Genomic DNA, 288,358 nt, shown 5'->3' with positions numbered 1-288,358 from the left:
CCACTCCCAGTCCCCTGAGGCGTCGCAGCAAGATACCATGGTCGATGGTATCGAAAGCCGCCGAGAGGTCTAATAAGACTAGGACAGAGGAATGGCCCCTGTCCCGGGCTCTCCAGAGATCATTTATCAGAGCGACCAATGCTGTCTCCGTGCTGTAGCCCGGCCTGAAGCCCGATTGGTACGGGTCTAGATAAACCGCTTCATCCAGGATCTGAGGGAGTTGGTGCGCCACCACGCTCTCAACAACCTTCGCAAGGAAGCGTAGATTGGAGACTGGACGAAAGTTATTCAATGAGGATGGGTCCAAGGTGGGCTTCTTGAGGAGAGGCCTCACCACCGCCTCCTTCAAGGCGGTGGGGAAGTGACCCTCCCTCAGAGAAGCGGAGATGACCGCCAGGAACCAGCCTCGTGTCCCCTCTCGAGCTGCATATGCCAGCCAGGAAGGGCACGGGTCCAGTAAGCATGTGGAGGAGCTCAACCTCCTCATAATCCTGTCCACTTCCTTAGGAGTCACAGGATCAAATTCCTCCCAGATGACGTCGACAAGACTGTCCATGCCTTGTTCTTCCAACTCAGCCCAGTTGGAGTCCAGGCCGTTTCGGATCCGAGCAATTTTATCCAGCAGATACTGACCGAATTCCTCGGCTCGACCCTGCAAGGGTTCCTCCCTCACCTCTTGGTTCAGTAGGGAGCGAGTCACCCTGAACAAGGCAGCCGGGCGATTATCTGCGGACGCGATGAGGGTGGAAAAGTAGTTGGATTTTGCCACCCTTATCGCAGCGAGATAAGACCTGGTGAGGATTCTTAATCGCAATCGGTCGGATTCGGATCGACTGGATCTCCAACGGCTCTCTAGGCCCCGTCTCCGACGCTTCATTTCCCGGAGCTCCGCGGTGAACCATGGGGCTCGCTGGGATCTGCACCGGGTCAGAGGCCGCAAGGGTACAGCTCGGTCCAGAGCCTCCGTGGCTGCCTTCTCCCAGGCTTCCACTAAGGCATCCGCCGAGCTGTGAGCAGGGAGTGCATGTGCGTCCCCAAGCGCTGCCTGGAACCTATCAGGGTCCATTAGGCGCCTAGGGCGGTACCATCTGGTTGGCACCGCGCACCCACGGCGGGGGGTGGCAAAGGGGAAGTCTAGCCGCACGAGGTGATGATCGGTCCATGACAGGGGCATAATAGTCGTGGCACCCCCACCGATATCATCGCGCCACCGTCCAGATAAGAACACCAAGTCTGGGGTGTGGCCTCTCTCATGAGTCGGTCCAGAAATTATTTGCGACAGGTCCATGGCCGCCATGGAAGCCATGAACTCCCGAGCCAGATCGGACGATCCTCCCAAGGACGGTAGGTTAAAGTCGCCCAAGACCATGAGTCTTGGGAATTCAACCACCAACCCTGAGAGGACATCGAGTAGCTCGGGCAGGGCTGCCGCTGCACGATTAGGTGGTAGGTACGCCAGCAGCAGGCCCAACTGCGCCCCCGGGCCGTATCTCAGTAGGAGAGACTCACACCCGACCATCTGAGGGACGGTGATCTCTCGCGGGCTAAGGGATTCCCTGATGATAACTGCCACTCCCCCGCCCCTCCCATGGGCCCGAGGCTGGTGCAGCACCTGGAAACCTGGCGGGCAGAGGTCAACCAGAGGGACACCACCCTCTTGGCCCAGCCAGGTTTCCGTGATGCAAGCCAGGTCCGCGTGCTCGCTCTCCACTAGGTCACGAACAAGGTGTGCCTTGTTAGCTACGGACCTGGCATTCAGGTAGACCAGCCTTAGCATGGGAGGCTGCACACCTTCGCTCCCGGGACCTCCGGGGAAGTACAGAGGGTCGGAGCGTCTCACCGCTTGTACAGAGCGGAGATGACACTCCCGGTGACGATACGGCCCTCTGTTTGTGCACCTTCTGCCGTTCCCCACCATCCTGGGAATAGGATGTTCGTCAGTACGCCATCGGTTATTGTCGGCGACTGGTCCTCGTTTCTCACCATGGCGAATGGTCGTAAGCCTGGCCTGCGTTATGGCACCCGGAAGGTCTGCCTTCCCCGAGCAGCCATACTCTTTTCCCGCCCCCCTCCCTAACCCGACAAAAAACTTAACAAGAAACTTAACCAGGGGCCTCTTGTTGGTCTTGTGATGGAGGCCCCTGACCCTGCCTGGCCATCTCTCAGAGGCCCAATGGTCGGGCCCGTCATTGAGGTATGATGAGTTGAAGGCAGGACGAACCCAGGAGAGGGGGGAACTCCTGAGGGCGAGTAGATCTATGCAAGAATATTGAAGCCGCATAGGGAGCATTGGGGAGCATTGGGAAGGCGGTCCCCTGGGTGGAGCATTAGAAGGAGGGTGTAGTCGGGTAGGTGGGTATCTGGACCGTCACCCAGCCACTGCCACTTGGTTGGGTGAACCCCAGAAGCAGTCCACTCCCCATCCTCTCACGATGGATTGTGATTCTGCTTCTGGGGGTGGTCCAGGACCCACTCTGGGTGAAGCATACCCCATAGAGCTCTCACCTCTATGGGGCTGCAGGTGTAGGACAGGCCACTCTGCCACCGTGGCTTGCACCCAGGCCCATCATGTCCTGTGGGGCGAGGGAGGGCAGGGGGGTTCGGAGCTGGAGGAGGCCAGATGTTGATGGCCTCGGTGGTCTAGCCGCCGTCATCTCCAACGGTCAGCTGCATCCTGGCGTCTTTAGGGGTGTTGATCGGCACGGAGATCGCCACGCCGCATCTAGTGGTGCTGCCGTCGGGGGGTTTTCGGTGAGATTGGGTGACCGGGGCCTGGAGAAGTTCAGCGCCGCTATCAAGGCTCCTCGGTGGTGGTCGATCGGGTCCGCATAGCCGGTCTGCGGCACCTCCTTGATCCCAGGGAGATGCCGCCGTTGTTCAGGAGCAGGCCAGGAGGTCGAAGCAGGGCAACGACCCCGGCCCCGCTCAGGGCGGTTGCTGCGGCTGTCTCTTCCGCCGCCTAGCTGATCCATTTGATCCGCGGGGTCTTTCCTGATCATCCCTGGCGTCGCTGTTGGCCAGGGAGGCATAATAGGGAGCCGAGGGTGGAGGCACCGGCCCCACTCTGGATGGCTGCAGCAGTTGCAGCGGCTCGGGGGCGGGTTAGAGGCGCCCCATCGCCACTGCCCCCGCCGGTCTTCGGGCCCGTGGGGAGATGACAGGTTAGGGCCCCGCGGGGTACTCGCCGTCGCCGCTGCCGACGATGCTGCCGCCTCCGCTACCCAGCTGGTCCGCAGCGCCTCCGTTGGTCGCTTGGGGACGCCGCCGGAGGAGTCGAACAGGTGCGGGGGTTGGGGCAGGGCAGAGATGTTGCCGCCGTCGCCCGGGAGCCGGTCAGGGGGCCGGGGCAGAGCAGAGCCTCCGGCCCCCCCTGGATGGCTGTGATGGTTGTCGTGGACCAGGGGCGGGCTTGGAGAGGCCCTGCCGCCACCGATACCGTCGCTGCCGGCTCCCTGAATAGGCGAACAGCTGATCCGCAGAGAAGTCGCAGTCGCCAGGGAGCTGATCAGGAGCCGATCTCACATCAGACTAAAATGGGACCGGCCGATTTGTGGCATTGCATGTTGGGCAGATTATTTAGTAATCCGTAAATTAAGAAGTTTATGCAAGTATAGTTTATGAGTATGAAGAGGTAATGTTGTTTCAGGTAAAACAAAATCCAGGTGGGGCAAGTAGTGCAAAGTCTGTGTCTGTCTCCTGTCTTCTCTTCGTCTCCAGTGTAGCATCTCCCAGTGTCCTGTCCATCTTCCCAGCACCTTCACTTTTCCCACTTCCTCTCAGCAATAACTGCAGATATCCCAGCTTAATGTACTTTCACCATAGAGCAATTTCCCAACATCATCACTGTATATACCAACACTCCATAATCCCTCCTGTCCTCCTCTCTCCCTCTCTCAACTACTATTGCAAAATTCCACAAAGCAGCAGTTACTTCATCCGCCCCTTCCAGCTTTCCAGCAGCTACTGTTGCCACTGCTGTTGTCATATTTTATTGTGTCATATCTCACTAATCTGCCCTGCTTTTCCAGTGCCTGCCTCTCCTCTCCTACCTTATGCCAGTCGCTAATGTCCCTGGCTTTCGTTTTATATTCTTATCGACAACCGTCTCAGCTCAGAAGAAAACAACTTGATTTTTTTTTATTGTGCACAAATGAAAGCTCCCGTCCCAATTTTTTTTAGAAATGTGACCACCGTGACAATCTGCTACCTAAAACTAGATGTCCTGTACACAGAATACTTTCTACATGGATTGTTTTCTATGCCTTTAATTGCAAGGGTATCGTTATGTGCCATCAAGTTGTTGACTCCCAATGATCACATAGGTAGATCCATGAGCAAAGGTCTTATACTTTGTGTAAATTTTATAATATCTGAAAGGAACAGCTGTTGTTTCCAAATCACTTTATTTAAGGATTTTACCATTACATTTCAATTTAAATTCAAAAGTCACAAGGTGGCTTGCAACAGGGTAAGTTCTTAATAGAGTCTTCTGATTTTAAAAAAATGCATTAATTTATGTATTAGTCTTATATACTGCCTACTTCTGCAGATTCAAGGCTATATGCAAAAAAAAAACCCAAACAGAGCAAAAACCAGAGATGATACATTCAGTCAAATCAGTATTAAGTTTCTATTGAAAAAGGAGCCCATGGACCACCAGATCTCATACGTTCAATGGGACAAGTAGGTTTTAATAAGCTTTTGAACTATGAGGACATCCCAGTCCTCTGTACTTTGAAACCCAAAGTGTTCACAGCACAGGGATAGATGCAGAGTAGTCATGTTGTCAGGACCCCATTCCAATCTTCCCCTCAATATACCTCCATAGAAAAAGGCAGATAGCAGGTCAAATCTTGGCGGGAAATACTGTCCAGTAGATAGCAGAAGCTCTGCCATGTAGGGCTTTAAAGGTGATAACCCGTGGTTTGAACTGGGGCAGGAAACAATGGCCAACCTGCACAGCAAGTGCAACATATGTGCTAGTCAGTGTACACAGCTAAGCCAGACTCATGTATTGCGGTAGCTTAAGCATGACGTGGCAAGCACTGCAGTCAGAGATTATTGATCCAAGCAGTTGGGCACACCAGCTAAAACTGGACAAAGTCTTAATGAAAGTCCTGTTTATGAAGAAATGTCACCTAACCCGACCCAGGGGGAGTGTCTTCTCTACTGTGGCACCTGCCCTTTGGAATATCTTAATGTCACATTGGCCCCCAACCTTGCTGGCTTTCCAGAAGGACCTGAAAACGGGGCTTTGCCATCTGGCTAGGAATTCAGTAAGGTAGGTGTGGAGCCTACAAAGATGCTGTATTTCTAGAAAAAAAATTGCGCACTCCTGCAGATTGTTTTTTTAAATAGTTTAGGGTTTTTAATGATTTAGTTGGGTTTTTTGTTGCATTGTTTTGCTTCGTTTTAGTTCTGTACGCTGTTCAGAGTTGTGTATGTGAGATGGGTGGCTAAATAAATGTATCAAAAAAGGGGTCTCTGGCCACTGTATTCACTGCTCCAATAGGATCCATAACTCTGGAGGGAGCCCCATTGTCTAGAGAGAGCCCCATTGCTCCTTTAGGGAAAGATAACCCAACCAGGTGCTTAGACTCGAGCCAAGACAGAGCCAGTAATTAAATCTTACTTGTTTGATGAACCAGGTTCTCATGGTCTTTGTATCCTATCCAGCCTGAGGTGGTGAAGTATCATACTGGTGATGCCTTGCCCAACCTGAGCATTATTCCCTCAGGTTCTCTAACTGACATTGTTTACCTAGGAAGGGGAATCTCTGCAAAATAGTCACTTCGTTCTCCAGCCTACAAAGTTATTCCAGAAGACAACCATGTCAATGGTATTGATCATTGCCAAGAATTCAAATAGGATCAGGAAGGACGCACTCCTTCTAAATCCCGATCAAGGTCTCTAATCAGAGAGTCAACCCTTTTTTAAGGAACATTTTTTCATGGCAGCTTAAATGTTGTAATTTGATAATGAGGGGGGGGGACAATTAATGTGGACAATTTTATCATGAACAATAACCCGAGTACAACATGTACTTTTCCACCTCTGCAAATTGGCTACCATAATTTTTTGAGTATGTTATTAGAAAAATTAATTGTTGCAATGTCTTATTTTAACCTTCTTTTGAATAACAATAATATATATATAGTTATTGGTCCAATGTTCATACTATTTAACATTAGCTTAAACACCTTGCAACATTCCCGTACGAAAAGTCTTTAATACCCCTTCATTACTGCAGATATGAGGGACTGAAAGAAATAAACCTGTAGCGAAAACAAGAAGTTCTCATAGGTTCTAGCTGTTCATTTCTGGATCCACAGCAAATTAATGCAATTTCTACAGTGGTCAAAATTGTGGAAACCTTTTTTGTCTGAAATGGTATAGGGTTTCCTGCCTGAGCAGGGGGTTGGACTAGATGACCTCCAAGGTCCCTTCCAATTTTACTATTATACGATATGATATAAGTGTACATTTGAGGTTTGATGGCTAATAACACCACTTTCTTTTGGAGTAGTACCATAAAATTATATATCAACGGAAAGATAATTTAATCAATAATGTAATGCAATAACTTTATGAAGGATTTGCTATTAGAATAGCAATTATAAAGAAGAAAAGTGAAACACATAGAAAAAATGAGATATACAAAAATTATCACCATAGAAAAAACGAGATATACAAAAATTATCACCATGTCAGTTAATACTTAGTTGGGTAACCTTTAGCATGAATTACGGCCTTACAACGTCTTCCCACGGAGTGAGCCAAGTCCTTTAGTTCTGCAGCTGTTATAATATGAAACCAAGCTCGAATGATTGCTTCTATTAATTGGGTTTTATTGCTGGGTCGCTTCTGACTAACAAGTTTCTTTAGTCGGCTCCATTGATTTTCAGTTGGATTAAGGTCTGGACTATTCCAAGGCCATCTCAGCAGTGGAATATGATTATCTTGACGTGGAGCTGAATCCTATTGAAATATAAATGATTCATTGTCTTGGGAAAGATGATATGCGGAAGGCTTCAGTTTGGGCTCAAGTATTTCATTAATGCATTTTTGACCATTTACATTCCCATTGATCACACAAATTCTGCCCACACCTTTTGATGTCATACAACCCCAGATCATAACACTGACTGGGTGTTTCACGGTACGTGTAATGCAATCAGGATGCAAATCTTCTCCGATTCTTCTCCTTACGTATTTTATGCCATCACTACCAAACAGGGAGATCTTGGTCTCAATCACTCTAAATAACACTGTCCCATTGTTCCTCTGTCCAGGTAACATGGGTTTTAGCCCAGTTTAGTCTTTTCAACCTTTGAGAGATAAAAGTGGCTTTTTTCGTGGAATTCTAGATTTTAGGCCAAATTACTGCAATCTGCGCTGAACAGTCCTTGCTCTCAATTTCACATTGCATTGCGCCACTTCATCTTGTATACACCCGGATGATTTTCCTCTGTCACATAGGCACAGTCTCTTAATTCTTCTACATCACTTGCTGTTGTGCACCTTTTCCTGACTTTACCAGTGTGGTTTTGTAGTGACTGAATCTCCTTATACCTCTTCAAAAACTTAGAAGTGCCATCTTTGGTTAAGTTTCCACCAATTTTTCTTCTAATTTCTTTATAACTGTAGCCTTGTTCACTTAATAATAATATTTTGCATCGTTTTCTGGGCAACCAGTCAACTCTTTGCACCATTATTTTAATTTTATTATGTTTTACAAGCTCACTAAATGAAAGAACACAAAAAATCCAACCAACTTGATAGTGATCACATAAGGTAAAAGGTAAAGGTTCCCCCGCACATGCGTGCTAGTCGTTTCCAACTCTAGGGGCCGGTGCTCATCTCCGTTTCAAAGCCGAAGAGCCAGCGCTTGTCCGAGGACGTCTCCGTGGTCATGTGGCCGGCATGACTAGACGCCAAAGGCGCACGGAACGCTGTTACCTTCCCACCGTAGTGGTCCCTATTTTTCTATTTGCATTTTTACGTGCTTTCGAACTGCTAGGTTGGCAGAAGCTGGGACGAGTAACAGGCGCTCACTCTGTTATGCGGCACTCAGGATTTGACCCGCCAAACTGCCGACCTTCTGATCGACAAGCTCAGCGTCCTAACCCACTGAGCCACCGCGTCCCTTGTGATCACATAACACACTGACAAATGTCTTCCTCTCAGCTTCAATACATGACATCAATAACTGAATCCTACTGCGATCTGATTGGCTCATTGCCAGAACAAGATGACACCTGATTGGCTCTCTAAACATTCATGCTCATTGGCTACAACCAGATGAAGGAAAGCTACCTGATATCAACCTAAGCAAGGTGTGCTTCCTTTTTCTGGTTATTTGGCTATAACATTTCATAGAATACAGATAATTGAACACACGTTGTTGCATTACATTCTTGATTAAATTATCTTTCCATTGATATATACTTTTATGGTACTACTCCAAAAACAAGTGGTGTTATTAGCCATCAAACCTCAAATGGACACTTTTCCCAAAAAGTTTCCACAATTTTGGCCAGTACTGTAAATGCTGCTTGACAATTGTCCACATTTTTGCTTGAGAGAAATTTAGCTCTTTTTTCAAATATACATTTCCTTGAAATAGTGCAAATCTTATATGAAGGACAATTAAACCATCAATAAATATTACAGCCAAAATGGGACGTTTGTAACTTGTTGTAAACTGCCTTTCTAATCCTAAACCTTCTTTCTAATCAAAGCTTCTTGATTTTTATGGAAGGTAATGAACTAGGATAAGCATCTTTTTCTTGCTGTTTATTTTGTCCTCTCGCAAAGAGGGGCAGAACTCCCTTTAACACCTGCCTCAGCGAGAGAGAGAGAGAGAGAGAGAGAGAGAGAGAGAGAGAGAGAGAGAGAGAGAGAGAGAGAGAGAGAGAGAGAGAGAGAGAGAGAGAGAGAGAGAGAGAGAGAGAGAGAGAGAGAGAGAGAGAGAGAGAGGCGCTCAAAAGCGGTCGTAAGTCGAGGACTACCCGGTAGCTTAGAACTCAGAGACGCTTAGACCCGCGCTTAGCGCCCAGAGGAGGGGTTTTTTGGTTTTTTTCCCCCCCAAATCCTTTGAAGGAGACGATCCAACGAAACAGCACCTCGGGCGGCCGTCCCTCCATTCCCCCCCCCCGCCCCGAAAGCGCTCAAAGGGGTTGCGCAAACAACAACTCCCCCGCCCCTCACAGCGCTTCCGCGATGGGTGCAACCTTCAAGTCACGGAGCGCTTTTTTTTTTGCTTTTTTTTTTGCAAAAAGAAACAGCCGCGCGTTCCGCTCGCGCGACAGGAGCGCGAGCCGTCACCGCCCCGAGAGCCGACAGGAAAGAGATGAGAGGCTTTTCTTGGGGGGGGGGGCGGCGGGGGGGCGGGTCCAGATATGCAGATGAGAAGGCTCGCCCTTTGACGGCTAGAACGCCGCCGGGAGCCGGCTGGTGAGTGGCTTCAGTCGAGGAGAAGCCGGTCCGCCGACGCTTGTTAACAGCGCGGGAAGCGAGCTGCTCCTCGGAAAGCCGCTGCGTTCCACCCGGATTGTGCGCGGACAATCCCTGGCGGGGGGAATATGGCGAGTGTCAGAAATGGAATCGGGGGATCGGGCGGCGGCGGCGGCGAGGAGGTAAGCCGCTCGTGGGGGGGGGGGAGGGAAAGGGAGGGAAGGGGTCGGCTGAGTTTGCCGGAGGGGAGAGGGAAGCAATAGCAGGGGGTAACCGGGAGTCGCCTGCTTCCTTACGTGCGTCAAGCGCTCCTCCAGCCCGGAGTGATACCCGCAACGGCGGATGGAGGGTGTGTGTGTGTGGGGGGGAGTGTTTCCCTATGGCAGGGGTCGGCAACCTCGGCTCTTTGATGACTCGTGGACTTCAACTCCCAGAATTCCTGAGCCAGCTATGCTGGCTCAGGAATTCTGGGAGTTGAAGTCCACGAGTCATCAAAGAGCCGAGGTTGCCGACCCCTGCCCTATGGGGAGTAGCTTCGGCCCCTCTTCCCCGTCCCCAGCGGGTCATCGCCGCCGGTGGGCTCCTGTCCGATCTGGGGCCAGGTGCGGATGGAGAGGCAGGCCTGACCTGGCAGCGCTTTCCTCCTCCCGGGATGCCTCGCTGGTGGAGCAAGCGGCTAGCTAGCTTCCTGGTATCCGACAGGTGCTGCTGGCTTGCCAGGTTAGAGGGGAAGGGTCGCCTTTAAGCCAAGCTGACAGGTGGGTTGCTGTCAGGTTGGCATTTGAGAACTTGGTTTTGTGTTTTTTTTTAACGGCACACCTGCGTCCCTGGGTTAACGACCCCCCCTCTGCTCTGTGCACACAACACACACACACAGGGGAGGGGAGAGAGAGAATGTACTTGTATGAATTTTTGACAGGTCCTTTCATATTATCAGTGCTTTTTTTGTAAAAGAAAAAGGTGCCGGAACTCATACATGTCATACAACCCGCCTTGCCTACTGTAAAGTTGCGTGCTTCACATAGAGACGGACACAGAGCTGGGGTAAAGATGAGTTTATTCTGAACAGAACGAACTGGGGAAACAGGGAAGCCTGGCGTCTATTTGTACCTGCCCAGGTGGATGGCATCCAATCAGTTCAAACCTGGGCTTCCTGCCAGTGCAGGTGACAATGGGTGTAGATCCTGGCTTCCCACCAGGCTGACCATGCCTGGGGCTGTCAACAGCTTAAGTCATTAGGCTTATCCTGAGTGAGCAATCATCGCCGGGAGCTGTCCAGCCCCTCTGCTGATCTGCACCATCAGCCTCCTGCTGTGCTGTCCTTTGTGTATGCTGGGAGGCATACACTGCACCTACCCTACAAGGTTCCATCCAAAAAAGGTTCCGGAACTCCGTTCTGAGCGTTCTATGAGAAAAATAAGCCCTGCATATTATAGAGATAACTGATAAATACACACATCCTTTGATCATATGTTTTATGAAAGGCAGTTCACTTTCTTCTTATCCTGGCCCTGCCTGATCTGTTCAGCAAGCGTAATAGTATTGGAACCCAGGGGGGAAAAAAGAGAAAAAAAGAAAGAATCCTTGCTTACAATTAAGTTCTAACATCTGTTGTATGCTGAAAGCAGGTCACTATTTTTCATAGTGCAAAATATCCGGAAAACTGGAGCTGATGCTGTAATATTTGATGTGAAGTGGTACACTCCAAAGATAAACACAATATCTCTACTATCTTGCAATTGCTGGCTCATTTAGTACTTTCTGTGCTTATGCAGGTGGTCCTCGACTTACCACCACAACTGACCCCCACATTTTCATTGCTAAGTGAGATAATGAATTTTACCCCATTTGATGATCTTTCTTGCCATAGTTGTGAAGTGAATCACTGCAGGTTTTTTTACTAACACAGTTATGAGGTGAATCTGGCTTCTCCACTGACTTTGCTTGTCAGAAGTCAGAAAAGGTGATCACATGACCCCAGGACACTGCAACCGTCATAAATACATGCAGGTTGCCAAGCATCCAAATTTGGATCATGTGACAATATGGATGTTGCAAAGGTTGTAAGTTACTTTATTTAACGCTGTTGTAACTTTGAACAGTCACTAAATGAATGGTTGTAAGTCAAGGACTACCTGTACTGTTTTATACTGGAGTCATGCTGTTTGTAAACTACCTATAATGTCTTTTTAGGGGACCACAATGTATTTATTTCCTCATATAAACAGGATTGGAACATTCACCATCCTGTAGAGAGGCTGTATTTGTGTCAACCCAATTATGTATCCTGTAATAATGATTTACTGGTACTTATGTGCATAATCTAAGAAAGAAATCTTCTGATATACATACACATAATGATCTGCATAGCTATTCAACACTTTGGTTTGCCTGGACTGCATTGAGTGAAGAGGAATTGTCTTCAGCTGCATATAAAATATATAATATAGTTAATGTATATAAATCACATAATGTTAAAAGTTTACAATCTTGTGGAACTGCATTACTAGCTGTCCAGGGTGACATGTGGCCTGTGGGCTCAATGTGCCTAACCTACAACAAGATTCGACATGCCTGATCTACAACAAGAAAATCACAGGAAATGGAATAGGTCTTTCAGATGTTTTGTGTTAGTCAGAGGTTGTTATAGTAAAGCAATTCAGCTGTTTTGTTCATTTTAAGGGAAATTGGGTTAAACAGAGTATCAGTGGTACTCCAAACAGCCTTTACTCTGAGTAGAACTCAAGGGTGACTTTTTGTTTCAAATGCTGAGGGCCATTTCATGGAAATGTTCAGGGTTCACTTTTTATTATTACCCTTTTTTTTGAAGGTTGATATTATTTTGACTGGTTTTGAGAATAACCACATAGGAAAAAACTATGCTTAGAGGAAGTGTATTATATTAAACAAAGATATTAGTGCTGATATGTCATTTGAGAATATAAAGAGTGTCAAACAAGATCGTTATTTTTAAATGTGTTGGTTTTGCCAGAAAATATAACTTGTTCTGTACTGTGCTCATTCTTCCAGAAACAACATAAACCTCACTTCATCTGGTGTCATCTGTAGACAAATTTATGAGGCTATAGCTTTGTGTGCCTTAATAGAAGCTTTTTCCAACTTGCCTGAGTCTTAATTCTACTTCTATATCTCTGTGTGAGAACCAGTTTGGTGCTATGATTAAGATGTTGGTCAAGGAATCAGGAGACTGCGAGTTGTAGTCCTGCCTTAAGTATGAAAACTGACTGGATGATTTTGGATTACACACTCTCAGCGAGTCTACTTGACAGGGTGATAGTTGTGGGGAAAACAGGAGGAAGAAGGACTATTATGTATGTTCCTCACCCTAATAATAAAGGTGTGATAAAATCTAATAATTACAACTAGGATAACTAATCATGAAACTGGAATCTATCTTAGTTTGTGGTGGGATGTAGTGAGGAGGTTCTTTTTTTTGAAATTTTTTTATTAGTTTTTATAGGGTTAAAAAGGGGGGTAATGGGATAGGAATTTGGGATAGGGTACAGGAAAGGTTGGGGATGGGGTTCCCCCAATAACATTCAATATTTGGCAAACAGCATATTGTATGGGTAAATATATATAAATAAAAGTAGTAAACCTAATAGTAACAATTGTAGGTATAATAGATTATCATAAACAATACTAAGTTTTCAATATATAGTATTTTTCTTACTCAAATAAATTCAAAATTGCATATCACATTCCTTTCTCTCTTAACTTGCTTATCTAGCCGCTGATAAAATTTGTTCCAAGTTCTATAGTAAACTGAAAGTTCTTTCTCTTTAATCTCTAAAGTTAATCTGCACAATCCAATATTTTCTTGATTAATACTTCTTCAGTCGGTAACTTTTCATTTTTCCAATATTGGGCATACATAATTCTCGCTGCTGTCAATACATGTAACATTAAGTATCCGCTCTCCTTGTCATAGTTGGGGCCTATCATTCCTAACAGAAACAATTCTGGTTTAAATTCTATTTGTTTTTTAATCATCTTCTCCAACCATAGATGTATCTTAAGCCAAACCCTTTTTGCTTTAGGACATGACCACCATATATGATAATAAGTACCTGGTCTTTGATTACATTTCCAACAGACATTTGAAGTATTTTTAAACATTTTGGCTAGTCTCACAGGTGTCATGTGCCATCTATAAAACATTTTATACAAATTTTCTTTATATGGTACAGCTTTGGTTAATCTAATATTTCTGTCCCATAACTTTTCCCATTCTTCAAGCTCTATAGTATGTCCAACATTTTTTGCCCATATTATCATTGTTTCTTCAACTTGTTCCTCCTCCATCTTTAAGTTAAGCAGTAATCTATAACGTTTTTTAATCAGCTTTTCATCTGTTTTTAGCAATGTAAGATCAAGTTCTGTCTGTTCCTTATAGAGCCCCGTCGTTTTCACGTCTTTTTCATATCTTGATTTGATTTGTAGGTATGGCCACCATGATAGGTCAATACCTTGTTGTTGTAAGTCTTGTCTAGATTTCAATCTTCCTTCATTGTCCAGTAAGTCTTTATATGTTACAAGTTTATCATAGTTAATTAAGTTTGGGTAAGCAAAGGCTTCCATTGTTGAAAGCCATTCAGGTATCTTAATATAATTTTTTTTCTTTTCTTTTTTCTCATTCTAAGAGAAGTGAGTTTCTTATAGCATGGTTCTGGACATATCTATGCGCTTTATTCTTATCATACCACAGAAAGGCATGCCAGCCAATCTGCAGGTCATGCCCCTCTAGGTATAGTAACCTTTTGTCTCTAAGTGTTATCCATTCTTTAATCCACGTTAAGATAGCTGCTTGGTAATATAACTTCCAGTCTGGGAGTCCAAATCCTCCCCTTTCTCTAACGTCCTGTAGTAATTTCACTTTAATTCGTGCTTTTTTCCCTTGCCAAATAAATTTCAATATTATGGTATTCAGTTCATCAAAGAAGGCTTTTTCTAATTTTACCAGAATAGTTTGAAATAAAAAAAGTATTTTTCGGTAAGATATTCATTTTAATTGTAGCTATTTTCCCCATTATTGACAATTGGAGATTTTTCCACTTTTCTAAGTCCAGTTTTATTTGTTTTAATAATTTTGTATAGTTGTCCTCTTTTACTGTTATACATCTTGCTGTTAAGTAAATTCCCAAGTACTTAACTTTTTTAACTATTTGAAGATTTGTTTTTCTTGCAAGTTGCGTTTTCTGTTTTTCTGTTAAGTTCTTTGTCAAAACTTTAGTCTTATCTCTATTTATTATCAGGCCTGCTACCTCACCATATTGGTCTATTGTGGCCAACAATTGTGTGCTTGTTTCCAGGATGTTCTAAAGCATAGCTTAAGCAGAATAATTCTCAACATATTTTCCCCTGAAAGAATTGGCGAAGGGAGATTTTAGTTAATATTTCCAACTATCTAAGCTATGTGCTAATCGAGGTACTATATTTTTGCTTCATGTTTTCCTGTCTTTTGGGGATCTTTCAGTTCAAGGCTTCAGGTAATCATATTTTCCTATTTTATATGAACAAGGTAACTGTGATTAACCCATGTATAAACATTTTTTTTTCAAAATTCCAACTGCTGTTGAACTAGACTTGTTCCAAACCTGTCAGTCATGACTTACTGCTTGATCCAAATCAAGAAATGTTGCGTAAAACAAGTTTTATAGACTTGTTGACAGAAAAGATTGACAGAAAACTGCTGGATAAAACAAGCAGAAGATTTATTTCAGATCATGGCCTTATTCTGAAATAGAGCCATGCATAAAGCCATGTATAGTTATATCTCCTTAGTATCTAGTTTAATTCCTGGTTCAATGCTAAACTGTTTATTAACATAAAAAGAAGACCGGTAGTGGACTAAATGTACTAACTTAAGGGGTCCATCTAGCAGCTGCTAGAATTACTACAAATGTACTGAACTGCGCTTCTTTGCAAGATTAGTTTGTCTTTTGGTAAATGGGTGTTTTGTGAATGGCCACATCCACCATAATAAGCCAGTATTTGAATCTAGTGACCCATCCTTTCAAAATGCTAAATGCATACTAAGCCCCTAAAAGTTGTCTATCCTTGTTTTAAATGTTTAGGCCATATCTCTGATCTATGAATGTTGCCTTAATAAATAGTTTTGTGAAACATATTTTAAATAGTAGTTGGGTTGAAAAATCATTTTCCCATCCTGAAGAACTGAATTACTAATGTAAGAATTGAGAAATTAGTTCTTCAGACAGGCATTGAAATTAACATAAATTAAACAGCACTGCCATTTGGAAAGTTTAGTCTAGCAGTTAAGGTACCTGGCTACAAAGCAGGAGACCAGGAGTTCATGTCTTTCCTTAGCCATGAAAGCCAGCTGGGTGACTTTGGGCCAGGCCAGTCACTCTCAGCCCAAATAGGAGGAAAGTGTGTTGGATATAAGATAAGATCATCTTTATTGTCATTTTTTACTGTGTGCACAATGGCACACATCAAAAATGAAATTTAGTTGCCCGCTCCCAAAGTGAAACACACACATGACACACATCTAAAGCATACTACATACAACATATGTATAGGCCCACACCCCTATATATGCATAACAATAAAATATTAAATACTGTCCATTTTGAGTATATAATGGAAGGAGGAAGCCTGAGAGTTCACAAGGTTAATGCCGTATGGAATGAAACTATGGCTGAATCTGGATGTTCTGCTACGGATACCACGAAGCCTCCTCCTGGAAGGTAACAAGGAAAACAGGTTGTGAAGAGGATGAGTAGTGTCCCAGATAATCCTACGGGTCCTGTTCAAGCAATGCTTCTGTGATATGTCCTGGATGGGAGGGAAGGAACTGCCAATGATCTTTTCAGCAAATCCTCACCACTCTCTGCATCACCTTCCTGTCTGAAGCAGTGATGCTTCCAAACCAGACTGTGATGCTGTATGACAGGATGCTCTCAATCGTCCCCCTGCAGAAAGTGGTCAGAACAGGTATGTTTTTTGCCTTGAGTTATTTGTAACCCAAGGCAGCAAATATAAATACAAATAAAAAATGCATGCACAGAACAGACGATGCTTTATGGGGGGGAAAAAGTTGTATTTTGTGTTGTATATAATTCTACACAGGGAGTGCTAACCGCCAAATCCTGAAGCTCATTTTTGCAAAATATTTTAGTACAAACTCTCTCACAGAGATAATATAACTGAAGTTGCACAACTCATTGAGCACTGCAGTGATATTGGGTTACTTAGCATTTATTTTCAGGTTTATTTAAGGGTATTATGTAATCGTTTATTTTCCAGTGTAAGGACACTACAGCATTGTTCATGACCTTATATAACTTAATATGCACCTGGAATCTTTAACTGAAAGAAAAGTAATTCAGGAATAGTTATCTGATCAGGGAAAAACCTGAAAACCAATAACCCTGCCTTTCTCATCTTCAGACAGCCTGTAACTGTTCTGGAATTTAGACGTATAGTTAAACGTATCCACTATATAAATAAATATCTTTGCATGGGCATAGGACTGAAGTATAATGTATTCCTGTAATGGAAGTGTTCTTATGGTTCAGACAGATTTGCATTTGGTCTAAAATGCCCTTTTTTTGGTGGTGTTGGTGTTGGAAACGATAACATTTTCCTAAGACTGTATACTTCTCCCATCAAGGTATTCCCACCTCTCCACAAAAGTAACACGTTTGGACTTCCGGTGGCTGCGCGGCGCCGGAGACAGCCTTCCCGGGCTGCCCGCGGCTCAGCTGAGTGATTTTCGCCCGAAACAGCGCCGATCAGCTGTTCGGGTGAATTTGAAGCCCCCTCCTCGGGAGAAGAGGAGGGGATGAGGCCCCAGGTAGGGGTTGAGTTCTCCGGGGCCGCCTGAGCTTGTAGCTTGGGCGGCTGAAGGATTGAACTCCCCCGTAGCCTGGGTGGCTCCCAGCTGGTCAGCGTCTCTGCTCCGGACTTCATGGAGCAGAGCCAGGCGTCTGCGACCACCCCTGCCTGAAGGAAGGACTATGGAATAAAAGGAGCAGGCAGAACGGTACAAGAGGAAAAGGTGAAGAGGATTATTATATTCTACTCTCTAGCTTGATGGACTTTTTAAACTTAAAGTGAAAGTGCGTCACAAGTGAAAAAGATGGCGGCTAAACCTCCCTCAAAAACTCTTCGGAGTGCTGGAACTTCTCCGGTACAACAATCATCATTGCAGGCGTTGCATCTTCCTGATGTATTGACATCGAAGGATTTACAAGATGCTCTTGAAAAACATGCCCAGGTAATTCTGGAATCAATGGGTGATAAATTTGCATAGATGGAGGCGAAATTGGAGAAATTGGAGGAGAGAATGGAAGAGAGGATGGAACAGAAGTTCAGGGTGATGAAGGCAGACATTTTGTCCTCAGTGTATAAAGTGGCTGAATGTGTGGAAGAATTGGAGGAAAAAGTGGAAGATTTGACTCAAAAGAGTGCCATATTAGAAGCAAAAGTACTGGAGAATGAAGATTTAAGAGACAAAATGGACAGAGAATTGAGTCTTGCTCAATATTACCAGATGCAGTTTGCTGTTAGAATTAGAGGTTTAAAAGAGAATATTAAGGAAGATCTAAAGCAGCTGATTTCTGAGGCTCTGGAAGTGGTATTGAATCAGCCAGCATCTGAAATAAAGGGAGGCATGGATAAAGTGTTTCGTGTGAATTCATGGATTGCAAGACAGAGAAAGCTGCCTAGAGATGTGGTGGTTTATTTTACTAAGAGGGAAATTAGAGATGAAGTTATACAAGTTGCCTATGATTCTAAAGTGGTGATTGCTGATCAAGAAGTTTTGGTTTTAAAAGAAATTCCTCCAAAGATTTTAAGGAGAAGGAAGGATTTTATATTCCTCGTGCAAGAGCTCAAGCAACGAGATATAAGGTTCAGATGGGAGATTCCAGTTGGGTTGATGGTGATGTATGAAGGTAAAAGGTACCGTCTGATTACTGTGATGCAGGCGCGAGATTTTTATAATAACGTTTTAAAAGCAATCTCATTATCACTTCTGGAAGCTGCAAAGGGATCTGGAGAAGGAGAACATCAAGAGACTGAGGATGGACAGACAGAGGAGAATGGTGCTGGAGGAGATCAAGCTACAATTTCTTTGGATGATCCTGGAGAGCGGAGGGTGACGCGTGCTGCTTTAAAACGATCAAAAAGAAAATAATAAAAGAGCAAGACCAGCAGAAGTCTATGGAACTTCCACAATGAACATCTAGGAAGTTATCGCAATGGACACGTGGGAAAAGATTTGGGTTAGGAACGTAAAGAGAGAACTTTTATAACATGCTTTATAGATGGCATTTAGATCCTAAAAAGTTTGCAAGTATGTATCCGGACTATCAGCCAAAATGTTGGAGATGTGGAGATGAAGATGTTACATATTTTCATGTATGGTGGACTTGTAAAAAGATCAAGGCTTTTTGGATAAAAATTTGGTGGAATATGTAGAAGATTTTTAAGCAAAGGATAAAGTTTTGTTCGTAAATTTTTTGTTTTTGTTTTTGTTTTTTGTTGGGGATAATTACGGACGTTACGGTTGTGGACACTAATTATGTGAAATTTAATTACGGCAGCAAGACTTTTGATAGCTCAGTAATGGAAGAAAGAGGAACTGCCGATTATAGGAGAGTGACTTCAAAGATTTTTGACCTGGCAGAGATGGTGTAGATTTTGGCCTAAGATTTTTCGCAAGAACGTTATATTATGGAATGGAGAAAATGGATTTATAGGGTTAAGAAGTTTCATGTAGCATTTGAATAAGTCTTCTTTCTTTTCTTCTTTTTCTATTTTTGTTTTTCTATATATATTTAATATATATATATATATATATATATTATCCTATATAAGCTAGAGAGTGATGGATTTTAGAGTTTATGGATGTTAGTATATGGTTGTTTATGATTGTTTTTTTTATATACCTTGTATTTAGCTCTGGGAAGTCGGGGGGAGGGGGGGAGGGGGGAGAGGTAGGGGGGGAGGGAGAAGGGAGAGGGAGGGGGGATTTTTAAAGGAAAAATTGTATGTTAAAACTTTTTAATTAAAAAAAAAGTAACACGTTTGATAAGCAGTGGCATCTGACAATATATTATTCCCCCATATTCTCTGGGAAACTGCAGTTCTCGATGCTTACTGTGAAGTTTTCTGCATCTGGCTAGATTTTACCATCTTGACTGATCTTGATTCATCTGGCAGATAATGGTCATGATACCTAAGGAAACAGAAAGCTGCTTGTTTTGATTTTGTAAAACAAAATAATATAAACTTACAGCACACGGTTTCTTTTTTTTTAACACAAGTCATGTTGCTGATATTATTTTCTTAACTAATCCTATTGCAGAAACACCTGTTCATTTTCCTGCTGTCGTTTAATGTAATAAAAAATAGACATAAAAATAGAAGTGCATAACAGGCTGAATTTTACATACTGTTTAAAGTCCAGAATTATCAAGAGGCTCATCTTTTTTGTAGATCTTGGTTGCCCTTTAGTAGATAATTTAATGTTGTCGTCATGAGCATCCAAAAAGATTCTTGGGTGAGAAGCGAAACATCTTCAAAGAAAAACAAGAAAGTCCAGTTGCTCTTGAAAAAAGCACCTTTGGGACAGTGATCAAATAGTTTCAACTGGATTATGAAAAAGTCTTTTAATATAACATATCCAAGTATGTATTTCAATCACTGTCCCACCCAGCCCAAGAATGACGTAGAAAAGTCCACAGCCAAAATTCAATTGTTTATTTGCTCATATTTAGGCAGAATCTTTCCAGACTAAACCTGTATTACTCTCACCCTAATGCACACACACACACACACACACACACACACACACACACTGAGAGATTCTAGAGAGTCGCCATTCTAAATCTCTTTCTGTCTCTGATCCATCTTTGTGTCTCCTGCTTGACCAGGGGGTTGGACTAGGTGTCTTCCAACTCTGTTATTCCATTATACTATGTCACATTTCCCCCCCCCCCAATGTGCCCTCTCCTTCCTGAGAAACATCCGCTTCATTGTAGTTCCTCATACCACCTTTCCCTTCGTAGATACAATCCATCATGATCACTGATGCAGACAAGGTTAATGAGTTTTGGGCGTCAGGTTCACTCTGAAATGCCACATTTTGGAAGTTCTAAGGAGGAAGATGTAATGGGATATAGGAGAAATGAAGCAGAAAAATGACAAGTATCTGCCAATCCATAGAAATCAAATTGTCTATTATTGCCAGAATGAAGTGGAAGAGTGTAATTGTGATAGCAAAAACATAACGAGAGTCTGATTTTGGAACAGTTCACTAATGGCTCATGTGCAAGTTCCAAGCCAAGCTAAAGTAGAACAAAGCCAATTTACTTTACACAACATGCGCTTCAGTACATCTCCATCACTTTCAAGGAGAACATCAGGAGTTACTTTGAAGTCTTGAACCTCATTAATAAGGAACTTGATTGCCCCTTTTATCTTAAATATCAGCTGTTTTGGTTCGCCCACCTATACTTTTAGGGAAGGCAGCGATAAATATTTGAAGGAGAAATGAAACTGAAGAAAGAAAAATGTGGCAAAAAATGCTACCTTAAAAAGAGCTGAATATTTTTCATTGGTAACTATTTCAGAATGCTAGCAAGGAAACGTTAGCTTTAATGAAATAATAATAATTTTCCTCTTCATTCAAGTGATATTATTTTATTCTTATATCAGGCCTATGAAATGGATCAATCTAAAAAATAATAGGCTCATATGTTCACTTCTTCAGATCAAGAATTTTGACACGAAGTGGAATAAATCTTTGTATTCCATCTGCAAAGAAAAAAAGTGCTTTGATACAGTAACATAATTTTGTCCAATTTGGTAGTCTCATGTAGTGAGCAATAATTCCCAGAACTCCAAGATGTTGACCATGCTGCCTCTCAACTCTGGGAATGTAATTTAAAATATCTGTAAGGCACTATATTGGAGAAGATTGCTCCAAAAATATTTTAAAGGTGGAATCTGGATGCTAGAGATCGACTTGTCAATTGCATACTATCTCATTGATGCAAAGAAGCTTTCATGCTGATTTAATTGGCCATTAGGGGGTTCTCTTTGGTATACTGAAAGCAGCTTGATGCAAAATAATTGGAAGCTATGGAGAACTGGCTGAAATTGACACTTTGTTGGTCTCTGTGGACAGCTCTCAAAGAATATTTTTAAACTTAGGAAGATAGATAAATAGATATAAATGTCCAAAGAAAGTCCTATCTAGTGCATCTTAAATACAATATATAAAATTTCAAATTTTCTAAGTAATATCTCAAAGAATAAAATTGGACCATAATTTTATTATTTTAGTAAAAATTAAAAAAGTAACGTAGCTGGCTGGTCTTGTAAGGGAGATGCTATTCGATCCTTATAGATCACAAATCCCAATAGAAATATCAGTGCAAAAAGCCAAATACAAGGAATATTGTGTCATACTGGTTTTAAGAGTAGCGTAAACAGTATTATAATATAGGGTTTCTCAGTGATTTACTGTATATGGCTGTTTTTCTGAGGACATTTGATTTTTCTGCATGTTAAACTTTCTGCAGCCATTTAGTTTTGTCTGGATTGAGCCTGTTTCTTCCTATCCATATCCACACAATCTCCAGACAGTGGGACACGACCTCAGCAGCATCATTTGGTTGGCCTAGGATTGAGTTCCTTTGTCGGGTATCATCTACATACTGATACGCTGATCCAGCAGTTTCATGTAAAGGTTAAATGAAGTGAGACCGTTGAGCCCTATAGCACCCCATAAGTCAGTGGTACCCAACCCCCAGTCCAGGGACCAGCACTGGTCTGCAGTATGCCAGCAACTGGGCTGCGGAAAGAAGGAAAGCCCCATCCGCAGGATGCAGGCAGCATGCAAAACCATGCCCCCTCCAGTCCGCAGAAAATCCTCTCTCTATGGAACCAGTCCCTGGTGCCCAAAAGGTTGGGGCCGCTGCCATAAGTGACACAGTGACTCCTTAAGTTGCTCCTGCCACCTGCTCCTGGCTACCTGGATTTCTCTTACTCCTTACACCAGCAGCACCTCCCTGCCTGTGCTCTGTAGCACACACTTGCCCATAGCAGCCCTCCCAGACACTACATAGAGTACAGCTGCCTGGCTGTCTAGCTACTTGCATGTTCTCCTGCACCGATAAGCAGCCATCCCTGCTTGGCCATCAGCACACCATTCTGTGCCTGTAGCTGCCACTTCCTGTGCACTCAAGTTTGCATTGTGGCAGCCACTTACCCAATCACTGGCCTGCTTACAAGCCACTCAAGATTTGTAACTTCCTGTTGGCTTCCCCATTGACTTTGTTTGTTAGAAACAGGCAAGAAGTCACAAGGAGGTCCTCACTTAACAGTGGGGTTTGCTAGAGTTGCCATCACTAGGTAATGCAGTCATGTGGCATTGTGCGTTATGACCGCATTATTTAACGCTGTAAATTCTGATCCCAATTATTGGTATTAAGCATAACATATCAAGATTCCATGCACAATTTCCAACATAAATTTTGTTCCCAAATTTTAAAGTAGAGTTCTTCCATAAAGTTAAATATTCATGGGCCTCAATATCAAAATCCAATATGTGATTCAACAGGGCTGAAACATGCCTAGCTGCTTGTAATCCTGGAAACAAAACACACATTCTACTATATGTCAATATGTCAACTTAGCGGTTCCCATAATCGAAATGGAAATAAAACTTTCCAGCCAGGTTCACAAAGCCTGATACCCTGCTAAATTATTCCATTTATTTATTTATTTATTTGGATTTATATACCGCCCCTCTCCGAAGGGACTCGGGGAGGTGTACAGGGCAATTAAAACGCTATAAACAACACAATGTATAAAAATTAAAATGAGATTAAATCAAATAGCCCTAAACAATAAACACATTCTAAAATTTAAAATTTTTAAAATTTAAGATCTAAAATCCCAATCCCTCAGTCCAGGCCGGCAAGATATAGTCAATGAAATATTCCAGTGATATTTTTGAATATTTGGTAAGTTAACCCCCCCCTCCAAAATCATCTCACTTTAGCTAATGAAATGGTAGGTGTTTGTTTTTCCTTATAATTTATTCAAAAACCTATCTGAACAAAAATATTTAGGATTAACCGTTGAATGTCTCTTAAGGCACAAATCAGCCATGAACTGATTTTTACTTTATAACAAATAAAACAGGCGTGAGGAGGAAGCCCAAACCCTGTGAGGACCTGGTAGGGGGCAAAAAATCCTGCAGGGACCCGGGGGACTGGGTAAGAAACAGACCCAAGGATTATGGGGATCCCAAGAGGCAGGAAATGGAGCATGGGGTATCTCAGGGTGTGGAGTAGGAGTTGGGTGTCCCGAGGCAGGTGGCCTCCGTCTGCGCTAGATCTCTCGGCCTTCCTCACCCCCGAGGCACCCCATGCTTTGCTTAATGGCTGCATTAGGGAGAGAGAGAGTGAGGATCATAATGGGCAGGCTGCATTATGGTCATAGGCCGAAGACTACCTGTACGTTAGTATAGAAACTGATTTAAACTGAAAATTGAGGTGTAGGTTGCATCGTTATTGTGTTTTTTTTCTTCTGTGTTTTCTTGTACTGTGGTGTGATGCCCTAAGAGCTGTACTTCAGCAAGCCCGCTGACCTTGATGATTTGGTTGGAACAGTCTAGCAGTTTGAGAGAAATTGTGAGGATAAAATTGTGAAGAAATAGTCTACAAAAGATACTGACTGAATCAGTACTGATGGCAAACATACAGCCTACAGTAATCAGTCCATCAAGCATGGCAACTGCTATAGGAGCAATATGAGTCTCTTCTGAGTTCCAATTCTGGACAGTTCTTCAATAAAGCCATCTGGAATTAAAGTAGCAGCAGGGCGGAGGGCAGCAGCAGTTTTAGATTAGGTTAGGAACTGCTTAGCTGTTTACTTCTCTGCATTCCCCAAAAGCGCTAAAAATTATCATCAGGTTGTCCAGAGGAGCAGAGAAATAATGCAGCTTGTCCAGCAGGCAGCTGGTGCCACATTTATTTCTTTATGAAATTTATTAATGCCTCACTATCAAGGACTCTGGAGCATATATGGGAACAATTTTAACAGAACCAATGTAGTAATGCAATAAAAGCAAAATATTACCTGATTGTATATTACCACAGCAGACTTTATATGAGAAAGCTTTCCCATCGTTACTCCACAGTAACGATCTACCTATGAAATCAGAGGACAGCAAAAATGATAGTAAGAAGAATATTCAATGGACAGTAATCAATTGCATAATCAGTAAATCAATATACAGGTTCCTTTTGTAGCATAGTATATAATTTTGCATGTAAAATAGAATGATTATAGGCAAAAATAAATTTTAAAAAATCATATATTTTGGAAGGGGTGGCCATTGTACCCAATACTATGCTCAATGCAAGAATCCCAGTTAAAATATCCTGGACAGGTAGTTAACTAGCATCTACAGATTTAATAAAAGGGAGTTTGCCACTTTCCTGTGATGCAATCTGTAGATATAATTCACCTCTCAGCAAAATATAAAAGTTGAATATCTATTTTACTACTATATAAATGCCAGAACAGTCGTGATCTTTGAATCTATAGCAATGCCTGATTTGGTAAAGAAGAAAAAGAGTTTGTTAAATAAATCTTTAGGTGTAGGGATAAGAAACTGAGAACAATACATCGTGTGAAGTTTATAAAAACAATGTGAACCTGTTAACATGGGAAATAACAAAGAATTGAGGTTCTGCATATAACATAAGTGGGTATAATAATCCTGCTAGATGTAGTGAAAGAACAGAGGAAAGAGTCTCATTAATACAGAAGTAAACCTCCAAAAACATGTGTGCTATCTAAAAAAAGAAGTCTGGCAAAACAATATACAGTTGTTAATGATCATGAAGGGAATTATCCAAATGGACATAATCTAGAACAGCCAATGATTTGCAGAACACCATAAAATCCACTGCTAGCTGAGCTGAATAAGATAATGAAGACAAAGAGTGCAGGAGTTTATAAGACTAGGACAGAACAAAGCAACCCGAATTAAAACTGAACTTCAAGGACCCAGATTGTTGGGGGCAATTAAGCTGACTTTGTAATAATGCCGCTTAGGGGGTGTGTGAAAGCCCTAACAAGCAGGCATATACATAGAATGAAGGCTACTGCTAAGCTTGTAAGCCACCCTGAGTCTTCGGAGAAGGGCGGGATATAAATGGAATTAAAATAAATAAAAAAAATAAATAAAGGAAGCACAGGATATTCCTGGGGTTAAAAATAATTGTGTTTATGAAAATACTCAAGGAATTTTAAATTCAATAGAACAAGACTAGAAGATGGTTCAAAAACTTCAAAGGAATAAAGGATGACAGGCCAACAGATATATCATATTCCAACAACAGCTTTGTGAAGAAAAAGTAGACAAAATAATCATCAGATCAAAATCCCAAATAGGTTCGTCAACAAAAAACAAACTTGAAAACATTTTACAATTAAATGTTTATCTTTGAACATTGCTGGTTGGATGGTAAATGCATAGATAGAGAATGCTTTCATTTTCTAAAGATTATGATATGATTTTTCTTCAAGAAACTGGGTGGATGGAAAATTATGTGATAGTATTTCTTGATTATAAGTGTTTTTTTTCTAAATGAACCAGAGGGGCCAAAAGATGAGGTGTTTTCTGTATTTTTATGTGGTCCCCATTCAAAAACAAACCGGAGTCCTTAAGAGACCTTCATGAAGTTAACTGAAAACCAAACAAACGACAAACAGTTAAAATACACTCATATCTGTACAAAGTGTGCCATAAAAGCAGCTAGCAGGGAAGTCACAGGCAACATTACCCTTATATTCAGGAAGAACGATAGTAATGGTTGACTCATGCAGAGAAGGGTGAGAAACAAGTGCTCAGGGTTCTTGCGACTAAGGGAGAGATGCATATAAATCACAAATATTACTTACAGCCTACACATATAAAATAGCAGAGCAAATAGAAGGGGATTTTTAAAAAAAGTAATTATCTTATCCTTAAGCCAGATGCTACCCTGCAAAAAGCAGCTGATTGATTTACAAAAGACTGAATGGCTCCCATCCAGCAGAGGCTGTGAGTGAATTTTATTTAACATCCAGGCAATCTACAATCTCTAGAACGCTGGATAAAACGAGGCCCTTTCTGCACATTTTTTTTCCAGTTTTCCAGAAATGTGTGTTTCATTCAGAGGGACCCCTAATCCATTCTGGCCCAGTGAATACTGTCAATTTAAAAAGCAAAGGCGACAACACAATTTTAGATAACCTCAAGGACATCTTTCCAATCCTTCCTCTGAGAGAGGACTGCCCAGGTAAACACTCTGTGCTATCTATAACAAAACAGTGCATATTTGCTCTCCTGGAAGGAAACCTGATTAACTCTTTCAGTGCCCTGTCGGACTTTGGTGGCAAAGCACAAAGCAGCCAAACCATTGATTGACTTTGATATACCAGCTAAGGGACTTGTAGTTACTTTGAGAAGGAGGTCACTGGCGTGCATCTCTGTGCCTTCTCCTGTCTTACGAAAGATAAAGAAAAGAGGAAGGTTTTGACTGCCTAAAAACCCTGGGAACTACAATGAGAGCTGGGTGGCAGGTCACACCAAGAATATCAGATGGATAATTGCAGCTAAACACATCTAATAACTGGCGTGCTTTCCAGCTCTCCAGGCAACCCTGGGCTCCAGGAAGTAGACAGAATTGTGTCTAAGATAGCTTCTGGGTGAGGAAGAAGATACCACCACACAGGACTAAGACAGCCCGTCCAGCCACTGACATAGAATGAAACAACCATTTGCTAATGTTGATGCTTCTGCCCCAACATCTGGGTACAATTAGAGATAAATGTAAAACATCTCCAGTCATATTTTGGAACATCGTATCCAGTATGCTGAAGGAGCATAAGCTTCTCTTTGATGTCGCCGTCTCAGCTTCAGTTTTGGAGGAAGTTTATATTTATATGTTTACATTAATTTATTTGCCAACTCCCAAGTTGTATCAGTCAGCAAAACTGGGTATTGAATTTCTGACCAATGATAGCCTCTCTTCTTGGCCACAAGTGTCAGTGACAGAAATTAAATGCATTATTCAGTCACTGAAACCCAATAAGGCTGAAGATTTCCTGGTTTTGTACTGAAGACATACTTTAATACTCATGTCTTCAAATTCAACTTTATCTTGCATTACTTTATGTCACTCTTTTATATTTATTTTACCTTACCTTTATCCTATTTTACCGAATATCAGTGTCTCGTTTTATTGTAGCTTATTCTGGCTGATGTCCATTGTTCTTATGTGGTCAATTGACTAATCAATAAAGTTATACTACTGCAGTTAAGCAAATCGTAGAAGGAGCTCTACTAGTTGACTAGAGGATTATACTTCATGCAACTTTTCAGGCTTTGTTTGACAAGCATATGGAACAGTATCACTGATGAGTACTTTTTATCTAAGTGAATAGTCATGTTGGACATTCACAGCTTGAGATAATCCAAAGAGTTGCTGATACACCTTCTGAACAGGGTGGCTGTTCCTGTTACTGCCAAGGAGGGACAATAGTGATAAGACTATATAAACAAGTTGTTAAATTGCTATTCTCCCAATACGTTTCAAGAACTGATTGATAGGTAATATTTGCCAAATTAAACAAGCTGAATTCAATGATGACGTTTCCAATATTTTGATGGAAGCCATATTGAACTTTTTGTTGAAATGTAGCATATATTTAGAAAATCTTGTGTTGGTATAAATATTTCCCATATTTTAAATACAAATATGTAGACTATTTCAGCCTGGCATAGTATATAGGAACCACAGTCATGGGGGTCATTTTTAGCTTCTAAGTCTGTATATGTAGATACATGTGGGTGGGTGGACATGTACCTATACATACATCCAGAGGTTCCTGTAGGAATGGTCGCTTGCATTAGTTCTTCCATTTTAAGTAAACTTTAAAAATATTTGAAATACTTCAGAATTTGTACAAATGCAGCACTCCCTGGCACTCATTAAATATACTGATTTTTTTCCAGGATTTCATACAAGCCTAAATAAGACACAAGTGATTTAATGAACCAACTCAGTGAAATATCCTTGCAATGAAAGCAAAACAATTTTTATATCAGGGCTGTGGGAAATTAGTTGAGTCAAGAATGAAATAGTTCAGTGAATTACAGGATGTTCTGTTCACCCCCAAGACTGTAATGAACCATCTCCAGAACATTATGAACCTCCCCTTTGGCGGAGGAGCAGAATATTCCAGAATTTTTCAGGAAGTTTAGAATTCAAACTGACACATTTTCCCCTTCCCCTTCTGCATATTACTAGCTATTAATATATTATCAGAAATTAGTTCAATAGTCTAGTTTGGACCGATGTGAAAGAAATGAATCAGCAGGCATTCAATGAGCTGGACTGTTCTAGATGGCTTATCTGACTTTTGAGTAAGAAGGATGCTGAAATGACTCAGAATGGACAAAACCTAAGCCTCCACTGGAGTGTCATGTAATATTAACTGGTGTGTGTGTGTGTGTGTGTGTGTATAAAGCTGGAACTTCTATTTTCAAGAAAAAATAATCCCACTGGCCTTGCTTTGGAATGCCTTTCTGTCGACCTTACTAAGAAAACCAGATGGCCAGATAAGCTAATTCTGCTTTATTGAAAAACTACATAGATCTTGCAAGCCTGAAGGTACAGTTCTCCTGCTGTCACCTTTACAGCCTGATAACTTAGGGAGGGTCCCTCCTGAGCCTCTTGGTCTGCCTGTCATATAGCTGCAATGCTATGTCCCTTATCTGACCATTCCCTAAGCTGTATATCCCCCCTGGTCTCCAAGATCATTCCCACATACCATTACACTTTTTTTGTTAATTTTTTATTAGTTTATTAGAATATAAAGTCCAGAGGAAAATAAAAACAATGGGAATGTAGAGGAGGGAAAAGAAAAGAGGAAAATGTAGGGAAAAAAGGGTTAAAGAAGGAAAAGCGTTGACTTTGGACAATTTTTCACATGGTACAAGAAAACAATAACATGGCCTCAACTTTTTTACTTTTACATAACATTACAGTTCGATACTATATGTCACAATAACTGAATGTTTAATCTTTAATCTTTTATCGTTCTTGTAAACCTATCATAAAGATCCTGGGCAAAGCTCAGTGTTGAAATAGTAAATATTTATAGTGGGCACATCTAATTTAGATCACGGCAGAAGACATTTTATTATGTCCTTGATTGGCTTGATTTGTCAGCAATTTATATCAATTTCTTGTGGCCCGATGATTTCTCATCTAATATTTAGAAAGTTACATCATAAATATTAACTACAATGCTAAAAATATTCACTTAAAAGATTATTATTCTCTTATTTAACATAAAAGGTCAGTTAGATAAAAGTAGTAGATTGCTGGTGTCTGCCTTACGTAACATTTCATTACTACCTTATTGTAATGCTATCTCTAGTCATCAGCACATTGAGGATCAATATCTGTAATAATTGTCTTATTGGTCAAATTTTTAGAGTTACTTCTCTTTTTTTACTGCATCTAAGTTCATAAGAGATGAAAAAGTGTAGGTAATATGGCAATACATTATTGTATTTTGCCTTTAAATGCAAAAGGAAGCTAATTTCAGATTAGTTTTGTGCCCTTTGTATTCTTTCACAATGTAGAAGAAATCTTTATTGAGTTACTTTCCTTTTAAGAACTAAATTTATTTATTTTTATTTTAATTCCATTTATATCCCGCCCTTCTCCGAAGACTCAGGGCGGCTTACAAGCTTAGCAGTAGCCTTCATTCTATGTATATGCCTGCTTATTAGGGCTTTTGCCCCCCCCCAGCGGCATTATTACAAAGTCAGCTTATTGCCCCCAACAATCTGGGTCCTCATTTTACCTACCTCGGAAGGATGGAAGGCTGAGTCAACCTTGAGCCTGGTGGGACTTGAACCTGCACTAATTGCAGGCAGCTGGTGTTACTTAAGGAGGCATTAGCCCACTGCTCCAATGTATTTATGAAAATCTTTTCATATTTATTACAAGCTTTTTCCCACCAAATTTCTGGCTACTAAGAAAATAGCATTTCTCAAAGATTTAAAATGTCTCAGCAACCAAATATATTTAGTTGCTTGTATAAATTTTATAAAACATACTAAGTGTATATTGCAGAATTATGTCAATAGGAGATTCAACTGAATTCACAAATTCAATGTGAGAATTTGGTTTTTAAGTGCATTTAATACTAGTACATCAAACTTTAATTGATTAGTATACTTTTTAAAATTTTTCTGATACTGTACCTTGCCATTTCCATTTTTCCTGGATCTGTTTCAGAGAAAGGGAGTTTAGTTGTCCCCTATAACTTATTAATGGTGAAGCCTTTTGGAACTTTTGAGGCCTTTTAGGTTTTGAAACCTTTTAGAAGTTTTGAGCATCTTAAACTGTATAAGTATAACATTTGAGAGGACGATTAATTTACAGAACGATAACTGCCTTCATTTGCAATCCTGTGGTCTGAAAAAGAATGCACTGAAAATGATTTCTTCAAGCAAGAAAAATAATTACTTCACTAGTTCTCAAACTTTGCTTCTCATTTGTACAACCTTCACTGTTCTGTTTCTCAGTTTTCATTACATATTTTGATTTGTCTGGTATTTGAATTCGATTTTTGTAATTTTTTATTTGACAAAAATATAATCTACCTTTCTCTAACCAAGAAGGAAAACTTACGTCCACCACAAGAAAATACTTAATCTATCAAGAGCAACTAAGATCAATGAAATTATTTTATTTACATCCGTTTAGGGAAGTGATGATTCAGGGATATGGATATTTTACTTGTAACCCTACAGTGTTCTCTGTTACTGCTTACATTTTTTTCATAGCATAGAAATTCTGTTAGAAAGCAAGTATCAAATAGCAGTACATACCTATATTATTTAGTATTTATTTATTTAGTGATGCTTGTTGGATTTTTATAGGGAGAATGAATTTTCCAATTATTTATTCTTATTTGATTTGCAGGAAAACTTTGAAGATGCCTTTGAACACATCCCAGTGTAAGTATTCTTTATTACCTCTTTTTTTAGCAGAGATGAATAAAAACAACAAAAAGTGAAAAATACTATCTAATTAAATATATTGCTGCCTTTTCTGTTCTTCCTGCTTCATTTCCTGCCAGTTTTGTTTCATCTTAGACCAGATTTCACTCTCTGCTTAGCAGTAAAACTCAGTTTTCCAGTTGTATTCAGGGATTTCCACAATGAAGAAACTCTTAGATATGATACAGCTGGATATTTTGCTTTATTGAGGATGAGATAGAAATCCTACCTATGTTGAAGATCAGTTTCTGTAGAGCACAGAAATTAAGCCTAATATATAAATGCCTGCTCTGGGTTTTAGATCCAATGTTTTTTTTCCCTCCAGAATTCTTGAGTGAATTGAAATTTGTTTGTCTTCTTGTCCTCAAGATTGATGGCCATTTGCTTAAATAATGCCTCTGTTTGGCCTGACAATCACTTTGTCAAGGTTCCGATAGACAAGACCAAATAAATCAGAACTCCAAGGCTTGAGATTTCCTCAAAGACTATGTTTATTGATTACATAGTATCAGCACTGTCAAAAGTGAAACCAAGTCTGAATTTCCCTTCAAAGAGAAACAATATTACAAAGTTAACTTCCCATCCCAATGCTATGCAATCAGTTACGTTCCCCAATAGAAGTGTTTGGCAGGTTTTTTAACCAAATGCTTACGCCCCATCTAACTGACAGAAATGACCTTGGTTCCCATAGGACAGTAAAATGTTTAGATTAGTAAAAATCCTCTACACTCCCTCCCATTCTTGTGGCAAAGTAGAATGAGCAAAAAAAATGACACTTGGTCTATCTGTATCCTCCACCATAGTAAATATTATTTTTTGTAACCCATATTATGCTACTTTTAATACATGAGCCAGGATAAAATGATTATATATAATTTAACTCTTATCAAGAATCATGCTCAAAATAAAACCAATATGTAATAGAACTTAAGCAATTGTGAATCTTATTTGCTGTTACAATTTCTATAAATCTTAGCCAAATTTGATCTACTATACAACAAAATGAAGTTTAGTCAGCAAAACTGCAGGAGTAGAACACATTGCTTCTTCCTCACAATTTTGGTGATCAGACACTGCTTACCTTTTTTGCTGTTATACTGCTGACCAGACACTGTCAAGCATAGTGCCATTGTGCCAGTAATAATCAAATCCAATCCTGTGCAGAACTCATTTATTCTATAGGAGCTAACATAGCATTACATTTGCCATAATGCTGCATTTAGGTAATATATATGACAGCTATGCAGAGTATTCAGAAGAGAATACATGTGAACAATGCCTCTTTCCTTGGATCAATAAAGCAGAGTTTTAAGCTTTGTGTCTTTTGAAAGGCTCATGCAGTTGCTGTAGTAATAACACTTAGCACTTTGACTTATACTCACAGTGCTTTACCATCCTTTCTAAGCAGTTTACCGAGTCAGCATATTGCCCTCAACAAACTGGATCCTCATTTTACTGACTTTGGAAGGATGGAAGGCTGAATCAAGCTTGAGCCGGTCAGGATCGAATTCTTGGCAGTGAGCAGAGCCAGCCTGCAATACTGCATTCGTAACCACTGTGCCACCACAGCTGTTTTGAATCAAACTTCAGCAGGGTTCACAAGAATAACACAAATAGTTTCTGGTGGTTTCTGGTGTATATTGATTTTCTATTTACAGGCCAACATACTGTATCTAAGATTTGGCCCTTTTTTAAAAAAAATTTCTAATGGAATTATATACACTTCGGTTTTCAAAAATACCATATTGCTTGCCTCTGGTTTAGTGTTGGTTTTCAAAACATTTTGATGTAGTGTTTCATATACAGTAAATGTAAAGACGGCTTACTGATTTAAATCACGGAGAGAATCATTTCTATATTGTGGGCCACATTCCTTCAAGGAAAAAGTATTAGCTAGCTGGCACTTCCGTCTTCTCTACTCATACAGTATATATTCTCCCCAGCTCCACACATGTGCACACAAACCTACCAGTTAGCATGAAGAAAAGGCTGTTATTGGTATATTGTGGCACCCATTGGAATTATTTTTCTCAGCTTAATTGCTACACAGAGGAGAATGACTGCTGAGATTAAAGCACAGGGGAATTGCAATTCAGCCATCCAAGGTTACCTGATGCACTCTCATTTTTCTCACTGCTGTCCAAGGGGCAGGAGAGATTAAAACTGAGAGCAAGAGAAAAAAGTGTAGACATCTATAGGAGGTTGGAGTCCCAGTGAGAAATGGTGGTAAAGAATGCTCAGATGCCCAAATCCTTTTTCACTCTATGTGTAAGAATGGGTGGGTGTGCACATGTGTTACGTTTGTGAGAAACAGATTATATGAACCAGTAAATTATCTAACAAGATTATAAGCATCTTTTAATGTAAGACAAAGAGCAGAACATTTATAAAATTATAGCATTTTGACTATTTAGTTGAAATCCTGAGAAAGAGCTATCACCAGCACATCTGTAAAAGAAATACATAAGAATTATGTTCCTTATGTAGTATATTTGAAGTAAAAACTTTAAAAGAATCCTTTAACAGTTTATTTATAGACCTAAGAAAGCTTGAGCCTTGTTTTAGTTTACATTTTAATGGCTTAGGTCCTATATATAAGATGGAAAATACGTGAACATATTTCTTTATTGGCTGAATGAACTGTAGAAGAACCTATGAGGTAATCCCATAGTTTAGGCTACATCTAAACTACAGGGCTTAGCAGAGTTGAAGCAAACATTTCAGTGAATTAAAACCTCTCCTAGCAATTCATATGCAGTCAGGGAGCTGGGCTGAAAATATATTTTACCAAGAGTGCGAAAGTCCATTTATAATCAGAGTTCCAGGATAAGAGGCCCAGGAAAACAGAAAGCCAGTTTAGAACCTTGGTCAGAGTTGAAGAAGCAGTCTGAATATTTAGGACAGGATTTGAGCAGCTGTCAGAAGCTGGATAGGGTATGGATATTGTTTCCTCTGCTAAGTTACTTCCAGATGGAGTGTTTTATATAAAAAGCTTCTAGACTTTACTCACAATAAAAAGGTTGTTCTGAGAAATTTATGTCAGAATTTGGGGCCAGACGTGCTCTGATTATCTTCATTGCTTGCTTAACAGGCTCTGGATCAAAAAATGTATTGGCTTCTAAGGCTTTTCATGGCTCCTTATCCAAGGATCAGTCGTCTTTGAGGGATATTACAGTTTCTTGTCAATGTGTCCTGATGCATGCCAGTTTCTCCTATGCCTTGTCTTATACTTGCCTAGTATTCCTCATTAATTTATACGACTCATTATAATCCTTCATTTTGCTGATTTTATAGTTTGCCATTTGTTACTGTGGTGAAATAAAATAAAAAGGCAGCACTACTCACAAAGAATGAATTACAGGCAGTTTGAAAAATTACAGCCTGTCTGAAAAAGGGGGTGTGACTGGATCTGAAGTTCTAACAGTTACCCCTTCCCCCCACGCTCATATGACTGCACTTCGGGCCCTCGGCAACATGGCTGCACTTAAACCTGTTTGCGGCATCCCACCATCATGCGACCACATTTTATGACATTTTTGCTGACAGCCACAGCATAGTGAACAGTGGACTCACTTAAGAACCATGGTGTTTGTTAACAGCTGCTACAAAAACGTAAAACTGACTGTTACAATTTATGATCATAATAGCAGGCTCCACTACAGTCATAACTTGAGGATTACCTGTAAGCTCCTTGCCGTGCCTGCCAAGAGAGTGCACACCCACCGCAATGACCGCACCAGTTGCAAAGCATAAGTACCCTGCCTCCTCACCAGTTTGCACAGCGGATGATCAGAGTAGGAGAGAACTGGGTGCCAGGACACCCATTCAGTTGGCTGCTCACATGTAACATGTGTGTTAGAATATTCATGTACATGGAGATCAGGCAGCAGCCAAAGGGAGCAGTTTGAACCTCAACCTAGCAAGCCCACTGCCATTGTGTAACAGCCAGGCTCCTCACATTGCATAACTCTCGGTGAAGGCCAAGCAAGTCAATGTTTCTAAGTTGCTCCTAGCCATTTGGGAAAGACCTGCAGACATTTATTTATAAATAAACGAAAATACAGTTCATATTTGTCAAGAGGTTCAAATCTCAGTCTTGTTTTGAAACAGGGTCCCAATAGTCTTTCAGTGTAGCTTGGTGAAGTAGTTGGAACAAATTTAGGCTGTTTGGTCTAGCACAGGGGTAGGCAACCTCGGCTCTTTTATGACTCATGGACTTCAACTCCCAGAATTCCTGAGTCAGCTTCTGGGAGTTGAAGTCCATGAGTCATAAAAGAGCCGAGGTTGCCTACCCCTGGTCTAGCGGTTAGGAAAGCGGGCTAGAAAGCAGGAGATCTAATCCAACTTTAGGCATGAAAGTTGGTTGGGTGACTTTTGGTCAGTCACTATCTCTTGGCTTAAGACACTTCACAGGGTTGTTGTTGTGGGGAAAATAGGAGGAAAAAGGAGTATTAGGTATGTCTGTCGCCTTGAGTTATTTATAAAAATAATAAAGGCAAGGTTCAAAAATAAATAAATCTAAATTTGGATTTACAGAGTTGAAGTATATACTAATCTTTTCTCAAAAAAGGGAAATGGACGAAAACAAAGGTTATGTTGAAATTGCTATCTTGTGAATATATTGCTGTTCATCATTTTGAATAGAAAGCTGCATTTTGGATTTTTTTTTTCTGAAGCCAGTCTCAAACTTTTAACTTTGTTTGAAATTGGCATTTGGAATCCAGCATAACAAAGTGTGTGTCTACTTGGGTCCCAAAGTCTGCTACATTGCTCCATTTGATTTTATTCATAACGTGTATATAACATAATTATCACGTACAGACCCAGGATATTTACATTACAAAAGTGTTTTTGAATGGCTTATGTTACAGTAGCTGTAGAAGCCATTTCCAAGTCCAAAGGCAAAGTATAAACTAATAGATGCACTGAAAAACTTCTATTGCTAAAGGGCATGAAGAAAAGAGTAAAAATATTTCTGGTGGAAAATACTGTAATGCAAGATACTGTTAGGGATGTGTAAATATAATTATTGATTTTACTGTATCCTGTATCATGAGAGCACGTGGATCTTTCATTTGGAGGTGAGGATGTTCTTTTTCAGACACTTTTTTCTTACACAAACATTCTTTTTGCCTGAATTTTTTACAGAAAAGATTAACCAATGGTCTTTATTCAATGCTACCGTAGATATCTCGGCAGACGGTGTATTGTTAGAGCTGACAAATGTCCTTACCCACAAATCTATGAAACGTTAATTTTACATTCTTACTATCATAAATTAAAGAACGGTTATTGATTTATTTTTATTGAAAAAATATTTCACATGGATTGATTCTTAAAAGTTGGCATGTTCTTGCTTCTTTATATTCCTGAATATTGGTAGTCTCATATTAAATCGATTTAATTTAAACGTCACAATTTCAGTTATATGAAAAGAAATCATACAGCAGGTTGAATCTCCACTTAATATTGCCTTATTCTGTTTAGTGTAAAGTTATCTTAAGAATAGGGTTCGGTTTTTAAATAGTGTTCTCATTTATAGATTCAGTGTAATAACTTTGTTTACAAATCTTTTTCATCAGATGTACATTTCCTAATAAGAGGAACACAGAGCTCCAATCTAACTGCTTTCCCCCCCCTTCAAACATAGAAATCATAGGGTTGTTTCGAGATCCAGTTTCTTCCCTTTGTAGTTGGGCAGTGATGGATTAGAATTAGGCTGCATCATACACTGGGAAAATCTCCCAGCATCCTCTTTATGCAGAGGCATCATCTGCCAGTACTGCTGTAGCTGCAGTCCTGTCAACGGATATTTCTTGTAAAATCCGGTGCAAAGGATTCCTGCTGCTGTGCGAACTTTTGCCTTTATTCTGTTTCATAACTAATAAGAAGCCCACTGACAATGAGGAATAAGGAAATGAAACCTTCTTAGGGTGTTATTGGCTGGGTTTTTTTCCCCCCCTTGTCTGTGACAGAAATGAAACATCTCTGTGAGAGACTTACCTTCACATAGCAAATTTGCAGTTAATCATCTAGAAGTTGCCTGATTTAATTCTGTGAGTATACTGGGTCTTTTCTCAACATTGGCACAGCTGCTAAAATTGACTGCGTAAAACCTGCGTGTGGTCATTTTCTGGGAAATCACTTTATATGAGGGTTTTATTTTGAAAAATAGATAGTAAGCTTAATGATGATAGTAGTGGGAGTTCAGGATGTATTGTATTCTGATGACCCTGGGGAAATTTACATTTAAGAGTTAATTTCATGAATGATTGTTTTTCCTTTTCTCTTGGTAATTTCTATCAGTTTTATTGTTCTGCTTCTGATTGTATAAATGATCTCTAGCTTGATCATTTGTGTATATAGAAATGCTTCTTGAAACTGTTACAGAGGTAAGACTACATGTCTGTAAAATACGGCAGGTAGAAAAATTTATCTTCTGACTCAATTGCTTATGTCACCTAATAATTTTCATATTTGTTTTAACTAGAGCTGTTACGTTGTAAGAGACTATAAGAGTCAAAAGCTAGCAAGCATGTTATACTCTTCCATCTCATTATATTTAGAAGTGCTCTACTACTGTAATATATGATTCAGGAAGGATTCTTTTTGCAACTTTATAGTAATTTATATGAAATCATAGAAAAGGGACCATTCAGTCATAATCATGTGACTGGGTCTCAGCCATTATTTGAATGACGCAGTGGGAGTACTGTAGATATTTGCTTTGATTTGTTTGCCTTTTGTGCTGGCTAATCTATTATTAAGCTCTGGGAACCTTCATTTTATTATTAAGAGGTTCCCAGTTAATGTACTCTTTTTGTGCGCATTTTCAGTTTTCTATTGGAGAATCATCATCACAATCACAATTTTGTCCTTTGCTACTTCTAAATAGTAAAACAGCTATTATCCCTAAGGATGATAATAAGGAAGACTTAATCTGCCCCACCCAGATCAGAGATTTTAGTAATCTTTTGTATTTCCTGAATATTCAAAGTAATTTTGATTTGAAGAGTTGATTATAAATCTTCCAACTAATACTAATTGTTATTCAATTCTTGGTGCTAATATACTAAAATAAAATTAATATTTTGCAATAAAATATGCTATCTTTCAAACATGCAATTTTGCGTGCAGATTTTTTTATAATACGTAATTAGCATGGCTCAGTGATTTATGCATTTATGATTAATGCAGTATGAATAAAACAAAGTAGTCTTGCTGTAGGTGTAGGGTAGTATCTTTTTGTTAATTTCCCTTTTTATAAAAGGGAGTACGACTCCAATAAATAGAAAACAGGAACATATTACTCTAAAATGGATTAAAAGAAGAAAGAAAAGAATGGTTTTTGTAGCACCACCCCTCATAATATTTTTTTTAATAAACCAGAGAAATACTAGTTTTTAAAAGACTTATTTCAAATAGCTTGAAGGGTATATTTATAACTTCAGAGATGCTAACCACCAATTGCCACAGAAGTACAATTACATTGGATATACAGTATGGCTAGTGAATTACAATAGTATTTTCCTTGTAGGATCAAAATATATTCAAAATATTACTTTCTCCACAAAGCTAATTACATAGTTCCAGAAAAAGAGTTCTTAGCATTATAAATCCATTTCATTATAATCTTAGAATTTTCTTCCTAGTTAAAAATAAGGTAGAAGAAATAGAGAAAACGTGAGGGAAGATTATCTGGGCCTCCCACAGAATTCTGTGGGTATACAAAGGAGAGAAATTTTTGGTAGTACTGTAGTCGGAAATTATTACTTTTGCTTGGTTCCCATTTGTCCTGAAAAACCTCTTCAAGAGACCTCCACATTTCCATGTTGTGAATTTACATATATATATATATATATATATATATATATATATATATATATATATATATATATATATATATATATATATATATATATATATATATATGTATATATATGTATATATATATATATATGTATATATATATATATATATATATATATATATATATATATATATATATATATATATATATATATATATATATATATATATATATATATATATATATATATATATATATATATATATATATATATATATATATATATTGGTAGTTCTAAAGTAATATCATGAGAATAAAAGTCAGCTCTACACTAAAGCATTAACCATATATTTTTCTAAATATTAAAAAAAATTCTCTGAAGCATTTTGATCCTATTATGGGAATTCACTTTATTACAAAGGTTTTTTTTAATCTCTTCATGTTGAAGAATGAACACAGTTTAGAAATCAGGTTGACTACAAGCTGAATGAAAACATTCTCAGGAGCTAAAGAATAATGGTGTTTTATATTCACTACTTGCCTATGTCCTTCTAAATAAAATGAAATTAGGTACCCTAATCTAGCTGCGCTATAATCTGGAATAGGAATCTGAAGGAATATGTTCTTTCTTTAGGGACATATTATTCCTGATAAGACTGATTTTTGCAGCATTGTATAGCAGTGAATAAAAGGAGGCTGCAACAACTCTACTTCATACTTCCCCCAAATACAGTCTCTGGCCCTGCTCAAAACTCGGGCAGAAACCAATTACACTTTCATTTACAAAAAGCTCATCATTCTAAATACTTGTTTGACTTTGCTATACTTTCATATAAACATCTAAGAAGTGCTTTTCTTATTTTTAAGATTATTTTTAAAGTACATGGGTTTCTGTACCTACTCTCTGAATGTTGGTTATTTGGGAATCACCCTAAAGTATCTCCAGAGTTATGCCAGGAAGTTTCTCCCTTTTTATAAAAAGGGGCTATTGAGGATGTAATTATGGGGGACTATTCTTTTGCCTAAATACTTTATCATTCCTAAGGAGGATTGTAGTAGTAGTGGTAGTAGTAGTAGTAGACTTTATTGTCATTTCAGCAATATTCAGTACAGTACACAGTGAAACGAAACAACGTTGACTTCATAATGCATCGGATCTTTTCCATTTCAACTATTTTTTGAAGCAGGGTTGTTTCAAGATAATATCAATTTTCCACCTTCCCCACTTAAAGAAGGGTTTGTGGTTTCCTTCTATAAATTTGCAGGGAGATTTGCAGGATGCACACTGTACATATCTGTAAAACCCTACTCTCATTGCTTCCTTAGCTTGGGTGGATCTATTTACTGTAGGATCCTATCATTTGCCTGTTTTGCAATCCATGAGTTTTTTTCTCAATGTATTTAAGTATTTACATGTAAGTAAGAGCACACCTGGAATACAGCATCCAGTTTTTGTCACCACATTACAAAAAAGATGTTGAGACTGGAAAAAGTGTAGAGAAGAGAAACTAGGGATGATTAAAGGCCTGGAGACTAGATAGTCTAGAGACTAAGGGCGACATTATAGCAGTATTCCAGTATTTGAGAGGTTGCTACAAAGAAGAGGGAGTCAACTTATTTTCCAAATCATCAAAAGGCAAGACAAGAAACAATGGATGGAAATTCATCAAGGAGAGAAGCCACCTGGAATTAAGGAGAAACATCTTAATACTGAGAACAATTAATCAGTGGAACAGCTTGCCTTCTTGAAGTTTTGGGTGCCTCGTCACTGGAGGTTTTTAAGAAGAGACTGGACAGTCACTTGCCTTAAATTGTAGGATCTCCTGTTTGAGCAGGGGATTGGACTAGAAAGCCTCCACGGTCTCTTCGAGCTCTATTCTTATTGGTTGAAATGTATATATTCTCTGTTGAGCGTAGTGGTTCTATAAGAAGAAACGTAAGATAGTTCCATATTTGTTTCTGATTGCCATTATTTTGACCATTAACGCCTTACATGGCTTGGCACTAAAGTACTTTAGGACCGCTTTCTGCACCTAATTGCAACTCATCCAATTCAAACATCTTAAGAGAATTTGCTTGAAATTCCCCATTTTCATGATAAAAGGCAAAGGCATACGAGAAGGCTTATAGCAGGACCTTCTATACTTTGAAATAATCTTCCCCAGGGATTCAGGGTACACACACACACACACACCTCTTCTTTTTTCCACCCTACACTATTAAAAATAGAGTTACATTGGAGAGTCTAAGGAAGATAAATTGGTTATGAGATTGAATAATGGGTTGATACTGTTTGATTAAACGATTTTTATTTTATTTTATTTTACTGTGAATGTATATGAACCACTCTCTTTTCAATTGTAGTAGAAGAGAGATCAAGTAAATTGTTTTCCTCCTGGTTCTACCCTACATTACAGGTTCCTTCTACTAATAGCTGTTTTCAGACAATTTCACTGGAAGTTTTTTTTTTCATACATCCCTCCTCCATATATGTGCCTCTACACAAAGATGAAGAACTCATGTCAGGCCCTTTATATCTGAGATACATGGTCCAGCCACGAAGCATTGAGATATATGAACATATCTGACCATCTCTCAATATAGAAGGCCGTGTTATGGTCACCTTTTCAGTGCTATGCCATGACCAGAGTGGCCAGATGATATTAGACACTCCCACAATAGTCTGGTCTGTAAAGAAGTAGTAATGGTAAACCATAAACCTGAATATAGCAATGTGCTCCCTGATTGGCTCAGCTATATCTGAAACCTAACCAAAAATGGCTATAATAAAACACTGTCAAATCCCACTGGGGCAGCTACATTTAACCTATATGCACTGTAAGACAACATCTAACTTTTTGTAAGTGAGATGGGATAGATACCCAATTTGTTAGTGATTTCTTCCTTTAAAAAAAACACAATAATTCTCTTTCTGCATGTTTTCACCCATTCCACTGTAAGAGTTGTGGTGAAGATCAGCAAAGATTTAACCAACTTCATTCTTATCTCACCTTAGTAGCCTCAGTAGCCATGGGTTCACCCTGTTGTCTTGCCTTGTTGTACTATCTGACCCATTAGGACCATTTTTGTGTTCTGAGTCAAGGTCCCCTTTTTACCCATCAGGGGCACATCTTCACATCTTGGAAGATTTGATTCTGTTACCTTTCTGGGACTTGCAACAGGCTACTTTGGTTTTTTGGAGACCTCTGCCACAAGCTTTCCTATGCAGCAATTGACAGGAAAATCTTTTGAGCTCTTAAAGTTCTCTTAATCACCTGGATTCCAAAGTCCAAAGAAATAAAGCGCCAGGAATCCCAGACTGAACATAATAGTGTACTTCAAAATTCTATGATTTCATTAGCTACTTCTACTCATAGGACGACCCGAATAAGCAGTGTATATCAGCCTGTGTGAGAAGCATACAGGATACCAGCTTTGCCATTACCCAAAACAAGAACAGATGGAAATTCCCTCCCACTCCAGAAAGGATTGCTTTTTTAGCTCTTTATCTAGGACAAGCAGGAGAAAGAGGTGCAAGAATTGGAACACCAATTGCAGTATAAAAATAGGACGACAGTTGCCGGAATTCTTTCATAAGGGCATCTTAGCTTTTCTAAGCTTATGCGCACCAGTGATTCTGATTTCTTACCTATAATGAAGTGTCTAATTGTCCTTTTTCTGAGGGTTCATTAGTCTGCTGCAACATAAATGACAATTGTATAACATTCAGAAATTATATCATGCTATACATATTTATAGACTACGATCTGCAGCAATATATGAAATGTTATTTGGAATAATCAAATATATATCCATGATTTGAGGGGATGGGGGTAGGTAAAAAGTAGTACTGCACGTACATTGCTCTCTCTGACCCTAAAATTCGAGAGGATTTTACTCTATAAACTTGATAAAATGTTTACGAATCACAAATATTTTATGTTATAATAATTAGTCAACAGACTCTTCATTATTTCAATTTAATCTTGTCTATAGATCAGACAGTGTGAAACTGGTCATATTAAACAACAGAACAGTCTTAGTAATGATTTAAGTATAATGATTTTTTTCCTGTTTGTGCATTTATTAGGGCTGCAAAAATGGACATTAAATGTGCTTTGGAAGAATGCTCAGTGGCAATAAATTTATTTCTTAATAATAAATATGCAGAATCTCTGGAATTACTTCGACCATGGTGAGTTTTGTTTGGTGGAGTTTTTATCTGATAGCTAGAAATGTATTTAAGGCCTCTGAATAATACAACTTCAATTTCTGTTCTTGCCTAAAACATTTGTTTTGCAACTATCTACTCCCATTCTCTAAAACAGAATTTTTCCATCTGTCAGTGAGAGAAGGGTCCCTAAATTTTGCCTTAGGCATGATAGTCAAATTTAGACCTTTGAATATCACTAAATATGGTTTTTCATCTGAGTCTGTTTCCCAGCAGAGGCACAAGGATTTCATGAAACAATATTGTGTTCTTTAAAATACTATTTTGTTATAAAATGTGATTTAAAAATGAACTTTTAACATACTCCCATTTGTACTTATTTTATAAAATATTTAAGATTTATTCATTTAGACTTGTCATTTTGTCAGAAAAACAAAATGTGTTTTTGTTTTCAGTGTAGGTTTTTATTTTTCTCGATATAAAAAGATTAAATTTTAATTATTAAAACTGACATATTGATTTCTTTCCAGCACTAGCCTCATGAGATAATTACTTTTATGAGAGGGAGGTCATCACAATATTGCAAGGTTTGGAAACCCCAGGCAAAAAGTGTTGCTGATTGTTTTCACTTAAAATTAATAAATATTTTAGCTCATATTTTGATGTATACTGGAATTCATACATTCTTTGAAAAGCAAATAACAAAATAATTGGACGCCAAAATAATTCCCAAATAACGAAAATGCATAATTTTAAGAATTTTATAGGGATAAGTAGTCTTGGCTCAAAATGTTATGTTGAACACAAAGTAGCATTCTAAAAGTAAACTATATTGTAAAAATTATGTAAAATTTCACTTTTGTTTTTGACAATCGTAATTGGCTTTCTTATCACTGTCTTTACTTTATATTTTATTTTCAAAATAGGTCTAAAGATAGCATGTACCATGCCCTAGGTTATAGTACTATATTAGTTGTTCAAGCAGCAATGACATTTGAACAACAGGATATCCAAATGGGACTTTCTACAATAAAAGAAGCTTTACAAACTTGCCAAAAGTAAGATGGAACAATTTTTATGACATTCTTGCAGGACTGACATAATCAGGATTGGTATTATTTCATTATGTAATGAAAAATATATGTATGTTTGTTTGTTTGTATCCTGCCTTTATTATTTTTACAAATAACTCAAGGCGGAGAATATATCCAACACCCGTTTCTCCTCCTGTTTATCCCACGACAACAACCAGGTGATATGAGTTGGGTGGAGAGAAAGTGACTGGCCCAAGGTCACCCAGCTGACTTTCATGGTAGAACTCTAGTTAATTTCGAAATAAAAAAGATATTTGTTATATTAACAGAGAAGCTCAACATTTTTATTACTTATTGATGTTTATATGATTTTTTATAACAAGTTGAATGAAAAAGAAATGGCAATTTTCAAATTTTAAATCTGCTGTTGACTCCATTGAAAAGTAAACCTAGATCTGTTGTCTTTGCCCCCCCTTCTCAAAATTAAGTAACATCTTTGCTGCATTTTAAAACTTTACTGCAGATATTCCTCACATGGTAACATTGCAGTAGCCAAGTAATTGAGATAGCTCTAGAGCAGGGGTGTCAAACTCAATTTCATTGAAGGCCGCATCAGCATTGTGGTTGTCCTCAGGGGGCTGGGTGGGTGTGGCCTACTGGGTGGGCGTGGCCTACTGGGTGGGCGTGGCTAAAGTGCATATGGCCTACTGGGTGGGCATGGCCAGGTCTACATCGTTCGCAGCAAGGGTGCCTATGGGGGCCTGGGCAGGAGTGGGACAGATCTGAGGGTCTCTGGCAGAAGGAGGGTCTCTGGGCCAGGGCCAAGGCAGTGGGAGCCGTTCCCTCACTGTTTCCAGGATGGCTTCGCGGGCCACATGAAACCACGGGCCGGATCTGGCCCCCGGGCCTTGTGTTTGACATGTCTGCTCTAGAGCTTGTATTGGCTATCAAATCACATAGTGCTAATCCACATAACCTGCTTGTCCCAAAACAAGAAGAAAAATGCAGTGCATAGAGTAACTAGAACACTGCGTATGCCAGTTCAGGGTAGCTTTTCAGGTTGCAGCTAATGGTGAGTGGGAGTGGAATTTCACCAAGGGAATCACCAGTCACAACCTTAAAATGTTGCAACTTAGAGGTATGGACAGTAACACGGGGCACACAATTTTGGAGGGTGTTAAGGGTGTACTGTGAGATTGATAAGATTTAGGGAAGCATTATTTATTCCTGGCGCCAAGATTGAAGGCAACACAGCAAAGCAATTGTGTGTGGAAGTGTCCATAATCTTCTGGCTCCATTTCCTTATTCCCCTGACAGGTTGGCAATTATGTTTGATTAGCATCATGTTCTTAGAAATTATTTGGGCAATAGTACAATGTGTTTCCTGTAGATTCAGTTGCTTAGGGTTCTTTGTTTTTATGACAATTGCTTTAATTAAACAACAGGCTGAAAGTATGTTTTTTGTCATATATGTCGATGCAGGTTTAGAAAAAGAAACACAGTGGTGGAGTCATTATCCAATTTAGTTTCAAAACAGTCTGCAGATCAGCTGAGTGAAGGTAAGAAAAAAAAGGGGGAGAGATTTTCTATTACAAGTTTTTTCTGATTTGATTGGATATATACAGGGTATGTCTGTCTGTATGTGTGTGTGTACACACACACACACACACACGTATGCAGACTTCCCATGATATTTTGAGTTTTAGTCTATTTTGCAAAATGTACGTATTTTTTTACACACACACATACACACATTGTGAAAAATATGTACAACTTTTTGCAAGATAGTCTAAAACTCAAATATGGGAGGTGCGCTTTATTTTTATTTAAAAGTATGTTTAACTTTTTTCACTTCTGTAAAAAGAAAAAAAAGTCTGCCGATATTATCAGCATATTTGGGTTCTGTTTTGATCTGCCTTTTGAAACTTTGGTGTCAAAGGGTGAGAATCACACCTAAACTGATTCTGGATGGCAAACTGTCCCAATCTTTATCCTTAAATGTCCCAAAACTATGGGAACCTGAAAGTGAGTTAAAAAGGTAAAGGTTCCCCCGCACATGCGTGCTACTCGTTTCCGACTCTAGGGGCCGGTGCTCATCTCCGTTTCAAAGCCGAAGAGCCAGCGCTTGTCCCAGGACGTCTCCGTGGTCATGTAGCTGGCATGACTAGACGCCAAAGGCGCACGGAACGCTGTTACCTTCCCACCGTAGTGGTCCCTATTTTTCTACTTGCATTTTTTACGTGCTTTCGAACTGCTAGGTTGGCAGAAGCTGGGACGAGTAACAGGCGCTCACTCTGCTACGCGGCACTCGGGATTCGACCCGCCAAACTGCTGATCTTCTGATCGACAAGCTCAGCGTCCTAACCCACTGAGCCAATGGTTAATGTTTAAAAAAACTTAACATTTAATTTTAATGTTGGTTTCGGTGATTTCGATATGTTCCATTCCATTAATAGGGCCCTTTCATTTCTTTATATTGGCAATAATGTGTGGAGGGCATTTTAGGACTTTATGTGCACAAGAAGACTTGCCTGAATATAATTTAAAGTTCAGTATTAATCAGCTCTCTAACAGACCAATGTTACAAGTTCTGAAATAACAAGTCTTATAAAACACCTATAAAATATTTAAGTCTGGCAATGACCAACCCCTCCCCTAACATCTGGAGAGGTATCTGGAGAAGCATCCGGCGGAGCTATCATACACAGTAATTTGGAATGGTGTACCTCCGAATTTGCTTCCATGTTCATCTATATCAATCACACAGTGTAAATATCAAAGGACTGAAGTCTAGCTGCTACAATGAGTTTGCGACATACAACTGGTTGCTTTATGTCTGTTCAAAGTTACATCAACCACCAGGACAGTTATTTATGGCCTGGTCCCAAAATTACAACCACCGGTCCCTGGAGGCCTTTTCCTCCCCCTACAGGCCCTACAGGCTTTAAGCCTGACTCTACCCCACCACGTCTCACATCCTCTCCTCCTCACTTTAAAGAGCTCTGGGGCCTTCTGCAGCACTGGAAGGATTGCTTAATTGTATAGCCATATAGCTGTACACTTCCCCATTGACTTTGCTTGTTAGGTCACAAAAGATTATCACAAGACCCTGGGACACTGCAACCATCATAAATAGGAACCAGTTGTCAAGCATCTGAATGTAAATCACATGACCATGGAGATAATGCAGTGATCATAATTGTGAAAAATGATCATAAGTCACTTTTTAATGCTGTTGTAGCTTTGAGCACTTACTAAATGAGCCTGTAATTTGGTTCAAAAATGCTTGCCTTATGATGCACCATTTTGCCCAGTTAAAGGTTACAAAAACGAGTGTTTTAACAGTATATAGACACTTTAGGTGGCCCCAAGTGTTCCAAACAAGTCCCAGAATTGGAAGCTGAACTGGATCAATCTGCCCTGCCATTGAGCGGGTCACCGGTCTATTGACTTCAATCGGCTGTAGCATTTCTAAATGTCCCGCATTTCTTTGTGTGCTTGATCAAGGTCACTCTCCTGGTGAGCGTATACACATCAGGGAGCGGATTACCCAGCCACAGTTGTTTTGTACCTCCCCACCTCATATATATTATATTTTTATATATATTTTAGGCAACATTATAGTATATGTTGATCAGGCTCCAAAGATGGCGGACGTGCTGGGGAGAGCTCCGTAGCCCCCAGTGGTAAGGCGTCCCCCCAGGAGCCCCCCAGGGATGTCATCTGACCCCTGGGGTGGGGTCAGAAGTTTGGGCAGATGAGCTGGGCAATTGTGCCACCCGCTGCCTCGCGAATCAGCTGTAGGGGCGCCGGGACATCTCCGCCCCACCGCCTGGGCCGTTGGCGGCCGTTGTAAATGGGGCCAACGCCTCCGCCCTGCCTCAACCGCTTGATCTACTGCCGGGCGAGGGCGGCGTCTCCGCAGATCAGCTGTGCGGCGGAGACGCCGACAACGAGAACAACAACATCGGCGGTGACAGCTCTCCAGCCCCCAGTCGGATCATCTCTCCCAGGAGCCTAACAGCGATGATGGCAGTGGCGGCGAGGCGTCCCCGGCCCGCCCCCTAAGCCACTACAGCCATTGCAGCCATCCGAGAGGGGCCGGCAGCTCTGCTCTGCCCCGGCCCCCTGATCGACTCCGGGCAACGGCGGCGTCTCCGAGCGATCAACAGAGGCGCCGCGGACCAGCTGGGTGGCGGAGGCAGCGGCATCGGCCACAACGGCGACGGTGAGAGCTCCGCGGGGCCCTAGTCAGACGTCTCCCCACGGGCCTGAACACCAGCGGAGGCAGTGGCGGTGTGGCGCCTCCGACCCGCCCCTGAGCTGCTGCAGCCATCTGGAGTGAGGCCGGCGTCTCCGCCCTTCCTCGGCTCCCTGATATGCCCCCGGGCAACGGCGGCGTCTCCGAACATCAAGAAAGGCGCCGCGGATCAGCTGGATCAGCTGGGCGGCGGAAGTGGCAGCCGTTGCAACTACCCTGAGCAGGACCGGAGTCGCTGCTCTGCCTCGGCCTCCTGGCCTGCTCCTAAATAGCGGCGGCGTCTCCATGGGATCAAGGAGACACCGCAGACCGGCTATGCGGGCCCGATCGACCACCTCCGAGGGGCCTTTGACAGCGGCGCTAGCAGCAACGGCCTGGCGTCTCCGGCCCACCCCCCGAACCGCTGCAGCCGTCTTGAGTGAGGGCCAGCGCCTTGTCCTTCCTCGACCACCTTGACCTAGCCCTAGGCAGCGGCACTTCCGATCTACACCAAGGAGACGCCGCGGACCAGCGGATCAGGGGAGCAGCTATGCAATGGAGCAGCAGCGAAAGCGTCATCAGCGAAAGCTTCTCTAGACCCCGGTCGGCCACCTTTGCCAAGAACCCTCGACGGCAGCACTACTAGACGTGGCGTGGCGTCTCCGGCCCGCACCCTGGGTGCCGACGATGTCTCCGTGCCGACCTTCAACCAAAAGACGCCACGATGCAGCTGATCAGTGGAGACAGCGGCGACTGGACCACCGAGGCCATCATCATCTTGCCTCTACCAGCTCTCAACCCCCCTGCCCACCCTCGCCCCACAGGACATGATGGGCCTGGGTGCAAGCCACGGTGGCAGAGTGGCTTGACCTTACACCTGCAGCCCCATAGAGGTGAGAGCTCTATGGGGTATGCTTCACCCAGAGTGGGTCCTGGACCACCCCCGGAAACAGAGTCACAACCCATCGTGAGAGGATGGGGAGTGGCCTGCTTCTGGGGTTCACCCAGCCAAGTGGCAGTGGCTGGGTGATGGTCCAGATACCCACCTACCCAACTCGACCCTCCTTCCAATTCTCCACCCAGGGGACCGCCTTCCCAAAAAAAACCTGTGACTCTATGCTTCTCCAATATTCGAGCACAGACCTACACGCCCTCAGGAGTTCCCCCCTCTCCTGGGTGCATCCCGCCTACAATACATCGAATCTCGATGACGGGCCCAACCATTGGGCCTCTGAGAGATGGCCAGGCAGGGTCAGGGGCCTCCAGCACAAGTCCAACAAGAGGCCCCTGGTTAAGTTCCTAGCTAAGTTCTTTGTCGGGTTAGGGAGGGGGGCGGGAAAAGACTATGGTTGTTCGGCGAAGGGGGGCCTTCCAACTACCATAGCGCAGGCCAGGCCTACGACCGTTCACGAAGGTGAAGAACGAGGACCAGTCGCCGACAAAGCCCAGTGGCGAGCTGACGAACAGCCAATTCCCAGGATGGTGGGGAACGGCAGAAGGTGCACAAGCAGAGGGCCGTATCGTCACCGGGAGAGTCATCTCCGCTCTGTACAAGCGGTGAGACGCTCCGACCCTCTGTACTTCCACCGAGGACCCGGGAGCAAAGGTGTGCAGCCTCCTATGCTCAGGCTGGTCTACCTAAATGCCAGGTCCGTAGCTAACAAGGCTCACCTTGTTCGTGACCTAGTGGAGAGTGAGCACGCGGACCTGGCTTGCATCACGGAAACCTGGCTGGGCCCAGAGGGTGGTGTCCCTCTGGTTGACCTCTGCCCGCCAGGTTTCCAGGTGCTGCACCAGCCTCGGGCCCATGGGAGGGGCGGAGGAGTGGCAGTAATCATCAGGGAGACCCTTAGCCCGCGAGAGCCCACCGTCCCTCAGATAGCCGGGTGTGAGTCTCTCCTTCTGAGATACGGCCCAGGGGCGCAGTTGGGCCTGCTGCTGGCGTACCTACCACCTAATCGTGCAGCGGCAGCCCTGCCCGAGCTACTCGATGTCCTCTCAGGGTTGGTGGTTGAATTCCCAAAACTCATGGTCTTGGGCGACTTTAACCTACCATCCCTGGGAGGATCGTCCGAACTAGCTCGGGAGTTCATGGCTTCCATGGCGGCCATGGACCTGTCGCAAATAATTTCTGGACCGACTCATGAGGGAGGCCACACCCCCGACTTGATCTTCTTGTCTGGACGGTGGCGTGATGATATCGGTGGGGGCGCCACGACCGTTACGCCCCTGTCATGGACCGACCATCACCTCCTACGGCTAGACTTCCCCTTTGCCACCCCCCGCCGTGGGTGCACGGTGCCAACCAGATGGTACCGCCCTAGGCGCCTAATGGACCCTGATAGGTTCCAGGCAGCGTTTGGGAACCCACATGCACTCCCTGCTCACAGCTCGGCGGACGCCTTAGTGGAAGCCTGGGAAAGGGCAGCCACGGAGGCTCTGGACCGAGTTGTACCCCTGCGGCCCCTGACCCGGCGCAGATCCCAGCGAGCCCCATGGTTCACCGCGGAGCTCCAGGAGATGAAGCGTCGGAGACGGGGCCTAGAGAGCCGTTGGAGATCCAGTCGATCCGAATCCGACCGATTGCGACTAAGAATCCTCACCAGGTCTTATCTCGCAGCGATAAGGGTGGCGAAATCCAACTACTTTTCCACCCTCATCGCGTCCGCAGATAATCGCCCGGCTGCCTTGTTCAGAGTGACTCGCTCCCTACTGAACCAAGAGGTGAGAGAGGAACTCTTACAGGGTCGAGCCGAGGAATTCGGTCAATATCTGTTGGATAAAATCGCTCGGATTCGAACCGGCCTGGACTCCAACTGGGCAGAGTTGGAGGAACAGGACATGGACAGTCTTGTCGACGTCATCTGGGAGGAATTTGATCCTGTGACTCCGAAGGAAGTGGACAGGATTATGAGGAGGTTGAGCTCCTCCACATGCTTACTGGACCCGTGCCCTTCCTGGCTGGCTTATGCAGCTCGAGAAGGGACACGAGGCTGGTTTCTGGCGGTCATCTCTGCTTCTCTGAGTGAGGTTCACTGCCCCACCGCCTTGAAGGAGGCGGTGGTGAGACCTCTCCTCAAGAAGCCCACCTTGGACCCAACCTCATTGAATAACTTTCGTCCAGTCTCCAACCTTCGCTTCCTTGCGAAGGTTGTTGAGAGCGTGGTGGCGCATCAGCTTCCTCAGGTCCTGGATGAAGCGGTTTATCTAGACCCGTGCCAATCGGGCTTCAGGCCGGGCTACAGCACGGAGACGGCATTGGTCGCTCTGATGAATGATCTCTGGAGAGCCCGGGACAGGGGCCATTCCTCTGTCCTAGTCTTATTAGACCTTTCGGCGGCTTTCGATACCATCGACCATGGTATCTTGCTGCGGCGCCTCAGGGGACTGGGAGTGGGAGGCACGGTTCTGCGGTGGTTCTCCTCCTTTCTCCAGGGTCGCTCGCAGTCGGTGCTGGCAGGGGGACAGAGGTCGACCCCGAGGCCTCTCGTTTGCGGAGTCCCTCAGGGGTCGGTCCTCTCGCCTCTCCTGTTCAACATCTACATGAAACCGCTGGGTGAGATCATTCATGGTTTTGGAGTAGGGTACCATCAGTATGCTGATGACACCCAGCTTTTCATCTCAACTCCAAACAGTATCAGTGATGCCCTCGACGTGATGTCCCGCTGCCTGAAAGCGGTCCGGGAATGGATGGGAACAGGCTTCAACTCAACCCGGACAAGACTGAATGGCTGTACGTACCGGCAAGCCAGGATACTCAGATCATTCCATCCCTTAACATCGGGGATGAGTTATTACCCCCTGTTGATAGGGCCCGCAACCTGGGTGTCCTCCTAGACTCGCAGCTATCCCTGGAAGATCACATAGGAGCTGTGACCAAGGGGGCCTTCTCCCGGGTTCGACTAGTACGCCAACTACGACCTTATCTGGACCTGGATGCCTTACGTACAGTCACCCATGCACTTGTGACCTCTCGCCTAGACTACTGTAACGCTCTCTACATGGGGCTGCCCTTGAGAGCCACTCGGAAGCTTCAACTGGTGCAAAGTGCAGCTGCACGGACACTTTTGGGGGCCTCCCGATACTCCCATATCACACCTCTCCTCCGTGAGCTGCACTGGCTTCCGGTTGCCTTCCGAGTGAAATTCAAGGTGCTAACAATGACATACAAAGCCCTACATGGCATGGGTCCGGACTACCTACGGGAGCACCTTCTGCCAACGTCAACACCCCTCCGTCCTGTGCGCTCCCACAGAGAGGGCCTCCTCAGGGTGCCACCGCTCAAGGAATGTCGGCTAGTGGCCCCCAGGGGGAGGGCATTCTCAGTGGGTGCGCCAGCCCTCTGGAACTGCTTGCCTACCGAAATCCGGATGGCCCCCGACCTCCGCACCTTCCGACGCGATTTAAAAACTTACCTGTTCCAGCAGTCCGGCCTGGCCTGATAGCTCTTGGGGTCTCAGTTGTTTTTACTATTGTTTTTCACTATTGTTCAATCTGTATACCTACCTTACTCTGTACACCGCCCCGAGTCCCTCGGGAGAAGGGTGGTATATAAGAACAAATAAATAAATAAATAAAATAAATAAAAATATATATACACACACACACACACACACATACATATATACACACACATACACTTACTATAACATTCCCTAAATTCTGGGCAGTACTAATCTTACAATTTTTAATGTCCCCTATAGTAATTCTTAAGGGCATATGAAAAAAAAATCCCAAGTGAATTATAATTGGGCCCTTCTGGATATAGTAAGGGCCTATTAAATCCATACTTCATGCCCTGCCGCTACATTTTATTGTTTTATAAGAGTGTAATGGCCCATTTTATCATCCCTCATTCACCAAAGTACCCAGGCAATTCTGATCTATTCCATGTAAAATTAAATACACAAACAAGTACTCTGTTTCCATGAAGATGGCCTAATTTAGTTATATGTTTGTCGTTGCATTCTGATTAGTGACCATAGCACAGAACCAATGTTGCTAAGTATTGCCTTAAGTGTATATATGTTGTATACTCTATGTGTCCTTATAAGCCTTTCATTGTATTCGACAAGTTTTTCTGAACAATTTGAATGGATTGCATGTATATCTATATTTTTATAACCAAATACAGTACACATTTTTATATTATTTCTTCTTTATGTTTTTAGAATTTTAAGAACTGCCAAAAGACTTAAACGTCGTCATTATTTTTGCAGGCTCAGTGCTAAATTTCCAAATAAATATTAGTAGGTTCATCCTGTGATTTAAAAACAAAAACACCCTAAACATCTTACACCATCCCAACATAAAAATCTTTCCAAAACCCTGGTTTAAATTTCAGGTACAAATTTTCAAGATGACTTAACAAGCCATGATTCCCTTGACCTTTATACCAGTATTGGCCTGGTTTATGAATTATTTCCAATTTTACTCGGAATTATTTTTATCTATGTAAAATACTTTTAAAAATTATTTGGGATACCACATAATCTAAAAAATGTTTGATTAAAAATAATGTAGATTATAGAAACAATAAAATAACATTAACGTAAAACAAAATAGTTTGCAAAAATAGTAAAAGAACACATATATTCAGTGTTTGGTTAAATAACAGGGAGAAAAGATCACTGGTTAGAAAAATAATACAAAATTAAAGGTTAAAGTAAGAGAAGTAACATTAGTCAATTTAAGAAACAATGTAAATATTTTGTGGAATGCCTTTTGGTTTTTTAGCATTTCTTGCTTCAATGCTGGATACTAAAATATATATACATATATTTCTTTTTTAATAGAGGAAATGCATGCAGAACTCTGTTACGCTGAATGTTTACTGCAGAAAGCACTCTTGACATTTGTACAGGTAATATCATGTACAAGTTATATAGTTTGTGTATATATTGCCAATCTATTGGAATATATAGTATATAGGATATATATACATGTATTATATATTGGAATATATAAAAACGTAGTGTATTCTTGTTTTCTGAAAACCAAATATTTTCTTTGGTATGTTGCTACTGCCTTTCTCAGAGAAGACATTCAAGTACAGATATGGATTGATTAATATTAAGACATGGAGAAATATTAGAAATATTAGAATTTCAGTAATGACAGCAGTTTGTCCATCTACTTATTAAGGCTAATGTAGGATTTGTGAATCTCAGTGAGGTCATCGGGCAAATTACCTTCAGCACACACATCTTTCTGTATTCATGAGATTTTTCCATTAAATATGACAGAAATTTGGAAGCAATAAATTCTGTGTGCATACTATAATGTTGAGAAATATTGTTGCCCAAATATCTTGTATGCAGTTATCACTTGCTTATAAAAGTTTCTCTTGCCAGTTTCTAGAACATTAGATATAACTGTGTTCTTTTTGAGATGTTCTGTCCTGACCCACATTTACATTGCTACCTAGACAAATATTATCAGTGTTTTCCTTGTTTGCTCATGCTTTGGAAACAACCTGTTTGCCTTTCTCCTGAGCAAAATAAACATCATGCTACATTGCCATTCTGTTTCCTATAGTGATAGATGGAAAGACTTTTTAAGGTAAAGGTAAAGGTTCCCCCGCACATGCGGGCTAGTCGTTTCCAACTCTAGGGGCCGGTGCTCATCTCCGTTTCAAAGCCAAAGAGCCAGCACTTGTCCGAGGACGTCTCTGTGGTCATGTGGCCGGCATGACTAGACGCCAAAGGCGCACGGAACGCTATTACCTTCCCACTGTACTGGTCCCTATTTTTCTACTTGCATTTTTACGTATTTTCGAACTGCTAGGTTGGCAGAAGCTGGGACAAGTAACAGGCGCTCACTCTGTTACGTGGCACTCGGGATTCGACCCGCCAAACTGCCGACCTTGTGATCGACAAGCTCAGCGTCCATAATCATGGTTTCTAGACTTCAATATTTTTTTTCTGGTCAAATCTGACTTAGCTGCCATATCCATCCATGTCTTCTTATATGTGACTTTAGGAAAATGTTCTGGGGATTGGGTTCTGTGTTGGAATGCTGGTAACCAACTCCAATTTTGTGGCTCTCAGAGAAGAAATAACATCCTGATTTTGAATATAAATCTCACCATAAGCTTCTATATAATTGTGTATGTAGGATAGCAAAGTTCACTAGCAAAGACAGAATATTAATCAACTGTAGGACATAAATCCTGTCCTACAGTTGATTAATATTCTGTCTTTGCTAGTGAACTTTGCTATCCTACATACACAATTATATAGAAGCTTATGGTGAGATTTACTCCTTAGGTTCCAAAAATCAGCTTGCAAGGGGGCACTCTTTATCAGATTAGATATGGCTCTGATAAAGAACTGCAATAAGGAAAATACAATCAAGCAATAAAGCTAGGACAAGAACTTCTTTGCCTGTTATGTACTGAAATATCACAGCTTGCTAAACAGGCTGCTTGGGGCTTACTGAATCTGGCAACTTTTTTTTTAAATTCCATTTGTATCCCGCCCTTCTCCGAAGACTCAGGGCGGCTTACAAGCTTAGCAGTAGCCTTCATTCTATGTATATGCCTGCTTATTAGGGCTTTCACACACACACACCCCAAGCGGCATTATTACAAAGTCAGCTTAATTGCCCCCAGCAATCTGGGTCCTCATTTTACCTACCTCGGAAGGATGGAAGGCTGAGTCAACCTTGAGCCTGGTGGGACGCGAACCTGCACTAATTGCAGGCAGCTGGTGTTACTTAAGGAGGCATTAGCCCACTGCTCCACCAAGGCTCCTAACCTGATTGTTATTCAAATAATATTTATTTGATAGGAGTAAGAAACATGTCTGGAAGCCAAATCTCTACAATTAAGCCCTCTCTCTTTATCTTCAGTATGTGTGTGTGTGTGTGTGTGTGTGTGTGTGTGTGTGTGTGTGTATACTGCTCAAAAAAATAAAGGGAACACTTAAACAACACAATGTACTGTATTTAATGGTAGGATGTCTTATTTTCTGTTCCCTTTATTTTTTTGAGCAGTATACACACACACACACACACACACACACACACACACACAGAGGGACGCGGTGGCTCAGTGGGTTAGGACGCTGAGCTTGTCGATCAGATGGTCGGCAGTTTGGCAGGTCGAATCCCGAGTGCCGCGTAACAGAGTGAGCGCCTGTTACTCGTCCCAGCTTCTGCCAATCTAGCAGTTCGAAAGCACGTAAAAAATATTAGTAGAAGTAGAAAAATAGGGACCACTACAGTGGGAAGGTAACAGCGTTCCGTGCGCCTTTGGCGTCTAGTCATGCCGGCCACATGACCAGGGAGATGTCCTCAGACAAGCGCTGACTCTTCGGCTTTGAAACGGAGATGAGCACCGCCCCCTAGAGTTGGAAACGACTAGCACGCATGTGTGGGGGAACCTTTACCTTTATAATAATAATAATAATAATAATAATAATAATAATAATAATAATAATAATAATAATAACAACAACAACAACAACAACAACAACAACAACAACAACAACAACAATAATAATAATAATAATAATAATAAGAAGAAGAAGAAGAAGAAGAAGAAGAAGAAGTTGGAAGGGGCCTTGGAGGTCATCTAGTCCAACCCCCTGCTCAGGCAGGAAACTGTTTATGATTATATTCTATTGAAGCTTTTGTATAGTCCTTGTACTGATGGAACTAAAGTATGTGTTCAGGGTCAGACTCTCTATCATTAAATATTTCTGTTTATCAAGTTCATATTTAGGAATATCTTAAAATCAATAGTACAGTCTATTATAAATAAGTAGGATTGTACTTCACTGAAGCTTGATGTAGTTCCTATATTTTCAAGGTGAGCACATTTGATGTGAACTATTAAATAGTTATTACTAATTATGAATCATGTTGCATAATATCGTTCATATACTAAAACTGAAATCATACAGAAAGTGTAGCTTTTTGTGTAAGGATAAATAGAAATTGCTTAAGAATTCAGTTTTCTAATCAAAAGATTTTGGAAACACCAAGCTTTGATGTCCATTATGTTATTATTGTAACTAATATTCCAGTTCTTGTTATTTCTATTATCATTTACTTTTAGCACCATCTAGTGTTATTATATGTTCTTTCAATTTGTTCCATAATGTTTTGTTTCTTAATGATTTCTTTAATGAATTCCCTTGGTTAAGAATAATAACTTTCACATTCTTCTATATATATTTAGGGTATGTGCGTATATGAACATTTAATTTTTAAAGCTATTTTCAAAGTATACATTTTGTAGATATATTTATTCATTTTAAAAATCCATAAATGGGTATGATGTGTATACAACTGTACTATTTTATTCATTATTTACTTTAAAATATATTTTTCTTCCAGGATGAAAATATGATGAGTTTCATCAAAGGTGGCTTGAAAATCAGAACAAGTTATCAAATATATAAGTATGCTTCTATAATACTTCACTTAGGCTGTGTATTATGTCTAATCGTGTTTTATGTTTCAGTAAATTAATTCCCCATCATAGCTTGAAATAGTGGGGAAAAAATTACCTGGATTAAAAAAATTCTATCAGTTTGGCAGTGATTTCAGTCCTGCCCTTATTTGCTCTCCTGTCCTCTAAAAATCATGCCAGATGGATGGATGAAGACAAGAATAGTATATGACTATGAATTTACAAAGATAAGCCAGAACAAAACATAAATAATAATGATAAATCTATATCTATATCTATATATCTATAGATATAGCTATATAGATATGGATTGTTTTATATTGTTCTGATACCAATGGTAATTGCTTGTGAATTGCTTTCTATTGGCAAATCATTTCCATACCTTTATCAAGAAAACTGCAGGGATTAAGCTTGGCTCAGTGGCATCCTTATTGCTAATTGCAAAGGTTGTGGCTATATCATATACTAAGCAGGGCCACAAGATAGCTAGGGTTACTTCCAATCGTGGTTCTGCCATTTAAAGTACAAAAGTTATTATATATAACTATAACTATATAACTATATAACTATATAACTATATATATATATATATATATATATATATCTTGAGTATTTTGAACACCTTGCCGGTTCAAATATGGGCCAAATCTTTTTGCCTGTATCAGCCCAAACTCAGGCCGTCCACAGGCGGTAGTCGCAACTGCGACAATCATTATTTTGCGTAATTTTTTGGGGGGGATTGCTAACAAAGAATTAAAGGGAGACTGATATAGCTATTTCAAACTTATTTGTTCTCATCAGTCAGCCACACCCTTCTGAGATTCAAACCTGGGCTGATTGCACATTAGGCAGTTGTTTTAACCTCTAGGCCACAGGCTCTTTCTCACTTTTGTCAGCTGCGACTACCGCCTGTGGACGGCCCGAGTTTGGGCTGATACAGGCAAAAAGATTTGGCCCGTATTTGGGCCGGCAAGGTGTTCAAAATGCTCAAGACATATCTCCCCTGCCTCTTCCCTCCCCTATGCAATGTGCAATCAGCCCAGGTTCGAATCTCAGAAGGGTGTGGCTGACTGATGAGAACAAATAAGTTTGAAATAGCTATATCAGTCTCTCTTTAATTCTTTGTTAACAATCCAAAAAAATTACGCAATACACGCACACACACTTGTTATAAATAACAAAATAAATAACAAAAGTTATTATAGAAGAGACACAATGTTTTGTTTTTATATTAACAAGTAGGATATTGGGTTAGACATGGGGGAAATTATGCAGGTGTGCTATGGATATGAATGAGTCTACAAAACAATATGAGAAATTATAAGCTCCTGATTGCCATTTCCCCCCATATCATCTACCCATTTAAATTAGTTAGGGATTGTAGCTAATATGAGATTGTGCGGCCCAAAACAATTCTTCTTCAGTCAGTGCAGCCCAGTCAAGCGACACCCACGACGTAGGGTATAGTATGGTAAACTAAATCGCTGAAATAATAGTTGTTCATATTATCATTGCTGTTATCTAATTTAGCATGATTTGTTTTGTTAATCAAAAGGGAATGCCTTCAGGCTCTGCAGATGACCCAAAGCAGCAAAATCAGGAATGAAATATTCCACCAGTTTGAAGGGGGTGTACAATTAGGAATAGGAGCTTTCAATCTGGTATGAGCATTCCTTCCAGTGTGTAATCTAACTTTTGATGCATGAGCTATTTAAAATTATATTGTGCCTTTCAAAACCTTATTGTGCTTTCATTATACCCTGTACAATTTTAAAAATATCTGTACATATACATTTTATGGTTTGTGGTTTTATTGTGTTACTTGAATGCAGAACTTCCTGAGGGTTTTTGTGTGTGTGTGTGTGTTTTAATTGTTTTAGATTTATGTAGTTATTCCTCTTACCATGATTCTCTGCAGAAAAGTTTAAACAAAATTTACAATATAAAACCATTAAATCGTATAATTTGCTACATACACTTAAAAAAAGAAATGCTGAATGTAAAAAATATAATATCAAGTCATCTGGACTTTACTAATGTTATCTGAAGGTTGTGCTGAACATTTTTAAAGCTATTAAGCGATAACTTTTAAATATTTTTGTTTATCCTTCTGCATTAAAAACGGATGGAATCTTTGTTTTCCCTTTTTTTTGTTTTTGCAGATGCTGTCCCTTTTACCAGGGAGAATTCTCCGACTTCTTGAATTTATTGGGTTTTCAGGCAATAGGGTATTAAATTTAATTTCTATTGTCATATGAATTTTTAAAACAGCTCACTAGCTCTGCTTGTCAGGAGAGGAATAAATAATTGATGCATCTGGATCATCTTCAGATCTCATTGACTATCTGATTATAGGGATATGATATGCAGGTGTAAAACGTGACACAAAGTATTTAAATCTTTAGTTTTAAAATCTTCAGTATTTTTTTTTACTATGGCTTTTAATAAAGCAGATTTTACAAATAATGGAATATAATGGCTGTCACTTAACTGTTAGCAAAACTATTCTATTAACAGAACTTACCCTTTGACTGCTTTCTTTGTTTACTTTCTCTCCTTTCTCCACCAAACAATCTATATATTTCCTCTCTGTCTCCTCTTTACTGTATAGCCCTGTGCCTGAAAGTGGAGAGAAAACAACAGTGTAGTCCACACTGACCCCACCTCTCTCCTGGGGGTGAGGTGTGCAGGCTTAAGAGGGGCCTTTATGTGCAATCACTTGAACACAAAAATAGTGGCATTTTGATCCATGACCCTCTTTTTTTAGGTTGTGGATCACAAGAGAGATTTGAACTGACGCTTCAGCATGAGTACAAATCTTTACATGATCCACAACCTAAATAAAACAGGGTCATGAATCAAACAATATTCAGTATGTTGAATAATCCATGGGATGTACATCACTTCACTTGCAAATGATACTGGCACAGTTGCAATTCTACCAACTGTGTCATACAAGTTCCTTTTTTGTGTCTTTTCTTGAAATAATTTGTGTTCGTAAAAACGATAAGACTATTGTGACTTAACTTTGTACAATTTTGTGGCTGTTGACAGGAACTTGGTCTTCATCAGTTACGGGAAGGAGCTTCTGGTCCCAGTTTACGAGCAGTAGTATCTACTTTTATCTTGTTGCTATATCACTGCTTTGTTTCATTAATCCTTGGTAAGACTTAAAAATAAATACCCAGCTGAAAAATAATTTAGCGTATCACAAATTCTAATATAGTTCTTAATATTTATTTGTTTTATTTGTTTGTATTTTCAGCATAACTAGTGGCTATATTTACAGTATAGAATGAACTTAAGTTAATAAATTAGTTAACATTAGTGGCGGTCGTGCTGACCCAGTTAACTATAGTCTTGATAAAAGAAGGGAACAAATTGTTCTACATAGGATGAAAAGTTCCTGCTCCCATGTTTTTTGCTATTTTAACTTCATTTGATAGAAGCCAAACTGTAGCAGATCTTTGGAGGGAAATAAAGTAAGAATGACAAAGCAAAAAAATATTCACTTATTTATAATTAAAATGTAGGATTTTTATAAACAATAGCATGATGAGATTTGGAATTAGGCATGCCAGTTTGAATCATTTTGATGCCTTTCAATTCAAAGCATTTATATTATTAGGAATTCAAATAACATTCAGAGAATGCAAATTAAATTAGCCCTGAACTTCCTATCAGTTATGGTAATGTTAAGAAATGAATATCTCATATATCAAATCAATTCATATTTAACATTTGCTTCAGATGTTTGGAAAAATTAGAAATAGTTTTTTTTTGTTTCTGATCTTTTTTCATTTCTTCATTCACTTTTTGAAGATAAAGCAGTTCCATCAGTATACAGAATGGGAGATAAGAGATTTTTATAGAATTGCATACCTAAATAATTAAAACTCCATTACTGCTGAAGTTATTTTAATAAAGAATAGATTAAAAGTTACAACTTAATTTTAAAGAAATTCAATCATTGATTCATAAATTATCTAGATGTCATCAAGGAAGAGACATCTACTTTAATTTAAAAGCAATCTTATATAAAAATTCATATGTTAAAAAAACAGATTCTTTTGAAAGTAAAAAAAAACCTGTGGACAAATAATTACAGATCTGAACTCAAATGTCTTTGAAACATTTTATTGCAAATAATTCTTATCATCCCAATGTTATTTATTTTAGATTTAGTTAAATTAGGTCATTTATTAACTATATGAACAACAGTTTTTCTAATTGATCATCTTTCTACATAAATGTTGATTCTGGATAGAAAAATAATACCTGTGCTTTGAGAATGAAAAATTTTCATTTCCTTTTGGCTTTATTCCTACTTCGTCTTTCATTTTAACTGTGGCCCTAATAGTTTTATTTCATTAAAAAAAGCAAGAGAAAAAAATAAATCATATTTAAGCATTAAATCTGGAGGTTGGCTTTAAAAAAAACACCTAATGTTTGATTTCAGCATAGTATCTTTCAGTGTTCTGCTTCAAGATGAATGTCTTCCTGTACTGCAATATTTTACTATACAAGTTGTCCTCGACTCACAACCACAATTGAGGCCAAAGTTTCTATTCACCATTGTTAAGTGAATCATTGCAGTTGTTAAGTTAGTAGTGGTTAGTTGGTTGTGGTTGTTAAATGAGTCTGGCTTCCCCATTGTCTTTGCTTGTCAGAAGATTGCAGAAACTGATCACATGATCCCAGGACACTGCAACCATCATAAATACATGCTAGTTGCCAGGTATCCAAACTTTGATCATGTGAGCCTGGGGATGCTGCAGCCGTCATAAGTATGAAAAATGGTCCTAAGTCACTTTTTCCAGTGCTATTGTAAATTTGAATGGTCACTAAAAAAACTTATAAGTCGAGGACTACCTGTTCTATGACAACGTTTATTACATTTCATTAAAGTAGGCTTTCTTCTAATATTGTTTTCTAATAATACTACATATTAAGTATTGTTTTCTAATAATACCATATATTGATTAACTTGTATGAATCTATAATATAGCCATCAATGCTGAGAGAGGATGTTGATATTTCCATAGGAACAGGGGAAGCCAACCTCCTTGAAGCAGAGAGACTTCTTCAACCTTATCTTCAGAAGTTCCCAAAGGTTTTATTATTTCACATTGTTAAGTATTTTTAACTACGGTTAACATTTCTACCTCACTAACAAAGTTGCAATCTTTTTCAAGGGTGCCCTCCTTCTGTTTTACGATGCCAGAATCAACATACTGCAAGGAAATTTTGAAAAGGTAAAACTGAGGTTCTGTGTTACTTATAAGAAAAACGTGCTCCCGTGCTTAAAAAAAATCAAGAGAAAAAATGGGAAGAGAAAAAGAAAAGTTGAGCACTGTTTGATCAAATGCTCATAAAGATCAACTTCAGTAATAACATTTCAGAGTGGAATGAGCCCCCCCCCAAAAAAAAACACCACCCAGCTGTTACTCCACCAAGTTAGGGAATATTAATAGTAATAGCAATGTTAAGATTTACTTTCATAAGAAGCAAGTCCTCATATTTTCAGTTTTTCATGTGAGATGGCAAACCCTCATAAAAGTTTAACCTAGGTAAGAATCAAATATACCAATTCCTTGCTTGCTAAATCTGACCATTGTTGTAAAGCCTTGGTGGAGCAGTGGGCTAATGCCTCCTTAAGTAACACCAGCTGCCTGCAATTAGTGCAGGTTCGAGTCCCACCAGGCTCAAGGTTGACTCAGCCTTCCATCCTTCCGAGGTAGGTAAAATGAGGACCCAGATTGTTGGGGGCAATAAGCTGACTTTGTAAAAATGCCGCTTGGGGGCCCCCGAAAGCCCTAATAAGCAGGCATATACATAGAATGAAGGCTATTGCTAAGCACATTGATTTGTGCTTCTTAGATTGTAAGCCGCCCTGAGTCTTCGGAGAAGGGCGGGATATAAATGGGATTTTTTTAAAAAAGCGCCCGTCTTAAAACTTGTATACAGACTTATTTAATCATCGGTTAATTAATATCCATTCCATCTATCCACACATAACGCTAAATTGTAATTGTGTGCTTGAATATTCTGAAAATATTCTGAGTCCTTCGGGAAAGGGCGGTATATAAATGTAATAAAATAAATAAAAATAAATGTAATAAAATAAAATTATGAACCATAAAGCTCATTATATTCTTTAAATCTATCTTTTATATCAAAAGAAAATAGAAGGCCATAATTTGAGAAGTTTTCTTCCTGTGGTTTGATCTTTCTCTCCCTTTCAATTCCAGGCTGAGGTCACATTCCAGGACAGCATTGCAGCTCAGCAAGAGTGGAAACAGATGCAGCATCTCTGCTACTGGGAATTGATGTGGTGTTATTCCTTCCAGCAGAACTGGCTTCAAGCATACCGGTATGCAGATCTGCTTTGCAAAGAAAGCAGGTGGTCAAAGGTAAATGGGTAACCCAGTACTGTTGTGAAGTGGTGAGAACACTCCATGCTTACACAGTATGCCATAATACAAGCCCTCCCTGTGTTAAATACTCAAATGCCATTCAGCTTGACGTTGATTTAAATGAAATGGTTAATTGTAACTGATTTTTAGCAACTGGGAAATTGACAAAGTGGAAATTACAGTAACAACCACTGAGAAGAAAATTGCTTTGCTAGACCACTATGCAACAAATTCCACGTTTATGATTCCCCCCCCAAAAAATATGGCCCCTTGCTTTTTCCTATGTCCTCATTCGGATTGCAAAAAAGAGCATCTTAAGCATGGGCATTTCTAAAAAGTCACAATTATGTCAAAATTATAATGAATTACTTATGATGTCATCAGGAAAATGACACAACTGTGTACATGATGTCTGACACAAGTACATAATTAGAGACGCTAGTGGTGTCATGAATCTGGGTCATCTATTGTCTCCCCTTTTGCTTATCACAGATACCCGGGCCTTGTGTAAGGCAAAACCTTGACGGTAATTTTAATGAAACAATAATTTGGTTTAATAGCTCTGTAATCACTCAGTGTGTACAAGGAAATGACTGTGTAATAAATCAGGCACGTTGTACGAAACTATACATGTATATCAAGAGATTGAATAATTTTTATTCTATTTTGTCTAGGCAATATATGTGTTCCAGAAAGCTGCCATTTTGTGCATGCTTCCTGATGCTGATGTGAAAACAACAGGAGAAGATATTGTAGCTTTGTTTCGGTAATACTTTTCAAAAGAAAGGAATTTATTTAAAGCTTAATCTTCAAAGCTATATATCTTGAAATTTTCATCTTTTTTCCAATTATCATTGCCTCAAACCTGCTCATCTGAGAAAGAAGTTTGCATTTATAACCTTCTGGTTTGTGAGGGGTGGCGGAATTCCTTCCCTATGGGTTTGCTATAGAGTTTCCTCTGCCATGTGAATTTATATTCTAGAGTGAGAGATGGCATATAAAATAAATTCTAGACATAAGTCTGTATTGTTGTTGTTCGTTGTTAGTTGTGAAGTCATGTCCGACCCATCGCGACCCCATGGACAACATTCCTCCAGGCCTCCCTGTCCTCTACCATCCCCTGGAATCCATTCAAGCTCACGCCTATTGCTTCAGTGACTCCATCCAGCCACCTCATTCTCTGTCGTCCCCTTCTTCTCTTGCCCTCAATCTTTCCCAGCATTAGGCTCTTCTCCAGTGAGTCCTTCCTTCTCATTAGGTGGCCAGAGTATTTGAGTTTCAACTTCAGGATCTGGCCTTCTAACGAGCAGTCAGGGTTGATCTTCTGTAGGACTGACTGGTTTGATCGCCTTGCAGTCCAAGCGACTCGCAGGAGTCTTCTCCAGCACCATAGTTCAAAGGCTTCAATTCTTTGGCGCTCAGCCTTACTTATGGTCCAACTTTCACAGCCATACATTGCAACTGGGAAGACATAGCCTTGACTATACGAAGTCTGTATTACACTTAGTTAAAAAGTGTTCTAACCACTCCTCTTCCAACCAGTAGCTTGTCTTAATTATCTAGACATAATTAGTTCAGTTTTCACATCCAAAGGGAGAAATCTGCTTCTAATCTGGCATGAACACACATTTGGGGAATCCATAGTGCACCTAAAGACTGCACATATCTGTTACTGAAATCAGATTTTTTGCTCCATTCTGCTAGAATTATGCCCAACTTAATTTTTAAGACCTGGCAAATTAGCTTCATTATAGTCAAATACTTGGACTTCCTTGCATGATTTTTTTTATATATCATCGATCAGATTCCATAATTTGGCCCTTACAAATTATACTGGGGATACAGTTGCATGTAATTCAACGGGATTTGCCACATTTGAAAATAGATAGGCAGAAGACATCTCTTAGGGACTTCTGTTCTTTCCTCGTACAGTTTATGGTTTATTAGTAGGTATCCTTTAACAATAATCTTAATATCATTGTATTTTCCAAATATACAGAAAGAGTCTAAAAAAGGATTTTTCATTTTTTATGTTGTAACTTTGGAAATAAATGTTTAGAGTTGCTAGCGTGGAAGCATTTTGTAAAGCATGCTTGGAAAGCTTTTGGTCTACAAGACAATAAGCTAAACACTGTTCACAAACCTGCTTTATTACTGGGATTTACATGAAAGATTTCAGCTCATTGCTGGACAGGCTTCATCTAAACATCAGATTAGATGCATTTTTTGATCCTTTTCCCTTTCCTGTGATATTCTCTTTTGTTCTTGGTCTCCTGTCTCTTTCATTGCTTTCTTGCAGATTTTTGAGATGAAGTTCCATTTAGTGTTTAGCATTTTCATTTTCTATACCTGTATATATAGCTAAATATTCCATAGTGAGGTCCTCCTAGCTGATGATGCCATAATTATGGAATTCTGCTAGGGTTAGCACTGATCTTTTAGAGCAGGGGTGTCAAACTGGCGGCTCGCAGGCCGGATATGTCAAGCACAGGCCACACCCACCCTGGCTCTACAAAGGCAAAATAGTTGTAATACGTCACGATAAGTCACGTGACACGATCAAGTTTGACACCCATGCTTTAGAGCAACCTTGGCAACTTTAAGATGTATGGACTTCAACTCCCAGAATTTCCCAACTCTCAGAATTTTTTCAGAATATCCTGGCTGGGGAATTCTGGGAGTTGAGGTCCACATGTCTTAAAATAGCCAAGATTGAGAAACTCTGCTTTAGATTTTTCTGCCCTATTTAAAGACTCATTTGATCATCCAAAGTTTCATTTGATCTGTGTTGTTGTGTTTGTTGTACTTTTATAATTTTAATTTGCTATACTTTTCTATGATTCGCTTCCATTTTTATTTCTAAAAATACACAGCAGGTCACACATATTATACATTAAAATTAAAATACCCATCTATTATACAGTATTATACAGTAGAACTTGTTATAGGTTTGGGATTGCTGAAATAGAATTGGTAAAGCAAAAAGGCTTAATAATCAACAATATGAGCTTTTCATGTCTAAAGAAAGTACTGTTTTTCTTCTTACAGGCAAGTAGAAGGCCTAAAGCAAAGAATTGCAGGAAAATCTATCCCAACTGAAAAGTTTGCTGTGAGAAAATCACGACGTTATGGGACCACTCCTCCTGTGAAACTAATAGTGCCTGCTCTGGTATTTACAGCAGATTTACTTCAATCATCTTTTGAGTGACAGAGTAAATATGTGTTTGTGTGTATGTATTCTTGTACATAACCAAGGAAAATTAGATTCCCATTTGGCTTTAACCTGGAAGCCCTAATTTATTTATTAGATAAAAGCACAGAAGAAACCTATCTATTGACATTTCCTGAATATTGCTAAGATAAATCTAGAAATATGTAATCTTACTGGAACTTATATACCAACGTACCATAGTTTGCCATGTGAGTTATAATATTTCCAACTCTTGAGAGGCTAGATGCTGAACATAAATTATTAGCAAATTGTGCAGAATATATTTTCTAATTAATAATGTAACATGTCTGCCAAGATCATTCAATAAAACTTTGGAGATACATAGATACAGGATCTATCCAATTTCAGTCTTTGTTATGAGCCAAGTTATATAATAAATATTAAAGGAAGCATCTACAATTTACAGGCTGCTGCAATTATAATCAATGAGATCATATTTATAAAATATTTTATCATTTTATATTTCATAAATATAGATTCACGCTGCAAGGAAATTATATGAGTATTTGTATACTTACATTTTTTATTTCAATTACCAAACAGGAAGAGGTTCAAGAGGGCAAATACAAAAATTAAAATCTGGCACTTTTACTGAAAAAGTATTAATTTTTAATTTGCAATTTTTCATGAAGTGTATCATCTTAACAGCTGCTTCCTTTATATTAGTATTTGCTTTTCAGCTAGATTCAAATAATAAATTTGTTACATCTTAAAGTTCTACAGTTAATTTACACTGAAAGAAATGTTAATGCTAAATGCTAAACAACATCACCCTGTCAACAAAAGTGCGTATAGTCAAGGCTATGGTCTTCCCAGTTGCAATGTATGGCAGTGAAAGCTGGACCATAAGAAAGGCTGAGCGCCAAAGAATTGAAGCCTTTGAACTATGGTGCTGGAGAAGACTCCTGCGAGTTCCTTGGACTGCAAGGCGATCAAACCGGTCAGTCCTAGAGGAGATCAACCCTGACTGCTCTTTAGAAGGCCAGATCCTGAAGCTAAAACTCAAATACTTTGGCCACCTAATGAGAAGGAAGGACTCACTGGAGAAGAGCCTAATGCTGGGAAAGATTGAGGGCAATAGAAGAAGGGGACGACAGAGAATGAGGTGGCTGGATGGAGTCATTGAAGCAGTAGGCGTGAGCTTAGATGGACTCCAGAAGATGGTAGAGGACAGGAAGGCCTGGAGGAACATTGTCCATAGGGTCGCGATGGGTCGGACACGACTTCGCAACTAACAACAACAACAAAACAACATCTAGCTTTATTCAGAATAAATAGATAACTTATTGTAAATAAGTACTTTTTCATTCAATGGCTTCTTTTTCTCAGGAAATGATGTATGTCTGGAGTGGGTTTTCAATTCTTGGAAAGAGAGCTGACTTCACTGAAAATATGTTAGTAACTATTGAAAAAGAAGAAACTCTCTTAAAAAATGAAACTCGTGAGTTTTACTTTGGTTTATAAGATATAAATTACAAAACAAATGTAACTGACTTCGAATATTTAAATATCCTATGAAAAAAGACACATTTGAAGGCCTTTGAATTCAATGAACCTATATTGGGTGCCATACTAAACAGATCCCTGTTCTTTTCATGTACTCTCAATTCTGATGAATCCATAGAAACTCACATTGATAAATCCTACTTTTGCACATTGCTTGTGCTTGATAACATTAACAAGGGCCCTATTTTTACACACACACATTTAATCAAAATTTTATTTAGAAATATTAATAAGCAGAGTTTTCCATATTCTGCTAGGGGAAAAAGCCTCTTGTTAACTATACTTTTCACTCTTTCATAGGTTATATAGTCTTAATTTAGTCTGCAGTAAATATGAAACAAGAGAAAGGTTTGTTGTAACAATAGATGTTGGTTGATCCTGTGTGGTGTGGATTTTAAAATTCCAAATATGCAGCAACTTTATTATTGTTGCAAATAATAATAAAAAAGATTGTGAGTACAACAGGTATATGGATTTCAAAGCAAAACAGTTGATGCATTTTGCTTTAACTTTTTATTACAGGCAGCAAATGCAATAAAAATATTATTCAGGGAGATCCTGTATCAGCTAAAGTGTCATATATCTCAAGGCTGTATAAATAAATGCAAAATAGTATTTCAAATATTAAATTCATTTTTAGCAATTAATAGCAATTAATAGACCTATTTTCATGATTTCTCACATATTTAATACTGTGCCTGTTTCCAGAGCTATCATTTTGACCAATAATTGAATATGAATTAATGAAAGGAAGTGGGAGAATGGTAGATGACTTTCTTTATTTTGAAACAGTTATTTCCAGTAAAAAGATATACTTTATAGATATTATGCTTTATGCTCAAATAGAATAGAATATTACCAAACAACATTTTTATTAATGTTGTTACTTTATATAAAAGTTATTAAATATTAGATTTAAAAAATTAGATATGAAAAAATAGTTAACTAATGATGGTATTCGACGATTGTATTCACAACCTTCCTTATAATAGCTGTAATTTGAAACTCACATGTTTCGTTTTCAGATCACAATGAATATTACATGGATGATGTATGTTTGTTACAACTGCTAAAAGGATTGTGTTTGAAGCACTTAGGAAGACTCTTGCAAGCAGAGCTCTGTTTCAGCCAAGTTATTCAAAGGTAAAAATTGGGAACAGAATTTTAAGATAGAATCATCTTCAGCAACACAGAGAAAATTCATTTGAATACTTCAATTAAAAATCATTAGAATATAGCGGACATTTTATATGACCAGTTGAGCAATTGAAAGCTTTCCCTGGATAGACACCAGCCAAATGGATCATGAAACTTCTGCAGATGCAGAGATCCTTCTTTTCACCTGGTTGCCTTCTATTGGAATGTAAAACTATCCTACCATAGTACATACGTATGGCTTAAGGAAGGCATAAGGTAGCTAATTTTAACTGGTAATTTTTTCTATAGATATATTCAAAGAAAAAGAGTTTCAATAAACCTTTTTAGTAAAGGTAAAGGTAAAGGTTCCCCCGCACATGCGTGCTAGTCGTTTCCGACTCTAGGGGCCGGTGCTCATCTCCGTTTCAAAGCCAAAGAGCCAGTGCTTGTCTGAGGACGTCTCCGTGGTCATGTGGCCAACATGACTAGACGCCAAAGGCGCACAGAACGCTGTTACCTTCCCTATTTTTCTACTTGCATTTTTACGTATTTTCGAACTGCTAGGTTGGCAGAAGCTGGGATGAGTAACAGGCGCTCACTCTGCTACGCAGCACTCGGGATTCGACCCGCCAAACTGCCGTCCTTCTGATTGACAAGCTCAGCGTCCTAACCCACTGAGCAACCTTTTTAGTTGCCCTTAATAATGATATAATGTCCCTTTGCATTTTAGTGAGAAGCAGTTAAAGTATGATGCCTACTTAGCTCCATATTCAATGTTCGAGTTGGGTCTTCTATATAAACAACAGGATGAAAGAGGAAAAGCTGTAAGATTTATAGAAGCTGCAAAGTAAGTAGTAATTATTTTATACAACTATAATCAATAAATACACAAAATTGATTTCAGCTTACCTAATTAGCATAGTTAATTCAAAATATCTTGCTGATTGAAAAACATGAACAGGAAACATTTCTCTACTCAGTTCTTGACACAAGAGATCAAACTTAATTTGTTGCACAAATGCCAAAAGTACAAAAGCAATGGGGCTGGGGAAAACAATTGAAGAACACACTCTCTGAACTGAAAATAGGAGAATTGACATAAATTTGAAAGGTTTCTTCTAGAAGATCTTGTAAATCAAAAAATGACCGTCTGATTACTAGGAAATTGAAACTTGGGTATTTGAGAGTAAAAATTAAGGTGGGATTTATCTGTACTTGAGCAGGAACTAATAGCAAATATTGGATAATGAGAGTGGATTAGGACAAGGTATAGTCTAGAACAAACATGTCAAACACAAGGCCCGGGGGCCAGATCCGGCCCGCAAAGTGGTTTTATGTGGCCCGCGAAGCCATCCTAGAAACAGTGAGGGAACGGCTCCCACTCCTGCCCAGGCCCCCATAGGCACCCTTGATGCGAACGATGTAGAGCTGGCCATGCCCACCCAGTAGGCCACGCCCACCCAGGCCATACCCACCTGGCCCCCTGAGGGCAACTGCAATGCTGATGCGGCCCTCAATGAAATTGAGTTTGACAACCCTGGTCTAGAACAGTGTTTCACAACCTTGGCAATTTGGCAAGATGGGTGGACTTCAAGTTCCAAAATTCTCCAGCCAGCAGCATGCTTAAAATTTAAAAGATAACAGGTAGTCCTTGACACATAACAGTTTGTTTAGTGACCGTTCAAGCTTACAACAACACTGGAAAAAGTGACTTATGACCACTGTGGCATCCCCATGGTCACATGATTTACATTCGGATGCTTGACAAGTGGTTCATATTTATGACAGTTACAGTGTCCTGGGGTCATGTTTTGTGACCTTCTGACAAAGTCAGTGGGAAAGCCAGGTTCACTTAAGAACTGGCTTACTAATTTAACAACTGCAGTGATTCACCTGAGAAATGTGGCAAGACAAATTGCAAAATGGGGCAAAACTCACTTAACAAATTTATCACGTAACAACATAAATTTTGGGCTCAGTTGTGGTCATAAGTTGAGGACTATCTGTAAAATATTTCCACTGGAAAAATCTCATCCACAAATTTCTCCCTTTGATTTTATTGGAGTAGTGCGGGGTGGCAAATGACCAAGTAACTGAATGTTCTTTTGTAGAAACAATTACAAGGACTATTCCATGGAATCCAGGTTACATTTCAGAATCCATGCAGCACTTAGCAGTATGAAAGTGACTCCTGCTCCAACACCATGATGCCTTCTGAGGTCGATGTATAACATGTCTGCACAAGTCAACGTTTGAAAGCCTACAAAAATCATGTAAATGATGTAACAAAAAACGTAGTTTATATTTTCTATCATTTGTGATAATTGAATGTCTGCCTCATCATTGTGAATGCTTCTTTTTTCTATGGTTCACTTCCATGTGTCTGCTTAACATTTTAGACAAAAGGTTATTTTGTTTATGGAAAGATTAATGCTTGACAATAGGGGAATATTAAAAATTGCTGGTACAATAAAGAGTAATTCCAACAACTTATTTTTTTATGGAAATACTAACATTGTTTATGCATGAAAGTGTACGATACATTTGGTAATAATTTCAGCATTGCATAAAAGCTTTTTATTTCTGCAGTACCTTTATTATGTAATAGGATTAACAAAAAAAATTGGCTGCTGGTAGCCTTAGACAATGCTGTATCTGGATTTGAAGCTTAGTTTTACATACCAAAGACTGAATTACCGTATTGTAGCCAAAATAATGCTTCAAGTCATCTCATGAATGTTAACTTGCATTCAGTGCAATATCCTGAGCCTCTCAAAATAAAGTTAGGAAAGGACTTTGAGCTTTCTTGGATAACCTATGAGTGTTTTTAAAATATAGGAAGAAAGTATTTCTGAGTGATAAGGGTTATAGTAAAGCCAAAACCAAGCAAAAGAAATTTCAGGTTTTGTTCTATTATATCTACTTAATTCAGCAACCTTACTGGGAATTCACTATAAAAATAGGCAACTAACGTACTGAAGATTCTTATGCCCCTCATTAACATTGGAGGTCAGCAGGTTTGATTCTATTTTCTTCCATATATTGTAGCAAAATTCTTGAATTCTAATTTCATATTATTTATGGGATGGGTATCCGTAATGGTTATTTAGCATATTACCTTGATCAGATTTTGAAAAACATTTTGCAGTAACATTAAATATTTTTATTGTCCATCTTAGTCTCTCATTAATATATACATATTTTATGTTGCAGTATTTTATGTCACAGAGCCTGCAGCAAATGATCATGTTTGAAGGCTTATAAATGCTACCTGTCCAGATTTAGTGTTTTTCCATAAGAATAAAAATGTGACTAATCAAGAATGTCTATTTAATTACCATAACTGTCTATGAAAGATATTTATTGGTTTCATACACACTATAAGCTGCTTGAAATTTGTTTTTTCCTCGTCTTTCTCTTTCTGTATTTAAATTATCAGCTGCTAAATAAATGGAAAAGCTGGGCTTTTGATTGTCATGGATGCACAAAGTCCATGTTCATAAGCAGTATAGGAATACGGGGATGTTTTTTTTCTAAATTTCTTATATGAATGGGTTTTTTCCCATTAGCTCATTACAATTGACATTTTACTTCTTAATATATTTTATTCTGCTACATCTTTTCCCCATCTATTCTTTTACTCAGTTTTTATACCTTCCAGTTTGAAGAAAAGCACACTTTACTTTGTATATAATTTTCCAACATGCTTATACTCAAGCTAAGAAAAGAACTAGCAGTAAAACCATTTTTTTTAGCACATGTGGCTTTTACACTTTTAGTCTGTGTGACACACAATGCATGGTTAATATCTTATTTCAACTTGTTACAAATTTTAAGTGTTTAAAAATAGATTTAATTAGTTCTTGCCTAGGGACCTCTCATATATCTAGATCAAAAGTATTCTTCATTTATCATTACAAATTGGCATTCTTGTGTGTGTTTCTTTGTCTAGAGTTTCCCATCCAGGACTCCTTGAATGTCACTAGGTTACTTATTAATTTCTGTTAGACAAGAAAATGTAAATGTAAAAAATGTAATTTCTAGATTTAAAGAATTGAATGTTAAACATAGGGATACAGTTAGGCTTACATCTGTTTTATTCCAACATAATTTTGCATTAAAATATTACAACTATTCTATGGTTATAATCTCTATATTAACGCTGATTCTTTTAGCGTCGTGTTGCTTAGATACCCATATTCTGCATTGCTCCTTTACTAAGAGCTAATTGTTTCCACCTTCTGATAGGTGGACACATTAGAAACACATTATATGTTTTTATAAAAGAAGTTACAAAAGGACTTCACTGATGTAAGTTATAGTAGTAGTGATTCCCATTTGATTTGCACTTTTACCGAAGCCAGGAAATAATACATTAAATAGATTTAGAAATTTTGCTATTTGTAGCAAAACAGTCCAGCTTCTATCAAAACAACAATTCATGCTCTGGAACTGATTTTAATATTGGACTACTGTGGATGTAATTGCGATTTTTCTTGTCTTGTTTGCACTGTATTTTGTAAAGCTGTCTGAAATTAGTTTTAAAAATTGAATAAACTAAAATACGTTTACCGGTACTTGGAAACAAAGCTATTTTGGTTAAGCAGAGCTTAGTTTAAGTATAAATAGGATTTAATGTTGATTGCAGTATAGCACAAAAATTACAATAGCGTAATTGAGAAGAATTTGAAGAGAAATTATATCTAATCCTTCATGTGAGTTGTCAAAAGTTTTGTTATCCTGCCTTTCTGTGATAGGCAACAAAATAAACATATGTATTTAAATAATTCTGCAGAGATAAGTGTTTCCTTGACTAAATAAGTTGCACATTCAATTGCAAGAAAATTGCCAAAGTATTTTTAGGAATGTGATGGTATATTGAAACTATAAATAAATAAATAAACAAACAAACAAATAAATAAATAAATAAATAAAATGTTTTCAACAAAAGCTTTCACACATTGCTTTGCTTTTCTCTCCTGAATACCTGCAAATGGAGTCCGTAGAACATCTGACAACAAACAAGAACTGTTCAAACTGGGTTTTTTTTTCCTTTCACAGTGTTTAGCATTTTAACAATATTCAGTAAGCAGTAACATTGCTAAAACTTAGTGTCAGCGACAATGCATGTTAAAGCTGTCCTCTTTGATGACAGGATAAAACCTGAGCCAAACAGAGCTACCAGTCTTAGGCAGCCAAAACCACATGGGTTAAGGGCCTGTGTTACAGTTGCAATTGTAGTGATAGTTTCTTGAATATTCCTTGAAATGGCCATGCACTCCCTTGATAGCTAGTGGCCTTGTTTGCACATGCACAAATGGGCTACGCAACCCACCCGGCCCTAGCGGCCTGTTCACGCATGTGCAAATGAGCCACGCACACCTGCCCGGTGCAATGGCCCTGTTCACGCCCGCGCAAATGGGGCTGCAGGTGCTAGTGCAAGTGGGGGGAGTGTGCATGCACGCGTGTGCACACCTGCCAGCCATTTCTATGGCCCCTGACCAACAGCCCACAGCCCGGTCGTGGGCCACGGCCCATAGGTTGGGGACCCCTGTCCTACACCATTTCAGAGAAGTGACTGTCCAGTCTCCTGTTAAAAACTTCCAGTGATGAAGCACCTACAACTTCAGAAAGCAAGCTGTTCCACAGATTAATAGTCCTCACTCTTAGGAAGTTTCTCCTCAATTCCAGGTTGCTTCTCTCCTTGATTAGTTTCCATCCATTGTTTCTTGTCTTGCCTTCTGGTGCTTTGGGAAATAAGTTGACCTCCTTTTTGTGGCAGCTTCTCAAATACTGGAATATTGCTATCATGTCCCCCCGAGTCTTTCTTTTCTCTAGACTAGCCAGACTCAAATCCTGCAACAGTTCTTCATATGTTTTAGTCTCCAGGCCTTTAACCAACTTAGTTGCTTTTCTTTGCACTTTTTCCAAAGTCTCAACTTTTTTTTTTTGTAATGTGACCAAAACTGGATGCTGTATTCCAGGTCTGGCCTTACTAAGGCTTTATAAAGCGATAGCAATACTTCATGTGATTTTGGTCCTATGCCTCTGTTTATACAACCAAAGGTTGTATTAGCCTTTTTGACTGCTGCCACACACTACTGGCTCATACTTCAGTGATTGATTGTCCACTAGGACTCCAAGATCCCTCTCATAGTTACTGTTTTTGAGCCTGGTTTCACCTAACCTGTATTTGTACCTTTAGTTTTTCTTGCTTAAGTGTAAAACCTTGCTTTTCTCCACATTAAATTTCATTTTGTTGGATATAGCCCATTGTTCAAGTCTTATAATAATCTTTTTGGATCCTGAACTTGTGTTCTGGGATTAGGGGTTAATTTAATCCATAAATTAATTTCTGCAGACTTGACTTATAGAGTTGTGATTTGTTCTCCTGTGGACATTTTACCTAACTTGATACCCAGACATGTTTAGAGCAACGCATTTGTGGTTTTCCACTAGCAGACTTGAAGAGCTGTGGCTAAATGTATGATTATGGTACTGCATTGGCATTCCAAATACTTCATTAGGTCTGATTGATTTTTTTACCTACTTCTGGAATTTTGAGTAATTTCTGTGCTCCTATTTGGAGGTGCTTTCATTCTTAAGCAAACACTAATTAGGTGTTTACAGTTTTTCTATGAAAGACTTTGGCTCTTTTTGCTAAGTCCCAATGCTGTGTTAAGAAGGTTGCCTCAGGTCTAATTTACGGATCTCAGTGGAAACTATAGAACTGAGGCAGATCCTATTTCCGTTATCATCTTCATTTTATTGATAATGGATGGGACTTCCAAGGCTAGAGTTTTACAGATGATGCAATAACCTAAGGAATGTAACTGAATTAAAACCATCCCTTGTCAGTTTCTTTATGATTGTTAACTTTGAGTAATGCTGTGCTTCATTTTCCTCAGCAGGTGGCAATCTTAACAAAGCCAAATGGTGGTGGTTTGGTTTTTTTTTTTTTTTTTGCTTTCTGTTAATATTCTCATGTCCCTAATGTGTAATTTCATAAATTCTGTTTAACAGCTATGTCACTTTTCTAATTTGTGTATGGAGCAGCAGGTAACTTGATCTTATGTGTTCATCTATATCAGTGTTTTTCAAAGTTGGCAACTTTTAAGATGTGTGGACATCAATGCCAATTCTGACTGGGGAATTGTGGAAGTGGAATTCCATGCATGTTAAATTTGCCAGGTCAAGGACTACCTCTACCAAATTTCATTCTGGAATTTCAGATGACCATTCAATATATATTGAATGGATCCAGTTTCAAGAGCAACATAGCTGTTATGAATATGAATTTGTTGCAATAGGAATGACCCAAGAGCATTTTTTTCTCATTCTCCTTTTTCTTGTTCGCTAAACAGCACAAGGACTTGGATATGATTTAAGAGATTCATCTAATCTAAAATTGTAAAACACAATACGATTGTCAAATGAAGTCATGTGTGAAGATTCTTACGGAGCCCAATCTGATTTATGTTGCCAACAACAAAATTATTATATGGGAAAATACTTTTATTTTCTTTCTTGAAAGTTACAAAACCCAGGAACCATTGCACAGAATGCAAGATGCTTAATGTATAAACTCTTTGGAGAGCTGGGCTAGGCTGTCTGAGAATTCCCCTTTGCTTCTGTCTTCCGGCCCACCACCTTTAAATGTTTTCTCCCACCACATCTGAGAAATCATAGGAATGTTTTCCTTTCATTAGAGTATGTTGATATTGTGGAGTGAAACCTTAACCTTATTGTTTTGGCCAGCCTAATATTCTGTGACATACGTGCTGTCCAAGTATTACATCCAACCATATATTTAAACCTAGTGTGCCTAGGACAATGTCTTGACTAGCGAATATTTTTTTCTTACCTTTATTTAAAGGAAAGATTAATTTCATTCAGATAGACGATTAGAGTGCTTATGACTACAAAGGGCACTCAGCATCCAAAATATCAGCACAATAATTCAACACTTTTATATGTAACTTACTTTGTTATGTTGTATTATCACCATTATATATTGTTATTGTAATACATGTCTGTTATATCCAGGTGGGATTCAAACAGGTGAACAACCGGTTCTCTGTGTGGATGCCACTTCCAGAAGTCCATTCTGGGCCTGGGCAACAAAAAATTAGCTACCGGTTCTGCCGAACTGATGCGAACCGGCTGAATCCCACCACTGGGGAGAAGCATAACAGTTCAACCAAACTTGAGGACCTGGCAATTCAATTCTATTCATAGCTATTTTGCTCAGTAGTGTCACCAGTATTATTTGTTAGTCTTCCAACACAAGTGATACAAGATTGCATGCTTAGTATAAGGGAAAGTGAAGTGCTATGCTGGCATGAGGAGAAAGAGTTGAAGCCTCTTTGGATGAAGTCAAGTCTGAATCTGGTTCTGCCTCCAGATGATTCCATTTCACAACCTTTCACTGGTAACGTGGTTTGTTGGGATTTGACCCTCCAACCCCCAGCAGTCAACTCAAACCAGTTTGTCTTTGTCAGCAGAATTGGTGATGGGAATAGCAGCCTCCCTATTCCTGCTGGTTACAGCTCTTCTCTAGAACTGGGTTAAGGGATGATTTAGCTTTGCTTTTCCATTTGCTTAGCAGCTCATTAAACATCTATTCAAGCTCCCATTCAATCCAATTAGGACTTTTCTTGCCAAGACTCTGTAGGTTGTCCTCAACTTAGGACCACAGTTGGGACTTGAGTTTCTGATGGTTGCTAAGTGAGTTGTGCTCAGTTTTACAACCTCTTGTGTTGCGGTGGTTAAGCAAATCATTAAGTGAATCGTGTGGTCATTAAGCAAATCTGGCTTCCCCCATAGACTTTATTTCTCAGAGCCCTCCTGGGAAGATTGCAAATGGCGATCCTGTGACCCTGGGATGTGGCAGCTCTGATAAATGCATGCCAGTTGGCAAGCACCCAAAGTTTGATCACGTGACCGTGGGGATACTGTAACAGTTATAGGTGCAAAGTCATAATAATAATAATAATAATAATAATAATAATAATAATAATAATAAGTTGGAAGGGACCTTGGAGGTCATGTAGTCCAAACCCCTGCTCAGGCAGGAAACCCTATACCATTTCAGGCAAATGGCTGTCCAGTCTCTTCTTAAAAACCTCCAGTGTTGCAGCATTCACCACCTCTGGAGGCAGGTTGTTCCACTGGTTAATTGTTCTGTCAGGAAGTTTCTCCTTAGTTCTAGGTTGCTTCTCTCCTTGACTAGTTTCCATCCATTGCTTCTTGTCCTGCTTTCAGGTGCTTTGGAGAATAGCTTGACTCCCTCTTCTTTGTGGCAGCCCCTGAGATATTGGAACACTTTTCCCAGAATTTTTATAACTTTGAACATTTGGCAAACATTCATTCCACAGCTGGCTTGATTACGTGACAAATCTGGTGTACCACATGTGACAGCAACTCAGTCCCAGAAACCTCATATCCCTTATATATTAGAATGAGAATCCCTATTTGTAGTCTCTGCTAATTAACGGATGGCCAGTGTCCACTGTGACTTAGGCAGTTTGCCTTGCCTATTTAAAGTTTTTAAAATGCAAATACCTAAAGCAATGTTTTGGCGGTAGGGGATTTTGCAATCATATTATTTTGTTGAGTTTTTAATGCATTGTTTTAATCCAGTGATTACCTTGAAATACACAATTTCTATACCACTTGCCGTTAATGTAAGTCTTGAATATGATTCCAGTCAGTTAAAATAACCATAAGAACAACTATGTCCACTGCAGAGCCCATGCTGCTGGAAAAAAAATGTGGGAACTGATGTCTGGCTAGGAACAACAGTTCTAATAGATAAAGAATAACCAGCCTATCAGTATTGAACCTGCAGACGTGAACAACTATATTTACATGTTTTGAACAACAGGCTAGTCAATCTTTCTATGAGAGACATGTTTGGAATATTGGAGATCTGGTTACACTCACAAAATGGCAGCCAGGAGAGTCTTGCCTATCTACTAAATGACTTCAGGAAGTCTTCGACTTATGACTGATTACTTAGCAACTGTTTGAAGTTACAACACGCTCCCCACAAAGCTACCCATAACCCACTTTCCAAGTTAAAGATCCAGTGCCTGTGCAGTCACATGCAAAAAACCTGGGCGGAGTTGCTCTTACAACTGACTGCAAGGATGCTATCTCCCTCCATCCTGCCCTGCTGGGTCCCTAGAGGCTTTGGGATTGTGTCCTATCCCACCGGCTCTGACCCCCTCCTCCCTCCCCATCCACCATCACCAATCATGTACTGTTGCAACCAAAAACATTGTTGCAGAGTGTTTCTTTGCAATGTGCCATCTATTTAATTATTTTAATTTTTTAAAAAATTCTTTTAAAAATGAGGCAAAGAATCTGGCGAGCCCCAATGCGGTTTTGGGGGGCATATTAGAACCCCTAAATGATTCAGTGATATCAGCCAGATGTATAGGCATCCTTAGTTCAATATTGTAAATATTTAGTATAGTTTCATCATATGACTCACTATTTATTTGTGAATTTTTGTTTAGTTTAAATAACATGCTGTGGCTGTCTCAGCACTGAGTAGTATATGTACTACATCTAACTCCTAGGTATATAGCTTTTTTGTAATTATGAAATGAAGATATCATTACTAATGTAAAAATGCTGTTTTTTAGTCTTCTTGAAAACATCACGATCCACTCCCATTATTGCTATCTGGAGATTAAAGCAGAATTCTGTACATGAAAAACCAATGAAACTTAGTGATGAAAAATGGCCAGCTGTACATTCTTGGTACTTTTAATTACCTTCATATGTTCCCAGAACGGTCATTTGACACGTACCAAACAATGCTTAAGGCTCAGAACTAAAAGCCTAAATACAATGCATACTTTTATTTATTTTTTAAAACTTGAAAGTAGCCCAAACAAACTTATGCAAAGTTTATTCTTAAAGCTGCCCCCAACCCCAATTTTTGCAACTGTGCCTTTTAACTTGCTTAATCACGTAGGGCTTTGTGACATGAATCTCTGGACTCCAGTATAAAACTGACTGGTTCAAAGTTCCTTCCTTATAAATGATTCAAAAAGGAGATATTTTCTCAAATGAATGGCTTTGCCATGGGAATTTATCAAATGGAAAAATGACTTCAAAACAACAGCAGCTTGATGCAGACAGATCTTTATAAGTTGTTTTTTTTGGGGGGAGGGAACTATCCTTTTGGATTTGTTCTAATACAGCTATTATCCACTGTTATATTAAATGTTTTTTAAAAAGGCAATACCATTTTTTTAAAAAAAACCCTTTTTGTGACATGGATGTTACAGGGCTGACCTTTCTCTTTCTCAGAATTATTAATGAAACTGTAATTAAAGTTACATGATTCCACTAATGGCTGAAACGGATTGCCAAAAGGACAGTTACTAGAAATCTGGAGGAAAATTCCATCAACTCTGATTCCACACACACACACACACACACACACCCAGGGTCTGCCTTTCTCCCACAATAGCAGCGATAACTATTATCAATACCGCCTTTGCCTGGATCATGTGAAGTTTCCTGGAGCCACTCAGAAGCCATAAAAAGAACAGCACTTCCTGATCTTGTTTGCTTCTGTAATTCCAGACTGCCTAGGACACTATTGAATTTGACTATGAATACAAAGCCTATCATGATCAGTAAAGGAACTGGTGTTTTCTATTGGTGGCACCAGGCAAATATGAAACTATAGTAGGAGGTTCTTTTCCCTTTTCCAGTTTGAGTTCCATTCTTTGTGTTCCAGTCATATACCCTTATAGAGGAATACATGTGAATAAATAGGACACGTGCAAGCCAATATAATAGGGCCATAATCAGGGAATGGAACTGTAAGGTCCCAGTCCCTTACTTGAACTTGAGATACCACATCAATCTAATCAGATAACCCAAGCGGAGACTTCTTGATCAAGCAGCACTTTATTTGATCAAATTAAGCAGCTGGGTGGCCAGGAACCTGGAACGCTGGCAGAGTTACGTCCAGAAGTGCCACGCCTTAGAAAATTGGTAGCATTGCTTTATAAACTTTGTTAGCCAATGAAAATCAGGCAACAGAGCTATTACATCATAAGAAAGACATCAATCATTCCTGTACACTTCCTCATTCCCTCCTTCAGTATATCCCTCCATGTACAAGTTTCCCACACTTGCGTGAAATTTCTCTGGTGCAAAAGCTGATTACAAAAAAGCAAGAAAGCAACAGTTAGACTAAACAATTTCCCTTTGTTCCAGAACCCTTCAGAACAAAACATACATTTTTCTTTTACATTTGAACTGATTGTATGGATAGAATGGAATCCTAGCATATGTACAGGAAGAAGATTTTTTTCCTATTTCTATGGACCTCCCAAATGTTGCTTGAATCCTGAATAAAGAATGCCTTTTTGGTGCCGCCTGATGCGATAGTTTTTAATGCATCAAGGAACTGAATCTCCCATTTATTACTAGTGGAATGGCTGCCAATAGGCAAAAGGAATATTTTAAATTAATATTTCAGAGCCTATGAATAGGCTCTTGTCAAAATGGCACAGGCCCACATAAGAGTCTTCACTTTGCTGCCTTACAGTAAGAAAGCAGCTTATTTAAGCACAGAAACCCATCACTCATATTATATTCTACAGGCTGGTCAAATATTTACCTGGATTTCATTTTTAAGCGCTAGGTTTTGCTATTCCTTTTGCCAATTTCATTAAAATCAGATTATAAACCCACTCAGTGCCAAATGCTCAACATCCCACTAGTAGTTTAATCTGTGCTTCATTTCAGAAATTATTGGACCTTTGTTTTTGCAATATACAACATAAATATTAATTGATATTTTAAATGAGATGCACTATGTTTTTCTAAGTACACCACTTCTGAAAGATAACTTTTTAAATTAAAATGCAGAGCACTGGAAATTATTAACATTTCATCAGTCTTGTTGCTCAGCATGGATTATTATTCTAGTTTATATATAGGGATTTATACTACTGGGGAGAAAATGAATTCTTTCTTATTTTCCTTTTATTGTATTTATGTTACAACGTACGTTAAACTTAACAATTGAATTTCACTGTTCTTGCCTGTATTCTTACAGAATAGGATTCCCAATATCACATGGCTTTTGACAAGATCAGGTCAGTTCAAGTCCTGCCTTAGCCCTGAAAGCCACTTTGGTGACCTTGGGCCAATCTCTCTCGGTCCACCCAACCCACCTCACAAGGTTGTTGTTGTGGGGAAAATAGAAGTAGAAAGGTGTGTTGGATATGTTCACTGCCTTGAGTTATTATTTATAAAAATAATAAAGGTAGGCTATAAATAAAATATAATATTCATAACATGAAGTAACAGTATGAGAATCCATTGGACAAATCCACCAAGCAATAGGGCAGGGGTCTTCAAACTTGGCCCTTTTATGCTGGCTGAGGAATTCTGGGAGTTGAAGTCCACAAGTCATAAAAGGGCCAAGTTTGAAGACCCCTGCAATAGGTTTATGTGTTGTACAGGTAGTCCTGCCCATCACAGTTGCATGTTGCAGCAGTAATGTGTCACCTAGCACCTCCCCACCAGCCCTGCTGTCCCCAGGCCTTAGGCCTTGGTCCATCCCACCAGTCCAAACACCCTTCTCCTCACTTACCTTTTGAAAAGCTCTGAGGCCTTCCAGAGTGTTGGAATGCCTTATTCGTTGCATGACCACACGGCACAGTTTCGAAAGTGGTTGGCATTTTCTCCTGCTCACAAAATGGCGGCCACATTTGGGTTTTCTGCCACACATTGTGCTGCCTTAACCAGTTCCACAAGTGCTGTAGAAGCTTTCTGCAGCATCCAGAAGTTTTGTAGCACTGCAGTAGACCTCTCTAAATTCAGGTCACTGCTACATAGCCTGGAGACAAGTTGCTTTCTTCTGCTGCCTTAACAAGGTCTTGCATAGTGCTGGGGAAGCTTTCTGCAGCATTCAAAAGTTTCTGCAGAACTGCAGACCTCTCTAAGGCAGCAAAACAAAGCAGTTTGTTTGGTGGCTGCTATTTTGTCTCACCCACAAATGAGTGGGAACAAAATGGCAGCTGAATTTGGATCACTGACATGTGGCCCAGGGACACATGGCCTGCCCTTTTATAGCCTGAGCTCAGGAGAGTTTCAGAAGGTAAGTGTGGGGCATGTGGGGAGGAGAGAGGTAGAGGGTACTGCAGCCACTCTGTGGTGGGTCATAAGGGCGAACAACCTCAGGCCTACTGTAGCCGTCGTAACTTGAAGTGGGATCATAAGTAGCTTTTGCAGGGGGGTGGGCTGTTGTAATTTTCAATGTTCGTTGAATAGTCAGTTGTACCTTGAGGATTACATGTAGTCCATTTCTGCATCACTCACAAGCCATAGTTCAAATTCACCAACTTATCTAGTAATGTTTACATTCCTTAGGAAGCAAGTTTGCTTGCAATTTCTACTCCTATAAATCCACCGAATGTATGTGTAGATTGTGCCAGACTGAAGGTTGGACCAACATGTTAATATCCTTACCACAAAAGGAAGCTGTGGACCCAACCACTTTACATCACAGAAATTCCTTTATGGCTGGGTTTACACAATATGTTAAATCTAGGTTAACCAATACAGTCTCTGTTCATCGGACAGTTAGAAAGAAGCATATTAGGGTTTAAGGTGGTTCACACAACACATTTTTAACAAAGATTATACTTCTTACAATATGTTGAACTTTTTTAAAATTAATGTGGGTAATTTACATATATACTTGTACTCAGCTTGCTCTTGGTCACAAGTCACTCAGCTCAGCTACCAGAAAATAAACATTTATGAAAATAGTTAACTGGCAAAAACAGGACAAAAACCTGAAAAAGAATGAACAATGGGCAAGAGATAAAAAGGGCAGGGGGACTTAGTAAGAATAACCTGCATTATCTCAATCTTACACCAAAAGCACAGAACTTTTCAGAGTTGGTGGAAGCAGTCTTGTGGATAATTAGCATGGACACTGCCCCACAGAGACCTTTGATTATTCCACCTTTAACCCTCTCATGTCCAGAACGGCAGCAGAATAGATGGAAGCTAGGAGACCAGTGATCCCGCCTCTGTTCCACAACATGAAAGAAACAATTTGATAAATGAGGATTATCTAAGGGATGAACTATTTCCAAATAGTTTCTGGAAACTGCACTGAGAACCAAACAACTACTGCAGACAGACTTCAGCAAGGAGAAGGTATCTCTTGCGGTAAGTTGCCCATGCTCTAACCCATCCACAGGGACTATGGAAACACCAGTGATACTATCATTGTCTACAATCTGAAGCTATTTCCACATATAGGGCAAGGTTAACCTTCCAGGACATCAGGGCAGAAGAAGTAGCTAAATGCATAAAAATGAACCATATTGACCTGTGTTTGGTTCAGGCAGACGAATGACTCAGAGAGGTTAACAGCAAAATGGTTTATTCAATACACATATGTCAACTGTCAACTGTCACAATAACTCTGGCTTTTATACTAGAGCTGTTTAAACTGTATCCAATCACAAGTCCGGGTTTTCCCGCCTTTACAACTTTAACCAATAGTTGCACCAGAATCTCCCGCTTCAAGGAACCTTCTTTGCAACCAGCTACTTACATGTTTGCAACAAAGCTACTGACATAACACCCCTTCCCCCCAGTTGATGTTATTTATTGACGTAATCTCTCAAGTATTTGGGTGGCCTATGGACCCTAGATGGATATCTATTGGTTTGGTTACTTAAGTCATTGCTAGCTGACTGTCTGCTAGGCTGGCTTATATTTATGGGTCTGGACTCTTGAATTACAGGCTCTGACGCTTCTCTACTAACAGGCTGTGATTGTTGTTGTGTTTGATGTTGATGCTCAGCTATTGCAGGCCTGCTCAAAGAGGACAGCTCCCAGTCAATTTGGCCGTGTTGTGGGTTAGCTGTGGACACACTGGTTTGAATTTCCGCTTCCCCGCTAACCGGCAGGTTGTTATGATTACACCAAGATGCAGTGTTCCCCCCGTGTACGCTTTGACCCCCATCTACTGGCATACTTCCAATAACTCTCTTCCTTAGCTGATCTATGTGTCTTTTACTTATTCTATTCCCTTCCCCCTCAATGGTGTAAGACAACGGCCCCATTATGTCAGTGACCACCCCCGGGACCCATTTGTCCCCCTGTCCATAGTTTCTGGCCCAGACTAAGTCTCCAATTTTGAATGATCTGTTTGGAATGTCCGGTTCAGCACTTGAGGGTAGTTTGTCAGGATGTAGCCTGTCCAGTTTGGTGGTTAGCCGTTTGCCCCACCTCATTTCCGCCGGGCTTTTCCCAGTAGCCGTGCAAGGGGTTGTGTGCTGGGTCAGCAAAAAGTCTGCCAGTCTTTGGTGCCAATCGCCACGGATGATTCGCCTCAAGGCGTCTTTGGTGGTTCTCACGTTGCGTTCAGCCAAGCCATTGGTGGACGGGTGGAAGGGTGCTGATGTTGCATGCCTAATCGAGTTGGCCCTGAGGAAGTCCTGAAATTCAACAGAGGTGAATTGTGGCCCATTATCCGATACAATCACATCAGGTAACCCATGAGTGGCAAAGAGGCCCCTTAAGACCTGTATTGTTCTACCAGATGTCATTGAACTGACAGGCACTACCTCTAGCCACCTAGAGAAACTGTCCACCACAACTAGGAAGGTTAAACCTTGAAAAGGTCCAGCAAAATCAATATGAATCCTAGACCAAGGATTCCTGGCCAATTCCCACTTATGAGTGTGAGTGTGTGGCAGCTCAGGTCTAGATCGCTGACACAAATAACATCCTGAAACACATTCTTCAATGTCTTTATCAAGTCCTGGCCACCACAAGTGACTTCTAGCTAATGCCTTCATACGTACTATTCCAGGGTGACCCTCATGTAATTCTGATAAAACTATAGATCTGTGGAGTTCAGGAATGACAACACGGTTGCCCCACAATATACATCCCAAATGGGATGATAGTTCATTCTTCCTCCTAAAATATGGAATGTACTTGGCATCAGGGTTAGTACTAGGCCACCCACTGAGGACCCAGGCCATGATCCTTTTGAGGATAAGGTCTTTTTTAGTAGCCTCAGCTATTTCTTTTGCAGTTAAAGGGCAATCAGGAATTTCCTGTAATGACATAATTTGTCCCACTGGAGCAGGGTCCTCCTCTGTGTTGCTTAAGGGCAGTCTGCTAAGGGCATCTGCATGGCCCATTTCCTTACCTGGTCTATGTTGAAGTGAGAATGAATATGCTGAGAGGAAAATTGACCACCTCAGCATCCTGGGAGACATTATTTGGGGTGTCTGTTTATCGGTGGTAAACAGTCCCAATAATGGTTTGTGGTCAGTGAGTATGGTAAAGTTCCTACCATAAAGGTAATCATGGAACTTTTTTACTCCTGCCACGATTGCTAATGCTTCTCTATCAATCTGTGCATAATTCCGTTCGGCTTTGGTAAGCGTCCTGGAATAGTATGCAATTGGCTTTTGAATACCTTGACTATCCAAGTGGCTGATAACAGCCCCCACACCATAAGGTGAAGCATCACAAGCTAAATAGATTGGTTTATTCTCAATAAAATGAGTTACTGTGGATTGGCTTGAAAGAATATCTTTTAATGTTTGAAAACTGACTCTATGTTTATCATGCCACTGCCATGGGTTTTTTTTATCTAAAAGTCTATGTAGTGGTTCTGCTATGGCAGCTTTATGAGGCACGAATGTGTGATAAAAGTTAACTAATCCTAAAAAGGCTTGTAATTCAGCCTTGTTTTTTGGTTCTGGTGCCAATTTAAGTGCCTTAATTTTTTCTGGTGTAGGATGAATTCCATCTTTATCTATCCTAAATCCTAAAAATTCTGTGGATTTAACCCCAATACAGCATTTATCCTTTTTTAATTTAAGTCCAGCCCCCCTAAATCTTCCCAATACCTGTTCCAGACGTTCAGCTAATATTTCTTCATTTCTTCCAGCTATTAGAACATCATCAAAATAAGGGCATACACCAGGTATGCCCTTTAAGGTCCTCTCCATCACCTCCTGGAAGATGCCTGGAGCTGCTGCAATACCAAATTGCAGTCTGTGGACTCGGAACGCCCCCTTGTGGGTAACAATAGTTTGAGCTTCAGCAGCCTCCCTGGAAACAGTAAGTTGCAAGTACGCCTGCGCCAAGTCTAACTTGGCAAATATGGCGCCGTCCTGTATCGTGGCGAGGACCTGCTTCACCGTCGGGACCGGGTAAGCATGTTTTTTCATTCCGAGGTTCAGGGTGGCCTTGTAGTCAGCGCAGATCCTCACATCCCCATTAGGTTTAAGGGGTGTGACGATCGGCGTTTCCCACAAACCACCCTCGACCGGTTCTAGGACGCCTTGGCCTACAAGCTTATCGAGCTCGGCCTCGATTTTTTGCTTAAGGGCGAAAGGCACCCTTCGGGCCTTAAGCCTGATGGGTTTAACCGACGGGTCTAAATTAAAATTAATTGGGGGCCCTTTATATTTACCCAAAGACCCATCAAATACGTCTGCGAATTCATCACAGACTGATTTGAGGGTCTTATTATTAATAACTGTGTTTATTCCCCCTATCCAAATTCCCAGGGCGGGGAACCAGTTAAGGCCTATTAAACTAGTTCTATGGCCTTCTGTAACTATTAAATCTAGTGTTCCATTAAACCCCTTATATTTAACTCTAAGGGTAATTTTTCCTTTAATTTTTATTGGGGTTTTTTGGAAGTCGGTCAATTGGATTTTGGTTGAACTGAGTGGAATCTTTCTGCCACTTTTTTGTTCAATCTTTTTAAGGGTTTCACTGGATATTATGGACACTGAGGCCCCAGAATCGATTTCCATTTTGCAAGGAATTCCTTGCAATTGGACTACAATTTTTAATTTTGATCCCACAATTTTGTTAATTTTTTCCTTCCTACTGTGATTGACTCTGTGATTGACTCGCGCCACCTCCCCGCGGTTCGGGTATTGAGCCCACAGTCTAGGGGTCTCTTTGCCACTATAGTAAGGGGTTACCTTACCTTCGGGCCAAACGTCGACTTCGTGTAGGCGATTGTCGCGTGCACGACCCCTGCAAATGGCTTGAATGTGGCCGGTCTTCCCGCACAATCTGCATCTGGCAGTACGGAATCTGCAAGTTGCTCGGGGATGATTGCCCCCACAGCTGCCACATCTATTGTCGTTGTCGCGCGGTCTCGTTGCAGTGTCTCTCAGTTGTCGTTGGGTTGTTGTTGTTTGTCGTTGTGATGTTGTCGGTTGGAATCGACGACTCGGTTCCGGCCCGTCGCTTCGGGATGGTTTTGCCGCCATTTTTCCGAACCGTCTGGTGACTTCGGCGATGTCGGCTTCCCATTGTTGGTCCACCTCCCCGCAGTCCACAAGGCCTTCTTGATTTATTTCGGCAGACGCGGCGATGCTATTTCGGGGGGGGGGTCGCGATACCCGGTGGATTCATAAGTCAAGAGTTCGTCGAGTACTTCTTGCAAGTCACCGGTGGGCTTAGCGATAATTCTGTTTTGTAGCTGCTCATCTCGCAAGCCCAGCACCACTCTGTCCCGAATTCTTATCTCTAAGTTGTCATACTTGCAACGTACTGCTGCTTCTCTGACTGCAGCAACGAATTTTTGAATTGACTCGCCCGGTCTCTGATTCCGTTTTTCGAAAATGCGCCGCCAAAAGAGTTCTGATCTCCTTGGCGTAAAGTGTACTTTTAATTTGGCCAATAAATCGGCATACGGAACGCTAGAAACCGGCAGTGGTTGACAAAGTCCCACAGCAACCCTATACACTGGTGTGCCGCAAATGGTTAGTAAGGCAGCCGCCTTTTTTCGGTCATCGGTTATGCCGTTAACGAGCAAAAACCCTTCGACCTGTCCCACATATTCTTCCCAGTCCTCTGGGAAGTTTGGATCGAATTCTTTTAAGGACCCAATTTGCGCCATTCGGGGGATTGTTGATTCCGCCGCGGCCGCTTGTGGTTGACTGTGAATTCTTTTTAAATTTGCCGCCTTACGCGCAGCTGTTCCGCTGGTCCTTCTCTAGTCAGAATCTCCCGCTTCAAGGAACCTTCTTTGCAACCAGCTACTTACATGTTTGCAACAAAGCTACTGACATAACAACCTGACTAGATCCGAAACGGATCAAGAACATGAAGAACAAGATGCCTGTTGGATCAACAACAAAAAAAAGGAGAAAAAGGAAAGGAAAATGTTATTTAAAACATCAGATGCGCTATTTCTTTTGTGGGCTTCTAAATAGTTGTTGTCCAAAATGTTATTTAACCAGACTCCTCTTGACAATTTTTTAAAACGGTTTCTAAATAAAGTTCTATTATTTCAAAAAAAAATTGAAATAATTTTTTGGGGCCTGTTGGGAACTGGGCCACGCAAGTGGTGGGTGAGCATGTGAAGCTCTATTTTCACAAGCGGCAGTTGCATGCACGAAACCATCCCCTCCCTTCCCTCCACTACTACTGCTGCCGCTGCTGGTCCTCAGAGCTAGAAAGATTGGGGACTGCTAGGCTATAGGACTGAATCTTGTTAATTTGCCTATTTTTTTTATCTTCCCTCTCTCTTATATCACGGAGTTGGAGGAAGCCAAATTGAATCTTTTTTTGAATACTTTCCTGGTCCCCTGGACTTAAAACCTGTTCTGCACTTGCTGTTGTTTTAGTGGCTTTTGATGATTTTTCCCATATGATTTCTATGACTCCCTTTATATGACCAAATAATTCTCTCTCACACACATAAATATACAGCAAGGAGGAAAAAGGATGGCCACATTCAGAAGGAGAAGAGAGGGAAGGCAAGGGGAAGAAAGGGAAGGAAACAGGTGTTTGGGTCAGAAGGTTAAGTGATGGTTAAAATTGTTCTATATACATTGGGGTGATAGTTTAAACCAGTGCTTTTTTTGTAAGAAAAAAAGGTGCCAGAACTCACATCTTGTTAATCTTTTATTTAAGAAATTATATATTCAGTTCTTAGCAGGACCGGTGGTTGAAAAGTAATTAGTAATTTTTTTTTTCATTTTTAAATTTGGGGTCACCCTTTTACACTAAAAATGTAAAAAAGATTTTCAATTCACCAACGATTTTTTAAAATAAAGAAATTATTTAACTTTTGCACTTAGTCAATTACTGTACACACAGCCACACGTCAGTTGTGTAACGAAACATAATGGTCACTGCCCACAGTAAGCACTCAGCACATGACCACACGACCAATCACAAGCCGAGCAGCACCATCACAACCAGTGCGGACAAAGTACGTATGCATCGCATTTGACACACAAGCAGCCTGCGGGCACCGTTTTAATGATTTTGCCGCCAATCTGCTACATTCAACAGCGCGATTCAAGTCCACGTGGACCAAACATCAAATTTTCAAGTTACTTTTAAAACTTGAAAAATCTGTCAAAAAAATGTTCCGGAACTCTGTTCTGCTGCATTCTATGACAAAAAAAACACTGGTTTTAACTTTGGTGATCAATCAGTCAGAGAACTCTAAATTGCTATCAGCAATTTAAAAACTATCAGCACAGTCAAATGACAGTTGAAGTCAATACAATTTAAATCAAGAAACTCCTTTGGAAATATAGATCATTGTGTTCATTAATACACTGGAGGAATTGAGATGATCATAAGCCACTTTAAAAACAAATAATGCTGATTTTGTTTGCTAAAGTTTCCATGAAATTATCCAGAGGTTGGGAAGAATGTAAACATCAGTTTCTGCTCAGGCTAATCAAAGTGAAGCTGATGGAAACCATCTGCCACACCAAATAAGATTAAGAAAGACAAGCTAACTCTTGCCTGCTCCAAATCTAAAGACACTTGGATATCTTTATTTACAGCACACATCACCCTGATTTTGAAGGAATTGAGATAAAGTGGAGAATTAAGAAATGTTATTAAACGGCTCACGTAAGAATCTTGAAACTTTATCAAAGGGATTACTTGCAAAATTGTAAAAAGGGATGGAATTTTGGAATGGTAAATATTTGCTCACTATAATATGAATGGTAAAACAAGATTGTCCTTAAGACAGAAAGAGAACTGCTGGATGCAGAGATCAGTCTTACTGTCAAGCTACCAGCCTTTAGAACCGCTGCCGTGCTTCTAGCTTGCCAACAGAGTGGGGAGGGAAATGGGAAGAGCTTTGGATCCACAGGTGTTCTTGTCATCGTGAGGAAGCCGGAGTTGTGGAAGAGTTGTTTTGGTGAACCAAAGTTTCCTCTTATAACAATTCCTGGGAGATGTATTGGACAATGTGACTTGAACTGTCAAAAAGGAGAAGAGGAGATTCATTCTTTTAATTACTTGTTTCCCACTTTTTCTTCAGAGATAGCTTTCACTTTGAACCTACCGAACATGATTCTGCTCAATAAAATTACATTAGAGGACTTAATGGTTCTGGTGTTTTTCTTAGTTGGGTATTTCAGCTGGAGGTTGACACAGTGGAAGGATCATAGAGTTGGTGGAAGCCCAATAAGCCAGCGAAATGCAAGAGATGGCATTGCTGTAAAATATTTACCAACAGAACATTCCAGCTGTTAATGTTAAAGCCCAGAGCTACTTTGGAGAGTGAGATGGGCAACATAGAGATTTAATAAATAAATAAATCCAGGAAAAGAACTTGGGTCCTAAGATCCTATAGGAAGAAATTCTTAGGGGAATAATGCTCAGCTTATAAAAAGTTTACATTGCAAAAGAAATAAATACACTGAATTCACAAATCCATTTTACTCTTATAGAACATTACAGAGCCTGAAGTTATTTCAAAGTTATAAATAAGAGTTTTTCTATCAGTCTCCTCTGAACTTCTAGTTCCATGAGCAACTTGATATAGTTCTGTCAGAGACAAAATATATATATATGAAATATTCATTATATAATATCATGTGCTATTGTATGATATAATGCTGATAGAAATGTTTAGCCCCCTCCCTTGTCAGTAATTTTAATTACTCCTGTGATTATGAGGTTAATCTGCTTTTCTTTTAGGAAAACAGATTAGGAACTGGTTTTAGGGGATCAATTGCCAGAAACTTCTAAGAAGATTGCAGTAATACAGTCTTCAGCTTTCATGTGATACTGCTCTATTAATTGGGGGATGGATTTTCATGTAATTTCATGTAAGGTCTCCCTCATAACCACAGCCACTCCCCCACCCCTACCCTGAGTCCGAGGCCGGTGTAGCACCCGGAGGCCTGGTGGGCAAAGATCAACCAGGGGGATACCACCCTCTGGGCCCAACCAGGTTTCTGTGATGCAGGCCAGGTCCGCATGCTCACCCTCGACCAGATTTTAATTTTATCTTTTGTATTTATGATATCTGCTGTATTTCTTTTTTTATAAGTGTTTTTGATTGTAATTAAACATTCATCTACAATCTGCAGTAGGAATATTGTAACATCACTTACTGAAGATATCATTCATATAACCAAATCCTACAAATATTTCAGCATGGCATCTTACTGTATTTCCCCTAAAATATGGATGGGCAATCCAGAGGCAGAATATTCTCCAAGGTTTTGGGGAGAAAAGCGCATTTGCCTTTTACCGTCTGGAAGCAAGGAGAATAATGAAATTTAGATATCAATTTGCTTGCCACCAAAGTTCTGTTTGTTTAATAGAGTTAAGATTTTGTAAAGAAAGTAGAAAAATGAAATATATTAAGATGTATGGCATTTTGTGTTCAATGCAAAAAAGGTACTTAAGAACACAAAAATATAGCCCTTGATTGCAACTTTTTAAAGCAGCTTTGATTTTCCCTTTAACTGCTGTGTGATCCTGGGAACAGATATAGTTTTTTTTTTAATTCCATTTATATCCCGCCCTTCTCTGAAGACTCAGGGCGGCTTACAAGCTTAGCAGTAGCCTTCATTCTATGTATATGCCTGCTTATTAGGGCTTTCACACACACACCCAAGCGGCATTATTACAAAGTCAGCTTAATTGCCCCCAACAATCTGGGTCCTCATTTTACCTACCTCGGAAGGATGGAAGGCTGAGTCAACCTTGAGCCTGGTGGGACTTGAACCTGCACTAATTGCAGGCAGCTGGTGTTACTTAAGGAGGCATTAGCCCACTGCTCCACCAAGGCTCCTTAATTTTCAGTTGTGAATCCATGCAACAATCATACTCCTATGTACTCTGGAGCAGGTTTTTAGAAATCACATCCAAAGCACTGCAGGAGGCTCAGGTGGTTTACTTAGTTTACTTAGACTTAAGCATAATTTTGAAATTCAGCTATCTACCTTTTAAAATTACATCTTTTTCATTTTGTTTAATGTCATAATGGTTGAATGAGTTCGTGGGTGTGTTATTATGCATACCATCTATGTAGACAGCAACAGAAACAGATGTTTGTAAATAGTTTAAGTTAAAAAATATTGGGCAATACTGTAAAACAGGGGTGTCAAACTGCCGGCCCGTGGGCTGGATGCGTCACGCAGAATCTGCACCCACCCCATTGCCGGCAATGGCAAAACTCTCCCGATATATTGCGCGGTGTCACGTGACATTGCGAGTTTGAGATGTCTGCTGTAAAAGTTTCTATAAATTACAGCTTCTGCATCTTTTATTTCTTGGACGGAAAGATACATACAATGAATAATATGTTTATAATTAATTATATATATCTTATTTATTTTCTGACTTCACCTATGTTTATCCAGTGGCCATGACCACAAATATGGAATTTGACAAGCCATATAAAACAAAATGAATCCCTAGGGCCAAAAAAAGCTATAACAATTTGCCCCAAACATCAAAATAGCAGGACTGAGTAATGTAGCTGTGCATTGTAAATAATGGCCCAGAAACAGGGGCCTTCATCATCAAATTGTGAATCTCATTTACTGTCATTGCATGAGAAACATGTCCTGTCTTTCATTAGAGAGGTATTGGAAAGGAAGAACCTAGATTTAGTTGTGGTAAAAACACACCCCTCCAATCCGTTTTACTATGTCCCCCAAATCACAAGAATAAAACTCAGGAAAAGAAATACAGAAGCAATGTTTCACTCATGAAATTGAATCAGGCTTGTTGATTCACACAGAGAGTTCAATGGAGGTAATAGACAAAGGGGGTAAAATTAATTACATTTGTTTGACAGGATTAGGACCAAGGAAGTAAGTATTTTAGCCCCATTGCTAATTTTTGTGAAACAAGCTAAACAAATCTAATAACAAAAGTACATAGAGCAGACCTCCAATTTACAAAATGCTGCAACACTGTATAAAAATCCTTGTATTCATCAAATCAGGTGGTCAGCTGCTCCAGAGCCACATGCTGTTGTGGTTCTGCTCTTCAATAAGCTAGAACCTTATTTCTAAAACAGTCTCCATTTTGTTTATTCCTGGCTTGGACTGGACCCTGAAGATTTTTCTTTCAACAGAATGAAGCTCAGTATACTACCAAAAGTTGTATGTCAAAATCATACCCATTCCCACACATAAGAAGCCTTGGAGTCTGTATAATTGTCTTGAGGATAATTAAACCAATGATTTCAAAGGATCAAACTACAGTCTGTAGTTAGAGTCTTAATAGAAGTGTTGTTGTCTAGATTAGAGTGAATTAATGTGACTGGCTTGGGGGCTGAACAATGGCTACCTTATGGGAATATAAATTTTTGGGCAGAAGCTTTATATATTAACAGCAGGTGTTAATTCTGCAGACATAATTCAGATCTGAGTTGCAGAAATCTTGACAACCTTTAGGTGGCTACAGCAGGTTATTTTCTATGTCTCTTTGCTGTCATCTAATGCAGGGATCCCCAACCCCCAGTACTGGGCCGTGGCATGCCAGCAACCGGTCCGCACAAACAAGCAAGTCCCATCCGTGAGTTGCAGGCAGCACACAAAACCACGCCCACTCTGGTCCATGGAAAACCTTCTCTCCACGGAACCGGTCCTTGGTGCCCGAAAGGTTGGGGACCTCTGAACTAATGGATTCCTGAGTGTTTGTAGCCCAGGTATGGAGGAAAGATAATGTACCCTTGAGTAAAATGTAAAACAGCTGAAGAAGCTTCTTGGATGAGAAGCGAAACGTCTTCAAAGAAATACAAAAAAGTCCAGTTGCCTCTTGAAAAAGCATTTTGGGACCTTGAGTAAAATATTCCTGGCATTCATGTGGATATCTTGTATGATGGCCTGTACAAACTTTTAAGAACTAGAATGAGTTATGATTGCACTGACTGAGATGTTAGTGTTTGTTGCAACAGAAGGTTTCTGCTCATATTTCTGAGCTCCCATTACCCGTACAATACTGGGAAAGGTCTCGTGCAGGCCAGAGACTGGTCCACTTACAGCAGTCTTTGCATAAAAAGAAAACTTTGCTGGTTCATTTAGGATAGCCTTTCCCACTGGGCTATCCTCCAGAAATGTAGATTTCAATTCCTAGAGTTCTTAGTCAATGGAATTTTGGATGCTGAAGGAAGAAAGCTTCTCATTATGTTCATATTTCTCAGAGATTAAAATTCATTAAAAATACTTTTCTAATTAAATATGTATGGAATCATTTACATGCTGACTTGGGAAGTAGGCCTCACTAAAATCAATGGTATTTTTGAGAAGATTACTAGTTGAAAAAGTTCCATTTCTTTCAAAAACAATTTTGCTGGAGTATTTAGAGTTCCATCTAAATACAGATCCTCTCTACTGATCATTAAAATAGTTGCTTTTTTCAAGCTTCCATGAAGCCAGGAGAAAAAGGCGATGCCACTTTAAGGGTTGCTATTAATAAATGAATTTCTAAAAGTAGTGGCACTTTTTTCTTTGTCCCAAAATAAGGATTTTAAGAGAAAGATTTATTGTCTTTTATCCATCGTACGTTTTGAGAGAGAAACAGACTTAAGCATCCAAATAAATCAGGTACATTTGGACTGCATATAATGGTGGTTGCTGTTGTATATAGATAGTCCTCGACTTACAACTGTAATTGAGCTCACAATTTCAGTTGTAAGTCATGATGGTTATTAATCAGGTCACCACGTGACACTGCTTGATTTTATTACCTTTTTTGTGCCGGTGGTTAAGCAAATGTGGCAGTTGTTAAGTGAACACCATGGTCATTGAACAAACCATTGTTTGTTACAGGGTGTTTTTTACTGGAAACAGGAAGTAAATGCTGGTTTATAGCAAAACATCAAAAATTGTAGTCGTATGACCACAGGCCCTGCTAATGAACAGAAATGTGGGTCAGATGCCTAGTACCAAAATGTGGTCACATGACAGAAGGGGCAGGGCCCCAGTCCCCGGAATTCCATATCTGTTTTTACTGCTTACAAAATGCACCTTTAACATCCTGCATCTTTTTATTTTCTCTGTGTGGAGAATAGAAATCTACACTTGAAGACTGGTGCTAGATTTTACAATATTAAAAGTTTACAAAAATAGCTGTGCTTATACTGTGCCAAGGAATACATTTCTTTGATTCGCTATTGATCCTACTCTCAACATTTTGTAACTTTATAAAGCAATGAACTCTTCTTCTTCCTGGCTTGGCAACACCTTCAGGCGACGGAATTTTATTTCCATGCTATTGTCAATAACTGGTGCTTAGAAGTCTTGTTGATCTGTTTAAGACAATCTGGTTGTAAATCTTCCTGGAAAAGGCATTTCTAAACTCAGCAGACTAATGTTGTTGAATCTCTTTGAAAACAAAGGAGTAACTGGATCTGTTCAATGACTTGCTTTGCTTTCATACTCCTTAGTGCACAAAGCATATAGGCCTCAGACAAAGGTATTTCTAAGATATTGGATATTTTAAAAAAACAGTTAAACCTGATAATTCTGGAACTTCTTGCAAATCTTTTTAAACTGATGAATGTGAGGCATTTGGAGAGGGTTAAATAAGTAGGAGAAAATACTTAACCAAACTGATTTGTAGATAATATGTGCCTGCCACACTTTAATCTTGGTGTTGAACCCATTTCTCATCTTTTATCCTGATTGCAAATTTTAACCTTTTGCCTAGAGAAAGGTATATTTGAGGGTGGGAGTTCCTTCCCACACTGCATTGCCAAAAAGATTATTTTGAAGGATGGGAAGATACCTCTGCCAAGAAAGTTGGAAAATAAATTTAATAAAAATAAACAATAAACTACCTTAGATTTAATTTCTTTTACATCTGATATTTCTTTGCATCTGATCTGATGTTATCATGTAAAAATTCCAAATATCAAACTAAGAACACTTGTTCTGCTCTTAAACTGTTTTCCATAGAATTGTTGAATTTTTTTTCCAGATGCAAAGCTTGACTTCTGACAATCTGGATAAAAGTTATCTATTTAGTGCCAGAAGATTAAAAGAAGATGTCCAAGGAGTTTTTCAGCTTTAGAAGTAGATTTTTTTTTAGCCTTCACATCCTTCCATTACTCAATTTATCTACTCTTCAGGATTTCAGATCTAGAACTAATAACAAAATTTAGGCTACTGAGATCTAAAGGCAGCAGTTTGCAAATTGTGGTTTTGGAATAACTTTATCATTTCTCAGCTAGGATAGAGATCTTGCATTCTCTATAAAAGAGAGAGTTTCTCTTCTGAAATTTGCTGCTAAATCAAGAAATAAAACATCAGGGACAACTGCTAGACAGCAATTGACTGAACTGTTGAGTGTCTGCAATGGGGTGGTGGAGATGGGGTGGAGGAAACCTATGCATTTGAAGGGTGTATGGCTGGAAAAAAGGGAGGGAAACAGCAGAAAGGAACAAGAAGGCCCCAAGGCTTTTTGCCAAAAACAAAAACAAAACAATTGCTCAGTATGAATATTTGAATGCATCTTTAGAACATCCTTATCACGAAGCTCTTATATTTTTGACATTTTCAAGCCAGCAGCTGTCTAGGAGGCAGCTTTGCCAGCGAGACTTTTAATGTGGATGTTTCTTACAAAGAAAAATACATGCTGACCAGAAAGACTGGAATTTCAGCTTCCCCCTCCCCATTTCCTTGGATTTCTTCTCTCTTCCCCCCCCCTCTTGCTGCAACTCTTTTAAACAAGACATTATTGGGTCACTGCCTCATTTTACCCTTCCCAAGTCAGTGGCTTCTTTGGCTAGAGAGCAAGAAAAGGACACAGTTATCTGTAAGTACTATTGTTTGTTCTTTCTCTTTCTGATTCAGTAGCTTTGACTGATAAATACAGTGGTGCAATGTCATATTTGGAGCAGAACATAATGTCTTGTAAATGCTCAAGTTTCATAGAAGGCAGGAAGTTTTCCTAAATCATATGCATGTGAACAGTCGTTGGGGTGGATGGAAAAATCTAATGGTGACTGAGGAAAACATTGGTCTAACAAAATGCCATTAAAGAAAGGTGCGGCATCAATTCTCTTGCCTTAGTAGTTTATGTTGTATAGTGAAACTCTATACACAACATGCCTTAAACCACCTACATCTTGCCTGACCCTGCCTCAAATTCTTTCTTTATAAAACTTGGAAAAAGGAAGTTTCTGACGTTTTCGACTGTTCTCAGCCTGGGAGAAACTGAGAAACATATTTTACACAATATGTTTAACATGCTGAGCAGTGCATTATCTCATGCTTTTAATTAAAAATAGATTGCAAATCTTTAAGAGCCTTGCAGTATATTTACTAGGAACAGTTTAACTTCCTACGCAAATAAGCATGCTTCAAATGACAGGACGAATTTTGAATCCCAATCAAAAATATTTTTGCAACTTTTAAAATATAATAAAGGAAAGGTTCAGTAATAACTGGCAAAGAAATAGAATACCTCTCATTGAATTGATTGGCCTATGCAGTTAGCATAAGGTTATAAAAGAAAAATAAATGGGGTTTATAAATTGAATAAATAAATAAGATGATGTTATATTTTTAAGATGCCAGCTAAATCCAAGGTTTTAGGAAATAGCTTTCTGCTCATTATTGAAATGAGCACGTCTACAATTCAGCACACATGCTGCTTAATATATTAATGATTTTAATGAGATTTAGGTTGCAATCTTAAATTCACTGATTAAAGAATAAATCTCATCAAACTCAGCAGGAACTACTTCTAACTTGCTTAGAACTGAATTACCGAATATCCCAACTGTGCAAAGGATTTTCCCCCTGGATTGTAAAAATTCCTTTGTCTGTCTGAAGACCATTTTCGTATATTATGCTGTTAACTTTTCATTCTTTATTTTCCAACCAAAAAAATCCTTGTTCTGAAAGGATTTTTTTAAAACCTAGAAAATTAAAATATCTCCTTGGTATATTTAGTCAGCGGTGAGATATACCTTGCAGAATCCATCTGTAAGACCTGGAGGCTTCTGCTTAATCCATTTTTCTCTGTAAAGTATTAACTAGCTTTTAGATTTATGATTCTGTTTTAATGTTCTCCTACACTCATAAAGAATACAATAAATAAAGAAGTTGTAAGATCAAGTTGCTTTTGTCTTTGGGGAAGACATTTGGAAATAATATTCAGTGTCCAGAATTCTTACGGAAGGAAAATAGTGATAAAGCTTTTTGAAAGTGTGATTTGCATTTTCTTCTGAGTGCCTTTCCAGAAATATTAAATTAGTTTCATCTCTGCAAATGTATCTGCTTTTCCAATAGTGATAGATGTCAGTAATTTTAAATTGTCAGTTTGACTGTCTTTTTCTCAGATGCGAGGAGGGCTAGTTTCTTTTACATCCCTCTTTGAATATTAAAAGAAAAAAAAATCTACCTCCAACAGAGAAGTGAAATATGCAGTCTTGCAGTTGCACCATCATAGTCACAGGGATAAAATGAAAATTGCTACTTGCTGCCCTGATATGAAACACATTCATTGGAATCAAGCAGCACATTTTTGCTTAAGTAAATACATATTTAAACAAGAAGGATAACAAAGTGAATATGTATACAGCTAGCTGCCCCAGTATCTCTGAAATATTTTTTAAAAAAATATGTAAAAAAAGGACAAAGAAAAGGAGACTAAGCCAAATGCCGATGCCAGGTCTATTTGTGCTACTCCCCCCCCCCCATTATATCCTTGGTACTAGGAATCTGTGGGGAAGAGAGGGCAAGTGGCGGAAATGAATTCTGCATTGTGGTCTTGTGATACAAACTCACCTCAATAATGTCATGATGCATATTTCATCATTTTGCCATACTTCTAGTTAGGAATGGATGCCTCAGGTGGGTGGGCTTCCAGGCTCAGCTGCTTCAAGGCTTTGGTTTTCAGCCCAGAGATCTCTCAGAGCCAGAACTAAGTTAGATAAGACAACAAAACTGTGACTGAATCTGGATGTTCTGCTTCGGATACCACGAGGTAACAAGGAAAACAGATTGTGAAGAGGATGTGTAGCATCCCAGACAATCCTGCGGACCTTGCTCAAGCATCGCTTATATGCTGTCTCCTGGACTGAAGGATGCGAACTACCAATATTTTTTTCTGCCATCCTCACCACTCTGCACCGCCTTCCTGTCTGAAGCAGTAATACTTCCAAACTGGATAGTAATGCAATATGACAGGATGCTTTTGATTGTCCCTCTATAGAAAGTGGTAAGGACAGAAGAAGGAAAACGTACTTTTCTCATGTGATGCAGAAAATGCAGGTGGTTACTGTGCCCGCTTCACCAGTGTCTCACTGTTGAGCGACCAAGCCAGCCTACTCGTTCACTGCACACCCAGAAACATTCTGCTAACCGCCACCACGGGTGAATCATTGATACACAGAAGTGTGTGGTTCAAGTCATAGTATTCACCAGACAGGTTTCATTTTGTCTACGAGAATGAAATGAAGATAAGGAAGCTATTTCAGAAGGGACCCTCCCTAGTTATGTAGGAAGTAAAGGCAAGGTGGGGGAGTGCTTTCAGACTTGCAAGATTCTGTTACTTGTAACCTTACAATAAATTTTGCATCGGTACTTAGGTTTTTGATTTCCTGACTATCTCAAAAAGCTGACAACAAGGTAAAGGGACATGGTAAAAAAAATCCTTGTCCTTTCTAGCCAGGTGTTAGTAATTCTCTATTAAACCCAATGTTAAGCCTTTATTCGTGACGGTAGGCATGTTTGCAAAGATTCAGTGTTTGACAATGAGGAAGACTTTCAATGTTTTTTTTAAAAAACCTTGCTAATGAAATGCTTTGCTTAGATTACAACAGTTATAGTCATGTCTGTGGCAGGCTTTCCAAGGCTTCAGAAAAAATGGCTGAGAAGATGAATTGTCAGCTGTGTTTTTCTGATTTTTAGATAAACATTCACAGGTAAGATAAGAGGACTGATTTTTTTTTAAAGAGTCTGGTATTTCAAAGAAGGCAAAACAACCTTTACAACATGCTTTGGAAGTCATCTTTTTGCTCACTTTGTTCTTTTAAAGTGCATGTTATATCGTTGGTCTAAAGTTGTCTTTTTTAAGTGGTTTGCATCAAAGAAAAATAACCCCTGTACAGGCTCATTCCTGCCTCTTCATCATACACTTTTTCAGCTGGGAGATCTGAGGAGATCTGTGCTTAGATTTCCTTGATCACAAATTGATTAATGATTGGTAAATGATGCTCTGTGTCTGGAGAAACAGGGAAATCCTCCAATTGCTTTCCTTAACTTGCCCTTCACCAAATCTGAAAGGACATCATCACTTGATGTTCTTGTTCCTGAGGCATAATAAAGTTTGGGAGTCACATGAATGCAGTTGATGATAGTATATACATTTCTGCTTACTCAAGGATTAGATTATGGATTGGATTAAGGACTTTTAAATTCTATAGCTCTCAGTAGTATAAAAGGAGCATTTTTCATAAATAGCAGTGTTTTGTCAATAGTGAGTATCCTTTGTGCCCTTTAACGAAGTGAAAAGTATTTCATAAACTGCATCAAATAAAACTCAAATTGTATTTGTGTATTGGACCATGCATATCTCTGATTCTATGCAGGGAAATGGTTATGAATTGACATTATTGCTTTATTATTTTTAAATCTTCACTTTATGTGGCACTTCGAAACGTAAAACATATAGATCCCTGCTCTGCTTGTACTGAAATCAGTTGACTGAAAACTGTGAGGGATAGGGTAGTGATATTATGTTTATTGGTATTTCATTTCAACTAGAGTTTATTGTAACTCTTTCATTTTTCTTTTCAACTTTTTTTAAAAAGAAAATTTCCAAAGAAGCAATGAGACAAAATAGGATAGATTCCAGATGTGCAGATTCCAGATTGTACAGTAACAATCTGCAAGCCTGGAGCTACCTACACAATTAATAATTATGTTTAGGCAACAGTTAGTCATTAGATTGTTTAATTGATTGATTGATTGATTGATTGATTGATGATTGATTTTGTGCCGTCAAGTTGTTTTCAACACCTGGTGACTACTTACTTTTTGTCCATGTTGATCCATTTCTAACATGGTTTTTCAGATCTTCCAACAATGCCATCATCATCACTATAAAACTAAGTCCATCTAACCTTCTCTTTCCTTCCATCTTTCCCAACATTAGAGCCTTATCTAGACCAGGGCTTTTCAACCAGTGGTATGGGTACTACCTGTGGTACATTGGCACTTGGCAGGTGGTAGCGGGGGAGGGGAATGAGCTGAACTGGTGGCAGCACCGCACAAGCGTGAGCGAGAGATGGCTGCAGCTGCAGGGCTGTCAGGGCTCAGCAGAAGCACCAGGCTCAGCGCCAGGCTCCAGCTGGAGCTCGGTGCTGATCGTGGCACTTCTGAGCCCAGAAGAAGCGCCGATCAGCTGGAATGTTGCAGCATCTCCAGGGTCTTGTGATTTACATTCAGATGCTTGGCAACTGATTCATATTTATGATGGTCACAGTGTCCCAGGGTCATGTGAAGTGACCAAAACCTACTGCAACCACCCAGCAGAGGGGGGGAAATAAAAACTAAACACCCCCCCACCCCACCCCCGCTGCCAATCCTCAATAGAAATGGTCACAACAATGAAAACCTTGGACAGGAGGAAGAGTGCCGCCGGCCGGGCAGGCAGGTGTCTTGCTCGGCTGTGGCTTGGGGGCCACTTTTTTCAGTGCCATTGTAACTTCGAACAGTCGCTATAAGCGAACTGTTGTAGGTCGAGGACTACCTGTACTTCATCACTTTTTTCCTTTTTTTTTTGGTTAAGTTTTTGACACCTTGCTAGGCGACTGGTGGTACTTGGATGTTGCCATATCCTAAAAGTGGTACAATGGGTGAAAAGGTTGAAAAGCCCCGCTCTAGAGAACTAGGGTTTTGTATAATGGGTCCAGGGTAGGATAAATTGATGCTAGTCATTTGTGTCTCAGGTGAAAACTCTGGATTGATCTGTTTTCTTGACTGTTTATAGTATTCTTTGGATCTGAGAAGTGTCAGTACTCTTCCTATCTAGATATATCGACTTTGTTATTAGATAGACATTAAAGTGTTTCAAAGTCCATTTTATTCTGCTGGAATTTTAGGATGCACACAGCTTTTTGGAGGACCAGCTACGAACATGCTTTCTTTTTCCTCTAAGGCACTCACCCTACCAAAAAATTCCTTCAGAATGCCTGCACCAAATAATGGCTGAGAAGATAGGTACTTTCTTAAAGAAAAATGAAATATGCAATTTTGTGGGGAATCAATAATAAGACTTTTAGCTTCACTAGGTATAAAAACTTAGAATTGTTATTTTTTCTTATGGTTGCCAAGAAAAACATTTTAATTCTTTGACTTTTCCCCCCAAAGCATGAGAAAGCTTATTTCCTTAAAATCATATTTTCTATACAGAACTGCTCATGTGACATTATAACAGTAATTATAAATCACCTCATGAACCTAAACAAAATTTAAGAAATGCCCAGTTGCCAATTTATGGTTTTATAAGATGCTATGTTGTTTGTTTTTCTTAAAATGAAAAAGGACTTTGTTTTAACTGAATATAAACATCTGGGTGCCATCAGAATATTTTGCCTCCCTCATCATTATATAATTAAAAGATATCCCAAGGCTTCTGAAAAGTAGAAGCCAAAGATTAAATGAGAAAGGAGTATTAGGTATGTTTACCACCCTGAGTTACTGTATAAAAATAATAAAGATCCTATATAAATAAAATAATATTTAACTGTTTCAGAAAGTACTCATCTCTTTGTGGGTGCATTTTTTTCTCTTCCCATCTAGATTTTGGAAAAATATGTTCACCATTCTGAAAGTTGGGATAGATCCACACATTTATTAACCCGAGGATACTTTCAAAGACCTCCTGGTTTCATTATGCAGACACTGTAACCTGGAATGCTTGACTAAGTGTTGAAGCTTTTACGTCATTTAGGTTTTTGGAAAGGATTAAGAAAACGCCCCATTGCACAAGGTGCTTTTTCTTTGGAAACACTATGGAAAACATTTGGGTTCTGTTGCTCTTTGCACTGAATCTGAAAACCACCTGCTCCACCTTTGTCAGCACCAACCATGGACTAAAAGTGATGAGAGGCCAGTCCGTCTTCCTGTCACAAAAGGACTTGGAGTTTTCCATCCCCAGAGAGAAGGACGCATGTAAAATAGAAGTGGTAATGAATGAGCCAATCACCCAGAGAGTTGGGAAACTGACCCCCCAGGTACGTGGATTTCATCCATAATTATGTGGCAATTATTTGACCAGATGAAGTCTATTTGAAGCTGCTGTTATTTTGAGAAGGCGGAATGCTGAGCTGTATCTAAATTTCTGTCTGGGAGTGACTTTTATGGCTAATGAAAAGTGCAGGAAAACCTGAGAATGATAGCCATCCAGTAAAAACAACTAGTAATCTAAAAAGGCATTCTCCTTTTAAGATTCATAATGGAATGTGTGGAAAAAGAGATGCTGCCTAGCAAACAATGAGATAAGTTTCAGTATGATCTTTGGGTATTCCAGATATAACACAATCCAACTTAATGTATAGTCCAACATGAGATTCAGAAAAAGCAGAAATTCCTTCTCCTGTAGCCTAACGTGGGGAAAATACAAAAGCATGTTACATTTATCCCTATGAGAGGACATTTTCAGGAATGGGAGAATATTATGAAGTTATTGCCACTTTAAAAGAAATCAGTGGAGAATTTGGGGGAGACAGTCAGATGGTATTTACAGTCATAAAGCTCCATGCAATTCAGAACTGAAATAGGGTGCTGGTCAGAGTAGACAGTTATTTTAGGAATTAAGAACTGTCCCCTTAAAGGATAGCCTTCTGGGTAATGTAGTTTTAAGTTACTTGGTCACAACCGTGTTTCGGATTGGCCACTGGGAGGGACTTCCATTTGGGATACCTGGGTTTCCTGTACATGTGCAGAGCTGCATGTCTTGTAATGAATTCTAGCCACTAGAGCCATGGTGCTTTTTGCTCCGTTCAACATGGGAAAGATTACCTCTTTTTACCTGCGTGATGGGATAGAATAGATCAGGGCTTTTTTTTCTCATAGAACGCTCAGAACGGAGTTCCGGCACCTTTTTTGGATGGAACCTTGTAGGGTAGGCAAGGTGGGTTCTATGACATGTGTGAGTTCCGGCACCTTTTTCTTTTATAAAAAAAGCACTGGAATAGATTATGAAATGTACTTTGAAATGTACTTCAGAAGAATCTCTCCAGTAACTGTGAGTTAACATTTAGAGAATGCCTGATGAATTAAAATAATCTGCATGAAATCCTTTCTGTGGAGTTTATCTGTCTGAATCAGCAGCCCATTGCTTGAAACAGAACAAATAGACTAAATTCAGAGCTATCTATCCTACTCTAAGTACTATAAATGAACATCATTTCCAAATTAAACTGTTTTTCAAACTTTACAAAGAGTCCTACTGTTATGTACTGGGCTTTTGGAATATCACCACGTGCGTTGCTGGAGAACTAACGGTTCTCCAGCAACTCAGACAGGACGTCTCCGGTCCTGCAATTAGTCAACTTTGGGCGGCAAACATGGCTTCAATCCGATTGGTTAATACCATAGGGCCTGGCTGTTGTGTCCATAGTTAATGGGAGTGGTTTCCCTAGGCGGGAAAACCTGGTGCAGTTATTGGTTGTTACATTCTCGGCGGGAGATTCTGGGCCGGGGATTGGTTATGTTTAAAGGCACCTTAGTATAAAAGATAGGGCTCAACAGCTGCTAGCCAGTTGACCCATGTGCATTCAATAAACGTTCTCTTGTTCAACCTCGCTGTCTACGCTCGTCATTCCGGACTTAACAGTGGCGACGAAGGTGGGATCGACGGCGGAACAGCGAAGGAGCCGCGGAACCCAGCTGAGCGAAAAGCGGGAAATTTGAATCGCAGTCAACCGAACTATTGCCGCAACTGACTCACAAAATGGCGCAAGTCGGATCCCTGAAGGAGTTCGACCCGAACTACCCCGAAGACTGGGAGGAGTATGTCGGCCAAGTCGAGGGGTTCATGCTGGTCAACGGAATAACGGAGGACCGGAAGAAAGCGGCGGCTCTTCTCACCATTAGCGGCACGCCGGTTTACCGGGTTGCCGTCGGCCTGTGCCAGCCCTTGCCGGTCTCCAGCGTGTCGTACGCCGACCTGTTGGCCAAGCTAAAGGTCCAGTTTACTCCAAAGAGGTCCGAACTGTTTTGGCGGAGAATATTCGAAAAACGGAACCAACGGCCAGGCGAGTCAATCACACAGTTTGTGGCGGCAGTCAGAGAAGCGGCCCTGCGTTGCAAATACGATAACCTCGAAATTCGAATCAGGGACCGAGTAGTTTTGGGGCTGCGAGATGAACACTTACAAAACCGGATAATCGCAAAGCCCACGGGTACACTGCAAGAAGTCTTAGACGAGCTACTCACGTACGAGTCTACAGGCAGACGCGACCCCCCCTACAACAGCATGGCTGCCTCGGCCGAAATCAACCTCGAGAGCCATGTGGACGGTGGGGAGGTGGACTACCAGTGGGAAGCTGACGTCGCAGAAATTGCCCGAAGGTTCGGAAAGATGGCAGCGAGACCCTCACGCGCCGACGGACCCGACCAAGGGAGAAGACAGCAGCCTCCAGCACCACAACGACCCCAGAGGGACAACCAAACCAGGCCTCGCCACCCCGACGCGAGGTGCGGCAGCTGAGGCGGAAACCACCTCCGAGCAACTTGCAGGTTCCGAACCGCGAAATGCCGAGGGTGTGGAAAAACGGGCCACATCCAGGCCATTTGCCGGAGCCGACCGCGTGACAACCGTCTCCACGAGCTCGACGCATGGGCCTCAGGTGAGGTAACCCCCGAAGGGAGTGGCGGAGAGACCCCAAAACCCAAGGCACGCACTTCCAACCCTGGGGCGGGGGTGGGGATCAACCACGTGGGAACCCCTAGAGTTAATCACACCCCTAGAATCAATCACATTCTGAGGCCTAAATTAAAAATTGGAGTCCAACTGCAGGGCATTCCCTGCAAGATGGAAGTGGACTCGGGGGCCTCAGTATCTATAATCTCCAGTGACACCCTCAAATACATTGAGAATAAAAGCGGCCGTAGAATTCCCCTAAAACCCACTAAACTACAGTTAGCCGATTTTCAAAAAAAACCCATAGAACTAAAAGGCGAGGCCACCATTAAAGTAAAATATAAGGGGTTTAATGGATTTTTAGACCTCTTAGTCACCGAGGGCCAGAGAACCAGCCTAGTAGGCCTCAATTGGTTCCCGGCCCTGGGGATCTGGGTAGGGGGAATTAACACAATCACCAGTAAGACCCTTAAGACTGTCTGCGATAACTTCGCAGACGTGTTCGATGGGTCGTTAGGGAGATACAAAGGACCCCCCCATTACTTTTAATTTAGACCCCGCTGTTAGGCCCATCAGGCTTAAGGCCCGAAGGGTGCCTTTCGCCCTTAAACAAAAAATCGAGGCCGAACTAGATAAGCTAGTAGGCCAGGGCGTCCTAGAACCCGTAGAGGGAGGCCTCTGGGAGACACCAATCATCACACCCCTTAAACCGAACGGGGATGTGAGGATTTTTGCCGACTATAAAGCCACCCTAAACTTAGCGATGAAAAAACATGATTACCCGGTCCCGACGGTGAAGCAGGTCCTCGCGACGATCCAGGACGGCGCCATTTTCGCCAAGCTCGACTTGACGCAGGCGTACTTGCAACTCACTGTGTCTAAGGAAGCCGCCGAGGCTCAAACGATAGTTACCCACAAGGGGGCGTTCCGCGTTCACAGACTTCAATTTGGAATAGCAGCAGCTCCAGGCATCTTCCAAGAGGTGATGGAGAGGACCCTGAAGGGCATTCCAGGTGTATGCCCTTACTTCGATGATGTCCTAATCGCTGGAAAAACTGAGGACATCTTAGCAGACAGGCTGGAACAGGTACTGGGGAAATTTAGGGATGCAGGGCTTAAATTAAAAAAGACAAGTGTTGCATAGGTGTAAAATCAACTGAATTTTTAGGATTTAGAATTGATGCCCAGGGCATACACCCCACTGAAGGAAAAATTAAGGCAATCAAATTAGCACCGGAACCCAAAAATAAGGCGGAACTACAAGCCTTCCTAGGCTTAATAAATTTCTACCACACCTTCTTGCCTCACAAAGCAGCCATTGCTGAACCTTTACACAGGCTGTTAGATAGAAAGACCCCTTGGCAGTGGCAGGAAAAACACAGAAGCAGTTTCCAAACTTTGAAGGACATATTGTCCAGTAACTCCACAGTCACCCACTTCATTGAAAACAAACCAATCTTCCTAGCATGTGACGCATCCCCCTATGGAGTAGGGGCAGTCATAAGCCACATGGATGACCAGGGTCAACAGAGGCCTATTGCATATTATTCCAGGACCCTGACTAAAGCAGAACGGAATTATGCACAAATTGTCAGGGAAGCCTTGGCCATCGTGGCTGGCGTAGAAAAGTTCCACGATTACCTGTACGGTAGGAACTTTACAATATACACAGACCATAAACCCCTCCTAGGACTATTCACCACAGATAAACAAACACCCCAGATCATGTCCCCTAGGATGCTGAGATGGTCAATTTTCCTTTCAGCTTACACATTCTCTATTAAACACAGGCCTGGCAAAGAGATGGGGCATGCAGATGCCCTTAGCAGATTGCCACTAGCTGATACTGGCACAGACCCAGCACCTGTGGGCCAAATCCTGTCCCTACAGGAACTCTCAGAATGCCCACTGACAGCCAAAGACATTGCAGCAGCTACCAGGAAAGACCACATCCTTGGCAGAATAGCAGCGTGGGTACAGGGGGGGTGGCCTAACAAAAATCCTGACCCCAAATTCACGCCGTACTTTAGAAGGAAGGATGAATTGTCATCACACCTGGGTTGTATACTGTGGGGAAATAGGGTTGTCATTCCAGAGGGCCATAGGAACGCAGTGATGGGGGAATTGCATGAGGGGCATCCAGGGATTGTTTGGATGAAAGCCCTAGCAAGGAGTCATTTATGGTGGCCGGGGTTAGACACAGCAATTGAGGACAGAGTAGCCGGGTGCTATCAGTGTCAACGGTCCAGGCCAGAACAAGCGCACACACCTGTACATAAGTGGGAAGTGGCTAGGAACCCTTGGTCTCGCATTCATATTGATTTTGCAGGCCCATTCCAGGGCCTCACATTCCTAGTTGTTGTGGATAGCTACTCCCGGTGGTTGGAGGTCGTGCCTGTAAAGTCTCTGACTTCAGCCAAAACCATACAGGTCTTGCGGGGACTCTTTGCCACCCATGGGTTACCTGACGTGATTGTTTCTGACAATGGGCCCCAATTCACATCCAATGAATTTCAGGACTTCCTCAAGGCCAACTGGATTAGGCACGCGACATCGGCACCCTTCCACCCCTCCTCCAACGGATTGGAGGAACGAAACGTCAGGACAACCAAAGACGCTTTAAGAAGGATCATCCAGGGAAATTGGCATCAGAGACTGGCTCAGTTCCTGTTGGCCCAACACACGACACCTTGCACGGCCACAGGAAAAAGCCCAGCTGAAATGAGGTGGGGCAGACGTCTAACTACCAAATTGGACAGACTACACCCTGACAGGCTACCTGTGGAACCTGAACTGGACATTCCGACCCGGTCTCTAAATATTGGGGACGCAGTCTGGGCAAGGAACTATGGACAGGGGGACAAATGGTCACAAGGAGTAGTCATTGATATAACTGGTCCGTTATCTTACTTAATTGAGGGGGAAGGGAATCAGCTGATCAGGAGACACATCGATCAGCTAAGGAAGAGGTCCCCTGAAATTGTACAGGCCAACAATGACAGGAGCATCACTACACCAGACAATGCATTCAGTCATGACCAGTTAAGGGCAGCACCAGGGGGTGAGGGAATGGGAATACAAATCAGTGCAGCTGAAGCAACTCCCCAAAGTAGCACAGCAGAAACTGAACCATGTTCCCCGGGCAGCCCAACAGAGTCCCCTGGATAGTCCAGTGAACCCCAACAACAACCCATAAGTGCGGCATTGCCTGAGTCAGTGCCACAACCCACAGGGCCTGACGCAGAAACATATAGCAGAACAGTAGGCACCCCAGTTGTCGGCACAGCGGGCAGATACCCAGCCAGAAATCATAAGCCACCAAGTTATCTAAAAGACTATGTTAAGTAATTAACATTTATCTGGGGGGAAGGGGTGTTGTGTCCATAGTTAATGGGAGTGGTTTCCCTAGGCGGGAAAACCTGGTGCAGTTATTGGTTGTTATATTCTCGGCGGGAGATTCTGGGCCGGGGATTGGTTATGTTTAAAGGCACCTTAGTATATAAGATAGGGTTCAACGGCTGCTAGCCAGTTGACCCATGTGCATTCAATAAACGTTCTCTTGTTCAACCTCGCTGTCTACGCTCGTCATTCCGGACTTAACACTGGCTATATATTGAAGCAGGGTGACTCCAATCTCTCAGTACAGTTTCTGCTTAAATAAAGTATGAGTTTTCCTGTACTCATCTGCGTGTCCTCGTTCCTGCTCATCAGAGCCCACGACTTAATACCTACGTTTATCCAAATGCTCTTCTCAAAACTCTAATGGAGGAAAGGAAAAGGATTTCCAGGGGACCACATGCTGGTAAAACAAACAAATTGTACATGGGATGTACAGGAAAGCAAACACACTGAGCCTCAGTGCTACAAATTTAAATCACGGTTGGTCTTTTGTGATCTTTCAGCATTTATGTCTTCTATACTTACCACACACACATACACACCCAAACTGCTACATACTCACGATGCAAGCATAGTAAGTATTGAGTTGTATTCATTGTAATGTCACCCCTGAGCAACAATTCAAAAACTCTAGTTGTGGATCCAGCACTTTTTGTGAACAACTTATAATAGGACTTTGATTTGATTTAATCCAGAAGTATATCCCTTCTTCGCAAACTTCATGTGTAATAAATAATGGCACCTAGGAGGATGACATCCTGTTCCCATATCCAATCCTGTCCATGCAATACTGTTCTGTTGTGAGTGGATTTACGTGCATATATATGCGTTATCTGTTTTTAACAGATATTTGTTCATTATTGCGCCTTGCTCATATCTGTTGGACAAATAAGACCTGTGTGTGTGTTTGTGTGTGTGTCTGTCAAACTTCTTAATCTCCCGTCTTCCTTGTAAAGTTGTTCCATCTAGCAGCTGTTGCTATATAAAGAGACATTCTTGCAGTTCTCAATGAGTCGCTCGGATTATTATTTGTTGCGTGTTTGAAATGGTTTAAAATAATAATAAATGGACCATGCGCTGAACTGAAAAGGAAAGACACATATTTGGGGAATCATCATGTGCTGTTATTTACATGTGCCTACGTGTTGCCATTGTTAAGGCCACATTTTCATTACCAGGGAGTCTGTGTTTGAATACAGTTGTAGTCCTCGACTTACAACTATGTTTTTAGTGACTGTTCAAATTACAATGGCACTGAAGAAAAATGACCACTTTTCACACAACTGTCGCAGCAACCCCACGGTCCCATGATCAGAATTCAGACACATGGCAACTGACTCATATCGATGACGGTGTCCCGTGGGTCAAGCGATCACCTTTTGCGACTTTCTGACGAGCAAAGTCAGTGGGGGAAGCCAGATTCACTTAACAACCGGGTTATGAACTTAACAACTGCAGTGCTTCACTTAACAGCTGTGGCAAGAGAGGTCATAAAATGGGGCAAAACTCACTTAGCAACTATATTACTTAGCAACAGAAACGTTGGGCTCAGTTGTGGTCGTACGTCGAGGACCAACTGTATGCATGTGTGTTTTAGTGATTTATATTTTGATTTTGAGATTTTAATTTTCCCAAGGCAACTCAAAAACACAACACAATGACAACATTTGAATATAACCATGAAAATCAAACAATATCACATAATTACATTTATTTTTTACAGGAAAAATCTTACCCTAAAAAACCTATTAATTTAAAAAGAAACCCTCTGACATGACATAATTTGAAGAAGAAAAGGCCCACTGGATTTCTGCAGGTTTAACATTTTATAGCTGCATTGCCTTTCATGCTGTAATACAAATAAATGTTACATTAAAAATGAGTTCAGGATAAGACTCTCTCTCTCTCTCTCTCTCTCTCTCTCTCTCTCTCTCTCTCTCTCTGTGTGTGTGTGTGTGTGTGTGTGTGTGCATGCATTTAAGCAGAATTAGATATTAATGCCTTTCCCAGTAGGTTTTGGGAAGCAGATGTCATCCAGGAAACTTAATATTTATTTATCTCTAATGTCCTACTTTGCCTTCATGTCACATGGGATTGCATGAAAAGCATGATTTATTTGTTTGACAGGCAAATCTTTTATTAAATAGAAAATTCTATGGGGTTCTTGTTTTAGAAGGGAGCTCTTAAAGATGGCATACCAGAAGCAAGGCTAGCACCACAGTTTATGGATGTCAACTGGTTTACTAACTTCAGTTGGCCTGTTGAATGAATGAACCTTTATTGTCAAAGTACAACCATGTATACATTGAGCACCTCAACAAATTCCTCTTCTATGGCATCAAAATTCTGTTCCTGCCCACTGATTCATCATTCACCAATCAGGTCTTGTCCTATGACTTCCTGGCAAGTGGCAGTGCTTATCAACATCAACAATGCTGGCTGCTGTAATATTTATTTTATTTATTTATTTATTTTAATTCCATTTATATCCCGCCCTTCTCCGAAGACTCAGGGCGGCTTACAACCTTAGCAGTAGCCTTCATTCTATGTATATGCCTGCTTATTAGGGCTTTCACACACCCCCTAAGCGGCATTATTACAAAGTCAGCTTAATTGCCCCCAACAATCTGGGTCCTCATTTTACCTACCTCGGAAGGATGGAAGGCTGAGTCAACCTTGAGCCTGGTGGAATGCGAACCTGCACTAATTGCAGGCAGCTGGTGTTACTTAAGGAGGCATTAGCCCACTGCTCCACCAAACATGAGAATGGTCTTGGATAAAGCCAAGATAGCCCTTGGTTTTTGACTGTACTAAACACTGACTATTGTTGATGATCTCAAAATAATAGCAACTGAATGTTATTCAAGGAGAATTGAAACTGAGCACATCCGATGGGCGTCAGGCTGTGATGAAGGCAATGGTAGAAATTGTTCTTTTAACTAGCAAAAGCTGCATTGTGGAAGAGCCTTTCCTATGATCTCATTTCTGTCATTAAAGTGAGTAATGTGCTAGGGATGTGTGACAATTTAATTACATATTGTAATTGAAAAGTAGTTGAAGTGGAAATAAAAGCACAGGCAGACATTAATTAAGAAAAGATTTAGCTCTCCTTTGTTTTACTTGTTAAATATATAGACAATTATGGATGCCTGTTTGTATAAAAGGAAAACATATTAGGTAGCATAAAACAGATGTTTCTTTTTAACAAAGCAGATTGCGCCTATGTTATAATTGCTGTCTGTTTTTGGTAACAGTCCTGTTGAGAAGAAAGCTTTCATTATTTAGCTCCCTTGTTATCAATTAAGAGGAAGAAGCAATGATGTCTTATAGAAAAAAATTATAATTTATGAATATCATGACTGTTATTCTCTGACGGATAAGCAAAAGCTGTACGGATGTATCTTTTTGCATTAGAAGAGCTCCATTCTCAAAGCTAGGAGTGGTTTGAAACAGGAGGCTTTAATTGCTTTTATCTTTTCCCATCTATTTGAAGTCATTTTCACACACCAGCTTTTAATATGGCTTTAAAAAAACCCTCTAAAACTAATGTACACTTATATTGATTGAGGTGCACATCTGGTTTCTTTCTATTATTTCCTGCATTAGCTTGAGGACACAGATGTATTTCTGAATGTCATGCCTAGGGAGAAAAGGCATTGTTAATGGCTGGTTCTACCATTAAGCAGCATAAAGTTTGATGTCTTGGAGGAGAAATTTTGGAGCACCTTTAAATAGTAGTAAAGAAGAGTTCAGTCTTAATCTGTATTAGGGATTTCAGTTTTTTTGTCTTAGGCACAAAAATGTTTGAGAGCCACACTTGAGTGTAGAACACATAATAAGGAACGTCAAACATTGCAATTTAAGGCAACATCATTTTTAGAGCAACTATTACAATGTAGTTTATAAAAGCTTAGAGAAAAATTTTTGGGGGCTCAAAGGCTTATTCTAGATTTTCTCAACCTTCATTTTAATATGAATCTAGTTTATTCCCCCCAATCATTGTCAAGATGACTACTTTTGCTTTTTCTAGTGTAAGAGGAATTCGTTTATCAATCTTCAGGTGTTTTGTGACTTTGCTGGCATTTGGGAGTCCTTAATTTGAATGAGTGAGGTTCTTTTTCCCCCAGCATCCACATTATTGGCAGAGCACCACCATAATTTCAGAGCATTTTCGATAAATGCAAATGACCTAAAATGTTTGTAATTAATCAAAGTAAATTAAACGTTAAAAGAAAAGCATGGAGGAGCAAAAGGAAAAAATGTTCAACAAATAGAACTATCTTTAGCATAAGACCTTGCAGTAGCAAATGAATTTTATATGTAAAATGTTGGGTTTGGCAATTATATTATTTCTCGAATATCCATATATTTGGAGGACTCAAAGTTCTCCCCTTTAAGATTACGGTACTCTTTGGGAGGAGAGGAGTGCCTTTAAGTCAGCGTTGACTCCTGTTGCTACAGTATTCTTCGCAAGATTTCCGAAGGGGTTTGCCATTGCCTGCTTCCTAAGGCTGAGAGAAAATGCCTGGCCCAAGGTCAGCCAGCTGGCTTTGTAGCTAAGATGGGACTAGAACTCATAGCCACTGAGTTTCTAGCCTTGTGCCTTAATTACTACACCAAAATGACTCTCTACTATGACATAAGGAATGATAACCTACCTTCTTCAGGATGTTTATAAATTACAAAGGGGACAAACAGTTACTTGAAAAATGTTCACACATTCAGTAGGAAGCCACGCTCACTTTTCTTCCTCACAGTTTTAAAACATGTCTTTTTCTCCTATGACATGGAGCTTACTGGAGGATTGATGGATTTTCCTAAAACACGAATAAGTGATTTTTAAACTATCTGATTTCGAATTAGATTGGGATAATCTGACCGTGAAAGAGAAATACCGTAACTTGAGTTCAGAAGAATATATTTTTTCTGTGACAAAGCAAAAGAAGTAGTCTACAGTGTCCCTTCCACAATGATCAGTTATTGAAGTTCTGATTTTACAACTTTCTAAATAGTACAAGAAAATCAGTATTCATTTTTGTGCCTCATTTACATTGTTAGGTTCCTATCTTTATCGTGCATGATTTAATTCTGAAAATCTCATCTACGTTGTGATACGCCCTTCTCAGGATATGAATGCATAATGATCAAACAGAAATGTCTATAATACTATGTTCCTTCTTGAAACATACTCTTTATGTAACAGGTGTTTGACTGCCATTTTCTTCCCAACGAAGTCAAGTACACTCACAATGGATGCCCAATTCTTGATGAAGACTTTATCATGCTAAGGCTATATAGGTAAGCAACACCTGAGCGGTATATGAGTCAAGGATACATGAAATATATAAAATCTAGGGTTTTCATTTAATTTATTCTCATAATTTGGTCAACATTTATTTGGTTTTTGTCACTATTGTTCAATCATTAGTTATTCTTGTACACTTCACCTTTTGTACAGATGTTTCACCATTGCTTCCTGAATTCTGATTGTATGGTTTCCTTATCCTCTGCAGATTTACAGAGACTGAAACTTTCGCAGAAACAGTCACTCTTCTTGTAAAGATTCTTGAACCGGATTGTAACATTATCAAGATGAGGTCCAGTGCTTTGGAAGTCCCTGAGTTTCATGGCCTGTCTAACATAATTAATAAGAACACAATCACTTTGGACTACAACAGGAAGATAAACGTGGAATGCACTATAAGCTTGAACTCTGTAGAGACATTCCTGCCGGCCCACGGGCAACTTGTTATTGGAGAAACCAAAGAAGAAGAACCTAGAGGAGATCAGCCACAGAGTTCCTCCCATACAACCAGTACGTCCTGCTTTAAAAATATATTGATTATCTCAATAATTTCTGAATAGTATTGAGACCAAGTTGGTCTTATATCACTGGTTAGTGCTTCCCTGGAAGCCACATGAAGTGGGTCTTTGGAGTCTGCATGTGCCAGCACGCAAATGGCTACATCTGTTTACATACACATGCATAAGATCAGATACATACCTATCTCTCATACATATGCACTTTAACCACCCCTCTATCCAGTCAAACCATGTTTGCCTTTTAAACACAGAGATCTTCACACATACATAGCTACCCATAGTTTCTTTTCTTTTAGAAGTCAGAAAGGCTTTTTGTCTTCTCTTCACTCAGCATTTCAATACCCTGTGAAGTCTGGAACCATCGGTGGAGCTGCAGTGGGTCCATGACTGGATCTTTAGGGCTGTGTAGTGGGTTAGGACGCTGAGCTTGGCAATCAGAAGGTCGGCAGTTTGGCGGGTCGAATCCCAAGTGCCGCATAACAGAGTGAGTGCCTGTTACTCGTCCCAGCTTCTGCCAACCTAGCAGTTCGAAAGCACGTAAAAAATGCAAGTAGAAAAATAGGGACCACTACGGTGGGAAGGTAACAGCGTTCCGTGCGCCTTTGGCGTCTAGTCATGCCAGCCACATGACCACGGAGACGTCCTTGGACAAGTGCTGGCTCTTCGGCTTTGAAACGGAGATGAGCACCGCCCCCTAGAGTCGGAAACGACTAGCACACATGTGCGGGGGAACCTTTACCTTTACCTATCTGTCTGAGGGTAGTCCTTTATTCAAACCGGTCCTCTGAATTTTAAGTCCATTCAGAGTGAGAGGGAAAAGTAGTTTGCTCATTGATGACATGTACTTCGATAATAAACAGAAGTTGCAAAAAGGTTGTTTTTTGTTTTAATTAAAATCAAAATCATCATCATTCTAGCCATTGCCTACCCACTGCAGGATGAAGGCCTTTTCCACATCTTTCCAACCAATACAAACTTGAGCTTTCTTTGGCCAATTGGGCCTGCAATACTTGCTGATGTCATCGATCCATCGTGTTTTAGGTCTCTTTCATGGACGCTTTTTAATCAACTGACAATAGTAAAAACAAACAACACTCACTGATCTCCAGGAGATTTTTAAAAAAAACATATTTCCATCTTTTCATTGCTGAAAATGTACAGTTATAGAGAGAAGCTGTGTCCTAAGAAAACCAGCTAATTGATACCATATTTGTATTTAGTATTACCTTTGCTATTTAAAAAGTGAGTGGCTAAAGCTGATGGTTCCATCCTTTAGATATATATAAGGTAAAGGTAAAGGTTCCCCCGCACATGCGTGCTAGTCGTTTCCAACTCTAGGGGCCGGTGCTCATCTCCGTTTCAAAGCCGAAGAGCCAGCGCTTGTCCGAGGATGTCTCCGTGGTCATGTGGCCGGCATGACTAGATGCTAAAGGCGCACGGAACGCTGTAGATAGATAGATAGATAGATAGATAGATAGATAGATAGATAGATAGATAGATAGATAGATAGATAGATAGATATATTGACACACAAAAAAGTAGAATAAACAAAAACTAGGGTCAAATAAGAATTTGAAAAACAAAGTGTTTAAGAGAGAATAAGACTACTCTCCCAATCTGCATACTACCCAGATCAGGACTTTACTAGTTTACTCTAAAATCAATATAAAGGGGTTGTTTATCTGCATATCACATAACATATGATTTTAGTGTGGCTTGGTTATTTAATAATTATGGGAACTACAAATGCTCAATGTACATGAAACGTCAATAGAAATTGACTCTTTTGACCTTGTGACCAGCTTTGTTTTGTCAGACTTTGTAGCAATTGAACGAGTTCCATGAACACTGCCCTGGAAGTGGGCCTGATAACAGTTCAAAGATATATATCCTATGGATAAATGAAAAAGGGTGGCATTGTTGATTTAGACCTGCATTCCCGAGCTCAGAATGTAGTAATCCTGGATTCTATTCCTTAGACTTATCTACACTGATTTTGAACCACAGGATGGATGAAACTGTCTGATTAAGATTTCTGTTTCAGACCTGAAGAGTGTTCAGAATATCAGAGCGAGCTGTGATGAGTTTCTTCTGATGGGACTTAGATACCAACATTTGGACCCTCCTTCACCTAATATTGATTACATTCCCATCAGGTTGGATCTCACTGATACCAGAAGCAAGATTTTGTATAAGGTAAATGTCTCAGATGAAAGACCAAAATCAGACTTCTTACAGCAGTCTCAGATAATCTTCCACAAATGGCCTGGATTTAGGTAACAGTAATTGTTCTCCCATATCAGAACCCTGCCCAACCTGGTTTCTGCCGAAAACCCCGTAAACCTGAAAACTCTTAAAGAACTTCCAAAAGACAGATACAAATCTTAAAAGCTTTACTAAGTAAAGGATACCTCTGTCCAGCTCAGCGGCTTCTTTGTTTTCTCTTGAGCCGTACTATACTCTGCAATTCTCTTTCTTTATCATACAGTTTTCTTGAGCGTAGGCAAGGGACCAGATGAGTGAACCTAAGATTAGTTAGTGACCATTACAAAGTTTTGTCATGAAACATCTGATTGGAATAATGAGCCTTTTGGGGAATAAAGAAAAAAGTTTAGTTTCAATCAATGAAACAGCAGAAGGTCAGAGTGAAGAGAATGAGTTGGTAGTTTAGATTTAAACCCTTTAGAACTTTCCTGGCTCTGTGGACCATTGTATAGCTTCTCCCCCTAATGTGAATCATGGAGCCATCAGCTTTGGCCACTCACTTTTTAAATAGCAAAGGTAATACTAAATACAACTATGGCAGACATGTCAAACACAAGGCCTGGGGGCCGGATCCGACCCGCAAAGTGGTTTCATGTGGCCCATGAAGCCATCCTGGAAACAGTGAGGGAATGGCCCCCACTGCCTTGGCCCTGGCCCAGAGACCCTCAGATCTGTCCCACTCCTGCCCAGGCCCCCATAGGAACCCTTGATGCGAACGATGTAGAGCTGGCCACGCCTACCCAGTAGGCCATACGTACTCTAGCCACGCCCACCCAGTAGGCCACGCCCACCCTGGCCATACCCACCCGGCCCCTTGAGGGCAACTGCAATGCTGATGCGGCCCTCAGTGAAATTGAGTTTGACACCCCTGAACTATGGTATCAATTAGCTGGTTTTGTTAGGACACAGCTTCTCTCTATAACTGTACATTTTCAGCAATGAAAAGATGGAAATATGTTTTTTTTTAAATCTCCTGGAGGTCAGTGAGCGTTGTTGCTTGTTTGTTTTTACTACTGTCAGTTTTTGTTCCACAGATGGAAATAAACCAATTAGACAAGCTCATAAGAAATGCAAGAACTGCATATTAATAATATTTTTTTTTAAAAAGTCATAACTAAAGAATAAGCCCTAAATATAGAAACAATATGTAAACCCTCTTAAGGTTATTTTTAAGTAGTGGGCTCCTGATCTTCTCTTTGCAGTGGGCCTGGCTCCATCTGTCTCTTTGTTTCTATAATGGTCAGATCTGTTGATCGTATTATTTTTCAACGACTGTGTGAGAATTATCTTTCATTGTTATATTACTGTGCTAATATATTGTGCTGATATTCAGTGTTTCCCTTCAGTTTGACCTCATCTAAATCAACATTATATTTGTGCATTGAATAAACAATGGTCAGAACTGGAGATTTCTTATATCATCTGATGTTAAAAAAGTTATAAATATGAGGATTTCCTTTCTCACAAAGGAGGAATCTGATTTGTTGCTTCTTTTTTATTCCACAGTCTGAGTATGCTTGGATTCCTGTTCAGCTAAAAAATGCAGTTTCTAACCAGCCCCCACAACCTGCCTTCATGGCCCTGCTCATCTTAGAGGCAGATCAGTTCATCCTGAGTCCTCTGTCCACAGCCATATTGGATGCTGAAGACAGTGAAACACCCAAATCTTTGCTAATTTTTAATATCACCAAGCCACCCCAGGAAGGTTTCATTACACACCTACAAGACCACACTAAATCTATCTCATCCTTCACGTGGACCAGCCTGGATAACATGCTTATTGCATATCAACCTCCAAACAGCAGCCATACAGAGAGAAGAAACTATGAGGTAATTGAATGCTCCAGTGTGCCATCTTCCCTGATCCTGAGTAAATAGTATATTATGTACAATAAAAGGAACCTATGAGGATTTCACTGTTTAGTACTGTTGTTCTGAGTAGCTAGGAGGCAAAGAAAGCATTTCATGTTATCTTTTGCTCACAATGACTTTTAAGAGTTGCAAGTTGACAAACGTTAAAATGATCATATTATGAAAAATCAGATGAACATCATGCATGTCTTTTGCACCAACTCTGTATTTCACTGTCAGCGTAAAGGTTTTTTTTTCTTTCTGATTTTTAACCAATAAACTAGAAGTATTATTTGCCTTCAGCAGCGTCTGGGTCTGCAGAAAAATCACTGCTCCCTCTTGTGGAAATTAAAATTAATAACTTACACATGAAACCTTAAATCTGGGTCTCCAAACCAAACTGGCTAAAAGCCAGTTGAAGTCCACAAGTCTTAAGTTGCCAAGTTTGGAGACCCCTGCCTTAAATCATTGTGCTGATTTAGTAGAAAGAAAATAAAGGTACAATATTCTTTTCTTCCATTCAAAATGAGATGCTGAAAGCTGCTGTTCGAAAGAATTTGGTCCCAAATTATTGGTGCCACAAATGTTACTGATTGTAAATTATTATGTCTCTCTGTCTAGACCAGGGGTAGGCAACCCTGGGTCTCTTATGACTCGTGGACTTCAACTCCCAGAATTCCTGAGCCAGCCATGCTGAGGGTAAAGGGAGAGGTTTCCAAGCTGAGCCATGCTGGCTCAGGAATTCTGGGAGTTGAAGTCCACGAGTCATAAAAGAGCCGAAGTTGCCTACCCCTGGTCTAGATTCTAGAATATTATTTAGCGGTTGTTAGATCTGCTCCCATCTTGAAGCCCATTTCTGTATATGGTCACTAAGAGTTGAGTTGGAGGAACGTTGTCCATGGGGTCGCGATGGGTCAGACACAACTTCGCAACTAACAACAACAAAAAGAGTTATCACCTGATCAACAATCAGATCTGCCCAGCAGTAATGAGCCATGACCAATTTTGGTAATCTTAAAAAAGATTAGACAAATTCATAGAGGAAATGCTCTTACTTGCTACTAAACATAATTGCTGTAGATTGCTGTGGATTGCCTCTATTATCAAAATCATTTGCCTCAGCTCTATTTTCTTCAGGAAGGAGAATGGGATGGCATTATTTTGCTCCTGTCCTGACTACACAATTCCCATAACGTCCCTTTAGCTGCGGTGGGGATAAAATTCTGAACTATACTTTGCAGAGTGGAAAACAGTGTTTAGTAAACAGTTTATGTCTGTTTTATTTCATAGGTGGAATTTGAAGTTTACGATTTGTACTTTGAAAGAAGTGTGCCAATTACTCTTCATATCTCCGTGAGAACAGCAGACACAAATGCACCAAGGGTTTCATGGAACATGGGTGAGAATTTTTTTTAAATGTCATAATATCTTTGATTTAAAATGCAAAGAACACTTACAAGATCAAATTAAATAAACCATGGAGATTTCTAGTAGATCTAATCTCTCTTGGCTTTAGGGGAAAGTAGTAAAATATGCAGAGAAAAAAAACGTGGTTTTAAGCAAATAGTTAGCATTGAATACAAAGGAGTAAAAATATTTATGGAAGAAGTCTTATTGCTCTTCTATGTTAATATGTATTCCTAAGAAATCATACAGTCACAAAGGTGGAAAGTTGTTCAGGGTAACTTCCTATTAGCACAAGAAAGCATCCATAACAGATGGCTGCCTAAGGATTCATTTGCACCTGGTGCATAACGTGGTACAGATGTGCCCCACTGACCATTTGCTAAGGGCATGTCCTCACAACGGCTCCTCCATCATGTGGGCAACTGCCACTGAAGTGAACTGAAGCTGGTCCAAGATTTTCTGGCATGAAAATAGTGTTTTCCACATTATCAGCATAAGACCGCCCACTGGGGCAATCCCAAGGGGGATGGAGAAGCAGAAGTAGTTATGAGGGAGAAACTTTCTATTTACATTTAATGGAACTCCGCCATATTGGCCTACTGTCTGCCCTAGTGTATGCCAGATATCCAACGAAAGGGACCTGATCATCTTTCAGAGAAGTTAGTTTTATTATCAAGCTATTTGTTATTCGTTTTTTTTCCTGACATGCAATTAGAATCCAAGATCCACTTTGGTGCAGTGGTTAAGGTTCTGGACTGCAGCAGCCCTGAGTTCTAATTTCCCTAATTCTGGGAGTTGAAGTCCATGCGCTTTAGAGTTGCCAAGATCGGATACCTCTGTTTTACAATAAAGCACAGTGAAATCAGGTGATGTGGAATGTGAAACAGAGAAATGTTTCTTTAAATAGTAGTTTACAAATGTTTTTTTAAGTTCCTATAAAAAATATATATACTATGCATAAAAATATGACCTATATTTTTTGTTATACACCTATACACCTGTACCTATTATTGTCTCATGTTAAATATTTCTCACGTTTGATGCATATTAACTCTGGCTGTATCATTGTTTCTCTTGTCTTTTTTAGGTCTTGATCTCCTGGAAGGTCAGTCTCGCCCCATAACATGGGAGCAGCTTCAGATTGTAGACAACGATGATATCAGCGGAGTTCGTTTAGTTCCTGTGGATGGGTTACAACATGGGCAGCTTACTGTAAGAGGTATCATCTTCTTTCTAAAGTCTCATTGCAGTAGTTGCAATTTGGTTCTCAGCACAGCCTCCGCAACATGAAAAAACATTTTTTTTTCCTTGTTCACCCAAATGTTCCTTTCATGGTGTGGACCAGAGAAGGGATCACCTTGTGTCCTACTTTCCATTTCTATTCTGTTGTCGTTATGGACACAAGAGGGTTAAAGCTGGAATAACCAGCTTCCTATGGGGCTGACCATGCTAATTATCCACAAGGCTGCTTCTAGCAACTCTGAAACATTCTGTACTTTTGGTACAAGATGGAGATAATGTAGGTTTATTCTTATTCAGCTCTCTGCCCTTTTTATCTTTTGCCTGTTGTTCATTCCTTTTCCTGCTTTTTGTCCTGTCTTTGCCAGTTAACTCTTTTGGATGTTTCTGATGTTTCCTAAATATACATCCAGCTCTATATTCTGCTAGCTGAACTGAGTGGCTTCTGTGCTCGCTCTGATCTGAATGTGCTGGGTGAAACAAAATTGGAAAATGCGCATTAAAATGTTGCAGCATTTAGTATAGCCTCCTAAACATGAGACTATGGAAATATCTTTCCTTCTGCCTCCTGGTTTTGCATTGTGATTAGTTATATTGGATAAGGAGCAAAAATCAGAGAAGGCTTGCCTTATTTCTATTTGTCCTTTTCTGCATCTATATTTTTGTTTTTGTTGAACTTTTTTACTTGCTCCATCAGTTCTGTTCTCTTGGCCTCAATTTCCTACTTCCTGTTGACTTCTACTAGTGGTTGATAATAGTTAGAGTGCCCACTGAGAATGAGCTTAAATGGAAAGTGTTATTTTTTGCACATGGGAGTGTGTGTGTGGGGGGGAGATTTTGCCTAAAAAGCAGGAATGTTGATGTGTCTTGGGAGCAAAGAAGCAGTGTTCTCTGAATGTATATATGTGTATGCCTATGTGTATATAGAAAGGAATGTATATAACCAGTGGTGGGATTCAGCCAGTTTGCACCAGTTCGGCAGAACCAGTAGCTACGTTTTGGTGCCCAGGCCCAGAATGGACTTCCAGAAGCGGCATCCACAACAGACAACTGGTTGCTCACATATTTGAATCCCACCAATGTACTGTATATAACATATGCACTGCAGAGATAAATTCCAATGTAGATTGTCTAAATTTGAAGTATGTTAGTTCAGATTAATTCAAAAGTAATACCAACAATATTTAGTTCTAAAGCATTTGACAGCTAACCCATTTTTGTCCCATTTTATGACCTTTCCTGCCCCGTTCGTTAAGTGAATCACTGCAGTTGTTTAGTTAATAACACGGTTGTTAAGTGAAACTGGCTTCCCCTTTGACTTTGTTTGTCAGAAGGTCGCAAAAGATGATGTCATAACCCTGGGACACTGCAACAATCATAAATATGAGTTAGCTGCTAAGCATCTGAATTTTAATCACATGACCATGGGCATGCTGGGGGGGGGATGAACACGTGAAAAAGGTCATAAGTCACTTTTTTCAGTGCTGTTGTAACTTTGGTGTAACTGTCAGTAAAGGAACTGTTGTAAATCGATGACTACTGTACTATCTCTCTGCTTTAATGCATAGGCCTTACCTTTGCATTCTAAAACTTCTAGGTTTGGTTCCCTAATAATTTTTGTGTGTGCTACTTGAAACATTTTAAACTGTTCATCAGCAAAATGTGAAAGCTTCCCTAGTTTCACTCACTCTTCTGAATCCATGGGGAAATAAGAGACGGATCCTTCCATATTCCCTGAATTCTCAGCAATTCAGTAGGATCACGTGAGCAAATTTTTGGAACACAGATGCTCTGTGTTCTGTCTGTCCTGTTTCTCATTTCAGAAGCTATCGCACCATCTTTATAAAAAGGATTGCTTTTCCCAATGCAGATTCTAGTAGGAATTGTTCACTTTCTATTGCCTAACAGGAGGAAAAGGATTCATGTTCAGCGTCTTGGATCTTAAGGCTGGAGTTGTTCGTTACCATCATGATGACAGCGATTCCACCAAAGACTCCATTGTCTTTAGGATCTTTGATGGCCACCACAGTAGCCGCCACAGGTTTCCAATCAATATTCTGCCCAAAGATGACAGCCCCCCTTTTCTCATTAGTAATGTTGAAATAGAGGTCCATGAAGGAGAAACGATCCTGATTCAAAGCTCAATGCTTCATGCATCTGATATGGACTCTAGCGATGACTACATACTCTTCAATATCACTAGATCACCACAAGCTGGAGAAATAATGAAAAAACCTAAAACAGATTTTATTGGTAATATGCTCAGTGTGTATGGGGTCTTTATTCCTTTTTCCTTTACACAATATTTGAGTTGTGTTTTCATATATATATGGAAATTATTTCCAGCTACACATGAGATTTCACACTTGTCCACCTTATTGGCTTTGGTGCTTATGTTAGCTACTCTTGATCACAACTTCTATTATCAAAAAAACCACCAAGAGTAAACAACCTGAAACTCCAGGACCACATGCTTCGAAATGTCTTGGCTATGGGCTTAATTTGTCACAAAATTGTAACCTTCAGTGAGACAGAATGTGAATGAGAATTTATGAAAAACAAGTGGTGCATTCGTATCAATTATTATCAGTTAATATTTGATTGAATTGACTTTATATTTAAATTTACCCATGGTTATAAATTCAATCAAATTTAATTTTCATTTGATTCCATCTTTTTTTTTTGTCCTAGTCCCATTTGGTTTTTTGGCATATTGCCTTTGGCATGCCATTCAAATTTTAAATGAATTCCTCAATAATAAAGGTGTGATATAAACAAACAAACAACCAAATTCACCCTGGAAGTTCTATACCCATATATCTGTAGGGAGGAATAGAAAAGTTAAGATAGTGGCTGTGACTGTGATCAAAGACCTACCCTTTTTTATATGCATACAATTGACTGCACAATTGAGTCACCATCTTTACTGTTTTGTCTCCTATCGCTATGAATGCCCCTGCCTGAGGAACAAAGTAATTGATGTGTAAAATTTAATACAAATTTCTCCTAGAATATGAGCATGATATTTACTTACAACAAATATCAGTTATATCCTTCCTAAATAAGTGGGAACAGTAATAAAATGATGGTTTAGAAGGCATATTAAAGGAAAACACCAAAGAAATGTAAAGTCTTCCCTTGTGTACCTCAAAAAGCATTAAAGAAATTACTAATTTCAGAATTAATACAGAATTACTATGTCTAAGAGTTCATGCCAAAAATATTATAATATTAGTGAGCTCTGCTAATCTAAGCTACGGACTTCTTTCTGTTATTTAATAGGTTATCCAGTCACTAAATTCCTTCAGAAAGATCTGTTTAATGGGATAATTTATTACCATCACTTAGGAGGAGAAATATTTGAAGATTCAGTTGAGTTGGTTCTGTGTGATAGCCATGATCCTCCCAATCTTTCAGAAATTCAGGTAAGATTTAGAATTTATTTTAAGGAATGAAAGAATGCAGTGACATTTCTCTATAATCAAACATATAGTGTTAAATTCACTTACAAATAAGTATGTTCCATTTGTAGAATGCAAATATACCTTGAGCTTTTTCTTACCCAGTTAGATCAAATTCTTTATTACATATTAATGTTGTTAGGTTCCTTCCTTAGCTGTCTTGATAGACATGGCAAGGATAGATAAATACCTTTATTTCATACAATAATGAAATTATTTCTTCTCTCCAGCTTTTGAATGTTTAATCTACAGTTTGTTTTGCATGTCTCACATTTTTTGCTGAATGCTAGTTGGTTGTTTACCTAATCAGAATTCCTATCCTGGAAAAGACTAGTTCCCAACATACTTCCTGCAGCATCAGGGCTTTTTTTCTCATAGAACGCTCAGAACTGAGTTCCGGCACCTTTTTTGGATGGAACCTTGTAGGGTAGGCAAGGTGGGGTGTATGACATGTGTGAGTTCCGGCACCTTTTTCTTTTACAAAAAAAGCACTGCGCAGCATTATTTACTATTGGTAGAAGGGGATGATGGAAGCTGTAACTCAGGCTTCAGTTAGATGCAATAGTAATAATATATAGTATAGCAATACTAGTAGAATATATAGCTGTCTTTGTGGCTGTTTCTTCTAGAAGATGCCAGAACAAAAGTCTGAAAAAACATTACAGAAAATGTCCTTGGACTTCTAAAATATAACACAGATTAACTTAAACAAAATATAAACATTTCACAAGATTGCTAGCTCTTGCAAGATTTCAACCTGCCCATGAGATAATTTATGAGAGCACGTGTAAAAAAATGCTGAAATCTCATTGTGTGTGTGTGTGTGTGTGTGTGTGTGTGTGTGTGTGTGTATAGTATCTAGGTAAATGCAGGATCTGATCATGCTTGAAAAATTTGACAATTCTTGTACTTGAGGTGTGTGGTCCAACAAGTTGCTTAGATTCATTTTAAATGCCATAATTATTTCATTGTAATATTTTGGATGGTCTCTCTTTAAAAAAAATCAGGGTATAGTAATTTTTCTCGTTATTGTTATCCTAGATAATAAGACTACACATAATTCCTGTGAATGATCAGCTGCCAAAAGAATCTCCAGGAACAAACCGTCATCTGACTGTCAAGGAAACAGAGATTGCTTATTTAACAAAGAAACACCTTCATTACATAGACATGGAAACCCAGGATAGTGAGCTAATATACACCATAACGTCTCCCCCATTCTTCTCCTTTGCACATTAGTAAGTCTCAGGGGATATACATTTAGTGACCATTTAAAGTTACAATGGTCCTGAAAAAGTGACTTATGACCATTTTTCACAGTTATTACTGTTGCAGCATGCCCATGGTCACGTAATCAAAATTCAGATGCATGTATTTATGATGGCTGCAGTGTTGTGAGGTCATGTGATCACCTTTTGCGACCTTCTGACATGCAAAGTCAGTGGGGGAAGCCAGATTCACTTAACAACTGTGTTATGAACTTAACAACTGCAGTGATTCACTTAACAACTGTGACAAGAAAGATCATAAAATGGGGCAAAACTCACTTAGTAAGTGTCTTGCTTAGCAACAGACATTTTGGACCCGATTGTGGTTATGAGTTGAGGTCTACCTGCATACATGTGTGTTTTCAGGCTTAGCTAGCTTTTCATGGTCAGTTGCAAGTATTGTCAAGGAGAGATTGGAAGGACTCCTGCTTCTCTGTTTCTTTCATATTATGTGTACCTTGACTGATGAGTTTCCCCATTTTTCTACATTTATTCAGGCCCCTCCCTGCAATTACTTATTCTACCTGCTTGGATATGTGGAGATAGGGCTACATTACGTGCACAATACTAGAGGCAGACTTCAATTTATATCTAAGCAGAAATTTGAAGACACTTTGAATATCTTTGACATGTATGTGACAAAATATGACAAGCTGATCAATGACAATGAATATGGATCAAGTATGGAAATATGGATCAAGTAGGAATAAATAAAGAGACCTAAAATGGCCTCAGGGGGGCCACTTGAAAACACAATTCTGATTATTTGAATGGGAAGCTTCAGATTATGCACATGGCTTTAAGAACTACTAAGTACATAGGTAGCTTGCCATAACATCTCAGTATTATGGACATTATGAAGTTGTGGTTACATGTAGTCCTCGACTTATGCCTGGTCACTTAGTGGACCCCCTCCAAAACAACTTATGACCCAGTTCTAGCATTCCGCTAGCTGCACACATCCCTACACAGTTACGTGACTGAATTTTGGATGCTTGACAATTGACTTACCTTTATGGATAATTACTGCATTCCGCGGTCACATGACCACGGTTTATTATAACCTTTTGTGAGTTTCTAGTCTTTTGGGTTGGTTTCTGGCAAAAAAATGCCCATAGGAATACAGTGGAATACAGTTAGCATTTGCTTAATGGTCACATCAAAATCTGTTATAAAATCAGACCTACATACGTACAAGTACTTACACAGACATTCTGTGGTCACAATTATTTTGCTATCAATTATAACAAGAGGCAGTCATAATGAACTTTCTGTCCTGTTTTGGACTAATTGTATTTCTTCCCTTGCTTTGCAAAACATTTTATGATTTTGTACACCCATATGACAGTACTTTTTCTTCAGTCATACAGATGCTGGAAAATTGTTCATGGTAGAAAGTATTCCTAAACTCATCAAGGATCCTTCTATTCTGTCACTAAGATCATTCACTCAGGTTTGTCGTTAAATTTAAAGTTTACCTGGAAATCTCTCATCATGCATTACACCTACCTTATTTAAAAAGAGTCAGTTGAAAACCAAGGTGCTCTGCACATGATTAGAAGCTGTTTTCACTACATGGAAACTATGAAGGAAAAAACAGCCCAAAGTTAATGCTAATTTTAAAGAATTCCCATGAGATCAATCTTAATTTGAGCTAGGATGATTTGATGGTTTTTTTCCTGCATTCTGCAATGTTGTTTTTTTAAAAAAAATTGAAATCTATAATTTAAGGGTCTTTTACCCTCATTTCCTCATCCCTTTTTAGTAATCAGCTTTCACAGCTGTATAACGATTGAAATATAAAACGTGAAAGTGGCTTATTGTAAAAATGTATGCACAAATAGATTCAAGCAGGGGTGAGCAACTATAGCAACTTTATGACCTGTGGATTTCAACTCCCAGAATTCCTAAGTCAGCATGGTTGCCTACCCATGGATTATGGCATAGTAAGATTGAAAGTATTTCGTTATTTTAAAAGCTATTAGTAATGTAGATACAAAAGGGAAGGTTTTGCTGATAGATAACAGATATGTATTTAACTGTTTTGCATCTATAGCATGCCATAAACCACATGAAAGTTGCCTATGTGCCACCCATGGAAGACATTGGTCCTGAACCTCAATATATCCAGTTCGCGTTTTCCATCAGCAATCAACATGGCGGAACTTTGTATGGCAACTGTTTTAACATTACTGTTCTTCCAGTCGACAATCAGCCTCCAGAGGTATGTTTCTGATGCTAAAAGAAGAAAATAGAGATTACAGATAAACCTCAACTCATAATCGGCCACTTAGTGATCATTTGAAGTTAGAATGGCCTTCTCAAGGAGTACTTGTAACCTAGTTCTGAAGTACTGACGGCCATGGCCCTGGTAGTCACATGATTGTGCACTGGGCGCTTAGCAGCTAGCCTCCACTTAGAGCCATTTGCAGCATCCTGCTGTCACATGATACCAAAAAGATTATAAAGGGTCAGTTGGGTGGGTGATTTGATTTACGACTATCATGACTTATGACCATGATGAGCAGACTCCATAAGGTGAGGCCTAGCTGTGTATCACTTAGGTCTGACTTTCAGTAGGTGTAGAAGCCAGGCATAGATCTTGTTCATTTATTTTCAGATGTGGATTTTATTTTTTCAAAATCATTTGTTCAGTTGTATTTTTGGTATGATTTTAAAACTATCACCCTAATAGTGATAGTGATATTTCAGAATGGAATCAGATTTTACAAAACGTGCTTTTCCCAGAGAAGGTGGGTGGGCAAAACAGGTTTAGAAAAGGGAATAATGGATAGAAACAGGAAGCTTTAATACTTTCTGATGCTGTCAGTTCTTCTTTGGAATTGTCAATTTTCCAATTTCTGAGCTAGGACAAAAAAAACAAAAACCTGTGAGAAAAGTCAGCAGGATTGTAAACGATTAAACTTTCCTTGTTCTATATTCTGCTTTTCAAGTTTCTCTGTTGGTGTCAAGGGATGGAAAGCTTTTGTAAAATATAAACCTGCCTATGTTGTAGACCAGCGGTCTCCAACCTTTCCGGCTTGGTGAACTGGCAGAGGTGGTGGCAATGGGGAGAGGGGATTGTTTCATGGGCATGCATGCCACTTTCACAAATGCAGCTTCGTGTGAATGTGCATGCTCGCTCACCACTTCTGTAGCCTGGTTTCAAATGGGCTGCAGCCCGGCATCAGGTCACGAACCAGCAGTTGGGGACCCCTGTTGTAGGCTATTGGAATTATATTATTTTGTTTTTATTTTTCATATGATCTGAGTTTTTCCCCCACTTAGAAATATTCACAATCTGCTAAAACAAGCATGCTTCAGGTGTAAATGGATAGAATTCATAATTCTCATTCACTTTCCTGTGTGGAAAGAAAGCTTTATTGGATTGAAAAGGATTAGTACAAGAAATAAGTAGTCTGTTAAAGCCCAAATGATGATTTGCTGGTTTCTTTACATTTTCAGAATTAGCATTGTCTTTCTCTGATTTTATGATGTCTGTATTTGGAAACTGAGAAATTATTCAGTGTATCTGGAATCAGAACAAAACAAAACTGGTCTTTCATTCGAATCATAGCGCAATTGAGTTTGGAAGTGGTTTTTGCCCACTTCTGGGAATTCTTTGTTTTAAACTTTCCCAATGTCCTTGCTAAAACCAGCCATTATTTTTCCTCTACCCTTTGTTCACGTGTAGAGTTAGAATATTAGAATACTGCAAAACATTTCACATTTTAAGTTTTTGAGGACAAAACAGAATATCTGTTTTGATTTCAGTGGGCTGTTCTTTTTTCACTGGAAATGTTCTGATGCTCTTCTTGTGCTGTCAGGAGTATCCTGAATTAAAAACAGCCCTGTTTCCATCTCAGAAAATTTCAAATTTGAAAATCACCTCTACTCAGCATCATTGGGGGGAAAGAAACACTGGCTATAAAACTGTTAACATATGCTCATAAGAATTATTGCTGTAGAATGATTTAAATGGAATAAAAATGATGGTTTGTGGAGGAGGAAGATTAATTGTACAAATCAAACACTCTTACCTTATAGTTTAGTGCAGTGGAGATAGACGTTTTGTCAACTGAAAATAAATATAGTGGGTGCTGACTGGATCATAGTGTTCTCTGCATGTTTTTTTTTTTTGCATTTTGAGGGTGGTAGAAGTGAAGATGATAATGGCGTCAGATTCAGACATGGGAGGATTTGTGAGTGGGAACCAGCAGAAATGGAACTGCCGTATGATTTTGAAATCTCAATTAATCTAGCCAAACATGAGAACCCTTATAGCAGGAATGTCACTTCCACGACAGAGATTATCTCCACAGGAGGGCTAAAACAACTTTAATTGAGTTTGGCTGTAGCAACAGAAAGTTGGTAGTCTGATTGTATTGTAGTTCCTCCCCTTACTTATTAGGGAGGCATCTCTGTGAATTAAGAAGGCATCGATCTGAACCACTTCCAAATGCTAACTGGATGTTCTGGGCTTAGAAATTGTTTCATTCTTTCTCACCATATTCATGGAGCTTGCATATCTCCCCCAAGGCCATCTACCTTATCTCCTTCAATAAGAAAATATAATTTCAGAAAATTATAGTTTTTCATTTTGGGTACAAAGGCTGACCTTCCAAGTGTGACTTCCACCAATTGAGAAAATATTGTGGAGAGTCTCTCCAGAATGCAAAACTTCTTTTTTTTAGGTGAGAGATTTCAAAGCCTTCAGAACTGGGTGCCGTGAAAAAAAATATGCCTTAGCTTAGCACTAAAGCAGACATGTCAAACACAAGGCCCGGGGGCCGGATCCGGCCCGCGAAGTGGTTTCATGTGGCCCGCGAAGCCATCCTGGAAACAGTGAGGGAACGGCCCCCACTGCCTTGGCCCTGGCCCAGAGACCCTCCTTCTGCCAGAGACCCTCAGATCTGTCCCACTCCTACCCAGGCCCCCATAGGCACCCTTGATGCGAACGATGTAGAGCTGGCCACGCCCACCCAGTAGGCCATACGCACTCTAGCCAACACCCACCCAGTAGGCCACGCCCACCCTGGCCACGCCCACCTGGCCCCCTGAGGGCAACCGCAGTGCTGATGCGGCCCTCAATGAAATTGAGTTTGACACCCCTGCACTAAAGCATCAGCAAAAATATTGTTCTGAGAGGAAATGGCAACTCTTGTATCTTTTCTTTTGCTTAGGTGCTCACACACAGCTTGAAAGTAGAAGAAGGGGGGCAGAGCACCATTACCAAAGGCCATATTTTAATTTCAGATGTGGACACCAAACTGGAAAACATACGTATACATCTCCTTAAGCTTCCCCTTCATGGAACTGTTGAATTAGATGAGAATCCTATGAATCAAAGAGATTGGCTAACCTGTGAAGATTTACAGATGTCCAAAGTCAGGTTAGAGAGCAAAAGCCTGATTTCAAAATGATCTAATTTTGATGAAAAGTCACCTGTTATATTTATTGGGAAGCAAATATGTTTCAAGTCTTTCCCATCCTCTTCATATTAACTCTTTGCAAATTTAACCAGCATGTCTGAGAAAATTGATTCGAAATTGTCTCTTTCAATTTTATTTCAAACAGTTGATTCTGTATATATAACTGGAAGCCCAACCTTCCTACGGAGAGATATCAAGACATATTGGAATACAATCTCCATGATCTTCAGGACAGCATGATCAATGTCCAATGAAAAAACATCAGTTATAAGTGTGTGTGTGTTAGAGAGAGAGAGAGAGAGAGAGAGAGAGAGAGAGAGAGAGAGAGAGAGAGAGAGAGAGAGAGAGAGAGAGAGATGTCAATATGGTGGATTGGGCCATGTCATTAAAGTTCTGTTCCTAAAAAAATGGGAGGCTTTGATTTTTACAGCTGTATTTGATATCTTTACTTTTTTGACATGCCTCCTCATGGATGCCTCTTAGTGAAGAATGGGATATATTAGCTCTCTTTAGAAATCACTGAATTTAGTGACAGTGTACAGAATTTAATGCATTACTGAAGCAGTTGGAGTGCCAACACTTGCAGTAGCAACCTTGCAAACCTAGGTTTATCATTTGATTCCCATAGGTACCATCATAATGGTTCAGAGTTTCCACATGATCATATTCCTTTTGAGGCTACAGATGGCATCAATTCCTTCGAATTCATCCTCCATGTGAAGGTCAGTGTAAGATTCCTCAAAACACACATCCAGTGGAAAAGTGAAATTGTCAGAGGGAGTTGCACTTGGTTTCAGCAAGTGGGAATTCATAGACAGGAAGAGTTTTGTTCTTCACTTTAGAGGTTTTTGTGACAGTGTTTGTTAGGCAATAGATTTGATATGTTGGAGTTGATAGAAATCCGCACCTGTTCATGTTATTCCCCTATTGTCAGGAATGAATTTCATTTAGAGTTAAATGATGAAGAAAATGCAATGTGTCAGAAAAAGTGATTTCAGCAAAAGCCCCTTAAGAAAACCAAGCCTACGTTGCATTTTATTTGGGTTACCATTCCTAGATTATTTATTTATTATTTATAGATTATCAGATTTTTTCAAAATGTTTGCTTTTTGTAGTATCAGGAAAATATCAGGCCAAATATGTAGATTATGCTTTTTTAGAGGTATGAATAAAAGACTAATTCTGCATACAGGTGGGTCCTCAACTTACAACCATTTGCTTAGTGACCATTCAAAGTTGCACAGTGCTTACAAAAAAAAAGTGACTTACAACCAGTCATCAAAGCGGGAACTGTTACAGCATCCCCATAATCACATGATCAAAATTTGGGCACTTTGGCAACAGGCATGTATTTACAATGGTTGCAGCATCCTGGATCATGTGATTGCCGCTTGCAACCTTCCCAACCAACTTTCAACAACAAAAGTCAGTATGGGAAGCTGGATTCACATAATTACTGCATGATTCTTTAACATCAGTGATTCACTTAAGAACAGTGGCAAGAAAATAAGGAGCAACTCACTTAACCCTTTTGAAAATTCTGGTCCCGATTGTAAGTTGGGAACTAGCTGTACCGTGGTGCAACCACATGTACTGTCATCGTGGCGCTGTTCTTTTCTTCGGTTGTTTCAATAAAAACACTTCAGGAGCAGATCAATTTTCAAGTGTGAAGAAGGTAGGTTTAAAACTTGAAAACTATAAATATTAAATGTCAAGTTAAATATTAACGGGAAATTAAGAATTGGGGAAAACTAACTAGGACGTTGATTGTCTATATAGACCGAATGTTAAAATAATAAGGATATGTATAAGCTAAAAATTATTGATAAATGTAAGAATGCCATTTTTATTTAATTGATTTAGTAAGAATTGTACTAGTTTAAACATCAATAAGAAAGATGTTGAGACTAGAAAGAGTACAAAGAAGAGCAACAAAGATGATTAAAGGTCTGGAGGCTAAAACATATAAGGAACGGTTGCTGGAATTGGGTATGTCTAGTTTAATGAAAAGAAGGACGAGGGGGGACATGATAGCAGTGTTCCAATATCTCAGGGGTTACCACAAAGAAGAGGGAGTCAAGCTATTCTCCAAAGAACCTGAAGGCAGGACAAGAAGCAACGGATGGAAACTAACCAAGGAGAGAAGCAACCTAGAACTAAGGAGAAACTTCCTGACAGAACAATTAACCAGTGGAGCAACCTGCCTCCAGAAGTGGTGAATGCTCCAACACTGGAAATTTTTAAGAAGAGACTGGCCAGCCATTTGTCTGAAATGGTATAGGGTTTCCTGCCTGAGCAGGGGGTTGGACTAGATGACCTCCAAGGTCCCTTCCAACTGTATTATTATTATTATTATTATTATTATTATTATTATTATTATTATTATTATTATTATTATTATTATTATTATTATTATTATTGATAATAATAATGATAATATAATACGGGGAAAAGAGAGGAAAAATTTAATGTAGCAGCTTGAGATTTGTACTAAAGATACTTGTATGTCATTGTATTATTGATTAACCCAGCCACCATGCAGCTTTTCAAATACTTAAATGTAAAATTAGAAAATCAATAAAACATTTTTTTTAAAAAAAGAAGAAGGTAGGCTGCCTCCTGGCTCGTGGGGACTTGCATCTCTGTAATACACAAATTGCACTGTGCAGAGATCTGAATTACAAAGATGAAGGAGAAGATGCATTTCATTTGCTCTTTACAGGGCCTATGTGCATACCCATTGTCACTCCACATCACTTTTGCCCTTTAAATCTGTGATCTCTCATATATAGTATGTAGAAAATGCAATGAGTAGAGTAACAATGAACTGAAAAAAGAGGAAGGAACCACTTATCTTTTTATTGCTTTCCTCTTCCTGTCTTCCATTCTTAAAGTTTCTTTCTTTACAGGGATTTTTTTTTTAAATTGCTAACATGTACGGATGACCAACAGTTATCCCATGGAATGCAATCTGCAAATTGTTTGAAAAACTTCAGATACTTTTACCTGAGAAGCTGATGGTTGCTTTCTGCCTTGAGGTTTTGATCCTAGGGTTGTCCATGTGTGAAGCATGCGATTCACTCTTTATAAGCACGACGGATGTGCTGGCTGTGTAATCCGAAAATTTCTTCCTCCTCTTTTTGCCCATTTCTTTCCATATTTTAATAGGGATTAGTAGGAACGTTAATAGGAATTTTTCAGATGTTTGCCATAGCTGAGGCATGCTTGCTCACAGAGATTCAGTATAGGCCGACCTTTGCTTATGCTTTGGACACTGCTTTTTCTTTCCTTCCTTCTCTTGAAACTCCCATTTATCTCTCAGACCTATACTTTGTTTCTCCCAATGTTCTAAAGTAGATCTCTAGACTGTACAGGGAGACAGGGAGGAATGACAAAGAGAGTCAGTCTGGTCTAGTAGTAAATGCATCAGGCTAGCCCAGGGGTAGGCAACCTTGGCTCTTTTATGACTCATGGACTTCAACTCCCAGAATTCCTGAGCCGCCTGGCTCAGGAATTCTGGGAGTTGAAGTCCACGAGTCATAAAAGAGCCAAAGTTGCCTATCCCTGGGCTAGACTGTGAGTTCTAGTCTAGCCAGATGGGTGACTTTGGGCCAATCAATCTTTCTCAGCCCAACTCACCTCATAAGGTTGTTGTTCTGGGGAAAGTGGTAGGATGAAGATGTATTAACTGCCTTGAGTTTTTATAAAACTAATAAAGGTGGGATATAAAATGAATATCCCTAGCTAGAAATTTAACCTAGCTAGAAATTTCATGGCACATGATATAACTGGAAGCAATCCTCTGTTTATGCCTAAGGGTGCTAGGAGTTTTAGATTGTGGATTTTTAATGTTGTAATCTGCCTGGAATCACTGTGTATGAGTTGGACATCCACATAAATTTGTTTAAATAAATAAAAAAATTTTTTTTTTAGGTAATTCCTGTAAATGATGAGCCCCCGGTGATGAATGCTGACCTCATTCCCTTCATGCAATGTCCAGAAGGACAAGCGGTGCCCATCACTTCAGAGAACCTCTATGCAACTGATAAAGATAGTGAAGACATGCAGCTGATGTTCATGGTTGCCCGATCTTCTAAGTATGGGGTTGTGAAGAGAGGCGGACTTGTGATAGATCGCTTTCTCCAAGCTGATGTTGTTTCTGGAACAGTGACATATGAACATACAAGTAAGTAGAAACTTGGGACTAATTGTAGAAGGCACAGAGAATGGCCTTGAATTACAGTGGGAAGATTCATTACCAAGACAGTGATCAGACAAACATGGCTTAAGCACATTCCAAAAGACAGGCAGAAAATGCTTCAAACAGGATCTACCCTAATTCACACAAAGATAAAGTGAAGGAGGAGGGAAGCATATTTAGGCATGCAAGATTCTGTTACTATAGCTGTTCTAATAAAAGTAATTTATTGACATTGGTTTCTTAGCCTCGTCTATCCAATAGGGCTGATACTATATAGAGACCTGAGTTTTATTGATATCCTGAAAATTATTCCCCTTTGCTATTCCTTTTGAGTGGCACAAAAATGGCTGTGCTAAGTCTGGAAATGGCCTTTCTCTGATTTCTTTTTGTTTTTATATAACATTGCTTCTCTTATCAAAAGAGGAACTTTTTCCTTAAAATATACTCTCTTTCACCAGAGGGATAGTAAGCAAAGAAATTTTTAAAAGTCTCTCCTTTGTAATGATTGCCCCTGAAGAAGAAATTTAATCCTATAAGTCTAAGACATTAGGCGGAAGTAAATTGAATAGTAACTATCTTTTTTGGCAGTTCTGCAAAATTATTCTTGCTTATACTTCCAGATGAAAGTTGTATGTAATCAATAATAGTTTAAAATATTGGTCAGGATGCACATGGCTTCTTTGGATTAATATGGCTAGATTTCAAGTGACAGATGCTGTAATTGATGCTGAATGATCATTAATTTTATTAACTAGAGTAATAATTTATTAAATTTATAGCTTCCAAAGCATGACAGTCCCATTTCACAAAGAACTGCAGCACATACGGACATTACATAATATTCATGTGACTGATACCAAATATTTCTGTTATTGAAAATACAAGATACTTGAAATGAAAAGTATCAAACAATAGCAGTTAGGTGCAAAATAGATAAACATTTGATTTATATAAATAAATCTTCCATTTTGCTTGTGTATCACCTTTTTGAGCTATCAATATTATAACACAGAGAGAGTTTATGATACCTGTCTCCATGACATAAAAGCAGATGATATTAAATAATCAGACTTGTACATTCACTGATGATAAATGCTGGTGGGAGATAGTTGACCAAGAAGGTAATTCTGTATTTGGATAAAACATGCATATTTACCACCAAATAACTCCTGTGATTGGAGTTTTTCTCACATTTTAGAATTCTAATTCGCTTTGGGAATATGTATAAAGGGAAAAACTTGAAATCAGTTGTGAAAGTGCCAATTTAATTCAGCTGACAAGTTTCTTGTCTGACATTCTTCCCTCATGAGTCCTGTTGAATTGTTGGGTAAAAATCTCTCAAAATCACCCATCATGTATAAAGCTGACTGATCTGATTTAGTTCTCTCTACAACTGCTTTGTAACCATTCTGTTTAACAGTCTGAAGGGGTGTAGTTCACTAAGAAGAGTATTTCAGATCAGAAACTGCACTACTGAATCAGGTCTAGGAACTCAACAATGAAATTTGTTAATGAATTTAGATACAAACTTTTTCATGTATATAAGAGATTTGTTAAGGGGAATATTAACTCAGGAACTGAAGTGCTTTTCAAATCTATTTTTTAATCTCCACAGGATTGATGGAAAATGTCTATAATGATGCAATGGGACATCCAAAGTTCTTAAGTCTGACTATCTTTTGTTACAATAGTCCTTAGGAAAATGCTGAAACATTAAATTACTTTAATCTCTTATATGAGACAACAATTGGTTACTCTCCAATTTCTCACCCCCAGAAAATTTACTCTGTTTGTGTTAGATGGAAAAGATGTGTGCAGAATCTTTTGATAGTTTTGTGACTGTTAGATTCAGCACAAAAATATGGATACTGCGCTATTGCTGCATCACAATTTTAGATATTTTTCTTAAACTTCTTCTCACTAATCATGATTTCATAGTTATTGCTGAAAATAATTTTCATACATCCTCTTGATAGCCAGTGCTGCAAAATATTATATACTTCATCTATATATCTTGTTTTTCCAGGTGGCGAGATTGGCCTAGCTCCTGTCTTTGATGTTCTTACATTTATTGTGTTGGATGATGAAATTGGTCCTGATGTAAAGGCCTGTTGTGATGATAAATCTCCATTTTTTCCTGTACCAGTATATGATATTAATATTACAATATTTCCAGTTGACAACCAGCCCCCATCCATTGCCACTGGTAAAAATTTTATTGCTTTTTATCTGTCTAATTGGGCATGATCATTGTGTAAACATATGCAAAATTTAGGAGATAGTAAAATAGATAAACATTTTCTTCTTTCCACATTCATATTGCCACACTCTATCATTTAAAACTAAGACAGAATGTAGAAGATGGAGGACATCTTCATTTGTACCTGTACCACTGGAGCAATAAAGCTTATGTAGAGTACCATCAAGACAGCTAATCCTCAATTTACAACAGTTCACTTAGTGACTGTTCAAAGTTACAAAGGCACTAAAAAGTGACTTATGACCATTTTTCACACTTATGACCATTTCAGCATCTCCATGATCATTTGATCAAAATTCAGATGCTTGGCAACTGACTCATATTTATGACGGTTGCAGTGTCCCAGGGTCATGTGATCACCTTTTGCGACCTTCTGAGAAGCAAAGTCAATGGGGAAGCCAAATTCACTTAACAATCATATTACAAACTTAATAATTGCAGTGATTTACTTAACAAGTATGGCAAGAAAGATCGTAAAATGGAAAAAAAATCAACTGTCTTACTTAGCAACAAAAATTTTGGGCTCCATTGTGATTGTAAGTTGAGGACTACCTGTAAAAGCATTGTCCTCATAGATAATGATATCATTAGTGATATGCCAAATAGACCAGTGCCAATTTGACTGGGCTACAGGATCTGGAAGGATGCCAACAGTCAGTTATTCATACATCCAGTTCATAACACAATCCGTATTTCTTATGCCACTACAAGGCTGACCAATAGCCAGAATTACTGTACAATAAATATGGGTTGTGTTACAAGTTACAAAGAAAAATAATCATGACTCCACTCTAGGATTTGCTAAAATTTTTGGGGATTTGCTTAGTATGCTGTCATTAATTTCCAATATGATTGTATGAATTGCATTTGAATACTGAAGTGTGTGGAACCCAATTTTTCACAATCAATTTTTACTGAGTTTGTCCAAGATGGACTTCAGTTCCAGCAGATACTACAGGAATGGGGTTTCTATTATAAAGTTTGACCATCAATTCAGTCACTGTGTAATCCAGACTACTGTGGCAAATATAAATGCAATTCCTAGCTGAAAGTAGATTTCATGCAAATGTTGCAGAACTTTTTCAGTCCACATTCTGTTCCACTTTCAACACTCTTTTACTTAGGCGATTAGTGGAATTACGTGAAATTACCAGCCTTGGTCTTTTTTGGCACGGAGAAATGTAACTACAAAGAAGAACAAACAGCAGCCCAGAGTTGTAGGAATTAATCCCAATTGCTATTTTTGTTGTTCAAAGTCTGTGTTCAAGTCAGTTTTGAAATGTGAGGTAAGATATATAACCTGTTGAAAGGGTAACATAAAAAACACGTCTGCCAGGAATGAAGTTGGCAAGATAGGAAGCAGGAGGTTTGCAGACACCAGATAACTTTTATGTTTACACATCCCAGCTGCCTCCCCTAGCGCTGAAGAATGGCTTTCTGTTGCATTGGAACAGTAGTAAGAAGTCCAGGATTTAAATGCTGTTTCACAAGGCAGATCTTCCTTCTGTTGCATATGACTTTCTTCTATCCTGCTGAGTTACAACTCAGAAACCAGTTCCTAAAAAAGGTTCAATGTCTGGAGAGCTGAGATTTCTAGCTATGCTGGACAAAACCCAAATAACAGAAAGAACTTTACTATTTCAGTTTGCAGGTGAGGCTACTTTTAAAAATGCTTTCTGGGTAATGAAACTTCTCTACAATAATAAAGTTGTGTATATATATATATATATATATATATATATATATATATATATATATATGTGTGTGTGTGTGTGTGTGTGTGTGTGTGTGTGTGTGTGTGTGTGTGTGTGTGTAGGTCTTGGTGTATTCGGGTCTTTTCCCGTGTAAGATTGAGAGTGTCTTGGTGACGTTTCGACGAGGTCCCACTTGTCATCTTCAGGCTGGTGTCTTCAGCCTGAAGATGACAAGTGGGACCTCGTTGAAACGTCGCCAAGACACTCTCAATCTTACACGGGAAAAGACCCGAATACGCCAAGACCTATATATATATATATATGTGTGTGTGTGTGTGTGTGTGTGTGTGTGTGTGTGTAAAAAGATTAAATATTGGTTTAATTTTAACAAACTTTTAAATCAGTAAATGAAAACTGGTCCTATTTAGGATTTTCTTTAGAATCTATAGAGATAAAACTGAATTACTGTATACATATTGCTTTATTTTTATTAATTGTTTATTAAGTACCTAAACTTTACTAGGAATTAATAATAAATTCAAGGCAATCTCCCTACACAAGTTTCTCATTAAAAGTTTTTATATTGGGCATGTTAACTGGAATTTGAAGAAAAATTGCATTTTAAAACCAGAGTTCTCTTGTGAATGAAATTATATGTGAGTCTTAAATACTATGACTGTTTTACCAGAATGAGCTCTAGTGTTATGCAATGGTCCCAATTAATATTTCTTTATTGCTGTTCCACATCTTGCAAAATAAAGCTGGTTTGCCAGTATTGTATGCAAGCACACCACATTTCAACAACTCAGTATGGGCAAATTTGTGATTTGCTGTGTATCATCCAGGCAATGTTCTGAAAATGAAGGATTGTCCCAGCAGACAAATTAAGCACTGATGCATGAAAAATGGTTCATTATGAGCAATTCATAATAGCTTTCAGGCAATTAATGCTGTGACAAACAGGGGTAACAACCCATCTTGAGCAACCCATAAACCATCCTGAATAGCTTATCAGCAAAATTGTTTTGCAAGTGGTGTTTCCCCCCCCCCAACTCCTTTCTTCTTCTCTTGCTAAGAAAGAAGAGTCATTGGTCTGACTGGAAAACAATGGTACCAAGTGGTTGAAGGAGAATTTTCCTCATTAATTATTAGTTGTATATTTTTTTAGCCTAAAGTACCATGGGGATTTAATATGTTTAAATTACAGTAATCATCTCTCTCTCTCTTGGTCTCTCCTTCTCTTTTTTTGCAGGACTTGTGTTTGCTGTGCAGGAGGGCGCCTCAGCAGCTATCACAAGTAAACACTTGTATGCCACTGATCTTGACACCAAGGCCGATGACTTACAGTTTGTTTTAACGTCCCCTCCCCAGTTTGGCTACATAGAAAATATATTACCATCACCTGGTTTCGAGAAAAGCAATGCAGGAATAAGTATAGGTAGGTCTGTGCTACAGGGAAGGGCCACTTGCCTTTAAATACAGGAAAGTTGGTACCTTCTTTGGGGTGTCATGCCATTATGGTATATGGCTGATAGGTGCCTGTTGGGCTCTATCATGTTCTTGTTAGTGGATTTCACTGTATTCTGTGGCGAGGCTAGTTGAAGGTGACTTCCCATATTTATCTGATATTAACATTGGCTCCAGTAGTAAATAAAAAGAATTTTCTCTTATTTCTCTGCCACCTTTTCTTTGCATTGAATATGTTTTGTTAGTTATCTGTACTGTTATTTTCGCTAAGGGTAGAAATATGCATTTTCATTACTTTTCATTCCCTCTCCAACATGCCTAGCTTCGTTTCAAATGGAAAATGTGAGGAAGATGCATATTAACTATGTTCAGACCAGGCACAAGAGAATTGAACCAACTATAGACCAATTTATGCTGTATGTCACTGATGGAAAGCATCATTCAGTGGAGACCCCATTTTATGTCTTAATTCATCCAACCAATGATGAAGAACCGGAATTCATGGCAAGGAATTTTACAGTAAGGAAGGAAATGGTGTCCCAAGGACCGCTTTTAACAAGGCAATATAGTGATCTTTGCTTTTACAGTCTCCTGTCAAAATTTTTCCATCTCTGATCTTATGTGCATGTATATGTAACCACGTCGAGCAAAATACTGTGTTATGTTTATCTTCACAATAATTTATTTAGACCTCTTGCCTTTTTACCATCCTATGTTTTGAGTTGTATCATTCAACTGCACCCAACACTTGCAGAGTTCTTTTATTTCTTGGTCCTTTTGCTACCCCATCCCCTGTGTGCACCTAAACTTCTGTGAAGCCTTCTTTGTGTTGCTTTAACTTTGGGGAGGAGAGTATGGAGGACCAATGGAAAAAGCAGACTAAATATTGCGTCTCTACAACCTTCCTAATTGGCTGAGTTACAGAGGTTCAGTTATGATGTGGGAACCCAGAAGTTTGACACCAATCCCAGATGAGTGTAGATATTGCAGATGAGTTGTGAATGAAAATTCACTTCGTCACTCTTTCCTTGCTTTTCTCATTCTTGTGCCAGTTCCCACTTTCTCTTTCCTTTCACCTGTTTCAAGTCTGTTCTGTTAGTACATTTCTTTTTCTTTCTCTTTGCGTGTATGTGAAATGACGTACCAAAAAAGCTCAGGGGCGGGTATCGCTTTATGAAAAGTGAAGTTTGTTCTTTTCCTAAATCTTGAGCTCACTTGTATTAATTAAAAAGAAGAAAGCCTTTGTTACACTGAACAGTCTAAAGGTAGTTTCCTGAGTGATATTTGATTGGTCAGTAGACCCGAGACTTTTACTTCTTATCACTAATTTTGTGAAAGAGTTGACTTTTATCTTCTGTTGACTATTCAGGTGCAAGAGGGACAGATGAAAGAGTTGGATGCATCTGTAATCAATGCTGTTGATTTGGATGTACCAGAAGATATCCTCATGTTTACTGTCCTTCAACAGCCCCACCATGGGTTTCTTGTTAAGGGAGTATATGGCAACAATATTTTCCATTACAGGCGGGCAATTATTAGTCAACAGTACCATGAGATCCATGTGGATGGTTTCTCCATGGAGGCTTTAAAAAATGGTAAGGGTTGTATTCCTTTTGGCCATGTTGGTTCTTTCCAAATAATGGGCAATAGAATACTAAATTGAAAATTAATAAATGAAACAGAATTCTATTAATAAAAGATTCCTCAGTTCATTCATTAAAAATAGTCTTTTAATAAAATAAAGAGAGATCAAATTCGAACAAACTGTACGAAGGATTTTTCAAGATTTCATCGATTGTGTAAATCTTGAAGTCAAGCCAATTTCCTATATTTTCAAACACAGTTGACTTAAGGAATGTTGGGTTCTAGTTTGGCAATATTTTGCCATTTAGTTGCCATGCTGGCATTTTGCAATATTAATTACAATCACTAGTTTGGCAGCAACAACAAACATGGTAATTGATTACGTGAGGCACTTATAAATTTATAAATCTAAATAAATTTCTCCTTTTCCTTTCTCCCCTCCTTTTGCTTGTTACCCACCTATCTTCTCTACCTTTCAGGATTGAAGCTTGTGTATCTGCACGATGACTCTGACAGCTTAGCTGATGACTTTTTAGTCCAGCTGTCAGATGGGAAACATAAAGTGTCAAAAACCATTTCAGTTAAGGTTAACCCAGTTAATGATGAGAAGCCAGTGCTGAGCAGGTAAGCTACAGATACCTCTTCCAAACTGCTAAGTTTATACTGACCAAATGATTGGGCACTGACCACATTTGTGATTAAAAGTTCATCTTTGGTAAATACCCACGCTAATGCTAGCAACGTTTGCTATGAAGTATTCCTCCTCACTGAAGAATATTGTGTAATGACCAGGGTATACAAGCGGGCAAATGTTACATATTATTCCAATGAATTAATATTGTCTGGACGGTTTTTGAAGGTGATAAAAAAGCAATAACAATGTTAGCATACCCTCTATTGGTTAGTTTATTCTTGGGCCAAGAATAGCTTTTCTCCCCCCCCCCCCTCTGTTCACCCAAGGAGACAAAACCTACTTATATTGCTATCTATACCAATCATTCTTCAACCTATTTGCAAAAAGATGCTATAAATTGCGGAGATGATGCAAATCAAACTTCTCCTCAACAAGCCTTCAGAATCCTGCAGGGTGGGTCATGTCTTCAGATGTAAATGCAGGAAATCACTGTACAGGAGAAGCGAATGGAAAGAAAGGATTGTGCAATTTTTTTCCCTTGCAAGTGAACGTGTTGGGCATTTGGAATAATGCCAGGCTGAATCAGAGAACTAGAGCATTTATGAGAGATCTTTCCCCCCCCCCTCTTGCTTTCAAAGGCATTGAAAACATTTTGCTTGGGATTTAAAAGCGTGGTTGTTTCCCGCCCCCCCCCCCGCACATTACCTCTAATCGTTCCCCCCCCCTTTTATATCATTCTTCTGACAAAAGAAAAGTGTCCTTTGTAATACAAAAGACAAAGGATAGCAACTGAACTTTTTGCATTGGCAGGAAGTTCACCAAGGGGTTGCTTTGAAATCTGAGGTAGTAGGGTTTTTTTCCAAAAAAAAAAAAAACAAAACCAAACTTCAAAACAACCTCCTTGTGTGCCTGCTACTGGCACAAAGGATCCCATTGTGTTACCTTGCTCCGGCTGCCTCCTTCTTTTTATCATGTGGCATGGTCACCACAAACAGAAGAGAGAAGGAAGAACAGGTGTCCTTCCACGGCTAACACAGATGGACACAGACTATATTGCATTAAAAAAAAAACTATTAGAAAACTAGGATGACTCTCTGCCAAATTCCAAAGGGAATTCAGATTCTATTTACCAGCTGTTCTCTGTGCTTTATGTTTAGCCATGTTAACTGGGATGAATTCAAGGGACAGCGAAAACCCTCTGCAGCTCTGACGTTGACTATTCCATCAGAACCACCTAACAAGCCCTTAGGGGAGCTTCCAGCATTAAATCTTTACCTTGAAGCATTAATTATGAATGAGCTCTTCTTATTGCCCCTTTCTTTCCAACTCCCCGTGTTACTCTCGTCAAGCAGCAGAGGAATACCACCCACCGAGAAAAGAAAAGAGCATTTTCTAGTCTGAACCCAACAGGTAAAATGATACTACTCCCCGATTAAGTGGGACAAGTCACCTGATTGGAAAGGTAGGCTTTTACTAGAAAGTACCTGATAGGATTTTGAGGGGGCTCCATGTTGAAAGCATCTCACGTTGAGATAGGAAGCCTATAATATTTTGGTCAGAATAGAGCTGGAAGAGACCTTGAAGGTCTTCCTAGTACAAACCCCTGTTCCAGCAGGAGACCCTATACCAGGGGTAGGCAACCTCGGCTCTTTTATGACTCGTGGACTTCAACTCCCAGAATTCCTGAGCCAGCATGGCTCTGTATGGAAACCTCTCCCTTTCCCCTCAGCATAGCTGGCTCAGGAATTCTGGGAGTTGAAGTCCACGAGTCATAAAAGAGCCAAGGTTGCCTACCCCTGCCCTATACCATTTCAGACAGGTGGCTGTCCAGTCTTTTCTTAAAAACCTCTAATGATGAAGCACCCACAACTTCAGAAGGCAAGCTGTTCCACTGGTCAATTTGTTCTCCCTGTTAGGAAGTTTCTCCTTAATTCCAGATTGCTTCTCTTCTCGATTAGTTTCCATCCATTGTTTCTTGTCTTGCCTTCTGGTGCTTTGGAGAATTAGTTGACCCCCTCTTCTGTGTGGCAGCCCCTCATTAATTTTATAATGTTCGATTTCTCAAATGGTGCTGAGAAGATGCACGACAAAAACTACAATGCAATATTTGTGATGTTGAGCATGAAGTACCAGCCTCATCATTAATAGAGAGGTATGAAGTGATGAACTTTTATTTGACAATCTAAATGCTGGTGCTGCAGGCTTCAGCTGCTGATTTGCAGAGGGGTGGGTTGTGTGTGTGTGTGTGTGTGTGTGTGTGTGTGTGTGACTGCTAGTCTAGGTGCATCTGTCTATGAGCACAGTTTTGAGCCATCCTTCCAGTACATTTGATGGAGCTTTTAAAAAAAAAGAGTCTTTTCCTTCCCCCAAACAAATAACTGAAGCAGCAATGGGGGGCTTACCCTCTCCATCATTCATTTGATGGAGATCATCCATGGTAAATGTCATAATCCGATTTTATCGGATGATCTACCTCTTTATGATTGCGGGCCAAAAACAACACTGTGCCAAGCAAGCTTCAGCCTTGGGAAAATCCCATTGGAAAAGCTGTAGCTAATGCATTCCTGTCTTAATGTAAGAGAGTCTTAAAGGTGCAGACCCTTAGCAACATGTGGCAAGACATGGGAAATGCTGTAGCTCCTTGAAGACTAATTAGCGTAGGATACATATGCTTTTTTCTTAGGCAACAGATGCAGGAGGCTATTCAAGCTCATGAGCAATAAAATGTCCTATTCTGTTTATAATATGTATGGGACTTCCATCTTCCTACTGGCCTCTCTCCTGGTCTTTTAACAGCAAACTAAAGCACAGAAAACAGTAAAAAAAAATCCTCCCAGTATTTATCTCCATCTCTGAGCAATTTCATCAATTTTGTTTCTGTCTTGGGTACAGAGAAAAACAGTGCCAATGCTGCAGTCCTATTGACAAGCTAGCTCACTTGCGAACATGGTTGCAGTTTTGCACTTGATTAGCTTGACTTGAAGGGGATGGAAGCACTTTGTGGACAGGCTTGCCACCATCAATCTTTTCAGAAGCTTTTTCGAGCTAGAGCTAGAAAATAAATCAGTGCTCCTAGCAGGCGAAATGTATGGATTTGTTTTCAAAATTAAGCCTTTGCAAATTCACAGAAGTACTTATGACCCATAAGTACACAAATATGTTTATTTTATTTTTATACTATGTGGCAGCACTTAATCAAATTACTTGAATGAGAAATGCACCCATCTCCGTTGTAACTGAGTCCAAATCACCTCCTCTTATCTTTTGTTTTGCCTGTCCCAGCATCACAGCCTTTTCCAGAGAGCTGGTTCATTCCATAATTTGTCCAAAGCATGATAATTTGATCCGTTTATATACTGTGTGTGTGTAGATGTATTTCTGTATACCCCTCCCTACAAATATAGTCAGTATACAAAGAATAAAGAAAGCTATAGAATTGAAACACAAAAAGATAAACTAATCAGAAAAAAGAAAAATTCATACAATGTCCTTTATTTATTTATTTATTGGCATATCATACATGGACTGTCAATATAAATTAACATACGTTGTTATGAAAATTTACATTATTCAGACAAAACTAATTTAACCCTTAAGCTTATCATTAAATCTAGACCAGGGGTAGGCAACCTTGGCTCTTTTATGACTCATGGACTTCAACTCCCAGAATTCCTGAGCCAGCTGGCTCAGGAATTCTGGGAGTTGAAGTCCACGAGTCATAAAAAAGCCAAGGTTGCCTACCGCTGATCTAGACTATATAAAAGCATAGTGTTTCAGTTTTTTCATTTTTTAGAACAAGAAGAGTTCTCATCTTTTTTTCCATTTACGTAACATTTCCTCCTTGCCGTGCAACAGATTTACTAAAGCTAAAGCATTTCATGAAATGACAGATTCCATATTTTAGGGGTATAGTTAAACACAGGGCTTTTTTTCTCATAGAACGCTGAGAACGGAGTTCCGGCACCTTTTTTGGATGGAATCTTGTAGTGTAGGCAAGGTGGGTTGTATGACGTGTGTGAGTTCCGGCACCTTTTTCTTTTACAAAAAAAGCACTGGTTAAACATCACATGTGCATTTTTGGTTATTACATTTTTCTTAAAAATTATATTAAAAGTATATTCTGATTTCAAACCAAAATATATGAATTAAAGTATCCTAAAACTTCTTACACTGCTGGGAAAAAAAAATAAATCTCACATCCCTTCTGTTTAAAATATTATTTGAGCAGTCCACTAGATAAGAAAAAATACTTTCTAATTAATTTCATTCTAAAATCATAAGAACTGTGTTTTACTTTAAATAGATTGAAGTGATAATTTATAAAAAAAACTCACAAAAGAAACAGAAGAGGGCATGATTTAGTATGCTTCTATTTTTCTTCATAAAATTTTGTGAATCAGTTCATAATTTAAAATCTCAATACATCTCATTGAGACACAATAGCGCCACAGAGCCTTCTCTACTTGCACTGAATTTTTGTGCACATAGATATGTGTTCTTTTGAGTCTTGAACACTTCAGTGATAATTTTCATTTTAAACACACTTCCAAAGAATCTTTGTTTTCTCTGTTGCAGAAAGGGTAAGATAGAGGTGAATATGGGGGAAGCACAGATAATTTCTAGTGCTGTTTTGTCAGCTGAAGATAAAGATACTCCTCGGGAACAAATTTATTATCTATTTGAAAGAGTTCCAGAAAATGGACATCTTCAGCTCAAGGTTAGTTTTTACTTTTCAACAAAAGCAAACAAAGTGTTGGAAAAAGAGATTCAAGTCTTCACCAAGAATGGGAGAAAGTGTAATCCTTCTGCTTCTTAGATATCTGTCATGGGACTGAAATACGCTGCAGCAACTAATACAATTTACAGTTGATTTTTGAAATAATCCATTGAAGGGTTCCCTGTTTATATTGGAAACATGAGCATGAGATTGTTTTGAAAATCCATCACAGCTTTAACATTTTTATTAACAATCAAAATGCTTCTAATTTTGAATCTGAACAATGTTATACACTGCCAAGGAACATGGCAGGTCTTCTCAACCATAACTATTCTAAGAGTCTCAGTTCAAAAATTCAGGGGCGGCTCTAACCTGGAGCCACTTCGGCCTAGGAGAGACAGCAGTTGTAGAGATCCAGGACAAGCTTGGTAGCTGCTGTATAAGTCACCCCGGTTTAATTAGGGAGTATAAGGCACCCCAGTTTAATTAGGGAGAAGTGGGATGTCTTAGAAAAGCAAAGAAAATTTGGCAGCCAATGATATTACAGTTCCAGCTCGACTTGTATCTTATTTCTTTTTTTGATATTATTCCAGTTATCTGCCTGCAGATGTGCACAGGATGGGGTCATCATCCCTTTGTATACCTTTGAAATGAATATAGTTTTTTAAAAGAAGAAACTGGCCCTCTTCTGCCTTCCAAGACCTTAGCAGAAGTAGAGATTATAGTTTACCCCTCCACCCTTGGCACTTATCACCTTCTTGTCTCAGCTTCACACGTTGATTTTACATAACCTAGTCTTCCAAAGTTCCTACAGTAATCCCACAGTCAGTTTCACAACGCTGATTGAATTGTAGAGCACATTTAGCAGGCATGTCTGATTAGCTATCTCCTACAAATAAAGTCCTTAGTGCTGCCACTGTGATATAAATGGCAGTCACTGGTGTATAAAAGCTAGGCCTGCATCAAGCAGTCAGGAAAAAAGTGGATTTTTGAGAAAATTTTGGTAGCCAGGGCATGAGCGTGTGTTTTGTGTGTTGGCTGACTTTTTGATGGGATGAGTGCCAAGTCGAAGAAGACTGGAGTTTGTTTTAGAGCTTGTGTTCAGTAGTAAAATCTTTTTTAACAACTGCATCAATAATATAATACCAGAGTTACTAGGAGATGGACAGCATGTAATGTTAATAATAATTCTCTAATATTGATGATGATGATGATGATGATAGTAATACACCACATAATATCTCAAAGTCATGATTCAATTTCCCGTCCTAGGTAGATCACGATTGGGTGACACTGTACAAAGGGATGAAATGCACCCAGGAGAATATAGACATGAACACTGTGAGGTATAGACACACTGGAGCTCTTGGATCAAGCAATGAAGACAGCTTCTCCTTTCATCTTTGGGATGGAAGCAACAGATCTCCAGAAGTGGTTTTTCCTGTTGCTATTAAGGATGTGGAAAAGGGTAATTTTATTTTAGATCTTCACACAGTATATACAGTTCTGACCAAGGGAATGCCCACCCTGGATATAGAGGGTGGGAATTGAAGTGTAGCACATCTGGATGCTCCCCAGATAGGGGCAAAAACTAATACATATGCATGTGCAATAAAACACTATCCTGATTGAGGAGGAGAGAAAGGATGTAGTCCAAGATACCTTGTTGTTGTTGTTAGCTGCAAAGTCGTGTCCGACCCATCGCAACCCCATGGACAACGTTACCTAGATACCTAGAAAGCATCAAATTGGGATAGGCCTGGGCATATGAATGTGTGGCAGAATATAGCAACTTTTATGCCCCGGTGAGCGGGGGATAAAAATTGTAACCTGATTCATGATATTGAGAAAGGCTGATACAAAATATTTGATAATGGCCCATATTCAAAATGTTTTATAGGAAACATTGCAATGTTTATGAGACCCCTCACTGTGCTGACGGGTGACAAAGGCCTCCTGATGACCGATGTCCTCCTTGCAGTTGATGGTACCAAGAAGCCAGAGGAGTTACACTACGCAATTACTTCCCCACCACAGTATGGACAGATAGAATATGTCAGCTATCCTGGAATTCCCATTACAAGTTTCAGCCAAATGGATATAGCAGGGCAGAAGGTCTGCTATGTCCACAGTAGTAAAGCATCTTCCTCTAGAGATACATTCAGGTAAGCAGAGAAGAGTCTTGCTTTATAATGAAGTGTATTTAATTGGGCAGTATAAATGGTTGAGCAACAGAGGAAATTCAGATCCAGGTTCCAAAAATCCCAACAACCTAGAACTAAGGAGAAACTTCCTGACAGTTAGAACAGTCAATCAGTGGAACAACCTGCCTCCAGAAGCTGTGAATGCTCCAACACTGGAAGTTTTTAAGAAGACAGCCACTTGTCCGAAATGGTATAGGGTTTCCTGCCTGAGCAGGGGGTTGGACTAGATGACCTCCAAGGTCCCTTCCAACTTTATTATTATTATTATTATTATTATTATTATTATTATTATTATTATTATTATTATTATTATTATTAACCGTTCAAGAGTATGAGTTTTCCATATCTCTTTGCTGTCATCTGTTAATCATCCAAATTAGGACTAATTCATCTTTACATAGCCATAGACAAAGCAATATGTTGGACTAGCAATGCAGTGCCTTCCAAATATTTTAGGCCACAGCTCCCATATTTCTTTGACATAAACTCTGACAGCTGTGGTTCATAGGAGTCGGGAGTCCAATACTGGAACAAAGGGATGCTTAAGAATCATATAAGCTGCTCTTGAATGCTCTTGGTCCTATACTTCATAGGCAGTTCTGCAAATACAGAGTTCACGTTAAAGCCTAATTTCTGCACTACGCCAGTTGCTCTTATTGGTGACATATTTCTGAGCTCAGTTTAAAATATTGCTTTCTCGGAAGGCAGCACCACCAGTCTGGATTTGGAAATTAAGCAGACACTGTAGGCTAAACTGGGAAGCTGCAAGCATCCTGGAAGATGGCAATGGGAAACCACTTCCATACTGCTGGCAAAGAAAATTCATGAAAATACCCTTTAAATTACTATGAGTTAAGTTTGACTTGAAAGAGACTTTGCATTGGGGGGGAAACCCTTTACAAAGGCTTAAAAGGCTTGGCACAGAGTTACTTGACCTTCTTTCATCCATATCGCTTTAAATTCATAATCCAAAGCCCCACTTGTATCTCCATCTCTGTAAATTGGCAGTCATAGGATAACAACTATAATCCTATACCTGTTGGACTGATTATCACCTTATTGTGTGTGTTTGCATATTTGATTTCATCAAAATGTTGACAGTCACGGTGGGATTGGTGTCAGTTCATCACCAAAGGCCTGGATCTTGCATCGCAATGGCATAATCAGATAGTCCTATTTGAATTCCCCTGTGGCTGGCCCAATCCTTTGAGTCTTTTACAAAAACCTTGAAATCACACATACTTGCTTTATGATAAGAAGGTAGACAGGGCTTTTAAATCCCATATTCTTAGAAGTGCTTTATTGTGTGTCTGGAAAAAGTATTACCGGTATTATAAGTTAAATTATAAAATACCGATTTGGGGAATTCCTGGACACGCGATAGAGGGCGTATCTATGGGAGTGAGTATGGATATGGTTTCTTATAAGGAACTACTTAGATTGCAAGGGAATGATTGGCAACTTAAACCAGTAGAGGAGTTAAGACAAGAAAACATAAGTTACTCTTGGTTTCAATATACCCAATTGAAAGCTAGGTGGAAGTCAGATCAAAAGGTTGGCATCACAATTACAGATCAAAATTTAGTAAAGCAAATTAGAGATTCAAATTGTGCACATATAAAGAGAATATATAATGCTTTAATTGAATTGGATTCGGAAACGGAACTGGTTAAAGACTGCATGATAAAGTGGGCACAAAATATTCAGGAACCAATTTCGTTGGACACCTGGGAGATAATTTGGGTCAGAAATGTTAAATTTACCCAGGCTCAAAATTTAAGAGAAAATTTTTATAAAATGTTTTATAGATGGCATCTGGATCCCAAGAAGTTGTCCAACATGTATCCTAATTTACAGTCTAAATGTTGGAGGTGTGGTAGTTTAGAAGCTACTTATTTTCACATGTGGTGGACTTGTAGAAATATAAAAGCTTTTTGGATTAAAATTTGCTGGAATATTCAAAAGATTTTTAAGAGAAAGATAAAGTTTTCCCCGCAATTGTTTTTATTGGGTATTGTTGTAGATTGTGATGTTAAAGAAACTAACTTGATGTTGAACATGATAACGGCAGCACGGTTACTGGTGGGACAATATTGGAAGAAGGATAGTTTGCCCACTGTAGAAGAATGGGTGTTTAAAGTTTCGAATCTTGCAGAAATGTCTAAGATTTCTGCTTATTTGAAGGATCATTCACAGGAAAGATATATTTCAGTTTGGAGGAGATGGATAAATTATATTCAAAACAAATATGGGACTAAAAAGTTCCATTTAGCTTATGAGTAGATTTTAGTGGGATATTGTTATTGGTACGTTGTTTGTAGTTATGTTAAAAGAGAGTTAAAGCGCATTATGAATTTGGTTAATTGTATATTATGCACAATTTTTATTTAGAATATGATTATTGTAACTATAATCCTGTATTTAGCTCTGGGAAGTGGGGGGGGAAGTGGGTGGGTTTGGGGTGGGAGGGATTTGGGGATATATTGTAAAATTTTGTTTTTGTAAAACTCTTCAATAAAAAAAAACCTTGAAATCACATTATTGTTGATTATGGGTAGTCCTCAACTTACAACAGTTTGTTTAATGACTGTTCGAAGTTACAACAGCACTGGAAAAAGTGACTGACGACCATTGTAGCATCCCCATGGTTATGTGAACAAAATTTGGATACTGGGCACCTGATTCATATTTATGATGGTTGCAGTGTCCCAGGATCATGTCTGTGACCTTCTGACAAGCAAAGTCAATGGGGAAACCAGATTCACTTAACCACATTACTTACTTAACAACATAAATTTTAGGCTCCATTGTGGTCATAAATCAAGAACTACCTGTACTTTCTCTTAAAAGTTTTATTCAGCTATTAAATGGAATTTGTTTTAGCTTAGGATTGAACTAAACATTTAAAGTTGTTTTAATTTTACAGCTGCCTTTTATTGGTTATTCATTCTGAGGTTAATTTAACTTTGATGTTCCATTGTTGTCATTGGTGTAAGCTTCATGGAGCAGTTTGCTATCCTTGAAGCCAGTCTATACTCTAATTATATTTAAATGAATAAAAAATAGATTGAAGTGTTAAATAATCCATGAAATAAGCTATTGAGGGCAAGTTAAATGCACAAATGTTCAAATGTAAATCAAACACGAGCGTAAATAACTTTTAAGTATATACTTTGAAAGTTTAAAGCTGGGGAAATATTTCATTTTGAACATTCATCCCCCCCCAATTCTTGCTTCTTATTATTTGCATTCTTCTAATAAGCATTCCCAGTATTCATCAGCATTCTTGGCCATACCTATGTACCTTAAGTCTGGGTTTTCCTGAGCCTAGACATTGTATATTTCCTATAGGTCTCTCTTCCTGTGAGTTTTAAGAACAGCTTCTACTTTCTTCTCTACTCTGATAATACGTAAAGAGGGTAAGACTCTGCTAGCTTCTTATAAGGGCCATTAGAAAAGGAAGGTGAGATAAATATAGAAAAGGAATAAAATTGCTCAAACAAAAGAAGACCGTTTAACTTCACAGTTTCGTTCAATTATCAGTATTTGCTATGTGCTTGGTGGCAGTGAGGAAGATAATTATCCTTCCTTGTCTCCAAGAATTCAAGTTGCTATCCCTCATATTGGGATCTCCCTTCCTGTTATCCCTGAACAAATCTGTGAGATTGGTTCTGCTGATAGCAAGTAACCACCTCACAGCTCCCAGTAGGGTTCCATGGCTGCAGATGGTCTTGACCCTGCATTCGTCAGTTCCAGTCCTACACCATAACCCAGGGGTCTTCAAACTTGGCCCTTTTATGACTTGTGGACTTCAACTCCCAGAATTCCTCAGCCAGCGTGCCTGGCTAAGGAATTCTGGGAGTTGAAGTCCACAAGTCATAAAAGGGCCAAGTTTGAAGAGCCCTGCCATAACCACATACCAGTTTGGTTCTCTCACTGAAGTCTGCAGCGTTTCTCAACCTGAGCAGCTTGAAGATGTGTGGACTTCAATTCCCAGAATTCCACAGACTCTGTGATATATGAAAAAAAAAGTAGGCAAATGTATTTGAGCATAAATTTACCTTGCAGATGCAAGCATTCGCTCAATGTTTACAGCCAGAAGAAAAATTGGAATAAAAAAGTGTAAAATTCAAAATGTTTGAACAATGAAATGTTATGAGGAAATAACATCCTGTGTTTCAGGGGTATATTGCAGCATGACCTGCAGTAATGGATAGGGAAAAAAGGCAACATGTTATTTGCAGATTGAAAAATCTAAATTATATGCTCAGGGTTTGTCAAAACATACTTTATTTAAGATTGTTTGATAGTTTTCAAAGACTAAGATTGAAATATTAATTGATTATTAACATATCAATCAGGTGTAAGTTTTGTGGTTAAAGCAGAATTGACCCTTGCTAAATACTGTTGCATCTTAATTCAGGTGATACAATTAAAATGACATTTCTCAAATGCTAAAATTGTTTTTACATTGTTGTGAAACATATTTTCATTAACAGGTTCTAAGATATTCTAATATATTTGCAGTTGTGTATCTCATTGCCTGAAGGGATGCGGTGGCTCAGTGGGTTAGGACGCTGAGCTTGTCAATCAGAAGGTCGGCAGTTTGGCAGGTTGAATCCCGAGTGCCGCGTAACAGAGTGAGTGCCTGTTACTTCTGCCAACCTAGCAGTTCAAAAGCACGTAAAAATGCAAGTAGAAAAATAGGGACCACTACGGTGGGAAGGTAACAGCGTTCCGTGCGCCTTTGGCGTCTAGTCATGCCGGCCACATGACCACGGATACGTCCTCGGACAAGCGCTGGCTCTTTGGCTTTGAAACGGAGATGAGCACCGGCCCCTAGAGTTGGAAACGAGTAGCACGCATGTGCGGGGGAACCTTTACCTTTATCTCATTGCCTAGCTGATTAAAAACCATGGCAGCTAATTAATAAAACAAATCTGTATCTATTAACACTTTGGTATAAGTTTGCTCTTCTCATTTGTGATTTTTATCTTATTAATTAATTGGTAAACCTGATCTTATCCAGATTCAAAATGCCAATTAAATACTTCCCCATTTAATTCAAGTGATTGATACTACATTTGTTTGCTTGAATACAGAAATGGGTTCCATACTGACCGCAGATATGGATAGATATATAGTTAAATTATACTGACATCATTAGATTATATGCCTAGCGTATTAAAATCCAGGCCTGTTTAATTTTAGCAAGAGAATTTTAAGGAAAAGAAGATATACATTCCATTTTAATCACAGTAAATGATGTTCCTGCCTGCTAGAATTTGGCAAGGTATTTGGTTATACGGTAAAATATAAATACCGCAATGGATTAAAAACTAAAACATCAAGAGCTGGTGATATTTAATTAAATGGGGGGATTAAATGATCAGATTTTTACCGTCCGTTAAGGCACTTTATTCCATCATAAACTTACAGCATTGTCTGTTGCTGCTGGCCTGGAAGAAGGATTTGGCAATGCTTGTTTAGGACAGATGACTTCAAGTGATTAGCAATCTGACATCAGATGCTGGCAGCAGGATGCTAAAAGAACATGCTAATGTCCTCCATTTTGACACGGTGGATCAGTTTTGTAATGAGCTGGCACTATCACTGATTCCATTTTTCTGTTGTAAATACCACGGCAGATGGCAAGTTCTGTAGCCAACTCAATTGCCATGAACTCCAAAAGCATGATAATGGTGAAATCAGACCATGCAACTTGCCTTCCCAACTAAACTGGAGAGTTATTTTTCCTAAATTTCATCAGTATTATGAGAAAGTTGGTTGTTCCCTATTCCAGGGGGAAACACAGAGAAGACTCAGCATGAAATAAACAACATGTGGTAGATAGGAACCTGGCATATCCTTCAAAACTATCAACCTTCTTATATCAAAGAACCTAGCAAGGCATGTTGTTTGCTTCGTATTCATTAATCTACTAAAATAGCAAAGCCCTTCATCTAGTCTCATATCGAAATTGTCCACTAAATCTCCTTCACTTTCTTAGGTTTGAACCTGGCACCTTTGTTGGCCTTTTCAAAGTACCAATAATAATTTAATATTAACATTTTTATTCTACAGGCTGGTTTTAACCCAAGAGACATTAAGGGAGCAGAAATTCCAGAGTCTCTGTAGAGAACTTGTGTCCACAGAAATGCATCCCATCAGACGGGATGGTCTTGCGGAATAATATACATTCCTGGAGCTATTATGGGGGCACTTCTGTTCTGCTTTCTTATGGTTCTTTAATTTTAAGCAGGAGTTGAAGCAGACCAGAGATAGATTTTTTTTTTTCATGGCACATCATTGATATGTCCTTCAAATTTTCATGGCAGCAATGCGAGGATGGTTTGCCATTTCTGTTTTATGTTTTTGCTTTTTTTTTTTTTTACTTCTCTCTGGAGTTCTCATGAAGTTCCTAACGAAGCCTCATCCTGTTTAGTTTTCCAGGCCAAACAAAGTTAGCCAATTCCTGTTGCCTTCTAAAAGAACTAAGGATACCTTCAGTCAGAAAACCATTGTCAGTGAAGCAGAGCGTTTTGTCTACTTGGTGTGGGTGTTCTTCACTCTGAAAACCTCCAAATATGCTTATAATCTTTGTTATTCCAGATGAAAATCTGGTGTAACTAAACCGATTACAGAGAATCAGTTTTTGTCCTGGCACAAGTACTAGGTCAGTGTGGGCAGCTGCTGTTTGATGGCACAGAGCCTACACCAGGGGTCAGCAACCTAAAACAGTGAAAGAGCCACTCGGAACCAGTTCCCTCACAAAAGGAAAAACTGGGAGCTGCAAAAAATGTGTGCACATGCGCGTACCCTGGTTTGACTGAAGAGTGGAGCCAAGGCGAGATATGCACCTACCCTGCATATTTGAATTGATTGGTTGAACTTTTTTAGTCACACTTTTTTTTTTGGACTGCACATGGCAGAGGACTGGGAGCCGCAGGAGACGGCTGAAAGAGCCGCATGCGGCTCCGGAGCCGCGGGTTGCAGACCTGTGGCCTACACACACGTTGGTCAATTCTTAAGCAGCAGTAAAAGCTTTGATATCAGCATTGCTCTCATCAGTAGATCCCAAACTCTATTTAGTGGAGCCACTTAATTGCAGGCATGTAAACCTAACATATTAAGACATATTCATGACACAGGTGTTCAAGGATAGGCCTTCAGATTAAGAAACTTGAATTACATTTTTCAAAATATTTATCATTTTATGCATGGCCTATGCTTGTGATACGATGATTTCCTGGCACTCTGATTCTATTGTAGTGAGCTAAATGTACCAGCGTTTGAATTTAGAATCAGCAACATATCCACAGTAGATTTAGAATTAACACATCTAATGGATTTTCTTATTTTTGTTGTTATAAAAAACAGATAGATTTATTTATTCAAATGTCCATTCTGATTTCTCTTTGTCTCATTTGGGGGAATCTGTTGTTTCATCAAATGTTAGCATTCTTTTTAAGCCTACACTAAATGTAATAAACACTTGACTATATATTTCTACAAACCTAAGGATTGTACTCCTTGTGTATGCACCGAGTCTACGATATTTGAAAATTTACAATTTTTTTTGTTTTAATACATTTTTGTATATTACTTTAATGAATATGTGCAGATTTATTATTTGCCTAAAAATACTTTTTCCTATTTGTTAAAATTGACAATGTTGACTAATTTGAAAAAGTGTGGATTTGGAATAGGTAGGTTGCTATTAAATGTTCATTGGAAAATATAAAGTTAGTTCAATTTCCATTCAGGTGGGAATAAATACATTTATTCTGCTGTTCTTCTTTGGAACCAGTTTCCCAGACAATTAAAGGACTGTTAGTTTATCAATGCTCAGGGAAGACATTTTGATTTTTCGACAGAGTTTTGGGATGTTAAATTGTTCAAATACATTGTACAGGTAGTCCCTGACTCACAACAGTTTGTTTAGTGACCGTTTAAAGTGTGTGGTTTTGTGTGCTGCCTGCATTCCCACAGATGGGGCTTTGCTTGTTTGTGCGGACTGGTTGCTGGCATGCCAACGGTCCGGTACCAGTCCATGGACTGGGGGTTGGGGACCCCCGGTTTATAACATAGTTCCATGAATTTTATTTTGAACATTCAGAAGGCAACATAATAATATGAAGCAATTGCTAAATAAAATATTTAATAAAAATGTATAAATCAGATATTTAATAATTTGCTAAATTTACTGAAATTAGTAAAACATACAGGCCATTGTAGCCCATTTCTACAAGTTGTAGTCTGTTTCTAGAGTTTGAGTTTTGAATGTTGTGCTTGAAACATGCCACAAGAGCCGTTCAGCCAGAAACTGGGACTTAGTAGACGGTAAGAGACAAGCTTTTCAGTAAAGGTGTCTGTTTCATTTCAGTAGATGGTGCAACAAGAACACATGCTGAAGGATGCCTTGCCTCTTTTTGCCAGATTCATCGTCAGCAATGGGTTAAGAACTAAACGTGGAGAATTTGAGGTCATCTTGGGGACAGTGGATCGAACTTTACCCAGCGTGGTCAAGAACAAGGGCCTGAGACTCTTTGAAGGCAGCATGGCAGTTCTTTCTCCAGATATTCTCCAACTTTCAGACCCAGATACACCACCACAAAATCTTTCTTTTCTCCTAACACAGTTCCCACAATACGGTCAAATCTATAACAGGGAAACTGGATTATGGCAACAAAACTTCAGCCAACAAGATGTGGACAATCTGAATGTAGCCTATAGACATGGAGGAGGTGGTTCGCAGGTGGACAGGTTTTCATTTATGGCAACAGATGGAATAAATCAAGGATTTCTTGTAAATAACAAGCTGCAAGTAGACCCCCTGCCATTTATTATTCAGGCAAGTTCTACATAAACGTCTACATTCATGTATACAGACTTAATTCAATATACAGGAAGTGTGCAAACATAAGATTTTTGCATCTATTTATTTAATAATGCTACAATGCAGCCCGTAGCAGTGAAGAGATACTAAAACTGAATATGCTTATGTTTAAAATAGAACAAGATTCATTTCAGTATGTTTTTTTCTCCAGTGCATTCAGACATTTTCAGAACCTTCAAATATAATTTAGATTACATGTGCTTGATTCCCTGTATAATATTAAGACTAGGTTCACAGCATGGATGTTGATTTTGATTATGCAAGTGTTCAGTTTCACAAAGTAGTATTTACACATTACTTTTATTACAATCTAACCTTTGAACAGTAATAGAAATTATTTTTTCCTACAGGTGGATAGCCCAGCAAACGTAGCACCAGAAGTTGTTCATCTTCGTCCAGCTTCAGATGTGGAACTTTTGCAGAATGGCAGCTATGGAATTTACATTACAATGCGGTCCTTGAGAGCAGCAGATTGTGATACTGAAGATGATCGAATTGTTTTTAAAATTTTACGAGGAACTCAGTATGGTTACTTGCAAAATATAACAACAGGTATTGTGTCCTAATAACCTATCTTATATCATCTCTCTTGTGGGTATTACAGCTTATGTTTTGTAAGGATGTAAGGTTTTTTAAAAATATTTTTTATTCCACATTTTTTATACTGTATAAATAACTCAAGGTGGCCAACGCACGCAGTGCTCCTTTCTCCTCTTATTGTATTGTCCCCACAGCAACAATCCTGTGAGGTACGTAAGTAGGGCTGCGAGAGAGTGACTGGCTCAGCTATCTTTCATGCCTAAGATGGGACCAGAAATCACACTGTCCTGGTTTCTAGTGTAGTACCTAATCCTCTGGACCAAACTGACTCTCTTATTCCTTCCCAGAATGTTAATATTATTTCCCTTCCCAGAAGGATAGTCTTACTGTGACTAATTAAAAACCATTTCACCATTCTTCCAGTTCTTTTTACATAACTGATGTATTGTGAGGAGAAGAAGAATGATAGAAGAAGCCTGTGAAAAATTAGAATTTGAGGATCGCTTCTGGTTGCCAATAACATTCTTTTTTTTATTGAAATGTTTTACAGTAGATTTTAACATAAATTGCCCCCGCCTCCCCATAAAACCCACCCTTCCCTCCCTTTCCCCCCCAACTTCCCCCCTCCCCATAAAACCCACCCTTCCCTCCCCCTCTACCCCCCCCCCACTTCCCAGAGCTGAATACAGGGTATTGCATCTAACAAGCTTGAGCTAGAATATGCTATCTATAAATACACTTTAAATCCTATCGCACTTTAACTCCCGTTAAGCATAACTAAACAATAATACATCTTATTAAATTCTAATACTCATTCATATGCTAAATAAAACTTTTTAGTCCCATATTTATTCAGAGTGTAATCAATCCATCTTCTCCATTCCGAAATGTATCTTTGCTGCAATTAACCTTTCAAATATACTGAAATTTTTTCCATTTCTACTAAGTTCGAAACTTTTAAAGTCCACTCTTCTATAATAGGCAGATCCTCCTTCTTCCAATATTACGATACCCAAAGTCTTGCTGCCGCTATTAAATTCAACATACGGTAAATTTAATTTCTATAACAATACAGTCTGTAATAATGTCCAACAAAAATAACTGCAAAGAAAGCCTTATCTTTTTCTTAAATATCTTCTATGTAATCCACCAAATTTTAATCCAAAAATCCCTTTGCTTTTATAGGAATATATATTCCAATTAAAAGTATATTCTTCCCTTCTATTAAGCTTTGTCGCCATCTTTTGCAGCTTGAAGCTTTCGGAACATATCTTGCAGATCCATAAACACCTGCCTCTTTGGTCTCACTCCTCCCACTGGTTTGGTATTAGTAGATTCTTGAGCTGTGATTTTAGAATACTGTTTCTGTTGTTCCTGTTGTCGTTCCTTTCGTCTGGTTGCAGCCCATGTCATTATTTGATCCTTTGGCTCTTCTAATAGTAAATTGTAAATCTCTTTTGTACCAGCTTCAAATGTTTTTAAAAGAGTCTTTTACAGCTTTTAAAAGTTCATTCCGGCGCCATCTTCCTCCCCTTTCTTTTAAATTAAGCTTTGGAGAAGAGAAAAAAAAATAACTCCCCAGAGTTAAAGATCTTGTACTTGCAAATTCAGAATTCTCCTGCTCAGCTCTGCCTGCGTCCGAGTAATCCAAAGTTCAATATTGAATGCAGGGATGGTTGCAGTGTCCTGCTCTGTTTTAAAACCTTAAAACAGAGGAGTCCCCGAGTCCGGAGCTGAATTCAGGCTCCGAGGGAGCTCTCTCCCTTCGCTCCCCAGATCTGGGCATCTAGGGGAGCTCTACCTCTACCTGAATGATCACCCCTCCTCTTCTCCCGAAGGGGGGGGTTCCCAAACCGTGAAACAGCTGATTGTCGCTGTTTCCGGGTGGCAAGGCTCCGTCGATGGCGGTCATTTTTGACTGTCAGCCCCGTTGTTCTGTTCAAATCGCCAATAACATTCTTTGAATGAGTAGCAATATCACCACAAAAGCCAAGTCTGGGCGTGCTCATTGTAGATTCATTACGGAATATGAAAGAAATAGACATCTTTGTCAGTAAAATATAGTTAAGATTCTACAGAAACATATAGCTCCAAGTTGTGTATGTAGATTTTTTAAAATAATTGGTGGGGGTTTTTCCCCCTATGGTTCTGTGCTATTTTGCAAATTAACAATATGTCTTATAAATTAGAGCTATTTTTTAAAATCCCATTTATATCCCGCCCTTCTCCGAAGACTCAGGGCAGCTTACAATCTAAAGCACAAATCAATGTGCTTAGCAATAGCCTTCATTCTATGTATATGCCTACTTATTAGGGCTTTCTGGGGGCCCCAAGCGGCATTATTACAAAGTCAGCTTATTGCCCCCAACAATCTGGGTCCTCATTTTACCTACCTCGGAAGGATGGAAGGCTGAGTCAACCTTGAGCCTACATACTTGCTTTTCCCCATTAACTCTCCTGGCCCCTTTGTCTGTTCCATATTTGTTGTTCATGTTTACTGGAAAGAATCTCCTTCAACAGCAGCGTTGGTAGCACTAGCAATGGGATAGGTAGAAATAGAGTAGAAGCAAAGAGGCAAATCTGGAAAGGCAGGACAGATTTGATCATAACAGTTCCCACTTCTGCCAGGATTCCTGCCTGTCTGGGCTCTGTACAAAGTGGCTTTGGGAAAACCTTGGTCAATTCCTAGGAAAGTATTTTGAGAGGTCTTGCAAGAGTCCATCTACAGGTAGTCCTCAGTTAAAGACCGTTCATTCGGCAACAATTCAATGTTATGACAATGCCAAACATTGTCCTGGTCCTCAAACATCTGCCCATCCCAGCACCCCTGCCATTACATGATCATGATCCGACGGTTGGCAACCAGATTGCACTTCGATGGTGGCAGTATCCCATGATCATGTGATTGCCATTTGTAACTTTCTCTGCCAGCCTCTCACAAGCAAAGTTAATGGAGAAGCTGGCAGAGAAGGCTGCACGTCGCTCTTGTAAGTTGCCCCTGTTCCCATCGTTTGTGCACCCTCCCACCTCCAGCAGCGGCCACCCAGTCTAGCTCTGCTTGTCCTGGGCTGCAGCAGCCTTTTACACACCCTCCCACCCCTGGCACCTGCCACTCTAGCTCTGGCAGTGATCTTGCTAGCCTGAGACAGCTGTTTTCATGCTCTCCTGCCCTTTGGAGCACCTTCTGCTGGGTTATGGCAACAGCTTGCATGCCCTCTGATCCTCTGGAGCACTGACCCTGCATCTGACATACTTGCAGCTCACCACAGCAGCCACTTACCTGCCCACCAGCCTGCTTGCAAGTTGCCTGGGACTTGCAACTTCCTCCTGGCTTCCCTGTTGAGGTCCATGCTTAACGACCCAGCATTGTCACTTAATGACAACCAGCAGGGACTGCTGGGGCTGTTGATAATAAGCAATGTAGTCACATGATATTATGCTTTACGACTGAATGGCTTAGCAATGGAAATTCCAGTTACGATCATTAACTGAGGACTACCCGTATTTCCAATGTTATTAAATATCTATATGAATTTGCTGGAATGGATCGGTCATAAATTTGAATTACTTACCACAAAGTTTGTGATGGCTGTACAGGATTAAATGTGCTACCATTGCATGCATGTGTGTGTGTGTGTGTGTGTGTGTGTATACTGTATGCATATATGTGTGTGTGTGTGTGTGTGTATACTGTATATATATATATATATATATATATATATATATATATATATATATATATATATATATATATATATATATAGACAGACAGAGACAGAGAGAGACAGAGAGAGAGAGACAGAGACAGAGAGAGAGAGAGAGGGAGAGAGGGAAAGAGGGAGGGAGGGAGAGAGAGAATGAATGAATCAGGTTCTTGGTGTTTGAGGACAAAACATCCAGGCTAACTCCTTCCAGTTTGAAAGAAGTAATTGAAAAATTGATCAAACCCTTTAAGCCATTCTTTTCTGCTACTGACAGTAAATTAACAACATCACATCACCCCCATCCTAGTGAATTGTATTTCTTTCCTGATACATTGGCAGCCACGCCACATTTTTCAGTGATTTTTTAATTACCTGACCAAGTAACAATTGTCATCTCTAACAACTGACTGCACCAGGGTTGTTCAAACTGTGTTCTGAGGAAGCCTACAGTATGTTCCATAAGTGAATTTTCTATCAGCACACTTTAGTCTTTTGATCATGGTTTCTGGGATTTGTTTAGATTTTTGTCTTTTAACTAGCAATTTCCACGGCTTGAAATTATTTGAAACCGCCTGGTCTAGACAAGCATGGACACAACTCTTTTTAAAGAATATTTTGATTTTTCTGTATCTTCTTTATTTTACCAGGAGAAATTATTCAAGAACAATTCAGCCAGAAAGATTTAAATAGCAAAATAATATTTTATGTCATTGATCCTTACTGGGAGGAAAATTCAGATGATCTGGAATTTCAGGTTGCGGATCCTGAAGGACATTCTTCTCTCCCCCAGATGTAAGCTAAGATTTCCTTTCTCTTAAACATTTGCATCATTCCCAATAATTGCTGCTTGCTTCCTTAAGTCAGATCCCGTAGAATCAGCTTTGAAACTGAACTAATGGAATTGGCGGGCCTTATAGGTTTATACCGCAAAATCCACCACTAAAGCAGTGTTGTTGTTGTTTTAAAATATCTGTTGTTGTTTCATTGAAAGAAAACTTTTAGTCCAGGAGATTGCTGCCGTGTTGACTCTTAAATGATAGTAATACTTCAAATCCATTTAGATTTCACAGTGCACCCATATGCTTTGCCTGGGTTTACCCACCGCATTAAGGCATAATGTTGTTAACTTGGTTTGGCTTAATGCAATATGAACCTAGCTGCTGGGTTTATGGCTTAATGTGATATATGAACTTAGTCATTATCCTTAGGCATAAAGGTAGATGAAGCTAAGAAATTGCCCTGTTCAAGACCTCCTGGCAGAGGTGAAATTCAGGCTGAGAAGTTCCTATTGCACAGATAAGGGTGCATCTGCCCTGCTAGATGGCCCCTAATCATGAGTACAGATCACCAATAGCTTCTGGATTGGCAGGAATGAATATTGCTTTCTATTCACTTCCTGCCTACTGTGAATGAGACCTCCACCTCTACTTTCATGGTCTGAGTTGAAAGCAGAGTTTTCCAACTTAATGCCAGTCAAGTATTGTTCTTCAATTTTGCTCCTGTGTTTAATAATAATAATAATAATAATAATAATAATAATAATAATAATAATAATAATAATAATAATAATAATAATAATAATAAGAAGAAGAAGAAGAAGAAGAAGAAGAAGAAGAAGAAGAAGAAGAAGAAGAAGAAGTTGTTGGAAGGGACCTTGGAGGTCATCTAGTCCAACCCCCTGCTCACGCAGGAAACCCTATACCATTTCAGACAAATGGCTGTCCAGTCTCCTCTTAAAAACTTCCAGTGTTGGAGCATTCACCGCTTCTGGAGGCAGGTTGTTCCACTGGTTAATTGTTCTAACTGTCAGGAAGTTTCTCCTTAGTTCTAGGTTGCTTCTCTCCTTGACTAGTTTCCATCTGTTGCTTCTTGTCCTGCCTTCAGGCGCTTGGGAGAATAGCTTGACTCCCTCTTCTTTGGGGCAGCCCCTGAGACATTGAAACACTGCTATCATGTCACCCCTCGCCCTTCTCTTCATTAAACTACACATACCCAATTCCAGCAACCGTTCCCTATATGTTTTAGCCTCCAGTCCCCCAATCATCTTTGTTGCCCTTCTCTGTTCTCTTTCTAAAGTCTATAGACAACCCTCTGTACCCTTTTTGCTATAGACAACCCTCTGCAGTTTGATTGGCTACTGCACAGAGACAGGAATGCCCTTGACCCTTATTTTTCCAGCTTTTCTTCAGGAAATTCTGCTGCAGCTTCTGTTGCAAGTTCTTCTGAGTGGCATAGGGTCTCTTCCTTCTTCAATACGTAGGGTTGAAAGCGTATGGGGGGGTGGGGGAGGAGTGTCTATATCTCCCCAATCTTAGGACCTCTGAGGACAATTCATCTCCTGATCTCAAGGCAATCTATCTCTTTCTCTTATAAATATGCACTGAATTGGGGGAAAGTACCCACGTTTTTTTCCATTACGTTTTCTTAGTGAAGGATTGACAAGCACTATGCCAGGGGTAAGCAACCTTGGCTCTTTTATGACTCATGGACTTCAACTCCCAGAATTCCTGAGTCAGCTGACTCAGGAATTCTGGGAGTTGAAGTCCATGAGTCATAAAAGAGCCGAGGTTGCCTACCCCTGCACTATGCTCATTGTGACGCAGGGCAGCACAACTTTAAGGATGACACTACAACACTGATAAACAGCGTTTCTACTTGTGAGGGGAACTTTTCCTGTAAATCACTCCTCTAAGGAAACTTCCACTTGGAAATGGGGAAAACTGCCTTTTGGTGTACTTTCTGACAGCTAGAGGTCACTATAGTTCTGGGATTTTAACATGTCGCAAATCTATGCAACAATCCTTAGTAGGATTTTTCAAAATGACAAGACTGTAATTATATTTTGAAGGCTTCCCCCAAACCTGACCTTTTTCTCAACAGTGTTTCAATAACAGCTGTCAGCACATGCTCTGTCTTTTAACTAGCACTGAAATCTGCCCACTGCACAAAATGATGTCTCTGAAGGTAGAAACAGTATTTTTTTTGGAAATGTACCACCAGTGTCATTTACCGGTACCCCAGTTGCATTCTTCTATTCACATCAGCTGTGATGGACAATAAGTAGCCCCCTAATGTTGTTTAAATCAATAGCTCACTTCATCAAAGGCACAGAGTGACTGAACAGATGTAGCTCAGTTTTAGCCGCTCCATGCATTTGATAAAGCAGGCAGTACTATTTCACAAAGCCCATACTTTTCAATAAAAAGTAACAGACTCTTTTTAAAATCCTGCCTAGTGTGACTGGCTTTTTTTCCATTCTTCTTCTTCTTCTTTTTTTGCTTGTTAAAGTTTAAAATAGTATGGGAAAAGCTCTGTAGGGTGTTGCTTTTAATATACCGGGTAATTGGATCAGATTCCCTGGAGGGACCAAATAGGTGACTTTAACTGAAACCTCTCTGCTGTCTATTTCTTTGCTATTTTGGTTTTGAGTGTAAAAAAAGAACACCGTGGAATGGTAACAGTTGCTTCAGTGCCATTATACCTCTTTTCCAGCATTAATTATATTTATTTTTAAATAGAAGGTACTGTGGTACTTTCCCACTGAATTTCCGAAATCATCCAATATGCTAGATGTAGAATGGACAAGTGGTTCAAGTTGCAGCCATAATATGAGTGTAAAAATGACCTAGAACAGGGGTTGGCAACCTGAAAAAGCAAAACAGCCACTGGGAACCGGTTCCATCACACATTAAAAAAAGTGGGAGCCGCGCACATGCATCCATGCACGTGCATGCACATAAAACAAAATGTTTTGCGCATGCACAAAACATTGTTTTTTGCGCATGCGCGCACGTGCATACACGTCTCCGTGGTGACAGGCGCTGGGTTGCGGCGCCGCCTTCAGCCCGGGCGTCACCGGAGCCACCCCCGGGACCTCCAAACTGCTGCCCGACCTCCGCCCGAACACCAGCAGGTCTCGACACGGGTGTTCGGGCGGAGCTGCGCGTGCACCTCTCCAAACCTTTGGAGAGGTGCGCGCGCAGCTCCGCCCGAACAGCAGTTTGGAGACCTGCTGGTGCCGGTTTAAAAAGCTGCTGCGGGCCGCGGCAGCTTTCTAAACCGGCACCAGCAGGTCTCCAAACCGCACCTCCGCCCGAACACCAGCAAGTCTCCAAACGGGTGTTCGGGCGGAGGTGCGAGAGAGGTGCGCGCGCAGCTCTCCAAACCTTTGTAGTGGTGCGCGCGCACCTCCTCCCGTTCGGAGTTGTGCGTGCGCACCGGGCGACTGGGAGCCGCGGGTTGCCGACCCGTGACCTAGAACATCTCTCTCTCTCTCTCTCTCTCTCTCTCTCTCTCTCTCTCTCTCTCTCTCTCTCTCTCTCTCTCTCTCTCTCTCTTGTGTGTGTGTGTGTGTGTGTAGCATTCTTGTATTAGGACATGAAGTCCTTTTGGCTTTTCCTTGGCTGTTCTGCAGCCTGCTGAATACTTCATTAGAGAGAAGGCAACATCACTTTGGGAAGGGAGGCTGATGACACTGGGTCTTTGCCCAAGGGCTGATTGATGCTGCCATAAGGTCTACAGCATGTGGATTTCACTTTAATTATATTTAATGAGGGTACTTATATATGGCATGTATCTCCATCATCTGTATTCTGTCCTTAGTCAAAAAAGTAAAATCCAATAAAAATGAGACATTCATTTTTTGCTGTTTCCTTCTTACTATCATATTGTACAATAGATTAGACTTAAACCACAGTGACAGTTGTCCTGTGTACTTCATGACTCACAAGGATTTGGCCATATTGAGAGGAAGTGCAGACCATGAACATCTGTAGGACGTCAGGCTATGGAACACTTAAGCTACACATTCAGCTCTGCAAAAAGTAGTTAACTTGCCTTTTACTCAAAATGTCTAACAGGTTCCCCTTTGTCCTTGCAGAATTGTAGGCATTATGAAATGAAATTATAGATGGGAACAGAAGGAGAATTATTTTGTAACTTTAAAAAAGAAAAATGAAACTCACTGAGCATATCCTATTCCACTGCCCCTTTATATATTGTATCTCCATCTTACTGGATTTTTACCCCACCTTTATTACTTTATAAGTAACTCAAGGCAGTGAACATACATAATGCTCCTTCTTCCTACTTTTCGCCATGACAACAACCTTGCGTGGTGGGTTGGGCTAAAAGTGAGTGACTAGCCCAAAATCACCTAGCTGGCTTTCATGACTAAGGACTAGAACTCTAAGGACTAGAACTCACAGTCTCCTAGTTTCTAGACCAGCACCTTTAGCACTATACCAAACTGTCTTTTGATTTACTCGTACTGAACCTTTGCCTGTTTGTCATTTTCCATATCTGTCAAACTAACACCAGATTAGGGAATGCCGTCCAGCTTGTTCCTATGTCTTGCTATATAAACCTGCAAGCCAGAGATTAAAATCATTTCTATTTGCACGTGCATTACCCACTAATGCTAAAATCATAGAAATAGCTGTCATTAGTCCATGTAAAAGCATTTTTGTTTTCTACATGATGTGATCCAGGTATAAAACTACAGCTAAAAACACAAACAGTGTTTAATTTTGATCAATTCAACAGCTTACCTCTCTTAAGACCATTCTTCTCTTTAAAACAATGACACACAGCTAGAAAAAATAAATTTGCATCACAGAGACAAAAAGCAGGGGTTGGGGGGGGGCTTTTGTGAGATTTCCTTGTTATGTTTTCTTCCTCTCTTTTCCAATAGGTTGGAACTAAAATGGTGTAAAATTGCACTGATGCAGGATGTGTATGAAGTGTGCGAAAATGAGGAGATGCTGTCTTTAAAACTTACACGATCAGGATACAAAGGAGATTCTGCTTTTGTGGCAATGAAGGTAACTCATCACAAAGGATAATCATATTTAGGTTCAAAAGGACATGCAAATTAAGAATATGGCTGCTGGCTGGGATGTTCTGGTAGCTGCAGTCCACAAATCTTAAAGTTGTAAAGGTTGAACACTCCTGGTCTAAATATTTTCACAGGGGTGATTTTTTTCTCTCCAGAAAAAAGAGCTGGAAGCCTAACATATCCCATTTGCCTCAACCTATCCCCTATTTCTCTGGTTCTCAACCTGTGGTCTGAAGGTCCCTGGAGGGGGGCATGATGTCATCACAGAGGGTCTGTGAAGGCATGAGGAAATGTTATGATCTAAATCTTGAGTTAAATCTTGGAGGTCCATGCCCATGGACCATGGGCACAAAAGATATTGAAAGGGGGTCCACGGTGAACAAAAACTTGAGAACCACTGCCCTATTTTAACAAAGAAACGTAAAAGAAGACTGAAAAGTTCAACCGCCATCTTCCCCAATGACATCATCCCCATTCCTTTGGTGTCCCATTATAATTTTAAAAAATATGAAATAGACTCTGCCACTGCCCTCCTCCCCCATCTCTCCCCTTGCTGATTATTGTCACGTGTCCTATCTTAAACAGGACAAAGGCTGGTATTTGAAGACCTCATACATTTGAAGCGCTGTCCAAGCTAAGAGATTGCTTGCTTGCTTCTTTGTTTCTTTGTGTTCATTCATTCATTCATTCAATTTAATTGCTACTCATCCCACTATCAAGCGATTCTGGAGGCAGACTGCCATATCCACACTGTGTACTGTTCAGCTGCTCCTATCCTGAGCTCATGCCAATTGATGAAAGATAATTGAAAAACTTTTTATCCAGACCAAGATGAGGGCAAGCGCTTGCATGATATTCAGTGTAGGCTACAGGCTATTCCATCCTCTTGGCAAGATTGAAAGGAAAACTTTGCTTTCAGTAGGAATCAGCGCAGTATAAGTGATTTGCACATCTTCTTGCATCTCTTTCTTCAGCACAGGGGTATATACTGTTCTCTTCCAGCTTCTAAATTGTACAAATTTGTGTCCCATATTGATATGAGACTGCAAGCATTGTCACTGTACTGCACAAGCAGCTTTCAACAGTCACATGTGTATTTCACCTGCATTTGGTGCTTTTATGTTTGGTAGCTGATCTATTGCCTGTTATACCTTATTCTCTTATTCTACTTAATCAGTGGAGTGACTTGCCTCCAGAGGTTGTGAGTGCTCCAGCACTGGAGGTTTTAAAGAAGAGATTGGACAACTATTTGTCTGAAATGGTATAGGGTTTCCTGCCTGGGTAAGGGGTTGGACTAGAAGATCTCCAAGGTCCCTTCCAGCTCTATTATTCTGTTACAATTCTAATGGAGTTGATTCCACTAGAACAGGGGTCTTCAAACTTGGCCCTTTTATGACTTATGGACTTCAACTCCTAGAATTCCTCAGCCGGGCAAGCTGGCTGAGGAATTCTGGGAGTTGAAGTCCACAAATCATAAAAGGGCCAAGTTTGAAGACCCCTGCACTAGAAAGTAATTGAACAGAATTCTCTCTTTTGAAACTTTCTATCATTATGTTATTCTACTTGAGAAAAGTTATAGTATTTGTTTTCTTCTTTCTTAAGAATATTTATTTATTTTATTATGTTTTACTGTACTCTTGAGTATACTTAGGCTATTAAGATTTCTCTGATCCTCTTAAAAGTGTCTGTCCTTTGCTTGTTGCTTTCTTCTATTAACATTCTTAATATTTCATCATCCTTTGCTGCTTAGTGTTGGAAGTCTAAATTCAGGCATCGTGTCTTTCTGGTTACCTTCATTCTTCATTTGCATCTGAAAACTACTTGAATATTTTCCTCATTGGATTTTTTTTTCTACTTTAGTTTTCCCTTAGCAACTCTGCTTCTTTCACCTAGGTTAACTATCCTGACTTTATTCCTTATATGGATTTTTATTTTCTGACTGTAAATCTTTTTGATCACATCTATTTCTTTTTTTTATTTTTTATTTATTTTTACCAGACTATTTAATAGCAGTAATGTATAATCTGATGCACGTGAAAATATCCTGGCTAGTTGGATTATGCATCTCCATTTGTTTCCTATTATATAATTGATTTGATTCTGATGTTTGCAATAATGAAAGAATTCTATTTGCAAAATTACACGATTCCAGGTTCTTTAGTTTACCAACTTTTACATTCAAGCTATTGGTTATTAGTGCTATATCCTTTTTCCTATTTTGCTTCTAGCATCTATTGAATTTGCCACAGAATTTCTCAATACCTTTTTCCGTTGCATTGGAATAGCTACATTTATTGGTATAACATAGATGCTCATGAAAATCCACTCCTTCTATTACACATTACCATGACTGGATTACAGCCAAGCAGGTACCTAGCAATGCCCTTTTGTAGTATCAATATCACTATCACATGTACAAGGTAAGATCTGGTTTAAAGTGCTCATTCTGAAGCTGTGCACTAATTCCTAAGACATCCAATATATATCACATTTCAGATGCATGTTGATGATTTTAATACTGCTACCATCAGTGGCCAGATTTCCCTGTGGCTTTTGTGTGTTCATTTCATCTCCTCCTTTAACCTAAGACTCTCATCTTCAGTCATACCCATACAGTTCAGGTCTATTTTTGCATAATGCAGAAGTGCTTGGCCATTGCCTTCATCTGCATTTAAGTTTCATGTTCTTTGTTTCAGGAAGTTTGGTGCCCCACATCTGCCTTTATCCCCTTGTGTATTACTCTTAGATTCTCTTTTAACATTGGAAAGAGTGACCCTACCACAACCTACTACTTCCCTACCACAACCTACTGCTTCCACTTGCATTTGTTTTAGGATCATCTGGTGTGCTCCACCACACCAAATTGGTTATTTCTCAGGAAAGTAGAGTCTAGTAACCAAATTCCATACAAATCCTACATCTTTTTGTATGTGCATCAACATCATCACATGCATGTAGACAATTGCCCTTTGGATTTTTTTGAATTCCACTGCACACAGCACTGTTCTCAGTCTCTTATATTTATATACTGGAATCCCTGGTGTGTTAACATAACTGTTAACGTGCAACAAATATTGCGCTATGCAGATTTCGGCCCAGAGCAAATATCTTCAAGGGCAGAAATTAGGCGGAAGGTTTTTTGACACAAATTTTTATGAGAAAAGGTCTAGTTCATGCTATTAAATGGAATAACCTCATTTTATACACAGTATAACTGTATTTTGTAGTCGGCTTTAATAATATCTCTATGATATGAATCATCCATCCATGCATATTTTCTTGTACAAAGCTGTAACAGCACAATCGCTGTGGGAATTGATAATATTTACCAAAGCTGTCTTTTTTTAAAAAAATCATGCACTTAAAGCAAAGGCTTCATTAAGTAAAATGCATTTTTCTCTCTCTGAATAAATTTAAATACACTAAGGATAGTTCTTTACAAATAGAATTCTCAATATTTGAATTCCCATTTGTTTATTTGTTTGTTTATTTTGGCTCTATTCTTTCATTTGACTGCAGTTCATTTGACTCTCTGTAGTGAATGAATGAACCTTTATTGTCAAAGTACAACCATGTATACATTGTGTTTGGCGGAGCCTCCCTTCATGCCCCCCACTACCACAATTCACAGTGGCAACAAACCCACCATCTTATTACACCATGTGAGCTAATTGCACACAACATACTGGCCTCACTAGTCAGTCATACATAAAGTTATTTCCCGTTCAAGAGCCTGACAGGCCATGGATAGAAGCTGTTCTTCAGCCTGTTGGTACGGTTGGCTATACTCCTGTATCTCCTACCCGATGGTAGGAGAGTAAAGAGGTACCGACCAGGGTGTGAGTCGTCCCTGAGAATTTTCCTCTCTCTTCCAAGGCAGTGAGCCCTGGCGATGTCATCCAGTGGTGTCAGGGGACAGCCCAGGATGTTTTGTCCTGTGCTCACCACCCTCTGTAATATTTTCCTATCGGTGGCTGTCAGGCCAGCATACCAAACCGCAATACAGTGCAAGAGGACGCTCTCTATAGTAGACCGGTAAAAGAAGGTCATTAGCCGTTGTTCTACCCTGAGGAAGTGGAGTCTCTGTTGGGCCTTTCTGGGCCCCTGGGTTGTATTGACTTTCCAGGTAAGATCTTCACAGAGGTAGACGCCCAGGAATTTAAAGGAGGAAACTGTCTCCACACAGCTCCCCCCCGATGTAAAGTGAGGCAGGTTCCTCTCTTTTCCTCTGGAAGTCTAGCACCATCTCCTTCGTCTTGCCAATGTTCAGGTGCAAGTTGTTCTCTAAACACCATAGGGATAGTTTTTGTACCTCCCCCCTGTACTCTGTTTCACCTCCACCTGTAATAAGGCCCACTACGGTGGTATCATCTGCGAACTTAATGATCGCAGTGGATGGGTCTGACGATACACAATCGTATGTGTACAGTGAGTACACATAGGTGCTAAGCACGCAGCCCTGTGGCGAGCCCACGCAAAGCTTCAGGTGTGAAAGATAACTCTTCCTTTTTCTTTCACTTGTGTCCCTATTCAAGGATTTAAACTAGAAATATCATGCTCAGACCTTGTGTACTAGCTTGGTTGCTTGCTGAGGGCTAGCTACACGTTCAGGCACAGAAGCTGATAATTAGTTAAACCCTAATGGCAGATATCTTGGAATGGCTATCCGACTTAGAGCTTCTATTTTACAGCTGTGTTTTTCTGTCTTAGGTTAATGAACTGACTGCTTTATCAGGAAAGGATTTCATCCTGCCTCCTTCCAGACTTACTCAGTTTGATCCAGGTGAGATTTCATCACTGATTAAGGTGGTAGCCTAAAACCAAAGGCTGTAAATCAGGGGTCTTCAAACTTGGCCCTTTTATGACTTGTGGATTTTAAGCCAGAATTATTTTTGTTAGGCATAATTGTAGGAAATTATGAGAAAGAGTGTATATATTTAATTTTACATGTATTAACTGCAGCGAGAATTGTATTTGCTCAACATTGGAAAAATGAAAATTTACCAACGGAAAAAGAGTTAATTAAAAAATTTTTAGATGGTGCAGAAATGGATAGATTGACACTGAAAATGAAAGAGAAAGAAGATTCAGTATACTTTAGAACAGGGGTGTCAAACTCAATTTCATTGAGGGCCGCATCAGCATTGTGGTTGCCCTCAAGGGGCCGGGTGGGTGTGGCCAGGGTGGGTGTGGCCTACTGGGTGGGCGTAGCTAGAGTGCATATGGCCTACTTGGTGGGCATGGCCAGCTCTACATCGTTCGCATCAAGGGTGCCTATGGGGGCCTGGGCAGGTGTGGGACAGATCTGAGGGTCTCTGGCAGAAGGAGGGTCTCTGGGCCAGGGCCAAGGCAGTGGGGGCCGTTCCCTCACTGTTTCCAGGATGGCTTCGCGGGCCACATGAAACCACTTCGCGGGCCGGATCCGGCCCCCGAGCCTTGTGTTTGACATGTCTGCTTTAGAACATGGGGCACCTTTTATCAATGGCTAGAAAAACAAGGTAGAGAGAAAGGAATTTAACATATATTAGTAAGTTAAATGTTGGAACACAGACAATATGTGGTTGATAAAATATTAAGCATTTGTGATTATAAAAAAAATACCGGTAATAAAAAAGATTCAGATATTTGGACTATGACTACACAACAATTTAGCTCGCTTCTGTTTTAGAATCCAAGGATCAGGACATAGCCTTTCAAAGACCCACAGTAATGAGTCCAGCATATTTTAAGGAACATTTGCTCCCATATGAACTTATTTAATGTTTTGGATCTTCTTTAGAACTTTATTTGGCATTCACTAATATCTGAGTGAGGCAAGTGGTAACTGCCCATCTCTGAGACGCTGATTGTTATCATTTCAGTGCTAGATAAAACCTTTCTATTTGTCCTGCCTTGTTGCTTTTGCAAACATTGTAGCTGTGCACTTGTCCAAGCAACTTTTATCACGTTACTGATGTATTAGTGCATCTCTTTCTTCATTTTAATATTCCAGGGTTTTTTAAATGACTGTTGCTATTAGCAATAGCACTTAGACCTATATACCACTTTATAGTGCTTTACTAAGCAGTTTGCAGAATCAGCATATTGCCTTCAACAATCTAGGTCATTATTTTACTGACCTTGGAAGGATGGAAGGCTTAATCAACCTTGAGCTGGTGAGAATCAAACTCCTGGCAGTGAGCAGAGTCAACCTGCAATACTGCATTCTAACCATTGTGCCACCACGGCTCTATTTTTATTACTTTAATTTTTAAGAAGTATTTATAAATAAAATAAAATAAATATCATTTAGGTTCATTTAAAAATATCTCATCCTGACCATAGAACCGAAACCCCAAATAAAAGGAACTGATGTGAAAAGAAATATAGGCACACTTCTTTGCTTTCTTTTGCCTGTGTGCAAAAATGGTTACAGAGTCGCTGAAAAACCACTTCTCTCATGACTGCTCTATTAGAGATAAGTGTTGGACTCTGTCAAGTCAACTCTGTGACAAGGAAATTGTCATTCTAGGACGCTCTTTTCTGGAGGGCTGCTACTGGCATGCGGGCTTTCCATACAAAAGGGGCATTTTGATTCAATAATGGCAGCCTTGGGAAAACTGCAGCTCAAGTACTTACATCCCAATAGAAGAAGGAGATCTTAAAGATCTTAAGAAGGAAGCATTGTTCTTGCTCCTTAGGCCAAAACTGTTGCCACCACCATCAATCCTAAGAAGCACAGATGTGGAAAAGAATCATTTAGGCCATCCAGCCCGACCACTTAAGCACTGCAAGAGCTCAACGCCCTCGACAAATGTTTGAACAAATCCAGTCCGTGAGAATCCAAACTTTTTATAGTACCTTGATTCGCTATTAAGCTGTTCTTACTCTTAGGAAGTTATTTTAAAAGGCATCGGCCAGAATTGGCCTTCCATATTCTTATCCTATCCTGTTGGCAGAACCACTGTTCTTTTCCTAGATGAGAATATGCCCATGTATTTTGAGTGTTTGCATGAAACCAAACTCAGTAGCAATTAAGAGATTGCAATACCTATTACTTCTTTTCAAGATTTCTTAGACTTTCTGACCCACTCTTAGGTAGAAATAGCAACTCTTTGTATGTTTTAGTTTTTCTCAGACATTCTTTTGAGGGTGTATGTGTATGTGTGTGTGTGTGTATGCGTTGTATGGGATACTTATTGCTACTTACAGCCGAACAGATTACTTGGACTTTGCAATCAAGATACTGGCTTTGGTTCAAGGTGTTGACAGACATACCTGGAACTTGGAACAGAGCTCCCTGTGATGGGTGATTGAAAATGACAATATTTCAAAACACGACTTGGTTCCTGGCAATTAAGATTTCAAAATGAAGATTTCTTTTAATTTCTTTTTTTAAAAAATTACATGAAGAGCCAATCCTCCCCTCCTGAACTGCATGCTATTATCCCCCATCCATTTACCCTGTAGGAAACCAATCTTTGTTACTATTTGAATGGAATCATCGGCACTTAGGAACAAATTTGATCTCTAGTTAGTGTTATTTCGGAAAGCCCCAGGAGTCCAATCAATGGGCAGAAGCACAATAGAATTATACAAGCCAGTCTGTTATAGCTGTAGACATGTTAATTAATATATTTCTTCAGACACCTAGGCTGATTGAAAAAGCAATTAAAGTGTAATTAAAATGTTTACTTCTGGTAGGAATGTCAACCAAGACGTGGCATATAGCAATTACCTATGATGGATTAGAGGAAGAGGATGAAGTCTTTGAAGTGGCTCTGATCTCCCCGGTGAATGCTGTTCTTGGCACTCGGACAAAAGCTGTAGTGAAAATTTTGGACTCAGAAGGAGGTATTTGCTTTTGATCTTCCTAATGAAATCTGGGACAATCTTGGCTGAGTAGTTGCTTATTTTTCAACACACAAATGTTGCTGCTAGCACCTTTGGATCAAAATGCTCTATTATTATTTTTTTTCCCCTTAAAAGAAAGACAATAGCTTTGAGAGTTACAGACCCCTTCTGTCCTGCTGAGGGAGCACAGCATGGAGGAATCAACAAACAACCACAAGAGCAGACACCGCTATCATCCACCAAAAGATCTGGAATCTGACTGATAAACAGACGAAGTTGTGGCTTACGGCTCCTTTTGCGGGACTTGCAATACCCTTTCCTCTCTTTTCCCTGTTAATCATAGGGCAGTTATGGGGTAATTCCGAGGACGCAGTTTTGGAAGGAAATGGCTAAATACCATTAAATAAATTGATGGGTTGATTGATTGATCAGTCATATTTGGAACCACCCGTTATATAAACCACCCAACCATGTAAATTTTAAAAGGGGCAAGCAATTTTAAAAAGTAATTAAAAGGCAAGGAAGACCCTTCAGGGGGTTAACCAGCCCCATGGCTGCGTGTTCCTCTTGGTGTCTCAGGACCATTTTTTCACACCTTTCTGGAAGTCCAGGAGAGTTAGGGTCTGCCTCACTTCAGAGGGGGGAGAGTGTTTCACAGGGCAGAAGCAACGGCAGAGCAGGCTATCTTCCTCCACCCCACCATTCAGAATTCTTTGGCTGATGGGGGTGGGGTGGGCTCCACAACATTCCTTCTCTGCCTGACTGGGTAGGACAGGCTGATGCCATGGGAGAAAGATGGTTCTGCAGATAACCTGCCATGTAGGGCTTTAAAGGTTTAACCAATATCTTGAATTGGACCCAGAAGCAGACTGGCACCCAATGGAGCCACACAATAGAGGTGCCACACGCACCATTCTTTGGGCACCCAAAATTGCTCCCCTTTGGACTATTGCAATTGGGTCTACATGGGGCTACTTTTGAAAAGTGTCCAGGAGCTTCAGCTGGTACAAATTGCTGCATTTTTGTACCAACTAAAGCTTCTGGATACATTTCAAAGGTAGCCCCATGCAGAGCACGTTGCAGTAGTTCAAACAGGAGATGAGTGGAGCACAAATGACTGAGTGGAGAACTTGCCTCCCCAGGAAAGGGTGCCACTGGCTCAGAATATCATTTGAGCAAAGGTCCTGGCAACCAAGTTTTAAACAATGTTGAGTTTAGATGTATTGCTGCATCACAGTATATCTGGATATCATACATCCACTGAGATTAATTTTTGAACCACTCTGCATGGCTGCATAGCTAGAGAAGCATGCCTACCCTTCTGTCTTCAAAAGCATTAATAAGCACTATTAAAAAAGAGCAAATGCAGTATTTAAAACTTAATACAGATAGGTTCTCCCAATTCAAATAAATATATATTGTCTGCATAGAGGTGCGTTTAGAAATGATAAACATTTCAGCACAGTGGGGGAGCCGGTAACATTTAGTTGGGTATCCTGATATGGGTGCCTGTTTTTCCCAACCTTTTCTTTCCTTTTATCTTCACTTCTCAATATAGTTTAACTAGTTCTAATTTTGTACACTGCCTCAGGCTGTTTATGGCTTGAAAGCAATCTAAAATATTTAGACAAATAAAATCAAGACATAGTCCAGCCATGATTTGGCAAGCCAGTGTGAACAAGCACAGCTGACATCAAGAGTCAGACTTTCAAACTTGTGAAATTCTGTGACTCAAACAGATGGGAAGAGTAGAATTGAGACTCCAGGAGGAAAGGCAAGATTAAAAAAAGAAATTAAAAAGAGGTACAGTATTTGTGTGATTATACTGTTGCCAAAGTAGGATAAGTTTTAATGTGGAGTTTATGTGCACAAGCAGTTTTATCACTTTTTTCATTTTGAGAAATTGTATTTTCATCTCTCACATCGAACTTCTAAAATTGTTTTTCAGTTTTCAAATTAAGTAGAGAAATAAGGATTATTTAAAAGAACTAAGTGAATATCAAATGAACTATCATCCCATTTTTAATGACAAGCTGTTTCATCATCCATATCAATGTGACCAACGCTCTGCTTTTATTTTAAAAAATAAAGACTAACCATCTGCCATCTTGTTTTAGGCCAGTGCAATTCATTCCGTTCCACAAGCCAAAATCTTCAGAGCTTAGGGATGAAAGAAAGACTGTTTCCAGGTTCCCCTTCATCTACCAGGCACGGCACTGTTACTTTGGAAGGAATCCCGCTGCCCTCTTCCAAAGCGACGATAGCACAGAGACAGGACAAGCCGCCCAAATTCAGCTCAGTGAATCTTACGAGGAGCCGGCTACGGGTCATCGGAAATGGCAAAATAGTAAGTGTGGCCTCATGAACAGAGGGAAAAGAAGCATTGATCCAAAGGTACATGCATGTTTTCATGAAGATCTCAGCTGACTTAATAAAAATGAGACTGACTGCTGATCAGGCTGAAAAAAGGCCCTTAAGATACGATGTAAGGTTAAAGTTACAGTTATTGTGGACTCAGCCGTCAGGACTTTGAATCTGGTTCATAAGTACTCCTTTTTGGGTCAGTTGTGACTTCAAATGCTTGCCAAGTGTCCAGTGGTAAGTCAAGGACTATCTCTATTGTCACTAGTGTGCAGGACCAGCTATAGACATTTTGATGCCCTAAGCAAGTCATATCCTGGCATCTCCTAGGGTTTAGCTCATTGCCTGATTTTGCCCTCTTGTTTCTTTTCTTTTTCTTTTCTTTGACTTAGGAGCCTTACAATTAAGATTTTCCAGTCCCATTTTGTTTCTCAGATATTTTTACTCTATTTACAAGTATTTTCACTTACATCACCACCCATTTTTGTCATATGACAGCACTTCTGCAAAATTATATGTAACCCTTGAGTGAGTGCTGTTTCTGCTTTTTTCCTTTTTTATTGTATTTTTTCAGACCACAATTTGGGCACACCCTAAAATTTTGGCACACTCTTCGGTCACTGACTATTTAGTCTAAAGCCAGCTCTGCTGTACGTACTTCCTTAAAATGCTCTATTAGTCAAACAGATCTCACTGTTTTTTTGAAGCGTGACAAAATCTGAAATAATTTAATCAGAAATGATAATGCACATTTTAGAGAAGGATTCCCCTGCCATGGCAGCTTAAATTCCCCATCTTCATTATGTGTGTCTTGTTTTTTTCTATAGAGTCAAGAGAGAAATATTCTCCCTAGGGGTCAAAAATTCAGAGAATGATAATGCTCAGATAAACTAAAGAAATCTTTTTTAAAAAATGTTCCATTCTGTTCGGATTGCAAAATATGTTCCCTTTTATATATTGGTGTATTATGGCAAGAAAACATTCTTCAGATATAGGTTATAAAGCTGATTTGTTTGCTTTTCATTGCTTCCTTTGGAATGGAAAATAGCTCCAACAATTGTAGAATGGAAAGCCAAGAGTACAAAAGAGATAAATTAGAATCAGGGAAAGAAAGTTAGGTAAAATTGACTAATTTGTTTATAATAAAAGACTCTAACTTTTCTGAGTGGATTTTGTATTTGTAATTCAAAAGATCTCTCCCTTTCCCCCAATTATTCAGATGATAGGTATAGACTAAAGATTTTCCTTATGTTCTAACTATGGTCAATACCACTAATTACCTTGGGAAAATATACAAATTACATTCTGCTTCTGCTATTCAACTATAAATAATAATAATAATAATAATAATAATAATAATAATAATAATAATAATAATAATAATAATAATAATAATAATAATAATAATAATAATAAAAGTTAGAAGGGACCTTGGAGGTCATCTAGTCCAACCCCCTGCTTAGGCAGGAAACCCTATACCATTTCAGACAAATGGCTGTCAAGTCTCTTCTTAAAAACTTCCAGTGTTGGAGCATTCACAGCTTCTGGAGGCAGGTTGTTCCACTGGTTAATTGTTCTAACTGTCCCTTTTCTTTCAGATTCATCCCTCTTTTATCTTTCGAAATGACACAGATGAGTTTTTTAAAGTAAGAGCATTATTGAGTAATAAGTTCCTTATTTGTAGTATTTATTTATAGCGGTGTTAGATAGAATACTTGATGAATTCAGAATACACATCATTTTCTATGATGTAAAAAGTGTTTAGTACAGATTTAATTCCATTTATTTTCAGGTTAGTTGGGTTAGAATTGGTGATGGCGACTGTTTAAACTGCGTTAGTCAATGTTAGGTGTGAAATAGGGTGGAGTTGAACATGTAGGCCAGGGGTCTTCAAACGTGGCCCTTTTATGATGTGTGGACTTCAACTCCCAGAATTCCTCAGCCAGCGTGCCTGGCTGATGAATTCTGGGAGTTGAAGTCCACACATCATAAAAGGGCCAAGTTTGAAGACCCCTGATGTAGGCTGAATCTTAAAGAGGAAAAGTAAACAGAACTAAGTAAACAGAACTGCTGTTTTAGTGCAAAATATGTTTGTGAGTGATGACTGCAAGAATGCTTTCCGTGCTCATTTTTCCATTTACCCTCATACATATAAACCTAACTCCCCAATAGGTTTCTCTAGCCAGAATATATTATTGGAAACAAATCATGTAAAAATAGAGAAAAAGAGACTCTGAGAATAGGAGGATCTATCAATTCACTTTGCATGCTTTGTTTGTTCTCAAAAATTACTGCCCATTTTATATAGGATTGGAGCAGCTCTACTTTAAATATTATTCCCACACATATTGGGTCCTCTATGTCTTTGACATTTGTATATCAAAACCATCTCTCTCTTTTTTTAGTTCTGTGAATTAAATGCCTTTGGAATTAACTGATGTGAGACTCTCTTTCCTATCTCTTAAAAAGTATCATGGGATGACAGGGCTGAAAATAGATGAAGGCAATTCATTGCCTAGAAAAACCAAAATGGGAACTGTATCTTTAAGAAGCCAAAGAGAGCCAAGAAAAAATGTACCTTCCTCCAAGAAAATGGAAGTTCTGCAAGCAGACTCCAGTATTCTGGTATGTTCCTGTTGAATTTGCACTTCCAGTGGGGAAGATGTCACCGTCCAGAATTAAAGATCCTGGCACCTTTAGATTAGACCAGGGGTCTCCAAACTTGACTGCTTTAAGACTTGTGGACTTCAACTCCCAGAATTCCTCAGCCAGCATGGCTGGCTGAGGAATTCTGGGAATTGAACTCCACAAGTCTTAAAGCAGCCAAGTTTGAAGACCCCTGGATTAGACTATCCAATGGTGAGGGATGGTGATAGAGGCAGAGGAAGGTAGGGTTCCATCTCTAGCTTAAAAGTTTGATTTCAGGTGAATTTTGAAACATTTTTAAAACCAGAAGTTTGAGCTTTTCAGATTTATTGGGTGTTTATTATTATTAGTTACTTTATGACAACAATAAAAAAGTAAAGTTACAGGAAATATTTGTGATGGAATGTAGTAGGCAAGTGGACCCCAGGAGGGAGGGAGTGTATTCCTAAGAGTAAGAGGCAACTCAGCCCAGATCTTAGGTGTGAAAGAAAGAGGGCGAAGACAGCTCTTCCCTAATAATTCCCAGAGTATATGGTATATGCAAATAGTAGAGTACTCAGTCTGGCAAGATTCTGTCTACAGATGTGAAAGCAATAAAGAACTCAGAGAAATCACCATGTGCTGTTCTTGGTTGGGGGGGGGGCAACAATAATGTGCACTTAATTCTGAAAGAGGTTTTAAAATGATGGATTTCTTCAATGACGTCACTGATTTAACATCTATTAACAAATATACATAGGCAAGAAGCAATAAACAATATAGAATGCTAATATTTCAAGTGTTTTATTTTCAGGATGACAGCCTTTCATTTCCTAATAGATGCACACCAAATTTGAAGGGTCTCTTGTCTTTTGAAGAAAACATACAGAAGATGTTTCTGTGCAATGGTACTGCCTGGACATTGTGGAACTACTCAAACAAGGCAGGGATCTCTTTTTCCTGCGTGTGTATGGTTTTGGTTTGTTTGTTTTTAATTCACCACTGGCAAAAAAAATTGGTTTATAGCTGATAAGGAATACAGAAAAGGGCAGAAAGGAATCGTGGTTGTACTCAGGGTGCTTAACTTTTGAGAAATGTAAATACCAGTGAAGCCAAACGGTATTGTAACAATTTTGATCCCCACATCTGACTCTGAAGGGAGAAAAATGTAAACACACTCATTATCGGCATGCTTGAGAATACTGCAACTTATGAAAATGTACAGTTTGTGGATCGAAGGTCATCCGTTGATACAACAAAAGTTATAACTCCAGGAAGATACATGTCATGAGGGAGCAGTTGTGGCACGCTATAAGGAGGATTTATTTATTTATTTATGGGATTTGTATGCCACCCTATCTCCCAAAGGACTCAGGGTGGCTAACAACAATAAAAATACAAAATACAAACATTAAAAGGTATTAAATCAAATTATCCCATAAATAGTCCAATTAAAAACACAATAAAACAAAATTAAGAAAACCTCCCTTTCATCAGTCCAGGTCGGCCTGTTGAAAAAGCCATGTTTTAAGGTCACGACGAAAGGAACGGAGATCCGGGGCCATCCAGAGCTCCAAGGGGAGTTGATTCCAAAGGGCAGGTGCCCCCACAGAGAAGGCCCTCCCCCTGGGTGTCGCCAGTCGACATTGGCCGATGGCACCCTGAGGAGGCCCTCCCTGTGTGAGCGCACAGGGCGATGGGCAGTCGTTCCTGGCAGCAGACGGTCCTGCAAATGGTCTAGCAAGTAAGGTTATTGTGATAAGATATTAAATGTACATTACGAGAACAAGCAAAGGCAGAAATAGTCGGGTATCTTCAGTGACATAGTTATGAGCAGGTAGAAGGCATACACTGTAATAAAAAAATCCTTCCCCACATGGTACAGCAAGGAAAATAAAAATTGAGCTTTTGAGGGGTAGTGTACAGTATTCACTTATTACTGCCAAACAATAGGCAGTATTTGTGTTTCGTTTATATCCTGATGTCATCAGAAATGCAATAATAGCCAAATTCATAATTTTGAACAGAAATGACCCAATTTACCAATGTTCTTAACTTTCCCAAGCCCAATTCTGAAAGGAGTCAAACACTTCCTTCAAGGTGGACAATTTAGCAAGTAATTCTGAACTAAAAAAAATGCTTTATTCCAGGATATTAAAATGAAAACTTGTCAGTCAGGATGGACCTATCATGATGGAAGATGCTATATCCTAATCACTGACCCAAAAGCCACATGGGCAATTGCTGCCCAAACTTGCAAGAGAAGGTAAGAATAGCCTCATTTGTACATTGTTTTATTTATTTGACATTTATCCCACCTTTATTATTTTATTAGTAACTCAAGGCGGTGAACATACATAATACTCCTTCCTCCTCCTATTTTCCACACAACAACAAACTGTGAGGTGGGTTGGGCTGAGAGAGGTACTGTATCTCCCCTGAGTCTAAAAAAATGTCTTATTTCTAGGTACCATGGCCATTTAATTAGTGTGGCTTCCAAATCACACATGAACTGGCTCTGGAACTTCAGTGGAAAAAGACCTTTTTGGATAGGTATGTATTCTTACAACTGTCCGAAATTTCTCTATGAAAGATGCAGAATTCTACAATACAAGGAATCCACCATAGATAGTCCTTCCCTTACAACCATTCATTTAGTGACCCTCACAAAGTTACAAATCCTTGCACTTTACGACCATTGCAGCATTTCCCACGATTATCTGATCAACTCCCTTGCTTAGCCACAGAAATTTTGGGGTCAGTTGCTGTCATACGTTGAGGACTACCTGTAAGCATCCCTAACAGATGGCCATTTAGCGTCTAGCAAAGGAGAATGGACTACCTCCCTAGGCAATCTGTCCCATTGTGGGATAGCTCTTACCATTAGGGTTTTTTCATGAAGTTCAAGGAAAATCCACTTCCCAGTCACTTAAATCCATTGTTTCTCTGTATCAAATCTGAACAATTTTGCCCATCTTCTAAACCAGAGGTCACCAACCTTTCTCAGTTGGCGGACTGGAGGGAAAGGGAGGGGGAAGCATTTTACACACATGCGTGTGGGCGCGGGACCGTGAACACACGCATGATACAAACGGGGCGGGGCTAGCGCCCACATAATACTTGCTATAACCCTGCCCTGTTCTTGTGTGGTGCAGCGCCCTGTTTCCACCCCTGGTGGCATCCCATTTTTGCATGGCGGCATCCTGTTTTCACGCCCCAAGGCACAGCAGCAGCCCATTTTGTGCCCCACAGCTGTGGCGCTAGTGGGGGGGATGTCCATGCACATGTCCATGCACTGGCTAGCCTGTCCCATGACCCGGTGGCCAGCAGGCTGTGGCCCACTACTGGGCCACAGCCCACAGGTTGGGGACCCATTCTCTCTCTGTAACCTTTCTTCAACCTACAGATATCCAATACACTAACCATTATTGGTATGTTTTTCCTTTCACGACTCTTAGCATCTTGGTTGTTTTGCTTTGAACGCCAGTTTCCCAATATCCTTCCTAAAAGCAGTGTGCAGAATTTGGTACAGCATTCTAGGTGTGGTCTGACCAATGGACAATAAATCTTGACTAAGTTCTATTGATACAGTAACAAGGATTAAATATTACTGCAATGTTTAGGTGTGTGATACTGCACATGCAAGTACATTTACAATAAAACATTTTCATAAACAATACCTCTTAGTCCATCTAAGTCTTCCTGAGAGGTCGGGGAATGTAAATTCCTGGCTGTTCAGTTTTCTGACTTACACTTCTATCCTTGGGGCACTTGGTAATTTGACCAAATCTTCCAACTACTTCCACGCTCCCATCAACACTGACAGGGCAAACCACTAGTATATAAAATGAGGGCAAACTCCCACTCCCTTCTAGCACTGATGATGTTACCTATTTTGGTAATGAAACATCTGCAAGAAAACAACCAAGGATCCCATACTTCAATTTTTCTGGTGTTTTTCCTTTGTGTCCTAAAACAAGGGTCTCCAACCCCGGGTCTGTGGACCAGTACCAGGCCACGGCATGCCAGCAACCGGTCCACAGAAACAAGCAAAGCCCCATCCGTGGGATGCAGCAGCTCACAAACCCACACGTTCTCCAGTCCACAGAAAAACTGTTCTCCACGGAACCGGTCCCTGGTGCCCAAAAGATTGAGGACTTCTGTCCTAAAAGCTAATGGAAAGATGGCTCTATGTTAGACAGTAGAAAAACACCAAGCAGAAAATAGGTATGATCAGTTGCAGCCAGTGCTTTTTTTGTAAAAGAAAAAGGTGCCGGAACTCACACGTCATACAACCCTCCTTGCCTACCCTACAAGGTTCCATCCAAAAAAGGTGCCGGAACTCCGTTCTGAGCGTTCTATGAGGAAAAAAGCCCTGGTTGCAGCAGTTCCTTGCAATTAAATCTTCAGACATTTTTCTAGTCTAAAATACTAGCAGAATCTATTTTCACCACAAAATGTAATCTTCCTTGTTCACGGAACAAATTTATTGTCGAAGAGGGGGAAAAAAACACCCTGGAAATCATTAGAAAATCTGTGACATGGAAGATCAGATAGAACCAAAAAACCACACCTTGGTTAAAATGCTTGAATCAGTTGTTCTCCAACGGTCTGCTTATACATGTAATGCATTATAGGTTTGAATGATCAACGAAACCCAGGTCAGCTGGAATGGATCAACAGGGAACGTGTTGCCTTCACAAACTGGAGAAGAGGCCCGCCTCGTCTTTCAAAGCAACGGAGGAACTGCATTTTAGTGCAACAGCAAGGCAAATGGCAAAGAAAGGAGTGCAGGAAGGGCAAAGCATACAGTTACATATGTTCCACAAAACTGTGAACAAAACTGATAGCTAGACCCCTACTTGGCTTTCTGTAGGATAAAACTTTTTATTTTCAGTCAGTTGGAAGTGTGGATGGCACTTATAAATGGGCAGTTGCTTGGCCCATTTGCAAAAATCCCTACTTGAGAAAAGGGTTCAAATGAGATGGAGAATTATTATTTTTTCCTGCTTGCCGTCCTATCTTCCCTTGCTCTCCCATGGTTTGTGGTACAATGGCTATGTGTCAAGAATCAAATGTATTAGTTCCAGAACTCATCTCTGTCTCTTTCAAGAGATCCGGTATATGGAGAGGCTAAAAGGTTCATTGGAAAAAGCTCTGAATTGAGCATAGACATTATATCATATGCTATTCACCATCTTTCTTGGATAAGACATTTCATCCCCTACAACTGTTACGGTTATTTAGGAATTCAGGCAAAATCCTGCTCTTCACTTGGTCAAGAGAGGCTGGTTGCAGATACACTGAGCAAAAAAGTGGTCATTATGCCACTTTTGGCATAATCCGTAATGCTCATGCCCATTTTATAATATGCCCGGATGTAAACTTCCAACAAATGTCAAACATTCCCTTAACAAAATTGCATTACATTATTCTGCGATGAATTTCTATATGTCTATATTTGGGGCAAATGTAAGAGCCCTTGTGGCGCAGTGGTTAGAATGCAGTATTGCAGGTGAATTCTGCCCACAACCAGGAGTTTGTTCCTGACCAGCTCAGGGTTGACTCGGCCTTCTGTCCTTCCAAGGTCAGTAAAATGAGTATCCAGATGGTTGAGGGCAACATGCTGACATTTGTAAACCACTCAGGGAGTGCTGTAAAGCACTGTGGAATACAAGTCTAAGTGCTATTGCTAACTGTCAAGTGAACTTTCCAATTCTCATGGTAACAAATTCAAATGTGTTCCCTTCAAAATTGTCTATGAGTTATGAATACAACTTCTGAAGCATTATAGGATTTCCCTAGCCATCATTGCTAGTTGATTTCCCAACAGAAGCATTTTAACTTTTGCTACCATCCCTGATAAGCTCTAAGCTTTGTTTGCATGTAAATTTCTCTGGCCTCTCTTTGATAATTTTCTTTCCTTCCCTCCATTAACATTGGAGACATTCTGAATGTCCATTCAACTTTTTGCGACTTTGTGATGTGTTGAGACTACAGCCAACCTAGACAGGAATTCTGGATGTTGCAGTCCAACACCTTTTGAAGGTGCTAGACTGGGCCAGACAAACCTGAGAATTTATACACATTTCCCAATCCTCTTGTGTGGATGTTTGCTGGGAAGAATTGTACTGCAAATGGGAGGTAGAATTTGAAAACAAAATCCACTTGCACACAAAAAATATATAGGAAGAATATATGTGTAATTTGTACAGACTGGAATGTGCAAAGTACACTGGGTAATCTATTTGAGTTATTATAAAAGCCTGGAATTGAATGAATATTCTAACAAATTCTGAAAGGGGAAAAAGAGATGTACTAACAAAAACAATTTTTAAAAAATCACCACAGTTCACTTTGACACGCCAATAATCTCCTAATACACACTTGTATGTAAATCTGAGACTGCTCATTGGAAAAATAATGTTATTTTTCAAAGTCAAATTTTACCTTCCATTATTCCATATTGATAAATAGGTGAAAATATTTATAAGTATACCGATCCTTTATGGACACATATTTTCCCCCCCCTTTTTTTTTAGTGGCACTGAAAATAAGATTTTTTTCCCCCTGCACTGTGTATTTGGAGGGACAGAATGAATCTACATAAAATAATACCTTTACTGCTGTAGTTTTAGTTTTATTTGAACTTAAAGGATGCCGATCTACTTTTGTACCTTAAATGGCATGCATTATGTGCTGTTTTCTACTGTAATATCTAAATAGAATGTATTAATAAAAATAGCATTGGAGATCAATGAGAATGTATAATCAATTTTCCAGAAAAAACTTGGTGCTGTGATAATTGATCAAAGTATATCACATCAAAACCTCAAGCTACCCATAGAAAAGAGGCGGAGGAGGCAATTTGCAACATAGGCATCATTGCTCCTATCTCTGCCTGGTCTTCTCCCACATGTAAATACACACACACACACACACACACACACACACACACACACACACACCATGTGGCTTTTCCAGCATTGATTGTCCAGGTGCATGATTGCCATATTCAGTGACCCAAACAATTGCATAGAGTTGTTCTGTTTGTTTAAAAAAGGGGGGGAAAGGAAGCGTGGGGGCGCAGGTGGGGAGGAATGAGAAGAAAGAAGACTGAGGACATTTCAAGTCATTACCATTTTTCTTCTGTAAAACAGTCCCAACCTATTTACAAGAGAGAACCAACAGAGGAGTTCTCTGCCTTAAGTTTACAACAATGCTTTTTCTTCCGGAATCCCTAAAATGCCTCCTTTCTGGGACAGTGCAAGTCTCTTTTTGTTTTGCTGCTGGATTGTTTTGGGCTACAAGGGAACTTATATACCTCTTTAATTCTGAAGGCAAAGAGAAACAGTCTCTTCGACCATGACACCATCTCCTTGCAATGGGACAGAGGCTCTCCTGAGTGACAGAGCAGTAAGCCTTATAGGATGGGTTTTTTGTAGGGATGAGAGTAGCAACATTTGTAAAACTCTCCATCCTTTGCATCCCGAGTCTCAGTGCAGGTCAGTCTCCTCCTCCCTCTCAGGATGGCTATTCAACAAAGAAAAGGAAAACTATGCAAATATATATTATGTTGATTTATCATGTCTCCCAAAGATGTTTATTCATTTCAGTCCACATCCAGCAGAACCATTTGCAGCAACTTAAATATCCAGATTGAAATCTATAACAAGGACTGAGACAGACACTTAAAACAATGCAAGTAGCTTTCTTTGGACTCACTGCTTACCAAGATAGTTATTATCTCCGTTTCCATCCCTGTATGTTTTATGTGTCCCATGAGAATGGAGGCGACCTCTTCTTGCATCCAGCTGTTGAAAAATATATATCATAATAAAATGAAGCATTGAAAGTGACTTTTTTTTCTAGCTTGTTAAAGCCACGTGGTATCTCCGATGGAAACTTACCTTCTCACTTTTAGAAAAAGCAGTTATGTTTTTTACTTGCCATTATAGAACATGATGTGTTTTATTTTTTAAAGACATAGGTTATAGGTCAAGCAACTACTAGGGAACTGATGGCCAATGCTGTTTTCAATGTTTTAAACTGAGAAGAGTTATGAAATGATTAAAAATTACACCATAATATGAAAGGACATAGGATCCAATCCCTTCTGGTGAGGTGATTTCAGCTTGAACAGCAATAACTTACAGCCAAACAATCATTGAAAGTTCATATATGAAGACACCATAGAGGCAGTGGTGGGATTTAAATATGTGAACAACTGGTTCTCTGTGTGGATGGTTCATTCTGGGCCGGGGCAACAAAAAGTTAGCTACCAGTTCTACCGAACTGTTGCGAACTGGCTGAATCCCACCACTGCATTGAGGTCTATAAACATTCTGGATGCTTTTGGTGCAGCATGAGTAAGATAGTTTGATCAGTGCTTTTTTCGCTTATAAACTGTAAGTGAGATTTGAAAGGCACTCCTGCCAGATAGTTAACTTTCCTATTATACACGTCCAGTTGTTAACTTTGGCTTTCTAGAAAAGATGGAATATGAATACTCAGATTTTATTTTACAGAACCTTCATGGCAAACCCATTTCCTCAGAAATGGATAAAATAAATTAAAAATAAATTGTAAGACTTAAAAAGATCTAGTCTTGCAATAAGTACAGGTTGAACTAGAACATTTCCAAAATCCTAAGTGTTTTAATTATCTGAGTAGTGAGAAACTGGCTCATTATTTTATTTAATATTTGCATTTTTCAAAAGGTACGTCCTCTATTAGTTTTTACACTGTGTAATTGTGTTGTTTTTTTTAAAAAAAATCTAATTGGATCCATTCAAAATGGAATATAACTTGACTAGATATAACCCAGCTGTTATTTTCAAATGATAAACTTTCATCTTACTAAGACAAGAAATTTAATTCAAAGCTGCATTCTCCATGTTATTGTATTGAATCCTTAATGCCCTATGGTGACTTGGGACCAAAAGCACTAGCTAAATTAATATCTGCGAACTTTCCCCAATACTTAAGACAACAGGTAAACTTCTAATCCAAAAAATTCAGAATGACTCCTACTAGAGAAAACAGATGTAACTAGAAATACACACACAGCAGGACAAGTTAACTTTATCATTGTTAGAGGCTGTAGTTAATGAATGTTAATGGGTGTCACTGATTAGCCTTCTCCTCTGTCTCTTCCCCCCTCCCTTACTCAACAGCTGGAAACAAGTACTTTAGGCTTCCTTTATAAATACAACAATCTTCCTGCTGCCTTTTTTTTTTTTAACAGAAGGGAATTGAAGGAGAGAGGCAACAACGATGTTTTTACTATTGTTTCAGATATTGTTGATTTCATGGCTTGGAAAAGCAGAACAAAGAGAAGACATGCAGCAGAAAAACTCCCTACATATGCTCACTAAGTATTTGGGGGCATTTGAAAGAATTGTGAGGAAACCTGAGGGGCCAGTGGCATCACTGGCAGAAATGAAAATCAAACAAGACTTGCCACGAGGATCTCAAAAACCTCGTTTTATTTCCCCAGATACAGTTAAGCAAGAAATGGCTGATTTGGGAGGCTGGGCTTCTTCAAACATAACCTCATCCTCTGTGTATCCAAAACATCCACCTTCTCCACCTTCTCACCCACAGACTAAACGAGACGCAGCAGCAGCCTTCAGAAAAGATGCCAAAAAATTCTGGGACCTTTTTAAATTGAAGTCCAAGTCAAGATCTGAAGAGGTGATCCTTCCAATCAAGGTAACTGAGATTTACCAGGAGGTTTGCAACATGCTTCCTTTCTCTCAGGTAAATGTCACAAATATAATACTTTCCTACATTTTAATTAGAAATGGGCCATGCTATACTGCTCAAGAGTTCAAGCTTAGAATAGCCCTACAAGAGAAGCTATTTCCCCCAATTTATAGAAGAAAAGCTAAAATAAGGGCTGTAAAAATTTACACAGCCCCTATGTGAAAAAATGTGGATTTTTAAAATATATATTTGTTGGTATCTGATAGCAAATGGATTTTTGCAGCCAAAACCTTGGAGTTTAATTGCAGTGAAAGAAGTGGTTCTTAGAAATTGTCTGATATTTGAAATATTACAACTGTATTAAAAAAAAACCAGAATATTAATAACTTTGGGCTGGAAATTTCTGTTACAGTAGACTCCAGGTTTGTTCTACTGAAATTGCAAAAAGCTGAAAGTGTGTGTTTGACTCATTCTGCTGGGGAAAATCTTCAAGGAATTCTTAGGCAATAACTGAGTAATTTGTAGAAATATCTATATTTCAAAGAGCCGGCAAACAGATTTCCCCTTTAAATCTTTCTGCATTTCTAATAATGGTCAAGGCAGTAAAGTTGCAATTTATTAGTGTCTAAAACAACTCTTACCCCTGTATTAATATTACTGGCTTGCACCTAAAGGTTGCAGGGACACATTATTTTTTTGTATATCTGGCTATCTTATTCTAACATAGTACTATGGCATTTGTTTTAATAAATGTGTTTCCTTTCAGAGCGTTACACATGAAAATTGTGACAAAGTGGTGATACAAAACAACCTGTGCTTTGGGAAATGCAGTTCTTTCCATGTTCCTGGCGCTGATGATCGCATTTATAGCTTTTGTTCCCACTGCTCACCCACCAAATTCTCCATGAAGCAACTGAAGATGAACTGCACCATGGTTAACCCAGTAACCAAGAGGGTTATGATCATTGAAGAATGCAGGTGTGAAATTCAGAATACAGAAGAAATGGAAGGAGGGTTTCTACACCCACCCCTCTATTTGAATGAGCCTTAGCACATATGAACCATCTGAAATAACTTGACTTTCAATTGAATCTATACTTGCTCAGCCAGGAATACTGATAAATCCTTCTGTGATAGTTTGCATCTGCCTTGATAAAGACTGTTGTAGCTTATAGGAAACAGCACACTCCAAACATAATTGCAGCTTGAGATGTCCAATTAGCAACAATAATTTTAATAGGCTTCATCTTTTTTAGGGGTATATTTGGGTATATGTTTTATGTACATTTTAAAACAAAAGTATGATCCTGATAAATGTGGAACACAAGACAGGATAGTAATAGTAGACCTATTGGAGTGAACATTGAGTAGCAAAGCAAAGCTTGCTTTTGCACCGTAGGACTAAATGCGTAATGTGAATACTCTGTTTATCATCCACAATAAAACTACGGAATTACTGCCTGCTTTATATACTTTGAATAAAAATATTTTACAATTTATGGCCTGAAATTACTGATCTCTTACAAAGTATGCAAAAAATGTTTTGCTTCAAGGCTCTTAACATTTATTTCTCAAAGTCACATTTTCACTAAATCATGTGCCTTTCTCATTGTTGAAGCTTTTGGGATATATCCTCACCTGCATTTTTGCTGTGATAGGGAAATAGGGATGCCACAAGCAGTACAGTATGTCCTATAAAGCTTAAATTGCCTTTTCCTCTCCATCTTTGTGTATGCTGCCTCATATTTGAATTTCAAAGAGGAAAAAAAAAATCCTGAATAGGAATGAAAGGAAAATTAGGCTACCAGTTTGGGCTGCAGACTTCCATATTTTGTAGCCCAGCATTGATGGTTCCAAATGTGACATCAAGTTGATTAGAGATCTGAACAGCTCATTTAAAACAAAAACGATGACAATATTCTAGTATGTGGTATTATAACCAAAAGAAAGTATGATATAATTAAATTTATATGCTGCCCAACTCTCAGTAAATACATTAAATACATTGGAACTCAAGACCTATTAGAATTTTAATTTCCATCAATTCCTTTCTACTAGCTGATGTGTACAATTAAACTTGAAATCTTTTTTCCCCATATATTCACATGTAGGTATACCTATACCACTAGTTCAGTAGAACTTTGCACACAAAACTCTACAGTATTGCTGTACATCAGTTCTAGTTCTAAGGAGAACTGAGTTTAAGGTTGCTGCTACTACTTCTTAATGGGTACTGTAAAATTGCTACAATGTTCAAACTTCCAACAGTTAAAAGGGGTATATCAAATAAGAAAATATAAACATATTTTAGTTTGGTCTTTAGCAAACACCACGCATGTTCAAGAGTATCAAATTATTTCTCAGTATTCAGTTCTCTGAGCACTGACCACAATTTCTAACCTCTTTCTGCCATCCACCTCAAAGGGAATTCTTTAGAGGAAGAATTTGCTGGATTAGGACTGAAGTGTGAATATGCACCATTTAGAAAGCAAGTGTAAAGAGAAAACAGCAGCTGTAGTAATTGTTAATTAGATTAATGCCTTTGCTGGGGGGTGGTGGTGAGTGTTTAATTAACCCAGCAATGATCAGCTGCATGTAATTAACACTGTATTCTGTTATATCAAGGATGTGTTAATTGGATCTGATTTTAAGAGTCAACTCCCATATTCAGAGCAAGTTGAGCCCAGGTGCTAACAACCAAAAAAAAAAAAAGGAAAGGCAAAAGATTGCTGCCCAAGGATAGTGGCCAAGGGCTTCAGTACAATCACATTTCACTGTACATAGGACATGGGCTGTTCTCAAAAGTAGCTTATGTATTTTGAGTTTTTATAATTCAATTTAAATATTCTGGATTTTCAAAGGTATTTCCTGCTGGAGAAGTAATTAACAATTATTGCTATACTTATCTTACTTAAATATGAGTAATTGTCAGTCTCCAGAGTACTTTTTTTCCTGTTTTAAAAATCAGGTTAATTAACATAAATAGCTGTTCTGGATCACACTATCCCAGTAATGCCTCTAACAATTAACAAAGGATTGCATATTTATTGTTAGCACAGATTTTAGGGAAGGAGGGGATGCAAAAACTTGAAAATACTGTGAGCAATATTTAAAATATCTGAAATGTTAATAAATGCTAAAACACATTCTTGTAAGAAAATAGGAATGGGCTACCGATGGTTACAAAATACTCCATACTATGACAATGGAAGATCAGTTTCTAGCATCCAGGAAATTATGTCGGCTGTTTGTGTAAGATCAAAAGTTAAAATATTTACCTAATATTTAAAGTTCATGTTGAACTGGGTTAATTGGTGAGGATTTCGTGTGTGATGTGAACATGCTTTTTTTTGTCAAACTATTCATTTTATGATTTAGTTCCTTTATTAGTTGTAAGTTATTCATATATGTGTGTGTGTGCTCAGAAGTAACCCTTACTAGCTCAACAGTGTTTTTTCAAAGTTGGGAATTGAATTATAGCTTGACCATGGTCCTATACATACCTTCTTCAAAGTACTTCATCTTTAAATAAACAGAATTCATTTCTAAATAGACATGTACTGTCATACAACTGCAATATAATACCCAGTTTAGTGTAGGAGTTAAGGTGCTGAACTAGAGACCATGAAATCATGAGTTGTATTCCTTGTTTAGATGTGAAAACCAACTGGATGATGTTGGCTTAGTTATTTCCTCACAGCTCAGCCCCACAGAGTTGTCATGAGGAAAATAGGAGAGGTGAGCATTATGTTCACTTTGTTGCACAAATCACACAGGTAGAAGTAAAATAAAGATGCTAAAATACTTGCTATCAAACTTCCTACACAGTACAGTATATAAGAAGCTAGCCAATTCAGAGCTAGTAGTTTTCATTGAATGAATGAATGAATACATAGATATATTATCCTTTGTGAAGATTTGTATTTCTCATATATCTTATTACCTAATAACCCAGGCTTGCTCTCCAAACTGGTAAACCTGTATCAAGCCTATATTGCTAGAGATTGTGAGACCATGTAGCACAATGTTTTTTTTTCTCCCTTTCATTAAAAGGGTCCTGAAAGCAATGAAAACTGGCAGGAAGAAATTTAAGATGAAACTGTTTTCCCTTATGTGCGTGTCTGTTTTAGCTACAGTACATGCAATATTCCATTTGTATCAATGAGCCCTACCTACCTACAAATTTCAATGGTATAATTAAGTTACCATCTTACTATTCTGAGTACAAACTAGGCCTTTCCAGGAGGCTTAAACAGTACTGCTGGGCTGCTCAAAGGTACGTAATTTATTCTAAATTCAGAGGAACAAAATGTAAGCTGAAGCACCCTCAGTGTGTGTCTTAAAGTATGAGGGTGCAGATCTGTGCCTTTTCCACACATTTCACTTTGAAAATGAGGCTCAGTTCTCATCTCTGGAGTAGGAAGCTCATATATTTAGCCAAGATAATCCACTGCTGTTAATCTTAAAACATTTGTGATGGATGCGAAGGAAAGGTGCAGGTTCTGGTTCAAGACGATGCTTATAGGGTGACCCTGCCAGAATTTCTCATGAAGAACCAGGCTTGTAGACAGGCTTGCGTGTATCCTTTTCTCTGGTTGGCTGCATCCACAAGAGAGCATCAGCTGTTCAGGCACATGGCATGATTTTAGCCTGCTGATTTAATATTTACAGAGTGCCAATAAAATTTTTATGATGACAGCTGGTGATTCCTGTGGTAATTTATAAACAACAACATAACACAAGACATCGGGGAGCCCCAAGAAAGATTCTGCATGGCTGTGCAATGTTTAGGAACCCCAGACACAAGGATATTTGTTTGCTGGTAAGGTTTTTGAGGAAACAGTCCAGAACCGCTGCTGAAAGTCAGCCCTTTGGTACAATTCAAATTGAGGTTATAGAAGTCAATTTCCAGTTATTCATATTCTCACATTTTCAGGACGACGTTCCAGATGGCTTGCAAATTATATAAACTGCAAATAAAAAAGCCAAAATATTGAAAACAAAAGACTTTTCCAGGATTCATCTCAAAACAGCAGGCAGATGACAGAAGATGAAAAGTTTGGGCTGAGTAAGCATTGAGGATTGTCTCTGCAAGGGCTCGGGTAGAATTTGTGTAGCTGATATATCTTGAGAAACCAGCTTTCTCAGCATTACCACTGTACTCAATTTTACGACCTTTTTTGCTGTGTGAACATGGCAGTCATTAAGCAAATGCGGCAATCGTTGTTTTCCATTGTTTCTTCCTGTAAACTAGAAGTAAATGCAGGTTTCCAGCAAAACTATTGTAAACTGGGGTCATGTGACCACAGGGAGCTGCAAATGGCTGTAAATGTGTGATTGCAGAGTGCCCAAAATATGGTCACCTGACTGCGTGGGGGAGGCTCAGATATTATAACTTAGGAATAAGATTGTAAATTGCTTTGGGAAAGGAGGTCCATCGTAATTTCAAACAGTCACTAAGTGACCAGTCATTAGTCAAGGACTACATGCATAGGAGAAAGAAGCTAGGAATAAAACAGCTGATTAATTGGAAAGGACAGGTCAACATTAATAATCCTTGGAGGCTATTTAATTTGAATTAAAAAAAAACCCAACCTATAACAATTTTGTTACAGGTAATCCTTGACTTATAACCATTTACTTAGTGACCAAATTTACAATGGCACTGAAAAAAGTGATTTATGCCTGCTTTTCATACTTACAACCACTGCAGCATCTCCATGGTCACATGATCAAAATTTGGACACTTGGCAACTGGCATGCATTTATGACGATTGCAGTGTCCTGGGGTCATGTGATCACCTTTTTGCAATCTTCTGACAAGCAGTCAATGGGAAAGCCAGATTTACTTAACAGCCATGTTACTAACAACTGTGGTGATTCACTTGGCAAGAAAGGTCATAAAATGGGGCAAAACTCACTGAACAACTGGGATATACGTGTTACCCGTTTAGACTTTACCTCTTTAAAAATAGTTAATATTTCATTGTATATTTCTTTTCCAAATATGATGCAAGTTGATAATCTTTAAGCTGTCTACTTCACCTACAACATTTAGAATGTTAATGCAGAACAGAAAAATCAGGCTAGCTCAGGGTGGGCATCCTGCCACTCTGACAGATGGGGTGGTGGTGTCTTCACAGCCAGGAGACTGAGTATGTGCATCAGTTGTGGGTGCTCAATGCAGAATTCCCAGCTGGTAGCAATGAAGCTGCCATCCATCCTGATCTGCCTATGGCAATTAGCCATAATTGATTTTGCTCTGGGCAGAATTTGCTTAAAATATTTCTTTCTATAGAATCCAAACAAGATAATTTTTATAGGAGCCATATAAGATAATTCATTGGACTTGGACAATGTGCTAGAAATTATACTTGATGTAATTTTTACTTAAAAAATCAAACGTCTGCCAAGAAAACAAAGAAACTCAGAGAGCACCAAGGACCTCCTGATTTTGACTTTTGCTGTTTTTTAATATATTTTGATTTTGGTGTACGTATATACATACCAGCTCTATGTATGTATCTTTATATGTGTATGTATGTATCATCTATCATGTACGTATGTATGTATGTATGTATGTATGTATGTATGTATATCCCCTAGAATTGAACACAACTGGACGGAAAATCTTTATCTTTACCTTTATATACAGTATATATCCAAGAATTTTCTGAAGGTTTGCAATTTTCTTCCATTCTTTCAGTATCTCTGTGCATATGTGAAAGGAGAAGTGTTGTAGGTTGTATTCATTGTGACTATTCCCAGAAGCATCTGTGGTTAAACTGCAATGACAGCAAAATGGCCACATATACAGCGTCACCATCATGACACACAATGCCTCAATTACATACTTGCATCCCAATGCCTAATGTATGCATGTAAATTGCAACATTGCTTGATGATGTTGTCACACATTACCATAATTTCAGCCTGCCCACCACTTCTCTTGTATGCCCATGACTTTCCAGGTAAAGACTCTCTAGAGTTAAATTTGGTTCAGACTTCAAGGAAAAATCTATGTAGTTTCCTTAGCAAGAATATGGCTTGCCATTGCCTATGATCTGGGATTATCAGTTAGGTAGATCTGGGTGAACCCTGCTTGGCTTTTTCTAGTTCAGATAAGATCAAAGCTAAGTGCTATGACTTACTTTGAATAAATAATAACCTACTTACCTTGCCTTTATTGCTGACATCCTGTTGCACCCGTAATCAAATTTATCAGTTTCTTCATTATTCAAATGGATTCTTAATTGGTGACTCAACCTTAAGTATGTTTACTCAGAAATAAGTCTTACTCACTTCAGAAAAGCAAATTACCTGGTCATTTCATTTGTGATTGAAGCAAGGATTTTATTTAGTGGTCACCTGGATTTTTTCAAGCCCAAATCTGGTAACTCTAATGAAGTAGATTTCTAGTTTACAGTAACACACTTGTCTAAAATTTTGAAATAGATCTCATTTAAATTTAATGTAATACTGTAGCTAAAATTCCACATAAAAGTACCAATGTAGGAATTTTTCCTATATTTGCAACCTAAGAAGTGACAGCAAGTTCCATGCATAGCTTACTGACACCTTTATATCATTTAACAGAGTAATGTATGGCCCCAAACATTCAGTATGTCTAGGACAGGTGTGTCAAACTGCCAGCCCGTGGGCCAGATGTGTCATCCGGAAGCCACACCCATCTCATTGCCGGCAATGGCAAAACCATCCCGATATGTTGCACAATGTCACATGACGTCGCAAGTTTGACATGTCTGGTCTAGAACATTATCTTACTAAAACAGGTAAATAATAAGGAACCCAATTTCTGCACCACAAAGTTAATTCTAGTTTATGACTTACCATAACTCAGAGTAAAGGTACAGCATGGAAGTATGTTCAACTTTTCATACCAAGAATTTATTTTACTGTTCCATATGGTATTGTCCTTGAAGGCCATTCAGAAGCTTCAACTGGGCCAGAATGCAGTGGCATGAGTAGAGATGGGCATGCTTTAGCATGCTTATGTGACAACTCGGCTTTGTGAGTTGCACTAGCTGCCAGTTTGCTTCCAGATGCAATCCAGGATGCTGTTGGTTGGCTATTTTTCATTGTATCCCACCTTTATTATGTTTACAAATAACTCAAGGCAGCAAATGTACTTAATACCCCTTCCTCATCCTGTTCCCCCCACAACAACCTGAAGAGATGGATTGGGCTTAAAGACACTGGCCACCCAAAATCACCCAGCTGGCTTTCGTGGCTAAGGGGATTTGAACTCAGGGTCTCCAAGTTTTCTAACCTGGTGCCTTAACCACTAGATCAAACTGTCTGTCACCTATAAAGCTCTTCAGAACATGGAATCTGGCTATTTGAAAGATTATGTATCTCCAGTGGTACAGGTAGTCCTCAGTTTACAACAATGCATTTATTGACTTTTCAAAGTTACAATGGCACTGAAAAAAGTGAATTATGACTTTTTCACATTTATGACCGTTACAGTATCCCCATGGTCATGTGATCAAAGTTCAGATGCTTAGCAACTGACTCATACAGTATTTATAATGGTTGCAATGTCCTGGAGTCATGTGATCATTTTCTGCGACCTTTTGACAAGCAAAGTCAACAGGGAAGCCAGATTCACTTAACTCTGTTACAACTGCAGTGATTCACTTAGCAACTGTGGCAAGGTCATAAAATGGATGGTTCAAGACCAACAGGGTTAATGTGCTCTGGTTCCCTCCAATCAAAAACTGCCATCTTTCAGGACCTATATAGCTTCCCTTCTCTGTTGCAGCACCTGATCTCCAGAATGAGGTTCCCCCTGAAATCTGGGTAGATTCATACCAGATGATATTCTGGACATGACTCTTCTCCTGGACTCTGGAAACCCCTGCTGGGTGCAGATACTAGGTTTGTGTGTTGATCAGATCTTTTTTTATGCAGTTCAGACCAGCCTGTTTTACTCAGATTGTTATTTTGGTATTGTCATGTTATGTTGAGCCACCCTCAGTCAGTCTGGCAATTTGGGTAATGCCCAAATTGAATACATTATTATTTCACAGATTTACTACTTTGGAATTGTACTGATGGCCACTGAGCAAAATTAATAAAGTACATCTATTCTGTTTGTTCTACCTTGAAAGACAAAACATCGCAATTACATAGACGTATATGATACAAGGCAACCCTACGCTGAATTTGTCAAAGTATTATATAAACTTGAGACTCCTATTCGGTTTACTAAGCTGAGTGCTATTTGAACCCATACTGAAAAGATTGGTACCCAACTTCCGAAGTTCATATTCTATATAACTTTTGCCTGTTCATCTGGATGGCTGCCAGCAGAAAATCGTATTTCCCCTTTTTATTTTATGCAATGCTTTTTGCTTAATACTGTATTGTAAAACCTGTATTTCGTGGCAATCAGTATATTAGGTAAAAAAAAGGATATAGGTACATTGTTCTTTTGATATTACAGGTAATCCTCAACTTACAACAGCTCACTTAGTGACCGTTCAAAGTTACAACAGCACTGAAAAGCGACTTACGTCTATTTTCACACTTATGACCACTGCAGCACTCCCATTAGTCCACAGGTCTGCAACCCACGGCTCCGGAGCCGCATGCAGCTCTTTCAGCCATCTCCTGCAGCTCCCAGTCCTCTGCCATGTGCAGTCCCCCCCCAAAAAAAGTGGGACTAAAAAATTTCAACCAATCAATTCAAATATGCAGGGTAGGTGCATATCTCGCCTTGGCTCCACTCTTCAGTCAAACCCTGTTCTGTGCATGTACGCGCATGCGCACACATTTTTTACGGCTCCCAGTTTTTCCTTTTGTGAGGGAACTGGTTCCGAGTGGCTCTTTCACTGTTTCAGGCTGCTGACCCCTGCATTAGTCACATGATCAAAATTCAGATGCTTGGCAACTGGCATGTACTTATGACAGTTTCAGTGTCCCTGGGTCGTGTGATCAGCTTTTGTGACCTTATGACAACCCAAACCAATGGGGAAGCCAGATCCACTTAATAACCATTACTAACTACTAACAACCGCCAACAACTCTGGCAAGAAAGGTCGTAAAATGGGGCCACGCTCGCTTAACAAACGCTTCACTTAACCACAAACATTTTGGGCTCAATAGCGGTCGTGAGTCTAGGACCGCCTTGCAGAGCCTTTGGCTCTACTACTATCAACGCTCACGACGCCTTTGCCACGGAGCGGCGCTTCCTTCCTCCTTTAGGCTCCAGACCGCGACTAAGAAAGCTGCAAGCTTTTCCACCCAACTCGCTCTCGCACGGGCGGAAGTGAAGCGAAAGTAACAGGAAGCCGCCGGCTTTTTAAGCACGTAAAAACGAGCCGGGTAGGAAGGGCTTTTTTTTCCTCTTTTGCTTCTTTTCCTCCAGCCTCCCGGCGCGAGGGCACGCGAGCCGTTGGCAGGGCCTCTGGTCGCGCGCGTGCGCAGGACGGTAGCGGAAGCCGGCGGCGCGGCGCTGAATCTCGCGCGCGGGGGTCCGCGGGGCCTCCCGTCGGTGAGTGAGCGACGCGAGAGTGACGCCAAGCGCCGGGAGGCAGCGCTGTCGCTCGGATGGGGCTCGCGGGCAGCGGGAGGGGCGGCTGGCGGCGGTGTGGAAAAGGAGGGAGCCGAATGAGCCGGGACCCTGCCTGCCTGCTTGCCTGCCTTGCCCGTTTCCCTTCCGCCTTTCACGGCAGGAACGCTCCGCGCCTACTTTCCCTTGTCGCGCAGCTCCTTGCAAAAGGCTGGGGGTTGCGGAGTGCTTGAGGAACGGCGGCTCCCTTCTCTGGCCTGGCTTGCCTGCCAAGACTTTTCTTTGCTTAGAAATGAGCAAGCGGGGGGTGGTGGTGGTTTCAGGAGGATGGTCCGGTGCTTCGTGTGGAAGAGGTTCTTTGCAAAATGTGTGTGTGTGGGGGGGTGCGTGTATGCGTGTGAATGTACTGTAGTATTTTTGCCTGGTGGCTCATTCAAATGTTGGGGGCAATAAGCTGACTTTGTAATAATGCCGCTTGGGGGTGTGTGTGAAAGCCCTAACAAGCAGGCATATACATAGAATGAAGGCTACTGCTAAGCTTGTAAGCCGCCCTGAGTCTTCGGAGAAGGGCGGGATATAAATGTAATAAAAATAAAAAAAATAAATAAATGCCCCTATCCAGAATCGCAGGGATATGACGGAAGCCTTGCCCGGGTAGCTGCGAGAGCTTGTCCAACGACGTAGCTGCTTTAATGAGACAGTCCACATCCCCACACCTGCGTTGCCATTCTCTTCTCCTGTCCTTGATCCAACTAAGAAACCAATCTGTTTGCGATAGTGGAGAGAATATCTATAGCTGGGGTGGAGGATGAGGGTGGAGGTTTGTTCTCCGACCCACAAGCTAGGAGAGGGAACCTCCACTCTCAAATCCATCTGTCCTAAATTATGCAGATCGCCCTCCCCCTCCCCCCAAAAGCACCCAGAAAGGGTCAGTGTTGCTGTCAATACAGCTGACATGCATAAATTCCTGAAGGCTGTAAATGGGTTGCTTGGCTTGACTGGAATTCCAGTCATGAACATCATTCGCCACATGAAAAGCCTCTGCAGATTGGCATACACAATGTTTTCTGCTTGTTCCATTAGTTTAATTTTGTTTTCTCCGTAGACTGATTAAATTTTTCTTGAAATGATGGGACAACCAGTTCAACCTGTCAACCATTTAAGAAGAAGCAAAAAGAGTATCTCAATAAGGATTTAGCTGAGAAAGCCGTAGACTACCCAAGAACATTTAAGTGAGGAACCATGGTTCCTCCCAGCCATGTCCACTGAGAAAGAAATTCCCTGCCATTCAGGGTATGGATGTACCATGGACAAATCCTTTCAGCTTTACTTCCAGTTACATATCTAAAGCCAGTATCAGCCCTTTAAGGTAACCCAGCTTAGGAAACAGATTCCACAAGGACTACTAGAACCTTACTTTATTGTTGCAGAATGTAATAACAGAATCTTAACAGCCTGATGAAGATTCTCTCTCCCTGCTCTTATACCAAAGTAAGGCAAGGCGATCTTGAAGTTTTTTTTCTCACTCCTTCCAGAGGGCAAAGCTGATGTTTGTGTAACTGCTGTTGAATTTCTTCTTCAAGAGCAACTCCATGTTCCTCTTCACCAATGGCTACTCATTTGGGCTTTGCACTCTGTGTCAACTGGTGGATCTATGGCGTGATTTTTTTAAAAAAGTGACTATGAAAGTCAGGATCTGGTCTCCTTCATAGCCCAAAGAGGATCAAGAGGGCAAGAGAATAAGTCAGGAGCTGGTTGAAAAAGGGTATTCTAACAGGAAACTGGCAGGATCAGTTGGAGCCACAAGTTTGCCTACACATCATTTCAAATCTCCTCCTACATGCATATTAACGTAACCAGCAGCATTGCTGACATGCCATATCTGGAGGGAAGAGGGAAAACGCAGCTTCCAGAGCAGAACACCTAAAGCTGTCTTCAGGCTGCCTGGCTTGTGAGTGGAGAAAAAGGCAATGGCCTGTAGATTTCTAGTTTGGAAAGAGTTAGTGAATCTTCTTCGTATCGGGCATATTACGTCAAAATTAATAGACATTTTGTCATGCAATCTTTAACCTTTTTCTTCTGTTTCAGATCTTAACAAAAGCTTATCATTTGTACATAATTCAATGTCAATTTCTGTTTGGTTTTTCAATTCCAATTATCTTTTTATCCATATCAAACCTTTCTTTTAACTGAGTATATAAAAACGGTTGAAAACACTATCCTTCTTCAGCCAATTGTTGTCTTGACTTTATATAAAATTATCCCTCCTCCTGTATTAGTAAGTCTTGATATGATAGGCGGTTTTCCTATCTGCTGTTTCAGATCTGGATGCTTCTAATAGAACCTTTGTATCAAAGATTTGCTCTGCAAAGTCTAATTATATAAATTCCAAGATAGATATTGATTAGAATTATGGATCAGATAATGCCAGCCTGGTTTATTCTATAGCTTCCAAGAGCCAAGGATGTTAGTGGCTGATAGTTACATATATTAATCTTCCCATGTTTACTCCTCTAGGTCTTTACTGATCATTTTATAGCAGAAAATTTGCTCCAGTTCTTAGCTATTGCCTTTCTAATAGCAAAGTGAAACCTTTGATAATTAAGTACAAATATGCTGTATGACCACTAGATATGGCGTGATACACCCTCAGTGAAGTAATCTTTCTTCTCTTGTATGTTTTCAGAATGTTACTTGTTTTTATGCAATTTCTGATTTGTTTGCTGAACTTTTCTTGGCAAAGAAAAACTTGACTTATCTTTTTTGAATTTGAGCATTTCCCATAGAGTGTTCTGTATCTGTAGATGGAAACCAGAGCTTCACTTAACACATTTTCTGTATGCATTTTTTGTTGGAGCAGATTCTGTTTAAAAAAAAAAAAAGCTATACCGTATTTTCTGGCGTATAAGACGACTGGGTGTATAAGACGACCCCCTACATTTCCTGTTAAATTATAGGGTTTGGGCTATACTCGCCGTATAAGACTACCCCTCTTCCAACACACACCAAATAAAAATTAAAAAACATCAGATTTGATTTTAATATGGTAATTTTAATTCAAATGCTTATGACATGCAGGTGCTTAGTAGGAAAATTGTCACTTATAAACATAAGGCTGTTTGTCATCAAACATGTAAACATAAAACAGTGCAGGTGGATTAAATAATAATAATAATAATAATAATAATAATAATAATAAGAAGAAGAAGAAGAAGAAGAAGAAGAAGAAGAAGTTGGAGGGGACCTTGGAGATCATCTAGTCCAACCCCCTGCTATGGCAGGAAACCCTATACCATTTCAGACAAATGGCTGTCCAGTCTCTTAAAAACTTCCAGTGTTGGAGCATTCACCACTTCTGGAGGCAGGTTGTTCCACTGGTTAATTGTTCTAACTGTCAGGAAGTTTCTCCTTAGTTCTAGGTTGCTTCTCTCCTTGACTAGTTTCCATCCATTGCTTCTTGTCCTGCTTTCAGGTGCTTTGGAGAATAGCTTGGGTCCCTCTGCTTTGTGGCAGCCCCTGAGATATTGGATCACTGCTATCATGTCACCTCTCACCCTTCTCTTCGTTAAACTACACATACCCAATTCCAGCAACCGTCCCCTATTTTCCTAATTCACTTTTTCACTTTTCCTAATTCACTCTAAAGCTTTCCCTGCGCAGAGCCTTAAGTAACACCAGCTGCCTGCAATTAGTGCAGGTTCGCATCCCACCAGGCTCAAGGTTGACTCAGCTTTCCATCCTTCCAAGGTAGGTAAAATGAGGACCCAGATTGTTGGGGGCAATAAGCTGACTTTGTAATAATGCTGCTTGGGGTGGGGTGGGTGAAAGCCCTAATAAACAGGCATATACACAGAATGAAGGCTATTGCTAAGCACATTGATTTGTGCTTTAAATTGTAAGCCACCCTGAGTCTTCGGAGAAGGGCAGGATATAAATGGGATTTTTTTTTAAAAAAAAAAAGACCAAATGGGAGGTCCGCTCCAGGTTTTCCAGCCAGCCCGCCCAGTTCCTGAGCCAAATGTGTCCTTAGAGCTAAGCCGCTGCTCTGGCTGCTGCCTTCCCCACCTGCCTTTCAAGTTGGGATATACTACAGCTGCTCTTCAACTTTAGAAGGAAAGACACCCAGACCCCAGCCTGTAAAAAATCACAGACTGCAGCTTCTTCTCCAATTGGTCCCGCTTTCCCTGCGCAGACTAAATGGGAGATCCGCTCCAGGTTTTCCAGCCAGCCCTGTCCCTAAATTTTCAGCACGACCCCTGACTTTTGAGAAGATTTGCATGGGTTAAAAAGTAGTCTTATACGCCGGAAAATACGGTACTCTGCAGGTGTTGAGAATAAATATTTTGCGCTACAGTTAATGTTTACAATTTAACTAAGCTTCTGAGCTGCTAAGAATCTCAGGCAAGAAGTGAAAAGCAAAAGGAGAAGTAGAGGAGGGAAAAAAACCATGATGTTCAAGTTAGTTTGCATATAATTTCAATTTTTAATAGAATATGGAACAAACCGCTGATAAGCAGTGAGTCCTGTGGTGTGCAGAGTATCACTGAAAATACTTTCAATTCAAATAAGAAATTATAAACATTCCTACATTATTTTGTTCTGATTACCTTGACAAATTATGTGGAAATCAAGATAGTTACTCTCCTACAGAATGTTGCATTAGCTAAATTCTCTGCAGGCCATTTCTATAACACCCAGAATTCCCAGCCAGCAAGGTTAATATTTTTCTGGTTGAGAGTTATATTGGAGATGTCATTTTAGCACATCCAGAACTCTGCAGTAGTTTTGTTATTGAATGATTAGAATTACAACTGCACAGTAATTGTAATCAGTTATTTTCTGTTACCGATGAAGTTATTTTCTGTTACCGTGGCTGGATGGAGTCACTGAAGCAGTAGGTGTGAGCTTAAATGGACTCCAGAAGATGGTAGAGGACAGGAAGGCCTGGAGGATCGTTGTCCATAGGGTCGCGATGGGTCGGACACGACTTCGCAGCTAACAACCAACAACAACCGATGAAAAATGAAAGAGTTCAGAGGAGTAAAAACAACATTTTGAAGGACTCTAGCTCAAGGCTTTGAATACTTTTCAGCTGTTATTCAGCATGTACATCAGACCATTGAGTAAAATTATCAAAGGTTAATTATTACTATTTTTCTTTCAACATTGTTTCTTTTTTACATGTCACTTAGATGAGTCTGTAAAAGTGCTGAATCAGTACCTGGAACCAGTAATGGGCTGGATGAGAGTCAGGAGATTAAAGTTTAATTTTGATACATTGAAGATTCTGTAGGTATGTGGCTTCTCTATTCGGAGAATTGAAATTTAGCTTATTCTTTGTTGTTATCCATTTCATAGGTTTCAGGGAGGCACGCTGTTACAGTTTTGACCAATATTGTCTTATGACATCATGTCATGTGCCTCTTAGGATAGTGGACCAATTACATTCTCTTTTGGCTGGAAATGGGTTGACTGGTTAACCACAGCTTCAAAATAATCAGGATATGGCTTATGCGATATACAAAGCATGTGAAGCTCTCTTTGAAGATTTTGAAATTACACTTTATTAGCTGAGCTGTTGCATTATCTACTAAAATGTTGATTTTTGCACATAATTTAGAATCCTTGTGTGGTTTTGAATTTGTTAATTTGAAAGACCATGCTTTGAAGTAACAGATGGAATCTTCTCAAAGAGAGATCCAATGGAATTAAGGAGAAATTTCCTGTCAGAGAGAACGATCAGAGAAATGACTTGCCTCCACAAGTTGTAGAGGCTCCATCACGGAGGTTTTTAAGAAGAGACTGGACAGCCATTTGTTTGGAATGGTATAGGGCAGGGGTAGGCAACCTCGGCTCTTTTATGACTCATGGACTTCAACTCCCAGAATTCCTGAGTCAGCATAGCTGACTCAGGAATTCTGGGAGTTGAAGTCCATGGGTCATAAAAGAGCCGAGGTTGCCTACCCCTGGTATAGGGTCTTCTGCTTGAGCAAGGAGTTGCTCAAGGTCCCCTCCAACTGTGTTCTGTAATTCTGAAGTCATATTGGAGCAGGCATGTCAAACACAAGGCCCGGGGGCCGGATCCGGCCCGCGAAGTGGCTTCATGTGGCCCGCGAAGCCATCCTGGAAACAGTGAGGGAACGGCCCCCACTGCCTTGGCCCAGAGACCCTCCTTCTGCCAGAGATCTGTCCCACTCCTGCCCAGGGCCCCATAGGCACCCTTGATGTGAACGATGTAGAGCTGGCCATGCCCACCCAGTAGGCCATATGCACTCTAGCCACGCCCACCCTGGCCATACCCACCCGGCCCCTTGAGGCCAACCGCAATGCTGATGCGGCCCTCAATGAAATTGAGTTTGACACCCCTGTATTGGAGGAATCCACACCATTAATGGTGGGACTGGGGATTTTAAAGACTTGGTCTTCTTGATAGAAATGCCCCATCTTTGAAATTGTTGTCTGAGGAAGGTTGGCCTGCATCTACCCTGTTGTCTTTCTGGGAAGAAGGCATCATTCTTCCCTACTTCTACCTGCTGCTTTTTTAATGATTTTATATAATTATGTTGTTTTCATTTTTGTGGAAGCAAATCTGGGTTGAAAGGTTGTATAGATTTCCCTAAATATAAAAAAGAAAAATCAAAGAAGTATAAAGTTAGGGTAAACTAGAAGTGGAGGCTTGACAATCATTTAAATAAAGAGTAAGAATTACAGTGTGGTCGGGCCTGTGGTTAGAGATAGTCCTCGACTTACAACTGGTTGCTTAACAACTGTTTGAATTTATAACCAATATGAAAAAAGTTACAATCTATATTCAAATATATGACTGCTATACCACATGATTGCATTTCAGCTGCTTGGCAACTGGCTTGCATTTATGACTGATTGCAACGTCCCACAGAACATGTGATCAGCAAACAATTACCCATTGGATAAGCTGGAATTGGACTTAAGACCCCATGATTTGCTTAATGACAGTGGTGACTTGCTTTACAACCAGTCTCAGTTGTGACTGTAAGTCGAGGACTACCTGTATTTTAGTCTAACATAACTCCAGATTGGAGGCACTTCAAAAAATTCATAAATTTGCAGATATTATGATTAGGTGTGTTGATTATTCATATTGCTAATCTAATTCTAATTGCAATTCTTTTCTCCTTTAGGCTGATTTCCCCCTTCCAGTGTGGGACAAACTCATCATATTATGTACAATGAGACTACGAATTCATTTTGTTGTTGACCCTCAGGGCTGGTTCTGTATGGGCCTATTAATCGTTGTCTGGCTTTACAATAGTCTCTTAATTCCAAAAATTATCCTTTTCCCACATTATGAAGAAGGACATATATCTGCAGCTGCTATACTATGTAAGTCAAGTTTCTCGTTTTCTTCATTCTATCCAATATTTACGTGGAAATAGAGTAGGCATCTAGGATACTTTCTGTGCGATTTGATTGCTTTTTCTTTAATATTTGTCTTTTATATGACCAGCATGAGATAGAGTGCCTTTGAACGTTCAAAAATGTACATACAATTCTTCTCTGTAAATTCCCTAATGCTGTTAATTAAAGTTTTCTGAATGGAAATGTATCTCTTTTTCAGGCTACTATCTATTTTCATTGTTCTGTATGGCCTCATTGTTAAGAGCTTCAGTAGCAGATCCAGGGAGTTTACCTGAAAGCCCACAGATACCAATTACAGGTACAGCTTATATCAACATGACTGAGGTTGTATGCTTTAATTTAGTCACGTGCCCAAAATCTTCATCCATGTTTTGATCTGTTTCATGGTTGGAAACTGTCTTGGTTGCCCGAGTCTATAAGGAATTGACACCATTGATCCTCTGAATCTCTCAGCATCTTTTCATATCCCCGGTCATTTTATGCATTTTGACTTGTATGCAGGTAGCCCTTGACTTACAACCATTCCTTTAGTGACTGTTCAAAGTTACAACAGCACTGAAAAAAGATGGCTGGTTTTGACCCGACTGTTGCAGCACCCCCATCATCACATGATCAAAATTCAGGCACCTGGAAACTGCGTGTATTTATATTAGGTGCCCTGTCCTGGAGATCATGTGATCACTATTTGTAACCTTCCCAGCGGGCTTCGGACAGGCAAAATCAATGGGGGAAGCCAGATTTGCTTAATGATGGCATGATTCACTTAATGACTACAGTGATTTGCTCAACAACTCTGGCAAAAAAAAAGATTGTAAACTGGGACAAAGCTCACTTAATTGGGGTTCAGTTGTGGTCGTACGTCAGGGACTACTATACACACCATCCAGCGAATTACTGGCTGCTTTCAAGAAAGAGCTGAGTGAAGAGCTTGATGCGATTCTAGAAAAGACCTTGAAATGATATTGCTGAAATTGGAGCTTGCAAATGAGGCTGGGGGTAGTGGGGTGGGCAGGGCAGTTGCATGCCGGCCAAGAATTCCCCAGCCCTGATTCCTATTTAGGGGATTGTCAAAAGATTTGGAGTGGAATGCAACTGTAATGTTTATCAATAATTTCCTTTATTTATCTGTCTCCTAGTTTTTCTGTCAAATGTTGATATTCAAGAAAGTAAGATAACCTTATGAAATAGTTCTAAAAATGAGGTTTTAAAGAAATTAGAACATCCTAATAGTCTCAAAGCCCCTTGTAACAAACAGCCATCTAAAGGGACAATGTCCTCCTGTCACGCAAAGAGAAGAAGGTGTCTTTAAAACGTAATTGCTGATACTATATTATAAAGTTGACTAGATGTCCTACCACGTGGGAATGAGAAAGCTAACCATTCCTTCTTGCCTTTCTCCATGCAGTGGAAGTTTCATTGCTGGATGATTGGGGGTGGGGGGGAAATGAGGAAAAGATGATTAATTCTTTCTTCTATTGGCAACAGTGGACACTCATAACTATGGACAATATATTTGATGCGAGAGGGAGAGAGAGAGAGAGAGAATGAATTAGGACTGAAATCCCTAGAGATATTTGAATCAAGTGTTGAAGCAACATTAAACAGAAGAGGCAGTATGTTATAATTAAGATAAGTGTCTAGAGAAATTCCACGTGTTTATTGCATGCAAGTGGAAGAAGCTTAGATTATATTGTTGATTTTGTTGAATGATATTAATGTAATCTGGGGAAGGTTCTTTTTTGGGGGGGGAGTGCAAATATACCCAATATTCCAGAAGCAAAGATATCTCTTTGCTTCTTTAGTATTATACGTACTTGTATGGTCAGATGCATTTATTCCCTGATTTTAAATTACACTGTGGAACTCGCCTTCTGTTAATGGTAGCTCTCTTATTAAAGAGTAACACCTTTGTGACATTGGCTTTATGAGAACAGACTGAAAATCAGTTTCCCATCTGGCATTATTGCTAGTTTAATGATCTTGAATATTAGATTTCCAAACTGCCAATGTGCAAGTATGTCATTTTTCACCAAGTTGAGAAATATGGCAACTGACAGAAAACTTAAAATCAATCTCTATAAATAAAATTTAAAAATTGGATTATTCACTATAAACGTAATTTTATGGAAGTACTAGGTATAACATACATATAAGACACATTTGGCCATGTCAGTGTCATTTCAAAAATAGCTTTAACATTATTTTAGTGTGCTCAGATATAAAAATAAAACCATGCTGTTTTTTTATGTAAAAATGTGAGTATCGTAGCTTGCATCTAAAGTTTTTTTTTGGTGCGGAATTAAATGCATCCTTAAAAATAAAAATAATTTTAAAATATCTGCACAGATAAATATTGGGAGCAGTTAGACCAGACATGTCAAACACAAGGCCCGGGGGCCGGATCCGGCCCGCGAAGTGGTTTCATGCGGCCCACGAAGCCATCCTGGAAAGAGTGAGGGAACGGCCCCCACTACCTTGGCCCTGGCCCAGAGACCCTCCTTCTGCCAGAGACCCTCAGATCTGTCCCACTCCTACCCAGGCCCCCATAGGCACCCTTGATGCGAACGATGTAGAGCTGGCCACACCCACCCAGTAGGCCATATGCACTCTAGCCACACCCACTCAGTAGGCCACGCCCACCCTGGCCACACCCACCCGGCCCCCTGAGGACAACCGCAATGCTGATGCAGCCCTCAATGAAATTGAGTTTGACACCACTGAGTTAGACGTACCTAAATATATTTGAATTTGAAGGAGCTGTGTACAAGTTCTAAAGATTTAATTTAAATTCTGAGGTTTCTTTGCATATTGTTTTCAGTGTACTTTTATTATGACCCATGATTCCAGTTTCACTCTCTAGATGGGAAAATCCAATGGTTTTGAGTTATTGCAATAAGGGACATTTTTATATGCTTTCTTCTAAAATCCTGAACATTAGTCCCCACAAGTACCACAACTCTGTGGGTTGTTCTTGAAGAGAAACAAAAACTTAGCAACAATTCTGTATTTCTGTTAATGTTATCTTTGTGTCTCACTTTAGAAAAAGACTCCTGGGAATTATGTAACAAGTGTAACATGATGAGACCAAAGCGTTCCCATCACTGCAGTCGGTGTGGGCACTGCGTTAGGAGAATGGATCATCACTGTCCATGGTAAGGTGACTTGTCAAGTATGTCATCTAATTTCATCTTTTTTAAAAAAACTTCTAATTTAATTACAGTGACTATGTAATCTTTTCTAATAATTACAGAATTCTTAATTCTATACTAGCATTATGATGTTTCAGGAACCAAAATGATATTAAAATGAACGCTTGGTGACAGTTCAAAGTTACAACGCAACTGAAAAAAGTGACTTATGACCATTTTTCACACTTATGACCTTTGCAGCATCCTCATGGTCACGTGATTTAGATTTGGATGCTTGACAGTCGTGTTTATGATGATTGCAATGCCCTAGGGTCACCTGAGCACCTTTTGCGACCTTCTGACAAGCAAAGTCAATGGGGAAGCTACATTCACTTAACCAAGTTATTAATTTTAACAACTCCCGCGATTCACTTAATGTATGTGGCAAGAAAAAAGTCATAAAATGGAGCAAAAATCACTTAACAAATTTCTCACTTAGCAACATAGATGTTGGGCTCAATTGGGGTCATAAGCTGAGGACTACCTGTACTAATTTTGTTTTTAAAAACATGAGATATTAATGTAGCACTGTAAAACCAAGGAACATTCCTACTATATTTCAAAAACAGTTCAGAAGCCAGAGAGTTCTTAACCTTACAAATGCAGCATTGGGACTTCTGAGAAAGAAATGGTGAACTGCCTGAAGTTACAAGAGTGCTGAAAAAAGTGATTTACGATCAGTCCTGGCACTTGCGATTGTCCCAGCATCCATATGGTCATGGGTTCAGAATTTGGGTGCTTGGCAACTAGCATGTATTTAACAATGATTGCAGCATCCTGGGATCATGTGATCAACATTTATGATCTTCCCTTTCAACAGGCAAACTCAGTTGGGGAAGCTGTGATTTGCTTAAAGACGTTTTGGCAGAAAAGATTGGAAAGTGAGGCATGACTTACGTTACGCTTGTCTGCGTTACTCTAGTGCTGACTTGTACGCTCTCAGGGGGGCTTCTCCCTCCTGGGTACGACCTGCTGCCTTTTTCTGTAATTCCCTTAATGACGGGCCCAATTTTTGGGACCCCGAGAGGTGGCTGGGCATGGATAGGGGCCTCTGGTGGAAATGCATCAAGAGGCCCCTAGTATGTTTTTAGCCGGTTGTTTTAAAGGGTTAGGGAGGGGGGGAATGGTAGAGTTGGGAGGGAATTAGGATGTGCTTCCTCAACCGGTTGTCAGTCTGGGCCTGAGATGGTTCCCAGCAAGATGGGGTTGGGGTTGGGGGCTTCTGATTTTCATGGCATTGGGGTGGGGTCTCAAATCCCCATAATGATTGGGAATGGCAGCAGGCAGTCACACGGAGGGCCATATCGACATCTGGGATCACGCCCCCGCTGTCTTCAAGCAGTGGCGTGCTCCGACCCTCCGGTTGGTACCCGTTTATCCGGGGGTGTGGGGGATCAGGTCCCTGAGCTTAGGCTGGTGTACTTCAATGCCAGATCCATGGTGAATAAGGCTCCCCTCATCCACGATTTAATCGAGGAGGAACGCGCGGACCTGGCATGTATTACAGAAACCTGGTTGGGCTCAGAGGGAGGTGTCCCTCTGACTGAGCTTTGCCCTCCAGGTTTCTGTGTGTTGCATCAGCTGAGGGCTCAGGGCAGGGGTGGTGGGGTGGCGGTAGTTATATGGGAGACCTTATGTCCGCGGGAGTCCACTGTTGTACAGATAGGCGGGAGTGAGTCCCTCCTCCTGAGGTGTGGCCCTAGGGCGCAGTTGGGCTTGGTGCTAACATACCTGGCGCCCAGCTGTGTGGCAACGGCCCTGCCTGAGCTTCTCGACGCCCTCAGGGTTTTCGGTTGAGTTTCCCAGACTTATAGTTCTGGGCAACTTTAACCTGTCTTTTCTGGGAGGGTCGTCTGAGTTAGCCCGGGAGTTCTTGGCCTCCATGACGGCCATTGGCCTGACCCAAGTAATTCAGGGTCCGACTCATGGGGGGGGACACACTCTCGACCTAGTTTTCTTATCTGGGCAGTGGCTTGATGATCTGGGAGGGGGCTCGCCAACTATTGTCCCCCTGTCATGGTCCGATCATCACCTCCTGCGGTTGGTCTTCCGTTATGCCACCCCCTGCTGCTGGGCTGCAGAACCGACCAGGTGGTTCTGCCCTAGGCGCCTAATGGACCCGGAACGGTTCCAGATGGCACTTGGGTCTATACCTATCCCCCTCACTCACAGCCCGGTCGACACCTTGGTGGATGCCTGGGAAAGGACTGCCACCAAGGCGCTTGACCGTGTTGTACCCTTGCGACCCCTGACCCGGCGTAGATCCCGGTGGGCTCCATGGTTTTTTGTGGAGGTCCGGGAGATGAAGCGTAGGAGACAGGGTCTAGAGAGCTGTTGGAGATCCAGCCGATCTGAATCTGACCGATTGCAGTTAAGAATCTTTATAAGGTCTTATCTTGCGGCGATGAGGACAGCGAAGGCTAATTACTTCGCTGCCCTCATCGTGTCCGCAGATAATCGCCCGGCCGCCCTGTTTAGGGTGACTTGCTCCCTTCTTAACCTGGAGGTGAGGGAGAATCCCTTACAGGGACGGGCCGAGGAGTTTAGTCATCATCTGACAGACAAAATCGCTCAGATCTGGGCCGGTTTGGACTCTGACTGGGCAGAGTCTGATGTGGAGGAATCGGACGGTCTTGAGCATGTTATCTGGACTGAGTTCGATCCTGTTTCCCCTGATGATGTGGACAGGATGATGGGGAGGCTGAGCTCCACCACCTGTTTGTTGGACCCGTGCCCCTCCTGGCTGGTTTATGCGGCCCAGGAGGAGACACGAGGCTGGTTCCAGGCAGTAATAACTGCTTTCTTGAAGGAGGGTATCTTCCCCGCTGCCTTGAAGGAGGCGGTGGTGAGACCCCTCCTCAAGAAGCCTGTCCTGGACCCGGCTGTTTTAAATAACTATTGTCCGGTCTCCAGCCTTTGCTTTTTGGCGAAGGTTGTTGAGAATGTGGTGGCGCATCAGCTTCCTCTGTTCCTGGATGAAACTGATTATCTGGACCCGTACCAATCGGGTTTCAGGCCCGGGCACAGCACGGAGACGGCATTGGTCGCGCTGGTGAATGATCTCTGGCGGGCTCGGGACAGGGGTTGTTCCTCTGTCCTAGTCCTATTAGATCTCTCAGCGGCTTTTGATACCATCGACCATGGTATCCTACTGCGACGTCTCAGGGGGTTGGGAGTGGGAGGCACCGTTCTACGGTGGTTCTCCTACCTCCTGGGCTGCTCGCAGTCGGTGTTGACAGGAGGGCAGAGATCCGCCCCGAGGCCTCTCGTTTGTGGAGTTCCTCAGGGGTCGGTTCTCTCTCCCCTCCTGTTCAACATCTATATGAAGCTGCTGGGCGAGATCATTCGTGGTTTCGGGGTGGGGTGTCATTAGTATGCTGATGATACCCAACTCGTGACCTCCCGTTTAGACTACTGCAACGCTCTCTACATGGGGCTGCCCTTGAGGACCACTCGGAGGTTTCAACTGGTGCAGAATGCGGCCACGCGAGTTGTGATGGGGGTTTCCCGATACTCCCATGTAACACCTCTACTCCGCGAGCTGCATTGGCTTCCGGTTGCCCTTCGGGTGAGATTCAAGGTGCTGGTGATGACCTATAAAGCCCTAAATGGCTTGGGTCCGGGATATCTGAGGGAACACCTGCTGCCGGCATCAAGCTCCCTTCGTCCTGTGCGCTCCCACAGGGAGGGCCTTCTCAGGATACCGCCGGTTAAGGAATGCCGGCGGGTTATTCCCAGGGGAAGAGCGTTCTCTGTGGATGCGCCGGCCCTATGGAACCAACTCCCCACGGAACTTAGGACTGCCCCCGACCTTCGCTCATTTCGCCGGGACCTGAAAACTTGGCTCTTCGAGCTGTCTGGCCCAGGCTGAGGGGTTTTAATTTTTTATTGGGTTTTAGTTTTAAATTTCGGGGACTTGATTTAATTAATTGTTTTAATCTGATTTTTGTATGTTATGTTTTTAATCTTTTTAATCTTCCCTGTAAACCGCCCTGAGTCCTACGGGAATAGGGCGGTATATAAATTTAATAAAATAAATAAAAATAAATGACTTACTTAACAACCGCATTGCTTAGCACTAGAGTGATTCCAACTGTGGTTGTAAGTCAAGGAGTCCTGGCGTATGCTATAGAATCATCCTCTGACCTTATTACAAGGAAGATATTCATTCAAGAGCAAAAAGATGCAACTTTATAAAAATTCCTTGTGTAGTAAACTACTTTATCTTTGTGAAAGGTTATATCTGGTAGAACTAGACCAGTACCAATGATAAAGGCAAAGGAAAGTAACAGTAAGGGTTTTTCTGTTGCCACAGTTCTTTCAGTCACTATGGGAAACATGCTTCTCTCCTTAAAGGCCGCCAGGTTTTTTGACTCAACAGCTTTAGTGTTGAATGTTACAAACATTTGATGTTCCTATCTCTGTGTTTACACTGTTTTCTGCAGGATTAACAATTGTGTAGGTGAAGATAATCATTGGCTGTTTTTGCAGTTGTGCTTCTACACAGAACTCCTGAGTTCTTACACACTGCTACTTGACTTCTCCCACTATTACTATTTTGAACCACTAAAAAAAGTTAATGCGGTAAGAGAATCTTCTGCTTGTCAAGAGTTGGATAAAAATTGTGTGTTGACATATTTTTGATACTTGAAATAATTGCTTTTGGAGCAGGGAGTCCGCTATCTTACTTCCCTCCACAGATAGAACACCACTATTGCTACACTCTCAAATCTGGCGAGCATTTGGGAGGACAAGATAAGAGTCCACGGGAATTATAGGATGGTTTAGAGGGGACGCGGTGGCTCAGTGGGTTAGGACGCTGAGCTTGACGATCAGAAGGTCGGCAGTTTGGCGGGTCGAATCCCGAGTGCCGCGTAGCAGAGTGAGCGCCTGTTACTCGTCCCAGCTTCTGCCAACCTAGCAGTTCGAAAGCACATAAAAATGCAAGTAGAAAAATAGGGACCACTACGGTGGGAAGGTAACAGCGTTCCTTGTGCCTCTGGTGTCTAGTTATGCCGGCCACATGACCACGGAGATGTCCTCGGACAAGCACTGGCTCTTCGGCTTTGAAACGGAGATGAGCATCGGCCCCTAGAGTTGGAAACGGCTAGCACGCATGTGCAGGGGAACCTTTACCTTTACCTTAGAGCGGGACTTGTCAAATGGCGGCCTTTAGGCCATGCCCTGCCTGCCATCTGTATAAAAACAGGAATGGGTGGGTGGTAGGTGGCAAGATAGCCAGATATGAGTCTCAGCTGAGCTTCCAGGGCAGCAGTAGCAGCCTATCAGCAGCCTCCTTCCTCTGGAGCCAGTGCTATCCTGTTGCCGCCATGCTCCTTGGCCTGCAGGTCTTCCAACAGCACCCAGAGAGGTGGGGCAGCATCTGACCCCTTACAAAAATAATCCCCTGCTGACCCCTGGAAAGTCTGCACAGAAGATGGTAGGAGGAAATGGGGAAGGAGCAGGCCAAGAGAGGAAAAAAATGAGTGAGTGGAGAAGAAAGGGAGGCCTTGAGAAAGCTGCAAGAGAGGAAGAGAGGCAGTGAAAGGGTAGAAGACAAGAAAAAATAAATAAGCTTTAGTAATTCAGTTTCAAAAACACTAGCTAGTCCTCATTTAGTGACTGTCTCATTTAGCAATTGTTTGCAGTTATAACAGTGACAAGAAAGTAACTCGTTTAGTGACCACTTTGCTTAATGATCAAGTTGCCAGTCCCAGTTGAAGTCGCTAAACAAGGTCAGCTGTAATGTCAGCTAAATTTGGGGATGATCGTTAATATATGGAGTTGAGACTTTGAGGTTCGGCATAACTGCATCATCCCATTCTTTACTCTGTCCTTTGGTAACAAGGAACAGAAATAGTGAGGAAAACCTGTTTTATCCAGAAAAAAGTTCAGCATAGTCAATGTTTCATCTTACACAATGTCAACTGCAGTAATAAATGCCATGTCACATTTCACTCTTTCTCATTCTCTTTACACTAAAGCATTATTTATTACCTTCCTGATTGATTACAGGACTAGTTCAGCTTTTCTGTGATGCATCATAGCCACAACATCTCCATCATGCAACAGTTTGTCACATCTCTTGTTTATTAGGCTGCACTGCAGATAGAATCAAACTATCGATTATTATTATTTTTTTTGTCAGATTTTAAAATCTAAATAAAAGTAATATCTACCAGGTGGCGACTCAGAAGATTTGTTTATGACAAATTTCAGCAAGATCCAGCCTGTAAAAACATTTAATGTTTTTAATGTATAAATATTAAAAATGAACTTCAATATGCCCACATTACATTCAAAAGCTTGAATACTATAAAAGCTTTTCTTACTTGTGAACTAAGAAATATTAGCTTGGCAGAACTGACTATAATTTGCACATTCTGCTGGAATGACTGCAGCAAAGAAGTATTTGGTAAAGGAGCAAAATAGTATACATTTCATTTGAAAGTCTGCAGCCACTGCAGTTGTTTGTCCAGTAGGAGGAGTATTATCACAAGATCTCTCTGGAAAGTAAATACAACATAAAGATCTCTTGGTAATTGTTGGAAGTCATTGCAAATGTCAAAATTTCATATGCTTTCATAGGAAAACACAAGAGTTGTTGCAAGACTTAGTTTTTGCAATTGACAATTTTTATTTTTAAAGTATCAGTAGGAGAGGTTCAGGGTATGCATTGCTGTCTCCTGTAGTAAACAATCTGCAGTGGTAAAAAATATGAGCAGCAAAAAAATAGTGTGAGGGAACTACCCACAGTTGGCCAAAGAACCTGCAATTTTGAACTTTCGAGGTGCCCCTTTGCGTTTTCTGCTTATCAGAATAACAAGATTAAATTATTATGTTTTCTTTTACAGGATGTCTTTGTATTTAGACATGAGCTTGCCCTAACAAGAATATCAACATTCATGGGTTTAATTATGTTAGTTGGAATTACTGGACTCTTTTATACTCAGCTAATTGGTGTATTTAATGTAAGTGTTTAATTCCTTTGAAATATTTTAATGCATATATTTATGCAGTGCTGAAAGTATATAATCTGTTATTGTTCTTCAGCTGTTGTTTTCAAAACTTTGTAACCCAAAGGTTATCAATTTGCCAGATTTGCCTGTCAATAGTAAATACACGTTTGAAGATTTCATCTGTTAGTACCTTGGTCCCAAATTAGGTTGATATTAAAGGGTCAAAACAGAGTTGGAAACCAAATAACAGCCATTTTATTGGCAATAATATGTTCATAGTGCTTTGTTCCAGTTACCAGTCTCAGAACTTCATTATCATTTGAAGTTTTTGGACCATTTTCAGAGGCAACCCTGCATTAATAGTAATTCAAATGTGAGTTTCCCAGAGGATGTATCATTGAAGCAGGATGATCCCTATCTAATTAAGATTGTGGCTGGCACAGAAGCTTATGCTAGAAGAAGCCATCCTAATCTATAGGGCATTTGTGCTCCTAGTGATAATTATGGATCATGAGCACTTTAAATTAAGAGCCCAATCTTTGAGGAACAGGTTTTTGCTTGCAGGACAGAATGGACCATCTCAGTTCAGAATTAACTACCTAGTAATACTGTCTTGTCATAATTTAGTTTCAATTTATTAACATTTATGTAGTCCATTATATGTGACAAAAAAATCAGTGTAGCTCATCCAGTGCTTTTTAGGAGTTTGGTGCAAAAGATAAATAGTTGGCTACGCTGAAGGCATAATCTTAAGTCCCTAGATCAGAAGATATCAAATTTGGTGGCCATTAACTTGTCCGCACCCTCCAGCCAAATAAAACTTTTTCACTATGCTCTGATATGGTCCCCTCTCTCTTTTTCCAGTCAGAATGGGAGTGTGATTTGGCAGTATTCCTGCTATCTTTCTTAAGCCAGACTATACCCAAAACTGGACTGTTTCTAAAAGGACTGTAGTGTCTGGGATTCTGGCCTAACCCTAGTCCTGAATGGCATGGGCTAAGTATCTTCTTACCCTGTCAATCACTTCATTTGATTTGATTTGATTTGATTAAATTTATGTGCCGCCCTTCTCCCTGAGGACTCAGGGCGGCTCACAACCGTAAAAATTAAAAAACATAAAGTAATTTTTTTAAAAAAAGAATTAAACAGTAGATGTAATAAATACAAGACAATTTAACCCAGTAAAAAGCCTAATTAAAAACCGTAGTCAGTCCAGGCCCGCTTGTTGGAACAACCAGGTCTTCAGGTCATGGCAGAAGGACCGAAGGTGAATGCCGCCCTCGGAGCCCCAAGCCAATCAGCAAAACCAAGTTTTGATACCCTTCCAGAAGGGTAGCAGCCGTTCTCGTTTCTGGTGGTCGAATGTTCTGCAGGTCTCGGGTCACAGCGGAAAATGCTCTTCTTGGCCCCACTAGCTGGAATTCCTTGGCCGACAAAGTCTGCAGCTGAAGTAGCCTTATGGCTAAATACCACCTACCATTAGCCTGCATCCAAAGTTTAAATATGCTGTATTCCTGATTTCTTTAAGTGTATTAGAAAGAAAATGTAAGTCTTTAACATTTTAAGGCATTAACTAAAAAAAGGCCCCCCTCCCTTCTTTGCCTCCATAACTTTTGCTAAAAAAAAATTTTTTTTCACTATTTGCCAGTGAGAAGATACTATATATTTTAATGGAAAAAAATAACGTGCTTCATTGCTGCATGAAAGGAGGCTTCCCCCCCCCCTGCTATTTCTGATTTATATTAAAAGATTTGTATGGAAGGGGAAAAATACATGTTGTATTTGAAAGGAATCAGTCTTTCCCTGATAGTCAGATCTGTTAAACACAGATCTGTAACTTGTAGGATAACTGTTCTCACCTTGTTTATAAAACAGTAATCATTTTCCCACCAAGACACTACTTGTGATCCCTAGTTGTGATCTGAACTTGGTTCCGGCAGCGTGTACATGTATAGTACATGGATATTTCTTATGATTGGGGTTGGTACTGTTAACCTCCTGTGACCTATATTGTATGTATGCAGCGTCTTGTTGAAGGAGTGGTGGATTATTTTTCAGTTGTTATAAGAGTGAGAAATTTGAAATGAGCTCATTTGCTTTTACATGACTTAAACAGCTGTTACTGCAATGGTAATTTCTTGATATACTTATTTCCACAATTCCTGTACAAAGCTTATCAGCATGGTTCTAATCACTTAGCTGCCAAATTAATTCTAATTATTTATCTGCTGATTTTTTTTTAATACAAGTCAGTATTTTTAGCTTCTGTTGTTCTTTCACCCGCTTTCAGAGCTTACGTTATCCGAAGTCAACAATAATAAATTAATCTGAATTTAATGATAATTTAACATGCTAAACATGTATTTAATGTATTCTGCAATCAATTTGTTTGGTTTATACAATATTCCTTTTTTTAAGTTAAAATGAATAAAATACTTAGTGTTTTTCCTTTCCTTTTTATTTTCTGGCAATTTTGGAGGCAGAAACATTTTGGGTCGACTTATTTTTTTTGACTAAATTTTACATTAGATTTTCATTTGGTAAGCCACTTATCTGGAGTCTTTTGTATAAATGAAAAAATCCAGGTTATCAGTAACTGCTGAAAATAACAGGATAATCGCTTAAGCAGTGATTCTCTGATGTCATTGTGGGAGGTTGGTAAAAGAGGATTACCATGACCCAGATAAAATAATTAGAAATTACTTGGACACTTACAAATGAATGATTTACTGTTCTAATCTCATTTCCAAAGTTAGAAAAGATCTGTCTTTCAATATAATACTGCCAGATGTTTTTAGTTGAAATGCATCCTTTGAAGAGACTAATCTGAAGCCTAATTTTAAGGATTATCTTTGATTATTTTTATTTAAAATCTTAAACAGGATCTGTTTTATTTTCCATATGTTATTGCAAATGATTAACAGAGTTAACAGATTTTTTTTAAACAGAATGATAGTCTGGAGCGCATTGTATTTCAGATGTAGATCGTGATGTCTGTTTTGCTATTGTTTTTGGGTGCCTTTGAATTAGTCTTTTGGAATTCTTGAATGGCTCAATCAAAACAAATTGATTTCTTTACACATTTTTATTAAAATAATGGTCAGTTGTACAAGTGTTCTATCCAGTGTTATACTTTCAATATAGAACGGTAGATATGCATATGGGACATTTGCAGGTGCTGCTGTAATTAGTGAATCCAATCTCCCTGTTATCTTTGGAAAAAGGAAAAGAATATTATTGTATTGCCTGACACCAGCCATTTTACAGCTGAATTTCGTCAAGGCAAAGTTGGAAATATGGGCTGGGGGGGGTGCATTTGCAGACCACAGGTGGCCGATCTGTGAATGGTTACAATTATATGTCATTTGTACTGTGATTACACTCTGGCTATAATTTTTCAGATATCCTAAAAATAAATACAATTTGTACTCTGAGGCTATCAGCGAACCTCATTTATGCTCTATTAATCCTCTAAGAATAAAGGAGGGCCTAGTAGAGGAGGATTCTGAGAGGCAAGTTAAATAGGCCTCCAGGAAACTATTTTGTGACTGAATGGCAGCAACATGATTTCCTCCTGTTTAGGGAGAGAATGATTAAACAGGCCTAAAATAGATTTGGGAGCAGCCCCAGAAGTCTTCCATTTTCATTTCCTCTCTTAAAGTCAACCCCTGCAAGCCCAAATTGGGCTGAATAAATGAGCTTTCCAGCTGATAAGGAGCAAATGGTAGTCTAGAGCAGAGATCCACAACCTTTTGGACACCAAGGAGAGAAGTTTTTCCGCGGACCGGAGGGTGCGTGGTTTTGTGTGCTACCTGCATCCAGCGGATGGGGCTTTGCTTGTTTATGTGGACTGGTTGCTGGCATGCCATGGCCTGGTACTGGTCCCCTGACCAGGGGCTGGGGACCCCTGGTCTAGAGGCCAATAAAACTCCCCAACCTGTACTAGTAGCTATACAGTTTTGGAAAATTTAGTCTGTCCTTGCACCTGAATTGGTTGGTTGATTACTTTTACCTGCTGGCAATTGAGAGACCCATCAGGTGACAGTCATGCCACTAAAAAAACAAAAGTAAGCAATCAGAAAAAGCCGTAAGTATAGAATAGCCATCATAGAAATGAGAAAAGGCAAAGGGGGTCATTTAAGAATGAAGGACCTCTTAATTCTATTTCATCTTATTTTCTGAAACCTAACAAAGTAGGAACAGAATGGATGTCAAGGGGCAAAGAATTCCCTATTATTGGTCCTGCAACAGAAAAACATTGTTGGGACTCCAACCTACAGCTTCTCCTGCACGTAAGAAGGGTTAAAATTGATCAGGGAAGCTGGTCCTAGACTGATTTTTCTGCCTGTATGTGTTACAGATTTGAAACTGTTGGTAAAATTTTCAAATGTCTCATTTTTTTTTCTGACCTGAAGATACTGTGGATTTGTTAGCATTCTTGTTATTTCATATAGCCATGTTTATGAGTTATTTAAAATGCCACTGAACTACTGTGCCTCCAGCTGTGATCTCCTTAGATGTATTGAGCTAAGTAGGGTCATTCCCGGTCAGTGGCTAGATGTACAGCTATGGGAGAACGCTTAAACACTACAGGAAATGTTGGCAATTCAGAAAGTGAAACATTTCTTCTGAAGTGTTATTGAATCAATCAATGCCCGGAATAAGGCCTGCTGTTGCTTCCTGAGGTCAGGTCAGGATGGCAAATGTATACATTTGTCCCTTCTTACAAGAACAGTTTTGGCATCTAGATCTAGTCTGAAGGCAATTTTACAATGTTCTTTTACAATTAATTTTTGTACAATTCTGAAGAATTGTATTCTTTCCTAAACTTTGTATTTTTTTAATTGATTCACTTGATGCCTTGTTCTTCCCATAGGCTATGTCGTGCATGTTGAAAAAGCTATTCCTTTCTTAAGAATCTAGACATCCTTATCATAACTAGAAGTTATTTTCATTTATTTATTTTTTGAGAATTTTTCCTTGCTGTTCATGATCAGCATAATGTCACATATTCATTCTAGAATTCTCACAATCCAGTGAAGGATGTAAACGAAGAGGTAGTAAAAAAAACATTTGGTGTTTGTGAGATGTTCTTTGGGTGAATTTGGATGTTAAACGTTTGATATTGAAAATTTTGGCTTCAGGCTAGATACTTACGCTTGTTACACAAATATTTGAATATGCCCATATTTGAATTGTAAGCCGAGTAAAAGATGCCTTATGATTACGTTTCTTGTGATTATGTGGACACAACCAAACAGTTTACTTGGCACTTTTAGAGAAGCTTTGCCATTGCCTTAATCTGAGGTATGTCTTTTAATTTTGTAGTCTAGATTATAATCATACTGGTTCCCATTCAGATACAAAGTAATCGTATCCTGCTTAGTTTCCAAGTTAAGACACAGACAACCAGATGGCCGTGGTTAAAAGACAGGATTTCTTTTTTAAAAAAGATAATGAAAATTCCTGAAATAGGAAACAGGGAAAACAACCTTGGTCGTTAATGCTGCATTAATATGGTTATAGCACTCTAAAAGGAATATTTATACTGAAAGAGAGTCAACAATATCTGCAGTCTGCTTAAATTTTGTTTCTTTAAATAAATACTTTATTTTTATAAACATGAAAAGAATATCATTGTAAGTTTATTCATATTCAGCCTTTTCTGGATTTTTTTTACCTTAGACATTTTTTGCATTGTTTCTAAATTTATTTTCTCTTTAGCCTTCAAGTTATTTGAATTTAAATTATTATTTAAATTAATCAAATAATGTAACTTTCATGACTTTGTATGCTGAAACTTTAGCAAAGCCCACTTCAAAATGAATGTCAGATTTCCCTTCTGCCTGTTAGGATATTTTGAAGGTACTCTGACATAACCTTGACTTGGGGAGGTCACCCACTAGCCCAGTTTCATTACCTAAGATACAAAGACAAGTATCTTGTTTCCTTGATGTGGCTGTATTGCTCAGGTTGAAGTTGCTGAACTGCATTCTTACATATTGGAGAGATTTTTAATTAATTTAATTGTCCAGTTCAAATAGTTAAATGAAGAAAGGATGAGACTAAATGGGTTTGCTCTTATTTTGGTCTGACTTACAGTCCCCCGAAAGGCATGCTATACTATGCAAATTGTTCTTTAAAAGAAATAAGGAATTATTTCTTTATTCAAAGTTTAAATTTAGGATATTTTTTAATTACAGAAAATACCTGAACTAACCCAGTCAAGGACTCACTATTCTCAATATAATATTTGCTAAAATAATACATGGCACACTATTTTGATAAGGTACAATAAATGAAAGAAATTATTTTGGCCACAGCTCTAAAGATCCTTTATATTCAGACATTTGGAATATTGGATTTCATCATCTGACTGAGTAAGATACTCACATGGAAACAGAAAACATTTGTATTTCTCTTGAGTGATAAGATTACAGTAAAATTGTAAAAAAAATGTCAGCTTTGTTATCTATATATATTTGTATCTGTGTCTGTATGAGTGTGAATTACAGTTAAACTGTAGAAAGTGTTACCTTTGTTATCTTTATTTATTTCTGTCTTATGTGTGTATGCACAGATAGAGGAAATAGAGTACCTCACTGTCAATGATACATCAAAAAAATTTTTGTAACATATATGCTCCTCCTATACTTTTGAAAAATAACAGCCTTTGTATTTTCATGATAAGAAATATTTAAGCTATTTTTTCTTAAAATAGGACATTACAAGTATAGAAAAACTGGCCAACTGTTGTGAAGAAATGTGAGTATCATTTTGTTTTGTTAAAATCTTTATGGAGCTTGGCAATAAAATGCATGTATGAGAAACACTTAAGGCACTAATGAAAGCTTAGCTTAGCTTTTTCACAATGATTCACATGGTGCTTTAATTTTATTTTTATTTTATTTTTTTTAAAAAAAGTTCTATCCGGTTCAATTCAAAACAATGCTTTCAAAGCATGGTCCAGAAAGGGGATTTGTTTTGTTTTGCTCTCTTTTGTTGGCAAACAGTCTGTTGACTATGAGGAACATCTTAGTTCTACAAGTTCAAATGCAGTTTGTGTTTCTTAAAGTCTCAGCTGCTGCTGAAGAGAAAAGAAAAGCTTTGCTTAGGGCGGCTCAGATGCAATTCATCAGAGTCAAGTAATGGATCCCCAGCCAACCTGTATTGTGCTAGCTGACTGAAGTGCACCATGGGAGTGCTGTCTTTCACTAATGATGCTGTCGTCTGTAGATCAAGACCTCGAAAGCCATGGCAGCAGACCTTCTCAGAAGTTTTTGGCACTCGCTGGAAAATCCTGTGGTTTATTCCTTTCAGGCAAAGGCGACCACTGCGCGTTCCCTACCACTTTGCCAATCACGTCTAAACAGATGGATGGTAGGCACAGATGGGTTCTCCATGCTAGATGTGTGTTGCAGGTTTTGTGATAATAGAACTATGGCACTCCTAAAGTCAATTAAAATCTACCCACCAATCTTAGACGTCACAACGTGCCCCAGGCTTGTTTTTTTTTTTTTAATAATGAAGATTTTTCATTCTGCCTAGGGATTAAGACACAGTTCTCTGTTTATATTCAAAGTGTACTTCCATTCAGATTAGCATCGCAGAGAAACCACTGCAATGATTGATGTACAAATATTACTGATTAAATGATTAAAACAACGATTGATGTACAAATATTACTTTTGCTTTGATAATACAGTCAATTTTGATAGAAATTCTATCACTTACACAGATCAACAGGTTTGGAAGTATCATGAGTGGTTTGAATTTCTTATTTTTTTTTTTATCAGTCATACTAGCTGGATTATGTAGAAATGTCTGTTTTCCTATTCATCTGTTTTAATGCCTCCAATGCCTTTTTATTTATGATGCATAATATTAAACTGCAGCTTATCTCTAGAGAAGACTGGCATTTTAACAGTGTATTTTTAAAAGGAAGAATAATGTTTGTTTCTGTGTGTTTAAAAAATACGTTGTGTAAAAACAAAACATAAAATCCACTGCTTTTTGAAAGAAAAATTGCTTATAAAATGTGTAATTCTCTCCTCTTTGTACATGCAATAATTAGCCTTAAGTGCTAGCTAGATGTGTCTTAGAAGTATATACTGAGCAAAGTTTATGCCATGATCCAGCCAAAGTTAAGCACCTTTTAAATCCTACTTATATTAGTGATACATTTAGTATTTTTTTTCATTCTCTCCCAAAAGAACAGGCAAGCTGCCTTGTTGCAATTGGAATAAATGGCAGATCTGTTTTTCTGGGCTTAAGCTCCAGCCCTATACCTGTATGTGATTTATTTTGAATAGATATGCATAGGATTCTACTAAGTGCCTAATTTTGGTTCGATTGTGCCTATAAAATTTATCAACAATTACTATATCATATCTACCGAAAACATATACAGTACTGTGTTGTTGTTTCTGTGTACTGTGTTTCTTGTTTTGTACTGTCACCACTAGAAGGATTTAAAATTTAAATTTCATGCATTCATAGATCGGATAATATATGTTGGAGATATTTTAGCAATAGTATTTATATAGTAAATATAGTTGTTAGGTTTAGCATTATCTACTCTGTATTACATTTGCTTGTCAGAAGGTTGCAAAAGGCGATCACATGAACTCGGGACCCTGAAACCGTCATCAATATGAACCAGTTGTCAAGCATCCAAATGTAAATCACATGACCAAGGGGAATGCTGCAACGGTCCTAAGTGTGAAAAATGGTCATAAGTCATTTTTTTCAGTGCCATTGTAACTTTGAACTGTCACTAAATGAACTGTTGTAAATCAAGGACTACCTGTATTTGGGGCAGATACTGGCTAGTGAGGCAGCCTCGGGAATAGCTGCAGTTTCTTTTGAGTTGCTAAGGAGTGTGTCCAGGTGTGCTTCAAATCACCTTTTCCCTACAGATCTGGACTGGGACACAGTTCTGTTCTAGAGCAGGGGTCTCCAACCCCCGGTCCATGGGCTGGTACCAGGCCGCGGCATGCCAGCAGCCGGTCTGCACAAACAAGCAAAGCCCCATCAGCAGGATACAGGCAGCACACAAAACCACGCCCCCTCGGAAAAAGCTTGCACCGTGTAACCGGTCCCTGGTGCCCAAAAGGTTGGGGACCTCTGTTCTAGAGCACCAATATCAGTTTATGAGTAATAGCACACAGAATAATTACTGATGACAGATGTTAGTTCACTTCATATATAAAAACAGAACAAATTATATTAAATCATTTCTGACAGATGTTTACACTGATTATACATGCATCTGGTAATATAACATTCTGTTCGCTTGTTTCAAACAGCTTCCATATCCTCTTTGCTTAAGTCTACTTTCCATTCATTCTGATTGGAGATTATCTTGTCTTCTAACACTTTTTTCATAAAAGATATTTAGGTCACCTTTGTGAAATTGGCTAACTTTTATTTCTTTCTGAAGATCCATTCTTGAGAGTATCAAAAATGATTTGTTCCACATTCAGAGCCTCTCTTATCATGCCTCTATCCCTCTCAAGCTTTCATCATAAACAATCAAGTCAATCAGGCTTTTAAATTTGTGTGTTTGCTATATGTACAAATGAACTAAGTTATGCTTATGAATTTGAAAAAAAATGCAGCTTTTTCTAAACAGATCCTCACCAGATATTCACCATTCTCATTCATTTTGGGCTGTCTAAATAGTCCAGTCCTTTTTCTTTATTTTCTTTTACATGATTCAAATGATCTAACAGACTAGTGTTTTCACCTGGATCGCATTCATTCATTATATTGAATATTTTCCATAAATCTCCTTCCTGCTTCTTCCACCATTTCCATACATTGGAACGTAAATCGGCAACTAATCATCAACTTACAGATTTATACATTTATATGCACAAATAATACCAGTTCATATTTTCTGACATATACTTTGGCTCATTCTAATTGGAACTACATCTTTATTTATTTATTTATTTTTAACATATTCAACATGTATAACAACTCAACATGTATAAACCTCCTATATTCCCATCTATTACTACTACAGTGTTTCACAGACATACAACATATTTAGTTTTCTTTCTTACGTTTCAGTTGTTAATCCCTGCATTTGGGCTTTTATTTCTTTAATGTTCCACATTGTGCTCCTCATCTTCAAATTGTCAAGATTGTCCCCTGATGGGCCTAATAGGTAATAATCCCTGTTGTCCAACTTCGCTTTGCTTAATTACTCTTTCACCCATCACCTTTTAGTAAGAGAAGGTGTAAACAATATTACTAGCTGTAGTTTACCTATGCCACATGCAGCATTCCCTGCTAATGGAGTGTACAATACCAGTCATGACCAGCCTGAGCCAAGTCCAGCCAAAGTGTGTATTCTGCACAAGTTTCAATCTCTAATATAGAGACTTCCTGGGAACCAAGCATCCTGTTGCTTCACCCTGTCAGATAGGAGTCATGTATTATATAGTGAGACATCCCGAGGATGTTATTATAACAGCTGTGAAATATGTTTATTAAAAATAATTCACAGAGGGAACATGAAGTTCATTAATCTGACACCCATCTCCTCTTAGAAATACTGTACGTGTTGGCTGGTGTAATTATTTTGATGAAACTGTTACAGACCTCTTGGTCTAGACAACCAATTTTGTCAGTAGACTGAGTTCTAATCCTGCCCTAGGCACAAAAGTCACCTGGGTGACCTTGGGCCAGTCTTTCTCTCTCAGCCCAGCTCATCTCAAAGGTTGTTGTGGGGAGAATACAGTAGGATGAGGAAGGAATATTAGGTGTGTTCACTGCCTTGAATTATTTATAAAAACAATAAAGATGGGATATAAATAAATAAATATCACTTTTTTTGTTTTACATAAACTCTGGAGCAGCCTTTGGTAAATTTCACCTTGAGAACTTTTGCACATAGTAGGATATTGACTGAACTGAGTTTTAGGAAAATGTAATTAATAGATTAAAAGTTTCAGATTCATTCGAGATGACTACATTGTCTTAAAAGTCACTCAGATATCTGGATCCATTTACAGCTTTTTAGTTTAATGACTCCTGAATGCATTCTTTTATGAACCGTTTCTGCAGCTCCAATAAAATTTAACTCAGAAAAGCTAGTCTGTGGAGAATGTTCACTGATAACTTTTATCTCAAAACGAAAATTGAGAACCGAGAAAGCATTGAAAGCTAAACTTATATTTAACAGTACTCTCTCATGCATTCCATACTGCATTGTTGTTTAAATGAGGCAAGAAATCTAAAATTAATGCTATCTAGAATAAAATAAAGCTTTGTCCCATATTGTTTGTACAGTACTTGAGATATCTACCCTTATTTTGTTCTTGAAGTGCCCTCTCTTGGTTGATTTGTGCAATTTCATTACTATTAAGAAAAGTAGGTAGTTGTATGCCTTATCTTTCCATACACAGATAATGAGATTTGCAGGAGAAAAAAGTTAGTAGATCACGTTGTGTGAGGGATGCAGCAAAATTATATACCACATTCTTTCCATATAGAAAAATCTGCCAGTTACCTGCTTGACTGCTCATATTAAAATGGATCATAAAAAATAATTATGTTCCTGTCTCCAAAAAAGCCTACAAACTAAGATAAGGTGTGTCAGGGAAATAGATTTTTGTGCCTCTTAAGATAAACATCTAATGGTTGAATGGTTACATATATATTGTTTAAAAAGTTCAGTAAAATATTTTCACTGTAAACATTCTACATACTCTTTGAAATATTGACTGTCACATAATGCATGTAATATTGTTAGTTTAAAAAGAGTGTCGAAAATAACTTTTGATTAATTGGCTTTTTTAAATATCGATAGTACAGGGGATTTTCATAAACATTAAAATCCAGATTTAGGAAAATGTTTTCCCTTTGTATATAAAAAATACCGCTAGGATAATAAATTGAGAGATTAGTTGGGACTAAATATGTTTTAATATGAGTAGGACAGCTGCTTAATTTTCTTTCTTACTTTGCATCTGTTATATTTGTTCATAATCTCTTGATTTTGATGCATGAATTTAAACAACTGTTCAGAGAGATATTGTTCACAAAATGCTAAGTATTATCTGAGCAAATTATACAGTGTTTGGACATGTATTTTGCACCTAAATTATTTATAGATATTTTAGACTCCATTATTTGCTTAGTTATATATTTTAGCATCTTTATTTAGGATCCCATCAAAATAGTTTGGAATAATTAGCAATAGTTTTGTTTCCTAAGGACCAAACTTGTAACTGCAATTCATCTCTTCATAAAAAGTTCTTAACCAGTGTTGTTATAAGATAATCATATAGCTATCAATATCTATAGTAAATACAGTATGTTAGAATCTCCATTGTTCAGAACTATTGTTAAAAATCACAATTTTAATTCACTATTGCCCTTTTAAAAGATGGATTATAATTCTGTCTCTTGTGTGCTAAGTGGAGTATATTACCAAGATGTCAGTGACTAATCCACAAATAAAAGAATGCTTAGGGGCTGTTTAATAACAACTGAATAATTATGAAGGCAAATTGGTAGGCTGATGGCAAAGTTCCCAGTGATCAGAGTGATATGGTTGGGTTTTATTGACTGATGGAGGTTTTAAGGACTAGCATACCGTTCTCCTCCTCCATTCCCAGGTATATGGCTTACAATGTTCAGTCAACAATGGGGGTCAAAAGCATTCCAATCCTTAATGGGACCCACAGCCCATCTCGGCTGAACCTTCTGTGCAGCACAGGTGACTTGGCTCATTTAGTCTACCACCATTTCTGCCTGAATTCCAGTGTGTGTTGGGTGTATGTGAAGCCTCCGTACTGTGCCATCTGCAAAGCTTCTTGGGATAAGTAGTTCCATTGTAATCCATTCACTGAATTTTTTTTCTGAGATTCCAATGACAAAAAGTATTTGTTGAGCCAGAATATTATTAATGTAAAATATAGGAAAAAAATGGTTGTGAGTGAAATGTGCAAGAGGTTTGGGCTTAAAATTCACGCTGATACAGCTGTCGTTTTTCCTAAATCATGGAACATATTTGTAAATAATAGAATCCTGTTCTAACTTTGAAGGTTTAATGCTCTGTGCCAAGTGTAATTCTTATAAATAAAAGTCACTTGTTTATAGACACATTTCCATATTTGTTCCTGCCATTCAATAGTCATCTTACCATTAAAATTGAGAATTTTGCAAATTGACTTTGACCACCAAAAAAACAAAACACCATTTATTTTTATCAACTAGGGGACTTTGTATTAGGGTAACTTTAACAACAGGATTTTCATTTTGTATCACCAGGGTTTCCAGTGCAATCCTTGCATTTCTGGTTCAGTACAGGAATACATTTAAAACTTCTGAGCCAACTCAAGACTTGATGCTGTGGCTATCAAAAGACAGCTTAGCTGTGGTCTATTTTCCAGGGCCTCCTGATCATCCCTTACCTCTGCATAACGACTAGTATAACTTTACACAGCCTCTATAGCAGGGGTCCTCAAACCTAGCCACTTGAAGACTTCTGGACATGGCTGGCTGGGAGTTGAAGTCCACAAGTCTTCAAGTGGCCAACTTTGAGGACCCCTGCTCTATAGGTTACCATCAATTCAGCTGATAGGATTTGAATTCTGTTACCATACAACCTTTCCTTAATAATGTCTTCAATCTAGTTTGGGCTGTTCAAAAGCCAAATTATCAATTTTACAGGGACCCGCTATTGACCACCTAATGATGACATGTTTATTGAACATGCAATTTGATGCTGCCTACTCCAGGAGCTCTGGAGCAGACTTTTTCAAACTGTATTCCATGGAAACTTAATGAATTCCATGACAGACTAAAACCCACACACACACACTTGTACAAGGCCAATTTTCTATCACTAGAGATTTGCCTAAGCCTACCAGAGGCACCTTTTTTTTGGGGGGGGTAATGATATCAGGAGTGAAAAGGTGATGTAATTATGCACCCATTTCCCACAATAATTAGAAGTGGAAAATAGGCGTTGTGAACAGGATGCTTTATTTGCATTGTACTTCTGACGTTGGCCTTAGTTGCTGATCCCTTGTAACAGTAAAGCAAGAATAGTGTCCTTCAGCCTGATAAAGTAAAATTTATAGGAGTTTCCTGAAATGTCATAGTTTAAAGGAAACGTGGGTAGCAATAATTAAGATGATGAATGATTATTTTCAAAATAAATGTCTTTTTAAAATCTGGTAAGAATAATTATATATTAAAAAATAAAAATAAAAAATCACCACCACCAGAACGTTCAACTGGCATATGCTGCATCTGTGGAAGCAGGTACAGTAACAACTTTCCACTGTTAATATGGCAATGTGTGATAGTATCCATTCTTTGAGTTCTAGGAGCTTTTAGACCTAGATATATTTCAGAAGACACATTTTCTTATATGATCACTGCAAGTTGAATGTAATCTACCAAATACATTGCTTTTTATAATCATCATTCACTTAACCTTAATAAATGCATGTTTCTTTAGAACAGTTTCCTAAAATATGGTATTTATTTTTACACAATCCCTTGGACTTCTGTTTAATAATTTCTGAACCTGAGAATATGGAGAGCTACTGACAGCTGTATATTTAGAAATGGAGGGGCATCAGTTGCACCATTACTTGAAGTATATTTTTTTATTTGCTATTCTAAAAAGCTTAACGGTTCTTCTGAACAATTTGCAGCCTAAATGCCATGATAACTATTGTTCTACGATGACACGCAAAGGGTAAAGTTTTGTAACAGGAAATTCAAATTTTTACTCCACATCTAACTCCTCTACTATTTGATTTACACCTGTTATATTTAGACTGTTTCTGAAATCATCAAAACTGTTTATATTCAGCACTGCAAGGAAATTTGCTGCTTTCATTTAACTGTTAGACTATTGTGCGCAGATATGATTGGGAGAAGGGAAATTGTGGATAATATCAGATTATAAGGATTATAAGGTTACTGTAATTATTATGCAGTAATATCCTGAACAAAAATGTGTTTACTTTATAGATCTTATTTTTGTATTGGTGTATATTGGTGGTTATATTTGGGTTACATTTATGTGTTTTTTAAAAAAACGGGTGATTTAATTTACTTCTGTACTGTATTTTTGGAAATCTTATTTATAAATAAACTATTATATGCTTGTATTCCCTTTAAGAGGTATAATGCTTAGAAAAATGTATATTTGAAGTTTTCTAATACTTGAATTCAAATCTGAAATTCCTTACAAAATTCCTTCTATAGTAAAACATGTTACACATTGGTTTTTATAGTTTAAATTAAAACACCCTCTAAACAAAGTTGTAGTTCCATATGCAGAATATCATGAAATAAATCATTAGAACAAAGTGTTTTGTCGCTTCCGTTTTTCATTAATGTTATAATTTTATTGGATGTAATAGTTACTTCACAGATGATTAATATACCGGTAAGTTTTTTTCCTCAATAAGGTGTGACTAACCAGTTTTGGGATCAAATACTAAAATAGAAGAATCTGCTGTGATCCAGCAAGGTTCATATATATGTTTTACTATATGTGGTATATTGTCAAGTGTGATAGCTAATAGCAAAGGTTTACATAAGAAATGTGCACATTACATTCAATAATGAAAAGTGGTTTCTTATGGCAGAGATTAAGTTACAATATCTGATCTCTGTTAATGGACATATTTTTATTATTTTTAGGTATTAAACAAGTGTGGATATATTCACTATTCTCGTTTGTCTTTCTGAACCACATTTATGCTTACTTGATCCTTCTTTTCATATATAGTAGTTAATAGAATTGGGAGACTGAAAATTAATTTTGAGGAGCTGGCTGATACTACATATGAGCAAAAGCATGATAACAGCATGGTAGGTTAGCCAGTTACTTACATGGGTACAGGTATGTAGGTCTTGGCATATTTGGGTCTTTTCCCGGGTAAGATTGAGGGTGTCTTGGCGACGTTTCGACGAGGTCCCACTCGTCATCTTCAGGCTGGTGTCTTCGGCTTCGCACAAGCACGAAGCCGAAGACACCAGCCTGAAGATGACGAGTGGGACCTCGTCGAAACGTCGCCAAGACACCCTCAATCTTACCCAGGAAAAGACCCAAATACGCCAAGACCTACATACATACATACATACATGTATGTATGTATGTATGTATGTATGTCAGGAGATGATACAAAATCTCAGAGGCAACTTTCTAATATCCTTTGATCTTTAGATTTTTGAAATGAAAATAAAAAAGCATTTGCTTTAATTATTTGTGCATTCAGTCATATACCCACAGAGAAGAATCATGTCAGTTTAATACCTTTGGCATGACAGCCTATGAAACTTTCTGTATTAGAAACATAGAACTTGGCAAACAATGAACAGAAGCGTCCTCCATTTAATTTAAGTAGCAATAACATAACATTGTAGAATGCTATGCCAATAAAGTAAAATGTTTATTCCAGCTCATATTCAATTTATTTTTGCTATGGACTTGAGTAAATATGTTTAGAATTGTGTGGAAAATTTCCAATCCCATGTATACTTTTGAGTATACCGTACTGGGGTTTTGTTTTGTTTTTTTGTTTTTGTTTTTATTACAGCCAAAGGCCACACAAAAATCAAATATCCAAATAAAACAAAACTAAACAGACCCATCACAAGAGGACATAGCAATACATCACAATCAATGATGCAGTCAGTGGGCGACCAGGGTCTGCCTAGTTTTACAGACAGTATATCAAAAACAAGCTAGCTTCAGAAAAAACAATCATACTGGCCTGACAATAAAAATACATTAAGTATAGTCTAAAACTGGATAAAACACACAATAAAATCAATTATAAAAGATTATTAAAAAGATCTAAAATGATTATTTATGTTTCTGGCAAATCTCCAATGCTGCTGCACAGAATTTAGCCACCTGCGCCGTGATCACTGCCTGCTTGTCCTTAAGCATCCACTGGAGATAAATACTTTCTGAATGACCAGGATAGCTATCAATTATGGGGAGCATAAGGTTTTTCCAAATGACACATCGAAGGAGTATGTGTCCAATGGTCTCCATCTCTCCTGAGCCACAGGAGCAGAGTCTTTCAGACTGGTGTCTTTTTATGCTTGCCATACAGGACGTCCGATGGAAACACATGGCACCATGCAAGCGAGAATGCTTTCCGGTGGTTTACTGACTCCAGCTGACTAAGATACCTAGCAAGCGTAACCACGTATCTAACAGAGTCTGGAGCCAGAAACAGCGGAGCTATACCTAAGTCCGCTTGCCTCTCGATGTCCTCTACCCTTTGACGCAAAGGTTTGTTTTGCTTGGTCGTAGTCCAATTTGAGAATTGAATTATGTCCAGTTTATTATATTTGCAATACTGGACAAGGGCTCGCAAGGCTCTTTTAACGCCAACTGGAGTCCTGGAGAGAATCACGGCGACATCTGCATAGAGCAGCAGAGCAATGCTTCAGTCACCTATTTTTGGGGGGTGGTAATTTGGATGAGGGACGCGGTGGCTCAGTGGGTTAGGACGCTGAGCTTGTCGATCAGAAGGTCGGCAGTTTGGCGGGTCGAATCCCGAGTGCTGCGTAACGGAGTGAGCGCCTGTTACTTGTCCCAGCTTCTGCCAACCTAGCAGTCCGAAAGCATGTAAAAATGCAAGTAGAAAAATAGGGACCACTACGGTGGGAAGGTAACAGTGTTCCGTGCGCCTTTGGCGTATAGTCATGCCAGCCACATGACCACAGAGACGTCCTCGGACAAGCGCTGGCTCTTCGGCTTTGAAACAGAGATGAGCACCGGCCCCTAGAGTTGGAAACGACTAGCACGCATGTGCGGGGGAACCTCTTTACCTTTATCTTAATTTGGATTATTTAACCATTTTACCATATCATTTATGTAAAAATTGAAGAGCAAGGGGGCCAAAATGCACCCCTGTTTAACCCCCTTTTGAGTTTTAACTGACCTCGAGAGAGACTCTTCCCTCACCTTGAGGGAAGTTTTGGTATGTAAGGCACATAACAGATAGAGAAGTCTGTGATCAATTGAGGCAGCTTCCAGCTTCTCCCATAACTTAGTCCTTGTAACCATGTCAAAAGCTGCCTTAAGATCTATAAAGGCAGCATATAATGATACAGGTCTATCTGATGCATGTTTTTCAATCAAATGATGAAGAACTAAGCACTGATCTATGGTGCCTCTCCCCTCTCTAAACCCGCCTTGTTCTTCAGCAATCAGGTTCTCAAGATCCAGCCACTCCTTTAATTTATCTTGAAGGTGTTTGGCATAGAGTTTGCTGATTATATTTAGCAGACTTATTGGTCTGTAATTGGCAGGATTGTCTCTCCCTTTTTATAAATTGGGACCACAATTGCCAAGCCACAATCCTCTGGGACATGGCCGGTAGAGTCAATATAGGTGAATAGCGCTGCCAGGATGGGTATCCACCACTCCATATTATTCTTTAGTAATTCGGCCGAAATGAAGTCAGCTCCTGGAGCCTTCCCGATCCTGAGTTGGCCAATGAGGGATTTGATTTCAGACTCTGAAACTGGAGGCCACTCAGGTAAATCCTTCATTATAGACCTTGTGCTCTCGCTGGAGGGGTCTTCATGGAGTTCCCAGGTTATAGGACATATATGACAGTCTAATGGGGTATAGATTCTTTCAGAGTGGCAAGCTATTAAATGCCAAAATAAGAGTTCTTTTGCTTTGCTGCCACGATGAGCTTCCCAGGAAGACCTTGTGTCTTGTCTCTTCTTGAATGCAATCAATTGCTTGAATAGTTTTTTAAGTGTAAGTAACTGTTTGAGAATTGCTTTATTGCCATATCCAGTCTCGCTTTTGTACTCCTTGTATGCCAAGTTAAGGGCTTTCGTGGCTTCTACGCAATCCTTATCAAACCATGGTTTGGAGGTGGTACAGGACCTCTTAGCTGAGAAATTTCAGTCATGTGCTAATAATGGTTGTAGCTCAAAAACTAAACTTTTATATAGTTCTAATAAATCTTGAGTCGAATGGGCTGATATAAAGGCTGCGTGGATTTTTTGAAAATTATCCTCTGTTAGGGCTCTCCTTACTTTCTGATCAAGTTGTTGGGTCCATTTGACCCGACATCTTGTTAGGCTGGCTGTAAAGATTGCAGGGATAAAATGGTCCTTGGAGGTTATCTGCCTGATAAAGGGCTTCATGTATATACACAGAGGAAGATGATCACTTTCTAGGTAAGGCAGGACTTCAAAATTTTCTATATAAGGTACTAAGTCCATAGAAGTTAAGATGTAGTCAGTGGTGCTAGTTTTGGACCCTGCCATGAATGTAAACTTGCCAGCATAGTCACCGGGCCATGAGCTGTTAGATATGAAGAAGTTAAATTTATTTGCCAACTTGGCAAGGCAGAGGCCAGCATAGTTAGCTCTAATGTCTTTAAAGAGTCGTATGAGGGGGGACGTTGGTTTGTAGGAACCTCTGATGGTGGGTATTGATGAAGTTTCATGAATAATGTATAACCATCTGGTCCCAATCTGGCATTAAAGTCTCCCCCTAGTAGGACCCTAGCATTTGGGTGTTCCATGAGTTGTTTATTAACGTAGTGTTCCAACTCCAGCCATACAGCAGTGGTTTCAGCTTTTCTTAGTGAAGGAGGGAGATAAACATTAATTATCAAAAGCAGGACTGAGTCCCACTTGAGGAAAAGGGCCATAGCTGAATGGTTTAAACGGGTAATAAGTGTGGACTCTGCTCTCAAGTTGGTAGAAATAAATAAAATAAATAAATGTACCCAGCCCTCCTTTCAGTCTCCCTGGGCCTTTGCCTGGCCTTGCTTCCAGCTTATATGAATAAAAGCCATTAAACAGGAGATCATCAGTAGTCCAAGTCTCTTGCACCAACACAATATCCTTACCTTTCAGAGGATCAGAGTGATTAAGGCCTCTGAAGCGATACCACCTGGCTACTTTCCATGACATGTTTAAAGTGTTTTTCTTGCACTGGCCTTCATTTAGTCAGTTCAAGTTCTCCATAGGGGCACTTGTTGGAGGATAGTTATGATAATTGTTATTTGATGCATTAGATTGAGTAGTTATTGTCAATGCTTCTTTTAAATCACCCAGTCTCTGTGTATAATTAGCTTGCTAAGGTTCTAGCAATATATTGTTAAAGTCTATCAACATTTCTTCTGGCACACCCTCAGCAGAATCAGTGAATGTGAGTAACTCTTTGGGTAACTCTGTGGATCACTTCTCTGTTTTCTCAAGGTTGATTCAGCTGCCCATGTTTCAAACTTATCAATATGAGGTCTGTTGCCACTTGGATTTACAGCAATAGTTCGCTCATGGAGAGACTGAACCAGGAGTGGGCACAGGTTCCCTGAGCAGAAAACACATATTGGAAATATTGAAAAAGTGCTCAGGAAGTGCTTCATTCTAAGAAGCATTGAGGGAATTATGGACTGCTTGAAGGATAGCAAAATCCACATACACTGCCTTCTTGCGGACAGCCACTCTGCTTGCAATAAATCAATCTGTGTATACTAGCAGCAGAGCAGCTGGCTCAGAGACTGCCTAACAGCTTTTCTATCACTCCAACATCCTCTATTCCTTCTGTTGTCATAAATCTGCAAATGAACCTGGTTGGTCTATAAACTGAGGTTATAATGGTCACCTCTAGAGCTCTCTGATTGGGTGTTGTTTTCTTTGTGGATATTCTTTCCTTTCTCGTTTATAGAAGGGAGAGAGGGGCATATTCTAGTTTCCATTTCTGCATTAGCCATCCCATGTCTATCGTTATGTGTTCTCCTGGGTTCTTCTGTAACGTTTGTTTGACTGCTGATAAACTTTGCAAAAGACTTTCAAGCAGTCAACCTTGTTTGTGACAATTGATAAAAGTTCGTAGATTGAATTTACAGTTTGAACTGTGAGCAAACATTGTCTGGAAAGGAGATCTATTTCATTTTCCCTTACTAAGTTTGTTACTATCCCATGCTGTGCAGGAAAAGCAGGTGCTGAATTCCAGGGAGGGGAGCTATTTTCTGTGAGAGAAACAGAAAGTTCTATATGCTGTTTGCTTTCAAGTTCAGTTTGTAAATCCCATTCCAATGAGTCACGTACAGATGAGTTACTTACTGGAGTAGGCTGTCTATTTGCAGTGAAATCTTCCTATTTCTGCTGCTTCAGTGACTTGGAAGAACTCTGTGCTGCCGAGTGAACAAGCTGTCTCTTTCTCCTTTTCCCCATTCTTGGTAATCCTGGTTTATAGAGTTGTTAAAATGTAGGTAAAACATTGTAGCCTCTCCAGTATATATCCTTTATAAAAAGTCTTTGACTATTATAAAAAGTCAAACAAGGGTTAAAACAGATTTAAAAATAGGTTAAAATGGGTTAAAAATAGGTTAAAATAGGTTAAAAATGCAGTTAAAAGGTGTTAAAAAGTTAAAATGAAAATGAAAGAAAAGAAAGCTTTTACTTTTGGAGGAGCTCTTTACAGCCTGGTCCACCATCTTGGCTCCTCCCCCCCTACTGGGGGTTAAATTGTTAGCATCTATAAATTGTTCTTGCATAGAACTTGGTCTATTAACAGGACCCCTTCTCAATGAATCTTCTGTATAGATGAACATAAATCGGTTTTTAGTATTTGTTTTTTAATCTTGCTATTATTCTACAGACTAACATACACCCATTGTGCTGTAATACTACTTACATAGCACTACTGACATAGAACTGCAAGCGTTTATAAAGAAGAACTCATGAAAACTATTAGGGCATTTTTACTGATTTGTTAGTTGCATGCTTTGGATTCACACCAACTCAGTATGTAACAGTAATACATCAGAGAAGTAAAATTTCCAATCTAGTTCATTGAAGTCAAAATTCACCAATTGTTACGTCTCTACATTATATCAGAGAAATGTTATCAGTTAACTCTTGATCCAAGTTTGTTACCTCTGAAATTACTGATGAGAAATTTGTTTACACTAGACATTGTAGGAGGACAGCCATGCTTGTCTGTGGTAGAAGCCCATAGTGGAGAATGACACTGCATTGCCTCAGGTCATGTATGGGGGAGCCCGTATCTGCATACAAATAACACCCAATCTTACTTACCCAAGAAACAAAAAAATCACAGGGACAATGATATTTAATGGGAACAGACCTTACAACAAACCTATTTTGCCACCACATCTATACCAACAGCACCATCACAGGTCCCAACACATACATTAAAGAATGACATGTCATATGGCATCATTGCCAGCAATATCTCTCTGAATTCTGGGTACTGTAGGACAGAGCAGATAAACTTTGTGCAAAGATAAGTATGGTAATGGCCACAAGTTAGATGTAAAGACAAACTTTGACCAAAGAATTAAAGACGAAAGTAAAATCTGTGCATTTCATTCTTCTAAATTATAACTGAATACAACTATTGTGGATCTTAGAAATGACCATTTTTGGGAAAGTAAACCTATCAGCACTGTTAAGTGAGAAACTGCTGAACTTGCATACGTCAGATTTCAGGCCCCCACAAAAGATCTCAATGGGCTATGAACCCATTACAATTGCTAATTGTGAGGTGCCTTTAATCTGCTTTACATGTTATCCGCATAAATAAACTGCTATCCTTTCCTGCCCTATACCAATTTAAATCCTACATTAGTCCAACTATGTGCATTGATCATGTGAGCTGCATCTCATGAGAGCTTACGTCTTTTAATAAAATTTGTTAGATGGAAAACCTGCTACCAAACTTGCTAAATTTAGTATACTCGCTAAATTTACTACACACTAAATCCCTTTGAGCTGCATAAATCTTAAACTTGCTGTACCTTTAAAGAGAACTCACCAACATATGAGAAAATTGGAGACAGTTTTTTTAAAAAATAAAAATGGTTAACCTAATTAATATTTGTAAAGTGAAAGGATTTAGCTTGTAAGGTTTGGAAATGGCTGTGTGGATAGTTAAAAGGTGCAAAGATAAATATGGCAATGGGCACAAGTTTGCAACTAATGATAAAAGACTTGCAACTAATGATAAAAGTTTGAAATAATCTCAGTCATTATAGTGGAGTTTTATCAAATAAAGTTCAAAGTTTTAAAAAACCTGCTCCTAATGGAAAGCCCTATTCCATTTCTTTTAAACTTATACTTCTGAAAAATAATAGGATCCTCTTCTGAGATATGTAATTATAGGTGGTTTGCTAAACTTGCTTGAACAATGTAAGAGCAAGCTATGTAATGAAGTTAAAATTGAGACACCCTTAATGAATTTTATTACTTCCAGCTTAACTGGCTGGCCATATGTTTGAATACATCTTGAGGCCAATTACCTCCCCGAGTATAGAAAATAATATGTTAGGGGAAATTTTCTTTGTCTCTAAGTGCTCCTCTTAACATCAAAAAATAGCGTTCCAATTTGTGTCTTTCTCATATACGAAATATGGCATAATTATATGAACTGTATGTAATGCAATCCTGTGCATAATTACTGGGAATAAACATTGCATGGGATTGCATTGTAAATTAGAAAATAGTTTTATTGTTCAAAGAAGTTTCAAAGAACTTTAGACTATCGACTAATTATTACTACCACATTTTTCAACTTGCTTCTATTGCTAACATCACTGTTTGGTATCCCATCCATCATGGCAGAGAAATAGAAGAGCTCCTTCTTATCTAGTAATGATAATAATCTTTTACATACTGCTCCTTGGTATCTTGGGAGTAAGATGGACAGTTTGTTTCTGCCAGCGTTTAATGTTCTGGAGGGTTAGCATGGTCAATTTGGGCATCAAGTCTCAAATGGGGTCAGGATCAGGCTGGTAGTCTTGCGAGGGCATTCTGAAACCAAGAGAAGATGCCTTTAGGACAGCAGCCATCTTGCCTTCCTTATGTTCCAATGCCTGGAAGGAGAGACCAGCCATCAGAACTGCTTCAAGCCCTGAAGGGACCTGCAAGTGCACAAGCAATCAAAGTGAGTCCTGGAGTTGTAGCCCTTTTTGAAAAGCAGGTGAGGCTTGATGCCAAAATTGACCATGCTAACCCTCCAGAACATTAAACACTGGCAGAAACAAACTGTCCATCTTACCCCCAAGATACCTAGGAGCAGTATGGAAAAGATTATTATCATTACTACCAAGAAGGAGCTCTTCAAACCTATTCCTGGTTTGAAAGGCTCTGCTTGGCTGTCCTTCAATAATCCTAGTTGGGCTATTGCAACATACTCCACTGTCCTTGAAGATCACCTGAAAGCTACAACTGGTCCAGGATGCAGCAGCATTGCTAGTTACAGGTACATATATGATATCTCTACTCTGTGAACTGCATTGGTTTCTTACAGGCTTCTGTGTGCCATTCAAGGTACTGGTTTATCATAAATGATAACCAGTATAGCACAGGGAAGATAATCTATGGGACTGCCTTTCTCCAATGCTATCTGCGTGTCCCAGATGTTCCAATAAGGTGGGTATGCTTTGGGTCCCTTCCTTGAAACAATGTCATTCCTGTGTTCCCTGCTCCTGACATACAAAGGTAAAGGTAAAGGTTCCCCCACACATGCGTGCTAGTCGTTTCCAACTCTAGGGGCCAGTGCTCATCTCCGTTTCAAAGCCGAACAGCCAGCGCTTGTCCGAGAACGTCTCCGTGGTCATGTGGCTGGCACGACTAGACGCCAAAGGAGCACAGAACGCTGTTACCTTCCCACCGTAGTGGTCCCTATTTTTCTAGTTGCATTTTTGCGTGCTTTCGAACTGCTAGGTTGGCAGAAGCTGGGATGAGTAACAGGCGCTCACTCTGTTACGCGGCACTCTGGATTTGACCCGCCAAACTGCCGACCATCTGATCGACAAGCTCAGCGTCCTAACCCACTGAGCCACCGTGTCCCTGCTCCTGACATATAGTAGCCCTTAAATAGGATCTTGGCTGCTTGCTTTAGTGTTTGGGCCAGGATGATTGGAGTTTCCATCCAGAATAACAAAATATGAGTTCCTGATTGCTGATCAGTTACTGTTTTTTACTTTTTGCAGGAATTATTTGGTTCTTTTTCTTAGAAAGCTGCCCATAATCACAGTGTTTGAACTGGAGAGTAAATGTGATAGAAGATAATGATGAGATAGATAGATAGATAGATAGATAGATAGATAGATAGATAGATAGATAGATAGATAGATAGATAGATAGATAAACAACTTACTCTCCTTTAAAGCAATATCTAGCAATTTTGGATCTGATTAGGTTATTCAGGTTGCCTCGATCAGCATCACAATATTGCAAACAATGAAATGTTAATGTTCTTCTGCTGCTCAGAGCTGCCTTTAGAAAACTGAGAAAAGAGAACACGACTATTTTTGTCAAGTTGCCTCACAATCCCCTGTGCTTTACAAGATTGCCAATCTTAATCATAAAACCTTCCAGCGATGTGGACTGAGAGGTGGGATCAGCTGCAGAAAATTACATTTCCCTTTCATAATTAAAAATAAAAGACAGGTTTGGAACCCTTAAACATTCTTTAAAAAACAGAAATGGGAGAGTTTGTGTTTTCTGCTGTTTAGTTGTTCGTGTAAATCATAGTTAGCGGTCTCGGTCACTGGAGAATTTATGATTATTTGTTTTTCAAAGGGGAAAAGCCCATGCAGACCCATAGCACATGCTGAATGATGTCCATTGCCTAGGAAAGGAGGAAAATACTGATTAGGGGGAAAGATGAATGCTACTTTGATGAAGAGAAAGACAAGACTTTTATCTTCAGAAGAGGCATTGTGTTCTTCCAAACACAGGAACAATGGAGGCCTTATTCCCTTCACCCCATGCACTGCCCTAATGCTAAAGGTTCTGTAAAAGGAGTAGAGGAAGAGAGCTTTTGTACAGGAGAAATAAAGAACAATTCATAAGCACAGGGGGCAGGAAGATTTGTTGATTGACTGGAATTTGCATTTCATTAAGGAAATGCAACCTGTTGGATTGGAAGTGATGAGGCACTTTTGATGTAGAATAGTTATAGAAAGTAGTACTGTCACATAGACGTTAGCTTTAGCAGCCTACAGTTCTATAGAAAAGGTGGCCTATATTTGCATAAAGGATAGAGTGAACAATTACTTAGGGCATGATTTCTTGTACGTTCAGGCATGAACTTTACGCAATTGGCTGCTCCATGCATAGAATAGTTAATGAATGGAACTCTGCCTATAAAAACGAAGCGAGAGAAAAGCAAAGAATCATTTCATTTCCAGACATTTCTGCAATTCAAGGAAAAAGAGATTATTTCTTCTAGTTGCCTCTTCCTGGGAGTTTCTCCAACATTTATCTCTTTTACAAGTCTGAAGCACTGGTAATCCTCTGGACCAAATTTCTAAGAATCAGAGAATCACAGGACTGGAAGGAGCTTGGAAGTCTTTTAGTTCAACACCCCGGGCAGGGCACGAGTTTATTCCATCCCGGACAATCTTTTCTTGAAAACTTCCAGTGATGGAGCACCCACAACTTTTGGAGGCAAGCTTTTCCACTGACTAATTGTCCTTACTGTCTCAGGAAATTTCTCTTTAGTCCCAGGTTGGATTGTCCTCTGATGAACTTCCATCCATTGCTGCCCTCAGGTACTTTGGAGAATAAATTGACACTCTCTTCCCTGTGACAGCCCTTCAAGTATTGGAAGATGGTTACCATGTCACTCCTAAGCCTTCTCCTTGTCAGGCTAAACATACTTAGTTTTATGGTTTAGTCTCCAGTCCCTGTATCATCTTTGTTGCTCTTCTCTGCATTCTTTTTAGGGATTTAGCATCTTTTATGTATTGTGGTGACCGGAACTGGATGTAGTATTCCAAGTGTGGCCTTATTAGTGTAATATTTTGTTGTTGTTGTTGTTAGTTGCGAAGTCGTGTCCAACCCATCGCAACCCAATTGACAACGTTTCTCCAGGCCTTCCTGTCCTCTACCATCTTCTGGAGTCCCTTTAAGCTCACGCCTACTGCTTCAGTGACTCCATCCAGCCACCTCATTCTCTGTCGTCCCCTTCTTCACTTGCCTTCAATCTTTCCCAGCATTAGGCTCTTCTCCAGTGAGTCTTTCCTTCTCATTAAGTGGCCAAAGTATTTGAGTTTCAACTTCAAGATCTGGCCTTCTAAAGAGCAGTCTTCAATGTTGAAGAGAGACAGGTAGCCCTCAACTTACAATCACGACAGAGCCCAAAATTTCTGTTGCTAAGTGAAACAAGTTATTACGTGAATTTTACCCCATTTTATGACCTTTCTGGCCACAGCTGTTAAGTGAATCACTGCAGTTGTTAAGTTAGCAACACAGTTGTTAAGTGAATCTGGCTTTCCCACTGATTTGTCAGAAGGTCACAAAAGGTCACATGCCCCGGGGACACTGCCACTGTCATAAATACAGGCCAGTTGCCAAGTGTCTGAATTTTGATCACATGACTATGGGGACGTTATAAGTATGAAAAATGACAATAAGTCACTTTTTCAGTGTCTTTGCAACTTCAAACAGTCACTAAATGAACTGTTGTATGTTGAGGACTATCTGGTATTATCTTTTGCTTCTTAAAAATTGTTGGGTCCTTTTTGGTTGTTGCTGATAGAATTGAGTTTATAATATTTTGTGAGCTGGCTGTAGATGACCTCAAAAAGTCTAAACAGGAATGTTCTTGATATTTTCTTGACAAGACACCATCAGAAAATCTCAAGTTGTTGCCAGGAAAATAAAAAATAAAATTATCATGTTCATGTAGTTACTCCCCAAAACTATTTAGAAGGCTCGCTGTGTAACTTAAGAACACAGAATTTAAAATGTTTCTTGATAGCAATAATTGTACCAAAGATAGAAAGTGGATCATATCCTATAAAAGTGCTTGCGTAGGTGTGTGTATGTATGCAAGTGTGTGTGTATGTATGTATATGCCGTTAGTCCTTGACTTTTCTTTTTAGTGACCATTCAATGTTACAACAGCGCTGAAAAAAGTGATGTAATAAATGGTCCTTGCATTAACAGCCATCGTAACATCTCCGTGATGGTTTCAGCATCCCAGGTTCATGTAATTGCCATTTGCAACCTTTCCAGCTGGCTTCTGACAAGCAAAGTCAGTGGGGGGGACCTGGATTTGCTTAACAGATGTGTGATTCACTTAATTGCAGTGATTTATTTAACAATTTTGTCCAAAAAAAAAACCACCATTATAAAATTGGACACAATTGACTTAACCACAGCCTTGCTTAGCAATGGAAATTCTGGTCCCAATTGTAATCATAAACCGAAGTGTTTGTGTGTGTCTATGTGTTTTGTATACCTACTTATGTTGTGATGGGCATATGTATATGTAAAATCTCTCTTGTTGATCTTGACTCCTGGTGACTACATGGACACACTGATATTAGTATCTTCATAACAACACAGAAATGGTTTGCTACTGTCCCTTTCTTAGCCATTTTTTTCATCTTCCCACTCTAGTTCATAGCCCTGGGATTTTCAGGGCAGTTTGACATCCCAATAGGAACTAGGCCAGGCTCGGCTTAGCTGTTTTGAGATCAGCCATGGTTGCCATCTATGGTGACAAGCTCTTGAAAAAGACAGAAAGAAGTTACGCTTCAGCCGGTTGGTTGGATCAGAACAAGGAAAAAAAGAACTAAGGAAGAAAACCTTAGGCGTGACATTCAGAGATATACACCTAGAGTGGACATTTGAAAAATACATTCCAGTAGCTGAATTAAAAACCCAGTTACCTCCTGTAATGCAATCCACTTCTGGGTATCTATTCCCTAAGCATTCTTATTTATGAACGTCAAAAATATTTGACCCTCGGTTTGGTTTAGATATTTTAATTTTATATTACGATAACTGGGAGGATTATATATTTCATTACATTTCCACCATTGCCACTGTCTTAATACAGTAAGCAATACTTTAAAGGGTTGCCTATTATTTAACTAATTTGGAAGGATGCCAACAATTATAAAGCACCTGCGATATTCAATCCTGCAGTGCATAGACACCATTTAGGAGTGATGTATGGTTCCTATATCCAGGGTTTCCTGTTACGGAAATCATATTTCAGTTTGTAGGATGTTTTGGCATTTCAGCCCTGTGTTGTGATGACCTGTGTTGGTGTGTTGGCATAATCTGAGGTGGCAGAAGGGATTTAGCATGCAGTAATACCGGAAGGCTTGAGAAAAGTTCTTTTCTATATTGCTTGTCAGCAGGGTTGACAAACTACATAATTGTCATTTTGTACTCAGAAGACTTACCCTCAAAAAAAAAGAACAAAGTGGCATTCATTTAGTCCCACTTCCTTCCCCCGTCTCCCAACATAACTGCTTCGAAATATTTATGAAATGAGGCTTGCAAAATAAGCTGAGCTTTGTACTGCTTCCACTTAGAAGAATGTCCTTTTTTAACCAAGAAAACAAATAAATTCTCATTCAAATAACACGCCAAAAAGAACAGCACTTATAACATATCTCATGTCATGGCTCTTGGTTTCCAACAGAGTTTATTGCCATTCAGTTGAATGGATTGAGATGTTAATATGCAGATCTCAGCTTTGGTTGAAGCAGAGCAGAATCGAAAGCATAGTAACACCGCTTGTGTTATTATATACATATAAGTTGCAGGTAGCCCTTGACCTTCCAACCTTAGTGAAGATTCAAGGTTACGATGGACCTGGGGCTACTTCTGACCTGGATTTTAAGTTAGTTGGTCCCCCTCCCTGTGATCATGTGACCGAACGTCTGGTGCGCAACAACACAACTGCATTTACAGCAATTTGCAGTGTTTTGTGGTCATCTGATCGTGTTTTTGCAATGGTTTTGCCCAAACCCAACACTTCCTTTTTCACCAAAAGCATGCTCAAAGTGAACCATTGGTTAGCTTAACAACCACTACAAAAAAGCTCACAAAACCAGATTGGTCACATAACTGACCCATTATACAACCGTCACACTGTCATGATTGTGATGGGCAGATTCCATTAGGATCGTGACCCAAGAACGACCTGTATTTCAAATGGGGCTGTCCTTGATATTAATCCAAAAAATATTGACTAATAAAGAATGCAGTGGCTAACTACTTAATGGAACTCCTTACAAACCCACCTTAGATATGTGTAAAAGATCTCCACTGTCTACAGGGTGAAATTCCTCTGAAAAGGTCCCCAGTGGCATCAACCTGCCAAACACCAATGATCTTTGGGGGAGTCCTGCTTTGTATTTGCAATTGATGCTTACATACATGGACTTTCCATCTGGTGGCATGTATTGAGGAAAGACATCTCCCACAGGCTAGTCAAGCCCCATGTCTAATGTATTTTAAGTGGTATTAGTTAGGAGGTCTAAAAATATTAAAACCATTGCAAGACTCCCTCTTCCAATAATGGTTAATAGATGATGGTTACAGTAGGCTGCAATCTGTCCGACAGAATTTCCTAAGAGACTGCTAGTCTGTTCAGCTGTGACCATCTAGGGAAGATTCAATAGGAAGTTTTTATGGAGCTTCCTACCCAGGTTTAGAACTTGGTAAAACATTACAAACATCCCAGAGATACAAAGAAGTCTACAGCCACGCAGTTCTGATGGTGGTAAAATTGTTAAAGAGAAATTCCCTTTTTAAATTACAGGTAGTCCTCGACTTACAACAGTTTATTTAGTGACCGTTCAAACTTACAACGGCACTGGGAAAAATGACTTATGACCTTTTTTCACACCCATGACCGTTGTAGCATCTTCGTGGTCATGTGATCATAATTCAGACATTTGGGAACTGACATTTATGACCACTGCCGTGTCCAGGGGTCATATGATCCCCTTTTGCAACCTTCTGACAAGCAAAGTCAATGGGGAAGCCAGATTCACTTAACAACTGTGTTACTAAATGAACAATTGCAGTGATTCACTTAACAACAAGTGCAGGAAGAAAGGGCGCAAAATGGGGCAAAATTCACTGAACAACTGTTTCACTTAGGAACAAAAAGTTTGGGCTGAATTAAGTCAAGGACTCCCTATAGTGAAGCCGAATTATATAAAAGGAATTTATTGAAAATAAGGACTTAAATTTATTACATATAATCTGCCTTGGTACAGTAAATTGCCTAGAGGTGGTTGGAAACAGATTATCTGGGCCAATAACTTCATTTTATAAAAAGGATTACATGGTTGTAGGGGTGCTGTATTGTCTTACCAGCAAATAGAAGATTGTCACAAGTGTCTTTTAAAAATCTACCCTTTTTTGTTGACTTTCCTGAGCTATTAACATTCCTTAATATTTTTTATTTTAATATTTTTTTTCTTTTTTCTAAATTTGAATGAACGTACGTTATTGTAAACTGTTTTGGAAATTTATCTAAGGATGGCAGTAAATTAATTCACTGCATTTAAAGTAAAAAAAAAAAGCAGGCCATTATTGTGACTAACCCATGATTCTATCATTCAAACTGAGGCTGGAAGCAAAGAGGCTGTGAGTTGAAGTCCTGGGTTAGGGACAAAGTTTGTTGGGTAATCTTGGGCCAGACACACTCTCTCAGCCCCAGGGAACAGGCAATGGCAAACCGTTTCTGGAATCTTGCCAAGAAAACTGCAAGAACTTGACCAGGTAGTTGCCAGGACTCGGTGCAGCTTGAAGGGATGCAAAGAAAAAGAAAAGAAAATCTCCTGCACACCTTATTTCTTTCCTTGCCTACTCACATTCCATTACTTATTTGTGACTCCAGCAAGCCATCATTTCTTGTTGCTTGTAATAGGTAAACAGGAGTCTCTTAAGTACCTTAAATTTCCATTGTTAATTGTAATTGTCTTGCATCTCCTTCTTTCTCTGATTCCGATTACAATTTTGCCATCAGACATTTTCATAAGTGGCCATTTGTGGAAAAGAAGGTGTAATTCAATAACGCCACAACTTAATTTATATTAGCTGTTCCACTTTGGAGGCTATTTGTGAATGTGGAGAAGATCCCTTATATTGTTATTACATTATATAAATATTAAAATACTTCAGTTTTCTAAATGACAGAGGATGAAAAAATATGCATATTTTTTGGCAGTTCGTACATTTAAATATAAGCGGACATCTGTCTAGAAAATGATTTAGAAATTGGATCAGGTGTTACAATAATAAATATCCCAAGGCACATTCCTTGCCTGTTTTAATTTCACATACACCCCTCCCCCAAGTCTTGTTGCTTTTTTTGTGTAGTTCCTCTCCTTTTTTCTTTTTTTTTTAATACCTAGGCGATGGGTGCCCAACTTTACAACCTTTAAGACAGTGGTGGGATTCAAATATGTGAACAACCGGTTCTCTGTGTGGATGCCGTTTCTGGAAGTCCGTTCTGGGCTTGGGCAACAAAATATTAACTACCGGTTCTGCCGAACTGGTGCGAACTGGCTGAATCCCACCACTGCTTTAAGACCTGTGGAATCCATGCTGGAAAGTTCTGGGAGTTGAATTCCACAGGTCTTAAAGTTCCAAAGGTTGGACGGCCCTGGTGTAGCCCTTTCTCAGCTTCTTTTAACTTAATCATAACTTTCTTTTAGTGCAGAACATACTACTTGTACACGGATTTAGGCTCTGTGTAGTAGAGCAGTAGACCTGGGTTTTAAGCACAGCGTTAGTATTCTTCCCAAAGAAGAACTACAGAAGTTTAATTTCAACTGGGAAAGTCTTGTTCCTCAGGAGGAAAACCAAAACCAAACCAAACCCTGACTAGCTGTAGGTTGCTTCCTCTGTTGCCAATGGTTTTTATTCTTTGGGAAACCATTGCATCGTTTTGCCTACCGCATAGGCTACACCTGGGTCTTGCTGGGCAAGGCCACTCATTGTCAGCTTTGCATTCTGTTGTGGCACTAATCGAGGATCAGACTCCCTTATTATCAGTGGTTCCCGCCTACTTTACCCTTTCTTTCTCCTCCATCCCTGTTGGTGTGGCTAAGGGGAGGAGAGTATGAGGAGATCAACTGCAGAGAACTCATTGTAGGAGGAGCATCGGGACAGCCCCCTCCCACTACACCTTGTATGGTGTCTCACCCTATACTCCTCCTCTCAACTTGTCAGTCACACTGTTTCAGGATGCCAGTTTAGCGTTCTTTCAAAGCGTGTTATTCTCTGGAGATCTCTTTCCCACAGCTGTATTAATGCATTAATTGGGCAACTTGACAGATGGCTGAACTCACCGTTCCAAGTTCTCATCTATAGACTTTCAGCAATGCCCCCATTACATGCTTAGGAGAGTAACTGGTGGCAGTTGTATCTATAAGTGTATCAGACAAAGCATCTAGGTTCACTACAGTCATTCTTTCCCCCATTTTCTATAAGTATTTTTTTTTAATCACAGGTAGTCCTCGACTTACAGCAGTTCATTTAGTGACTGTTCATAGTTGCAACAGCCCTGAAAAAAGTGACCTGTTACCATTTTTCACACTTATGGCCTTTGCAGCATCCCCAGGGTCATGTGATCAAAATTCAGGTGCTTGGCAACTGGTTCATATTTATGATACCTGCAGTGTCCCGGGGTCATGTGATCACTTTTTGTGACCTTCTGACTATCAAAGTCAATGGGGGAGCCAGATTCACTTAACAGCCAAGTTACTAACTGATCAACTGCAATGATTCACTTAACAACTGAGTCAAGAAAGGTCATAAAATGGGGCAAAACTCACTTGACAAATGTCTCACTTAATGACATAAATTTTGGGCTCAATTGTGGTCATAAGTTGAGGACTACCTGTATCAAAATCCTTAGTGTAAAAAAATTCGGCACTAATAGGCTAAAACAATTGACTGATTAACATTCAAGTCACCATATCTGAAAACTATAGAGCCCCTTATATAGTTTAATTTAATTTTTTTTTAATTTTAATTCCATTTATATCCCGCCCTTCTCCGAAGACTCAGGGCAGCTTACAAGCTTAGCAGTAGCCTTCATTCTATGTATATGCCTGCTTATTAGGGCTTTCATACACCCCCCAAGCGGCATTATTACAAAGTCAGCTTAATTGCCCCCAACAATCTGGGTCCTTATAGTATGACTGTAAGTCATTTATGGTCTTGTAAGGGTAATGAGTAAGGCTGAATAGTTCTGTTAATTATCATATGGCTTATATATTTATAATTTAGAAGACCATTCAACTATCCCTGGGTGGTACAGTAATACTTGACTTATGACCAATCACTCAGTGACCCTTTGAAGTTATTATGGACCTCCCAGAGGTGGTTCTGAACTTCTGACGACCAACCTACCAATCATGTGATCACATTTTGAGCGCTTGGCAACCAGCCTGCATTTTTGGTTGTTTTCCATGTCCCACAATCACATAACTCCATGGCTTACAATGTTTTTTACCAGAAACTGGTGTCTGCTTTTGGGTCCCATCAAAAAATGCCTATTGGGTACAATGGGTTCACTTAACAACACCAGTGTTCACTTAATGACCACAAGGCTTGCTTAATGGTGATGTTCGCTTAACAAGCAAAGCAAAAAAGGTCAAAAAAATTGGGTGGCACCACCCAATTGACAGTAATTGACTGTAATTCCAGGCTCAATTATGATCATAAGTCTAGGGCTTACCTGCATACAATGGAACACCAATACAATATCTAGAAAAAGAGAAAACAAGCATAAAAACTGAGGGGAACAACATGCCTTTATTCAGGCAAAAAGAGTCAGTTTGCTCTAGTGGTTAAGGTGACAAGCTAAAAAGTAAGAGATTGTGAGTTCAAGTCTTGCCTTAGCTATGAAAGCCAGCTGGGTGACTTTGGGCCAGTCACTCTCTCAGCCCAACTCACCTCACAGGGTTGTTGTTGTGGGGAAAATCGGAGGAGGAAGGATATGTTGGATAGATTTGCTGCCTTGAGTTATTTGTAAAAAATAATAAAGGCGGAATATAAATAAATAAATGCCAAATGGGTACATTAGCAATCTATACAAGAGTTTGGGGGAAGAGATGGGTTTTTCAAGATTGTCTAAAGGTTTGCAGGGTTGAGGCAGTCTGACTGTCTGGGTAGGTACCATAGTGGAGAAGATACACTTTCTAGTTCCTGTTAAATGATACTGCACAACAGAGAGGATACACAGTGGATTTGGGACATATTCTGTAAGTTAGCCCATCTGAGGTACCTTGGTTCAAAAATTGTTGCCCTATGATGCACACTTCCCTCCCAGTTAAAGTTCAGGATAACAAGAGGTTTAGTAACATATAGATAAGCATTTATCAGCATTTTCTTAACTAAATCTTACTTTAGCTCATTATGAAAGAGACAAAAAGATTCTATCACAATAACACAGATATATATATATCTGTGTTACTACCACATGCTTCTCCCAGAAGAAGGAAGCTGAAGCCACCAGCCTGAGGATGACGGATGGGATTCCGTCGAAACGTTGCTCCTACACTTTCAACTCTACGCGGGGAAAAACCCGAATGACCAAAGATCCATATATATATATATATATATATATATATATATATATATATATATATATATATATATATATATATATATATATATATATATATATATATATTACACAAATATGAGCTGCCACTGCTGTGGCTACTGCCTGTAGATGGCCTTGGGTTAGGCTGAAACAGGAAATAAGATTTGTCCCATTTTTGGGACTTAAGCAAGTGCATTCTAAATACTTAACAAACATTTAACATATATATATATATATATATATATATATATATATATATATACACACACACACACTAATTTTTCCTTGGGTCTCTTTGTTTTTAAAGACTGTTTGGAAAATGGGTGCATTGGGTTGATCTGATGTAATCAGTACATACTTACTTTTCAATTAATTTACTATCATTAAATATAGTGAGGCAAGTCATAATAAATCTTGGAAATAATTCATGCGTGTTAGAAAAGGGAGATTATATAATTTCCTCTTATTATGTCTTCCACCAAAATAAGATACGTTTAGAATGAATTTGGGAAACTTTATTGGAAAAAAATGGACACAAATGACCTACAGCCATTTTCTGCCCTGTTCCTTTCTGCCCTGTTCCTCCGTGAGCTGCATTGGTTACCAGTTGTCTTCCGGGTGAGATTCAAGGTGCTAGTAATGGTGTTCAAAGCCCTCCATGGCATGGGGCCGGAGTACCTCAGGGAACATCTGCTGCCGGCATCAAGCTCCCTGCGCCCTGTGCGTTCCCACAGAGAGGGCCTCCTCAGGGTGCCACCGGTCAGAGAATGCCGTCTGGTGGCCCCCAGGGGGAGATCCTTCTCTGTGGGCGCCCCGGAGCTATGGAACCAGTTACCGGTTGAGCTCCGGACGGCGCCTGATCTGCGCTCCTTTCGCCGCGATCTGAAAACATACTTGTTCGAGCAAGCCGGCCTGGCCTGAGGGGGGATTGGTGGGGTTTTTTATCATTCTTATTGGGGTTTTTACTATGTATCAATTGTATTTTAATCGGGCATGCATTTAATTATCTTTTAATTTTTGTAAATTTCTGTGTTTTATTCTTGCCCTGTACACCGCCCTGAGTCCTTCGGGAGAAGGGCGGTATAGAAATGATAATAAATAAATTAAATTAAATTAAATTTATCTCAATATACCAGCCACACCTCCATTGTTCATGCCAATTTATTTCCTTCCATCCTGCTATTTTTCCTGTCAGACAGTATGTGTTAAATTGTTCCCATATGTCCGGTATGTTAGTAAGGCTTGTAATCCTTGGCATCTTTATCTACAGCTGCTACCTATGTGTTTCTGTCTGTCCATAAATTTTTACGTGTGCCTGTGGGTGTCTGTAAGAGAGAGAGAGGGCATATGTACATGTAGTGACATTTGAACAGTGAGGTCTAAAATTGTGCCAATTAAACATTTGCACCTATTCCGGAGTAGATCTTAATTCGAATCATTTTATAATGCCCCCTCCCTGTTTCTTCTGCTCTCTGAACTAATCACAGAGCATGTCAAACAATATACAAAGGAAAAGAAGGGCTGCGTAGCCCAGCAAAGCATTTAGCCACCCACTTGAAAAATGCTTAACTCTTGTACACATGATATGGAAAGAATGCTAGGGAGTTGTACCAGTCCCTTCAGCTTCGTATGCATCCTCCACCATCCACACACACAACCTGAGCTTTGTCTTTGTAGCTGTGAGGATGGAGTTCTTACTAATAAAGGAGCTTTTCCCATGATGCTGTGTAATAAGGATTGGTAGGCCAGCAAGCCACTAGGATGTTTTCTTGATTAGGTGTCTTATCTTGCATTGAGCTGCATCAGATGAAGGTCGCTGACAGTGTAATGGCAGGGAAAGCGTCGGACAGCTCCATAAAATGGCAGCTATGTTATGACATGTCAGCCAGGACGTGGTGGATGGTAAGTTGGCGCAATAACAGGGTTTTTTTTCTTTCTTTCTCCAAAGATTTTTTTTAACTCCTCCTTCACTGCCGAAGTACACGTGCTATGAAATTCACAGCCGGGCAAAAACTTTGAAGTGGCAGTTCAGCAACTCTGTGACTCGTTAAGCATCACAACGTATTAGATAAGGTTTCTCTTGTAGGGTAAAGGGGTCACAGACAGTCATATTAGACCTGCCACAACAACCGGGTTTAGACTCTTTTTGTTTTATTTAAACAAATTAGCATAAATTGTCGGTTTGACCCGACGCACAGAACATTGGGTTTGAGAAATTAGACCTAGAAGCAGTCATGGAAAGTAGTGGCGTTGTCATAATAATTTTGACTGATTGTTCTTGAACTGATCCTAAAACAATCTACTTATTTCAATTTTCTATGACTATATATATATATATATATATAAAATCACATTGCAAACAGCCTATTAATCAGTTTTCCATTCTTCCCTATGCTTCCTTTAATTTGGAACCATTCTTCTTTTCAATGAATACAGTAACTGGAACAACTACTGATTAATATGCTGCTTGGCATAATTAAATTTAGTTAATGAGAGCTGTGCATGTTAAGTCCAATTCTTCTTTGTTTAGGCAAGTATGAGGGTATATATATATATATATGTATGTATATATATGTATATATATATGTGTGTGTGTGTATATATATATATATATATATATATATATATATATATATATATATATATATATATATATATACACACACATACATACATACATACATACATACATACATACACACGCACAGCTGAAAGCTGAAAACAAAAACGTAGACAAGGCTGAACCTAGATAAGCAGAACTTTTATAATGTTGAGATGCAAGTTTTCTTGAACAAAATCCTACAATTAAGAACCAGCTGCTGAAGAAGAGAAGCTTGTTGTCTTGTTTCTTCAGGGTTTTTGTGAAATTTTATTCATGCGTTCATTTTATTATCCAGACAGCCCCTCGTATGAAATAATTTTGCTTTAAATGAGGACATTTGGCTGGCAAATCTTCCATTGCAAATATTAATTTCATTTCTGGTCTGCTTTCTGTGTTCGTTTATTTTTAACTCCTTTCATTTGTTCCTTGATTGCCTTTGCTTGTTTGTCTGGATAATTATTATGCTTGGTGCACAGGCTGCTTTTTTTCCCCAGAATTAGTACAGGGCAGAGACAATAGGGACTTTATTCATGGCCGGTGGGTACGAGGAACACCACTGGATAGCTCGTCCCATTGCCGGTACGGGAGGCAGCTCCCTAATTCTTGGGGTCTTCCTACACCACCCCATTTTCCAAGGACTTTATTCTTGTTTTATTTATTTTTCTTCCCAATGTGGATGTGACTCTGTGCTCTCTGAGTAGGTCATTTCTTAAGGGAGTATTTTTCTCCAAAGGATGCTCGGGTCATTTGTGTTGTGAATCTTTCATGCAAGGAGAGAAACTATTTCTACTTGTTGAACACTTGTTGGCTGAGTGATCTCATTAGTCGAGTTACACAAAGAGAGTTGGTGATTAAAAAGTGGCTTGGTTGAATCTGGGTTTTCAATTTGGCATTAGTGTTTGGTGAGAACAGATTGCTGTTTAACGCTTGCAACAAAATTTGGTGCTTGGGGTGTGCATGGCTGCTAGTTAAATGAGCTGTTAAAGTAAGGAAACATTGTGTAGAGGCAAGTTTAGAAAATGTATGTTGTGACAGATTTAATTAAATTATTGCATCTTTACAGGGTTTTGTTTCCCCTCCGTTTGAAGTAATATGCCTGAGTTTTACCAAAGGTTTTTAAGGACAGCTTTCCAGTAAGCTGGCATTGTTAAAAGAAAATCAATACTTTCACTCATGAGTGTTTTATTGAGAAGCATTCTTTAAAATACAGGCAATTAATGTAATCATACTACCATATTAAAATGATATTGAACAAATATCGACAGCTACAGCTTTTGTCTTTTCTTGATAAAAGATAGTGGTAAAATGTATAACAAATAAGTAATAAAGTGTATTTCAGAGATTTATTTGCTAATTTCAGGGGGAAAAATGTATGTATGCTGAGTTCTTCCTTCAGGAGCTATTATTAATGTACTAAATTTTAGGTACTAAATATTTACTGTTTGTGGAATATAAGTTAATGCCGTAGATTTTTCCAAAACAAACTCAAAAGTGCCCTAATTTTGTTTAGTATGTTTGATAGATTATTTATCCTTCAGGTAATGAAAACTTCTATAAAAACTGAAATATTAAGCATACTATGTTGAAAGTAAACCTCATTTATTACTTCTGAGCATGGTGAAAATTAGATTGTAAAGCTGTGATTGTAATTTTAATTAAGTTCCATTCCATTTTAACTTAAGTTAGATATTTAGAAACTCTAAATATGTTTAAAATAAGATGATGGGAGAGATTTGCTGTTTAGGTGTAATCCAATTGTAAGGAGGAAAATTATAGTTTAAATGTCTTTAAAGAGATGTTATGTATATTTTGGAATGTTATATCAATAGATGTTTTAGTCAGGTTCATTGTGTACTAATTGCACTTGATTAGCATTTAAGATTTTTAATGTTTTCATTCTTCTAATATGTTATGAACATTTACGTATTTTCTAATAGTTGTAAAGATTACTAGGCATTTTTAAATAAGAACTGTGTAATTTGGAAATACAGATTTGCTGTTTCTGTCTTTCCACAGGCAGTCTTATTTCTCATATTAGTCTTAATTCAAAAAGTTTATTGAAAAATTAAAATGAGCATTTACATAGAAAAGTTGCCTTCTCTGTAATTTCAGATTCATTAATTTATTTTCAGAACTCCAGTTTTACTAAACCTTTTTACTAAACTTTTTTTTACAATAATTTTATATTTATTTATAAAATTGTATTTATTTATGATAAATGCAATTAGAAATAAGTATATGTGTATAACAATAGGTTGAATAAATGATTTTTGTTCATGCTTTCTTCATACACGGAATTGATGGCATTATGTTTGCATTTTTTAACCATTTTTAGCAACCCAGGATTTAGATGGTTGAGACAAATGATTTGTTATCCGCTTTAGTACAGTAGTCATTGGGTTGATGCACATTGTAATATAGGAAATTTTGAAGTTGCTTCTCCCTTAACTAGTGTGACAAATACGCTGATTCAAATGAAAGGTATATGCTTGATAATTATAATTGTTTAAATACATAGCCTTTGGATGAAATCATGCTATTATCTATAATAGCTGAGATCAACTTTAATACTTTATGATTTTACAGACATATGCCTTTTATTTTGTTTTGCCCTGCTAATGCTATGTTATGATTTGATATGGTTGTTTGACTAATCAATAAAGAATAAATAAACAATAGACTTGCCTTTGCCCATGCTTTCTAAATTGCTCTGCAATAAATGGCAGAGCAACTCGTTTTGGCTTTATTTCTTCTTTTGCTTCAAGTAACGGAGTATAAAATTATGTAGGGATATTTGTATAACTTTAATATTGTATTCCAAATCTTAAAGATATGGATATAATCCTTCCAAAGATCATTCATGTTTGTTAGCTGTATAAATTATAGAGGAAAATAATAATGCACACTAATGTTCATTGCAGAATGCCTAAATCATGCTTCATGATTTCAAAAATGGAGGTAAATCTTCTCTTCTTTATCAGAGAAGATAAATTTACGATGCTACTTTTTTGCAGTTGTAACAAAGTTTTGCTTTGTTTTTCATTGTTTGTTGATCACCTCAATTATTAAATATATCTTCAACTTTGTCTTCAAGTTATTTGTGGATATTTGATATAAAATATTATTCTTAATTTTAAAAAAATAATTTCCTTCTAGTTTCAAGCCATTTGGTGGGATGCAAAAGGTTGCATTGGATATGCATGTTTCTTTCTGCAGAAAATTATAAATTCCTGCCAGAATTTCTTGGGATATATTACTGAAGAAGAACCAAATTCAAGATTCAGGGCAGCATCATTTGTTGTCATGTAGTTCAAATACAGCTAAAGGACATATAGCATGTGACTCTAGCATTATAATTTAGTGCTAATAACAATGAATATGAATTTTTCTTACGTTAATTACTGAAGATTTCCTCTATTTGGTCTTCTTGGGGTTCAGTACAAATTGTCCATTCAAAAGGTAATTTATAGCTTGAAGAGTACATGTATAAATATGTTTACAAGCTCCTTGAACATGTTCTCTTAGGCATCCTCATTTTGTAAGCAAAATGTTGTGTCACAAGGGAAACAATTCCTTCTTTTAAGATCATTGCACTATAGCCATGCTGCATTTGCATGCTACTATCAGAGTAGAAATAGACAACATTTGGGGGATAAGACCTACATTGGAATATCAAGATCATGATGGCTAATAGCCAGGATGGACTGTCCAGAGAAGGGGGAACACCGAAAAGTGATTTGTTCATTCCTGGTCAGTTCAAAACACCAATTATCCCAAAGGCAAGTTGGTAACGTTACTTCCTGCCATCTTCTCCAGCTTCTGGAGAGCCACCACCTACTTCAGCTTATATTTTTATTGCTCAGGTGAGTACACATGTAAACCCATAGTGAACTCTACACACAGACCATTTTTACTCTTTAACAAAGACAGTGGGGCTTGGGTGAGGCCCAGAAGTATTCTTGTTGATAAAGGACATATAGACAATTGGTTTGTTTTTGCAGTATCTCAGTATCAAGTTCTTTTTTTTTTAAAAAAAAGAACCCTGTAGTTCTTGTTGGACAGAGAAGGGTGCCTATTGGGGCATAGAAATAGCTGCTCTGTTGCTGCTAGAAAGTATTGCATACCTTTCCTACTTTAAACAGAACTTTATACTTGGTAGTAACTCTAAAATCACACTAGTGACGGTTAGATTGAGATGAAGTTGGGATTGGTTTCATAAAAATGTTGTGCACTTTGGTGCTTTATTGTGCAGCAGGTATCTATTGAATCAATAGTGTCAATGAAGATGTTAGCATGCTAGCATTGGGTGAAATGAAATACCTTTGATGTTCATTATAAGGGTAATATGAAACCATGACTTAGAACTGAACTTCTGTGAATTCGAGCAGAAGATTGTGTTGGTGTGCAAACAAGCACTCTAAATGTTTCTTTTTAGAGAATATCCTGGGGGGAAATGACAGAGAGATTATATATTATCACATATAGACCAATGATTTTTTTAAGGTTTAAAGGTAATGCTCTTTGTGGATATTTTACGGTGAAAAAATTTGGCAGACACATTATATTAGTTGCATATTAAATATTTGTAAAGTTTTTCAGAGCAATGAATATATTTTTCAGGCCTGAATAAAAGCAGCTTAATAATGAACTTTTAAAAAACCATGTAATTCATAAGATAATAGTAATTCATTCCCATTAGATACCACGTAATTTAAACACAATCCAGTGAGTGACTCCTTATTTTAAACTTTGCATTGCTTTCAAACGGCTCAAGTGCCATCACTGCACAGCAGCCACCATCTTTGTTGATGAGATCTTTTTACTCCCACCTTTACAAAAAAGGTTGCATGAGGTTGTCCATGTGCATCTTGTGGCCTTTCTCTCCCAATGTTTCAGATGTCAGCTCTGTGGCTTGCTTCTGAGGATCCCTTCTGCAGAGATCATCTATAATAGAGTTGGTGGAAGGATGCACTGTGGGAAAATTGGAATTCAAACGGAAATCTTTTCTATTCTAAGTTGTGGTGCTATCAGTCGTTTGGGATAATGCCCCAAATATCAGCAAACATGACCCATTCTATGCCATATAGATTTTTATACAGTATAGAATGCAATAATGGCCTAAAATCTAGAATTTTCATACTTATTTCATCTGAATGAAAAATATTAGGTGAAAATATTCAGGTAATTTAATAATCAAATTAAGTTATCTTTCTAAAAACACATTTTATTGCAACTTGGTTATAAGAAAGATCTCTCTGGCACTACCCTGAAGTTACTAATACATAGTAGGATATACAGTGCCAACAAGAGGCAACAATTTCTGTCTGTCTAAATCTGATCTGTTTCTCCATGCTGTTTAGACTCCTCTATTTTCTTATTTGCAAGGAAACACTTTTTTATATATCCTAAATATTTTTATTATTTGAGTTATAAATTTCAGTGGCTGTCACTAATATCTGCTATAGTGTATGTATCTTAGAACTGATTTACATTGTTAATTTTAACTCTAGAATTCTAGAGTTCTAGAGCTATCATCCAGAAGGAAGAAAGTTGAGAATAAGCACATTGGATTTGCTGTTGTCTTTGATTTTGCCACTTTTTTTGAATGCAAAACAATTTTTTTCAACGTGGCGGATGTTCCAATTATAAAGTGTGTCTACACAATTTCAAAAAGCAAGGTTTTGTGAAACAATCAGAATATCAAAGAATAGAGTACTCTTTTTCAAAAATGTATTTTATCCACAAGAAAAGTGACAAGAATAATGCCCGGAACTCATTAGCCACATTGCTACGGCCAATAGTTTATAAATTAATATATAATTTATAATGACCAATAAGAAATTGACATACATTTTTTATGATTTCACATTTTTATTTTGCAATCATTGGGTAGGGTACCAGCTCTCTGAATTTATAGTCAGATTTTGACCATATAGTGAGGCACATACAATGTATAAATGAATGTGTAATGGAATCTGATGGAGTGTATTACATTTTAATGTCTTTTAATGTCTTTTAATGTCTTGCTTATGGAATATATTGCAGCTGAATCATTAAAACAAATTCTGCTCCATTTTCCCCCTAATATTTTAGTTGTTTCCAATTTGATAGCAAAATTAGGTCAGATGCCCTACATTTGTAATTGTATAATTTTTGTCCACAGTGGTTTTAATTTTAAAGAAAGGATTTAAAATATAAATAGCACTTTACTTTTGAATATGCAGACTTCATTCTTTCTTTTTTCTGAAATTTTCAGGGAAGTTCAATAGAAAATGTTTTAATATGGGCAATTATTTAATCTTGTTTTAACGTTTGTATTTAGTATTTTATTCTGCCCTGTGAACCGCCCTGAGTCCTCAGGGAGAAGGGCGGTATATAAATATTATTAAATTAAAAATTAAATTAAAAAATACTTTGTACAAGAAAACTTTAATCTGCCTACAACCTAAGATATTTCTCACATTTGAACATCTCCATATATACATAATAGCCAGGGGAACTTTTTTGCCTGAAATTGATTGTTTAGTTTATTAGCATAATAATCTATATAGAAAATAACTACTGGAACATTTAGATCATTTAAACATGCTAGTAACAGCCATGCATTGTTGCAAATTATGTTTTAGAAATACTGACTATATACTCATACATGTCTTAAAACGAAGGTTAACTTTGTGTTGCCAATTAAAATTATACATGCTAGGAATATCAATGATATAAATGATGAGGACATATGTTAGTTGTTCATGTATGTAAACTCCAAAGGGAATTTATTATTCCACAGATTTTTGAACTCCAGATTAGACATGAGGGATATAATCCTTCTTTGTGCTGGCTTATTAACAAAAAAGTAGATTAGTATATATCATTATGAGTTCTGCAAATAAATAGATGCTCGACTTTTAAATAGCACCACCTTTATTCTCAGCATGCAGAACACAGTCCAAAAATTGGAAAGAAATCAGGAATAAACTGCTGTTTAATTGAGACTGACCAACTGTGAAGTAGCAGCAAACATCTGTTTTCTTCCTTCATAAACAATATTATAAGAATGCTTGTCAAAACCTGAGAAAGTGATATTTTTCCGCAGTAGCTTGAATTGTAATGGCACCCTGAAGTTGGTAGTTATATCCTGAAGGCATATAACCAAATGCAAATGACCTATTGCTTTTTCTACACGGTATTTGTTATTAAATTTTGCAGGACTCATATTTTTTTATACCCTGATCAGGCAAGATTCCTGTTTCATGGGAGAATTTTGAGTGAATGATACATTGAAGAGCAATGGGATTGCTTTTTTAATAGAAGTTGGCACACAAAAATATGTTCTAATGTTCCCATTCTCATTTTCCTTACTGCGCTTAATATGAGGTTGATAATTTAGCAGCCTTTTATGACAATACACAGTACAGATTGGTCTGCAATTTCAGATTTCACTTGGACCTTGTAAGTCTAGACTCTAGACATACAATTCAGATGTATCTAGATGCATAATGGCAGCCTATTGGGTTGGGAGAGCATTTCATGTGCTATTAGTGTCCTACATTTTCCCCCATAATAATGAGCTGTCACAGTGCGCATTCTGGAGATGAGATTAGTGCATAGATGAATAAATAAACCTGTCCAGAAGAAAAATAATTAAATCAAGCAGAAAAATATTAACAAATATGTTAATGAGCATCTAACATGAAACCAGGTCAGGATTCAACCAAGCTGTTGCACTGGCAAACAGCATGTGAAATTGTATTAAATAAAATTGTCAGACATTTAAAATTACTATTCACTGAGATTAGCTAAAGAATTATGAATACACACACACACACACACACACTTCATATGGTTATGGAGAATGGAAGAGAAATAATATTTTATCTAATGCTGTTTTATACGAGATGCTTTTCAAAGAGTCAGTTTGATCTAGTGGTTAAAGCAACAGGCTAGAAAGCCAGAGACTGTGAGATTTGGTTCTGCCTTAGCCATGAAAGCCAACTGGATGATCTTGGCAAAACCACTCACTCTCTCAGCCCAACCCACCTTGCTGTTGTGGGGAAAATAGGAGGAGGAAAGTGTGGTGGGTATTTTTTTAAGTACTTCTTAAATTTATCAGTCATCCATCTTACCATAGGATAATTCTGCGTGGCTTATAATATTAAAAGGATAAAATTATACAAATAAAATATTACAAAAATACAATACACAACACTAGCTAAAAGATGGGGAGGCAGTAGGATGAACAGGGAGGGAGGGAGGATCTGTTATTAATTTATCAACCACCCCAATGTGGCCCTTGGGGGCCACAAAAACTGCCAGCACCATCTGTAGCTTCTGAATGCTCTTTGTTCTGTCCCAGCCTACGTACCTCCTTGTTCCTTCACAAGGCAACCCCTAGTTTAGCAGTAGACTGGATAAATAAACCCCTTTTTATTGACATTACAGACCTTGTCCATAAACAAAACAGAGCAGGAGCCAACAGGAAATAAATCATTGGTAAAATAAACAGACCATCATCTCTTGACACCGAAGTTCTTTGCAAACGGTTGCCTCCAGCAACCAGCCCAGTCCACACATTTCCTTTTTGTTACGCAGCCCCCACGGCATGCCTTCTCACTGCTTTCTCCTTCTCCCCTGGAGTCGACCCATTGCCTCCCTCTGATTTACTCGTGTGACCTGTCTATGTTTACATGCGTCTCTGAGGTCTTCCAGCTGTGCTGCCTCCGAGTCTGACTCATTCTCCCAGCACAGCTGGCTTTCAGCTTGACCACAAGTGGAGGGGCCAGGTTCTTCCTCACTTTGTAAGTCTGGTAACTCATCAGAGCCTTGCTCTGACTCTGATAGCTCCCCAGGCCCCTCCTCCTCCTCCTCCTCTGATTCCCCAGACTCAGCTGCCAGAATCATAGGCTGGCACGGAATCACAACACTCTTCAAGGCTATCCCCATGTAGAGCGCTTTGCAATAGTCCAAACATGAGATGACCAGGACTTGAATGACTGAGCGCAGGGATTCTAGGAGAGTTGCAACTGGCACACAACTTGAAGTTGTAAAAAGGCTCTACTAGCGGCTTCCAGTTTGCGCGTGTGGTGCTTTCGGACGCTCAGGGGAGAGCTCCCTCCCTACCGTCCGATCCTTCTTCATTGGAGTACCCTGACAAGGGTTGAAAGTCTCCCTGGAGGGGCGACCACCACAAGGAGACCCTCCTGTGATCGTGGAAGGGCATCAGCCCTCCGCTTGAATCCGGTGCAGCTCCTTTTGGCCCAAAGAAGAAGAGACCAGCCATCAACATGGCCGATCACTAAGCTGCTCCCTGCCGAAAGCCAAAACCACCATCTAGCACAACGAAGCAATCTGGAGGACCTGGGTGAGACCTTTCCTTTTCTATCCCCCTAACTGCCTGCCTGTGGGACTTTTCTGAAAATTTTCTCCCCCCTCTTTTTGAGAAAACGGCTTTTGTATACCTGGGGGGGGTCAACATTTTAAGCCTTAAAGCACTGAAGGGGAAAAAACCTAGCTGATTAAACAAAGAATCTAAATAATCTCATTCCTACTTGTTAAAAAGTTCCTATTTTTGTGGGGATCTACTACCCTATTTTCTGTTTAAGATGTGAACTAAGGAAAAAAGAATGGACTAATTATACAAAAGCTTTATATTAATTTGGAAAAAAAGAACTTTACAACTTATTTTATATGCTACTGATGACATCCTGTGGCTAAACGTGGAATTGCAAGTAAACCTTTTGCTTATTTTGAGACCTGAGAGCTGTCCTTGATATTATCTTTAAAGACAAGTGTGGGAACACCTGGCACTGAAAACAACTTTTAGAAACATCGGAGGTGGAAAATTACTGACTCTTATTAAAATAGCCTCCATGAAAGACTTAGCTGTAAACAGTAACGAAATGGATGATTATATACCACCACTTAACTACAAATTGATATTGGATACAATCTTGGCTATAACTGAACAAATTAAAGCCAAACTGCATGATAAACCTGACATCTCAAAGCCACCAAACCAAACTTTGACCTTAAATGATGAACTGACAACCCAAAAACAAATAGAAGTGGAAATAAATACTGAAATAGGAGACTTCAAAGAGCAACAAACGCAGCCTACAGAGCACTTCGAAGTCCAAACTCCAACTTTAACTACAAAACTTACAATTCAAAAAACAACAATACCCCAAGAAAGCAACATTAAGAGTGAAGATATCAAAGGCCTCCAAATACAGTATGTTGAGGATTCAGCTAATCAAATGATAACAACATTAGCTACTACTTACTACCTAACCCAGATGGAAATGGAACAAGAAAAATATCAGACTGAATTAATGACAATCATATCACATCAAACATCAAAAACTGAGCTATTAAAGCAATACTTCAAGGATTATAAAGGGGACAGTAGCTTGGCAAACCTGTCATTTGGATGGTCTCCGTGGATTGAAATAAGAAGTGGAGGAAGAAAGGGAGACACATTGGAGAACTTAAAGGCATTAAGATGGAAGCCTGATTGGCACAAAAAGAAGGGGAGAGTTAGATTTAAAGACTTAGATTTGTCTCTTTTTCTTTTGGGATTTGTAAAGACAGAACTTAAAAAATTTCTTTTGATGGACTAAGGGGAATCTTAAAAAAATATAAACTGATTTCATATTTAGGTTCTAGATTTTTAAAGGAAAACAAAATTAAGCTTGTAGAATAAAACTTTGAATTATACAATAGAATTTAGAATCTTATAATAGAAGATAGTATTTTATTAAGTGTTGAATGGTTAAGACAAAAAATCTTTTTTAATAATTGGTGATGTGTTAAGATGAAAATTAGATTTTACTGTTAAATCATAAGAATGATTTGTAATGAACAATGTAAGTTTTGTAAACAAGAGAATTACTCTTTATTGAAATAGGGAATTGTAGGTTACCAAAAAAGTAAGCTCTTTTTTGTATATTATAGGCTACCTTAGAGTATTTTTATTGCAATTAGGTAAAACTTAAAAACAGGATTTTGAAATGTATTAGTCTAACTATATTGAAAACTTTGTTAATTGACTAGCTCATAACTAGAAATATATTAACTTAACTACTTTGACTATGTGAAAATTAAGGGAATCAGAGAGGGAATTTTTATTGATGCAACCTGAACTACCTACAAACAACTTGTTATTTGTTATATACCCCAACCCCTACCCTTAACCTTTCCGCTACCCTATTTCCTTACCTTCCTTTTTAGCCCTATAAAACTAATTTAAAAAATTTCAAAAAAGGGCTCTCCTGGCCATAACTGCCACCTGCTCTTTGAGCAGGAGTCACGAGTTCATGGGAACCCCCAAGTTGTGGACTGGATCTGTCTGGGGTAGTGCCACCTCATCCAGAACTAAAGATGTCAAAGTCCAAGAACTAGGGGACCTAAAGCCATTTGGTCTTGCCAGAATTCAGTCAAAGCCTGTTGTCCTCCATCCAGGAACCGTGAGAGGGCAGCTACAGCATCACTTAGGTCACCAGGAGTGGAAATATAGAGTTGAGTATCATCTATGTACCGCAGTTACCTCAACCCATGGTGATGGATGATCTTATCTTGTGGTTTCATGGAGATGTTAAAAAGGAGTGGAGAGAATACCAAGCTCTGCTACATGCCACAGCGGCTGTGAGCTGGATCCTATTAACCAGGGCTCTTCAAACTTGGCCCTTTTATGACTTGTGGACTTCAACTCCCAGAATTCCTCAGCCAGCGTGCCTGGCTGAAGAATTCTGGGAGTTGAAGTCCACAAGTCATAAAAGGGCCAAGTTTGAAGAGCCCTGCTATTAACATTGATGGAGACTGAAGAAAAGAGAAAGGAGAAAGGATCCAAACAGTGCAAAACCATATTGCTCAGCCAGATGTGTTCTCCGCCTCAAGTTATTTATAAAAATAATGAAGGTCAGATACAAATAAATAACATAAACAAAAAATAAAAATAGATCCTTAATGGCAGTTGAAGGTATCCTGTATAATCTATATCAATGACATCCATTACTAACAAATACGAGGATTCTCATGAGTGTGGGTGAATGGTCAATACAGTAGATATGAGGCTAAGCTGTGTGATTTCTTTCCATGCAATAAGAGGAAATCAGTGTGCCTTTCCTAAAATATTCACTACTACAACCTCTGCATTCCACAGAACAGTTGTAGGAAGAAATTTAAGATTTAGTAGTGGACCATCGAGTGATTATTGCTTTGTAACAGAAACAAAATTCAGTTATGTGAAATATTACACCCTCCCCTCATTGCCTTAGCCCACTTCAATCTATTTGTGGAAGTTATAAAAAGAAGAAGAAGCCTATTAGTAGATGACCTTAGTAGGGGGAAGAAAAGCATAATTTGTCTTAAATCCCTAATGCAAGCCATAATTCATTAAAAAAAAACAGAATTAATGTAATCTATTTATTTGGTTTCCATGCTCTGTCGTGGAATTTTGTATAGCTGGCGCCTAAGAAACATCAGCAATCTGACTCTCAGGCCACTTCATGCAGATTTTGGTAAATTCAGAAGTCAGATTGGCATAATATTAACCGATCATGAGTACCACTTGCATTATCACTTGCTGGCAGTGCTTTTTTTGTAAAAGAAAAAGGTGCCAGAACTCACATATGTCATACAACCCGTCTTGCCTACCCTACAAGGTTCCATCCAAAAAAGGTGCCAGAACTCTGTTCTGAGCGTTCTATGAGAAAAAAAGCCCTGCTTGCTGGGATGGTGCAGTGATTGGAATACAGTATTGCAGGTTGACTCTGTTCACTGCAAGGAGTTTGATCCTGACAGGGATCAAGGTTGAATCAGCCTTCCAGCCTTCCGAGGTCAGTAAAATGAGGACTCAGCTTGTTGGGGGCAAAATGCTGACTCTGTAAACTACTTAAGAGAGGGCTGTAAAGCACTATGAAATGGTATATAAATCTAAGTGCCATTGCTATTAATTAGAATATTGGGGCAAAATTGTGTTTCATACGGAAGAAAATTGAAAGATTAAGGATACAAGTTCATAAATCTAGTTTTCTGAATGAAGGTATCTAAATAATATTGAAATAGTAGAAAATGCTTGTAGCTCGGGTTTTAGATTTTGGCAGTGGTTTGCTCTCCAAATTGGTTTCAATTTAGTTTCTGAACGTTTCGTTACCAGACTAAGCAACATCATCAGCATTATTTTCTTGCCCCATTTTCTTTAGCTTATAAAAGTCTATTTATTATATTTACATTTATCAGCTAAGGAAAATAAGAGAAGAAAATCTTGCTGATGGTATTACCCAGTGCTTTTTTTGTAAAAGAAAAACATGCCGGAACTCACACATGTCATACAAACTACCTTACCTACCCTACAAGGTTCCATCCAAAAAAGGTGCCGGAACTCTGTTCTGAGCGTTCTATGAGAAAAAAAGCCCTGGTATTACCTAGTCTGGTAACCGGTAACGAAACTTTCAGAAGCTAAATTGAAACAAACTTGGAGAGCCAACCATTGCCATTATCTAATAATAACCCATTTTCAATGATTATTTTTTTTGGGGGGGAGACTGAAAAATTGCACAGTAACTGATTGAAAAGAACTGTTGATACTACTCAAAGAATATCCTTATGAAAAACTGAATTGGTCCTAATGATGGCTGTGATCTCCATGTCCATCTCCCACTACTTCCTCTGAGAATTCTTGGCTGCTTTCCTAAATTCCTTTGCAGACTTCATTATTGGGGTAGAGACAGTGCATCACCTGTTCGCTTACAGTAGCTTGGCAACACAAATAGGAAGAGGGGGAAATATTTATTCTGCTTGTGGTAAATCAAAGCTGTCCTTTGTTTTACCCATCCTGTGAATCTAAGACAGATGTTAACTCTCAAGTGTGGAAAAAAATAATCTTCAAAATTCTCTCCCCTCTGACATTGGAATGATAAAAGGCATGTGTGTGTTTGTATTATTATTTACAGTCACCTCACCAGTCTCTATGTAAATATATCCCACCATTCTTTGCCTTATTAGTGAGCTTAATTTATAAGCTTCTAACAAAGCATTGTATGGGAGGTTTTATCCATCCATTTCTATAACAGGATCAGGAAATCCACAACGTTTGTGTACCCATTAGTTCCATTCTTCAAACCAACATATCCAGAAAAAAGCCTCTTATATCTTAATTTATCCCCAGTTGTCCAGCTGTAAGCCTTGCTATATGCAGAGATGTTCCTGTTGGGCGCGCGCGCGCGCACACACACACACACACACACACATATACACAGCCTCCCCCCACCTGCTTTGTTGCCAACTCCACTAGCAAACCACCACCTCCTTTTAAAGCAGACATGTCAAACACAAGGCCCGGGGGCCAGATCCGGCCCACGAAGTGGTTTCATGCGGCCCGCGAAGCCATCCTGGAAACAGTGAGGGAACAGCCCCCACTGCCTTGGCCCTGGCCCAGAGACCCTCCTCCTGCCAGAGACCCTCAGATCTGTCCCACTCCTGCCCAGGCCCCCATAGGCACCCTTGATGTGAACGATGTAGAGCTGGCCACGCCCACCCAGTAGGCCATACACACTTTAGCCACACCCACCCAGGCCACACCCACCCAGCCCCCTGAGGGCAACCACAATGCTGACGCGGCCCTCAATGAAATTGAGTTTGACACCCCTGTTTTAAAGAGTCTCCCATCAGCAGAATCCCCAAAAATGATCTAATCTCCAAATAAGTGATGGTTGGTTTAGGATGAATCAGATTCAGGGTTTTAGGAGTACAGGGGCATGGATGCACTCTTGTTCATGTTGAACTATGAAAAGAATAGGAAAGTTGTATGATAGGGAAAGCACAGCACATGAACTTAGTTTTATTTCTGCTCACTTTCCATAATGGAAATGGATGAGCGGGCAGGATAAAGAAGAAATCAGGTCAGGTCAAAAAATAGTTTAACAAATTTATAAGTAAATATATTTAAATAGAGGGAAATAAATATGTTTGCAGCTCAAGCATTTAATATTTTTCTTCGGTCATGTTAACAACTCGGTAGGAACCTTCAGAGGTTGTCTGAGCTGCAATGTGTGCATTTCTGGTTACTAAGAAATGTTTTATCACTGTGGGCCATATGAAAAGTGGTGCTTGTAAACCAAAATTTACAGACTAGATTGTTCTTGCTTTACTTTGCCTAGAATACCCTGACAGAGGATGGATTGGCCAAGGTGGGGATTAGGGCAATCTCTCTGTTTCTCTTCCACAAAAGCAATTTCTGTTGCTACAAGAGAGTTTAGCACAGGGGTGTCAAACTGCCGGCCTACAGGCCGGATGCGTCATGCCAAAACCGCGCCCACCCTAGCTCCGGTAATGGGGAAAAAGTCGTGATACATCACATGTCACATGACGTGGTGAGTTTGGCATTCCTGGTTTAGCAGATGTCCTGTCTGGCCGGGAACTCTCTTTAGGGAAGTGAAAGGATGATATCAGGAAACCCGGATCTAAAGCCTAGTTTGATCTTAGTTTGATCATGTCCATTTCAGGGAGCAGAGGATTGTAACAGAGCTAGCTTTTATCTTAGTCACAAACTTCATGGTTACAGCATCTGATCCTGATTCATACCTTCTCAGGCTGACACCATCCTATTGTCCCTGACAATTGCTGATTGCCAGAGTACCTGACTTTGCTCCCTGGGAGATACTGTCTCTTTCGAATTCAGAACTTCAATTAGCATAGCTGAGTCTTGGAAGGTCTGGCTATTGGGAATTGTACTGACCAATAACAGTGTCTGAGACAGTTGCAGAGAGCAACACATTTCAGTTCAAGTTGCACTTTTTATTTGCGAATGACCCACCCAGGGCTCTTGCCTCTTTCTGAACTTTCCTCACTTTCAATTAGTTTCTGAAGCTGGCTAGGAGATCACCTCTCTCTTACTCCTGGCAAAATCTGGCTCAATAGCAGTAACTTTGAAAGGCATCTTGGAGTCCTATGCACAATCACTTAAATATGAGCCAGCAGTATGAGGCAGCAGCCCAAAAAGCCAATGCAATCCTAGGTTGCATTAACAGAGTGATAGAATCAAGAACACATGAAGTATTGGTACCACTTTATAAAGCCTTAGTAAGACCACACTTAGAATATTGCATCCAGTATTCACCATGTTATAAAAAAGCTGTTGAGACTCTGGAAAGAGTGGAGAAAAGACAAACAAAAATCAGGCTAATTTGGATGCTAAAATATATGAAGAATGGTTGCAGGAATTGGGTATGTCTGGTCTAGAGAAAAGAAGGACTAGGGGTGACATGATAGCTGTATTTTGAGGGGCTGCCACAAAGAAGAAGTGGCTCACCTATTTTCCAAAGCACCAGAAGACAAAAGTAATCAAGGAGAGAGGCAATCTAGAACTAAGGAGAAGTTTCCTAACAGTGAGAACAATTAACCAGTGGAATGGCTTGCCTTCAGAAGTTGTGGGTGCTCCAACACTGGAGATTTTTAAAAAGACAGTACTAGACAGCTACTTGTCTGGAATGGTATAGGGCCATGGTGGTGAACCTGGCACGCATGCCACAGGTGGCACGCGGAGCCCTCTCTGTGGGCACGTGCGCCGTCACCCCAGTCCTAGTCCTTCATCTGGGTTTTATAAAACCTTTTCGCTTTAGGCCTCCGCTGCCAAGTGCCAAAAAAAAAGTTTCAATCAATCAATCAATTTCAACTTCTCGCAGGAAAAAAAACCTCGCAAAGTTGGAATTGATTAAACTTTTTAGTCCCACCCAGTTTGCCATTACCACTGCAGCCACGCCCACCCAACTGGCCACACCCACACAATGGGCAATGCCCACCCGACACCTGATGATACAAAAATGGGTTTTGGGTTGCAGTTTGGGCACTCGGTCTCTAAAAGGTTCGCCATCACTGGAATGGAAGACCTCCAAGGTCTCTTTCCACTCTGTGGAACAGAAACAGCTAACAACTTCATATTTGGATTTTTGGCTTTTATGATATATTATATCTGTTGTTTTCACCTACTTTTTTGCATCACCCAGAGTCGTTTTTAGAGAGATGGTTGAGCATAAAAATTTGATAGATGATAGATAGATAGATAGATAGATAGATAGATAGATAGATAGATAGATAGATAGATAGATGACACATAGCTAGAGGATAAAGTACAGATGTTATAGAAAACGTTTGGTGATCTCAACCATAAAACCTTCCTCAGCATCTGTCAATATGTGCATCAATCTTTACTTCAGTTTTATATGCCCAAAGCTTCTTTGCATGGGCAATGTTGTAGTACTGCCATAATTTTGTTATGTTTATAAATGATAAAGTATTCAATATGCTCCAAAGATATATATATATATATATCAGTCTCCCTTTAATTCTTTGTTAGTAATCCAAAAAAATTACACAAATAATGAGTTGTCACAGTTGTGACTACAGCCTGTGGATGGCCTTAGGTTAGGCTGATACAGGCAATAAGATTTGGGCCGTATTTGCGCCTTGCAAGGTATTCTAAAATACGTAACAAAACATATGTGTGTGTGTGTGTGTGTGTGTGTGTAAATTTTTTAGATTGCTAACAAAGAATTAAAGGGAGCAATCTAAAAAAGTTACACAAATATGAGCTGTCACTATATATTATAATGGCTTGGTCCCTGGGCTGTTAGTTCTTGAAGCATGGATTGATATTTCCTAGCATGCTTCTTAGAAGTCAGACTGAGATACTTCTGGACATCATGCAGTGACTAGGAGATGATTGTAACATCCTGAAACCAGGGTGGTTTAGATAGGTAGTTTTGTTTATTGGTTTGGATAAGAACAAGCAGTAAAGTCTACCTTGCTAGCATTAGTACCATCTTTTTCTCTCATTGTTAATGTTGATATTTCTAAACAGCTCCAAGATCTTCTATAAATTGTTGGTCTCCTTCCTTTGTCTAGAAACCTCTGAGATATGCCTTTTACACGGTAGATAAAAGTTATTAGTGGAAAAGGGGAAAAGGGTAAAATTTGAAATCTTGTTTCAAATTGAGAGAATTGTCCTTCCTTCCTTCCTTCCTTCCTTCCTTCCTTCCTTCCTTCCTTCCTTCCTTCCTTCCTTCCTTCCTTCCTTCCTTCCTCTCAAAACAGGTTAATGTTTCTTGGATATGGATTTTCTTCAACATTTAACATTATTCCTATGCTGAGAAATTACCTGCCTTGGGAAAAGAGCATAAGAATACAGAGATCCTTTTCTGAGATCCTTCTCAGAAAAAGTAATAGGTTTATTTTTTTAATCGTAAGTAAGTAAGCACTTCTTAAGAACAGAAATGGGGGAAAGTGCTGAAGTTATTTACCTTGAATTATGAGGGTAATGCCAAAAAGTGTTTTGCACCTCCCATATATATATATATATACTGCACATAGGCAAATTTAGACATTGGAACATAGTTTTCAGGAAGGAAATTATGAGATCAATCTAAAATAATAGATGAAAGGATTTAAATGGATACTAGCAAATATCTACACTGTGGCTAAAGGTTGGGGAAATAAACAAAAGGGGAATTGCTAGAGAGTTTTTCCATTATACTTTTATTTATGCTGTTCAGATATTCTTTTTTTGTGTTAATTCAACTGCTCCCATTCAAAGCAGATCTTTTATTTCATTATCTTAACATAAATATCTTTTAGAATAAATGTTTTTCATGCCAGCCTTGTTACATTTCAAAGAGCTTGCAGAGATCCGTTTAACATCTCCACAAAAGCAAGGTGGCCTAATCTTCAGGGGTCACCCAGGACAGAAACCCACTGCCAGGCAGATTGCCGAGGGAGGGAAAGTTCTAGGAAAGCACCAAAAGTGAGTTAAGCTGGGAAGCAATTTCATTTTATAGCTTTTATTTTTGCTGTAGTCTCAGTCGTCCTCAACAGCCATAGTTTTCATCTGAATGACAAAAGTTTGCGTAGCCTTACAAGTGTTGCATCTGTCCTCCTCTTTCTTCCTTTGCCCACTTTTTTTCTAGCATTTAGTTTAAAGGGTTTTTTTATACTTTGGTTTCAGTTTCTCAATGTGTTTTGTACTAAAAAAAAGCATATATATATAAGAAGGAAGCTGAAGCCACCAGCCTGAGGATGACGGATGGGATTCCGTCGAAACGTTGCTCCTACACCTTCAATTCTACGTGGGGAAAAACCCGAATGACCAAAGATCCATATATATATATATATATATATATATATATATATATATATATATATATATATATATATATATATATATATATATATGTGTGTGTGTGTGTGTGTGTGTGTGTGTTAAGTATTTGTCAAGGCTTTTTGTCAAGGCTAATAAAAGAGAGAAAGAACCTGTGGCTCAGGAAGTTAAAACAACTGCCTAATATATAATCAGCCCAGGTTCGAATCGAATATATATATATATATATATATATATATATATATATATATATATATATATATATATATATATATATATATATATATATATATATATATATATATATATATATATATATATATATATATATATATATATATATATATATATATATATATATATATATATATATATATATATATAACAAAATATTTACTTGGATCTTTAGTTATTAAAGCAGACAAAATTTTCCAATACTAGAAATGAATCACTTAAAATTGATGGTGATAAATGATAAGAGGATAAGAAAACTCCTTTTAAAATTCTTTTTAAAAATTTAGATATAGGTGAATAATTTGAAGACCTAAAATGATGTTATGTTGTTCCACTTCTAGCCTTTTACTTTTCAATAAACATTAACAAAACTTTCTTTCCAGGTAGAAAATATTTTTATGGCATCCTTGCTGTTCTTTGTTTGCTTGCAGACATTTTATTACCCAACTAGGTAACATCATCAGGGCAAGTGAGTGTGGGGTTTTCTCCCTGTTTATATACAGTAGCTTGCCTTGCCAATATAGTTTTCTCCTTGGTTGTTTCTTTTAGCTTTTAGTTTTAGTGCTAAAATACCTTTAGTGGAAGCCCAGTGTAATTACTCCTCTAATTAATATGAAACATGAACTAATATCAGGTTAGCAGAGTAAAAACCTGCACAGTCAATTCTTCTCAGATTCCAATTCATATAGAGGTCAGTCACAGTAATCAAATACTATAGTATATTTTACTCTTCCGTTCTCTTTAAAATGCTATTGATAATGCTTAATGTTGTTCATAATACTCAAATGTTAAACATGATGTATTTTAAAAACTGTTTTTTTAAAAATATTTATCTTCTTTCCAATAAACAGACCACCACAGCTGGATCATTAATTGAGCTTGAGAATAAATAAAAATTTAGAAAATCATCTGGATCAGGGGTCTTCAAACTTGGCCCTTTTATGACTTGTGGATTTCAATTCCCAGAATTCCTCAGCCAGGCACGCTGGCTGAGGAATTCTGGGAGTTGAAGTCCACCAGTCATAAAAGGGCCAAGTTTGAAGACCCCTGATCTAGAGGATAAATACATTTTGAAAATATGCTAGTCCCTTGGGTATAGTTCTTTACACCAAAACCTCACACTTCAACTGAGAAGATCTTGAGAAAGATTTTGCACAGTGATTTTTAATATGATAGCAGGACTGTTGGCAAGAACTATATGCCTTCCATCTTAAGATTTCCCCACTGTTTGATCATGGAGGTGGCACTTTTAGCAAAGTAAAACAGTTTTTCAGGAGTTAAGTACAGAATTACAGTCCTGTGTATTCACCATTTTTAATAAAAAAAATATGAGTGCAGATGAAAAATACAAGATTATACATGGACCCGGGAAGTAAGTGGCAAATAAGAAATCTTGAATATGGTTATTTAGGGAAGAAACTAATAATTGGAAACAGTGGGATTTCATTTCACAGAAATCTGTTTAGGATTATACTGTAAAGAATGCTGGTCTGGATTCATCCTTATTAAACCTATTTCTTATACTGATAAGATGATAATCTTCATCTTGTCTTTTTTTTTTAAAAAAAGAGAATAATTAGATCTTGCAGTAAGCATTATTCTATATCTGGTATTTAAAACTTAAGTAAATCTTAAGGTTACAAGACTGAGTTTAATGAACTTTAAGGTCCTGTGGCTTAAATCTCAGGAATCTGAAAGAGCTTTGTGTGCTAAAAATATATAATCTGCATGAAAAAAATTGTTTCTATTGATGGATTATACTTTTCAATGTCCATAATTCCCAATGTATTAACTTTTTATTTATGATAGGTCTTGACACCATGGCCACATTTTTTTTTGAATTGGCAACTCTTGTTCGCTACGGTACTCCACAGCCATAATGCCGACAACATGCTCTCAAAATTATAAATATGCCTCCTGCCTCCAAACATATTAATAATCTCTTGCCTATATCAATCAACTATTTATTTTATTTATTTATTTTAATTCCATTTATATCCCGCCCTTCTCCGAAGACTCAGGGCGGCTTACAAGCTTAGCAGTAGCCTTCATTCTATGTATATGCCTGCTTATTAGGGCTTTCATACACCCCCCCCAAGCGGCATTATTACAAAGTCAGCTTAATTGCCCCCAACAATCTGGGTCCTCATTTTATCTACCTCGGAAGGATGGAAGGCTGAGTCAACCTTGAGCCTGGTGGGATGCGAACCTGCACTAATTGCAGGCAGCTGGTGTTACTTAAGGAGGCATTAGCCCACTGCTCCACCAAGGCTCTTTAATTCTTTAATTCTTTAATTCTGGGAGTTGAAGTCCACAAGTCATAAAAGGGCCCAAGTTTGAAGGCCCCTGCATTAAACCTTTTATACATATGTGTTTCTAAACGTTTTAATTTTATAATAAATCTTTAGTCAGTCGTTTCCTTTTTATTTCTATTATAAAGCAATTAGTACAGTAATTAGCTACTCCTAGTGTTCTTTATGGTAAAAATAATGTTGTAACCATCGATACAACCACAGTGAACACATATATGGATTTTTGACTCTGGATAAGCACAGGTATGTGTCAAGTGCAAAATCTGTTCCATAGTTTGCTAGTCTATCTGTTGTCTTTCTGTACTGGGAAGTCTTTCTGGAATCAAGGAGCTACAGGAGAACTTTTGATAACTATCTCATTACTAATTTAGTTAACCTTCTTACATTTTAGTTGGGAAAGTCATGTTGATCAGTGTTGCGTACTTTTAATTAGTTGTCTGGAACTGAGAAATATACTAAAGGAGCAACTATAGTCAAGCTGTGATTCAATAAAGCTACACAATTGTTGTATTCTGTCCTGTTGCCTTCTCTCATGATCCTGCCCAGAGGGAAACAAACGTTCTCTCTGCCCCCCCCGCCCCCCAAGAGTATAATGTTTAGAAAAGCTTAGGTCATCATATAATAAAATAATCTTCATCAGGGACATTAAACAGGGAACAATTATCTCTGCTTTGGAAACTTCAAACATCTCATCCTTTCTGAAATTTCTAGTGTTCGTTGTTAAAGCAATTCAGGGCTTTCTTTGGAGATCACTATCTCCCTTGAGAAAAAGCTATTCATACAGCAAGAGAAAAGGAACTGCAAGAAACAAAGGTATTAGTCATTACTGCTTATATATCACATGTCTTCTGGTTCAGATATCAGTCGATTTCGTAAGCAAGTTGTTCTGTGATAAAAATTGAAAAGGGTTCTTATTATTTGCCACAGTGCTTTCTTATCAACCTACTAGACAGCATGTAATTACCTTGTCCCTTCTTTATAATACAACAGGGCAAATGTGTAGTCATTGTCTGCATATATGTTCATATATATGCACACAATATAAACTGAAATATAGGTGTGAATTGTGACCTATTCTTCTAACAGGAAGTGGCTAAGCTTACCCTCCATGGATTCGTAACATTGGCCAGCTAGACCTGAAGTAGAATTTATGGAAAGGAGCATTTAACCTCTCCATTTTGGGGGATGCAGTAGTGTGTCTTTGTAATTCCTGCAGAAGGGAAGACATAAGCAGCTATAATATCATGAATGAGGAAATTCAGGCAGATTTTTTTTTACACCCCAAAGTTTGCACATATATTTTTATTGCTTCTTCACAGATGAGGTAAATGCAACCCTTGGATGTTATTTATGGAGGTTTCTAGTAACTGGTATTATCTATTTCTTTCTTTCTTTCTTTCTTTCTTTCTTTCTTTCTTTCTTTCTTTCTTTCTTTCTTTCTTTCTTTCTTTCTTTCTTTCTTTCTTTCTCTTTCTTTCTTTCTTTCCCTATTTCTTTCTTTCTTTCTTTTTTCTGTCATCTGTCTATCATCTATCTACCTATCTATCTTCTGTCATCTATCACCTTTCTATGTAATCTGTCTTTCATAATTCTGAGCATTTATTTTTCTTAGGTAGTTTTCCAACAACTTGGAAGATATGAGTCACAATGAACAAGTATTTGAAACTAGTATTTGCCTCTGAAGTATTATATTCAATTTGCATCAACATTACAATTTTTGTGATGCAGTTTAAGAAAACTTCCTTGGCATTTTTAAACAAATTTCATTCTGTTTATTTTGATACGGGTGGATGAAATTCTGAGATTGAAGAAGTACTGCAAATGGTGACAACCAAATTCTTTGTGCCCTGTTTCCTCCCCCAATTTACTTTCCTTATATAGAATAGGATGCTGAGCTTTATAATAATTTACCAAATTTGATAGTCAATTTTCTAACTCTTAAAATCTAATTTAAAAACTATACAAAAACCCTTGCCCAGTCTGATTTTTAAATGCATACTACATGATTGGAAAAGTGACATTGAAAAAAAATCTGCTCTTTGGGATATTCTCCCAGAGGTTACAGAACAGCAGCCAGGGGAAAACCAGAGATTTTAATTCCAAACAGGAATTTAGTAGTGTACAACTCCTTCTGATATTACAGTTTAAACCAGAGTTTGAACAAGATGTTCTCCTGCACCTTCAAGATACTAGGTAGGATCTGGTCACATATGCAAAATGGATCTGAATGTTTTTCTGACAGATCTAGTTTCTAGTCCTGCACATTTATTTTATTTATTCTGCCTTGGAAATCTGCCCTTCATTTCACCTAAATTGAAGAGGTGGTAAATGCAACATTTCGCAAGGTCATAGTGCTGTTAATGAGGGCTTGTAATACAAAAGTTAGGAAAATAAAAGAACACGGAATTACAATGGCATTTGATCTGGAAAATGCAGACATTCAGAGTAGGCCCATCAGTGTTGGTGAAGAGAAATGGGGTTTTTTATTGCCACCACCTGCTTTATGAAACAGCACATAATGTATATTACAGAATATACAATATTGGAAACAAACTTACTACCTAATAAGAAAAAGATGATAGAGAAATGTAGTCAGCCAGGACATTTTTAGCTGCAGATTATATACAACTAATTAAAAATTATAGGTGTCAATTATACAGATTAAAATTAAAGAAAGACGATCGATGCAAATAAATCCAGAGTGGTTAACTTATGGAAATACAACTGAGTAGTTATGGGAAGAAAGAAGAAAGATTGTGAAAACCAAAATGTGGGGGGGGGGGGGAATCCCAAATTTTTGAACAGGAAAAAAACCCCAATTAAATTTCAGAATACAGAAACATGATAGAAAAATTAGGTGATGGCAAATGCAGACTTCCAGCTTCAAATAAGAAAGGTCATAGAACAATATCTCAAAAATGATAACAACTAGAATTAGATTAAAATGTGTATATCAGTGACAATATATAAATAACATTATATTAGGAAAATTGCATGAAAAAGTCTTCCTATTAGCCACTTTTATATCTTAAAAGCCATATGAATTCAGATTTTTTTTTTAAAAAAAGCTAGTAACAGATACAGAAATAAGTCAAACCTAAGATGAAAAACATTAAAAACAAGAAAGCATAATTAATTGGTTCATCTGTTCCTTTATTAGGGGAAACCACAGTATCACCAATTAACAGGCCAGCTTTCAAAGTCTAATTTATCGTTATTACTTTCCAAGTTGTTTGCCTTGATCTTTAAAGTTCAGGTCATATCTGAAGGATTAGCATGTCTTGAGATGAATTTCTTTGGATGGTAAGATCTCAAAGAAGACATAGAGGAAAAATTATTTTCCTGTGTCACATCTGAATGATAAAATGAACTTCCTTTAGAGCTGTGATCTGTATCATTCTCTCTGTTATCAAAAATGAGAGCAAGTTAGAATTTAAAATTTTAATTGTTTTATTTAAAAACGAGTAATATAATTAACAGTATTACTGTCAGAAAAGAACAAGGAGAGCTGGGGGGTGGAGTTAAGCATGTCATCAGCTTAGACACATTATGTTAGGTCCAAATCTAACCACTCTTGAATTCTGTTGACCCCCTATCTGGTGCCATTTACTCTTGAACTTTAGTGAACTAGATTCGTGTATATATGAACAGGATTGTACCCTGTATATTTTGTCTCATTAGAATTTCACTGCTAATCTGGAGATAGGAGGCAGAAATAAACATGAAAAGTAGTGGCTTTCAATACAGACCATCTTCGACACCTAATGGTCTCCATTAGACAACCTTGAGAAAGAGGTTTTGTGACATAAAGATCAGCCAATTTAAGCTGTTTGAGGCTATGCTGTGAGTCTTCCTCAATAGACTTTGCTTTTCTAAAACTAAGTCAAGGAAGGTAAAATGCAGAGTAGTCAGGGCTGTGTTGTTTTTTAAAGTTTTGTCACGAATACACAGATTTATTTTATAAGAAATGAAAGATAGTGGTAAAGCTTTTGTGGGACCTGTGCACTTTGTTCATGTGTATTCAGACCTCTATTGTATACACAGCAAACCCTTCAGAAGATGGGGGTATTATGTCATGGGCTCTGATGAGCAGGAACGAGAACACGCAGATGAGTACAGACAAACTCATACTTTATTTAAGCAGAAACTGTACTGAGAGATTGGAGTCACCCTGCTTCAATATATAGCCAGGCCCTATGGTATTAACCAATCGGATTGAAGCTATACTTGCTGCCCAAAGTTGACCAATGGCAGGACCGGAGACGTCCTGTCTGAGTTGCTGGAGAACCGTTAGTTCTCCAGCAATGCACATGGTGATATTCCAAAAGCCCAGTACATAACAGGGGGAATGCCACAAAAGGGAGATACCTTTGTTTACTAAGTGAAAGATTAACAAGCAAATGCTTTGGCTGAGATCACTCTTCTGAATTCACTTAGAATAACTCCAGACAGTTTTATTTCATATTAGGAACAGTTATTATGTAGCAGCTTGAGAACAGCAGCTTGTTTCCAGAACTTAAGTAATAAGGAAAAAAGAAAGACATTTGATGATGATGATGATGATGATGACATCAAAGTTGCAAAAGAAAGCAAAAATAATACCAGTAGTAAGAGGTGCCCTGGGCATAATCCCAAAACACCTGGAGCACCACTAGAACACTATCAACATTGACAAAAACACCACCAGTCAATTGTAAAAGGCAGCTTTACTTTGAATAGTTTACATCCTGCAAAGACACCACTGAACATCAACATCCGCCTATCCTTGGGCCTTGGGAAGAAATCGATATAGATAGTTAGAAATGCCAGATCCAGTCTAAACATCTGGCTGACTGTGCAACTAACAATAAAAATAAGTCATAATAAAAAGTAGTCACTATACCAATTAGATCTAACTTCCTACTTCTCTGAACATTGGGCAAAAAAGACATTGAGTCTGTAGGCCCTTCAGAAGTTACCAGCTAGTGAATAGAGAGAGGGATCGTATCAGTAAAAGATTTTGCTACTGCATAGTCCTTAGTTTGCTCTCTTTACTTGATCAGATTCTTTGAGGCAAACTGAAATTGCTGAGACCAAGATAACAAGGCATATTTGAAGAGACCAAAGGAATTTTGCTTTCCCAGAAAAAAAAGGGTATTACCAGAGTTTGATGAATTCCATATATAATTTTTAGAGAAAGTAACTCAGAAAGGGGGGAACCAGACATATTTTGGTCACCAAACTATTGAGCAAGACCAAATTAGAGATTGAGAATGGTTTGCATACAATGCTGAATAAAAGAAGAGGAGGATTTAAATGAAGCCTTTCAGAGTCAGGAGAAGAGCCATCTATCTATCTGTTTGTTACCTATCATCCATACGCTACTGATGGAGAACAACAAAACAGTAGAATACTGTGGTCTTCTCAGATTATTTCCTAAAAAGATCTGGCTGCCTATTTTCTTTCAACAGGGTGCTGAA

The 288,358-nt window shown here is 39.2% G+C and overlaps 4 protein-coding genes and 1 long non-coding RNA gene across 11 annotated transcripts; 4 read left to right on the top strand and 1 right to left on the bottom strand.

Moving 5' to 3' along the window:
• The first annotated feature begins 9,549 nt into the window (after positions 1–9,549).
• Positions 9,550–75,703, top strand: TTC39B (tetratricopeptide repeat domain 39B). Its single transcript, XM_081321775.1, has 19 exons — positions 9,550–9,638; positions 31,524–31,558; positions 43,501–43,605; positions 44,508–44,639; positions 46,098–46,174; positions 54,651–54,718; positions 58,198–58,262; positions 59,829–59,934; positions 60,436–60,501; positions 61,328–61,436; positions 63,319–63,386; positions 63,469–63,528; positions 64,525–64,686; positions 65,364–65,455; positions 67,738–67,858; positions 69,251–69,362; positions 70,453–70,570; positions 71,295–71,411; positions 72,676–75,703. The coding sequence occupies exons 1-19, from the start codon at positions 9,585–9,587 to the stop codon at positions 72,770–72,772; spliced, it is 1,764 nt and encodes a 587-aa protein (XP_081177901.1). The 5' UTR covers positions 9,550–9,584; the 3' UTR covers positions 72,773–75,703.
• A 30,166-nt stretch (positions 75,704–105,869) lies between these two features.
• On the top strand, positions 105,870–191,399 carry FREM1 (FRAS1 related extracellular matrix 1; the record flags this gene model as incomplete). The annotated part of the gene is made up of 36 exons (XM_081316259.1): positions 105,870–106,091; positions 117,327–117,421; positions 117,637–117,938; positions 119,991–120,142; positions 121,718–122,041; positions 123,353–123,461; positions 124,557–124,688; positions 126,617–126,961; positions 127,991–128,133; positions 129,211–129,407; positions 130,800–130,890; positions 131,494–131,661; positions 134,621–134,829; positions 135,498–135,591; positions 138,803–139,055; positions 141,097–141,276; positions 144,277–144,462; positions 144,814–145,010; positions 145,861–146,086; positions 146,555–146,699; positions 151,285–151,430; positions 152,703–152,894; positions 153,327–153,591; positions 162,070–162,484; positions 162,880–163,081; positions 167,421–167,565; positions 172,466–172,595; positions 177,320–177,392; positions 180,293–180,442; positions 182,560–182,789; positions 184,402–184,449; positions 185,273–185,428; positions 186,243–186,371; positions 187,579–187,694; positions 187,896–187,981; positions 190,066–191,399. 36 exons carry the CDS (start codon positions 105,870–105,872, stop codon positions 190,263–190,265), a joined length of 6,453 nt encoding a protein of 2,150 aa, XP_081172385.1. The 3' UTR covers positions 190,266–191,399.
• Positions 191,400–194,704: 3,305 nt separating this feature from the next.
• On the top strand, positions 194,705–196,540 carry CER1 (cerberus 1, DAN family BMP antagonist; the record flags this gene model as incomplete). 2 transcript variants are annotated; one of them, XM_081321680.1, is made up of 3 exons in its annotated part: positions 194,705–194,932; positions 195,035–195,190; positions 195,903–196,540. In XM_081321680.1, the coding sequence occupies 3 exons, from the start codon at positions 194,705–194,707 to the stop codon at positions 196,185–196,187; spliced, it is 669 nt and encodes a 222-aa protein (XP_081177806.1). In that variant the 3' UTR covers positions 196,188–196,540. The 2 variants fall into 2 exon arrangements, with proteins under 2 accessions (XP_081177806.1, XP_081177805.1); XM_081321679.1 differs by having other exon boundaries at positions 194,705–195,190.
• A 2,934-nt stretch (positions 196,541–199,474) lies between these two features.
• Positions 199,475–203,053, bottom strand: LOC308664189. The gene is made up of 3 exons (XR_014025624.1): positions 202,988–203,053; positions 201,780–201,921; positions 199,475–200,106 (listed from the first exon to the last, which is right to left on the bottom strand). It is a non-coding gene; the product is annotated as an uncharacterized lncRNA (long non-coding RNA).
• A 2,324-nt stretch (positions 203,054–205,377) lies between these two features.
• ZDHHC21 (zDHHC palmitoyltransferase 21) lies at positions 205,378–238,559 on the top strand. 6 transcript variants are annotated; one of them, XM_081318760.1, is made up of 10 exons: positions 205,633–205,655; positions 206,779–207,624; positions 210,528–210,811; positions 212,834–213,035; positions 213,271–213,369; positions 216,112–216,223; positions 220,705–220,843; positions 223,114–223,230; positions 229,940–229,983; positions 230,455–238,559. In XM_081318760.1, the coding sequence occupies exons 4-10, from the start codon at positions 212,882–212,884 to the stop codon at positions 230,585–230,587; spliced, it is 798 nt and encodes a 265-aa protein (XP_081174886.1). In that variant the 5' UTR covers positions 205,633–205,655; positions 206,779–207,624; positions 210,528–210,811; positions 212,834–212,881; the 3' UTR covers positions 230,588–238,559. The 6 variants fall into 6 exon arrangements, with proteins under 6 accessions (XP_081174890.1, XP_081174885.1, XP_081174887.1 ...); XM_081318764.1 differs by lacking the exons at positions 205,633–205,655; positions 206,779–207,624; positions 210,528–210,811 and adding exons at positions 205,378–205,486; positions 210,866–210,966; XM_081318759.1 differs by lacking the exons at positions 206,779–207,624; positions 210,528–210,811 and adding an exon at positions 210,866–210,966 and having other exon boundaries at positions 205,414–205,655.
• The last annotated feature ends 49,799 nt before the right edge of the window (positions 238,560–288,358 follow it).

Source organism: Vipera berus (genome assembly GCF_964194415.1).
Source record: "Vipera berus genome assembly, chromosome: 2".
Taxonomy (NCBI): Eukaryota; Metazoa; Chordata; class Lepidosauria; order Squamata; family Viperidae; genus Vipera; species Vipera berus.
This window is presented reverse-complemented; position numbering and strand designations above follow the sequence as displayed.

Excerpts from the sequence above, each read along its gene's own strand:
- TTC39B (XM_081321775.1), top strand. The coding sequence starts at position 9,585 with ATGGCGAGTGTCAGAAATGGAATCGGGGGATCGGGCGGCGGCGGCGGC. Across the intron at positions 46,175-54,650 it reads TGCAGATCAGCTGAGTGAAG|AGGAAATGCATGCAGAACTC; the intron begins GTAAGAAAAAAA and ends CTTTTTTAATAG. Across the intron at positions 65,456-67,737 it reads GATATTGTAGCTTTGTTTCG|GCAAGTAGAAGGCCTAAAGC; the intron begins GTAATACTTTTC and ends TTCTTCTTACAG.
- ZDHHC21 (XM_081318764.1), top strand. The coding sequence starts at position 212,882 with ATGAGACTACGAATTCATTTTGTTGTTGACCCTCAGGGCTGGTTCTGT. Across the intron at positions 213,370-216,111 it reads CCCACAGATACCAATTACAG|AAAAAGACTCCTGGGAATTA; the intron begins GTACAGCTTATA and ends GTCTCACTTTAG. Across the intron at positions 223,231-229,939 it reads AGCTAATTGGTGTATTTAAT|GACATTACAAGTATAGAAAA; the intron begins GTAAGTGTTTAA and ends TTCTTAAAATAG.